We start from the raw sequence: 288,358 nt of genomic DNA on the forward strand, positions 1-288,358 counted from the left end.
ACACATTATACATACACACAGACACCACCTCTTTCCTCTCACCTGCCCGCCGCCCGCGCTTCCTCGCTCTGACACAGCAGCCGCGCCCTCCTCTCTGTGTCAGTCAGAGACAGGAAGCGCGGGCGGCGGGCAGGAAGCTGGACGCAGTGGACGGATCCTTGCAGCTCCGCTCCTGCTATTCCCTCTTGCAGGCAGCGGAGCTGCTTGGATCGCTCCCTGGCCGCCGCTAAGAACTGCTGCCCGCCGCCCCAGCCCCCGCTACGCCACTGACCGCCACTGGCTCCCCTTGTGTCCGCGGACCGGCAAGGGCACTGCAGCGGCCCGGTGCTGGGCCGCGGACCGGCGGTTGGGGACTCCTGCTCTACAGGATAGCTGCCAGATCATGGCTCCATCACAAGGGACACAGAGTTGACATTCTACAGGCTGAAAGAATACAGACCTGCTCCATTTACCATCAGTAAACCATGGATACGTTTGGGTTAGTCAGGATTTGGACTCACCGGTCACCTGAGCCCCATGCATACATTTGGAAAAGCCAGGAATGGGACTCACCTGTCACCTGGCTCCATGGAGATGTTTTGAGAAGCCGGGATGTGACTCTCCGGTCACCTGGCCTTGTACCTCAATAAAGTCATCTTCCTAAGCTTGTCATTACCTCCTCTCTCTGTGTGCGTGCCACAGGTGAGGTAGTGGGAACTGGAAAGCTCTGAAGTCACAGCTGCTCTTATCCCGGTGAGTCAGTGGAATGGTGAGACTCTGTAATGTGCACCATTGGGTATTTTGCTGGCACTGTTCAATGTATTATTTGCCTGTTTTGTGGTTCAATAAAGTATTGCCCACAGTAAATGGAGAACGGGCATTCGGTGGGATGTGCCCTGGTCCATGTGGTTTCAGCTAGTGGATGAGAGTACCCACTGACCTCCCCGTCTTCACAGTATTTGGGATCGATTTTTTACACGCTAGTGTGAGTGTACGCTAATGCACAATTCCACTTACTTTAGAGGTAGAAATGAGTTCCCTTATCTCTTCGTTCCTGTGCGGCTCCACAAGTCGGACCAATGATATGTCCACCCCTGCTTGTATATTAGGGGTTGCCCAAAGTTGGGATAGTAGGTGATATATTAATGTTTGCTGGGAAGTCTCACTGGCAGAGGTTGGATCATTGTTCATGGGACCAGAGTACAATGTGGGGTACGGGGTGTGTAAGGACTTGTGTTCTATGGAGAATGCACAGATGTGTCTTTCCTCTTGGCTCTAGGGGTCCCAAAATGACACAATAGCACTAGCTTTAAAAAGAGAAAACTTTTTTGTGACTTTTATGCACCTTTTTTTTTTTAAGCTGGCCATCTTAGGATGCCTAGGGTCAAGAGGGAAGATGCAGTAAGTAAGGACACATTTGTATGTAGCATTGCCTTCCAGTCGATATGCAGATGTGTCCACCCTTATCTTTCCACATATTTTGCTAATGATTCCAATTTCTCCCAATACATATTTGATACATTCTCACATTGACTTGTAAAATGTAAATGTCTCCCGACAGAGTAGCAAAAATTACATTTTTAAAGCTTGGAATCTCGACATATTTAGAGTTAAGAAGAAAGGTAAGAAAGGATTTGCATGAACATAGCATGCTCCTCCAGCTTACACAGATAAATGTGTGCAACCTTATCTGTCCGTGTATTTTCATCAGGTTTCCAATTTCTCCCAATACATTGACACAGAAAGTGTAAACATCGCCCGACAGAGTAGCACAAAACTTTTTTTTTTTTTAAAGCTAGTCATCTCGGGATATCTAGAGACAAGAGGAAAAGTAAGAAAGAAATTATTGATGATACATATTGGATACATTGTCACGCTGAAGTGGAAACACCACACGACAGAGTGACCAAAAAATAGTACATGATATGTCAAGAAAATGTCGGGATATGTCAAGGAAAAGATGTGCAGGCGACGGACACCCGGGATGGGCAGTATGGAGGCACCTGTTTATGGACCCATGACGAGTAACGCCTTCTGCGGCATCACTTCTCATGTCGTGTGCCTCCTCTGATGCCCGCTCCGCGCCTTCTTATCCCCATTTCTAATCACAGTTGTAAGAATGACAAGAGCCCTCGTCTTCTGCCATCAGGAAGCTTCTCTCCGCTCTGTCCTTTCGCTGCTTCTCCCTATCAGATCTATTTGTGCTTTGTGCCAGTATAAAACAGGTCACTGGACACAGTTTTGCTCTAATTCTCTCAATCTGCCGGATACGAGGCGGTGGGAGATTGCGGTGCAGTCTGCACCGCTACTAAAGGGGGTCAAGACCAGACTTTAAAATATATATATGGTAATGATGGCTAAGGACGCGACGCTCAGGGACGATCGCCAGCGTCCCGATGACTAATGGTGGCCATTGTCTCAGGCAGTTGGTACACAATGTTTTAATGCCATGGATGACAAACAAAAAAGCAAATGCGACACATTGACAGATACATTTTTTTCTTGTTTCTATAATTGCTCTCATGAGGAAGAAGGAGGGGAGACGTCGCCTGGAATATCTCATTGGTCTCCAGCAGAAACCTCACCTCCAAGCTGGCGAGGTGGTGGGGGAGTCGCACAATGATTAGCCCTGCCTTTCCCCTATGAGATAGTGAGGCAGAGGGTGCCTTTAGGGATTTACCGAGGTGGCTGACTAAGTAACACAAAGCCCAGGCGGCCGAGTGCAGATGTTCAGAGTTATCAGTCCAGCCTGGATTATTTTTTTTATTTTTTTATTTTTTGTTATTTTTTTTTTCTTCTATCCTCGCGCACACACACAGTCCATCTTTATGCAGTTTGTGCAGGAATGTAATGTTCTCAGCAGCTCGACATGCAGATCCAATCCTATAGCCAGATCTGCTGAAATATGTAGCCACAAAGGAATCAGGTTTCAGGAGTTTAGGAACTGGGCAGTTCACTGAGTCAGAATCAAAGTATTTTTTCTGTTTTTTTCTTTTTTTTTTGTAAAAGAGAAGTCAGTTAAGTAGATTTTAGGGAAAAAAAAAACCCAGCACTAGCGGGTGCAGGGATAGCGGCTGCACCCAAGATCTGGGGCACGAGGGCCCCAAATGTTTCCCTGCTATAGGAGAAGGCGCAATGGCACCTGGTAGGTGCAGGCAGTGTCGGACTGGGGTGCCAAGGGCCCACCAGTAACATTGACTTTGGGGGCCCACTTTTCGCTTGTATACAAATATTCCACGGCCCTGGTTAACAAATTGACCTATATCTCTATATGATAATAAACTGGGTAGTTTGGTTAATGAATGATGAGATGCTGCTTTTTTTCTGAACTGAGTGAATAAAGTGAATTATGACAAGTACTGCCCATACAGAAAGGTTTGGGGCCCTGATTTGCACAGGGGCCCACCGGATGATTCCCCTGTTCCCCTATGGACCAGTGCGAGCCTTGGTGCGAGGGAGGGAGCGTTACAGATTATGTATTGGGGCCCCAGAGCTTTGAGTTATTCCTCTGCTCATACACTCGAGACTTCAGAAGGCCATTGCAGTCATTGGCGACAGATGTGTAACCTGATAGAGCACAGATCGGAAAAAAGGAGGAGGCATTAACATGGTAACCCCAAAAAGTGATAAGTTGGATATCAGAGAAATGGAACCCTGCCCTGTATATGAATTAGGGATATCTATAGACATCCAATAGCGCTTGACCCAATGACTATTCACCCCACATCTCTCTGGTTTGAGAGCCAAGCATTGCTTTTTTAGCGGTGAGGGCCCTTTGACACTTTCGTTGGTCGCGTCGGAGCTTACGTCCGGGCCCTCTGCAAAACGGGATTTGGACATATGCTCCACCAAGGCCATAGACTATAATGATGCAGACAAAGTCTTTGTGTGCTGTCGTGCCTCATTTTCGGGGATATACGTACGCGGACACCCAGAAGTAGTAGACTGCATACGCCTGAATCCCATTTTGAGGGGGGTTCGGACGCAAGCCCCGACGGAACCAGCAAATGTGGGCAAAAACTCTGCTCGAAAAGGCCCTGTGGGGCGCCACTTATCTCCAGAACGGTCCTATCTGTCAGGCTTCCGTAGACCTTATTCACATTAGACTAACATCAGCCGAAATCTGCGGGATCAGGTTATTGTTAAATATGTATGGGGGCAGGTCACTCCCCAGACAGATGATGTTGGGAAAAAGAAAAATCTGACTTCTGATGGCTGATCCTTTTGTTCTCGGGGAGACAAGCTTTATTTGGAGGAGTCTAGCAGTGGATCTCATGAAGAACACAGGAGCGCTTGACCCATCCTGTGTATGGAAGATTTAATAATTATCAGCCAAACGATCTTCCAGATGATTGCTTGGCTAACAGCTCTTTTCTGTGTATTGGGGTGGGGGGTTAGATATTTATCAGATCCCATCTACACCTTGAAGCCAGCCATACACATTAGAAGACTGTCGGATGAACAATGCGGCCATCTCCGCTGTCTCCCATTCACAGGTGCATTCCTTTGGCCAAGTACTCTTGCGCTCTCTAGAAAAATTCACTGGCTGACACAACGGCCAAGAATCTTATCTCCGGGAGGAGATTACCTACATTGTCCAGTTTTCATGATGATCAGATTGAAACAATTCTAAAATTATTTTATGATTTTTCCCTAAAAAATGTTAAAAATCAAAAAATAAAAACTACAGAGCGTGATTGTTTCACCTCTGAACATAGTTACACTTTCAGGGTTTTTTTGCCCATTTTGGGCAGTAGGACTACTATCACAGTTTGTTGAGACTCAAAATGACATTTATGAACAAGCATAGGTTTGCTGAGTGATCAAAACATTAGAGCGATTGGTAGATAATATCCCAGAAGGTTACATGGCTGGGGTATGCGGATCCATCTCATTTGGCCGGAATCCAGTCGTCTACTTGTCTTTGTGATGCTCTTCTTTTGGCAACTGATGTCATAAACAAAGCTGATCAAGAAATGTATTCACCAGTTATAGGGAAGAAGAAACAAGGGAATTTAATTGAAACATCGATTTGTGTAACAGGTCTGTCAGCAGGCACCTCTGTCCCAGTACAACAAAGAATCGGACAAGTTAAGCTGCCAATACACATTCGAAGTGTGCCGATACCGACAGGTTTGGCCAACGGTCTAATGTGTATGGGGGTACCGGCCTACTGATGCTTGGGAGAGAGGTCGATCAGGCACGACCATTTGCAGACGCATTGTTTTTTCGGAGACAAAATGCCGGCTAATACGTTAGTTGGCCGCTTTCTCATAGAGGACACAGGAGAGCTTGGCCGAATGAGTGCCGCTACGTTCATAGGACTTGGCTAAAATGACTGTCGGACAAATGATCCTTCTAATGGTCATCTAATGTGTATGGCCAGCTTTAAGCTTCAGTCCTTCTTTATCTTTGGTTCAAGAAATGAGGTGACAGCCCTCATACACTCAGGACTGTGGATCAATGGATTCTGTTGAAATTATCAAGATTTGTCAGATTGTTGGTGGATCACATCAGAAGCAACTATACCTGCAAACAAATGTCTGTATGGTCAAAGGTTGACTAAAACTGGAATGTCAGTAGAACCAGGTGACCATCTAATATGTTTAGGGGTGTCCTGAGTCTCTTTTTAATGGCAGAGGTCTGGGGAAAGAAAGACTGGGATATTGAATTCATGCCCAATCATTTTGCGATTTGGTGACTACACGTAAATATCATGGATGTACCCATTAGATGGCCGGTCTGTGTCTGCCTTGAAGACTTGAGCTTGTTTTGCTACAAGTTAGTACCTGGTTTGTTAAGTGGGTAAAGTTTGCTAAACTTGCCAATTTCAGAGGGATCAGCTGACAATCAGATATGTATGGCAGACAGACTAATAATCTTTATTTTTATAATAATCTTTATTTTTATATAGCGCTAACATATTCCGCAGCGCTTTACAGTTTGCACACACATTTTCATCACTGTCCCCGATGGGGCTCACAATCTAAATTCCCTATCAGTATGTCTTTGAAGTGTGGGAGGAAACCGGAGTGCCCGGAGGAAACCCACGCAAACACGGGGAGAACATACAAACTCCTTGCAGATGTTGTCCTTGGTGGGATTCAAACCCAGGACCCCAGCTAACCACTGAGCCACCGTGCTGCCCCAACTTAACTCTTAACTAATTAACAAATCGGTCAGTGCCAAATTTTCGATTTTGTAGGAAAGAAGAATCAAGGATTCCAAACCAAACACTTGAGATAGGAGTTGGCGAAACCCACTAACTTCTGCAGGATCAGTCAATAAACATGAACATTTCAAAGAAACATGAACGCGTGGCCAAGTGCATATGTTATATTGGAGTTATCAAAGTGGCCTTTGGGCGAACGACTAATGGACAACTTAGAAGTGCCACTGGGGAAAGTCGACACCATTCCTAACTAAAGATCATGACCTAGACTCATTAAATCTGAAGATATTTACCGATTATTCTCCCTTGTCTCATTCAATGTCTTCTTCATCTGCCTTCACCTACGCTGAGTGATATCATAAATTGCCTTTTCGAGAATCCTAAAATTGCTATCTCACGCTGTCGGCAGGTGAGATATCCATCTTTCACTCCAAGTGACTTTGCAGCAGGTCACCGGACAGCCTTTCCAACTGTACTAAATAATTCTGGTCACCCCCGTCCCCCCGATGACGACATTACAAGACGTCAATCATCCATCTCACAACGATGAGTTGACGTCGACCCTCCCTAAAATGTTCTTTCGGTGGACTTTTTGTTTTTGGCCTATGGCACCTTGGGCCCTCTTTGGCCCGCCAAGGGCCGCTTATAATCTTTTAATGTGCGCGGCGTACATTAGTGATGGGCAATGCCACTAAGTCTACATGGCATCAGAGCTTCTTGGATGTCGCCCAAACTCTGCATTAATTTTCTTGTCTTGTTACAAAAACAGATATCTCCATCGAGCGTGGATCCTTTTTCCTATCGGTCTGGCGTATTGCTCTTTTTTCTTTGTAGCGCTGCCTCTCCTTTTGCTTTTTTTTTTTTTTCTCGTCTTTTCTGTTGCTTGTCTGTGTCTGTCAGCCTACGTTAGAGCCCAGTATGGAAGTGAGGAAAACGCTCTGTGATGCAGCATGCCTCGTCTCGGCGGCGTAGGACACCTACAACCGCTTCTCCCCGTCTGTCTGTCGTCCTCTCCGATCAAACATGTCTTACTTATCAAGGGTGCAATCAGCTTGTCGTTGCAGACCCCCGAGCCCCTATATTACCATATATGTATATCTCTCTCTATATATGTACAGTATGTGGGTGTGCGTCACATGCTTGTTATTCATTGCACCCATTCTGGCTTCTTCTCTCTCTTGCACTCTCTCTCTCTGGCTTCTCTCTCCCTCTCTCTTTCACTCAGGTCACTTTGACAAGCTCTCTCTCCTCCCACTAGCATTGCAATTAGCATATTAATAAACCACAGTACTGCCAGCAGAGAGAGAGAGAGAGGGAAAGGGAGAGGGAGAGGGAGACACACACAAGCACACATAGAGAGACAGAATAAAATTCCTCCTGCCTGCTTCCTCTGAGGCCCAATTTCTGCCTTTTAGGGGGGCTTGTTTTGTTCTTTTGAGATCTCACAAGGGCATTTTATGCCAGGAGCCTTAGCTGAGGGCAACCAGTACCTGCTCGTCTCCACACCAGGCATGTGAAGATGTCAGTGGGTTGCGCATGTCCTGGTAAGTGCCCCTCTTTTCTTTTTTTTTTTTTACCTTCTCATGTCTTATTTTTTTTATTTTTGGGCTAATTAACTTTGCAATCAATTAAATCAAGATGTGTCGGCTTCGCTGCAGGAGCCGGGGCCTTTGTATTTTCTTGCCATGGAGTCCATTGAATTTGCAAAAGTACCTGCTTGTTTTTTTTTTTTTAACCTGCCTTGGGGGGGGGGGGGGGGTAACAGAAAAAAAAGAAAAATTCCCAGAGTTCCCAAATGTCAGCCAATCAGAAGTGTCTCTGGACTTTTGACCTTAGGTCGTGGGGTCATTGCAATAGGCTCATTTCTGACTAATGCTAATTGAATGACGTTAACAGATATTGTCATAGGGATGATTATGGTCTCCGTTGATGAGTGCGGCTTGTTTTTGACTTTCTGGGCACTTACCCTTAAAATCCATTATCCACCCCCCCACCTTCCCCCTTCCTTTCCTCACCTCCCTAAAATCCTGTGCCTCCCCAGGGGTTACTAAAGGTTATTGCCAGTCAGTGAAAGACCCATTTTGGACCTAGTTTGAATGACATGATTGTGCTTTTCCTTTTTCTGCTATTCTAAGTTAACTCCTACAATGCTGGAGAGGCACGACACCTCTGAGTCCCGGAGTTGCCTGTTGATCACCTTTTGCGCCGAAACCCTAAAAGGGGTGATCCTATAGGTATTATTTCTAAGGCCGCTGTTATTTCAGAAGGATTGTAGAGCTTCACTTTAAGGCGATGTAGCTTTGCTGCCTGGATCTGTAAAAAAGCAGTGGAGTTACTGCAGACTGGTGCACATTTTGTGTAGACATGTTTCTTGCCGTGTTTAGCAAAGACGCCTTTGCGGAGTAGTGTGTGCACTGCGCTCATATCTGCAGGGACTCATTAGCAATGTCTTAAGGAAAGGCAAGAAAACATTAGCGGGTCATTTTAATGCTGTAGCTGCTGAATGGGGGTTTAAATAGGGAACTCTTGCCTTTCACAATACAATCCCCTGCTCCCTTAAGACTTAACTCTATAGCAACAACGTTACTCTGTGTTTGTTTTGGAGATCAGATGGATACATTGTATCACCATTTATAGGGTGGTGCAGAAAGTATCATCGCAAGAAGCATTAAAAAAAAAAAAAAAGATTGATACTGTTTAGGTAAACAAAATGTAACTTCCTGGCCATGGATTCTTTTTGGTGGATCTGACCCCTGTTTCTTTAGATGAGAGTGAAGCAACCTGTGACTGATGTTGTGGTCTCTACATGATGATACCACAATCGGCTGGGGAAGACTTTGCACAATGTTCTGTCGAGTGAAATAGATCTGGGGCAGGAACCTTCATGGTTGTGTCTGGCTCAATCATATCAGTAGATTTCCCACAGTTCTAGGTTGATATTTTGGTCTGTAGTGTCGAAGGTCAATTTTTGGATCCGTGCAACTTACTTAGTTCGTATTGTTTCGGTGGAAACTGGTGCAAAATGGCTTACGAGTATCCGGAGCGCATTTAATAGAATATTATTGTGGATAAGAAATATTTTGTGCGACAATCATATGCTGAAAGGGTGTCACCGGGCATATGATAAGAATAAGCTATCCTCAGGACAGATCAATACCAAATCGATGGGGGTCCAATACCTGAAACCTCCCCCCCCCCACCACCGATAAGCTGTTGTTAGATCCGGCGGTGGCACAGAGGCCAGCAGCCGATCAGTTTTGTCCCGGGTTTCGGACCCCCGCCAATATGTAATTGAAGACTTATCCTAAAGATAGGACATCAATATCTTTAATGTCTTGAGAACCCCTCTAATGATGGCCCCAGCAATGAGCTCACATAGGCAACAACAGAAAATAGAAAAAGTTGCCCGTTATGCAGTTTGGGATTTGACAACCGAAGCTTAAATTATAACATAGGAACCGTCACCACATCCCCATTTCAGAAAATTGATAATAAATTACTTCTTTGCTCCGTTGCCAATCATTCGCAACCTCAATAGTGTTTTTTTTGTTTTTTACATTCCACTATTATTTGATTCAATTACTGGAGGGCCATAAATTTTAAAAGGCTTGTCTAGTATTTTTAATTATTACACTAGAGGTCTCTCATTTATTAGCCAAAGCAGAAAGCTGCTATAAGGAGCGTCTCTTGCTCTAAAGGTCCCAACATGTCAATGGATTTCGATAAAAATTGTGTAATACCTGATTTCTCCTGTAGGGGCGCTGCAGGGAAGTAGAACACCTGCTAATTGGCTGAAACCTCACATCTGATGGCTAGATGGAAAACCTGTCACCACGGAGAAAGTTATATTAGGGATAGCACTGCGAGTAACTTTTTAATATCGTACTTTATCAGATTCCCTCTTTTTGTAGGGGCTAACTTTTCAAGCCTTAGGCTGCTTTCACACATCCGGCTTTTTGAATCCGTCACGATGCGGCGAAAAGTGTGAAAACCGGATCCGGAATTGGATCCGGTTTTGGCACATAGAATTTAATGATTGCCGCATCGTGCCGGATGGACATGCGGCGCCTCCGTTTTAAGCTGGAAGCGTAAAATCTGCGCCGTCCGGCGTCAGCAAAAAACGTTGCCTGCAACTTTTTTTGCAGCGCCGGAACGGCTTTTTCAACAGCGCATGCGCGGACACTGTGAGGTTTAACCCACAAGTGCCCGGCGAGCGCGCGTGTATCTCTTCCCCCCCCCCCCCCGCATACCGCTGCCTCTCTCGTCCCCGATGCGGCTCCTTTAAATGCTTTCAAACCGGATCAGGCGCCACATCTGCATCCGGTGTCACCGCTTCAGGCCTGATCCGGCGGTACGGCTTTTCGCCGCACGCCGCCGCCGCACCCCTGACACCGGATGTGTGAAAGCAGCCTAAAGAGGATGTTCGCGCAGAGATTTTTTTTTAAAGCAGATCCATTCCAAAAAAACACTTCAAATGCTCTTTAAAGCTAGGTTCCCACATGGAGTATTTGGTGCAATTTTGACGCTACATATTTTCTCTACCCCCCCCCCCCCAAAAAAAAAAAAAGTCTGTTCCAGCAAAGTGGACAATTTTCCTTAAGGGCCTGTGCACACATTGCAGGCTTGTCGCGTTTTTGTCAACAAATCTGAAGGGTTTCCTGACGCCAATAAAGTGAGAGTCCTGAAGTCTCGCGCACACGTTGCCTTTTCAGACCTGAAGTTTTGGTGCAGATTTGCAGTCAATTCTTGCAATATTTTTTTGCTGCAGATTTCATCCAGACTAACGAATGGGGAAAAATCTGCACCAAAAATGTGTGGGAAAAAAATGTAGCAAAAATGCACCTATTTTACACTGTGATTTTCCTTTCAAGGGATGCAGAAAGTTTTGCAACAAATGCTTAATGTGTGCACATACCCTAAATCTCACGCCCACTGTGCTTTATTTATTTATTTTTTTTTATGCAGCAAAAAATGACCTACGGTGCGTCTTTTAAATCAATTTCTTTTGCGGTAAATATGGGTTTTCTTTGTGGATTTTCCCCATAGACTTGAATAAAATTTTGAAGGTATAAAAAAAGCACTTTTTTAAGTAAAAAAAAAAAAGCATTCATTTATCAGTAAAGTTTTACCAAAGTTTAAGAACAGGAAGTTTGCAAAACAAAGCAGTTTTTATTTAAAACATGACCGATCAGCAAAAGAAAAACCGCAGCTGAAAGAAAAAAATGTGGTAAAAAACGCAATAAAAAAAAAAAAAAACAATTAACGCAATTTAGCTAATTGGTGCAAAAATGTTGCAGAAAATCTGCTACATCAAAAAAAAAGTATCAAATACCCCATAGTGGGAACTTCACCTTGCGTGGATTTCGGAGCAGATCTGGTACAAAATCCTGGTCAAAAACATTCTGTGTGAACATGGCCGTAGAGACACGCAGGCAGATCGTTCTCTTTATCTTTATATCTGAACTTAAAAAAGTGCTTGGTGTTAACAGTCATTCTTGGAAAAATGGTAACTACAGTATTACTGATCCCAGCACAGGTTATCATCGCCCCAAACTTTTTAAGGGGTTGCCCAATTTTTACAATCCCTTTTTTGTATAATAGAAGAGCAGATCACAAAGTGCTAGGATTCGCAGTGATCGGCTGTGATCTATGGAAAAACATGGCAAAAAAAAAAAAAAAATCAGTTTTCAAGCAGTGCCTCCACTGGTGAAATGGTGGTAGTACACAATTTCTATTTTTTTTATTTATATATTTATTTATTTTTTTTTAAAGGGGAGGCCCCAATGTTATGTATAGATGTTGCGGACCATCGTGGCTTTTTTTTTTTTTTTTCTTGCTTTGTTTCAGATAGAATAGTCAATGAATTGGTAGAAATGGTAGTAACACTCAGGATGCGGCAGATTACATTGTGTTGTTTTTAATGAGAAACTAGAAAACATTCATTATTCTGTGTGAACTTCACACCCAAAATGTCGTCTGCCACCTCCGGCTGAGATTGTGTGTGTAACCGCTTATCTAAAATAGGATGGAGACAAAATAAATTGCTTTTTTTCCACCATTTACTGACAACAGCGAATATACTGAAGGCCAAAGAAAATGGCTCTGTGTGTTAAATGGGTGGTCTCCTGATTACAGCCCCTTTACATATGCCTTAGTGAAGCATATGGATATCATGGAGGAGGATGACCCACTCAGGACATCCTCTGTAAGCAAAGGGGGAGCCATTAATAGCTAAGTGCTCTTGCTTTGGTGGACCCAACTTGTCCAGTTATTACTTGGCCACCATGTAATACCATACTTGTCCTGTAGTGGCCGCTGCAGTGAAACTGTACCGCCTCCTCCTTGATCTGATCGATTGGGTTTCTCAATCTGGATCTGCTGATCATTTCCAAAAAGATGTGTCACTATGAGATGCCTCTTATATTATTATTTGTGTGGGGATAGGGCCATGATTCTGCAAATTAGTCTAAAAATGTGGGGATTGATTGATTGACATAATACACTGTTATTGGTGCAAACACTGGCGGACACAGACAGAAGAGGGCCCAGAGCAAGAACGATATAAGGGCCCCAATAGCTCATAATAAGGCACAACTCAACCTGTTTTAGATATGGAAATGGGCCCCCTTACCACTCGGGCCCCTGGGGGCTGCACCAATGATGTGTCTGGGGGCCAATATGTGATCAGTCAGTCCTGTAGGAAGGATGATTGGATCTGCTCTGCCCTATGTCATGTATCTAGTTACTGCCCGTTCACATGGAGCAGACGGAGGTGAATTTCTGCAGCCGTGATGCGGTCCGGGAACAGAAATATTCATAGATTACATTAATATGCTGAAAAAATACGAAATAACAAATCCACCCATAAAGTCCTGATCCCTTATAGATTCTCCCTGCAGAGCGGAAACGTTCTTATAGGAACATAAGCCCATTGGGTTCCGGATGATTCCATTGCTAGAATCTCTGGCGCCATTTCTCTGATACAAAGTTCCAAACCACCTGCTGCCCACGTGACCAGTATTGTGGCGCAGTTCCCTGCACCTTGGGTGGTCGCTGTATATGGAGTGAGCCCCGCAGGTGGGCCCAAATGGAAGCACCCGTGTTCCCATTCACTGACAGCCGGCAGAGGTGGCGGCAATGAGAAGAAACGGAAGAGCAAAGTAGTCAATGAAGTTCTACAGATATATTCTAGAGTTTATAAGACTAAACGATGCGGTCACCGTATCCAGACTCCACAGCAATGTCTGCATACAGCATCAGAACCAGAGAGCGATCATTCCTATCTACACACACAAATAATGGGGGAAGTCCTGCAAGGATCTATCTGTCTATCTATCTATCTATTGTCTATCTATTAGACAAAAAGAATACAGCAGCACATGTGCATGAATCTAGGCCATGTGAAAACACAGAAAGACATTAAAACCATTCCATTTAGATAATAATCCTCAAAAATATATTTTTCAAATTTTTTTTTTAAACCTACAGTAAGATGAAAATGAAGGTTCTTAGTGCACAAATTGGCCAATTCGTGTAAGCCCATCAACCACGGCAAGGTGACATGGCCTAGATTCATGTAGATGCGCTGCTGTATTCTATTTGTCTATGTTGTGCAGTTTTTGCAGCTTGTTCACACTAGGAGGTGCTGGTCATTTTTTTTTGTCTATCTATCTATCTATCTATTATCTATCTATCTATTATCTATCTATGTGTCTATCTATCATCTATATATCTATCTGTCTATCTATTATCGATCTATTATCTTTCCATCATGTATCTACAGTATCTATCTATCTATCTATCTATCTATCTATCTATCTATATCTCCACATCATGCAGTGTAATTCTGGATAATGTGGCTTTGTTAATGACCCCACTTTGCTGGCAGCCATCTATACGTTGCTCTCTGTGGAAGGCGACGTCCGCCCCTCTATACAGACGCCTGCTGTATAAAGCTCTCCTCTCTTTGCTTTACCTGCAGTTCTGGCGGAAGCTTTTACAGATTCTATTTTGAATTCTCTTTCCATTGTCGTCTTCAGGGCCGAGCTGCTGTAACCGGACTAAAATACTGTCTGTATCACAGAGCCGGCGTCCAGGAAAGTGAGAATTGTGGAATTGTCAGCGGTTCCTAGAAACGTTGCCTTCTTGTTATTTACTATATAATCCCATCCATATCACAAACCCCGGGCATATGTTATATCGCTCCGATAAATAAAGTCTTTACATAATCCAGATGCCATGTTGAATGACTGTGATGATAATTGTATTACCCAAGATCAGTGCATGGACACAATGAGATGGTTAAAAAATGCATCACCATCACAGCAGTTTTACCATTTCTATACCGCGCATCATACATTCCCTGCTTCCCTTCACAAAGCCATAGAGGTAAAGAATTATATTCTAGCTCCCGGCAGCCACCACTAGGGGGAGCTGACTGCATTAATATTTATCAATACACGTAATAATACATTTGTCTGCAGTGAGCTCCCTCTAGTGGTGGCTGCTGGCAGAAAGAATTTTATAAACTCAATGCTGGACTTATTTAGAGAATTTGGAGCTCGTATAATGGGATAACAATCCCTATAGAGAAAGATAATATTATCAGCGATTTATGATTTACAGTGAAAAAAAAGTTGCCAGCATAGTCCAAAAAAATCAAAGGACCTTTGTCCCTTTTTTAAGCATAAAGAGGGGAGTACAACGCCTTTAATGATAAAATGATGTTGATAGTTGGATGTATGGTAAGATTTACAATACAGTGAGCTTTCATTTTATGAGATGAGAAAACCCCTTTAAATCACCAAAGCCTGTTTTGCTTTAAGAGATATCGGTGAAAGGAACATCAGTAGTGTGTCTCCTTCATTATCTGGATCGGTGGGGGTCCCAGAGGTCAGACCCCCACCAATTATTAAATGATGGCATATACTAGTATATCCTTATGAGATGGAAAAACATTTTTTTTAAAGTAGTTGAACAGAATGAGAAGCGATGGCGGCTTCATTTCGGGTAATTCATTCATTTTTATTTCATAAATCAAAAGTACACATGAAGATAAGCAACTCTGTAATGTATCTTATCAGAGAACGTTGCTTGTTTCTCCTCCTGGATGGATAATTCACTCTTAAATCATGGGTAAAATCAGTATAATCTGTATTCAGTGAAGACAGATTTTCCCTTTCTGAGATAGGAGATGACAGTTGGTGCTTATAAAGTTCTATGCAGGGAAGAGCAAGAGGCAGACACTGACTAAGTTCTCCTGATATGATATCTCATTTTATTTATTTTACTCACTTATATAGCGCTATTAATTGCACCGTGCTTTACAGACGTCCCCATCACTGTCTCCATTGGGGCTCACAATCTAAATTCCCTATCGGTATGTTTTTGGAGAGAACATAGGGAGAACATAGAAACTCCCTGCAGATTTTGTCCTTGATGGGATTTCAACCCGGTGCTTCAAAGGAAAAAATATTAACCACTGAGCCACCGTGTTGCCCAGTTACAGTTCTCCATAGAACTTTATGAGCACCAACTGTCATAAACTAATCTCAATAATGGGGAGCTCTAAGCAGTCAACTCCAATACGAGAAAGGCTTCATTTCTAGTTTCTCCTATGAAGTGGGAGGGGGGGGGGACGCGAAGGAGAAAAAATAACCGCTGGCAATTTAGCAACGAAAATCTTTTTTTGGTTGTTGTTGTGTGTGGAAGACAAAACAAGCTGATCCAGTAGAAATTCCGCGAAAATCGTGCACTAATCAATCCCACAGGGATCCGGCATTGAAAGAGCCTCACGTCATAGGCATCTCCTCGCATATTGTTCCAAATCAGATTTTGTCTGTGAGCTGCGGCCCATCTCTGATGTCTGAAACAGAAACGGTTTGACTCTCAGGACGGTCGTCACAAAAAAAAAAAAAAAAAGTAAAAAAAATTAAAAAAAAAACAGAAGCCTTTTTTTTTTCCTTTTAATTATTCATCTGGAAGGCGACCAGGGCATTAGACTACATCTGGTATCAGGCATCTTGGATTGGTCTGGCCCACAGAGAATAGTGTGATCATTCCAGGCCAGCAGTCTTAAGAGCGGGGCAGTCCTTGGAAGTCGTGTTTTTTTTTTTTTTGGTTTTTTTTTTAGCATCAGACATCTGCACGCTGTCGCGAAGTTAACGCTTTGTGATCGTAGCAAAGGACGTAAGGTTAATAGTAAAATTTTTGCTGCTGCAATAATTAGGAATCAACTGACAGAAGTCTACGGAAAGTTATGGGGTAAATCCCACTCCCCCAGAAAATTGGGAGATGTATAGGAAGGAACTGATCAAGAGTTTTGCACATTTCTTTGGCATCAAAAAGTCACAAATGTTGTTTTGGTGCATAGATTTATCACAGTTTGCAACTTTACGCCGCACTTTCAACTTTTAAAAAGTGAATGTATAAGTGTGCGTAGTTTATAGATGAAGGCATAAGTGGGGCTTTAGCACCGAAATGAGCCGTTTCCACTGGGTGCACGTTTGTGCTGTCATTTTCGATGGTGTCAGCACTGAACAGTTACCCACAATCACGGCTTTTTGGTAAGAGATCAGATTAGATATTCGGAGCAGTCCAATCACTTCCTAACTTCCGGTATTTTCAGTGTGCGGAGTAAGAAAAGGGAAGCTCAGATCCCAGTGGCTATATACTATAGATATATATATTATATATCCCGCTCCTGGGCAAATGGTGTGTGAGAAGGAAAACCAGACTTTCCGCCAGATTCAGTGCCCACAAGTCTATAGGAGGATTACTACCAAGGAAATGATTTAAAGGGCAACTCCATTTACATATAAAAAAAAAAAAAAAGTCCTATTTCTTCAGGTCCACAGGTTGAGTCACATCAGGTCCACAGGTTGAGTCACATCAGGTCCACAGGTTGAGTCACTTCAGGTCCACAGGTTGAGTCACTTCAGGTCCACAGGTTGAGTCACTTCAGGTCCACAGGTTGAGTCACATCAGGTCCACAGGTTGAGTCACTTCAGGTCCACAGGTTGAGTCACTTCAGGTCCACAGGTTGAGTCACTTCAGGTCCACAGGTTGAGTCACTTCAGGTCCACAGGTTGAGTCACTTCAGGTCCACAGGTTGAGTCACTTCAGGTCCACAGGTTGAGTCACTTCAGGTCCACAGGTTGAGTCACTTCAGGTCCACAGGTTGAGTCACTTCAGGTCCACAGGTTGAGTCACATCAGGTCCACAGGTTGAGTTAATACACCAGATACATCTCCCTCCAACATCATCGGTTGAAGGCGAGTCTGGAGGCACAATTCGCATATAATGGACCAGCAGACAAAATTATATAATGTGTACTGAGGCCTTATCTGTTCATTATGAACTAGTCACTGGGTGTCCATCAATTTCACTATAAGAGAGGGACCTAATTGCCACAAGAAAACCGATAAATGTCTCATAAGTGGACGTACACCAACTCTCACCATCTTGAGTGTCCTCGAGTCCATAGGAGACATCCTGTGACTCCCTGAGCTGGACTTCCCAACGAGTCTACCGGACTAGAAAACCCAGACACAGAGACCCTCAAAATACTTCCGCCTAACCAAGGGGGCTCAATAAAGACCATGTATATTCATTTTGTGCCACATTATTTTGTTCCACCTGATTCTTGGAAGGTGGTGGTTTTGCAATGACCCACCTGTTGTGGCGACTCTTTAGTTTGCTGGGGAAAAAAAAGTATGCAAATTAATTCTTCAAAAGGAAGAAAACTGTCTTTCAAGTGCCTCCTATTTGTCAATGTTTGACCTTTTTAAGAAGCTTCAAAACGTGACATGGGCTATAAGCCAAATTAGAGACCATCATTTCTATGCGGCGCCGGTTTGGCGATCTTGCTCTTCGCCGATCCAGAGTAGCATGCTGGTTGAGTGCATGACGTGAGGACGTGTTGCGTGGGCTCGTTCTTAAATTTTATACTCCTTGTGAAGATCCAGCTAATGGGGAGTGTTCGCCTAAAGGGGGCACTAGAGCGACAGTTTTCTTCTTTGCAGAGGGGAGTTATCTTTCAGACCACCAGATCGGCATAATATATGGAGCTCATTGATGGTTGATTGGTGGATCCAGGGTAACGCCCCTGAGGAGTAACTTCTATAACGTTTCACTACTTACCCAGGAGATGATGTAAGTGAAGTTGAGCTGTAATTCCGATATCTTCATATTTTTCCCCTTTAAGTATTTTCATCTTTTCGTCTTGACAGTATAACATTGTTCCAAGTGACCGGCAGAGGAGCCCTGGCTGATCACCCATGTAAATAAATACGCAGTGTGGTAGCGTTGTTATGCTTTATAGCCATGTAAGACATGCCACCGGATCTCATGTATCTGAGGTCTGATGTACCACCTGTCATCTCTATACGAGTGAAGGGGATTATCAAATTCTGCAAGCTATGCCAGCTCCTTTCCTTTCCCGATCTTACTGAAATACTGCCAACAAGTATTGGATCTAATGAAGTATGAAAGCTCGCATTGGTCCAGGCAGACGGGTAGATGATATCCTCCTGTCAATATACGGTACTTGTCCTATCTACTATTTTTTTTTTCTTGGTTAGGACTTTGGTTGCTGGGACCATACAATGAATTTGACTACATGTCATTGCCATAAGAATGAATATAGTTGCACTTATTGACGGCAGCTTGAGTTAATGCAGTTGCTTTTTGAAAGATTACTTAAAGGGGTTGTCTGAAGTTCCTTTCTTCAAGAGCCAGGGGCCCCCTCCCATCCTGGTATATATGCGTCCCTCATTCCAACCCCAACCTGGTATATATGCCCCTCATCATGGCCACATCCTGTTATATATATATACAGTATGTCCCCTATACTGGTATATATGTCCCTTACACTGGGCACCATCCTGGTATATATATATATCCCTCATCCTGGTATGTACCTTCTTCTTCCTGGCCCCATCCTGGTATATATGTCCCTTACACTGTCCACCATCCTGGTATATATATATATATATCCCTCATCCTGGTATGTACCTTCTTCTTCCTGGCCCCATCCTGGTATATATGTCCCTTATGCTGGTATATATGCTCCCTTTCCTGGCATATATGTCCCCCATTCTGCCGCTGTTCTTTAATGCATAGAAAAAAAAGAAACAATTGTACTCACCTTCCATCAACTCCCCCGCCACGACATTAAACCCATAGGAGCGCATGATGTCACTGCCATGCGCCCCCAGTTACATGCACCCCGACGTCAGCTGCTGGCCTCTGATTGGCCGGCAGCGTATAGCAGTGAATGGACCCAACTAGTCTCTGAGCTGCAGTACACTTCAGCTGAATGCGCATCAAAGGACGTACATCCAGTTGAAGTTTGTGCGGGCGTCAGCAGGCCCATCTCCCCAATGATCTGATCGTGTCCTCTGCAACCAGGGTTGTTATACCCCTGTCAGAAACACACTATTCCAGGGCTGGACTGACCATCTGGCAATTCTGGCAAATGCCAGAAGGGCCTTTGTGGTCGTGGGCTGCCTTGTCTGCTACGTTGTTAACAGAATCGGTGTTCTCAAGACACCCCTACTGTCGAGAGTTGTGACGGAGCACAAAGTCGCTGACTCCATGACTTACCCCAGCAGGCCACGGGTATCATTAGACATATTGGTATTGTAGTGAATCTTGCGTTCCTCCATCCAGGGTAATATTAGTAATACATCCCCATCTGGTGCTTGGGGACAGTGACAGTGACAGCATACCTCTGCCGTATCAGAGAACCCCAGGAACCGAGGCTGGCCGCCTCACAGTGATACCTGAAAGCTGTATGGCATACAACTTGCATGGGCAACCAGTCACCACTAAGGCGGCTATGACCTGGGCCCTAGAGACTTAAAAATCCCTCTGTTCTTGAAAATGGAGAGGATTTTTTTTTTAATTGAAGTAAATTGCAAAGATGTTCGTTATTACAAGCGCTTTGCAATTTTGTCAGTTATTCCTAAGAGGAGACGACCCCTTTAAATGGGTTTTCTAGAACTTTAATGCTGATTTGGAATTTGTCATCAATTTCAGGTCAATAAGGGTCTGAATTTCGTCTTCCAAATCCCCCCCCCCCCCGACCAATCAGTTGATTGAAGGTGCAGTGGAATTGGTACAGCTCCACACATTGAGTAGTGGCCGTGACAGGTACTGCAGCTCACTCCGATTCAATTGAGAAGCGCCTACTTCAATCAGATATTAGTGACGCACCCTAAAGATAGGTAAGATCGGTCGCTAGCGTTAAAGTCTAAGAAAAACCCTATAATGTGTTCACCTGGAATGGGAGGAAGGATGCCTGTTAGACCAGACTACACATAGGGTTTGTTTGTTGCCTGACTTCGTGGAGCCGTGTAAGTCTGCATATACTGTAAGCGGTGTACAGTAAAAGGTTTTGTATCAAGATTTACTGCTTTCTTTTTATTAGATAAAATTAAAATATGATTTTAGCTTATTTTATATCTTTCTACTCGGTCAATAAAGAAATGAGTTATTACTTATTCATTAAATCCCCCTGTGGTGTAACGCCGCTGATCTGGGGGTCCCTGCTCCCGGACGTGATGAAGTCCTATTGTCAGTCACCTGACCACTCCAGTCAATCACTAGCCTTGGCGGTCACATTGGAAACATGCATGTGACCCCTGAGGTCAGTGATTGGATGCAGCGGTCATATGACTGTCAGATAAGAAGTCATCATCACTTCCTGTACTGATGGGGAACACCTTATAACTTACTTTTTGTTTTTCAGCAATTTAGGTTCTTACACTTCTAAACTACTTTGTGAGTGGGTGAAAACAGGGGTCAGTGACTCCCAGTGGAATAGATTGGCATTCGCACCATTGGCCGCTGCTCCATTCAATCAAATGACGTGATCTTGTGATTGGTGGGGACCCCCAACGATCAGCGAAGTATCCTGTTCATAGGTGATCCGTTTTAATTGCGGGACAACTCCTTTAATTGGGCATAAACTGCACCACGCCCATGGACAGATGCAGGGCTGTTTCCCTTTATCCTAATCCACAAAGCTTACAATCTAATTACACCGCAGGTGACTACAGGCCTCCTCGTAGGCTAGGCAGACCGGCTGATCTACATACAGAATCCATTCCCGCACAAGCAATTACTGGTTTGTTGCTGTCAATTAAATGGGAAGATAAAATTTACCTTGTCAAGGTCAAAGCAAAAAGCCATTAAATCAAGCTCCAGCCCAGCAGAAGGCAGGATCGCCCTCATAATGGGGCATAATTCCTCTATGGTACTTAGGTTTTCTCAATGGACGCCTGATTTAACCCTTTGCTTGTGTTAAAATGCCCAGAATCGCGGTGGCGTCTTTTTTTTTTTTTTGTCCTAGTGTAGTTGGTTATGGAGTGTGCTGAAGTCTAGCAGGAAATATCATATTCGGTATCAGATGACATTATCGGATGTGTCATTCTGTAGGAAACACTGTGAGACGCCGAGCAATAAGCAGAAAGATTTAACATGATCCAAGAAGAGATTGGGAGATGCTGATTTGGAGTTGACCTCATCGGAGCTGAACATACTGGACACAGTCACTAGCAGAGTCATCGCTGTGGATGCTTAAAGGGTTTATCCAGGCTTTGGGCTCAAGTCTGCAGTCAATCTACGTTTCTGCGCACTTGTGTATCCTCGCAGCGCGTATCGTGCATGCTGTCAGGATTCTGCAGTGCCTCAAGCGGCAGGGCGCGTGCCCCCAAGTATCCAATTTGTAATCATGCGGTCACGTGCTGACTAGACTCGAGTGGCCTTGCTCAATGCAAGTGAATTGAGTGAAGCAGGACTCGTCTAGAAGGAATGTGGCCGTAAGTATTTAAATTGCATACTTGAGATCACATGACTGCCCGCACTGTGCGCGCTGTGAGCATTCATAAGTCTGCAGTCACGTAGAATGACTGCAGATTGGAGCCCCAAGCCTAGACAGCCTCTATAAGCATTAATAAACAGTTCTTGCTAATATGTTCAGTTATTTCAGCGGATTTGTTGCTCTAATTTTCATTTCTCTCTGAGCTCGTGGGTAGAGACTGGCTGCTATGATGTCTCCTATACACACATACATGAGGGATTCCTGCTCCCCTCTTTCTGTACTACATGCACAGAGAACATAATACATCAGTGCCGAGGAGAATTGGGCACATTTATTAGAGTGGAATTGAATTATACTCAAAACATTACAAAGATTTCTATCCTCCAGAATGCAGATTTTTTTTTTTTTTTGTAAATTCCTCAGCGTAAATGCAGAAAGGTGAGACATAAATTGCTGAGCCATTTTCCAGCCACCGCTATGTGAAACCGTGGGCCTCTTCGCGATAGGATGAAGCTTTCTAAGATCTGCACCTTAACCTTATGATGTGGTCTCTAGGCTGTGATTTCCAACCTTGACCGAGCCCAGGACCTCACTACGCATGACCCGGCGTAGTCATTGCTGGATGTCCCGACCTAGCTTGAAGTTGCCCAGGGTCTTCCTATAGACCCCAGAGCATAATAATTAACTGTTATGCTCACCTGGTGAGGTGGATTCATGAAGCTTCAGGTCCGGGTGGGCACACAGGCATCAGGCATTGGTGCAGCAGGCAGGAAAGCATGTGGGAAGTGAGGACTAGGCTTATTAAAGACCACAGGAGGAAAGATGCACACAGGACACAGCTAGTCTGGAGCAGCGCTCAGATATAGGCAAAGGGACTACAGATGTATAGCACAGCTAGGTGAAAAGTGTGAAAAGTCCAATATAGTCTGTGAGCTAATGTAGCTGGAGGATAATCCAGGAGATAGCACTTAACAGGTGACCACCAAGGCCGAAATTGTGTTGCAACTCAGTGGTCCTGTAGGGTGAGAGCACAGAATGCTCAAAGGATGAAGCACACTACATACAGGACTAAGAGTCTTAGTTCCAATACACTGGTGTGTGTGTCTTAGAGAACCTTAAGAGGCCTAGGCAGATGACATCACAGAACCACACCAGGCAAACGGCAAATCCCAATGTGGAGCACAACAGAGGGCAGCAGCCCCAGAGGAAGGAGCCGGAGCCCAGGATACCCAGGACAGATGCATTACAGGGATAGTCAAGCCTTGGAATAAAAATTCGCTGTAAATGTAATTTCCCAGTAAAATCCGATGGATTTGGAAAATTTTAATCTCATTAGATCAGTTTATTTCTAGTACTGAGCATTGAAGCTGTGAATCCAGCTCTTGGGTGCTGAAAAAGCACTTACTAGAAATCAGCATCATGGCCGGTGTGTGTCTGTGCCTTTCTCCTTCTCACATAGCTAAGCCCCTCCTCATAAACTTGAATACGCTACAATCTGATCTCTCAGTGAGCCGACAGTCCCTCTTGTTTTTGAATTATGAGTTTAGAAGGCAGGGGAGTAGTGGGAGAAGGAAAAGGAAGCATAAATGGAGAAGGAAGCATATTTTTCGTATAAAATATATTTGTCACTATTCCTCCTATCAATGAGTCTGGACGCAGTGAATGACAGTTCTGCCGTCCAATCTAGGACAGGGTCGTACTGATATGTCAGCTTGGTGATTGACAGCTCAGCCGTAAAATCGGATGCTGAGACGTCACTGTCTTGAGTGACAGTTTAGTTGTCCAATCAGGACCAGGGTGTGTCGGGGCTTCATCCATGTGTCACCTGTTCACAGTAATTATTTGGCTATGTAGATTGCTGCCAATTGTAGCTTTGCTCGAGAGGTGTGTGTTTCCCTGAGCTCCTAGTCTTGTATTCTGATCTTTGCTGCTCCGCCTTAGATTTGCCTTGACCATCCGTTTGCCTAGCCCTTTTATTGTGATCTGCTGCCTTCTTGGAATTCTGACCTCAGACTGTTTCCTGACTACACCTTTGTCTCACCCCTCTCACTATGATGTACCCTCCTGGCTTTTGACCTTGGCGCGCTCGATTACCAGCCACGATATTATTGTAATATTCACTTGTATAATTGATTCATGGTAAAGACTGTTGAAACGAACAGTAATCATTTAGTAGGGTTGTTTTTTTGTGATGGCCTCATCTGAACATGAAGCGTGATCCAGAGACAAAACTGGGGTCCCAGTGGTGTCTTCCTATGTATCAGAAGGGTCTTTGGGTTTAACAAAGAAATAGGATCTAGAGGCTGCTGCTACCATTGTGCTCTACAAAGCAAAGTCCCTGGTTTGCTCTTTGTTTTTCCAATAAATTTTAATAAAATTTATAATAACCGGGAAAGGGAAATAATGCATTGCCATGCAATCAATCCATAAAATACATAGAACAGATAGATATTTGTCAGATCAAAAACATAGTCAAAATATTTTACACAAATATAAACTAGAAATAAAAAAACAATGCCCTTATGGAAATAGTTCTATCCAACGGTTCCATTTACAAGCAAATTTGTTAAAGCAGTTATATGAAATAGCAATTTTATTTTCATAAGATTTATGTAAAGAAGTTTTATTAATTAAATCTTGTAATGAGGGAATATTAGGGGACTTCCAAAAAAAAAAGCAATATTATTTTTGGTAGCTAAAAAAAAGTGAAGAATAAGTTGTCTTAAGGATGGATTGAACTGATCAATGCCCATAGAGAGTAAGGCCAACTGAGGGGTTAAAATAAAATCATGAATATTTAAAATTGGACCAACCATGGACTCAACCTCTATCCATAATGGTCTAATCTTTGGACACGGCCAGTATATGTGAAATAGAGAACCAATCTGTCCACATTCTCTCCAACAATTTGGGGAGTTGATCTTGGCTAATCTCGAGGGAGTATAGTACCATCATGATAATAGTTTATAAAATGACTCTTGGAGAGTCATTGAAATAGTGGAAGAGTACGTTGTTATAATCGCCCGTTCCCAATCGTCTATCTGTACTGAAAGGTGGAGGTCCTCTTCCCATTTAATCATGTAAGGTGATTTACAAAAGGTTTGATCCAAGTTACCTGGTTTGCTCTTTGTGTCCTGTTTTTCTTTTTTTTTTTCCATTTTTGCCATAACTCTGAATCGAGTGGTTATGAACATTTCGAAGACGAATTACCAAGTAAAAAAAGCTCAACTCATATAAAACTTTTGAAAAATATTGGCCTGAATTTATTTACTGCCGCTATTTATGAGCGCGAGTGCTCGCTACCTGAGTTTGCTGAGGGTGCTCGGGTACGCAACGAGTATCGTGGGTGCTCGAGTAAAATGTTCGCGCCCTGCGGCCACATGTTTCGCGGCTGTTAAACAGCTACATTGTGGCTGAACATGTGGCCGCTGGGACACGAACATCTCATTCAAGGACCCGAGATACTCAGTGCATACCCGAGCACCCGAGACAAACTCGAGTAACGACGAGCAGTTGTGCTCATCACTAATGGCTTTATTATTTTGTCATTAGACAATCCTGTTATTGGGGTATTGCGGTGGCTTTATTTGTGTACTGTATGGTGGTATTAATTATGAATTTTACGCTTTATAGCTCTTGTTGTGATTCTGCATACACTAGCTGCATTTAATAATAATAATAGTAATGGTCTAGCTGGACGACTATAAGTCTTAGCATTGTGCAAGTATGGAGCGGTGCTCATCCTAAACTTCCAAAAAGTTGTGTCAGACTGCACTCATTCACCGCCCGGTCGACCGCTATACCTCACGATTTACTCCGTAACCAAGTTCTTCAGCTTCCATGGAGGAAAAAGGGGAAGGCCACTGGCGGACACTTCTGGCAGGGTCTTATCTCCCTTGGAAATAAAGGATCAAGCTTGTTGAGATTCTTAATTTCCAAATATCTACTGTCGAAGAAGAGGCTGGAAAGTCTGGTCTACGGAACATTAGAAGGGCGTCTGATCCCGACGAATTCGGAAGTTTTGTCTTATTTTTTACTATTCAATATGGCCACCTATAACAAGATCTTCGGCTAAAAAGGATTGAATGACATTTGATACATTTTTTCTTTTGTCCTTGTTGATGACTGCCTTGTTCCATTTTTTCTTTTGTCCTTGTTGATGACTGGCTTGTTCCATTTCTTTCTTTTGTTCTTGCCGATGACTGGCTTGTTACAATGTATTTATGTCCATGCAGTCGACTATGACTTACTGGATAAATCTATGAGCCATGAAGTAACAGATCTTACTTTGCTCATTAGCTATAGGACGTGAGCATCTAGGTTGTTCCCCTGGGCTGTTTAGTATGGATCCATGGTGATGATGTGATGTTATGTATCATATTGACAGCAGTAAACAGACAAAATCTAATATGCTAAAAAATGAAAAAATCAACGTGGAATATATTTACCATCCACGCAAACATTAAATGCGAAGAATTTAGGAATGATCCCAAACTAATTGGTTGTACAATAATTGAGGAGGTTTTAAAATCATGTTCTCAATAAGTGACTGACGCACAAATAATAACGTGATTTCATAACCGGTGATAATATTTCTCTATGGGGATGGAAAATGACAGGAGTTCTAGCCAAGACTAAAATATAGGTAGAGTAAAAGAAGTAAGTGCCTCTGTGGTGTGGCGGTATTTTTTTGGGGCGCTGTATGGTGCTATTTGAGCTCTCTGTATTATTCTTATATACTGAAATATATAGATTGGCTATTTGGGCACTGTATGGTGCCATCTTTGGCACTGTGTGGTCGTATTATTTGGGCACTGTATGGTGGCATCTTTGGCACTGTGTGGTCGTATTATTTGGGCACTGTATGGTGCCATCTTTGGCACTGTGTGGTCGTATTATTTGGGCACTGTATGGTGCCATCTTTGGCACTGTGTGGTCGTATTATTTGGGCACTGTATGGTGCCATCTTTGGCACTGTGTGGTCGTATTATTTGGGCACTGTATGGTGCCATCTTTGGCACTGTGTGGTCGTATTACTTGGGCACTGTATGGTGCCATCTTTGGCACTGTGTGGTCGTATTATTTGGGCACTGTATGGTGCCATCTTTGGCACTGTGTGGTCGTATTATTTGGGCACTGTATGGTGCCATCTTTGGCACTGTGTGGTCGTATTATTTGGGCACTGTATGGTGCCATCTTTGGCACTGTGTGGTCGTATTATTTGGGCACTGTATGGTGCCATCTTTGGCACTGTGTGGTCGTATTACTTGGGCACTGTATGGTGGCATCTTTGGCACTGTGTGGTCGTATTATTTGGGCACTGTATGGTGCCATCTTTGGCACTGTGTGGTCGTATTATTTGGGCACTGTATGGTGGCATCTTTGGCACTGTGTGGTCGTATTATTTGGGCACTGTCTGTTACTATTATTCAGGTTTGTTTATTTGAGCTGTGTATGGTGATTTTATTTTTCATTGTTTGGCATTATTTGCCCATTGTATGGAGCTTTTTGGATAATTTAATGCATGTGATTTTCAGTCACGGGATGCTGGTATTATAGTGCACTGTATGTCAACATTTCGGCATAATATATTTTTGTTATTTTGACACTATGGTGGAAATGGTAGTATTATTTGTCATGCCAGCGCCCGCTGACATGCCGGCGCCCGCTGCCGCAGCCTCCGCTGCGGCCGCTCCCGGGCCTTCCTCACTGCCCCCACCGGCGCCAGCTGTCATGCCGGCGTCCGCTGCCACCGCTCCTGGGCCCTCCTCACTGCCTCCCGCTCACCGCTCCACGCGCCGCACTACTTCCCAGGGGGATCCAGCGTGGTGTCTCCTTTACCTCCTCCTTCCGACCTGCTCTAGCCCCGTGCATGCGTCTTAGGTCGCGGGCGCACGCTCCTTCCCCTATTAACCCTCTCTGCACCTTCCCAGAGGCGTTAGCACTCCAATCAGGTGCCAGCACAGGGTATATCAGGCGGCTCCTCCATAATGGAGGTACCTGATTACCATGTGCATATTGTACGCTAATTTTGGCCCGTCCTGGCTACCTGCTCCTTGTGGATTACCTGTCCCTACCTGTCCCGTCCGGTCTATCTGCCCTGTCCTGATCTCTCTGTCCCATCCTGTTTCCTGAGCCTTTGCCTCCGCCCGGGTCATCCCTCTTGGTGGCCCCGTCTCCCAAGCCCCTGCCGGGTTCAGTCAAAGCATATCTTGAGCCGCCCCTCTTGGTGCCAGCTGTCACGGTACTTGACTCCCTTGGGTCTGCCCCTAACGATCCCTGTATGGTCTGCTCGCTCGTGTGAGCTTCAGTGCCGCGACCCAGAGGGTCCACTCTTGTAGCACGTCATTCCCTAGACGTCACATTATTTAAGGAATGTAAACTGTTATTTGGGTACTGTATTGTGGTACTATTGTATGGTGGCATTATTTAGACACTCGTTTCATTTGGGCACATATGGTATAGACAAATAGACAATGCATGGTGTTACTTTGAACATTCTATTGTGATATTGTTTAAGGACTGTATATTGGTATTATTTGGGCCATGTATGGTACTATAATTTGGGCACATATGGTTCTGTTATGTAGATGAGGCATGGTGGTACTTTTATTTGGACAATGTATGATGATATTATTATTTGAACGTTGTATGGTAGTATGATTTATATACTTTTTAGTAGTATAATATATACACTTTGAATAGTATTATTTAGGCACTTTGTAGTAGTAATATTTCCACACTGTACAGCGGTATTATTTAGACACTTTATAGTAGTATTTTTTATGCACTGTGCAGCTATATTAGTTAGGATCATTGCAATAGTATTATTTACACAATTTATAGTGTTATTATTTGAACACTACAAACACTGTACAGTGGTGTTTTTAGATAGTGGTATTATTTAGATGTTTTATAGCGGTATTATTTATGCACTGTGCAGTGGTATTATTTAGACATTGCTTAGTTGTATTTAGGAACTGTGCAATTATTTACCGTATTTATAGAATTTCTAGGAATATTATTTGAATACTGTATAGTGGTATTTTTAGCCACTGTATGTTGGTATTATTAGGACACTTTTAGTAGTGTAATTTATGCTATTTGTAGTAGTATTATTTAGATGCTTTATAGTAATATTGTTTATGCAGTATGTAGTAGTATTATTTAGACGCTGTGTAATTATTTAGACAATTTATAGTATTACTAGCTGAAGAGCCCGGCGCTGCCCGGGCATAGTAACTAACTGTGGTTAGTTGTAGCAAATTATAATTATCCTCCATCCCATAGTCCCGTGCCCATATACCCATCATACATATCCTCCATCCCATAGTCCCGTGCCCATATACCCATCATACATATCCTCCATCCCATAGTCCCATGCCCATATACCCATCATACATATCCTCCATCCCATAGTCCCGTGCCCATATATCCATCATACATCCTCCATCCCATAGTCCCGTGCCTATATACCCATCACACATCCTCCATCCCATAGTCCCGTACCCATCACACATCCTCCATCCCATAGTCCTGTGCCCATATACCCATCATACATATCCTCCATCCCATAGTCCCATGCCCATACACCCATCACACATCCTCCATCCTATAGTTCAGTGCCCATATACCCATCACACATCCTCCATCCCATAGTCCCATGCCCATATACTCATCATACATATCCTCCATCCCATAGTCCCGTGCCCATATACCCATCATACATATTCACCATCCCATAGTCCCATGCCCATATACCCATCACATATCCTCCATCCCATAGTCCCATGCCCATATACCCATCATACATCCTCCATCCCATAGTCCCATGCCCATATACCCATCACACATCCTCCATCCCATAGTCCCATGCCCATATACCCATCATACATATCCTCCATCCCATAGTCCCATGCCCATATACCCATCATACATCCTCCATCCCATAGTCCCATGCCCATATACCCATCACACATCCTCCATCCCATAGTCCCATGCCCATATACCCATCATACATATCCGCCATCCCATAGTCCCGTGCCCATATACCCGTCATACATATCCTCCATCCCATAGTCCAGTGCCGATATACTCATCACACATCCTCCATCCCATAGTCAACCATTATGACATCTTAATGAGCGGCGGCGGGGCTTGGAGACCTATGATGACATCAGCGTCGCCATGGCAACCGTTGTGACATTATAATGAGGGGCGGGGCTTGACGCGCACACACTTTTTCCCCATTATGTAGATAGGGGCAAAATTGTTTGGTGAATTGGAACGCGCGGGGTTGAAATTTCGCCTCACAACATAGCTTAGGACACTCTCGGGGTCCAGACGTGTGACTGTGCCAAATTTTGTGGCTGTAGCTGCGACGGTGCGGATGCCAATCCCGGACATACACACATACATACATACACACATACATACACACACACACACACACACACACATACATACATACACACTTTGAGCTTTATATATTAGATTATTTGAACACTGTATAGTGGTATTATTTAGACATTTTATAGTAGTATTATTTATGCACTGTGTAATGGTTTTATGTAGGCATTGTTTAGTTATATTATTTAGGAACTGTGTATTTATTTAGACAGTTTATAGCAATATTATTTGAACATTGTATAGCGGTATTAGGCACTGTATGGTGGTATTATGTATAGTGGGAATATGTAGACACTGAATAGTAGTATTACTTGGGCATGTATGGTGGCATTATTTGGACAGTGTATGATGCTTTTATTTCTACACTTTACCATTTATGAGTTCTTGCAAGACAATTGTTGCGATTCTACTGCTGTTTGTAATCCTTTAATACTATATATTCGAGCTGTATAATTTTCATTTCGTCCTGTTGTTACCCAGGCCATAACAGCAATAAGGATTTATAGGTTATTTGGTGCCTATATTCTACTGTCGATTTACAGTTCTACAGGGATATTACCTGCATGTAGCAATATTGAGTTGAGGAATTGCTAGCTAAGCAGTTGTATCAATATATCCATTAAAGTGACTCCAAATCTGAGCTGCACGCGGTGAAGCGGAGGTGACGGCGAATGTTTCTTCATCTTACCTTTTCCCAGAAGCTTTATTTATCTGGAAGGTTCGGACGACATATTTGTCTGGGGACAGCACTATGAAAATATCCCACCTGTGTTTAGACAGACTATAAATAGGCTCTAAACTACTTCTACTAAAGGGCAGCGCTGGGGCTATGAGAAGTTCAAACCTGGCTCATAACCGCATCATTTCCACAGCAACAGAGTTGTGAGGTCACAAGCAGAAAATCATTAAATCATGGTGGAGGACGAACGGGAAGCCGCAGTGATACAGATGTAACAACATGCTGTAAGGGAAATAATCCCCGCCGATCAGTATAGAGCCGTATCTAATGACTGCACCGCTACATACACGCTAAGATGTCACCCTGATCCACGGAGGGGGGCGCTATTTTTTTTTTTTTTTTTAAACATTCATCTAAAAAAAAAGAGGCCACATAGGCGTAAAAATATCATTTCCAGAATGGTTGGAAACGGTATCAAGGAGAGTGAACTTCGCCAGATTGTCATGGTGTTTAGGCAGTGCATGGCGGTATTATTAGGGCACTGCATGATATTATTTAGGCATTGTATAGTTTGGTTATTTGGGCACTACATGGTGGCATTATTTGAGCACCGTATGGTAGTATTATTTGGGCAATGTATGGTGTTATCTTGTAGGTATTGCATAAGGGGAATTGTTTGTACTTTGTATGCCATTATTCAGACGGTATCTGGTGTTATTATGGTACTATTTTGTAGACAATGAATGGCGGTGTTAATTTGGACACTGTGTATAATGTTATTTGGGCATTGTATAGTGTTGTTATTGAGAACTCTATGGTTATAATATTTGGGAAAGGCATAGTGTTATAATTTGGGCAGTGTATGGTGGCATTATTCAGACAGTATGTGGTGGTATTGTTTTGGGCACCATGTTACTATTTTGTAGACAATGTATGGTGGTATTAATTTGGACACTATTGTGTATGGTATTACAGTGGGGGAAATAAGTATTTGATCCCTTGCTGATTTTGTAAGTTTGCCCACTGACAAAGACATGAATGGTCTATAATTTTAAGGGTAGGTTAATTTTAACATTGAGAGATAGAATATCAAAAAGAAAATCCAGAAAATCACATTGTATAACTTATAGAAATTTATTTGCATTTTGCAGTGAGAAATAAGTAATTGATCCCTCTGGCAAGCAAGACTTAATACTTGGTGGCAAAACCCTTGTTGGCAAGCACAGCAGTCAGATTTTTTTGTAGTTGATGACGAGCTTTGTGCACATGTCAGGAGGAATTTTGGTCCACTCCTATTTGCAGATCATCTCTAAATCATAAAGATTTTGAGGCTGTCGCTTGGCAGCTCAGAGCTTCAACTCCCTCCATAAGTTTTCTATGGGATTAAGGTCTGGAAACTGGCTAGGCCACTCCATGACCTTATTGTGCTTCTTTCTGAGCCACTCCTTTGTTGCCTTGGCTGTATGTTTTGGGTCATTGTCTTGCTGGAAGACCCAGCCACAACCCATTTTTAATGTCCTGGTGGAGGGAAGGTGGTTGTCGCTCAGTATTTTATGGTACATGGCTCCATCCATTCTCCCATTGATGCAGTGAAGTAGTCCTGTGCCTTTAGCACATAAACACCCCCAAAACATAGTTTCCACCTCCATGCTTGACAGTGGGGATGGTGTTCTTTGGGTCATAGGCAGCATTTCCCTTCCTCCAAACAAGGCAAGTTGAGATAATGCCAAAGAGCTCAATTTTTGTTTCATCTGACCACAGCACCTTCTCCCAATCACTCACAGAATCATCCAGGTGTTCATTGGCAAACTTCAGACAGGCCTGCACATGTGCCTTCTTGGGCAGGGGGGACCTTGCGGGCACTGCAGTATTGTAAACCTTTACAGCGTAATGTGTTGCAATGGTTTTCTTGGTGACTGTGGTCCCAGCTGCCTTGAGATCATGAACAAGTTCCCCCCGTGTAGTTTTAGGCTGATCTCTCACCTTCCTCATGATCAAGGATACCCCACGAGGTGAGATTTTGCATGGTGTCCCAGATCGTTGTTGATTGACAGTCATTTTGTATTTCTTCCATTTTCTTACCACGGTATTGCACCAACAGTTGTCTCCTCATCCAGTATCTTACTTATGGTTTTGTAGCCCATGCTAGCTTTGTGCAGGTCTACGATCTTGTCCCTGACATCCTTATAAAGCTCTTTGGTCTTGCCCATGTTTAGAGTCTGACTCATTAATTGCTTCTGTTGACTGGAGTTTTTTTTTATAAAGATGACTATGTAAGACAGCTGTCTTTAATGCAGGTAACAAGTAGATTAGGAGCATGTAACTGATCTGTAGGAGCCAGAACTCTTAGGCTGTGTGCCCACGTTGCGTTTTTTTATGCGTTTCCACCGTGTTTTTGCCGCAGCGGAAACGCTAAAAAACGCTAATAAAACGCAATATACACTGCGTGCAGAATTATTGGGCAAGTTGTATTTGAGAGGATTCTTTTTATTATTCAACAACAACTATGTTCTCAATCAACCCAAAAGACTCATAAATATCAAAGCTTAATATTTTTGGAAGTTGGAGTGGTTTTTTTTTTTAGATTTGGCTATCTTAGGAGGATGTCTGTTTTTTTAGGTAACTATTACAGTGCAGCATTATTAGGCAACGTAATAAAAACCAAATATATACCCATCTCACTTGTTTATTTTCACCAGGTAAACTAATAGAGCAACACAAAATGTAGAAATCAACATTTCTGACATTCAAAAACAAAACAAAAAAAATCAGTGACCAATATAGCCGCCTTTCTTTACGATGACACTCACCTTCCTTCCATCCATGGATTCTGTCAGTTGCTTGATCTGTTTACGATCAACATTGCGTGCCGCAGCCACCCCAGCCTCCCAGACACTGTTCGGAGAGGTGTACTGTTTTCACTCCCTGTAGATCTCACATTTTATGAGGGACCACAGGTTCTCTATGGGGTTCAGATCAGGTGAACAAGGGGGCCATGTCATTATTTTTTCTTCTTTTAGACCTTTACTGGCCAGCCACGCTGTGGAGTATTTGGATGCATGTGATGAGCATTGTCCTGCATGAAAATCATGTTTTTCTTGAACGATACCGACTTCTTCCTGTACCACTGCTTGAAGAAGGTGTCTTGCAGAAACTGGCAGTAGGTCTGGGAGTTGAGCTTCACTCCATACTCAACCCGAAAAGGTCCCACAAGTTCATCTTTGATGATACCAGCCCATACCAGTACCCCACCTCCACCTTGCTGGTGTCTGAGTCGGAGTGGAGCTCTCTGGCCTTTACTGATGCAGCCTCGGGCCCATCCATCTGGCCCATCAAGAGTCGCTCTCATTTCATCAGTCCATAAAACCTTAGAAAAATCAGTCTTAAGATATTTCTTGGCCCAGTCTTGACGTTTTATCTTATGTTTCTTGTTTAAAGGTGGTCGTTTTTCAGCCTTCCTTACCTTGGCCATGTCCCTGAGTATGGCACACCTTGTGTTTTTTGATACTCCAGTAATGTTGCAACTCTGAAATATGGCAAAACTGGTGGCAAATGGCATCTTGGCAGCTTCACGCTTGATTTTCCTCAATTCATGGGCAGTTATTTTGCGCCTTTTTTTATCAAGACGCTTCTTGCGATCCTGTTGGATATTTGCCATGAAACGCTTGATTGTTCAGTGATCACGCTTCAAAAGATTGGCAAGTTCAAGACTGCTGCATCCCTCTGCAAGACATCTCAAATCTTTCTTCTGACCCATTTTGCCAACGGAAAGGAAGTTGTCTAATAATTAAGCACACCTTATATAGGGTGTTGATGTCATTAGACCACACCCCTCCTCATTAAAGAGATGCAAATCACCTGATTTACATAATTGGCAGTTGGCTTGGAGTAGAACAACATGTATAAAAACGATGATGTGATCAAAATACTCATTTGCCTAATAATTCTGCACACAGTGTATAGACATGTGCATGGAGACTGAACAGCACCGCACTTGCACACGGTTCCTATGTTTCCATATTACAGAGCTACAGGTACTTTGTGTGCTGCCACATGGTGTTACCCTGCTATAAAACCATGGTTGTAGGGAAATATAACACTATAATTCGACATTATTTTTTTTCTCATAGATATCCATGACCAAAATGGTCTTTTATCTCCGTATGAACTTGATTCTGTAATATGTCTGTTTGCAACAATCCAAAGAACAGAGAGACTATTTGAGAATATTTCCAATTATAAATCTAAATAATGGAAGAAATATAATTTGGAGTTGGACCATCTATCCTTGATATTTAATGGATAGTCATATATGATATTGGTGTTTTCTTATGGATAAACTTTGAGACCCCACCAGGGCACCACTGACTCCCTGGTAGCTACCCCCCAAGTTAGCAGATGTTATCACTGAAATTGCAGATGTTCACAGTTCTTATAAAAATCCTCGAGTAAAGACGTAATTAGGAGTCCACACATTTAAAGGAAAGAGCTTATTTTCACATAAAACGGAGACTTTTCACTTTTGGACATTGGAGATATCACAACTTAATCCACCAAGATAAGTGGTATCGGGAGGAGTGTGGCAGCCACTCTATCTCTATGAGAATTTATATGGACATTTGGCCGGGTTTTTGAGCCAGTGGTCATATAATGAGCATGTTCAGGTTTGTTCTCAAAGATTTTGTGACGTGGCCACAACATTTCTCCTAGAGGAGGATATGATGCCTCATCTGGGGCCATCAGAGGCCCAAAAAATATAATTTCCCTTTGTATTCTGCGTTCCATAGACCCCCTCTCCTTCATATGAGGTCAGACCCAACAGAGGTCTCTCCATTTTCCTCCCTATGCATATCGGGACACGCCGGAGCGTCTGTTTCCTCTCTTTTTACCCTGGCGCCTTATTGAGAGATTATTTTAGAGCCCCTAGCTCCTCAATAATTGGGTCCCTTATCCTTACAGAGGACTTGGTCCCTGATTGAAGAGCCCTGTTCCCTACAGAGAGTCTTTGGTCCAGGAACATTTTACTCCCTCGCTTGCAGATCCCTCATATTTATATACCCTTTGTCCATTGTTTGTACACCACCCATTTCCACTGGATAGGCTGAAAAGCCTAGAAAAAAAATGTCCATACTGGCGCCTAAAAAACAAAAGGGAATGTGCTCACTGAGGTCAAAGCTTTTACACCAAAATTCTGTTGTAAAAAGCTTTGAAAAGTCGAAAAATTTTGATTTAAAAAAAAGTCAACTTTTAGCGTTTGCCACATGGCAAACGAAACTTGTAAAATTTATGACAAGCGGTGTTCGCTACTCCTCAAAACTTAATCCAGAAAGGACTGGATTTGTGGCGAGGTGCACACAGAGGCACAAGCCCTCTTAATGAACCTGGAACCCTGCGCTCCATCCTGTCCCCTCATCAAGACCATCATGAAGATCATTGGTCATGATGAATCGAGGCCTGAGTCTTTTTGCTGAGTTTTTGAAGCGAAAACGGGAAAGTCTAAGTTTTTGAGGAGTTTTGACTTTTTGGAGAGTTTCCATACAGTTTCTGCTCTTAAACAATCCTAAAAGAACTTAGTGTGAAAAACTCATATTGTGTACACTTTGATAGAGGGAGGGTGGGGAGGGTGCATCTGAAGAGTTGGTGGGGATGGTGCATTCAAAGGGTTGGTTAGGAGGGCACATTCAATGGTTGGTGTGGAGGGTGCATTCAAAGGTTTGCTCTGGAATCTAGGCATTTCTAGTTATGACCCTGCTTACAGGTGCATAATACGTATGTGCATCTGACCTGAGGATAAACCTTAGATAAAAATTGCACAACCCGACGATCGGCTGACAAATTAATGTATATGGAACCGTATGTACTTTCTCCATGCCAAAACAGATAGGGATAAAGATTGAACATGCATGTTGGATTTTTTTCTTAAGCTAAGGCTTATTCCCCTCTCCGCCAATGGTATTTATAATAATCGTCATCTTTTGTGGTAGAGGACCCTTTGGGTCTTCTCAAGCCGCAAAGCTAGGTGCAATGCCTACCGCAATTCCCCCTATAGATCATCCCTTGGTATACCCTGCTTCACTTTCCCATAAACCACCCTCCAAAAAAGAAACATTACCAAAAATTCATGATTCAGTATACCGCATTTGTCTGCCTTGCGTCAATCCAAGCCACCAACCCTTCCTCAGATTGAAAGTGCTAGATCTCCACCAGGACTTATAGATCTGACATAACCACTTGCACTCCTCTCTCTGTTGCTACTAAGCTATTAAAGAGAGTTGTCCCCTAAACAAATCATATATTATCTATCCACAGGGGACATGATGCCTTGGGGTGTGGCTTCTGAGATCCCCACCGATCACGAGAACATGGGTCCCAAATTCCCCTATGTGAATGTAGCGTTAGTGAGCATGTGCGACCACTGCCCCATTCACTGTCTATAGGAGTGGTGGTCACACTCTCTACCATTCACATAGGCAACTTTTGAACCCCCATTCTCAGCAGTAGAGCCCCCAGAGATCATGCATTTATCATGTATCCTTGCTTATTGGACAAGCCCTTCATGTTGCATCTCTTGGTAGCTATTTTTCAGGTTCCGGGATTTATTTCTGTTTTCTGACAGTACTAAACCTTCTGTACCGCATTGATTCCCACCTGAAAAAAAAAAAATTCCCAAACAACATCAATCAGTAATTAGCTGTAATTTGTCGAGTGCGAGTGTCTAATTGGTTGCTATGGTTTAACGCTAAACTAGAAGCTAAATGCAATGTCTGAGTGTAGGGATAGTGAGGGAGTAAATGGGAGACAAAGAAACAATTATAACAAGCCTCGCAGTATAAACCTTTTATTCACCCGCCATTGTTTCTAAGCATCGCCTTAACTGCAACATCTAAGAAGTTCTCAATTATTAGAATAGATTATGTTTCTTTATTCTATGCACAATTTGGCATTAAAGGGACTCATGAAGATTTTACCAAGAATTAACTAACATAAAGATGCAGAACTCCAAATGTCCTGCATAGACATTGAGCTGGAGAGATGACTTAGTTTCTTTAAAACTGATCGTGGTGGTCCGACTCTCGGTGAGTACCGTCAATCAACTGATTGAGGAGGCTTTCTGCATAGTGTCCCTTTTACCACCATGCCATCCACATGACATGCTTACTTTCCATGAAATGCGATGGCGCAGGATGTCCTATTTTTGGTGGATTTCATATCTCCATCTCAGGAGGGACCAATCTGTGGGGCTTCCACTATTCCAGAGATTGAAGGGTCTGCGGGCTGCATCACCATGACATTTTTTATTTTGCTCATTTTTTTTCTGCACAGCTGTATTCTCGGCCACCCTGCTGCATCATTACACCAGAGAACTACCATACCACTAATATAGCAATATGCATGGGGATATCTTCAATCTGCTACGGTGTATTGTGGGGCTTACTAATGCGACAGCATTTGAAAAATGAACTTTAAAGATTTAATCCAGAAAAATAAGGGAAAACTTGCTGATCCATGGGGGTCCGATCGCTGGGACCTCCTGTGATCCCGAGAACAGGAGCCCCCACTATATTCAGGATGAGATTGTAGGGCCCCATTCTCAAGATCGTGGGTATTAGGTGGTACCAGCAGTCGGACCTTCAGCAATCAGAAAGTTATCCCAAATCCTGCCATGGGGGATAACGTCACTTTTTGGCAATAACCTTTTAATCTTGCAGGACTAGTCCAACGAGGTGTCTTCCCCCAGACTATTCCTGCCTCAGTTCTTCTAATCGTACTTCCCTGGGTGCGATTAACTGCCTGCATAATGGTCCTACAAAGACGATGAGTGTACGCTTAGGAGAACCAAGGCAGGACTAGTCCATGAGAAGAGTCTCGCTGGACTAGTCCTGCCTCATTAGCATATGCGATTCTGCATGACTAAAGTTAATTTTCTAACATTGCATTCCTAATTATTCCGCATGAAATATCTTATCAGATTCTTGAAATCCCAGTACAGGTTGCTTTTCACTAAATGGGGGCTGGTTGCAGATCCCTGAAAATTTGAGTTGCTGTGCAAGAAAACAAAAGCTTAAAAGTGACTCTGCAATGCTGCCTCCTGGTTCTCAGGATCGGTGGGCATCCCTCAGGATGGACCCCCAGCAGTCATTAAATGAGGGTGTATCCCAACGACAAGCCATCACTTACCAAGATGGGAATAACCAATGGAAGGAGACCCTCATCTTTCACCTTTAAACAGCTGACACGTCATTAGCAGATATCATCGGTGGTCTTTGTCCCGTGACCCCTGCCGAATGCTAAAATGAAGAGTTAATGACACTTTTTTTTAGCCAGTCTTTGAAATGCTTTGTTCATTCAGTCCCATTGAACAAAATAGAGAATTTCATCACTAGAGTCCAAAACGTAGACTCTCGAAACCATGTCCCCTCCATTTTCGTGACCGGTGGGGATTCCACCGATTCCACATTTACGACGTCTTTGAACGTGATATGGAAATTTGCACTCTCTCTGTAATACTAATGTACGGTGCCTGTGTCAGTCATTACTGTCATACTAGTATTGTGTTCATTCATCCTAAGGGATTGTATTAAGCCACTTATTTGCATTAGTGATCAATTTTTAGATCCGTGGGTAACATTTTTTTTTTTTTTTAGAATTAGTCCATCGCGTTGTCGAATTACCGGCTATCGGTCATCACCTCTATGACTACAATCTATGGGGCCGCCCTAGAATAATACGTAATCCGCCAGGTCCTACAAGAAAAATGGATATATGTGTTCAATGGTCATCCCACCTCTCCGCCTATACTGTCGGAATCAGTGGGCGTCCCCCCAGGATGGACCCCCAGCCATAATTAAGTGATCGCTTCTCTAGATATCTGGAAATCCAGCCTGTATCAACGCTAATTAAAAACTCCTAAGCTCAGATCGTTAAGAGGAGAATCGGCTCCACCGCTACCGCCTTCCCGAAAACTAAAATAAGGGATGCATTTGGGAACTCGGACTTAACTCTTTGACGTCCATAAGGTGCTATCCCTAAAAAAAAAACCCCATCCCTTTCGCTCGTCCCTGTTCTTTTTTATTTTTAAATTTGCAGCAAGATATAAAAACGACTGTCGAGCGCAACAAAGAAACCGGCGCGGACGCTCCAACCATCTCGCTTTATTTTTCTCCTTGCGCTTTAAATTTTTGGCCTGGCTCAGGAGAAAAGTCATGTGACTTTCTGCTTGAGGAAGCAGAGCTCTGGCAGCTTCCAGAGGGAGAAAGAAGTGGGAGGAAGGTGGGGGAAGGGGCAGCTTAAGCTTAATGGGGAGCAGAGCAATGCAAAAAGGAACAAAGCAAGGAAAGAAAAAAAAAAAAGGAAAAAGGAAAGAAAAGCCCTGTTGTGTTACAGATAGGGATGCTGAATCATAGCATCGCTGCACAGAACCTTGTAGGGAACGTGCCTCGAGTCAGGGGGTCAAGAACAGAAGCTAATACTCTTTTCCCCATCGCTTTGTATTGGGGTCAGCAGTATTGCAAAATTAAAGGCGTCGAGGGTCCAAGCGAGGGCAAGATCTGCTCATGTACAGGACGGCTGGGGAATAGCGGCGGCTTGTTGTGTTTTTTTTTTTTGTTTTTTTTGTAAAAGCAAATTATTTTTCCAGTAAACCAGCAAATCCGGGGGTCTAATAATTGTATTTCTGTGCAGTGCAACTGTTCGAAAGCTCACAGTTGATGGGGCACTTATGATATCATATGGGGCCCTATGCACCATTCCAAGATAAGTCTTTGACCTTCTATCAACGAGGCAGCTGCCATGGGAAAAAAGAGGGGCCCCATTGGTCATCAGTAATTCCTGGTTGCGTACTTGAATGGGGCTGGATTGCTATGAAGTGCAGTACCGGATGCAGCCACAACTGCATGTATGGCGCTGTGCCGGAAGAGCTACCACCCCCCCTCCTTTGACTCCCAAAACACCAAAGATCAACTATTTATGGCCTGTATAGGGATTGAGAATCCACATCAAAGTCCTGGAAAAATCTTTGAGGAATGCTCTGCCTTTCCACTAGCATTAAAATGTCAGCAAATAAGGAGAATAGAGGGGGCAAACAACGTAGCGTTCTTTATGCTATGTTTAGGGTGCAAAGTGGGAACCCAGAGTGGACCTCTCTATACTATCAATGCCCCTGGATGCTGCATTCATAACATGGCCCAATGGAATAATAATAATCTCTTTATATAGCGCCAACATATTCCACAGCGCTTTACAGTTTGCACACATTATCATCGCTGTCCCTGATGGGGCTCACAATCTACATTCCCTATCAGTCTGTCTTTGGAATGTGGGAGGAAACCGGAGAACCCGAAGGAAACCCACGCAAACACGGGGAGAACATGCAAACTCCTTGCAGATGTTGTCCTTGGTGGGATTTGAATCCAGGCCTCCAGCGCTGCAAGGCTGCAGTGCTAACCACTGAGCCACCGTGCCGCCCATGGAACATCCTTTAACAATAAGACATTTTGGCACCAGTCCTTCCAAGAGGACTACAAAAATCTTCTGGTGCACTGGGAAAAATGGTGACAGCCCCCTGGTTTTGGTGCAGCATAAGTTGCAAATTGTAATGCTGGAAAAAGACATGCCCACATGCTGGGATATCCGGATGTCCAAACGTTCTAGTGCAGAAGATTTAATCAGCCCCTCGGGCCCGCAGGCGCCGAAGAGAGCACACCTGTGGCACCGAAATGCGTTAGTGTAGGCATCACATAGGGTATAGGGTACAGCACAAATCCACAGGGTGACATTATTCAAATGGACATATTAAGTGTCCAGAAGGAGAAGTTTGAGGGCCTAGTGAACTTTTGGGGTGTTGGTGATGATTAGGAAGGTTGGCTTTGTGCATTCTGTGCTTCTGCACGGCGCATGCCTCTATTATATTTCTTGTGAATAACAATAATTAGCACACTGCTGTACTAAAAATACTCTGTGCTGCTGTAGGGCACTGCACTTTCTAAACTCTAATGCTCACTCAATAATTTATCATTTGTCTGTATTCTTCCCGTCTCACGTGGTGGCATGAATCTATGGTTAATCGATTGTTTTTGCAGAAGTTGCCGACTATCTCTTGATCCTCATGGGAGGGGAGCTGTTAATGAGGAGGCGTGATTGCACTCACAAAAGAGTGCCCCATTCTTTCTCCGTTCATCGATCCCAAAGCATGTAAGTGAGGAGCAGTGGAGATGTAGAAGACGATATTACGAGCATCTTATCCTGTGTTTTCCTATGTACATACTTACCAGCATAACCAAAATATGTCCATTCAATCCAGAAAAAAACATATATACAACAGAAACGCCCTCCTAATGCAAATTACTACAAACTCCACCCCTGAGGAGCAGAATGGGGATACATCAGAAAGTTGAGCTCTGAAACCATTGCAGGTTTAAAAAAGAATACAATCCCTTTACTTGCATTGCTTCTCTATTTTTTGGCTGAGATCAGGGGTATCTGTTCTCACTAGAAATAAGAAAAGGAGATTTTGGTAATAAATGATAACATTATAGACAGAAAGATGTAGATGATGGGTATTTGCAGATTTGCCCACTGGATACTTGTAGGTGACCTGAGACATGAGGTTGCGTAGTTTGGAAACCTGAAGCGTAGCAGCTCCTACTAGGAATGGTGGACCTGTCCCAGGCTGGACTCTGTGCATCAGAAGGTCTAAGTCAGACGTCAGTGATTTTCCTTGTACATGAAACGGACAGATTTTCATTAATGTTTTGGAGAAGATATTCATCAGTGCTTGATCGGTGTGTCAATTTTCCCATCAGTGTTTCATCATTGATTATACCGTACGCCAAAAAAAGTGCAAATTGCAAAGGACAAGTGATTTTCACCCATAGACTTGTGTGAATGAGTTTGATACTTGACTCAGATGAAAAATGAACATTTCTCCATGATTTTTTTGGAGACTCACGTTCTGTAAAAAAAAACCACGAACATGTGAACAGCTCCAGAGATTATAATGGTTACGTGTTCGATCCGTGAAAATCATAGATAGGGCACCTACATGATTAAAGGACGTCTGAATGAGGCCTAAAAGAAGCTATAATGGGGCATCGGGGATGAAACTTTTATATGGCCACTGATCTGTTTGATTAGTGTACTCAGGTATCAGGCGCCACATGTGGATTGGTAAGCAGAGCGATGCCTCTGTCCTTCTCGATCTATGGTCATCGCTTCCTTCACATCCCACGCACTAATCTTGTACAGCTATCCTCCCGCAGGTCAGAGTAAATTCAATTTCTCTGCTGCACAATCTGCCCAGCTCCCTCCCTGAAGCGCCTGTCGCACAGAGTTATGTATGGCCAAGCCTGAGCCGAGGATGGAGCACCAGGGACATGCAGCATAGCCTGGACCATGAGCAGAGATGACCTTTCATTAACTCATTGTTTACAGACATCCATATTGGCTGATGACGGCCATTTTAGTCATCTGTACCAATGGCGTTCTACCAAGTTGTTGCGCCAAGAAACTTGCCGTTTCTTAGTTATACCTGTTGACATCCATAGCGATTATTACCTGCTTTAAATAGGGAAAAGCTCTTTAACTCTCAGAACAAGATGGCCCCACAAGGGTCAGGGATTGAAGAGGAAAATCGGGGCTTCCACTGGGGTCGGCATCACAGTGTTCACCAGGACCTGAAGAATGTGACGAACCTGATTGCCATACATTCCGCCTATAGACCTTTTGAAGGGACTTCCCATCAAGGCAATGTGCTAAGAAATGTAGGCACTAGTGATGAGCGGAACGTCCTCGGATAACGTGTTATCACACTCGGGTGTTATCCGAGTATCTCGGGTGTGCTCCCGTGGCTGCATGTTTCGTGGCTGTTAGGCAGCTGCAATGCAACACATGCGGGGATTGTATCCGTGTTTGGCACAGGGCTAGGTCTAGCAATTGCCATATTTTCTGGTCACCTGGTCATTCGGCCTCCAGCGATGTTGTGCCATGGTGACACATGATTGCTGCACCATTGACATGCAATAAACAATATCCAGCAGGGGCAAGGGAACCGTTGCAACAGGGAATTACCGTAGTTTGGTAAATACGGCAGTGGGTTTCTTTTAGTTGCCAGTTTTCTGCAGGGAAATCCTCAATAAAATCGCTGTGGTTTCATGCAGATTTTTCCTGACACTTTCTGCACTATTACATCGAAAATCGTCTGCAGTAAATATATTATGTGTGGGCATACCCTATCGGAAAGGGGGGTGGGACACTATGCCAAATACCCTTTGGTGGCTTGAGGGCAAGCAAGCTCCCCAGCGATACACTGACAGATCCCAGCTCTTAAAAACAGCTTGAATTTATTTACAGTTCTTCCAATGTGGAGGTAATTGATTTAGAACATTACAGAACTTGAAAAAGGAACAATATAGACATCTAAAACCTTTTCCTCTGCCCAACAGTTACATTGGTGCGTCCTATGCTTGTGCCGCCGCCAGTGTTGTAGCCTTTGCATCAGTCTCATTGAAACCCTTTTTGCTCACAGACGATATGTTCAGTGGTCACCATCACGGTAGGGCTAAATCAGTGGTTCCCAAACTTCAGTTCTCGCGGACCCCAACAGGTCATGTTTTCAGGATTTCCAAAGTGTTACACATGTGAGAGAATTCCTGATGCCTTGATGATACTTCCATCACCTGTGAAATACTAAGGAAATCCTGAAAACATGACCTGTTGGGGTCTGCGAGGACTGGAGTTTGGGAACCACTGGACTAGATGATGCAGTTTGCCGCATACGGATGGAAATCTACCCAATGCAATCGCCATTTCCTGCATAATTTTATGCCTTAGTGTACCCTTACCCTCTGTTACATACGCTTTCAACACCTCTGATCTTCCATGACAGCTCTGAGAGGTTCAAACCCACTTCATTGAGTCTAAGGGCTGCCCTATCACGGTTATTCTCTGCTGTCAAGACTGTGGCCTGATTTCAATGGCTTCTCCCTTGAGCGACTGGCTATTTGCCGGCCAGATAGATGACCAAATCGCTTCTCAGGACTCTCGTCAGGTGGCAGCGTCAGGTGTCTATGGCCATCAGACAGAAGCACAATGAACTGCCTCTTGTTGCTAGTGTGGGAAGAAGGGCCCCCGCCGAGTGTCCGGGCCGGAACCAAGGGGACCGTCACCTAGGTTCCGGTGGAAACTGTTCCCGGGGGACAGAGTTCAGGGACGGACCGTTGAGATGGACAGATGGGCTGGGGGAGGAGCCAGTATAAAAGGGGCGGGGAACGCTAGTCACGGTGAGTCAGCAGACCGGGACAGAAGCAGCTGGAGACCGTGGGAGCGACTGAGAGCTAAAGCGACTTACCAGAGCCAGGAGAGACGTTCACCTAGGAGATCAGAGGGACGGCGCCCAGACGACCGTCCGAGAGCCGCTGCCCCGCTTCAACCCTCGTCCATTGCCGCCTCACCCAGCCCGCGGCTGCGGCCTGCCCGCAGTCGCTCGCGCTCCAGCCCACGGTTGCGGCCTGTCTCCCGCCACCTGCAGCCGCACTGCTCTCACCCGTGGCCGCGGCAAGTCGAGTGCCGTTGGCGGCCACCACTGTCCCGCTCCGGTCCGCGGCAAGGGCTGGGCCATTGCTCGCCGTGGACTCCCCATCGCAGCTGTTAGCTGCACAGGTGGCCTGCCAATCGCCACCCCGCATTGCTGCCGCTTGCCCCAGTCCGGGGGCTGCGGCCCATCCGTCCAAGGACTCCTCCGGGGTCTGTGGTGCCCCGGTATCACCGGAGCGTCGGAGCGCTCGAAGACTACGTCAACTCTTCAGCAGGCAGCTGGGCCCAGCGGCTGCTACGCCGAAGAACCACCGTCCAGAACGCCGAGGGACGTCAAGACGGCTAAGTTGATTATATAGTTAAGGACCCGTAGTCGGCCATACCGCGGCCCTATAGTGACCGGCTTTCGCCGGACGTAGTCGTGTTCTACTCTGTTCGTGTTTGCTTGTATTGAGCCACTGCGAGGGCAACTCTTGTTACCCCTTTGGTTGGTCAGGCTACAACTGAGGACAGTTACCTCTAGGCCTATAAACGTTATTACTAAAAGCACTACACTGTCTCGCGCCTCGTCACTGAGTCCTGCGTACCTGCTAGTACCACATTTGGCGTAGTCGGCAGGATGCAGTCTCCGAGCGCAGACGGCGGTGCGCCCCACCAAAGTGGGGCTGCGGGTGCTGCCGATAATGGGGGCCCCCGCTCCAGCATCTCTCTGGGGGCTATGCTAAGTAACTTGCCCTGGTTTTCTGGCTCCAATACACTGCTGTGGAGCTGGACAGAGCGCATGCGGGGCCTCTTCCGCATGCATCTGATGACCCCCGATTTAGAGGCTGAGGTGGCCCTCATGGCGCTAGATGGGGAAGCTCGGAAGTCAGTGATATTGAGACCCCCGGGACACTGCACCACCTTTGCCAGGGTCTTGCAGATTCTGGATCCAACAAACGTGGAATAGTTGAGGACCCAGTTGTTCAGTCGGATGCAGGGGGAGGGAGAGACCATCACCCAGTATATGAACGCTCCTCCAGGAGCTATACACAGCCATAGAGCGGAAGGACGGAGTAGGGGTAGGGCCCATCGACATTACCCTGTGTGACCTGTTAGTGACTGGACTCCGGAACCCGTTAATCAAGCAAGCATTGCGGGAGCAGATCCGAGTGAACCCACGCATAGCTTTCTCTGAGGTGGGGATTCAGGCCCGGGTACGAGAGCAGGAGCAGGGGATGACGGTTCCCGTGGGGAAGGCCCGGAACATGGAGGCTTCCATAAACGTTGTCGGAGAGCCTCAGTGGATTGAGGAAGTGAGACAAGAGCTGAAGAGTATCTGGGGCGAGCTGGCCAAAGTGAAGAAGAGAACGGAGCCCGCGCCCGGCCGGTTTGGATACAATCCCGGGCCCTGGGGGCCTCACAATTCCCGGGGTGGCCGGGCCTCACCGCCCCGGTGTTATGAGTGTGGAGAACTGGGCCACTTCGCACGAGAGTGTCCACGGCGTGGAAGATACCCACCCCGGCGGACATTAAACTAGAGGGCTCCGGGCATGGGGGACGCCGCTCGGAGCCGGAAGCTACAACAATGGGTGGTGGAAGTCCCAAAGATCTGGTCGCTAAGTGCCCAAAAGTGTGGGCCGAAGTCGAGGGTCTTGCTGTACGGTGCCTAGTGGATACGGGGTCGCAAGTAACAACCATGCCTGTAACTTACTTCCGGCAGCATTTCCCGGAAGCGGCAAGGCCCCAGTGGGGGCCCATGATACGACTAGTAGCTGCGAATCAACTGCCGGTACCTGTCGCTGGAGTGGTGTGGCTCCAGATGACGCTGTGTGGTAAATCCCTCGGCCACCGGGGAGTGGTCCTAACCCAAGGAGAAACTAACAACCATCATCCAGTTATCTTGGGCTTGAACATACTACGGGAGTTCGGCAATCTACTCCTCAATGATCCCACGCAGGAGACCCTGAGCCAGTGGGGTTCTCGCATGGCCCAAGGTCTTCCAGCGGTTGGTGTGGGAGGCGCAAGTGCTCCGGGGTGCCAGGAGGGTGAGGCGCTGGGCAAAGTCATCACGCCGGCGGCTCCCCTGCTCGTGCTTCCTCCAGGGCAGACGGTGGTGGCCCTGCCGATCCGTGCCCCGATGCCACTGGAGGGCGTGGAGGTGCAGGTGGAACCATGCTACTCGGAGCACCTGCACCCTGGCATACTGGTAGCCCGCTCCCTGGCCACGGTGTAGGAAGGGACCGTCCTGGTGCATTGTGTCAACCTGGAAGACCAAGATATCGCCTTGAAGCCCTGGGCCGAAAAGGCCAAACTAGTAAGGCCTTTGGAGGAGATGCTGCCGACCCCGCGGTCCGGTTGAAGGTGCAGCCTGAAGATCCTTGGGTAGTAACGGTACGAACCCTACAGACTGCCGTATCCTCGACCCAGGAGAAAGGTCGAGCCATCCTGGAGAGAATGCGGGCCGAACTTTCCGGCCTAGCGCCAGCCCAACTCCTCCAGGTAGAGACACTTCTCGGACAATATTACAGTGTCTTCGACAGTCATGAGGATGACTTTGGATGTACCACGGCCATCACGCATGGGATCCCCACGGCAGGAGCGGCCCCCATCTGGGAGCGATATCGGCAAATACCACCGCAGCTATACCAGGAAGAGAAAACCCTATTAGCTCAAATGCTTTGGAAAGGGGTCATACGAGAAAGCCAGAGCCCCTGGGCGGCCCCCATTGTCCTGGGTCGCAAAAAAGATGGCACTCTGCGTTTTTGTGTGGATTACCGAAAGTTGAACGCCTGCACCATCAAGGACTCGTATCCACTGCCCCGCATAGAAGAGTCTCTGTCCGCCTTGGGGAACGCAGTGTAATTCTCGACTCTAGACCTGGCCAGTGGGTACTGGCAGGTGCCGATGTTGGGGGAAGACAGAGCCAAGATGGCATTTATCCTTCCCATGGGACTGTTCGAGTTTAATCGGATGCCGTTTGGGCTTGCCAACGCCCAAAGAACCTTCCAGTGGTTGATGGAGCGGTGTGTGGGAGACCTCAACTTTGAAGCCACGTTGATATACCTGGACGATATCATCATCTATTCCGCCACATTCGAGGACCACCTGCAGCGGTTGGAGCAGGTGCTCGGCCGGCTGCAGAAGTACAGGTTGAAGGTAAAGCCCCAGAAATGCTACCTGTTCCGCACCCAGATCGAATATCTGGGGCATACCGTCTCGGCGGAGGATGTCAGACCATCCCTGGAAAATGTTGCTGCCATCCAGGGGTGGCCTACCCCCGAGACGGTGAAAGACGTGCGGGCCTTCCTGGGGTTGGCCGGCTACTACCGTCGGTTCGTGAAGAATTTTGCACGCCGAGCCCGAGCCCTGCAGGACCTGCTGAAGAGGACTCCAGCCGGGGCGAATGGACGGAAGGTCCCATGGCAGCAACCGCAAGAGGATTCGTTTCAAGATCTCAAAGCTGCACTCTCGGAAGTCCCGGTATTGGCATATGCTAATTTCTCGCAACCGTTCATCCTGCATACTGACGGGAGCCTCCAGGGACTAGGAGCTGTGTTGTCACAGGTGCAGGACGGCTGAGAGAAAGTGATCGCCTATGGTAGCCGGTCGCTGCATGACTCCGAACGCAACCCGGACAATTACAGCTCCTTTAAGCTCGAGCTCCTCGCGGTAGTGTGGGCAATGACGGAGCGGTTCGCAGAGTACCTGGCGGGCTCCGAGGTGGTGGTGCGGACTGACAACAACCCACTAATGTAGCCCATTTGGAGAATGCCAAACTGGGGGCCCTGGAGCAGCGGTGGGTGGCTCGGATGGCCAAGTTCAACTACAAGATAATCTACAGGAGAGACGTTCACCTAGGACATCAGAGGAACAGCACCCAGACGACCGTCCGAGAGCCGCTGCCCCGCTTCAACTCGTGGCCGTTGCCGCCTCACTCCAGCCCGCGGCTGCGGCCTACCCGCGGTCGCTCGCGGCCATTGCCGCCTCGCTCCAGCCCGCGGCTGCAGCCTGTCTCCCGCCACCCACAGCTGCCGTGCTCTCACCCGTGGCCGTGACAAGTCCAGTGCTGTCGGCGGCCACCACTGTCCCGCTACGGTCCGCGGCAAGGGCTGGGCCGTTGCTCGCCGCGGATTCCCCATCGCAGCTGTTAGCTGCACAGGTGGCCTGCCAATTGCCACTCCGCATCGCTGCCGCTTGCCCCAGTGGTGCCCCGGTGTCACTGGAGCGTCGGAACGCTCGAAGACTATGTCAACTCTTCAGCAGCTGGGCCCAGCGACTGCTACGCCGAAGAACCACCATCCAGAACGCCGAGGGACGTCAGGACGGCTAAGTTGATTATATAGTTAAGGACCCGTAGTCGGCCATACCGCGGCCCTATAGTGACCGGCTTTCGACGAACGTAGTCGTGTTCTACTCTGTTTGTGTTTGCTTGTATTGAGCCCCTGTGAGGGCAACTCTTGTTTGGTTGGTCAGGCTACAACTGAGGACAGTTACCTCTAGGCCTATAAACGTTATTACTAAAAGCACTAAACCGTCTCGCGCCTCGTCACTGCGTCCTGCGTACCTGCTAGTACCACACTGCAATGAACTGCCTATTTAAAAACTTGATTTTTTTCAAATGAAACTCCTCCTGTTTTGTGAAGTTTTTGAAGGCGTTTATCTTGCCCTGAAGCAGTCTTGGAAGAGTTTTTTTTTTCTGAAGTGTTCATTGGAGCCTTTTGATTGGAAAGTGTCTAGTTTCCTTCTGCATCCTCTTCAAATAGGTGACATTCATTTAATTTCTTTCACCAGGCATTTTTCAAGATCTCTTAAGGAAAAAAAAATCTCCTTATTTGAACTGTACGTGTATTTCCCATAGAAATTGAAAGAGTTTCCAGTTTTGAAGGAAAAATATTCAGGATTGAGAGTCCTCAGTAATCCTGAATATTTTTCTATCTACTGGCTAACACGGTACAAAGATATACATCTTTCCTGTATCAGTTTTGAAGGAGGATTTTGGCAAGGATCTGATGTAAAAAAAACAATGTGAACATGCCTCTTGGGCATGGTCACACTGCGTCTTTTTCAGGTAGTCAAAGCAGAAGATCTCTCAGGAGATGTTCCCTATCTCTGGAGGATTGTAAATCTGAAGCATCTTTTCTTAGTGTTGTTTTGTGAAGTTTTTGGTCTGTTTTTCCAGTGATTTGGGGACTTTTTTAATGGCATTTTCCAGGCAGTGGAAGGAGAAATGGAGCGCCCGCTAGGGCAGTGGGGAATACTCGGTACCAGGCCAGTTCTTAAAGGGGATGTGTCACAGCGGCAGTGACCCGGTCCATGGCCCTGGGCGTCCAAATAAAAGGGATATTTACAGGGAAATAGAGCTTGTAATTAAGTGTTCGTGACGCCACCTGTGGTTTCTGGTCAGAGGTGACCAGCGCTGCAGAGCAGATCCTCTGGCTGGTGATGATGCAGCAGAGTTTGTACAGCTCTCCACAGGCAGAACTTAGTCCCAGGGCAGATGTAATATATTGAAGATGGTAATGATGTAGTATTTGGCAAAGGATGTAGTAGTGCCTAGTGGGTGTTGTAGAAAGAATTCAGAGGACACAGCTGGGTGCAGTTTCTAATGCTTTACTCAAAGTTCTTGTGTACACGGATACCCGCTTGGTACTGTGTCCTCCAGGTGAGGGGTGCAGCAAACTCCCAGGTAGATCAGGATACACCTTCTCAGGACTCCCTTCAGTATATGCCTCTCCTGGCCATCTCACTGTGCTGGTTTATCTCCTCTTCCTGCCCAACACCTCACAGTTAGTGTCCCAAGCCAGCAGCCGTGGACCTTGTCGGGTGACATCCTCTCTGCGTCCCCTTGCTCCTATATGGCTGCCTTTTCGGCAAAGATAACTGTGGCTGTGGCTGCAATACCTAAAAGTCCACGAGCCACCGGCTTGCTAGTTGAGTCTGATGATTTCTACGCTAGGGGGCCGGTACCATACTGTGACCTGATCCCTCCACCCAATCTTAGTCGGCGTGGAACTAGCCCTACGGGCAGTATGGTCGCTACGCCATGCCTCTAGGACCCTTTCTGTGCTCCCGGGATCTTCTTTCTCCCACTTGACTTCTCTAACTTTCATGTCAGCACTCAGTCCTCTCGGCTCCTTCCTCCAGCTCTCCCTTCTGCTGACTGACTCTTTTCTCTCCTTGTGCAGCTCCTCCTGACAGGGAGCTTCTTCACCACATGTCTCTCCACTTTCACTTTCTCCTAATGTCTGACTTACTCTTTCTGCACTGTTCTTTCCCTGCTCTCTAAGCTCCTCCCCTTTTCCTACCATCTCCACCCACCTCCCAACACCCTTTACTACCCAAACAGGGATGAGATCATCCTCCCGTAGGGTACATCCAGGGTGCCCTGCTGCTATAGTGTGTGTTGGGTGCAGGTGTTAGAGTCCTGGATGGTGCTCCCTCCTTACCTGAGAGTGGGGTACCACACCTCTGGGTGAGGTGCAGTACCTCTGTGGTGACTGAACCCTCAGGGGTGCTACAGAAGCATCTGGCCTTTTTTAAAGCTAAAGCACAGACAAAATGATAAGAAAGATGCTCTCCATCTTTTCAGCCATTGCTTTGTAATGGGTTAAATACTTTAAAGCATCTTCAGAGCGGAAAACGCCTGAAAAATCATCCTGTCACTTCCTTTAAAAGCTTGGCATCTTTGGAAACCTAAAGTCATTAAAAGACGCTCATAGCCTGCAAATTGCCTCTTCGCTCGTAGCCTGAACATACCAACAACGAGCCGTTTTTACATAGAATTACTGTACATAGAATTGCTTATGATTGCGCTTTCAACTGTTTTTTTTTATAGGTTTTTCAAGCAAAATCCGCCTGAAAAAGTTATTGTATCCACATATACATTCACTTTCTGGGTATGGGCACATTCTCCGGGCGGCTTCTGCACGGAAGCCGTCTGCTCTCTTCAGGTACGGACTGGGGCTGAAATTCAGTCCTGGCGTTTGAAATCACACAGGCCCATGTTGTCCCCGTCCCAATGAACCTGATGGGATATATTACTAATATTAACCTGGATGGAGGAAAGCAAGATTTTCTACAAGACCTATGTTTCTAATGATACCTGCTGAGGTAAGTGAAGGAGTCAGCTACTTTGTGCTCCGTCACAACTCTTAACAGTATGGGTGTCTTGAGAACACCGATTCTGTTAAAGGGAATCTGTCACCTATTTTTTCGACTATCAGCTGCCGGCACCACCATCAGGGGCTTATCAACAGCATTCTGTAATGCTGTAGATAAGCCCCCCGATGTAACCTGAAAGAGAAGAAAAATTAGCTATATTATACTCACCCAGGGGCGGTCCGGGTCCGGTTTTGGTCCGATCAGTGTCGCGGTCCGGTGCCTCTCATCTTCTAATGATGACGGCCTCTTCTTTGCTTCCCGTTTCCGTTCTGGCGCAGGCGCACTGCTCTGCCCTGTTGAGGGCAGAGCAGAGTACTGCAGTGCGCAGGCACTGGGAAAGGTCAGAGAGGTCTGGCGCCTGCGCACTGCAGGACTCTGCTTTGCCCTCAACAGGGCAGAGAAGTGCACCTGCGCCTGCGCCGCAATGGGAATCAAAGAAGAGGGCGTCATCGTGAGAAGATGGGAGGCGCCGGACCGGACCGCAACACCCATCGGACCAAGACCGGACCCGGACCGCCCCTGGGTGAGTATAATATAACTCGTTTTTCTTCTCTTTCGGGTTACATCGGGGGCTTATCTACAGTAGTATAATGACAAAAAAAAAAATTTTTGTGCAATGGAGGAACTTTTATGGGTTATTTAAGAATAAGTATTGCTTTTTTTTGTTTTTTAAAAAAAGTTCCCCCTTTCATTCAAATGAAATAAGGCAAAAATGGTATTTTTCCGCCAAAAAAGGACATGCAATTTTGCATTATTATCTTTTATGTTGACAATAGGAGGGCAGATTCCTTGTCCAGATAGACCTGTTTGCTTTTACACTGTTGCTGGAATTTCTAGAAGACATTTTCTGAATGCACTTCTTGATCGTAAAACTTGAAGCTTTGTACTGAAAATGAAAAGATAATACTAAGTTCCAAAATATTTTAAAATATTCCAGAATGTTCTAGATGTGAATAAAATACCACTTTTTGTTACAACTTAGAAAGATATTTTCTTTAAAGATTAAAATTAAAAGACGAAAAATCTTTTGAAAAAGAGGGGGAACTTTTTTGAATATTTTACATTTGAATGCAATTGTTCCTCCAATGTAAGGGGTTTCATTTTCGTTTTGCAAAATTTTTAAAATTGTCATCACCCTAATCTACAGCATTACAGAATGCTGTAGATAAGCCCCTGATGGCGGTGCCGGCAGCTGATAGTCAAAAAAATAGGTGACAGATTCCCTTTAACAAGTTAGCAGCCAAGGCAGCCCATGACCAGACAGGCATTTGACAGAATTGCCAGTCCGGCCCTGGCTTTCTTAATACAACATCTGGTAAAAGAGCCACCAGTGTTGAAAACGATGGCAAAACCACCGTTGGATGTGCTTCAGGAAAAAGCCATGAGTTTGTGAGCGAAAACTCTAATGATTGTAAAAAAAACCCTAGCAAAAATAAAAAGGCTATAATCTCAAGAAACTAAAGCTCCAAAAACTAATCGAAAAACTGTGCACATAGCCAATAAAGACTTGCATTGGAGGAGTTTTACAAGAGTTTTTGATTCTGTTTTTGAGGATTATTATTTAGATGTGGATCATGTGGAGTGAGGGTTAGATTTGAGGTTGAGGCCCACCATGGGGCCTGTTTGTACTGGGGCCCCATCACTCGGGCGGGAGAGTATGAAGATGCTCATGTTTTATGTTCCAATAGTGCCGAACATCTGCGCTCCATCTGAGCTACAAAGGCTTGTTTACTGCCGCATCTATCAGGAACACCCTGGCTGGCCCTTGTCACATCTTCCAGGGCTGAGACATTCCATTCACCTGAAAGCATATGTGTAACATGAGTGTTTCAACACGCTGCTAAGCAGGAAGCGCGAGCAGAAAAAACATGCAAGTCACTTCATGTGAGAGCGAAATACAGCCGTCACAGGGCCCTCATTCATTCTGAACGACTAGTAAACAACAGTCCCACACCGCTGGGTTCACAGACACTAGGCCCCATTTTATCAAAAGTAAAATTTTCTTTGTTACCCATAGCAACCAATCAGAGCTCAACTTTCATTTTTTAAACTGCTCTGGTAAAATGAGAGCTGCGCTGTGATTGGTTGCTATGGGTAACAAGTCAGCTTTTAAATGCCTCAGTGTTTTTAACAAGGTTTTTAGGTAAAACAACCCCCCCCCCCCACACTGTGGACAAATGTTAGTCTACATCACATTATTGAAAAGTCTACATACACAGAAGCAGATTTGTAAAAGCAACCAATCGCAGCGTCGTTTTCATTTTTCCAAAGTAGTTTGAGAAATGAAAGCTGAGCTCTGATTGGGTGCTATTAGACAACAATGACCAGTCTTTTGATAAATGAAGCCCAATGCATTTTCATTTTTTGGTGTTATTATTCCCACAGGAAACCAAACAGCAGAAAAGTAAAAATGCGTAGTATAACATGTATAAAAATAAGCTTTATTAAAAACACTTAACAATCATGTTTTAGTTTTAAAAGTCATCCACTTAAAAAAACAACAATTTCAAATTTTTTTATTTTTTTTTTGCATCACTGTGTTGCCAGAATCATAGCTTTTTTTTTTTTTTTCTTTTTTTGTTTAAAGCACTTTTTTGGGGAGGTGATAGGAAAAAAAAGCAACTATTTCACAATTTTTTTTCTGAAGGCTGACACAACAATAACAACACTGTGTAATTTATGTTTTTCTACTTCGGGGTTTGTTTTTGCAAAAAAAATTGATATTCTGAGAGAAGAAACGTTTTAAATTTTTCTCCTTTGTGAAATGGGAAAAGCTGTATCATTTTTCATTGGTTTGGGGCAAATGTTTTTGGATCCCTTTTTTTTGTTTTTTTTGAGAGGCAGAGTGAACAACAAACAGTAATTATTATTTTTTTCCCCCAGCATTTAATTAGCATTATCATTTTATAATTTGGGTTATTTCAGTTGTTTACCAGTTATGTGCATATTATTATTATTATTATTATTATTATTGTTATTATTCTTATTATTATTATTGTTATAATTATTATTATTATTGTTATAATTATTATTGTTATTATTATTATTATTATTGTTAGAATTATTGTTATAATTATTATTATTATTATTGTTTTGTTTTTATTGTTATTATTATTAATAATAATAATAACAATAAAAAATGTAAAGTGCTGCGGAATGTGTGTTGGCACTATATAAATAAAATTATTATTAACAATAATAATATTGATAATAATAATATTTTATCATTACTCACATAATGAAGGAATTGGAATAGGAAAATTTTTTTTTCACCTTTTACCTTTTTTTTACATTTTGGAGTCTTAGTAGCAGACAGAACAACGCCTCGTGTATTGCGTCGTATGATGTGCAAGTCACTGTAGGGCCTCATTCAGACATCAGTGTTTTGCAGGTACACAGAGAAAGGGTCAGTGTGTCATCAGTGTTTTTCACGTATGGATAAATAAATGACAAAGCTTCTCCTATCTTGTGCAGTGTTAGGGTGTGTGCGCACGTTGGGGATTCTGCTGCGGTGTACAGTACCATTAAAGTCTATGAGAAATGAAAACCGCAGTGCACGTGCTGCGGATTTTTCCGCGTGGATTTTCTGCGGATTTAAATCCGCAGCATGTCAATTCTTTGTGCGGATCCGCAGCGTTTTAACACCTGCTCCATTATAGGAATCTGCAGGTGTCAAAACACCGGGGAAATCAGCGCAAAATCTGCAGAAAATCCGCAGGTAAGACGCAGGTCATATTACCTGTGGATTTAGCTAAATCCGTGCGTAAAAATCCGCAACGTGTGCACATACCCTTAAATATATGCAAGAAGATGGGCGGCACACAGATGCCATCCTTTGGCTGCACGTTTTTTCATGGACCCATAGACTTGCATTGGTACATGTCATCCATGTTGCCAGTACTTGCAGTAGCATGGACACACAGTCCGTGAAAAAGCACGGACATGTGAACAGCCATATAGACGATAATGGGTACTTGTTGTATCCGTAGAACACACAGAACACATACATGCCGCACCGTCTTCTGAATGAGGCCTTTGACTGACGAGCACTTTGCTGTTTCTGATGTGGAGACAGGCTCCTGCCTCTAACCTCTGAGGGTATGTGCACACAGAGTTTTTTAGTGGTGCGGATTTTGGAGTAAAATCCGCAGATAAATTCGCAGGACAAAAGTCCTGCGGTTTCACACCTCATAATGGATAAGGTGTGAAACCGCAGCGGTTCTACTCAAAAGAATTGACATGCTGCGGATTGTAAACCGCAGAAAAATCCGCACCATGTGCACAGCGTTTTTCAGTTTACCATTGAAAACAATGGTACTGTACAATGCACCTAAATCTGCTGCGGACCCGCAGGGCAAAGACCGCTGCGGATCCGCAGTAGAATCCGCGCCGTGTGCACATACCCTTAGTTGCTGCAGTTACTATTGACTGTGCCATGTAAGGGCAGTTTCACACGTCCAGATAATTCCGGTACCGGAAAAATCGGTACCGGAGCTATCCGTGTCCGGGTGCATACGTAGGCCATCCGTGTGCTATCCGTATGTCCATGTGTACCGTCCATGTGCTGTCCGTATGCTGTCCGTGTTTTTGAAAAATTATTTTCAATGTTAACCCTTTGACTTTTAAAAACGCACACGGACAGAACACAGACAGCATCCATGTGCGGTACGTGTTTACACGGACCCATTGACTTCTATGGGTCCGTGTGATCCGTGCTGTTGCACAAAAACGGACATGTCAGCGTGTTTTGCACACAGACACACGGTCCGTGAAAACACGCTGACATCTGCATAGACCCATTCATTCGAATGTGTCTATATGTGTCAGTATCTCCGGTAGGTGAGAAAACTGTCACTACACGTACCGGAGACACTGCCGTTTGAAACTGCCCTAAGGCGGTTTAATGGCCAGGATTGGAGTCACCTCTGATCCTGGCCATTACAGCAGATGCATTCCTGAGGAAGAAGTTATGTGAACTTCGAAACGTGTTGAGAGAATAGTGAATAAAATATCATCTTTATATCCATATTTTTGGATTGTGATTTCTACAGCAGCGTGGTAACATCCAGGTCTCCTTCTATCTGCTATTGTGAATTGGTCAAATGGTTTGACCTGTGTATCTGCTGCAGCTGTCCACTCTGAGTCCTACGTGCTTTTACATTTTGGAAAACTAGGTGAGTGCAAACTAACAAATCCTTTGGAACGGTCATCGGATCAGACCCTATTTTGCGCTTTTCTCTCCTAGAGTGTTTCTGTGTTTCCAGTTTCAAAGGTGGACATTCGCTTGAAAGGGTCCACAGAAACAATGATTTTCTTTTTCTCAACAGTTATCTACATCCTCCTTAGTAAATCTGTAAAACATTTTTTTCTTCTGGTGCCAAAACCCGAAACCTTAACAATTGTTAAAACAGTCCTAAGGCACCGAGATGAGGTTAGTGTTGTTTTTTTTTTGGGTTCCACGATCAATAATAAAATATTTAGTCCTGAAAAGTCCTTGGAAGGAGCACGTCAGGCATGGCGAATGCTACCATACAGCTGCTTTATATTCTGCATCTTTAATTGTCCTTCAGTAAATCCTGCTCATCCAGAGCGGCATATATGGGCAAATAATCAATGATTTACAGGGAACAGCCGAATAATCAGACGCTGAATTATTTAGAGGACCCAGGAATTATCCAGATTAACTGCGTCTCCTGCTGCCTGCAGATACAGCCAAAGGCTTGGGCCTACTTTGCAAAAATATGGAATCTGCAAGTACAGGAGAAAGAGCCTAAAGAGTTTTTAGTTATGTTCACACTAAGTTATGGTTTGTTTTTTTCAGGAGTTTTTTTTGGGCAGAAACTCTTTGTAAAACAACTAATGGGTAAAAAAAAAAAAAAAAAAGGAATATCAACTTTTTTCAAGTGGATTCCGAAGGAAAAGTCTCCAAAGTTGGCACTTTCCAATGAAAATGTTGCAAAAACAAACTTTAAGAAAAAAAAAAAACAGTTTAAAACAAATTCTGAAAATTGTTCAGGAATTCTTCAAAAACCGCAGCAAAGAAAAGTTTTCTATGGCTGCATGCACTTGGAGTCTTTTTGGAGCAGAAATTGATCGGAAACTGAGAGGAAACTTTCCAAATCCTCCTAAAAAAATTGGAGTTTCGGCTCAATATTTTCTGCTTTAAAACGTCATTAAAAAAAACCCTCTTAGGCTATGTGCACACAACGTTTTTTTCAGTTGGATTCCACCCAGTATCTGCTTGAAAAAAACAAGAAAAGGCGCAACATAAAATGAACATACTGCACAACAATGTCAAAACGACATGTCATGTATAGAGAAAGAAAAGCTGATGGTGGAGACACCGCAAGAACGACGGCAAAACCACTGGTGAAGCCGCTTCAGGAAAGTGACACAAGCCAGTGCTTTTCTGAAGCTGCTTCGCCTTGGATTACTAGGCGGCTGTGCCGACGTCTAAAGGGAGCCGTATGCATATAGCCTAAGGGTGTGTTCACACTGAGTGTATTTGCTTATTCTTTGGAGCTGAAACTGATCAAAAATTCCAACATTTTTTTAAGTTTAGAGTTTTTCGAGAAGATTTTGCACACATAACCCAACTCTCTCCGATCAATACATCTGTTTTTTGAACTTTTTGGAGAGTTTTTTAAACCCAGCGTGAGCACACCCTCAGGCCTCACAAGCTTTTAGGCAATTATCAAAACGTTGCAAGTGACCTATGTATGACGGAATCAGAACATAGCTATAGCGGGTGCAGAGGTATTAGTTTCACCCTTGGAATGTGTGTCTGAGGCCGGTTTCACATTTGCGCTTTATAGCGCAGCGACGGCCTGCATGTTGCATTTCGGCATGCACGGCGCACCTTCAAAAGTGCGCAGCGCACGGCAAAATCCTGCTAGCGCACGGCCAGCGCACGATCTGCGCACCCTATGCTAAAGATAGGGTGCGCAGATCGCAAGCGTCCATGTGCGCTAGTAGGCGGCGATGACCGGATGGGGCGGGCAGGGAGCTGGCAGGGGGCAGGGCTTAGCGGCGGCCGTGCACAGGCCGTCGCTGCGCTATAAAGCGCAAATGTGAAACCGGCCTTAGGCCAGAGTCAGACTTGCGAAAAAACTTGCAAGTCTCGCATCTTAATACCCGGCACTACTGCTGGCACTCGGGACCGGAGTGCGCAGCTGCATGTATTTCTATGCAGCTGGACGCTCCGGTCCCGAGTGCCGGGTATTAAGATGAGAGACTTGTGCGAGTTTCTCGCAAGTCTAACTCCGGCCTTACACTATAGAAGGCAGAGGGATTATAAAATGGCAAAGAAAGCTAAAAATTAAGAAAAAAAAAATCAGTTTGTTGTTTTTTAGGTGTTAAGGTTTGTGAGCTTTCTATGTCTAATTTTGTAGGTTGCGTCAGACACCACTGGCTGAGTGGCCTCTCGGAGGAATTTTCGCTCAGTGATGATCGCAGGTAGTAAATAAGGGCCGCAGGTGTACGACATATAAACACCGGAGACTGTGAGATAATCAGGTGGTCGTTGTGTATAATCGGCGAGAAAATAGCAGCCTAGACCTCCAGGTTATAATTTTCTACCTGCTCTGATCACTCCAATCATAGAAGTAAGAAAAATGAAATTCTAGAGATTTACTTTCTTAAAACATCCATCAGTGATAAATCATATTTTTTTTTACCATAGAAAATCAGTTTGTCTTACGTTGTACTAATTTTCCTCTGATTGTTCAATTGCCCCACAGCACCTCCACAGGGGAAATAAGGTACTGCACATCTCATCTCATATAAACCAATGGGCTGTCACTGTAATCTACGGGCATCTTGGGTCCTCCAAAGAAATAAAAATGCTCATTGTAGTCAATGTTTATCCTATCTCATACACATGTATGGTTCTTTTGAGGGGGCAATATATTCTCCCTTAGGCTATGTGCACACATAGTTTTAGGTGCTGCGGATTTGTCCCCCCCCCGGATTTAGGAAAATCCGCAGGTCAAAATACCTGTGGTTTACCTGTGGATTAGGGTATGTGCACACTTTGCGGTTTCTGCTGCGTTTCCGCAGCGTTTTTGGCTCTGCAGAAACGCTGCAGATTCTGCTGCGTTGTACAGTACCTTTATTTCCTATGGAAATAAAAAAGAGCTGTGCACATGCTGTGTTTTTTTTCCGCGCGGTTTTGCTGCGGTTTTCAAAACGCAGCATGTCAATTGTTTGGTGCAGAAACGCTGCAGTTTTACACCTCATCCATTATGAGGTGAAAACCGCAGAAAAAAACGCAGATAAACCGCAGATAAACCGCAGAAAAACCGCAGCACTTTGTCCTGCGGATTTCCTGCGGTTTTCTCTACAAAATCCGCAGAGACAAAAAACTATGTGTGCACATACCCTTAGGCTGCGGTTTTGCCCTGCGGTTTCACTCCTCACAATGGTGAAGGTGTGAAACCGCAGTGGAATCCGCACAATGAATTGACATGCTGCGGATTGTAATGGGATCCCTTACATATAATGGTTTGCATTTATTAAAGCAGTTTTCAACAGATTTTGGTGTAAACTGAGCCGCTATAAAGTTTCGAACGGCACAAAAAAAGTTGAAAAAAGTCACAAACTGTATAAACAAATTGTAAAAAGTCATAAAACAAAAACTGTTCACTTTCTCCACCCAAATTGGGTTGAGTTTGGCCCTCAAAATTTTTTTTTATTGTAGACTGATTTGTTAAGCTTAAATCCAGAAAATAGTGCAAAATTTGGCGCAAATCTGTTCATTACAAGTGTAAAGGCGCTACATTTTATTATAAGGTACGTGCCTATTAATAAATTTAATATACAATTTACTATGTTATTTTAGGTTGACCTATGAAATGCCAATCTTAATAAATCTGCCCCCCTAAGTTCTTAGCATTTATTAGTTGCAGTGGTTTTTCTTTACTTTGTAACATTTACAACATGCATTTTTTTTTTTTACAGAGAAGCCAAAGGGAAAAATGCCATGAAAAACACGACAGCCTAAAAGACTTTGTACGTAGTGCGTTTTATAATTCACTGGAGACTTAGCAATTACATCTGTTGTAGTAATTTTGGCCACAAAAACACAACAAAATTTTTTTTTTAAAAATGTGTTTTTTAGCAAAATACTATGGGTGAAACAAACCTATAACAACTTTATAACAAAAAAACGTATTAAAGGACTATTAGTTGAGAGTCCTAAATTGTGGATCTTTATAAGTACACAATTCCAAAATGCAAATCTAGTTCTGTAAAACTTTATGTAGTTAATGACACCTAATAAAGACTCATTTACTCAGTAACTGCACTTCCCAGGGCCCTTACTGTCTTTGACCAATTAACACGATCTACTTGATTTTTCAGTTTTGAACGAGAATTAAAAAGAATGTCTAAGGCTAGTTTCACACTAGCGTATTTTACATGCAGCTCATGGCGCCTCTAAACCCCGCCCAGTCTGGTCATCTCCTCCTACTATCGCACACAGCCGCATGCGATCTGCGCACCCTATCTTTAGCATAGGGTGCGCAGACCGTGCACTGGCCCTGCGCTAGTAGGATGTTTGTGTGCGCTGTGCACTTCTGAAGGTGCGCTGAGCGCGCCAAAATGCAACATGCTGCGTTCAGCGCACACCGGCGCACCTTCAAAAGTGCGCAGTGCATGCACAAATCCTACTAGCGCACGGCCAGTGCATGGTCTGCGCACCCTATGCTAAAGATGGGGTGCGCAGATCGCATGCGGCTGTGTGCGATAGTAGGAGGAGATGACCAGACGGGGCGGGGTTTAGAGGCGCCATGAGCTGCATGTAAAATACGCTAGTGTGAAACTAGCCTTAACGCATGATAGAACTCTTACGGTATATCCTTCATTATACAAGTTTTCACCATCTGCAGGCTCTATTTCTAATTTTCAGTTGTCTCTGAGCTAGTGGGTGGAGACTGACTGTTATGAAGTCTCCTATACACAGCACACGCAGACATGAGGGATTCCTGTTCTTCTATCTCTATGTAGCATACAGTGGGGCAAAAAAGTATTTAGTCAGTCAGCAATAGTGCAAGTTCCACCACTTAAAAAGATGAGAGGCGTCTGTAATTTACATCATAGGTAGACCTCAACTATGGGAGACAAACTGAGAAAAAAAAATCCAGAAAATCACATTGTCTGTTTTTTTTTTCATTTTATTTGCATATTATGGTGGAAAATAAGTATTTGGTCAGAAACAAGCAATCAAGATTTCTGGCTCTCACAGACCTGTAACTTCTTCTTTAAGAGTCTCCTCTTTCCTCCACTCATTACCTGTAGTAATGGCACCTGTTTAAACTTGTTATCAGTATAAAAAGACACCTGTGCACACCCTCAAACAGTCTGACTCCAAACTCCACTATGGTGAAGACCAAAGAGCTGTCAAAGGACACCAGAAACAAAATTGTAGCCCTGCACCAGGCTGGGAAGACTAAATCTGCAATAGCCAACCAGCTTGGAGTGAAGAAATCAACTGTGGGAGCAATAATTAGAAAATGGAAGACATACAAGACCACTGATAATCTCCCTCGATCTGGTGCTCCACGCAAAATCCCACCCCGTGGAGTCAGAATGATCACAAGAACGGTGAGCAAAAATCCCAGAACCACGCGGGGGGACCTAGTGAATGAACTGCAGAGAGCTGGGACCAATGTAACAAGGCCTACCATAAGTAACACACTACGCCACCATGGACTCAGATCCTGCAGTGCCAGACGTGTCCCACTGCTTAAGCCTGTACATGTCCGGGCCCGTCTGAAGTTTGCTAGAGAGCATTTGGATGATCCAGAGGAGTTTTGGGAGAATGTCCTATGGTCTGATGAAACCAAACTGGAACTGTTTGGTAGAAACACAACTTGTCATGTTTGGAGGAAAAAGAATACTGAGTTGCATCCATCAAACACCATACCTACTGTAAAGCATGGTGGTGGAAACATCATGCTTTGGGGCTGTTTCTCTGCAAAGGGGCCAGGACGACTGATCCGGGTACATGAAAGAATGAATTGGGCCTTGTATCGTGAGATTTTAAGTGCAAACCTCCTTCCATCAGCAAGGGCATTGAAGATGAAACGTGGCTGGGTCTTTCAACATGACAATGATCCAAAGCACACTGCCAGGGCAACGAAGGAGTGGCTTCGTAAGAAGCATTTCAAGGTCCTGGAGTGGCCTAGCCAGTCTCCAGATCTCAACCCTATAGAAAACCTTTGGAGGGAGTTGAAAGTCCGTGTTGCCAAGCGAAAAGCCAAAAACATCACTGCTCTAGAGGAGATCTGCATGGAGGAATGGGCCAACATACCAACAACAGTGTGTGGCAACCTTGTGAAGACTTACAGAAAACGTTTGACCTCTGTCATTGCCAACAAAGGATATATCACAAAGTATTGAGATGAAATTTTGTTTCTGACCAAATACTTATTTTCCACCATAATATGCAAATAAAATGAAAAAAAAACAGACAATGTGATTTTCTGGATTTTTTTTTCTCAGTTTGTCTCCCATAGTTGAGGTCTACCTATGATGTAAATTACAGACGCCTCTCATCTTTTTAAGTGGTGGAACTTGCACTATTGCTGACTGACTAAATACTTTTTTGCCCCACTGTATGTTCAGAAGTAGCAGCAGCAGCTTAGAGGACATTATACTGTCATGGGGGTGCCGCAACAGAGTGGTGCTAGTGGTGCGTCTGGTTACACGTGCATTATTATTATTATTTATTATTATAGCGCCATTTATTCCATGGCGCTTTACTTGTAAAAATGCATATACATAATAAAAAACAAGTACAATAATCTTAAGCAATGAAAGTCACGACGGGTACAGGAGGAGAGAGGACCCTGCCCGCAAGGGCTCACAATCTACAAGGGATGGGTGAGGATACAGTAGGTGAGGGCAGAGCTGGTCGTGCAGCGTTTTGGTGGATCAGTGGTCACTGCAGGTTGTAGGCTTGTCAGAAGAGGTAGGTCTTCAGGTTCCTTTTGATGGTTCCTATGGTAGGCGAGAGTCTGAGTTGTTGGGGTAGAGAGTTCCAAAGTATGGGGGATGCAAGGGAGAAAGGTTGTATGCAACTGTCGGAAGAGTGGAGTAGAGAAGGAGATTGTCATGATCTCAGTGTGGGTTTGACTCGCACATGTGGGGTTAATGTCTGGAACCAGTGCTGATGACTGGCATTTCTGGGGTTAAAGGTTGTGATCCCGGTGCAGGCTTACCTGCACACCTGGGGCTTTTGATTGTGGCCTCTCCCTGGTTCTGGGAAAGCTTCTTATAGCCTCAAGATGCTCCCATCCCCGTGAGTTATACTTTCGCCCTTGGCTTTGTGTGGTGACCCCTGAGTGTGTTTGTGCTGTGTTCTGGTTTATCTGATACTCTGTGTACGACTCGGCCTGTTCTCTGGATTCTGCTTGTTGGATTCTGCTTTGTACCTTCTATGTCTGCTTGGCTTTGACCACTGCCTGTCCCCGACTATCCGTTCTGTCTCATCCCTGGTACTTTATTGTTATCTCTGTGTATGACCCGGTTTGTCTGACTTTGAGTATTCCTGTATAGTATTTTGCCTATCTCTGACAGCAGGACACTAAGCCCCGCCCCCTTGCGGTCACATGACCGTAGGTCCTTCACTGCTCACTGACTTTAGCTTCTCCAGGTCCTGTTTGCTTGAACTATCTGGCCGTGTCTGACCCCGAGCCCCTCTGCAGTGTGGGTGAGTCCTTGCTCCGCGGTGACTGCACGCCAGCGCTGACAGGACCGTGACAGAGATCTTGCTGTTTAGATCTACTACCTATTAGCAATTCAGGTTTTCTTTGCTCTGTTCTTGCAAGGGTTAAACAGTCTTGTTTGTTTCCTGGGGCTCTCCATCCTGAGTTGTCTCGGCTGTTCTGAGTTAATCTCTTCCCTCTGGTTTAAATACTGTCCTCTAAGCTTTAGTTGTTGCCATTGATAGCTTTCAACTCCCTGGTTTGGAGCAGGAGGAGTGAACTGAGAATGGAGCAGGCGTTTGGAGTTGTTTCAGGAGATATCTACACATTGGTTTGTGTGTCTCCCAGTCTCTATTTGTTTTGCCTCATCCTCTCCTTCCCTATATCCCACTCGATTCAGAGTGTTTTTATATGATTGTGGTTTTCTTTTATCCGTATACATTTCCTCTCTGTGTCTTTATGTTAGAGCAAGACTAGCGGTCCTGTTATCCTACTCAGTATTTAGGGTGATACCTAGGGTAACATAGGGATAGGAACATGATCGCCGCATGGGGAGAAAGAACCCGTCTAGGAACACTAGGGAGCTCAAGGTGGTGCAGGGCAAAGATCAGGGGAGTCTGTTGTATCTGTCCTTCCCCTTCTGTCTCACCATGCAGCATTTTGCTTCAGGTAGAAGCGTGACATATACAGCAAGTACTGAGCAGTTTGGCTGTGAACCCAGTACTGGTTGGAGATAAACACTTACTAGAAAGCAGCAGCACCTTTCCCTTTCTCACATATTTATTCTCCTCTGCATAAACATCAATAGTTAGCTGTAATCTGATCTCTCAGTCTGCTGGCAGTCCTTTTTTGTTTTGTCGTTTTGACAAAGATGGATTTGTAGCAGGTTTTCAGAGTGAATGATGAGTTCAGGAGATTCGAGGGGGGAGGGGGAGACATGGATCATAAGTGGAGAAAGAAACATATTCCTCTGAAAAGATATGTTACAAAATGTCTTTTCTTCACTTGTACTATTGATTTGATGCAAAGTTTCTTGAAAAAATTGAAGGGACCATTTAATGCCCAGGAAATAAAAAGTGTATTGTGTAATTAGAAGGCATTTTAACTTGCACAATACACCACCATGTCATGCCTGATACAACTGTGCACCAAAGAGGCACAGAAATCACATGTGACAAGGTTCCTAAGTGTGCAGACCAAAACGTTATAATGTAATAGATCATCTAATTAATATTGGAGTGCAGCGTTCTCCTTTACGTAGGTGCATTAGATTGGGATCGCACTCTATCGCCCACAAGTACAAAGCAGAACGCCGTTAACCCTGGGAAGGATGTAGGCAACCAACGCTGAACATATAATTTCTTCATCTTCCCTTTGCAACTCCGAGATAAAACAAATAATAACGCGGCCTCATGGCAGGAGCGGAGACATTCCCAGTGGTGAGGCTTGTTCCACCTGTCTCTGGCGTTCTTCACTTGTCCTGTCATTATCAGCGTGTCGCCAGGTGATCTTGACCTTGAAAAAAAAAAAAGGAAATGATATCTTCAAAGAAAACGTGCCCCTGGCTTCTTAGCTCTCAAGCTGGGAGCCATGTTTCTGTATCCTGCGGGGCGAGCCTCATAGGAATATCAGTGGAGACATTAGGGGTATGGAGAGACTTCAGTACATGTAAGATCTCATTATTCCATCACACACCTACGCCTTGAGGTTCTGCTAAAGTAGGAACCTGGTTGAAGAACAAAACCCCATTATTATAGCTGGTTCAGATCACAGGCAGGAATAAACCGTAATCGGGAGGAAATCTCCAGGTCGGTCAATCAACATTGCCGAGGACTGAAAATTGAGCCGATCCCTTTAATTGAGTCCTATATAAAGAGAAAAGACAAAGATATGTGTTGGATGAGTTTTTGTAGCTCTGTGTCTCTTTATTCTTTTCCAGGACTGCCTTAGGGGTCCTCGACTTGCAATTGCTCAGGGTAACTCATCTGATCCTTCTAAAGTGGGGCAGCCGAGCCTGAAAACCACAAGTCTCAGCAGTTTCGTGTACATGTTGTACCAATTAGATTGTGCATGGCCACTAATGTTCTTATTTGAGCACGGTATGGTGGTATATACCTTGTATATCTTTGTTATTTAGGCACTGTATAAATACATTGTTTTTTTATGCTTATGGTGGTTGCCTTGTATGGTATTGTTATGAATTGATATTTAGTGATATTTGGATGCTAGGACGAGGGGTAAAATGTAGGCTGACTCGTGATATGCCTCTTATGATAAAGGATCATACAGACGGTCCAAGTGCGATCTGACAAAACATTGGCTCGCCCTCGGACCAATGTTCTATGGGGACAATTTTTTCCCCGTACCAAGCATGCCCAAGTTGGATCTCATTATCAGATCACACTGTGCAAGTCAATGTGTCTCTGTAAAACATCGGACAGTATTCTGATGGCGTGGGACTGACAGAATGGAGAAGATGGATAATTTTTTTTAGTAGTTTAGGGTTCTCAGTCGCTTGATAGAAGCATCCCACAGACTAATTCACAGACACACCCCCTAGATTAATTCACAGACACACACCCTAGACTCATTGACAAGTAGACACACACCCTAGACTTGCTGACAAGTAGACAAACCCTCTAGACTCATTCACAAGTACACACACCCCGACTCATTCACAAGTAGACTCCCCCAGACTCATTCACAAGTAGACACACCCCCAGACTCATTGACAAGTACACACACACCCTAGATTAATTCACAAGTAGACACACCCCCTAGATTAATTCACAAGTACACACCCCCTAGATTAATTCACAAGTACACACCCCCTAGACTCATTCACAAGTAGACACACCCCCTAGACTCATTCACAAGTAGACACACCCCCTAGACTAATTCACAAGTAGACACACCCCCTAGATTAATTCACAAGTAGACACCCCAGACTCATTCACAAGTAGACACACCCTCTAGACTCATTGACAAGTAGACACACTCCCTAGATTAATTCACAAGTAGACACCTCCCCCAAAGTCATTCACAAGTAGACACACCCCCTAGCCTCATTCACAAGTAGACAGACCCCCTAGCCTCATTCACAAGTAGACACACCCCCTAGATTAATTCACAAGTAGACACACACCCCTAGACTTATTCACAAGTAGACACCCCCAGAGTCATTCACAAGTAGACACACCCCCTAGACTCATTCACAAGTAGACACACACCCTAGACTAATTCAAAAGTAGACATACCCCCTAGATTAATTCACAAGTAGACACCCCCAGACTCATTCACAAGTACACACCCTCTAGACTCATTGACAAGTAGACACACTCCCTAGATTAATTCACAAGTAGACACCTCCCCCAAAGTCATTCACAAGTAGACACACCCCCTAGACTCATTCACAAGTAGACAGACCCCCTAGACTCATTCACAAGTAGACAGACCCCCTAGATTAATTCACAAGTAGACACACACCCCTAGACTTATTCACAAGTAGACACCCCCCAGAGTCATTCACAAGTAGACACACCCCCTAGACTCATTCACAAGTAGACACACCCCCTAGACTCATTCACAAGTAGACACACCCACTAGATTCAATGACAAGTAGACACACCCCCTAGATTAATTCACAAGTAGACACACCCCATAGACTCATTCACAAGTAGGCACACCCCATAGACTCATTCACAAGTAGACACACCCTCTAGACTCATTCATAGATTGACATACTGCTAAGATTCTTTCACCGATAGAATGTTCTATTTATAAATCAGAGTAATTTTGAAGGAGTCTTATAGCATGTCACGCACACAGGTGGCGCACATGGTTCATGGACCCACTGTTCCTTGGGGCCAGGGTTGCCTAAGATAGGGGATAGCTAAACGGCTACCTTGTGTTCACTGGCGCTCCAGATGATGGAGGCAGGCTTGAGCCGCAGGTAGCCGCCAGGTAAAACTCCTAGGCAGTCTCCGATACTGTGGCTGCTGACCCCAGTGGTCAGCATCGCCGACACAGACTGAACTCGGACTCCCTTCAGAGACTACTCCTTGGGCAGAACGGACACTGACAGAGTCCTGGGATAGGTACATGTTCAGACACTAAGGTATCGGAAACTGTTCTGGTACCGTTGATGCAGTTTCGGAGATCAGGACTGGCTGCACATGGACCAGCAGAGCAGGATCAGGCCCGGCCACACAAGGACCAGGGGTTCGGGTTCATGCATTGGCCACACATGAACCAGGGGAGCAGATTCAGGCTCTGGCCACACTAGGACCGGGAAGTTCAGGTTCAGGCACTGGCCACATAAGGTCCAGGGGATGATGTTCAGGCACTGGCCACACATGGACCAGGGGTTCAGGTTCAGGCACTGCCACATACAAACCAGGGGAGCAGGTTCAGGCCCTGCCAAACACGGACCAGGGGTTCAGATTCAGTACATGGTCACACAAGGACCATGGGACCGTACCTCTCTAAATCACTAATGAATACATGTGACTTAAGTACTTCACTGCTGGGGAGAGTGCCTTTTATACTACATGCCTCCCAGCTATTAGCTGGGGGCATTTTACCATGTGTGCATGCTGCCTCTTTAAGAGCAGGGGAGCGCGTGCGCGTACTAGGTGCCACAGGGAAGAGCGACCCATGTAGACACAGGAAGCAGGGACCACGCCACGCAGCCAGAGCGGTGAGTAAGTCAAGGTCGGAAGGGGAAGCATGCAGGGGCACTGCCATTAGCGTTACATGCTGGTGTGGCTCTCTTTGGATGAGTCAGGTGTGTGTCTATCTTGGAATGAGTCCTAAGGGTGTGTCTATCTTGGATGTGTCCTAGGAGTGTGTCTATCTTTGGATGAGTCCTAGGGGTGTGTCTATCATGGAATGAGTCCTAGGGGTGTGTCTATCTTGGAATGAGTCCTAGGGGTGTGTCTATCTTTGGATGAGTCATAGTGGTGTGTCTTTCTTGGCATGAGTCTTAGGGATGTGTCTATTTTTGGATGAGTCCTAGGGGTGTGTCTATCAGTGAATGAGAACACACACCAACCGTTCTTGTGTTCACCCCACTGAGCAAAAGTTTTAGCTGATTAAATTCCAACCACCCACTTCTCTTGTCCTCTGGCATAGCCTTCAATTGCGTGTAGATCTCAGCACTCCAAGTCTTTAGTGCACTGGTAGGGTCCTACCCCATATATTAGATATGAAGAACTAGAGACTTGCTTTAATTGAGGTGAAATTTATTAGCAATCCAATATATAATGTTTCAGTCAGTAACTTAGACCTTCAGATACAAGGTCTGCATATAGGAAGCTCTACTGGTAATGTCCTTCACCACTGCAGTCACGCCACCTTACTACAAGCGCTTCTTTATCATACACATCTCACCTTTATACAGCCCTGGCATAACCCGTCAGGGGACAGTGGGGACGCCCACATATACAGCGGCATGTAAAAGTTTGGGCACCCCTGGTCAAAACTACTGTTATTGTAAAGAGTTAAGCAAATTAAAAATATATTTTTATATATTTAAAAAATTACAAAATGCAAAATGAGCCTATGTAAATGGAGCGCCCAGCCAGGGGCTATCGGGGTACTCGGCACCGGGCGCGTTTCATCTCAATGGGAGTTGTCACGGGAGCTGTGACCCAGTCCGTGGCCCTGGCGCTCCATGGCAAATGGGAGGTGAAAGAACAATGAAATAGAATTGATGAATAGTTCGTGACGCCACCTGTGGTGTTCGGCAAGTGAGATGTTAGGCCGACGCTGCATGCAGATCCTCTGGGGCTGATGGTGTGTTGCAGCAAAGATGGTGAAGCTCCCCACAGGTGGAGCTGTAGCCCCAGGGCAGTGTAGATGTAGCGGGAGAGGAGAGGCGTAGGCGGTGTAGGAGCTGGTACCCAGATGTAGCGGTGCTGGGTGCGCTGGCGCAAGAATGAATGGAGGACACCAAGGCTTTTAGTTCCAAAGCTTTACTCACAGTCTGTAGTACACACAGATGTTCCCAAGAACTCTACTTGTACGGAAGACAGCTGTAGCCTGCTTCGGGGACTCCTTACTCCTGAGTCCCGGCTCACTATCAATGGTGCTGTTGTGCCCCCAAGTCTTAGATGGGAGTAGTGCATTTACAGCCCACTACTCCACCGGTGACTGCTGTAGAACCATTAGTGTCCATACAACCTCGGGGACCAGGCCCCGTCCTTGCGCTTAGAACTCCTAGGCAGGGTTCTTCCTCTAACCCACGTCCTCTGTTCCCTTTTACTCCTATGTTCCGTACTAGTCTTTCCTTCTTATGGAAGATCAGGTTTCTGTTCAATGTCTTTCTCCTTCTTTCCTTCCCATGCCAGCAGACCCAGGTCACTGAGGTCTGCTGCAGCACCTCCTTCCTCCATCCCTCTCTCAGGGATCTTCTTTCCTCACTCCTCTCTGAGTGACTTCCTCTGACTGACTGACCTCTAATCCTAAACCTTCCCACTCTTTTATGTATTATAAACTCCACCCGCCTCCCAGCACGTTTCATGTTCCAAGCAGGGAGCCACCAAAGGTGTTCTGCTACACTCCAAGCAGGGAGCCGCAATGTGGCTTTGCTGAACTACCGTGTTGTGTGGGATGCAAGTGTTGAAGCGTGGTCAGGAGCCCCCAACTCACCTGGACGGTGGGGCACCACACCTCAGGAGGAGGTGCAGTACCTCTGTGGCAACTGAACCCTCAGTGGCGCCACATAAAAGTTTGTGCACCCTGCATGGTTAGTACCTAGTAGCGCCCCCTTTGTAAGTATCACAGCTTGTAGACATTTTTGTAGCCAGACAAGAGTCTTTCAATTCTTGTTAGAGGGATTTTCATCCATTCTTCCTTGGATAATTCTCCCAGTTCTGTGAGATTCCTGGGTCGTCTTCCATCCTCTGCTATTTTGAGGTCTAGTCACATATTTTCAATGATGTTCAGATCAGGGGACTGTAAGGGCCATTGTAAACCTTCAGTTTGGGCCTTTTAAGGTTATCTTGTCATGATCCAGTGTTGGATCTGGCGGTATTAAAAGCACAAAGTGAACTTTTTTTACTTTGGTTAAGTTCAAAGGTGTTTTGACTGTCCCCGGTGGTGGTTAGTGGTATTGCACCTTAGGTTAGGTTGCACTTAATTATGGTTCAGGTGTCACACTCTATAAATGGGTCTCAGGGTGTTCACTCACTGCTGGTGATATTTCTTGCTCAGTTGTTGGAGAGCCTGGTGGAAGGATGGAGCTGGATTGGAGTCCTGCGCAGTCAGCCAGAGAGAACGAGTGCCAGCTAATGGTGTCTGCAGGAAGGACTGGCATGGCCTGGTGGAGTCGCAGTTTATGGTGTCGGCAGGAAGTGCGGGCATGGCTTAGAGGAGTGGCGACTAGGAAGAGAGTTGCACTCAGCATGCTCGACTTGGTTGCTGAGAACTGGACTCGAGCATGCTTGGATTCTTGGCAGAGGCTGGACTCATCTTGGGACTCTGTGTACTGGACTGCTGCAAGTGGTGATGGACTCTGCTCCCAGGCTGCACGATGGTGATGGATCCAGTTATGGTGATGGATCAGGGTGGAGGAGAAGATGTACACAGGTGGTGGCCTCTGTTGCTAGGAGCATATGCAACAGAGCAAAGCTAAGTGGTGTTTCCCCTGTATTGTCTCTTTCCTCATGTGTGTTGTTAGTGCAGTGGTGGGATTAGTCTCCGCACCGACCCATTCCCTAGTGAGGGTTTAGGGTCAGGGCGAGCAAGGGGTTAAGGTTCGCGTGCGGCGGCAGGTGCGGAGCCTGTATAGGGAATGTTAGGAGTGCAGGGACACTGGCTCAGGGGAGCTTAGGAGGTCTCCATGTCCCCATTCCCTATCGCAGGGCCCACCATTGTTAAAGTTTCCCAGGTTCCCCCCTTATAATTTAATTGCGCCTTACTGGAGGCGGTGTTTCCAGAAATATATTTATAACGTGTAATACCTAAATTCGCCAGGTGGAGGCGGCGTATCCACCTGCACGTTTTATTATTTAAATTCGCCCCACTGGAGGCGGTGTATCCAGGGTCACGTGTGTTATGGGTTCGCCTTGCGGCATCATCTGCGACCTGACACATGTGATCATGACATATCTATTGTGGATTTTGACGTGTGTTTAGGAACATTACTCATTGGTAGAAGCCATCCTTTTTTCACCTTCAGCTATTTTATAGCTGGTGTTATGTTTAGATCAAGAATTTGTTGAAATTTCACTGAATCCATTCTTCCCTCTACCGCTGAAATGTTCCCATTGCCATTAGTTACAGCACAACCCCTAAGCATGATAGATCCACCTCCATGCTTAATGGTTGGCGAAATGTTCTTTTCCTGAAATTCTGTGCCCTTTTTTATCCATACCTTTGATCATTGTGGCTAAAGAGTTCTATTTTAACCTCATCGGTCCACAGGACATGTTTCCAAAATGCATCAGGCTTGTTTTAGATATTCTTTTACATACTTCTGACGCTGAATTTTATGGTGAGGAGGCAGGAGAGGTTTTCTTCTGATGACTCTTCGATTAAAGCCATATTTGTGCATGTGTCTCTGAACAGTAGAACAATATACCACAACTCCAGAGTCTGCTAATTCTTTCGGAAAGTTTTTTGCAATCAAGCGGGGATCTGATTTGCCTCTTTAGCAATCCTACAAGGAGCTCTCACTGAAATTTTGCTTGGTCTTCCAGACCTTCTCTTGACCTCAACTGTTCCTGTTAACTGCGATTTCTTAATTACATTTCAAACTGAGGAAAGGGCAACTTGAAAACGCTTTGCTATCTTCTTATAGCCTTCTCCTACTTTGTGGGCCTCCACTATTTTCAGAGTGCTAGGCAGCTGCTTAGAAGAATCCATAACTACTATGTTTTGGCACAAGGTTAGAGGAGGCTGGGTTTTTGTAACTGGGAAATTTGCATCACCTGGTCTTTCCTAACGATGATAGCAAACAAGATATAACCCTATCAGGCTAATTAAGGTCTGAAACCTTGGTCAAAGTTACCGGAGCTCACAAATCTCCAAGGGTGCCCAAACCTTTGCATCTGCCCATTTTCTGTTTTGTAAACTTTAAAAGTAGAAAGGAAATGTGTAATCTATTACTTTTGGCGTTTTAGAGATCTTTTCATCTTCAAGTTGCTTAACTTTTCGCAACAACAGTAACTTTGACCAGGGGTGCACAATCTTTTACATGCCACTGTACATTATATTCCCCAAAAATTGGCAGCTTCCACTGAATATCTAATGTGAATGGGGGTCTTAAGACTCATTCACATATTGACATACCCATAGACTCATTCATAGATCAATACACCCTTACAATAGTTGTCCACCTTTGGAGATAATTTATTTGTCCTTAAATGCGTATATTTGGGGCTTGCAATTGAGTTTTATTGAAATTTTACACCGTTTGTCTTCTATAGTTTCGGTATTGTAGTGTCTATTGTTAGCTGCAAAATGAGTTAACCGAGAATCCGTCAGTGAGTTCATTCAAAAAAGAATGACGGGAGCTTTTATCTGTCCTTTTCTGGCATCAAAGTTGAATGTGCAGCGAAATTAAGAGCCTGTAAAAGCCAAACGGTGAAATTTTTTTAGTGGAGCCAAACAGCAAAAATGATTTAGATGGGTGCGGGAATCAGAAGGCTTAATACTCAATAGAAAATACAATGAAGGAGCTTACACCCGCGCCTAAGTAGTAGATGAGACTCTACAGATTGCAGAATCTTAGCTGGGTTTTTCGTCACCTGGGGCAAACCTCCAGTTACCCGTGATAACTTTCAGGCCCATTTCTGAAATTTATCTTCCTAAATGTCCCTATGAATGGGACTATTTATTGGGAGGTAGATCACCTTAGTAGGACCTCTAGTAGATGGCTCAATGTAATCCGGTAATTTTTAGGATTTCTCATTTTGAGATTATTTCACCTCTTCTCTTTTTTTGTGCAAACAAATAATATTCCCAATAACGGTTTGACTGCCACGAAGGGAAGATAAGAAGTGTGCGACCGTAACAAGTTGCCAAATTACCCCATTATGCAATGAATATTACCGAATGCAACAATCACCAGATGGAATTTCCCAATTTAAAGTGTTTCTACCAGCATTAGACGGCGCGCCGTACGGCCATTGTACTAACGCTAATAAGACTTTAATCTACAAAATAATTAACTGCAATTGTGGCTGATAATGATAGAAATATATAAAGTATTTTTAGCTTTGCGGTAAATAAAAAGAATATCATAATTACTAAGTTTTTCTAATCCTATAATAATAATCATTGAAAAATACACAAAAAGAAGAGAGGTCTAGAAAATGGGGCAACATGCAAAACACTCCTCCCTCGCCATTTTTAGGGTATGTTGTTGTGCAAAGACGCTTTAGGAAATGCCGGCGGTCTTTTCTATTGAAGTGGCTTCACTTGAGACTTTTCCGTCGCGTTTCGCGGCCGGCGACTTTGCTCTGCATTTTATACCACAGTAGTGAGTGTCTTCCTAGTGGAAGTCACCCGTGTTACTTCTTTTGCTGATTTCACAGTTTCCGAACTCTAAAGAGGTTCTAAAAAAATTACAAAATGTTTTGACATTGTTGTGCGCTACGCTTGTTTCTTTTCGCGGTTTGCTGAACTTTTTAAGGAGGATTCTAGGATTCTTTTCATGCACATACCCTTAAATTTTAGGTCCCTGGTGGTCCCAGGGGACTGTTGTAATTAATTTTACATGCCCTGGTGATCTAGGGGAGAAAGTGGTGAATGATAAATACAGGTTGTTGCTAGAAATGGTGAAGAGCTAAAATACAAAGGGGCCTGGGCAAATGCCGGTAAGTGACACCCCCCAATATCAGCCCTTCATCCATGAATTGTGCTCAGGATGTTTAGGGATCAAATTAAAGTTGAAAAAGTAGATTAAACAAGCCATCAGGCGACACATGAAATGACACAGTGTTAGCACGCATTCACCGCTGGCTCAAGTCACCTTACGGTTCCAGAATAAATGCATTATCTGGTGTAAGCGTTCCAAGGAGCCAGCCTCAGCACCAGATGCTTCCCGGCTCTCAGACACGCTGGCTCCAGACTCATGTTACTACAGAGAGAGTGTGTGAGTGTGGATTCCTGTTCTTCATACTCGACAGTCATCATCTGTAAGTTATGTTACGGCAGGTTGGTCGAGGGGAAGCTTTCCCGCTCATGTTCTCCTATCTGGCCATTAAGGCGTTCTTCATGATCCTTGGAAACACCTGAAAAGCTCTTCCCGACCTAGTGGTTTGTGTCAGTAAAGCAGTCCGAAAATGTAGTTGTACATGAAAAACAGACCCATTTCCTGTGGTTGGAGTAATGGATAAAGACGTAGTTTACCATAGCAGGAGATGCTGGAAGTGGTTTCCACCAGTGGTTATATAAAGTTGTGCCGGTAGAACCTTCTGTAACACCAATCGTTCCGTATTTCAGACATGAATTACAATTTTCTATTTCGGTTTTAGCACCGTCTGGGGATTAGTTTCATAAACCCGACCCTTCATACGGGGGAAAAAGTTGCTCAAAGTTACTTCTGGTGACATTGCAGACCACAACCTTTTGCTCACTATTATTTTTATTTTAATCACTTAGATTAGAGATTAGAAAAAACTTTTTGACAGTGAGGATGATCAGTGAGTGGAACAGACTGTCACGAGAGGTGGTGAGTTCTCCTTCAATGAAAGTCTTCTTACAGAGGCTGGACAGACATCCGTTTGAGGTTTAGTGACTCCTGCGTTGGACCAGATGACCCCGGAGGTCCCTTCCAACTCTACCATTCTATGATATAGGACCATCTATCACGCAAAGCATTACTGATATTATCATCATTGTCCCCATTGGGGCTCACAATCTAAATTTCCTATTAGTATATCTTGTGTGGGAGGAAACCGGGGAACCTGGAAGAAACCCCCGCAAACACGGGGAGAACATACAAACTCCTTGCGGATTTCTTCCATAAATGCTACATGAACTCGGCACTCGTGGTTCAGTGAATGTTGCATAGATTTGCTGAAAGACCTCTATGTACAAAAAAAATTTTGGACCCACATATGTACATCCATATCCCACATATGTACATCCATAACCAAGCACCAGATGCTAATATTTGGATCAGGTAGTGATACAGATAAGCAAAATGATTAGCTGGACCCTAATCCAGAGGCACTGGAGATGCTGCAGGTAGTAGAAAGTTTGCACGGTTCTAGTCCAGTGGCGATGGATTACTGACGTGGCCACTGGATCAGAGTTCTGCCAATCTATGTGCTCAACCCAGTGCATAGGCTGTTGGGGCTGTTCTTGTGAATTGTTTGTGTACCAGTTCCTATTGTTCTGAAAATTAATATATCCAAGAAGATGGAACCGCACTTCACTGGACATGATGTAACTGGATGGTCGTCTACCATCATATCCAGAAGACCAAGTACAATGCACCACGCGCTTCTCTTTATCCAACAACTGATAGTCTGAAGTTGAAAGATTTATGAAATTCATAGACAAGTCATTGGATTTTTAAAATGCTTTATAAATGGCTTCTATGAGGCTCCTTAGAGTTAGTTGACATATTTAGTCATTTTGAGGGTTGATGTCCACTTACTCCTCTTCAAAATAAAGTATAGCACTCCTGTCTCAGATGTGAATGGTGCCTTGTGAACGGGTCAAGAAATGCCCGCGCCTCCTTCTGCATTTTGACATATGGCTGTAGTATATCCTGGGTGAAGCCTTGCCTCCATGCTTTTCTGGTGGTATGATGATGCTATTACCGGTGCTCTTGGGTCAGTCTAAATTTAACGCATTACATCTTATATATGAATTACTCAGCATGCAGACTCTTACTGACGCGTCCATAATTGCAGACATATTTTATACCCTGACAGTCACTGGGCTTGTATAGATGTCTTAACGTTGGGTACAAAATGCTGTCAGAAACTGAAAATGATCAGTGATGGTTCTGTAAGACATTAGGTATAATTCATAGTCTGCTGTAATGTAACGCCGAGCCGTTATCGGCAATACCGAACATATGTCTGACTATAAAATATCACTAATAATTTATTGATCACTTAGTGGACACTGATAATTATTTGTAGCCAGAGGAAAGGCTGATACCAGCAGTAGGCCAACCTGGGCCAATGCCAGAGCCTACTGGGCTAGGAAGCCCCTTGGGAAAGAATGCTCCAAACGTGTGAACCTAAGAGTTCTGTAGGTAGGGGGCCCATGTGTGCACAAGGGCCTGCCTAGACCTCAAGCCCTAAGAGAGCACGACACACTTACAGTATTCTGGCATTCAGACAATATAGAGAAGCATTTGGCATCCATGGTGCACCTTCTTGTTAGTGGACCCTGCGACTTCATTACGCTCACATGATGTGCGCCGAAGAGGTGGCGGGGATGCTGGTTTGGGTCATTAATGTTGGCATTAAAAATGATGATTCTCGGCAGCACATCACACAGTGTAAAAGGGAGATGTGCTGCTGATAACGATGATATTCCATGCACAAAGCAAACGCTAAAGGGTACCCGTCACTGGATTCATGCTGCTCAGAGCCAAGGACAATAGGTAGAGTCGAGACTAATCCGGCGCCGTGCCTGGCCACCACTCCCACTGCTCTAGGTGATTGACAGGTACTTTCCATGTGTGTACTTAGAGACCTGTCAGTCGCTTCTATCGGTGCTGGGAAAAGCCAGCGCAGAACTAGTCTCGTCTATGGCTGAATCTTCAAACTATGTCTTCTCTGAGTGTTTCAGAGAAATATATACCTGGCTGTAATTGTGCTGCCGGGCTCTGATGGATGCTGCTCGAGGTTTGGGCAGCATGAATCAGGGGACAGGTTCCCTTTTAATAATCGTTCTGTGCACATAGAATTGCGGTCGCTTGTTTATATCTGATCAGCGGGTGTTTTTACGGCCGCGGTTGACAGGTGTAAATGCACCTTAAGCTGCGGGTTTAGCGCTGCTCCGTCAGGAGGCATCACTTTACAGCGCAGACACAATTACAGGTTAGTTTCTGCACGGAGGCCTGAGGATCCTGGCAATGTTATGACTTTACCTAATGGGATAACTGTGCCTCTCACAAGACGTGTAAAGTTACTCCATCTAAAACGTGAGAGGGGGAAACACCTTCTAAACTTCTCCAGCTGAAGTGCTATCACCTCCAGTGTAAGGATCTCAGGGAACACTGCTTTTAGGCTGGGGCTACATGGCGAGATTTCGCTAGCAGTATATAAAGCTACTCCACCTTATAAGAAATCTAAATCTGCTGGATTTATTGTGACTTGTTTGCAGCAACTTGCTTATTGCATGGGCAAAGTGCAATCTTATATTGCAACTAGAGACGATCAAAAAGATTTGCAGGACCCTGGTAGAGCCGCCATGTCGTTAGCCGTGACCGCCGACCAGAACCGTGGGAACCACCTCCTACCTGATGGCAGCCACAGCATCTGTTCTGATTAGTAGGCCCTGCACGGCGGCATTGTTGCGTCAGGCTGCATGCATAACTTGGCACCGGTCCTATTAATCATGAGACACGCCGTGGATGCCGGCAGGTAGGAGGAGTCTCGAAAGGCTCTGGTTACAACTAGAGTTGAGCAAAAAGATTTGCACCACCATGTTCCGGCGCCCACGGACTACCAAAGTCGCCGAATAGCACCAGCCTTATCATGATCCAGCAAAGAGGCAAAAATACATGATAGCCTATGTATGCAGTAGCCACACCAAGTGTACCGGAACAAATGTAAACCAAAGAGCGTAAATTAACAACCGCAGCCTGTAAGTGACCACTGTGACCGATTCTCGGTGACTAGTCGCGTCTCGTTGGTCCTTAGTATAACGTTGTAAAAATCTTGTTTCTATCCTGATTTTTCTAGCTGTTCCATCCAGATTGGTATTGAGGATACTGTGAAATGTAAGAAAAGAGGAGCAACAGAGAAAGAGAAGAGGGCAGGGGTCAAGCATTTCTTCTGAAGTTTGTGTGACTTTGCGACTTAATGACTTAATGTTAGATCCATATTTGCTAAAAATGGCAAAAGAGAAAATAGGTCGGAAACTTAAACAAGGGTTCTGCCGTTACTCCTATCGTTGACTTCTCTCGTATTCTACATTTAGCTTTTGCTTTGACGGGAGAAGAAAACCTCCTGAAATACAAACTTTTTATTAATAATCAGAAGTGAAATGTCACATAATAGATTACTGCAGACTTACTTAAATCTCCCCCCTTCTGTGACGGCACCTTACCATTACCGTCCCTCAGGGATTTTCATGGAGCTGCACACCAGATGCCTCTTCTTCGTAGATGAACACTCGTGTAATCTGCAGTGAAGACTATGAAGACTATGTATAGCCGACTTCTAGTAAAATACTTGACTTACTGATCTGATTTTTTCCTGGGCAGATTAGTGCTCTGCCCGGACATTATATAGCTAAAGTGCTGGGAATCTATGCTGTACAGAGCTGCAAGCAGTCCCCTATTCTAGGAACAGTCCCGGGGTTCGTCTATGAATTTCACTTCTAGCTCACCTGACTTTGTGGGTCAAAGAGTAACTACAGTTTGGTGCACATCAATATCCAGGACACTTTACTAGTACAGTATGAGTGGATGGAAGCCCTAAGAACTGTCTCTTACCTGAGGACATCCACGACTAATCAAAAGAGGTGCCACAAATACCATCAGGTAAGAGACTGTTCTCAGGAGATTCCTGTCCAGAAGCCACAGATTCCTGGAAATCGATTTGTACAAACTCTAAAAGTAACTTTAAAAAATGTTTTGACATTTTGTAGTCACTCTTAAGTAGATTTGGTAAATGCCCCCCACTGCTTATCTATAGACCTTCTGTTGCGCCCCATACACGACTTGGCTCCATCTTGAGGATCAGCTGAGAGCTTCTGCCGCTTCCTATGAGCGAACAGAATTACTGCTGCAAAAGTTCTGCTGCTACAAGTTACTGTTGTGCTATTCATGGCTTATTTCAATCTAAGTGACGGCCGGCGCGGTCCTCAATAAAATGGCACCCTACTTGGACTGGCATCGTTATTGCATTATTGGGCCTGGGATTGTAGCAAAGTCAACAAGCAATGGATGCAATGCACAATCACATCCCAGGGAGGGCCAGGGTCCATGAAAGTATAGTCGTTTAGTGGCTATTTTGAGCCACCCATGTGCTGCACGATTCCATCAAAGTGGCCTCCTGTGTGACACCTAGGTGGGGAGGTTGTGGCATATTATTTTTATTATTATTTTACAGTCTTCAGCTAGCTCTCAAACCATCGTGAGTTGATGGATGAACGATCTGTAGGAATATCGATCTTGTGCAAGCCTAAAGAGGTCCACTAGGGTCTTCTCCACCGATATCTCCATTATACCATCGGGTTGCTGGTTTAACGCTTCACTCTTCTTCTATTCTTCCACCCATGATGTCCTTCTACAGTCATTGCTCTCTTCACATGCTGTGTCCACAGTAGACAAGTCCTAGCTCGGTGATACTTGCTTCCAGTGACATGTCTGGCTTGATTTATTCCAAAATTGGTTTGTTCTTCTTGCCGTCCATGGTGATGATAACATCCTTCTCCAGCATCGCTGCTGGATGGATCATCAACAGTCTTAAATACGCAGCTGATACAACATTGATGGCAACAAGCATTGATGGAATGAAGGACTTATTATGGAGCATCAAGATGGGACTGCTACTCAACACAAAGAAGACAAAGATATTGACTAGAATCATAGAATCGTAGAGTTGGAAGGGACCTCCTGGGTCATCTGGTCCAACCCCCTGCTCAAAGCAGGATTCGCTAAATCATCCCAGACAGATGTCTGTCCAGCCTCTGTTTGAGGACTTCCATTGAAGGTGAACTCACCACTTCTCGTGGCAGCCTGTTCCACTCATTGATCACTCTAACTGTCAAAAAGTTTTTTCTAATATCTAATCTGTGTCTCCTCCCGTTCAGTTTCATCCCATTGCTTCTAGTCTTTCCTTGTGCAAATAAGAATAAAGATGATCCTTCTACAATGTGACAGCCCTTGAGATATTTGCAGACAGCTATTAAGTCTCCTCTCAGTCTTCTCTTTTGCAAACTAAACATTCCCAAATCCTGCAACCTTTCCTCATAAGACAGGGTTTGCAGACCGGTCACCATTCTGGTCGCTCTTTTCTTAACTTGCTCCAGATTGTTGATGTCTTTTTTAAAATGTGGCTCCCAAAACTGGACGCAGTATTCCAGATGAGGTCTGACCAAAGAGGAGTAGAGGGCAATAATGACTTCACGTGATCTAGACTGTATGCTTCTGTTAATACATCCTAGAATTGCATTTGCCTTTTTTGCTGCTGCATCACACTGTTGACTCATATTCAGTCTGTGATCTATTTGTATACCCAAGTCTTTTTAACATGTGCTGTTGCTTAGCCCTATTCCTCCCATTCTGTATATGCTTTTTTCATTTTTATTGCCCAGATGTAGTACTTTGCATTTTTCTCTGTTAAAAACCATTCTGTTAGTTGCTGCCCACTGCTCCAGTTTATTTATATATTTTTGAATCCTCTCTCTCTTCTCTAGTATTAGCTATCCCTCCTAGCTTTGTGTCATCAGCAAAGTTAATCAGTTTACTCTCATTTCCTTCATCTAAATCATTGATAAAGATGTTGAACAATACAGGGCCCAGGACAGAGCCCTGTGGTACCCCACTGGAGACATTCTTCCTACTGGATGTGCAGCCATTTACGACCACTCTTTGGGTCCGATCACTAAGCCAGTTATGAATCCACCTAACAGTTGCCTTGTCCATTCCATACCTAGTCATTTTTTCAATAAGGATTGTGTGAGATACTTTGTCAAATGCTTTGCTGAAGTCAAGATATACTATATCTACAGCATTTCCCTGATCCACCCAATCAGTGATTCCGTCATAGAAGGAAATTAAGTTAGTCTGACATGACTTATTAGTTACAAACCCATGCTGACTCTGTTTAATCACTTCATTCTTTTCCAGGTACTGACATACATGTTGTTTAATAATTTGTTCAAAGATCTTTCCTGGTATAGAAGTCAGACTCACCAGCCTATAGTTGCCTGGGTCCACCTTCTTCCCCTTTTTGAAGATAGGAACAACACTTGCTCTTCTCCAGTCTTCTGGGACTTCTCCTGTTCTCCAAGAATTTTCAAACATTATGGAGAGGGGTTCAAAAATTTCTTCTGGTATCTCCTTCAGTACTCTGGGGTGTAATTCATCTGGACCTGGAGACTTGAATTCCTTTAGGCTAGCTAAGTGTTTCCTCACTATCTTTCTGTTTATAGATATCCTTGATTCTTCTATTCCCTTAATAGGACAGTGAAGACCAGTTGATGTTACATTTCCTTTCTGAGAGAAAACAGATGCAAAATACTGCCAGGTAAGACGGGGATACATCTGAGATGGACGGCGACGAACTGGAAGTTGTAAAGGACTTCATACTACTTGGATCGACGATCACTGAAGATCAAGTGATGACACCGTGAGTCAATAGGAGGAAAAGCAATGGAGTTACTGGACAAGGTCTTCACATCGAGGAACATTTCACTGGCGATGAAGACACGGCTCAGACATGGTCTGGTCTTTTCTGTAGTAACATAGGTCAGGCTATCTTGTGTTCGCTCTTATCACTCTGGTGTAACCTGACCTACTGCAAAGTTGTGATTCCAAAAAACTTTGTAAATCTGCTGAACTGCAATGTCAGTGGCTTAGTTCTTCTTCCCTCTTAAAGGTGACCTCCTAAGATTTGTGTACAGAAATGGAAACCATGTTGGTGCTATAGATCCACACGGGAGCGGACACAGACAGAAGAGGGGGTCAATACATGGGCCCTTTGCGATAAAAAAAAATCATCATAATGAACAATGGCACCAGCTCTGGAGGTAGAAGTGGCCCCCTTTACCTCTTGGACCCTTTTGCCGCTGCCCAAGTTGCACCAATAATATGTCCGACCCTGCATTTACATTCTCATTTGCACTTTCTACAGTATGTCATATGCACCCATAGGATCCTTGACGGATTCTAAAAGAGTGGAATGTTTTTTGGCTCTGTCAGGTATAACAAAGAGGACTACGCCGTTCCATATAGAAGCCCGGTACATAAGTTTTGGTGATGGATTCCTATAAAGTGCCATCCATGAGATATACATATATATAGTAAGTGATCCGACGGAAAGGCGGTAATCCTAAATACTGGTAATACGGCAGCTGAGCCCGCGCTGTGGCGCCTCCGTCATGTCTCTGTACAGATCGCTCCACTTTCTTGTCGACGGCTATGTTTAGTATGCACGCGGCATATCAGGATGTGAATGAATTCCTTGGAACAGTCTGTCTCCATGGGCACAGTCTGCACAGCTGTAGCATATGGGATATGCGCGGTTTTGTGTACATGTGTTTGCCGAATTCCCCGGCTGCCCGTGACGCGCGCTGCAGAGTTTCTCGCCGCTCACATGTATCTCGCATGTGACACCACGAACGACTGAGTTAAGAATTAACTCGTGCCCCATTTTCTTTTTGACCAAATACAAAGAGGGCGAGAGAAGGGGCTGCGGGCGTCTCTCTCTCTCTCCCCGTTCTGCAGACACAGGCAGGAGGAGAATCAATGGCTGCTGACGCTGTTTATCACAGACAGATGTTTTGCAGCGATTATGCTACAGCTTTGATTATAAGGAGGGAGAGAAGAGGATGTAGAAATCCATGGAAGAAATGAAGAGCGCAAGTGGAGGAGGAGGAGGAGGAGGGCTATTCAAGGGTCTGCATGACTTTTATAGAAAACAGCGCCACCATTGTTCATGGGTTACATCTGGAACTGCAGCATAAATGTGAATAGAGCTGAGCTGCAATACCAGACCCGGACTGCAGCCAATGGTGGCGCTGTTTCTGGAGGAAGTCGGCCATATTTAAAAAAAAAAAAAAAAAAGATTTATATCTATATGGCTATGTGTCAGTCTTTACTGCAATGCATAATCCAAAGAATTAAAAGGGTTGCTTGACTTTTTAGACATTTTTTTTTACTTAAAGGCATGTATTTGGGGTTAATAAATAATTTTGGAATCATTTGGCTGCTGTGGTCTGTAGTGCTAAAGGAGATATAAAGACGTACAAATTAGAAGGAGCTCACTGATTGATTATCAGTTGACTCCTTTCAAAGTCAAACAAAGAGGCTATAGAAGGCAAAAAATTATTTTGGCCCCCGATTACACGCATTTAAATGGGTGCATGACCCCTTTAATTATTTTTTTAAGGTTTCTTACAATGGTGGAGTAATGTAGGTATAGAATTGTGGAAAGACTGGTAAAATAATAATTCAATTGGAATGAACTTATTATTCTTAGTTCGACACAAATAGCGCCACTCTTTTCTCTGGCAGTGTCTGGAATTGTAGCTCAGCCCCAATAAAGTGCATTAAGCTGCAATACCAGATACATCCTATACACAAGAGGGGAGCTGTTTTGGAGGTTAACCCCTTTTACCTCTTCCTTCATGGATCTAAGTCTGGATTATATAATTCTGGCCTGAATGATTTTGGAGTTCCTCTTTAAATCCTAAAAGGAAACCTGCATTTAGTAAGCAGGTGCGTCAGAATATTATTCCCTTGCATGAAGCCAGGGGCTGTTTCAAGAGTCCTGCGGTTGGAAAGATAAATATACTTTGGATGTTTCCACCTTTTCTATATTAGGAGGAAAGTAATTGCCCCTCCCGGCCAAGATCTAGTTGCATAAGAGGTTATTTTTGGCCCTTTGCAAGTTAAACCCCCTCAAAACATCTCATTCCTATGAGAAAATCCTGACTTTTTTTGGGGTGGGGGAGAGGAGGATCTACAAAATATTTGCACTGGAGGCAAATAACTGCACTTTTTTTGAACAGTAGCAGACTTTTATTTTTAATAAAGGCACATGTAATCTCATCCAATCAAATAGATCTCGAGTGAAATGATGAAATTCTTGCTTCCTGCAGCCACCACTAGGGGGAGCTCACTGCATACTGTGATTATTGCATTCAACAGTGTGCCGAAAGCTCCTAAGCTCCCCCTAGTGGTGACGGCAGGCAGCAATAATTGTATCATTCATTCTATTTTTTTTTTTGCAGGGAATGTGTTGCTCTGCTAGAAAGTTATGCTTAGGAATAAATCGGCACAGAATTTCAAGACAGCTTGGGGGCTAGGGTTCAATTTATTGCAAGCACTAAAGGTATAACTAGAACATTCTGGACTTAAGTCCAAAATTTGTACTTGCTATGTGCCACTATGTGTCCCCTTTTTTGTGGCAGAGGGTTCATGGGCTCCTGGATGCACCAGCTATGACCATGCCAGTGGAAAGCTTTGCATTTAGAATACAGCCCATGCCAGACCGGATTTTTCTGTGAGATGAGACATTTTTGAGACAATAACATTTTGAAGGTGAATTTCGTTCCCCCAACTCAAGGTTTCTGCATTTCCCAGTAGTTGGGGGGCTCCTGTATCTGAGGAGAGGAGGCCGCTCATTACCTGGGATAATGAAACCGTGCGCTCCATACCTGGGGATCTGCAGCAGAGCCGCTCTGACGCTCCCTCGGCCCTTCACCTTGATACAAGTATCCAAGCAACTGCCTGAAATAGGGAATTGGTTGTAGGCAGCATCCAGGCACAAGGTGCTATCTGTGCCTCACTATAGTCCTAGTGCCACCGCCTGCATCTTGTAGAGAGGCGTAACTAGAGTACAATGGGCTCTTGTGCAAGATCTGGATCGGGGCCCCCCATCCTGATATATATCCCCCATCCTGGTATATATCCCCCATCCTGGTATATATCCAACATCCTGGTATATATATAACCCATCCTCGTATATATTCCCCACCCTGGTATATATATCTCCCATCCTGGTATATATGTCCGTTATCATGGAATATATGTTCCCCATCCTGGTATATATATCCCCCATCCTGGTATATATATCCCCCATCCTGGTATATATCCCCCATCCTGCTATATATATCCCCCATCCTGGTATATATATCCCCCATCCTGGTATATATGTCACCATCCTGGTATATATGTCTCCCATCCTGGTATATATCCCCCATCCTGCTATATATATCCCCCATCCTGGTATATATATCCCCCATCCTGGTATATATGTCACCATCCTGGTATATATGTCTCCCATCCTGGTATATATCCCCCATCCTGGTATATATGTCCCCATCCTGGTATATATGTCCCCCATCCTGCTATATATATCCCCCATCCTGGTATATATATCCCCCATTCTGGTTTATATGTCTCCCATCCTGGTATATATATCCCCCATCCTGGTATATATCCCCCAACCTGGTATATATGTCCCCATCCTGGTATATATGTCTCCCATCCTGGTATATATATCCCCCATCCTGGTATATATCCCCCATCCTGGTATATATGTCCCCATCCTGGTGTATATGTCCCCATCCTGGTATATATATCCCCCATCCTGGTTTATATGTCTCCCATCCTGGTATATATATCCCCCATCCTGGTATATATGTCCCCCATCCTGGTATATATGTCCCCCATCCTGGTATATATATCCCCCAACCTGGTATATATATCCCCCATCCTGGTATATATATCCCCCATCCTGGTATATATATCCCCCATTCTGGTATATATGTCCCCATCCTGGTATATATATCCCCCATCCTGGTATATATGTCCCCCATCCTAGGATATATGTCCCCCATCCTGGGATATATGTCCCCCATCCTGGTATGTTTATCCCCCGTCCTGGTATATATGTCCCCCATCCTGGTATATATATCCCCCATCCTGGTATATATGTCCCCATCCTGGTATATATATATCCCCCATCCTGGTATATATGTCCCCCATCCTGGTATATATGTCCCACATCCTGGTATATATATCCCCCATCCTGGTATATATATCCCCCATACTGGTATATATATCCCCCATCCTGGTATATATCCCCCATCCTGGTATATATGTCTCCCATCCTGGTATATATGTCTCCCATCCTGGTATATATATCCCCCATCCTGGTATATATCCCCCATCCTGGTATATATGTCCCCATCCTGGTATATATGTCCCCCATCCTGGTATATATATCCCCCATCCTGGTATATATATCCCCCATCCTGGTATCTATGTCCCCCATCCTGGTATATATGTTCCCATTCCTGGCCCCATCCTGATATACATATCCATAATCCTGTGGCCCCATCCTGGTAAATATATCACCATATTGGTATATATGTTGCCCATCCAGGGCCAATCCTGGCATAAATACAGTATTTCCTATCCTGGTATATGTACCTTATCCTGGTATATATCCCCCATCCTGGTATATATATCCCCCATCCTGGTATATATGTCCCCCATCCTGGTATATATGTCCCCCATCCTGGTATATATATACCCCAACCTGGTATATATATACCCCATCCTGGTATATATATCCCCCATCCTGGTATATATGTCCCCATCCTGGTATATATGTCCCCCATCCTGGTATATATGTCCCCCATCCTGGGATATATGTCCCCCATCCTGGTATGTTTATCCCCCATCCTGGTATATGTCCCCCATCTTGGTATATATGTCCCCCATCCTGGTATATATATCCCCCATCCTGGTATATATGTCCCCCATCGTGGTATATATGTCCCCCATCCTGGTATGTTTATCCCCCATCCTGGTATATGTCCCCCATCTTGGTATATATATCCCCCATCCTGGTATATATATCCCCCATCCTGGTATATATGTCCCCCATCTTGGTATATATGTCCCCCATCCTGGTATATATATCCCACATCCTGGTATATATGTCCCCATCCTGGTATATATATCCCCCATCCTGGTATATTTGTCCCCATCCTGGTATATATATATCCCACATCCTGGTATATATGTCCCCCATCCTGGTATATATATCCCCCATCCTGGTATATATGTCCCCATCCTGGTATATATATATCCCACATCCTGGTATATATGTCCCCCATCCTGGTATATATATCCCACATCCTGGTATATATGTCCCCATCCTGGTATATATATATCCCACATCCTGGTATATATGTCCCCCTTCCTGGTATATATATCCCCCATCCTGGTATATATGTCCCCATCCTGGTATATATATCCCCCATCCTGGTATATATGTCCCCATCCTGGTATATATATATCCCACATCCTGGTATATATGTCCCACATCCTGGTATATATATCCCACATCCTGGTATATATGTCCCCCATCCTGGTATATATGTCCCCATCCTGGTATATATATCCCACATCCTGGTATATATGTCCCCATCCTGGTATATATATCCCCCATCCTGGTATATATGTCCCCCATCCTGGTATATATGTCCCCCATCCTGGTATATATGTCCCCATCCTGGTATATATATCCCCCATCCTGGTATATATGTCCCCATCCTGGTATATATGTCCCCATCCTGGTATATATATCCCCCATCCTGGTATATATGTTCCCCCTCCTGGTATATATGTTCCCCCTCCTGGTATATATGTTCCCCATCCTGGTATATATATCCCCCATCCTGGTATATATGTCCCCCTTCCTGGTATATATGTCCCCCATCCTGGTATATATGTCCCCCATCCTGGTATATATGTCCCACATCCTGGTATATATGTCCCACATCCTGGTATATATGTCCCACATCCTGGTATATATGTCTCCCTTCCTGGTATATATGTTCCCCCTCCTGGTATATATGTTCCCCCTCCTGGTATATGTTCCCCCTCCTGGTATATGTATCCCCCATCCTGGTATATATATCCCCCATCCTGGTATATATATCCCCCATCCTGGTATATATGTCCCCATCCTGGTATATATATCCCACATCCTGGTATATATGTCCCCATCCTGGTATATATATCCCCCATCCTGGTATATATGTCCCCCATCCTGGTATATATGTCCCCCATCCTGGTATATATGTCCCCCATCCTGGTATATATGTCCCCCATCCTGGTATATATGTCCCCATCCTGGTATATATATCCCCCATCCTGGTATATATATCCCCCATCCTGGTATATATGTTCCCCCTCCTGGTATATATGTTCCCCCTCCTGGTATATATGTTCCCCATCCTGGTATATATATCCCCCATCCTGGTATATATGTCCCCCTTCCTGGTATATATGTCCCCCATCCTGGTATATATGTCCCCCATCCTGGTATATATGTCCCACATCCTGGTATATATGTCCCACATCCTGGTATATATGTCTCCCTTCCTGGTATATATGTTCCCCCTCCTGGTATATGTATCCCCCATCCTGGTATATATATCCCCCATCCTGGTATATATATCCCCCATCCTGGTATATGTCCCCCTTTCTTCCGCTGTTCTTTAATGCATAGAAAAAAACCCATGCTACTCATCTTCCCTCAGCGTTCTCTTCTAAAGCCGGCATTTATTCACTGCCATGCGCCCCCAGTCACGTGCACGCTAACGTCAGCTGCTGGCCTCTGATTGGCCGGCCCATCACCCGCATGCACCCGTCACGGCCACGACCTCTGAGACCGCGGTCGTTACGCCTCTAGCATTCTGCTGTAGTCCAACAAGACGGGCATGATTATCTGAATTTCCTTGCACAAAGCTTATACTAAAGAGTTCAGAATTTTTCTACTGTATTATGAAAATCATCTTCCCAACATTTTAAAATCAAGATCTCTCCTTGCTGTCAGCGAATAGAAACATTCACATTCATATTCAGAGGCGGAAAAACGGCTCATATAGCCGAGCCCCGCTCTCATATAGCCGAGTCCCCCGCTCTCATAGCCAAGTCCCCCGCTCTCATAGCACCGAGCCCCGCTCTCATATAGCCGAGTCTCCCGCTCTCATAGCCGAGTCCCCCGCTCTCATAGCCGAGCCCCGCTCTCATAGCGCCGAGCCCCACTCTCATATAGCCGAGCCCCTCGCTCTCATAGCCGAACCCCCCCGCTCTCATAGCCGAGCCCCGCTCTCATAGCCGAGCCCCGCTCTCATATAGCTGAGCCCCGCTCTCATAGCCAAGCCCCGCTTTCTTATAGCCGAGCCCTGCTCTCATATAGCTGAGCCCCACTCTCATAGCCGAGCCCCGCTTTCATATAGCCGAGCACCGCTCTCATATAGCCGTGCCCCGCTCTCATAGCCGAACCCCGCTCTCATACAGCTGAGCCTCGCTCTCATAGCCGGGCCCCCCCCGCTCTCATAGCCGAGCCCCGCTCTCATATAGCCAAGCCACGCCTCATAGCCTAGCCCTGGTCTCATATAGCCGAGCCCCGCTCTCATAGCCGGGCCCCGCTCTCATATAGCTGAGCCCTGCTCTCATATAGCCGAGCCCCGCTCTCATATAGCCGAGCCTCGCTCTCATAGTCGAGCCCCACGCTCTCATAACCGAGCCCCGCTCTCATATAGTTGAGCCCTGCTCTCATATAGCCGAGCCTCGCTCTCATAACCGAGCCCCCTGCACTCATAGCCGAGCCCCCCGCTCTCATATAGCTGAGCCTCGCTCTCATAGCCGAGCCCCGCTCTCATATAGCTGAGCCTTGCTCTCATATAGCTGAGCCTCGCTCTCATAGCCGAGCCCCCCGCTCTCATAGCCGAGCCCCGCTCTCATATAACTGAGCCCCGCTCTCATAGCCGAGCCCCCCGCTCTCATAGCCGAGCCCCGCCTCATAGACCAACCCCCGCTATCATATATCCGAGCTCCGCTATCATATATCCGAGCTCCGCTCTCATATATCCGAGCCTCGCTCTCATATAGCCGAGCCCCGCTCTCATATAGCCGGGCCCCGCTCTCATATAGCCGGGCCCCGCTCTCATATAGCTGAGCCCCGCTCTCATAGCCAAGCCGAGCTCTCGCGCTTGTTCATTTTTTTCCTGACTGAATTGGAAAACTTGCGTTTTAGTAAATCTGTAGTGCATCACTTCTTTCAGGGTTTTTGCAGTATTTTTTCACCCATAGAAAGCAATTAGAGGGTTTTTGCTACCCCATCTGAGAGCAGCATAATGTATGGGCAGAGACAATGACTCCAGCGATGTGTCACTTACTGGGCTGCTTAGTGTACTTTTTTATCAAATCACTTGTTATATCAACAGGAGATTGTCAATAGAGGACTAGTAAATCTGCTGCCAGGTAGTCTTACCCACCCTGCATCAATGATTGACAGCTTTCTGCCTATGCACAGTGTACAAAGAAAGCTGCCAATCAGAGGTGTGGTTATACAGGGCTCAGCATTGAGAAAACGGCTAATCTGCAGCAGAGGTTAAAAAAAAAAGTTTTGAATCGAAACTGCAGCAAAGCAAGTGATACATCGCTGGAATCAGGGTCTCTGCCCCTACATTATGCTGCAAAAACCTAACTTTAAAATTGAACTGTGATATCTCACATTGAAGATTGTTTGCTTTATGTATCTGGCACTGATCATTTGTTGTCTCCTTTCACAGCCGAAGCTACAGTCACAACCATGTAGCATATGTTGAGGCCACAGTGTTTTTTGTTTTTTTTTCTGTCGCTTTTTAAGGAAAATCGTAGCAAGATGCTGCAATTTTACTGGGCTAGTGGCAAAAAAATAAACTCGCCGAGTGAATGCAACCTCACCCTCCGTGAGATTGTGTTCTTTATTGGGGCAGATTTCTTATGGTTCTTGTATATTCTTCCTATGATCAGCGGCGCTTAGGTGACCTGCAAGATGCTCGTCTCTCCTTAGGGATATTGTCTCTTTTTTTGGCGTATTTCATGATTAACACAATTCTGCATTCATCAGGACATAATGAAGCAACAATGAAGGGTGTATTTATATTTATCTTTTTTATTACACCATTTTTCACAATTGATGCAGAACTGCTGCAGGAAAAGCTTGATATCAAGGGCTTTGCTGCCCTCTAGTGGTGGATTTTTATTACTGTGCGTTACAAACTTTTTCTGTTCTATATGAGGAGCAATAACTTTACATTTATTGCATGATACTTTGGCCCATCATGAGCTGTGGATGGACACACACACACATTCTAGGATGCACTTATCTTCTATGTCTGGCAAATCTATAGCAGCAGTGGCTTTATTTCTCGTGGGGTGGGAAACATTTTCCTAGGAGCGGATTTAGTTGGATGAAGTTTATAATTTAAATTATATTTTTCATAATAGAAAAAAAATTCTCTATGCACTGACCTACGTGCTGAGTTTATATTGGACTTGTACAGCTAATATGAGCAAGCAAAAAAGTAGTGTAAAGTATGGAGGACAGAAAAAGAAACACGTTTTGTGTTTCAGTTCTGTTTCAAAGAGCATATGCTTAGGGCTGCAGACAATGGAAGATGGAAACTCAATTGACCAGAAAAAGGTTTTTTTTACTATATTGTTGGAAGTTTCTGTTTTTCTTTGTGGAGGTGCATCTAGTACGAAATTAAAACAATAATCCCTGTGGGAAAAAAAAATATGTGAATCAACATTTGTCCAGTTAGTAGAAAAGTGTCTCTCTAATGCCCTTTTGTAGGTAATTATGCTGTAAATCAACGTTCGACCTTTTACACCCTTACCCCATGACCAGGGGCATCAACCCAACATTGAGAACTGATCAGGAGGGATATGTCGTCTGGCAAAGGTATTGAACAGACTGTGGTGATTAGAGAGATGTACTTTTAAAGCTTACTTACAAATGTGAAGGCTAGGTATTAATCGGATCGTCTGGGGTAGTATATTCCAGAAAACTGGTGCAGCACAAGAGAAGTCTTGGAGATAAAGGTGGGAAGTTTGGAGGATGGTAGTCTTAGATCAGTTTCAGAACAGAGGGCATGGGTAGGTTGATAGTCGGAAATGAGGGAGGAGATATAGGGCAGTGCAGAACTGTAGATAGGATGGGTAGGGTAGTAGGCAGAGATGAGGGAGGAGATATAGGGTGGTGCAGAACTGTAGAGAGGATGGCTAGGGTAGTAGGCAGAGATGAGGGAGGAGATGTAGGGCAGTGCCGAACTGTGGAGAGGACGGGTAGGGTAGTAGGCAGAGATGAGGGAGGAGAAATGGGGCAGTGCAGAACTGTGGAGAGGACAGGTAGGGTAGTAGGCAGAGATGAGGGAGGAGATATAGGGCGGTGCAGAACTGTAGAGAGGATGGGTAGGGTAGTAGGCAGAGATGAGGGAAGAGATATAGGGTGGTGCAGAACTGTGGAGAGGACGGGTAGAGTAGTAGGCAGAGATGAGGGAGGAGATATAGGGCAGTGCAGAACTGTGGAGAGGACGGGTAGAGTAGTAGGCAGAGATGAGGGAGGAGATATAGGGCAGTGCAGAACTGTGGAGAGGACAGGTATGGTAGTAGGCAGAGATGAGGGAGGAGATATAGGGCAGTGCAGAACTGTGGAGAGGATGGGTAGGGTAGTAGGCAGAGATGAGGGAGGAGATGTACGGAAGTGCAGAACTGTGGAGAGGATGGGTAGGGTAGTAGGTAGAGATGAGGGAGGAGATATAGGGCAGTGCAGAACTGTGGAGAGGACAGGTAGGGTAGTAGGCAGAGATGAGGGAGGAGATATAGGGCAGTGCAGAACTGTAGAGAGGATAGGTAGGGTAGTAGGCAGAGATGAGGGAGGAGATATAGGGCGGTGCAGAACTGTGGAGAGGACGGGTAGAGTAGTAGGCAGAGATGAGGGAGGAGATATAGGGCAGTGCAGAACTGTGGAGAGGACGGGTATGGTAGTAGGCAGAGATGAGGGAGGAGATATAGGGCAGTGCAGAACTGTGGAGAGGACGGGTAGGGTAGTAGGCAGAGATGAGGGAGGAGATGTAGGGCAGTGCAGAACTGTGGAGAGGATGGGTAGGGTAGTAGGCAGAGATGAGGGAGGAGATATAGGGCAGTGCAGAACTGTGGAGAGGACAGGTAGGGTAGTAGGCAGAGATGAGGGAGGAGATATAGGGCAGTGCAGAACTGTAGAGAGGATGGGTAGGGTAGTAGGCAGAGATGAGGGAGGAGATATAGGGCAGTGCAGAACTGTGGAGAGGACAGGTAGGGTAGTAGGCAGAGATGAGGGAGGAGATATAGGGCAGTGCAGCACTGTGGAGAGGACGGGTAGGGTAGTAGGCAGAGATGAGGGAGGAGATATAGGGCAGTGCAGAACTGTGGAGAGGACGGGTAGGGTAGTAGGCAGAGATGAGGGAGGAGATATAGGGCAGTGCAGAACTGTGGAGAGGATGGGTAGGGTAGTAGGCAGAGATGAGGGAGGAGATATAGGGCAGTGCAGAACTGTGGAGAGGACGGGTAGGGTAGTAGGCAGAGATGAGGGAGGAGAAATGGGGCAGTGCAGAACTGTGGAGAGGACAGGTAGGGTAGTAGGCAGAGATGAGGGAGGAGATATAGGGCGGTGCAGAACTGTAGAGAGGATGGGTAGGGTAGTAGGCAGAGATGAGGGAAGAGATATAGGGTGGTGCAGAACTGTGGAGAGGACGGGTAGAGTAGTAGGCAGAGATGAGGGAGGAGATATAGGGCAGTGCAGAACTGTGGAGAGGACGGGTAGAGTGGTAGGCAGAGATGAGGGAGGAGATATAGGGCAGTGCAGAACTGTGGAGAGGACAGGTATGGTAGTAGGCAGAGATGAGGGAGGAGATATAGGGCAGTGCAGAACTGTGGAGAGGACGGGTAGGGTAGTAGGCAGAGATGAGGGAGGAGATGTAGGGAAGTGCAGAACTGTGGAGAGGATGGGTAGGGTAGTAGGCAGAGATGAGGGAGGAGATATAGGGCAGTGCAGAACTGTGGAGAGGACAGGTAGGGTAGTAGGCAGAGATGAGGGAGGAGATATAGGGCAGTGCAGAACTGTAGAGAGGATAGGTAGGGTAGTAGGCAGAGATGAGGGAGGAGATATAGGGCGGTGCAGAACTGTAGAGAGGATGGGTAGGGTAGTAGGCAGAGATGAGGGAAGAGATATAGGGTGGTGCAGAACTGTGGAGAGGACGGGTAGAGTGGTAGGCAGAGATGAGGGAGGAGATATAGGGCAGTGCAGAACTGTGGAGAGGACAGGTATGGTAGTAGGCAGAGATGAGGGAGGAGATATAGGGCAGTGCAGAACTGTGGAGAGGACGGGTAGGGTAGTAGGCAGAGATGAGGGAGGAGATGTAGGGAAGTGCAGAACTGTGGAGAGGATGGGTAGGGTAGTAGGCAGAGATGAGGGAGGAGATATAGGGCAGTGCAGAACTGTGGAGAGGACAGGTAGGGTAGTAGGCAGAGATGAGGGAGGAGATATAGGGCAGTGCAGAACTGTAGAGAGGATAGGTAGGGTAGTAGGCAGAGATGAGGGAGGAGATATAGGGCGGTGCAGAACTGTGGAGAGGACGGGTAGAGTAGTAGGCAGAGATGAGGGAGGAGATATAGGGCAGTGCAGAACTGTGGAGAGGACGGGTATGGTAGTAGGCAGAGATGAGGGAGGAGATATAGGGCAGTGCAGAACTGTGGAGAGGACGGGTAGGGTAGTAGGCAGAGATGAGGGAGGAGATATAGGGCAGTGCAGAACTGTGGAGAGGACAGGTAGGGTAGTAGGCAGAGATGAGGGAGGAGATATAGGGCAGTGCAGAACTGTAGAGAGGATGGGTAGGGTAGTAGGCAGAGATGAGGGAGGAGATATAGGGCAGTGCAGAACTGTGGAGAGGACAGGTAGGGTAGTAGGCAGAGATGAGGGAGGAGATATAGGGCAGTGCAGCACTGTGGAGAGGACGGGTAGGGTAGTAGGCAGAGATGAGGGAGGAGATATAGGGCAGTGCAGAACTGTGGAGAGGACGGGTAGGGTAGTAGGCAGAGATGAGGGAGGAGATATAGGGCAGTGCAGAACTGTGGAGAGGACGGGTAGGGTAGTAGGCAGAGATGAGGGAGGAGATATAGGGCAGTGCAGAACTGTGGAGAGGACAGGTAGGGTAGTAGGCAGAGATGAGGGAGGAGATATAGGGCAGTGCAGAACTGTAGAGAGGATGGGTAGGGTAGTAGGCAGAGATGAGGGAGGAGATATAGGGCAGTGCAGAACTGTGGAGAGGATGGGTAGGGTAGTAGGCAGAGATGAGGGAGGAGATATAGGGCAGTGCAGAACTGTAGAGAGGATAGGTAGGGTAGTAGGCAGAGATGAGGGAGGAGATATAGGGCGGTGCAGAACTGTGGAGAGGACGGGTAGAGTAGTAGGCAGAGATGAGGGAGGAGATATAGGGCAGTGCAGAACTGTGGAGAGGACGGGTATGGTAGTAGGCAGAGATGAGGGAGGAGATATAGGGCAGTGCAGAACTGTGGAGAGGACGGGTAGGGTAGTAGGCAGAGATGAGGGAGGAGATGTAGGGCAGTGCAGAACTGTGGAGAGGATGGGTAGGGTAGTAGGCAGAGATGAGGGAGGAGATATAGGGCAGTGCAGAACTGTGGAGAGGACAGGTAGGGTAGTAGGCAGAGATGAGGGAGGAGATATAGGGCAGTGCAGAACTGTAGAGAGGATGGATAGGGTAGTAGGCAGAGATGAGGGAGGAGATATAGGGCAGTGCAGAACTGTAGAGAGGATGGGTAGGGTAGTAGGCAGAGATGAGGGAGGAGATATAGGGCAGTGCAGAACTGTAGAGAGGATAGGTAGGGTATTAGGCAGAGATGAGGGAGGAGATATAGGGCAGTGCACTGAACAGAAGTACGTATGACCCTAAAACTGTTACATTCAGGACAGATTAGAGAAAAGAGAGTTTAGTAAGAGGGAGACCGATCCTAGAGAGGGGCAGTAGTCCAGATGAGAATGAATGCGAGCGACCAATTTCATGACCAGTAGTAATCATTGTCAGCAGTTTGGCAGCAGTCACATCATGACACTCCTTTGCATTTATTTTCTTAAAGGGGATGTCCAGTTTATGAAATTATATCCTATTAGGGAATTCTGAGGGGGTGCTTTATTTAGGATTGTAATCTTTTGAGGAGAGCGGTTACAAAGAGCGTCTCTCACTATGGGGGAATCATTCTCTCCTGCATCACACAGGAAGCCCATTGATGATAATGAGCACTGTGTAATGCTTCATTTCTCCTGTGGTGGCGCAGGAGGGGAGCCGAACATTTCCAATTTCAGCTGATCACTGGAAGCCAACAGAGGCGTAAATTTGTGATCTTTTTAATTGTCAGTGGATCTTTTTTAAATACTGGGATTGCTTTAAGCCCATCAAAGTGACAGCAATAGGGTACCTACAATAGTGTCCTTCAACCTTACTTGGTAGAAGCCATGTAAAGGCATCCATCCCTTCATACAGGCTGCTGTACATGTAGGGACAGACTAGCTCTCATGATAACCCGGGCAGGGTTTTTAGAAAGTGCCCCAATCCCCTGACCTCCGGTTACAGTGGGCAACTGTAACAACCGGAATCATGATTTCTTAATGTGTGATGGGTAGAACTATTTTTAGTGTAAGGAGTTAATAACTTTGGCAGAAGTTTAGTTGTTTTAGAATGAGGTTTGTAGCTTGAGCTGAAGTTCATAGTCAGGCAGCCAAGGACAGGCTGACCATGTCTCCTTACCCAGTGGTTAGAGTGGACTCCTGCTGTGTATTTCAGGGGTAACAGTCATGGTGCCCTTATCTTATATTCGTGGTGAAAATTGGCCAAGGTGATAGTTATAAGTTTTGTTAATTTTGGAAAAAGGTTATGTCTCCTTGGTATTGAAAACCGCAAACAGGTAACGCAGGGACTGGAAACTGCAGGCAGTCGGGAGATGTCCTGGAGTCTGTGGACAAGAACTGTGCACAGACAAACTAAAAGTCTACTAGAAAGTCCGTAATACCAAGACACAAGTGTTTGTCTTGGGAGGCCTTAGCCTATGTTCTCATGTTGCGTTTTTGCTGCTTTTTTTCCGCAGGCAAAACCTGTTCTCTTATTGATTAACTAAGCTGCTTACAAAAAACAGTTTTTGCTGCATTTTTATTGCTGTGTTTTTGTTGTCTCTTGTGCTTGTTGATAAAGTTTAGTGGCCCCCAAAAAAGCATGATTTTACTTCCTTAGGGGTTTGCGTTTTTGCGCTTACCCTTTGTTTCCTATGGGTGAAAAAAAACACCTAAAATACGCTGAAAAAAAACATCGAAAGAAGTGACACGTTGCAGTTTGCAAAAACGCAGCAATTTTCCAAATCCGTCAGGAAAACAAAACCAACGTGTGAGCTTAAGATTTCTGAAATCTCATAGACTTTGCCGGTACTGAAAAACGCAACTTAAAATTCGCATTAAAAAAATGCAGCCAAAAAATGTTGCAAAAATGCAACGTGTGAACATAGCCTTCTATGGGTCTAGGAAGCTTTGCAAGTAGTCCGACGTAGAGCATAAGAAAGGGAGTGGACCGGGGTATAGGGAGCAGAGCACAGTCCCGGTGTGTATCAGAGACTGATTCTGCTGTATGTGTCTATGTTATGCCTTTAGTTCCCGGCCCCCTTAGTGTCACTGATCCAAGCTTGTGATCGACCATACTGACTAACATGTGGATTGGGGACAAACCACTGAGATCACCCCAACAATGCCCACTTTTGGGCAAATCTTTGGAACCCTAAAGCTGTTCCTGTAAGAACTATTATTATTACTATTAGATGCCATCTTACTTTCATGTTCCCCTCACTTTCCCTTTAATGGCATTTTTTTATTATGCACCTTTCAGAACCGTTTAAGGAAACCAATTTCAGATCTGATTTTATACCGCTATTTGCTCTTTACCGTATTTCCGATATCGGTGTGTATTCATCTCATAATGCAGCGCATGGCTGGAAGCAGATCCATTGCAAAAACTCCTCAATCTGCACTAAACAGCCATGAAATGTCAGTGTGTAATGTAATAAAAAGCTGCGCTGCGTAACCGTGAGATGACAGCTGAGACGATGCGGGCCCTGCCTGCACTCGTTAGGAATCCTGCGTTATAATGTTCCTTATTACACCGTGTACTATTACCATTATCATCTTCCTGTCAATCTGCAATATACGCGCAAATGAGGTGTAAATCATCGCCGTGTTGTTTCTGACGTACGTTACGATCTGTAATTGCATGTTACCAAACACAAGACAGACTGCGGGAAAGAAGATACAATAAACTAATGCGATAATATGAGTCTAATATCGAAGTAATACTGATCTAGATACAATAGTCATGTCATGATAATATAGGTATAACATGCAAGTGACAATATTTACCATATAAATATAAGTTTTCCCCATTTTATTACCTTACACCTACAAAGTTAAAAGTATTTTGTTAGGATTTTATGTGATACCAATACAAAGTAGAAAGTATTTGTTAAGTGTAAAGGAAATGATGCAGGGTTTTCTACTTATTTTAGAAATCTGAAAAGTGTGTTGTGCATTTGTATTCAACTCCACTGTAGTCTGATAACCCTAAATAAAATTCCTGAGTGACCGATTGCCTCCAGAAGTCACATAATTAGTACATAGAGTCCACCTCTTTGTAATTCGTTATCAGTATAACTACTGCTGTTCTGTGAAGGCCTCAGAGGTTCGTTTGAGAACATTTGGGATCAAATAGCATGATGAAAACCAAGGAACACACCAGACAGGTGAGGGATAAAGTTGTGGAGAAGAGTATCATAGAATCATAGAATCATAGAATCGTAGCGTTGGAAGGGACCTCCTGGGCCATCTGGTCCAACCCCCTGCTCAAAGCAGGATTCGCTAAATCATCCCAGTTAGATGTCTGTCCAGCCTCTGTTTGAAGACTTCCATGGAAGGAGAACTCACCACTTCTCGTGGCAGCCTGTTCCACTCATTGATCACTCTAACTGTCAAAAAGTTTTTTCTAATATCTAATCTGTGTCTCCTCAGGGAAAGCAGGGTTAGGTTATTAAAATAATACCCAAGCTTTGCACATCTCACCGAGCACTTATTCAATTTATCATCCAAAAATGGAAGGAGTATGACACAACTGCAAACCTACCGAGACATGGCCGTCCACCTAAACTAACATCCCAAGTAAGGAGCGCACTAATCAGGGGAGCAGCCAAGAGGCCCATGGTCACTTTGGAGGATCTGCAGAGATCCACAGCTCAGGTGGGTGAATCTGTCCACAAGAAGAAAGCTATTTTTTTAAAAATGAAGCCCCAAGAAGTCTCATTTGCAGTTTGCAAAAATTCATCCAGATGACACAGCGAGCATGTGGAGAAAGTGCTCTGGTCAGATGAGACCAAAGTAGAACTTTTTTTTGGGCTAAATGCAAAACACTATGTGTGGCGGAAAACTTAACACTTCACATCACCATGAAAACACTATCCCCACTGTCACACATGTTGCTGACAGCATCATGCTGTGGGGAGGCTTTTCTTCAGCAGAGGCAGGGAAGCTGATCACAGTTGGTGGAAAGATGATTGGACCTAACTACAGAGCAATCCTGGAGGATAACCTGTTAGAGGCTGCAAAAGACTTGAGATTGGGGCATAGGTTCACCTTCCAGCAGGACAAGGACCCTAAACATCCTGCCAGGACTACAATGGATGGTTTAGATCAAAGCATATTCATGTGTGAACGGCCCAGTCACAGTCCAGACAATAAATCCCATTGAGAATCTGTGACAAGACTTGAAAATTACTGATCACAGACATCTCCATCCAATCTCACTGGGCGAGAGTAAGTGTGCAAAAATGTCACCTCTAGATGTGCAAAGCTGGGAGAGACAGACCCCAAAAGACTGTATGGGGAAGGTGACTTGACGGACAGACTTGACTGGAAGTAGGAGGGGACGGTTTGTGCACTATAGACGGAGATTGGCAATGACAGAAGGGTAACAGCTGGGAAAGATAGAAAAGGGAGTGCAGTACCTAGAATTGACCACAAGATGGCAGGGGGGAGTGTAGTTCAGGACTTGACATCAGCTTAGGGCTTAAGAAACCGCTTAGTCATGGGGGGTGGGGAGATAGGAACCCAGGAGGGAAATTCCCAAGGAAGGGGTAAATAGGACAGGACAGGGTTCCAGGCAAGGCTAGTCCCGGGAGGAGCTCAGGTGGAAGAGACTCAGTACAGAAGACTGACGACGGTGGAGAGCTCGACCAGGGGACTGACAGGAAGAGACAATCAGGGGGGTGGCCCTGACACAACGGACCGCAGGACAGACGAGGCCCCGGGGGTACCGATTGGACGACGACTTCGGGCAGGTGAAGCGCTGGCGGTAGATAGGTCTAGGACAGCCCCAGCGAAAGATCCACGAGGAACGTCACTACGACTGAAGGAGAGGTGAAGGTACCCGGGCCTGGAAACGGAGAGCTGTAAAGGTACTGCGGTGTATGGCTACGGTCGTCAGGAGGACGGCCAATAAACTCGGACCTGTTGCAACCAAAATCTGCCTCCGTCTCGTCTCTGTGTCGTCTGGTCGCGGTAAGCAGTGGACCACCCCCCAATCCTGGCCCTTACCACAACTGCAGCAGTGATTGTTTCGAAAGTGGTTCTACAAAGCATTGACTCAGGTGGGGCTGAATACAAATGTAAGTCAACAATTTTCAGATTTATATTTTTAAAATAATTAGAAAACAAGGTGAGCTAATAAAGATTATCAATAGTTTAAACATGGAATATTCCTGGGTGACTAGACAACCGCCCCCACAACATTTATCATTAGCTACTTTTCAGAAACAAAATGTCAAAAGAAGCCCTCATTATGTGCCCAGATGTGCCTGATCCTATAGAGAGGGACCCTGCAAAGATTTTCTTTTCACCCAGTAAAAATGGGCAGAGAACCAAGCTGGGATGGGCTTCCTCACTCCAAGGCCCCATGGACGAACAGACCTCAAATCCTCTGTCATGCTCATGGATGCGATCCCTTGAGCTTGTGTTCTGTGGTCGGCTTCTCTTTCTGCTTGCATCTCAGTGTTTGGGTGCTGCTTTCTGGCTGCAGTCTGCTTAGCTTAACAAATGTGTTTCTGCGCCTATCAACTTTTGGGTGCAGCTTTATAGCCTGTCCTACTTCGGTCATTTCCTGCTAGTGAAAGATTCATTTGGATGTTCTGGCTTTTTATTGATGTTTGGAGCCAGTCTGAGATCCCAGCTAAGGGTTTTCGCTTTGCTGTTTCTTTGCTATGCTTTGCTCCTATCTTCTGTTTATCATGAGGAAGAAGGCAATATCTTTAACAGTACTTGCTTTAGGGTGCTTTCACATTGCATTCTGTGTCCCCGTCGGGGCATATGTATAAAATTCTCCCCCATGCACCGAAGGGGCCATAGACTGTAGTCATGATCGCAAAGTGAACGTGCACGCTGCCATGCATAATTTTGAAAAGTGTACACCTATAGGAGTAGACTGTGTTCATTCCCAAAAAAGTGCATGGCAGAGCTCACATTCACTCTGCTGTAACCATTACAGTCTATGGCCCCATCAGTGCATGCGTCCGGACCCCATTTTGCGGGGGATTTTGAGCGTATGCCCCATTGGGGACACAAAATGCAACCCTTATTCTCTGTTTGGTATTTCAATATTTACTTTACTCACCTTTGGGATCTTTCCTTTGTTCAGCACACTTCTCTTCTTGATGGTAATTCACACTCTGCTCTGCTCTCCAGTTCTTTAGGAGGAACGTGAAGCAACTAGTCAGCCTTTTAGGCAGTTTTGACCAAAGTTGCCATTTCCAAGTCTGTGGTTAGGTTTATCACTGCACTCGCAGGCTTCACTAGGGACTGCGGAGTCAGGATATCTAGTCTGTACAGGAACCGACGGGGTCAGTTGCAGTTTTTTGTGTAAAACCTATTAATCGCTAGAGAGTTGTTAGGCAGGCATAACCATTCTAGGAGCTGTTAGGAGCATTGAAGGTAAGCCATCGTCAAGTGGGGGCACAATTACATTTTCTTAGGGTGCCAACCACCGCGATCAGGTAGGGACAGACCAGGGTCAGAGTAGGGATTTAAATACCAGTCTGAACAGGGATCTGTCATATTCAGGTATTTGTCCCCCTGGTTTGTATGCTACCCATGTGCATGTTCTTGAAATGCAGTCCTAATATCGTCCTGTCCTAGGTGCTAAAATCCAGTGCTATGATTACTGCCTATTTTATTTTATTTTTCTGCCCCTCTTTTTCATGTAAACCTCCAGCTGGGGGTCTTCTATATTGCACAAAAAATGTGTGATTGCAATTTTATTGGCGGAGGAGCACAGACATCGCTCTGTTAGGACATTGAATAAAAACCCTCGGTATTTGGCATTTTCCAGCCCGATTTCCTTTGGTCCAAGTTTTCCTGCATCTCATAAATGGGTTGCTGGCTTTGCAGGTTTTCTGTGGAGCACATGTGAGCCGTTCATTGTAAGGGAAAATAATAATATTTTATTGTATTTGATCCAGTATAAAGAATAATCAGTGGGAAGCGCTGCAATCACGTAGGAGTCATACGGATAGTTCTCCGAGGGCGCTGAATAGTTTTTCTTTAAAGTGAAATTATACGCCATTGGAATCATTTAGCTTTAATTAATTAACGACCTTCAAACAATCAGTTGTCTTTCCAGCCTCCATTTGTTCTGTTGAATTGAACAGACGTGCCCCAATTATACCATACTCCACAAGTAATTTAATCACATAACAGAAAAAGGATCTATTAATGAAGGGTCCTTGTGTGTTTCACTTCAGTGTAATTAAACACCTTTTAATCACGGCTAACACTGGCCACACAGGTCGGCATGTTATTGTGTATTACAATCTGATTTGTAGAGCTTCCAATTGCACAGACCTAATTGCATTGGCGTGACCCTGTACCACTTCAGAACATCACCAATCCAATCACCATCTCTTTCTTCCTATAAACCAAGTACTAATTCTTTCTATGGACAGTTTAACATTTTATCCACTCATCATAAGCTCTATAGAAAGTTGAGTAACTTAGTACATACATTACATTACTGATCCTGAGTTACATCCTGTTTTATACTCCAGAGCTGCACTCACTATTCTGCTGGTGCAGTCACTGTGTACATACATTACATTACTCATCCTGAGTTACATCCTGTATTATACCCCAGAGCTGCACTCACTATTCTGCTGGTGCAGTCTCTGTGTACATACATTACATTACTGATCCTGAGTTACATCCTGTATTATACCCCAGAGCTGCACTCACTATTCTGCTGGAGGAGTCACTGTGTACATACATTACATTACTCATCCTGAGTTACATCCTGTATTATACTCCAGAGCTGCTCTCACTATTCTGCTGGTGCAGTCTCTGTGTACATACATTACATTACTGATCCTGAGTTACATCCTGTATTATACCCCAGAGCTGCACTCACTATTCTGCTGGAGGAGTCACTGTGTACATACATTACATTACTGATCCTAAGTTACGTCCTGTATTATACTCCAGAGCTGCACTCACTATTCTGCTGGTGCAGTCACTGTGTACATACATTACATTACTGATCCTAAGTTACGTCCTGTATTATACTCCAGAGCTGCACTCACTATTCTGCTGGTGCAGTCACTGTGTACATACATTACATTACTGATACTAAGTTACGTCCTGTATTATACTCCAGAGCTGCACTCACTATTCTGCTGGTGGAGTCACTGTGTACATACACTACATTACTGATCCTGAGTTACATCCTGTATTATACCCCAGAGCTGCACTCACTATTCTGCTGGTGCAGTCACTGTGTACATACATTACATTACTGATCATGTACAGATCCTGAGTTACATCCTGTATTATACCCCAGAGCTGCACTCACTATTCTGCTGGTGCAGTCACTGTGTACATACATTGCATTACTGATCCTGTACTGATCCTGAGTTACATCCTGTATTATACCCCAGAGCTGCACTCACTATTCTGCTGGTGCAGTCACTGTGTACATACATTACATTACTGATCCTGAGTTACATCCTGTATTATACCCCAGAGCTGCACTCACTATTCTGCTGGTGCAGTCAATGTGTACATACATTACATTACTGATCCTGAGTTACATTCTGTATTATACTCCAGAGCTGCACTCACTATTCTGCTGGTTCAGTCACTGTATATGTACATTATATTACTTATTCAACGCTGCTACTTCTGATGGTTATTTCTCCTACTCCGGCACTGATTAAAAGCACTTCACCTTCATATTACATAGTGCAGGTTTCTGCTAGCAGTGCAGGGCTTAATCTGTTCAGTTGAAAGCTCCTGGAAGCTTTCCTGCTTTGAAGGCTTCAGCTGTTCAGTGTTGGCCACTCCCCTCTGCTATATATACTCAAGCAGGCATTGTCAGTGATAGTTCCATACTACCTGATTGGAGCTGAAGGTGTTGGTTGTTAGGAGGCATTTGGAGTGTTCTAAAGACTGTTTCTTGTCAATTTGTCTGTGTGTATATCCTCATCCTCTCCTATTTAGTTTTACCTCCCTTTACTTGCCATATGTTCCATTCTGTTGTTTGTGAGTTCATATTTGTATGAGTGGTATTCTCGTTTATCCCTGTACGTCTTCCCCTGTTAGTCTGGGTGGGGGAGGGGACAGATAATTGTTGATTTTGGACCTTAGTAAGGCACTTGGCCCCGACATCTTCACCATCAGAAGTAATCTGGGGAGGAGGGATAGCTATGGCATCCCTAAATTTAGGGATAGGAAAGCTGCCCCTATCCCCGGGACCTCTGGCAACTGTGCCGTGACATTGATACTGGCCCAAACCATTTTTTTTTGATCCGTCATGGATCCAGTGACTGATATGTCAGGGTAGCTGCAGCAACTCAGCCTGGAGGTGGAAAACTTACGCAATGTAGTTTTGTAGCACCCAACTTTAGTCTGGTGTAGGGACCGTGACTGCCAGGCAACCCCTAGTGGAGTCCAAGTTGGCTTAGACTGACAGGTTCTCTGGGGGGGTGAGACAAGTTTGTTGTTTTCAATGAGGACTGTAAGCTTTAATTTACAGTGGGTACGGAAAGTATTCTGACCCTTTTAAATTTTTCACTCTTTGTTTCATTGCAGCCATTTGGTAAATTCAAAAAAGTTCATTTTTTCCTCATTAATATACACTCTGCACCCCATCTTGACTGGAAAAAAAACAGAAATGTAGAAATTTTTGCAAATTTATTAAAAAAGAAAAACTGAAATATCACATGGTCATAAGTATTCAGCCCCTTTGCTCAGTAGTGAGTAGAAGCACCTTTTGAGCTAGTACAGCCATGAGTCTTCTTGGGAATGATGCAGCAAGTTTTTCACACCTGGATTTGGGGATCCTCTGCCATTCTTCTTTGCAGATCCTCTCCAGGTCGATCAGGTTGGACGGTGAACGTTGGTGGAAAGCCATTTTCAGGTCTATCCAGAGATGGTAAATTGGGTTTAGGTCAGGGCTCTGGCTGGGCCAGTCAAGAATGGTCACAGAGTTGTTCTGAAGCCACTCCTTTGTTATTTTAGTTGTGTGCTTAGGATCATTGTCATATTGGAAGGTGAACCTTTGGCCAAGTCTGAGATCCAGAGCACTCTGGAAGAGGTTTTCATCCAGGATATCACTGTACTTGGTCGCATTCATGTTTCCTTGAATTGCAACCAGTCTTCCTGTCCCTGCAGCTGAAAAACACCCCCATAGCATGATGCTGACACCACCATGTTTCACTGTTGGGATTGTATTGGGCAGGTGATGAGCAGTGCCTGGTTTTCTCCACAAACACTGCTTAGAATTATCATCAAAAAGTACTATCTTCGTCTCATCAGACCAGAGAACCTTATTTCTCATAGTCTGTGATTCCTTCATGAGTTTTTTAGGGAACACTATGCATGCTGTCATATGTCTGGCACTGAGGATAGGCTTCCGTCAGACCACTCTGCCATAAAGGCCTGACTGACTGGTGGAGGGCTGCAGTGATAGTTGACTTTGTGGAACTTTCTCCCATCTCCCTCCTGCATCTGTGGAGCTCAGCCACAGTGATCTTGGGGTTCTTCTTTACCTCTCTCACCAAGGCTCTTCTCCCACGAATGGTCAGTTTGGCTGGACGACCAGGTCTAGGAAGATTTCTGCTGGTCCCAAACTTCTTCCATTTAAGGATTATGGAGGCCACTGTGCTCTTAGGAACCTTGAGTACTGCAGATTTTCTTTTGTACCCTTGGCCATATCTCTGACTTGCCATAATTCTGTCTCTGAGCTCCTTGGCCAGTTCCTTTGGCCTCATGATTCTCATTTGGTCTGACATGCACTGCGAGCTGTGAAGTCTTATATAGACAGGTGTGTGCTTTTACAAATCAAGTCCTATCAGTTTAACCCCTTGCCAACCTTCACCGTACTAGTACTGTTCTGCAGTAACTGCATTTCTGCTCACAGCAGTACTAGTACAGCCTCACGCTGTGCGCCGACACCGAGCTGACACCCTGCAGCAATGCTCACAAATGGTGCTAGCACTGATCGTGGGGATTTAACTCCTCTGATGCCGCTGTCAGTATTGACAGCGGCATAGAGAAGCATCGCGCAGTGAAGGGGCTCCCTGCGCGCTCTCACCGGAACAACGCAATGCGATTGCATTGTTCCGGTGGTCTCCATGGAGACCCCTGCTCCAAGATGGCCTCTGGGTCCTTCAGTGAGGTGGCTTGCGAGCACCTGCTGAGAGCAGGCACCTGCAAGCCTTCACTGCCTGTCAGATTGCTGATCTGACACTGTGCTGTGCAAAGTGTCAGATCAGCGATCCGACTTTATATAGTAATGTTCCATAATGGGACATTGTAATAAAGTAAAAAAAAAAATTATAATGTGTAAAAATATTTTTAACCCCTTAACCCCCAAGGGTGGTTTGCACGTTCATGACCGGGCCAATTTTTACAATTTTGACCTCTGTCCCTTTATGAGGTAATAACTCTGAAACGCTTCCATGGATCCTGGTGATTCTGACACTGTTTTCTCGTAACATATTGTACTTCATGTTAGTGGTAAAATTTAATTGATATAACTTACGTTTATTTGTGAAAAAAGCGGAAATTTGGCGAGAATTTTTGAAATTGCGCAATTTTCCAACTTTGAATTTTTATGCCCTTAAATCACAGAGATACGGCACACAAAAAACTTAATACGTAACATTTCCCACATGTTTACCTTACATCAGCACAATTTTGGAACCAAATTTTTTTTTTGTTAGGAAGTTATAAGGGTTAAAAGTTGACCAGCGATTTCTCATTTTTCCAACACCATTTTATTTTTATAGACCACATCACATTTGAAGCTACTTTGAGGGGTAAAATATGATTGAAAATACCCAAAAGTGACACCATTCTAAAAACTGCACCCCTTAAGGTGCTCAAAACCACATTCAAGAAGTTTATTAACCCTTTAGGTGCGTCACAGGAATTTTTTGAATATTTTAAAAAAATGAACATTTAACTTTTTTTCACAAAAAAAATACTTCAGGTTCAATTTTTTTTATTTTACCAAGAGTAACAGGAGAAATTGGACTGCAAAAGTTATTGTGCAGTTTGTCCTGAGTACGCTGATACCTGATATGTGGGGGGGAACCACTGTTTCGGCGCATGGCAGACCTCAGTAGGGAAGGAGCGCCGTTTGACTTTTTCAATGCAAAATTGGCTGGAATTCAGATCGTACGCCATGTCACATTTGGAGAGCCCCTGATGTACCTAAACAGTGGAAACCCCCCACAAGTCACCCCATTTTGGAAACTAGACCCCCCAAGGAACTTATCTAGATATGTGGTGAGAACTTTGAACCCCCAAGGGCTTCACAGAAGTTTATAACGTACAGCCGTACAATTAAAAAATCTTATTTTTTCCACAAAAATGATCTTTTCACCCTCAATTCTTATTTTTCCAAGGGTAACAGGAACCTAAAAGTTATTGTGCAATTTGCCCTGAGTACGCTGATACCCCACATGTGGGGGTAAACCACTATTTGGGCGCATGGCAGAGCTCGGAATGGAAGCAGCGCCATTTGACGTTTTTGGCTGGAATTGAAATCGGACACCATGTCGCATTTGGAAAGCCCCTGATGTACCAAAACAGTGAAACCCCCCCACAAATGACACCATTTTGGAAACTAGACCCCCCAAGGAACTTATCTAGATGTGTGGTGAGCACTTTGAACCCCCAAGGGCTTCACAGAAGTTTATAACGCCCGGGCGTGAAAATAAAAAAATCGTATTTTTTCCACAAACATGATCTTTTAGTCCCCATTTTTTTTATTTTCCCAAGGGTAACAGGAGAAATTGGACCACAAAAGTTGTTGTCCAATTTGTCCTGAGTACGCTGATACCCCATATGTGGGAGAAAACTACTGTATGGGCACACGTCGGGGCTCGGAAGGGAAGTAGTGACGTTTTGGAATGCAGACTTTGATGGAATGGTCTGCGGGTGTTATGTCGCGTTTGGAGAGCCCCTGATGTACCTAAACTATTGAAAGTCGCCACAAATGACCGCATTTTGGAAACTAGACCCCCCAAGGAACTTATCTAGATGTATGGTGAGCACTTTGATCCCCCAAGTGCTTCACAGAAGTTTACAACGCCTGGGCGTAAAAATAAAAAAATCATTTTTTTCCACAAAAATTATATTTTTGCCCCCAATTTTTTATTTTCCTAAGGGTAACAGGAGAAATTGGACCCCAAAAGTTGTTTTGCAATTTGTCCTGAGTGCGCATGGCAGAGCTTGGAAGGGATGGAGCTCCATTTGACTTTTTCAACGCAGAATTGGCTGGAATTGAGATCAGATGCCATGTTGCATTTGGAGAGCACCTAATGTGCCCAAACAGTGGAAACCCCCCAATTCTAACTCCAACCCTAATGCCAACACACCCCTAACCCTAATCTCAGCCCTAACCCTAGCCCTAACCCTAATGGGAAAATGGAAATAAATACATTTTCTTTTAATTTTATTATTTTTCTCCTAACTAAGGGGGTGATAACGGGGGGTTTGATTTACTATTTATGGCGGTTTTTATGTTTGGCGGCTGTCGCACGCTAAGACGCTTTTTATTGTAAAAATAGTTTTTGCATCACCACATATTGAGAGCTATAATTTTTCCGTATTTTGACCCACCGAGTCATGTGAGGTCTTATTTTTTGCGGGACGAGTTGACGTTTTCATTAGTATCATTTTCGGGCAGTGACATCTTTTGATTGCTTTTTATTCCGATTTTTGGGACACAGAATGAACAAAAACCAGCGTTTCATGAATTATTTTGGGGGGTGCGTTTACACCGTTCCGCCTGCGGTAAAATTGATAAGGCGGTTTTATTCTTCGGGTCAGTACGGTTACAGCGATACCTCATTTAGGTCATTTTTTAATGTTTTGGCGCTTTTATGCAATGAAACCAATTTTATATAAAAAATAATTTTTTTTGCATCGCTTTATTCTGCGACCTATAACTTTTTAATTTTTTCGCTGATGATGCTGTGTGGTGGCTCGCTTTTTGCGGGACAAGATGATGTTTTCAGCGGTACCATGGATATTTATATGCGTCTTTTTGATCGCACGTTATTTCACTTTTTGTTCGGCAGTATGATAATGAATCATTATTTTTTGCTTCGTTTTTTATTTTTATTTTTTAAGGGGTTCGCTAAAGGGGTTAACTAATGGGACAATTTTATAGGGCGGGTCGTTACGGACGCGGCGATACCAAATATGTGTACTTTTATTGTTTTTTTGGTTTTTTTTATTTCCAAAAAATAAATTTATTAGGGAATATTTGTTTGGGTTTTTTTTAATTTATTTAGCGATTTTTTAAAAATTATTTTTAAACTTTTCTTTTCTTTTAACTTTATTACATTGTCCAAGGTGGGACATCACTGTCATGTGACAGATCGCTGATCCGTCACATCACAGATCACTGTGACAGATCACCAATCTGTCACAGGCACTGCTCAAGGCTTCCTCGTGCCTGCACTTTGCAGGCACTGAGGAAGCCAGCTCCCTGCAGGCCCCCGAAGGTCCCATCTTGGATTCAGGGACCTGCAGGGATGGAGCCCCCCCCGCAGCAGCGCTGCACATTGCGCTGCTGTGGGGGGCTCAGGGAAGCATGGAGGGCGCCCCCTTCCTGACGATGCTTCCCTTTAACCCCCGATACACCGTGATCGTGTTTGATTGCGGTGTGCAAGGGGTTAACGTGTCGGGGGCGGCCCGTGACCGCCCCTGACACATTATCACAGCTGACACCCGGCACAATCAGCTGACACCCGGCTGCGATCAGCGGCGCTCACCACGTGGGTGCCGCTGATCACTGTGACGTACTATCCCGTCCCTGGGAATTAAGCCCCAGGGCACATGGACTGGATAGTACGTCACATGGCAGAAAGGGGTTAAAAAATCCCCACATAAAGAAAAAAAAAATAAAATAAATATTTTACCAATAAATAAATTTTTTTATGTAAATTAAAAAAAAAACAATAAAAGGACACATTTGGTGTAGCCGCGTCAGTAAAGGCCCGACCTATAAAACTGTCTCACTAGTTAACCCCTTTAGTGAACACTATTAAAAAAAAGGCAAAAAACAATGCTTTATCATCATACCGCTGAACAAAAAGTGGAATAACAGCGATCAAAAAGACGGATATAAATAAACGTTGTACCACTGAAAACGTCATCTTGTCTCGCAAAAAACAAAAAAAATAAAGTTATAGCTCGCAGAATAAAACGATGCAAAAATAATTATTTTTTCTATAAAATAGTTTTTATTGTAAAAAAGCGCCAAAACATAAATAAATTATATAAATGAGGTATCGCTGTAATCGTACTGACCCAAAGAATAAAACCGTTTTTACTGCTGTCATAAAGTATAGTATGTGACGAGAAAACATTCTCAGAATCAGGGGGATCTGCTGAAGCGTTCCAGAGCTATTACCTCATAAAGAGACAGTGGTCAGAATTGTAAAAATTGGCCAGGTCAGAAAGGTGAAAATAGGCTGAGTTGCGAAGGGGTTAATTAAACACAGCTGAACTCCAATGAAGGAGTAGAACCATCTCAAGGAGGATCACAAGGAAATGGACAGCATGTGACTTAAATATGAGTTTCTGAGCAAAGGGTCTGAATACTTATGACCATGTGATTTTTCAGTTTTTCTTTTTTAATAAATTTGCAAAAATTTCTACATTTCTGCTTTCTTTCAGTCATGATGGGGTGCAGAGTGTACATTAATGATAAAAAAATGAACTTTTTTGAATTTACCAAATGGCTGCAATGAAACAAAGAGTGAAACATTTATAGGGGTCTGAATACTTTCCATTCCCACTGTACGTCCTTGTGCCTCATGAACCGAGTAGCAAATGTTGGGGATTGTAATATCTCTCCTTCAGGGTAATTCCCAAACCTGGGAATTTTCTCTCCTGGCCGACTCTCGGTCTCTTCGGACAGTTGAGGAATTTTTTTTCAGGCACTGGGTCATCTATAAACCTGACTGCTTCTCCCTGGCCAAGCCTACGCTACGTCAGCTTCAGCAGGGAGGAGTATTGCTCTGAGCTTCGGAGGCAGTCCACAGATGCCAAGTGGAATGACCATAAGCCCTGTAGCCTGTTCTGTCAAGGGCTTTCTGTAAGGTAAAGGATGCATTTGTTCTTTACTCCGGTTTCCCTGATGCTGCCATGGCTCTGGCTATCCGTGTCGACCGCCGTCTTCACCAGAGACAAAAAGAGGTACCCCAATTTGCGTAGGGCCCAAGGTCAAAGGAACCTTGGTCTGAGTCTACTGAGGAACTCATGCAGTTGGGTGGGGCGACTCGTTCTATTAGTCCAACTGTAGTTCTGCATAAAGGAGGAGTGTGTTATTTCGTGGTGTAAAGGGTCATTTTGTGGATGCTTTTCCTTCTCCACCACACCGTAAACAGCCTCCAGAAAGCTAAGGAGCCCGAGTTGCAGGGAGGTTGGCAACCCGGGTGTACATATTTACTCTGTGGGTAGGTCACAATTCTTTTTACAAGCTGAGAACCATCTTGGCAAAAATAATGTGGTTATTTCAGCCTTACTGGACAGTGGGGTGGGGTTTAATTTAATCAACACTAGGTTCGTTCAGGTCCAGGGCCTCAAGCCACATACACTGTCTAGACCAATATCCATAATCTGCACCCTTGAGCCAGGGGTATTTTATTCAGGTCCTCCAAGGGATATATCTACAGGTAGGGGCCATGCACTCAGAGTTTATTGATTTTTATTTGCTAGAGGGCTTGTCCTCTCCTGTGGCTCTTGGACTACCTTGGCTTACGCTGCGCAACCTTGTAGCAGATTGGCTGAGTCGGGAGGTGGTAAAGTGGAGTAAGTTTTATCAAGGACACTACCCTGCTGGCCAGGGTGGTTACCCAATCTTTGCCTGACTTTTGGGATGTGTTTTCAGAACAGGGTTGCAAAGTACTACTTCCCCATCGTCCTTATGATTGTGAGGTTTACCTTATTCCTGGGGATAAGCTGACAAAAAGCTATATAATATCTCTGGTCAAGAGAGGCAGGCCATGAAGAACTATATTTTTGAAAGTCTGGCAAAGTGTCATATGAGACCATCCTCATCTTGCGTTGCTGCAGATTTTTTATTTAAGAAAAATGATGGGGGATTACGCCCTTGCCTAGATTTCCGCAAACTTAATTGGATCATGATCCGAATCCCTATCCTCTCCCTCTCATCACAGACCTCTTTAACCAGATAGTAGGAGCAAAATTGTTTTCTAAACTGGATCTCGGGGGGGCAGATAATCTCATTAATATTAAGGAGGGGGATGAGTGGAAGACAAAGCAGGAAGACAGCCTTCAATACACCTGAGGGACACTATGAAAACCTTGTGATGCCATTTGGATTAATGCTTCCGCCATCTTTCAGCACTTTGTAAATTGCATTTTTACTCACCTGCCAGGTAGATATTTTTTAATCTATCTTGATGACATATTTATTTATTCGCATGACCTCGAGTCACATCAGGTACATGTCAGGCAGGTCTTATTTGTCAAACCAGAGAAACGTATATTTTCAGTTCTAGGTTATTTCTTATCGTCCAGCGGTTTTCACATGAATCCGGCAAGGTCCAGACAGTACTGGATTGGAATCATCCTGAGGACTTAAACTCATTCCAAAGGTTTTTGAGTTTTGCCAACTACAACCGTAAGTTCATCAAAAACTTTTTGGCAATGGTCAAACCTATGACGGATATGACAAGGAAAAGAACAAACTTTTCCAAATGGTCCAGTACTGCCAAGGAGGCATTTAATACTTTGAAAAACTGTTTTGAATCTGCATCTATTCTTATATAGCCTGACGTCACTCAGCCTTTTATTGTAAAAATTGACGCGTCTGAAGTTGGGGCTGAATTGTCGTAGGGTGCATCTCCTGGTAAATGGCAAACAAGTGCATATTTTTTTATAAGAAACTGTTGTCCGCTGAGAAAAAATATGACATTGGTAACAGGGTACTCTTGGCAATTATGTGGGCTTTGAAGAGTGGCATCATTTTCTGGAGGGGCAGTTCATCTGGTCATGGTAATTATTGATGCTAAAAATCTTTTAAAGTTAGAATTTGTGAAGTGTATGATGCCTAGAAAGGTAAGATGGTCACTGTTCACCATATTAAACTTTTTTTTTTACATATAGGCCAAGGAATAAGACTAAGTACACACTTGCATTTGGCTGCGTACTTCCTCCCTTAACCCCCGCCTACTTCCGCACATCTTCCCTTAAGATCCACCTAGTTCCGCATGTGTCCTGCTTACCTATCTTTAACATTGGGTACGTGTTGCATTCCCATGCGGTCGGCGGGCACATCAAAACGACGCAGGCGGACGCAACCGCATACAACGCATGTCACTGCGTACCCAATGTTAAAGATAGGTATGCAGGACGCAAGTGGAACTAGTCGGATCTTAAGGGAAGATGTGCGGAAGTAAGTGGGGCTTAAGGGAGGAAGTACGCAGCCCTCCGCACTCTTGCCCAACGCAAGTGTGTACCCGGCCTAAGCACATTAATGCGGCTGCCTTATCCCGTTGTTTTCATTGTGGGGTGGAAATAATTGCAAACGAGTTCCTACCCTACAAAAGGGCTGGTTATTGCATCTATATGCTCTGATCTTGAGAACGAGGTTATAGAGGTTCAGTTGGACGCCCCTGCTGCCTGTCCATTAGGTAAACTGTTCATACCTGTGAATCTCTGTCTTAAAGTTTTAAGTGAACATCATGATTTGGTCTTGGCCCGATATTGTGATAGAAAACCCACCACAGATTTCCTTACTCAGCGTTTTTGGTGGTTTGGGGTACACCAGGATGTCCAGTAGTATGTATCTGCGTGCAGTGATTGTGAGCACTACAGTCATGGCCAAAAGTTTTGAGAATGACACAAATATTATATTTTCACATGATCTGCTGGCCTCTGGTTTTTATGTGTGTTTGTCAGATGTTTTTATCACATACAGAAATATAATTGCAATCATATTATGAGTAACAAAAGGTTATATTGACAGTTAGAATGAGTTAATGCAGCAAGTCAATATTTGCAGTGTTGACCCTTCTTCTTCAGGACCTCAGCAATTCTCCCTGGCATGCTCTCAATCAACTTCTGGATCAAATCCTGACTGATAGCAGTCCATTCTTGCAAAATCAATGCTTTTATTTTGTCTGAATTTGAAGGTTTTTGTTTGTCCACCCGTCTCTTGATGATTGACCACAAGTTCTCAATGGGATTAAGATCTGGGGAGTTTCCAGGCCATGGTCCCAAAATCTCTGTTTTGTTCCCTGAGCCATTTAGTTATCACCTTTGCTTTATGGCAAGGTGCTCCATCATGTTGAAAAAGGCATTGTTGATTGCCAAACTGCTCTTGGATGGTTGGGAGAAGTTGCTCTTGGAGGACATTCTGGTACCATTCTTTATTCATGGCTGTGTTTTTAGGCAAGACTGAGAGAGAGCCCATTCCCTTGGCTGAGAAGCAACCCCACACATGAATGGTTTCAGGATGCTTGACAGTTGGCATGAGACAAGACTGGTGGTAGCGCTCACCTGGTCTTCGAATAAGCCGTTTTCCAGATGTCCCAAACAATCGAAAAGGGGATTCATCAGAGAAAATGACTTTACCCCAGTCCTCAGCAGTCCACTCCCTGTACCTCTTGCAGAATATCAGTCTGTCCATGATGTTTTTTCTGGAGAGAAGTGGCTTCTTTGCTGCCCTCCTTGAGACCAGGCCTTGCTCCAAAGTCTCCGCCTCACAGTGCGTGCAGATGCACTCACACCTGCCTGCTGCCATTCCTGAGCAAGCTCTGCACTGCTGGTAGCCCGATCCCGCAGCTGAAACACTTTTAAGAGACGGTCCTGGTGCTTGCTGGTCTTTCTTGGGCGCCCTGGAGCCTTTTTGGCAACAAAGGAACCTCTCCCCTTGAAGTTCTTGATGATGCGATAGATTGTTGACTGAGGTGCAATCTTTCTAGCTGCGATACTCTTCCCTGTTAGGCCATTTTTGTGCAGTGCAATGATGACTGCACGTGTTTCTTTAGATATAACCATGGTTAACAGAAGAGAAACAATGATGCCAAGCACCAGCCTCCTTTTAAAGTGTCCAGTGGTGTCATTCTTACTTAATCATGACAGATTGATCTCCAGCCCTGTCCTCATCAACACCCACACCTGTGTTAATGGAGCAATCACTGAAACGATGTTAGCTGGTCCTTTTAAGGCACGGCTGCAATGATGTTGAAATGTGTTTTGGGGGATAAAGTTCATTTTCTAGGCAAATATTGACTTTGCAAGTAATTGCTGTTAAGCTGATCACTCTTTATAACATTCTGGAGTATATGCAAATTGCCATTAGAAAAAATGAAGCAGTAGACTTTGTAAAAATTAACATTTGTGTCATTCTCAAAACTTTTGGCCATGACTGTAGTAGACTCCTCATACCTGTCTGGGTCTCTCCAACAATTGGTGATTCCCAGTAGACCTCAGACTCATTCATTGGTAGATTTCATCACTGATCTACCCATGTCTGCAGGTAATACAGTAATTTTGGTGGTGGTGGACAGATTCAGCAAGATGTCTCATTTCATTGCACTACATTCTTTACCCAACACCAAGTCGCAAATTTTCATCATTCCTACCGATATTGTTTTTGATAGGTGGTGCAATTTATTTTCAAATTTTGGAAAGCGTTTTTCACTCATTTGGGGATCCATATGTCGTTTTCTTCAGCTTTAGATCCATAGTCTAATGGGCAAACTGAATGTGTTAACCAGAATCTTGTGTCTTATCCTAGGTGTTTTGTGTCTGAGAATCAGGAGACTTGGGACACTTGCTTATCTCTAGCTCATTTCGCGGTGAATAATTGTTGTCATGAGTCTGCTGCTAAGTCCCCGTTCTTCGGGGCCTGCGAGTTTCAGCCTCAGATAAATAGAGACCATATAGGACACCATAAGTAGAGAAGTGCCAAAGTGACTAATAGCCACGTGGTTACGTCTCAGGCAGATACATACAGAGGACACTCCTGAGTACAACCACTAAACCAGAAAAAATAGGAGTACCAAGTCCAAAAAAATAAGAGTATAGATTTATTGAACATTAAATTGTTAAAAAAAACACCATATGATGGATCAACGAGATAATTAAAGGAAACATCAGAGATCAATCTAAGAGATAGATGTCAAAAAGCAGGATCAGGTACATGATGGCTACCAATGTCATATAAAGTAAAGTTCTTAGTGCTAGTAGACACATGGGAAACGGTATGGCAAACATAAATATATTCCACAGTGCATCAAGTGCCCACATCTATCACTGGGACGTATCTCTGTCCAAACCTACAAGTGCTTACCCATGTTGTGTTATGTCAGGACACGTGCCACACTGTCGCCGCGCATTTCGCTTCACTTTTTCAAGGTGCGGTGATGTAATGTGTGTTGTGCCGAGATATAAATAGCCATTCCCACAGGTGTCCGTAGTTTCGGCGCATGTATCCAGAGGTACGTGCCGGATCTTGCATCACTTCCGGCAAGGTAAAACGATGCTGCGTGTCAAAGCGACCGTCGCAGTGACGTCACTTGCTTTGCCACCTACCTTTAGGATTCATAATGTCTTTCACTCAAAAAATATGTTGCGTCCTCTATACCATCACCTCCATCTCCATTCTCTGTCATTGTCAATGGGAATTTGGAGTTTCGTATAGCTAGGATCGTTGATTGTCACTTGGTTCGTCAGTCGCTCCAGTATTTGGTACAGTAGAAGGGTTACGGTCCTGAAGAGAGAATGTGGGTACCAGAATCTGACGTCCATGCAGTCAGGTTGATCTGGTCTTTTCATGTGACACACTCTGATAGACCCGGCCCTGAGGTTCCAGAGGTCTCTCGTAGAAGGTTGAAGTACTGTCACGGGTCTACTGCAACAGAGAGGAGCCAGAGGACCGCGGTATCTTGTTTCTCCTACTCCTGCACTGACTAGAAGCACTTCACTTTCATATTAAACAGTGCAGGTTTCTGGTATCTGTGCAGGAGTAAATCTGTTCAATTGACAGGTCCTGGAAGCTTTCCTGCTTTGATGCTCTCAGTTGTTCAGTATTGGCCACTCCCTTCTGCTATATATAGTCGCCTCTGGCATGCAGTCCTTGCCAGTGTTAGTTTCATACTGCCTGGTTCTGAAGTTGGATGTGTTGGTTGTTAGAAAGCATTTGGAGTGTTGTTCTGAAGACTGCTGCTTGGAGATTTGTCTGTGTGTAGATCCTCATCCCCTTGCACTAATCCGTACCTCCCACTCCCGACTCCAAGACTTCTCCCGTGCTGCTCCTATCCTCTGGAATGCTCTACCCCAAGAAATTAGGACTAACCACAATTTGCATAGTTTTAGACGCTCCCTCAAAACACATTTGTTCAGAGCGGCCTATCACGTTCACTAATCAAATTCATTCTATGTGTAAGTGTGCGTGTGTAGCCCATTCACTATCTCCATCCATCCTTCACTCCCTCAAGATGGCTGGACCTTCATTGTAAATACACAAAATACACACCTGTACTCTGTATCTCCCCCACCTCATTGCAGATTGTAAGCACTCACGAGCAGGGTCGTCTTATTTTGCTTTAATTATTGTATTGTGAACGTTGTTACTTATGACTTGTGTTTTGAAACTGTTAAACTGTAAAGCGCTGCGGAATATGTTGGCGCTATATAAATAAAGATTATTATTATTATTATTATTCTATTTAGTTTTTACTCTCTTTTCTTGCCGGCATTCCACTCTGTTATTTGTGAGTGCATATTTGTATGAGTGGTGTCCTCATTTATCCCTGTATGTCTTCCTCTGTTAGTCCGGTTTGTCTATTTGTATACTCTGCTACTCCCCTCTTCCCTGGGTGGGAGAGGAGACAGATAAGGGCTGATTTAGGAGCTCAGTAAGGCATGTGGCCCTGTTGTTTTCACCATCGTAATTAATCCTTGGAGCAGGGATAGTTATAGCGCCCCTAGCTTCAGGATTAGGGAAGCGAAGCCTTGGGATCTCTGGCAACTGTGCCGTGACAATGATATTATGGTAACTCAATGTATACCTGTATGCAGTGTTCTAATTAGCTCCCCCTAGTGGTGGCAGCAGGTATCGTATATTGAACATATATGCAGAAAAATGAAAAAATCTGAACCGAATTGTGAAACTATTAAGACTAAAGAAAACAAAACGGAAGTTAATTTTATAGAGGTTATACATTATTATCAAATTGATTACGGTACTTATTCTTAGGTCATCCGACACCTGGCACCCGTATTGTTAGCTTAGAGGGAAACCCCTTTATGCTAAGGCTCACACAATACTTTTTTATGCTACTATTACTTAATTTTCACCCAAAAAAAATTATGGTAGAAATGTCACTAGTGATATTTTTCTAGAAGGCAGCTATAGAAATTGCTCGTCGTTTCCATTTAGGTTTATATGAAATTTCTATTTCCTGTGAAGAAATTTATGTGAAATTTAGAAAAAAAAAAACTAAATTGCATGCGAATTGCTTGCAGAGTCACACAATTTTCATTTGTTTATACAGAGTCCTACCATGAGATGACAGGTTTGGTAGTTGAAAAACAATTGCTCTCAGTGGAAAAAAAAAACAAAACAACAATCTTGTTACAAATCAAGTGAGGCTTTGTTATGCCATGCCTGATGACGAGACCTAAGAAGTCCCGAAAGCTTGCTTTGTAACATTTATTTTACTTTTGTTATCCATTAAAAAGGTGTCATAACTACAAGATTATTATATTGTTTTTTTCCCACTGAGAACAAATATAAAATCTCATCAGTTTTCTAAATGTATTATTTGCATTTTGTCAACAGGTGGCGCCATTCTTCTTGCAGAGATCAGGGCTTGTTTAGTATCACTGCATGCAGATGAGCAGATCCCAACAAATACATCATCAATTATCATAGCCTTAGGTTTCATCGCATATGATATTATTAATTTTATATTAATTTTTTTTTTTTTAGTTAGCATTTTTTGTACTGTGCTTCTAAATTTACGGAGAAAGGCTGGACAATGACTATGCAAAACAAAGAAAAACTTCACAAAGTATAGGATAATAATAATAATAATCTTTATTAATATAGCGCCAACAAATTCTGCAGCGCTTTACAGTTTAACAATTTCAAAACACAAGTCATAAGTAACAACTTTAACAATACAACAATTAAAGCAAAATAAGGCGACCCTGCTCATGAGAGCTTACAATCTACAATGAGGTGGGGGAGATACAGAGTACAAATGTGTATTTACAATGATGTATTTACAATGATGGTCCCGCCATCTTGAGGGAGTGGGGGATGGATGGAGATAGTGAATGGGCTACTCACGCACACTTACACATAGAATGACTTTGATTAGTAAACGTGATAGGCCGCTCTGAATAAATGTGTTTTGAGGGCACACCTAAAACTATGCAAATTGTGGATAGTCTTAATTTTTTGGGGTAGAGCATTCCAGAGGATTGGCGCAGCACGGGAGAAGTCTTGGAGTCGGGAGGTACGGATTAGTGCAGAGGTTAGTCGAAAGTCGTTTGCAGAGCGCAACGGTCGGTTAGGCCGATAGACAGAAATAAAGGGGAGGAGATGCAGGGGGGTGCTGCACAGTGGAGAGCTTTGTGGGTGAGAACAAGTACTTTGAATTGGATCCTATAATGAATGGGCAGCCTGTGTAAGGACTGGTGAAGAGCGGACGCGTCCGAGTACCGATTAGCCAGATAGATGACCCTGGCTGCTGCATTAAGTATGGACTGGAGAGGGGATAGTCGAGTAACGGGGAGGCCAATTAATAGAGCGTTGCAGTAATCCAGGTGGGAGTGGATCAATGCTACAGTGAGGGTTTTTGTTGTTTCCATGGTGAGAAAAGGGCGGATTCTAGAGATGTTCTTTAGGTGTAAGCGACAAGAGCGGGCAAGAGATTGTATATGGGATGTGAAGGAGAGATTGGTGTCAAATATAACACCCAGAGAGTGCGCCTGCTGCCGGAGTGTTATTATAGTGCCAACCACGGAGAGGGAAATGTCAGATTTAGGGAGGATAGTAGACGGCGGGAGCAGAAGAAGTTCAGTTTTGGAGAGGTTGAGTTTCAGATAGAGAGCGGACATGATGTTGGAGACTGCGGACAGACAGTCACTGGCGTTCTGTAGTACAGCGGGGGTAAGGTCGGGGGAAAACGTATATAGTTGTGTGTCATCGGCATAAAGATGGTACTGAAAGGCAAATCTGCTGATGGTCTGTCCAATTGGGGCCGTGTAGAGAGAGAAGAGAAGGGGACCAAGGACTGAGCTTTGAGGTACCCCGAGAGCGAGAGGAAGAGGAGATGACATGGAGCCAGAGAAGAAAACACTGAAGGAGCGGTCAGAAAGATAGGAAGAGAACCAGGAGAGAGCAGTGTCCTTAATGCCTTGTGACTGGAGCCTAGAGAGTAGGTAGTGGTCAACAGTGTCGAAAGCTGCAGATAGGTCGAGAAGAATGAGCAGAGAGTGGTCACCGTTACGTTTTGCTGTCAGAAGGTCATTGGTCACTTTGAGTGCAGTTTCAGTCGAATGTAGGGGGCGGAAGCTGGACTGTGAAGGGTCTAGAAGAGAGTGAGTGGAGAGGTAGCGGGTAAGGCGGGAGTAAACTAGGCGCTCCAAAAGTTTAGAGATGAAGGGGAGATTGGAGACTGGTCTGTAGTTGATTGTGCAGGATGGGTCGAGAGTGGGTTTCTTTAGTAATGGAGTAACGATGACGTGTTTGAAGGAGTATGGGAAAATGCCCGAGGAGAGGGAGAGATTAAAGATTGCAGTTAGGTGAGTTGTGACGACTGGAGAGACAGACTGGAGGAGATGTGAGGGAATGGGATCGGTAGTGCACGTGGTCGGACGAGAAGAAGAGAGGAGTCTGGAGACTTCTTCTGTGATGATATCAAATGTGGAAAGTGAGCCAGGGGAGATGCAGGAATGGATGGGAGTCACAGCACTTGGTGGTTGGGAGCAGATTTCCTGACAGATATTATCTATTTTTTTCTGTGAAGTGGGAGGCCAGGTCATCAGCACAAATGTCTGTGATAGGGGCTTGTGCTTTGAGCCTGAGGAGGGAGTGAAAAGTGTTGAAAAGTTTCTTGGGGTTGTTGGCTAGTGAGGAGATCAGGGTGATGAAGTAGGTCTATTTGGCGAGGTGAAGGGCAGCGTTACAGGTTCTTAACATGAATTTGAAGTGGATGAAGTCTTCTGGTGTGTGGGTTTTTCGCCATAGGCATTCAGCACTCCTAGAGCATCGCTGGAGAAGTTGAGTTTGCGGTGTGAGCCAGGGCTGTTTTAGTCTGTGCTTGGAGGTTCTGAGGGTGATCCGAGCTACTAGGTCAAGGCTGCTTCTAAGAGTGTCGTTGTAGTGATGAACAGCCAGATCAGGACAGGAAAAAGAGGAGATTGGGGACAGTGATGAGTGTAGGGAGTCTGAAAGTGTCTGAGGGTTAATGGCTTGTAGATTTCTGATTGTGTGGTAGGTAGGAGTGAGCTGGGGTGGGCGAGGATTTGTGAGCGCGAAGGAGACTATGTTGTGGTCAGAGAGTGGAAGCGGTGAGTTATTAAGGTGGGAGATTGAACAGAGCCGGACAAAGACGAGATCAAGGGTGTTACCGTCCTTGTGTGTCTCAGAGGTTGAAAGCTGTGAGAGGCCTAGAGAGGTGCTTAGTGATAGAAGCTGGGATGCAGATGTGGAAGTGGGGCTGTTAATAGGGATGTTGAAGTCTCCCAGGATAAGGGTTGGTAGTTCTGAGGACATGAAGTGCGGCAGCCAGGCTGAAAAGTGGTCAAGGAAGTGGGTGGGTGAACCTGGGGGCCGGTATATGACCGCTACTCTGAGGGAGAGGGGATGAAAGAGCCTGATGGTGTGGACCTCTAAAGAAGGGAATGCGAGTGATGGAACTGGGGGGATGACCTGGAAAGTGCATTGTGGGGACAGGAGTAGGATAAAGCAAACTGATCTGTAGGCCCTCATACACATAAGATAACAGTTGGCCGAATTGGGTGATTTCAACGTCGTCGATTGTTGGTCAGACATCAGTCAAAAAGAACAAACAGTTGATAACATTCAAAACACTGATTGGAAACATTAGATTTTTGGGGATTACCGACGAATGACCGCCCACCTTTGTCTTTTTTACAGTATATGTGGATCCTTATGTCATATCCCCAGATCGGACTGGTGGGGGGGGGTAACTTTTTTTTTCTAAACCCAGTGCTCTTGTTCAAGTTATCTGTTATGTAGATCCATGTGTAATTAAAGGGATCGTCCAGGACCTTGATACTTATGGATTTATCCTTAGGATAGGTTATCGTAATCAGCTTTTTTGGGGCGGGGGATCTGACACCCAGCACCCATATTGATCAATGGTTACCAATCCCACATAGGTAAAAACAGGAACACTACAAATCTGCACGCCACATAGTGGCCATTCTCAGCTACTGCAGCTCAGATCACATTCACTTCAGTAGGAGTTGTGGTGTTCTTGCTCTGTAATAATAATAATAATTTTATTTCTATAGCGATGACATATTCCGCAGCACTTTACATTTCAGAGGGGACTTGTACAGACAATAGACATTACAGCATAACAATAATCACATAGATCATCACAGATACCAAGAGGAATGAGGGCCCTGCTCGCAAGCTTACAGTCTATGAGGAAAAAGGGGAGACATGAAAGGTGGGTGGTAACAATTGCCTTCATTGTTCGGACCAGCCATCAATGTAATAAATCGGGTGTTCATTTAATGCTGCATGTGTAGGATAGGCGAGGGGAGGTGCTGATCCAACAGGAATGGGGGGTGACCCACTTCTTGCCGCTGACAGACACGAGACAGACAGGAGTTATATTAAACAGGTCCGTTTTTATTGGCCGCCTCTCTGACGACCACAGCACTTCATCACAGGAATTTCACTGTTCTCTTGCTCACAGACCCGGGTACCTTCACTTCTTAGTTTCACTGTCGTGGCGTCCTTTGTGGCTCTTCCCACAGTGGCTGCCTTAGGCACTTCCACCACAGCGTTTCACCCTTCAAAGTACACCGTCCACTTGGTACCCCCGGACCGTCTCCGTCTGCGGCTACTGTCCTTTTGGGTCACCCCCCCGACCACTGTCAGTTACTCTCTGAAGGCTTTTACCGTCTTTCTCCCTACGGCAGATCCTCCTCTCTAGTGAGCTCCCATGGCTGACTGGACCTTCCAGAACCTTCCCTCAGCCTTTATACTCCCAGTCCTGGTAGCTCTGCCCACTATCACCTGACCGTTACCTTGACCAATGGCAGTTACTTTGACCCATGGCAGTTACACAGTCACTCTCTCCTACACTTCCCACTGCCCTCTAATGGTTAAACTGCCACATGACACCCCTTTCTCTGTATCTCAGCCTACACTGCGCTATCCCTCTGCCTCTCTCTACAGGCAGACCTGTCCGTTAGTTCAACCTCCCCACACATGAACCGGTTATCAGCCAGAATATGTAACAGTACACAGACAGAGGGCTATGCATAAAGCATGTGAGAACATGATACGAGGAACCTGGTTATAGTAAGAAATATTGAATGGGCCACACAGGGACGGTTAGATTAATGTGTTGAGGCGGTAGGCCAGTCTGAGGAAATGTGTTTTTAGGGCACGCTTAAAACTGTGAAGATTGGAGATTAATCAAATTATCCTGGGTAGTGCATTCCAAAAAGTAGGTGCAGCATGTGAGAAGTCTTGGAGACAGAAGTGGGAGGTTCTGATTACTGAGGATGTTAACCTCAGGTCATTAGCAGAACAGAGGGCAAGGGTAGGGTGGTAGACTGACGCGGGAGGAGATGTAGGGTGGTGCTAAGCCATGGAGGGCTTTGTGGGTGAGGGTAATAAGTTTATACTGAATTCTGGAGTGGATGGGTAGCCAGTGTAATGACTGGCACAAGGTAGAGGCATTTGTATAACGATTGGTGAGGAATAAGATCCTGGCTGCAGCATTGAAGACAGATTGGAGGGGGGAGAGTTTGGTAAGAGGGAGACCGATTAGTAGAGAGTTACAATAGTTCAGACGAGAATGAATAAGAGAAACAGTAAGAGTTTTTGCAGAGTCGAAAGTAAGAAAAGGTCGAATTCTAGAAATGTTTTTGAGGTGCAGATAACAAGAGCGAGCCAGTGATCAGATGAGGGGGTGTTAGGCGTCGGGTTCCTGCCACTGCACAGCAGGAATCCAGAGCCTTGCACCCAGCGGTCTCCCATTCTTCTTTGGCTGCAGTGGAGCCTGCTCAGCAGATTCGTCGGTCCCGGCGCTCTGCCCAGGCCAACTCCGTGGGTTTGCTTGTTGCTGCCACCTCTGGCACAGCTATGACAATGCATGCTGCTCAGCAGCGAGATTCTCCAGGGACTAAGTCCTCATGTCGGGCCACTGAGCATGCCCGTGGAGTGATCTCCCATTGGAGATAGAGGGTCACGTGCTCAGGTCCTGCTCGTGTCCGGATTGGCCCATCTGAGAAGCCAGGAAGGTCCCGGACGCCCGTGGCTATAAAAGGTTCACATGGCCGCTCGCCCATGCGCTAGGATCAGACTATATTTACAGACTATAAGGTGTGAGAGATGTATGCACGTATGAATGTATCTGGTGACTGACTCATGAAACCCCTACCCTTGGTACGCATGTGTTGTGCAGCCTAGCCTGCTAGCGCCCAGGCTTAGGTGTAGGTAGGTCAGGGTTTGAGTCAGACATCGGTCCTCACCAGTGATCCAGCACGCCTCAGTGCACGTGCTCCACACTCCACTGCCAGAGTCTTTAGCAGCGCTCGTGGCAGCAAAGCCGGGCGCTCAGTGTGCCTAGAGGGACTCTAACCCCGTGTCCTTGGGGTAGCGTTCTGTGGCCGTACACTGTGCGCTCTTTTAGCCGAGCTCTGTGAGCACAAACAGGCTCCAGCGTTTATGTTCAGCGGTAGTGCGGCTCTGTGAAGCAACAGAATCCGTCCCCATACACACCGGGTGACGATAACCCGCATGTTTTTATAGTATACCGCCATATAGCATCCTCCATTACTGAGCAGCAGGTTACCACCCCTGCACGGTGGACCCCGGGCTGCGAACGCACCTTATTACCATCTTTATTATTTGGTGCGTTCCGCCAGCCCTAACAGGGGGGCAAAGGAAAGCTAGGAGTCAAGTATGACCCCAAGACAGCGGGCATGTTGCTGGGGAGTAATGGTAGTACCACACACGGAAATGGCAATGTCAGACATAGGTAGGTTAGTAGAGGGAGAAAACACAAGGAGTTCAGCTTTTGACAGGTTCAGTTTCAGATAGAGGGAGGACATGATGTTAGAGACAGCAGTAAGACAATCACTGGTATTCTGTAATAATGCAGGCGTGATATCAGGAGAAGTGTATAATTGGGTGTCATCAGCATAGAGATGGTACTGGAACCCAAATCTACTGATTGCTTGACCAATAGGGGCAGTGTACAAAGAGAAGAGTAGAGGGCCTAGGACTGATCCTTGAGGAACCCCAACAGGAAGAGGTGAGGAGGAGGAGACAGCAAAAGATACAGAAGGAGCGGTCAGAGAGATAGGAGGAGAACCAGGAGAGAATGGTGTCCTTGATGCCGATGGAGCGGAGCATAGTGAGGAGGAGCTGATGATCCACAGTGTCGAATGCTGCAGAGAGATCCAGGAGAATTAACATGGTGTAGTGACCATTAGATTTAGCTGTTAGAAGTTCGTTATAGACTTTAGTGAGGGCAGTTTCAGTAGAATGTAAAGAGTGGAAACCGCATTGGAGAGGGTCGAGAAGAGAGTTATCTGAGAGATAGAGGATAAGACGGGAGTGGACCAGGCGTTCCAGGAGTTTAGAGATGAAGGGAAGATTAGAGACAGGTCTATAGTTAGCAGCACAGTTTTGGTCGAGGGATGGTTTTTTAAGTAATGGCTGTATGATGGCATGCTTAAATGAGGAGGGAAAGATACCGGAGGAGAGAGAGGTTGAATATTTTTGTTAGGGGAGTGGGGACAGCAGGGGAAAGGGATTGGAGGAGATGTGATGGAATAGGGTCACTGGTGCTAGTAGTAGGGCAAGAAGATGCAAGGAGCCTGATTACTTCTTCTGTGACTGGTTCAAAGTCAGAGAGTGAGCTAGATACAGTGGGGGAGGGAGGACAGTTCATGGTATGAGGTGATTGGGACAAGATTTTATGTCTGATATGGTCAATTTTTTCTTTGAAATAATTGGCCAGATCATCAGCACAGAGATCTGTGGTTGGGGCCTGCACTTTTGGGTTGAGAAGGGAATGAAAAGTGTCAAATAGACGTTTGGGGTTATTGAATAGTGAGGTGATGAGAGTTTGTTTGGCGAGGTGAAGGGCAGTGTTGTATGTTTTAAGCATAAACTTATAATGGATGAAATCTTAGGGCAGATTGGATTTTCTCCACAGAAGTTCTTCGCACCTGGGGCACTGCTGTAGGAAATGTGTTTACAGCGTGTGCCACGGTTGTCGCTATCTGTGCCTAGTTGTTCTGTGTATAGGAAGTGCAGCTTCATCTAGGGAACTTTGCAGTTTTTTGTTATAATGCTTCAGTGCAGAATCAGGACATGAGAGGGATGAGATTGGGGCCAATGAAGACTGCAAATTCTTCATAAGTCTCTGGGTGTTAATGGCCTGTATATTTTTATAAGTGTGGAATGTGGAGGTGTCCTGGGTGGGATGGCAGTTCTTGACAGAGAATGAAAGAAGGTTGTGGTCAGAAGGCGGGAGAGGGGAGTTGGTAAAATCTTCACTGAGCAAAGCCAGGAGAAGACCAAGTCGAGGCAGTTTCCGTCTTCATGCATAGGAGAGTTAGTAAGCTGCGAAAGGCCGAAGGAGGAGGTTAGAGATAAAAGGTGAGTAGCAGATGGGTGGAGGTGAAAAGCAATGGGAATGTTAAAGTCTCCCATGAGGGTGAGGATGTCACAGGAGAGAAAACGTGGGAGCCAGGTGGCAAAGTGATCCAGGAACTGATGGGAGGGGCGCGGAGGATGATACACAACCGCCACTCACATGGAGAAGGGGATGTAGAGTCTGACAGCATGGACCTTAAAATAAGGGAAGACAAGTGAGGGTACTTGAGGGATAGCCTGAAAGGTACATTTTGGTGATAGGAGCAGACCAACGCCTCCAACTGCTCTGTTGTCCAATCTTGGGGTATGAGAGAAATGTAGTCCACCATGTGAAAGAGCAGCAGCGGTGGTGTCTGATTGCTGAATCCAGGTTTCAGTAAGAGCCAGAAGGTTAAGAGAATCAGAATGGAAGAATTCATGGGTGAAGGAGAGTTTATTACACACTGAGCAAGAATTCCAGTGAGCACAGTTAAAAGAGACAGAAGGCATACAGGAAATATAAATGAGATTTGAGGGGTTTATGAGTGCAGTAGTTGAGGGGTTTGACTTACTATAACATGAGAGGCTGGGGTTGGGAGAGATATCTCCTGCGACTAAGAGAAGAAGGATAGAAAGACTGAGCAAATGGTAAAGGGATTTGTGAGAGTGTCTCTTGTGCTGGATGGTGGGACTAAATGGATATGTGCAGTTTAGCAATGTGAAAAGAGCATGAGTGCTGTGCATAGGAGAGGAAAGGACCGAGGGGTTGATAAAGATGGAGTATGAAGAGTTAGTGCAAGGACGGTGGATGTGAGTGAATGCAGCAACCAGGATATAAATCATATAAATGCATATGGTGAATATTTGTTGCAATCCAAATGTAGTGGGATTAGGTTTCTGTAAAAGTCTAACCTGTCTCCTGCCCTCTCTAACTGCCATGATTAACTGCAAGGTACTTTGAAAAAATGCACTTAGAATAAAATGTACATAAATGCCCCCCTTACATAAATGTGCATGCTCTGTACATTTTGTACATCCACATGCCTGCTATTAGCTAATCAATAGGCAAGCCAGGTGTTGAGCAAACACTAATCTGATATTGATGACCTATCCTGAGTCTTAAAGTTCTGTTCTGGACAACCCCTAAGCTTAGTTTTCCTGTTTAAAAATGTACATCAGCGTATTAAAGTATAACCCAAAAACGATCATACCATGTGCTGCCAGTTACAATCAGATCATATGCACCCTGCAAGTACTACCTAGAGACCTGGCATGTACAGAATGGGAGCTTAGGCATGTAGAGTCCCTTAAGTTTTCCTCTATATTGTAAAGTAATTTATTTTTTAAAAATAATAGTAATTACACATACTTTTTTTAGATCTTTAATGGATTTCTTATATTTGGGTAAAACCAAAGGCTGCAATGTCGTTGGTGGGGAGAAAAAATAACCCTAAAGTTTTACAAAAAAAGGTGCCACTAAGAACCCACCAAGTTCAGTGGGACCACCTAACAGTTATAGAGTCCTTTGGTTTTTCTTTGGTTAGTCATGTACCTAGGCTCGTTAAAGGGTCAACATTGACTTTTAGGATTGCTACCTCCAATAGGTGGCACTAGAGTTCTAGTCCTCTTCCTCTCTGAAGAGACAATTTGCATAATTAGCATATTTCCCAGAGGAACATTGCGGCTTTAAGTCTCCTCACCTCGACATGCTTAGCATGTCATTCTCCGCAAGGAGAAATGATACTTCTTGGATATCGGTCAGACGCCTCTCTCACAGCTGTAGGGAAGGTGACCGGACGGACGGACTAGTCAGAGTGAAGAAAGATAGGTTTGCACAGTGTAGGTAGGAGACAGTGATTACAGTGGGGAAACAACTAGAAAAGTGTAGTGGACGTGCAGTACCTTGGAATGACCATTAGATGGCAGGGTGGAGTGTGAGTAAAGGACTTTACAGCAGCTTAGGGCTTTAGAAACCGTTGGTCATGGGGGGCGTGGTGACAGTTAGTGACAGTTTCAAGGAACCGGAAAGTTATAAATTCTGAGGGAGGGTTCCAGAAGGTTCCAGTCCCCAGGGGGAGCCCAGGTGACAGGAGGACTTCGCCAGTCTGTGTGCCCTGAGGAGAATCCGACCAGGGGGACTGAGGAGAAGAAACGTCAGGGGGGTGGTCCTGACAGGGAAGGACCGCAGCAGAGACAAGGCTCTGGGTGGAAGACACCGTATGTGTAACGACGAAACTGATTAGTAAAGTGCTGTTGGTGTACGGGCCTAAGGCGGCCACAGTAACCGAGCTGTCAGGATTGTCACAGTGTGAGACGGGACGTGACGTGTAAGTACGTCCCTTGTGTAACATACGGTGTTGAAGCGGCCCTGAACACGGAGGGCAGAGAGAGATATCGCGGTGTACCGCGAGGACCGTCAGTCGGACGGTGAGCAATAAACTTGGACCTGTTGCACCCAGAATCTGCCTCATCGTGTCTCTGTTATCATCTCTGCGCGGTAAGAAGTGGGACCACCCCCTATCACCCCCCCAGCTCGGCCCACACCTCTACATTTGGCGTAGTCGGCAGGATCGCCGCCGCTAATACGCTATCTTCTGCGGCAGGCCTGCAACTGAAGGACTGAGGAAAACTTGGACTGCTCTATTTCGGATTATAAACACCTGTGGACTGAAAATTACTGACCTGTGGATTACAAATTGGGACGCTGTGTCGGATCTGTGTTGCTTGCAGAGGATCCAAGGCAGTAGCTGATTCTGCCCAAGATGGCGGTATTACTTCAGCGCAGAGGAGAGGTCCGGGTGTTTGCAGTTGTTCAGAATGGACTGGGACCCCCTCCAACGTACCCCAAAAGGAAGCAATATATGCCCGGAGATCGACGTTTCCATATATTGGACCCTGGCAGATGGATGGAAAGGTCTGCCAACGCCCCACCCAGCAGGAGGAGTGGCACAGAAGAAAAACTTGGCTGCGGCTGTCTGACGCCATTCGAGTGCTGCCCAACGGACGGTATGAGATGCTGCGGGTGTCGGGGCATCGGCCGCCTAGAGTGGCAATGGCGGCGAGAGATGGAGCTGCACCAGAAGTCATCTTCAGATTTACGGGCAGGCAGCGGGATGCTGAGCCGGGGAGCGGAGCCTGAGGGGAGTCAGCGAGAACGGCTGCCACCAATACCAGCAGAGGACTTCTCAGCGGAGCCCCCGAGTCCGGAGGGAAGGCCCGCAGGACAGTGGAGCAAGGAACGGAGGCTGCGGGGGAAACCGCGTGATGATGGAACGGAGGCCGCAGCGCCAGGGAAGGTGAGAGTACCCCCGGCCCTACCAGTGCCTCCGCAAGCGGCCCCCACCATTCTGCTGCAGCACGCGGCCCCCTGCGCACCGGAAGGCCTAGTTACCACGGGCCCCGTGGTGTATGCAGAGCTGAGCGAGGTCCCCGCTCATGTCCCCGAACTACCCCGCCCGGAGTCACCAGTGCAGAGCTCACCCAAAGAAGATGCTGCTGTGCTTTCCCTGCTAATAGCAGCTGCATTGTTGAAATCGGCCGTTACTCCGACTCCGTTGGAAGTAGTGGATGCGGCCTGTCCTGAGGCCGCGGTTATGCCGCTGCTGGAGTCGGCTGCGACCGATTTAGCGGGCCCTGTGATTCCAGCCCCCGAGGACCCGGTTCTCCCCATTTGCCACCTGACCCCAGCGGCTGCTGGGCCGCAGAAATCTTCGGCCGTTTCTGTCTTGCGGTCTTTTTCAGCGGAGTCCCGCCCACCGGACTCCAGGGCCCGTGCTGTTCCCTCCGTGTGGGAAGCGGAGGTGATCAGGAAGAAAAAGGCCCGGGAGCAGGAAGTGTGGAACCTGCTCCACACTCAAGGAGAGGCCGTCATGGAAAAGAAGAGGACTTGAATGGACACCCTCAGTATCCCCGTGGAGCCCTCACCTCTGTACATTGAGAGTGGTATAGACTGTCAGGAGTTCGATGCACCGTTGTGCAGATTATAAGGACAGTTGCATTTAGAAAAAAGTTTTGTTGTTGTTTAACTGATGCAACTATTTTCTCTCTCTCTTTCTTTCTTCTTTCTATGTTCTTTATATACGAAAATATGTTTACCTGACAGAACGGGGATACGGAAAAGTGGAGGAGTGTCCAGGTCCAAGGAAGGGGGGGACGAATAAAGAGGAAATGCAATGTTATGTTATATTTTGGTTTTAAAAGCAAGAGAAAATGAAAAAAAAAAAATTATAAAAAAAAAATGGGGTACTTGTGCTATTATAAAGTTGTATGATGTATAATATGCAAAGTAAAATGCAACAGGTCCGGGTAAGGGAAGGTCTGCGGGACCAAAGGAAAGTGTGAGATCCGGTAGGGATCTAAGAGTTGAGGTCTGGGAGACCGGGACGCCGACCATGACATGTAATTGAAAGAAGGAAAATGAATGGGAAGATGTGAGAAAGACAGCCGTCCTAGGTCAGGTCCCCGACACCACGGACACCCCTGAAGAAGGAAAGGCGGGCGCCGGCAATGATCTGGTAGGTGAGTGGCCTCGATCATGGCGTACCGGATAGTGAAAGGTAACAGTAGGGGAGAGTAGGGGAAAGATACACGCCGTAGAGAGAATACGGGTGTACCTTGCCCAATTTGAAAGACGTTGTCATGTGGCGTGCGCGCTGGTGAGTAGCAGTAGGCTGCTCAGAGCATAGTGCTCCCAGTGTGGTTCGGCCCCCGCAGATAGTGGGTTTGGCTCAACTTCTGGTCCGACAACAGAATGTAGGTGTAGATTCAGAACGACGAAGGCAGGGATGACGATTGTCGAGGACGACAATGGACAAAGGAAGGGGGAGTGTAGGGAAGGTGACCGGACGGACGGACTAGTCAGAGTGAAGAAAGATAGGTTTGCACAGTGTAGGTAGGAGACAGTGATTACAGTGGGGAAACAACTAGAAAAGTGTAGTGGACGTGCAGTACCTTGGGATGACCATTAGATGGCAGGGTGGAGTGTGAGTAAAGGACTTTACAGCAGCTTAGGGCTTTAGAAACCGTTGGTCATGGGGGGCGTGGTGACAGTTAGTGACAGTTTCAAGGAACCGGGGAAGTTATAAATTCTGAGGGAGGGTTCCAGAAGGTTCCAGTCCCCAGGGGGAGCCCAGGTGACAGGAGGACTTCGCCAGTCTGTGTGCCCTGAGGAGAATCTGACCAGGGGGACTGAGGAGAAGAAACGTCAGGGGGGTGGTCCTGACAGGGAAGGACCGCAGCAGAGACAAGGCTCTGGGTGGAAGACACCGTATGTGTTACGACGAAACTGATTAGTAAAGTGCTGTTGGTGTACGGGCCTAAGGCGGCCACAGTAACCGAGCTGTCAGGATTGTCACAGTGTGAGACGGGACGTGACGTGTAAGTACGTCCCTTGTGTAACATACGGTGTTGAAGCGGCCCTGAACACGGAGGGCAGAGAGAGATATCGCGGTGTACCGCGAGGACCGTCAGTCGGACGGTGAGCAATAAACTTGGACCTGTTGCACCCAGAATCTGCCTCATCGTGTCTCTGTATCATCTCTGCGCGGTAAGAAGTTGGACCACCCCCTATTACCCCCCCAGCTTGGCACCCCACTACCGACCCTACACAGCCAAACCAGATCTCCCACTTTGCACTGATGAGAGGCAGTACCCCGAAACACAGTGTCTGCAAATGGAGATTCTGGCTTGGCTTTTATCCTAAGTCATGTACCTAGGCTCGTTAAAGGGTCAACATTGACTTTTAGGATTGCTACCTCCAATAGGTGGCACTAGAGTTCTAGTCCTCTTCCTCTCTGAAGAGACAATTTGCATAATTGGTTTTTCTTCTGACAGCAGATTCTGGGGGAAAGGAGATCGGGCATGTTGAACTTCAACATGCCCAATCCTTTTTTCTAACAAACGCTGCCAGACAGATACCTTTCTGTACAGGCTTGGTTTAGTGTATGTGGGGTTTAGTGTAATAGTTGTCAGCAGAAAGAACAATTTTTTTTAGTTTTGCTGGGAGCTGTATTAATTTAAAGGGACCTTGAGTGCCGTAACTGAAAGCAAATGCAAAATCTCCAACAGCGCCCCCCAATTATCATGAGTCTCTAATAGCACTGATCTTCTTATAAGGGACCTTTTGGGACCCTCATATGCTCCAGGGTCTGAGGACCACAGCGTGCATCCCTTGTAGTTACACCGCTGCCAACGTCTGAAGTATCAATCACAACACAGGCCTCCTTGATCCATCAGGTGCAGGCAATGCTCCCTGGGAAAATAAATATGCAAATTAGCTCTCCTTCCGAAATGTCTGTAAGGTCCTGTAGGTGGCACTAGAGACAAGATTTTCTTCTTTCTAGAGCAGAGGCTCTTCGCACACTTTTTGGTGAGATAGTGGCTCTTTAAATTATTTGCTTTTTTGCCATGCATCATTGGAGCCATAGGCTAAAATTTACTTAGATTTATTTTCCCTGTTTATTTGCTGGGCTTTTGCACTGCTGTGTTAGATTAATCAGTTTTCCATTAAATCAGCCATTATATTGTGAGCAGGAATCTAATATACATTCTCCATGTTATACTGTTGGAAGTCTCTACTGGAACTAGCCTTCCTACACGTCGGTGTCTTGTCAATCTTGTTTTAAGATATTTGCAAACAACTGCTTCAGGCTTCTTGCTCCTCATCAGTGCAAAGTTAGGCATTGGATGGCTGGATGAGAGGCCTTTTCCGGAGGGCACCATGTTGACATAGGGACTCCTGGACATATGGAGGCCAGGCAGTGTTCCCTGGGAAAACAAATATGCAAATAGCCTCCTCCAAGAGGAAGGTTAAATGGATCTCTGGTGCCTCCTATTGGAGAGAGCAATAAATGTTGACCTCCTCCAGCTGGTGAAATTAGAAACCTTTCTTTTATATATGCATGCATATAATGCTGTGAAATATGTTGGTATTGGCAAAGGCCAATGGGTAATGGTTCTCACTGAGGAGGTGGCACATGGAGACTTTATTATATGCAATGCTTCATGGGAAAAGCATGCAATTAGCTCTCTTCCAAATGGAGGAAAACTATTCCATATTAACTGATTATGTACAAAAGAGAAAAAAAGTGATGGCACTCACCGTTCTGTCGTGAAAATTCTTTATTGATTAAAAGGCATTGGCATGGGTGGAACGTACAGAGAGTGGACGACGGCCGTTTCACGCACTTGCGCTTCAACGGGTCCTGAGCAAAGGACCCGTTGAAGCGCAAGTATGTGAAACGGCCGTCGTCCACTCTCTGTACGTTCCTCCCATGCCAATGCCTTTTAATCAATAAAGAATTTTCACGACAGAACGGTGAGTGCCATCACTTTTTTCCTCTTTTGTACATAATCAGATTACATGTTTGCTTTTCTGGATCGAGCACCCGTTCGGACGGTAGTTTGGCGGTCGGTCCAGGTGTGTGATTTTGGACTTGAATAGCAGTCATGGAACTGCTTAGGGGTTAAGGAGCAGTGCCGAATCTTCTGTCTCTTCTATTTATTTTGTATCGGATCCATATTAACCAAACTGGTCACCTATCTGGCTAACTGATATTCCGCTCTGCACTGATGAGGGGCAAAAACCCTGAAACAGCTGTCTACTGATCGATGTCTTGGCTTGGCGAATGTTAGTTTCTTTCGTTCTGGAAAATAACTAATTAAGGTATTGGGCTTAAACCCAAATCATGTGCTGCTGATTGGTGCCTGGCATGACGGAAACATACAAGGCTTGCTTACAAAGCTCCGCTGACTTGCTTTAGGCCTAAGGATCTATGCACAGCGCCTTGCACAATAGACTTGGCCTTGTTCTAGCATTGAAGGCTTTGTCTTTGGCGAATGACCCCCATGATCTGCGAACACATTTAGGCTTTGTACCAAGGATGGAAAGAAGGTGGGGGGGGTTTCAGTAGCTCTTATCAATGTTGCTAATGCAGATTGCTGACTTAGTCCCTGGGGAGCCATTTCCCTCCCCCACCTCCTCGTTCTGCTGGCTGTGGTGAGTAAAGGCTGGGCTGCTATCAGCTCTCCCTCAGGTTGAAGAGATGGTTTCCTGTGGTAGAGGGCGGGGTGTTCATACAACCCTCAGTATACAGACTCAACACGAGCTGTCACAGCCTGTCCCCATCCTGCGCTCTGTGCAATGATGGCCACTTGTGTACGACAAGGGTGAGCGCAGAGGAAATACGGGTTGTCCGGAAAATAATAATCCCTACTTCCTATTTTTTTTTTTTCATTGATGAAAAGCATCGTGCAGGACCCTTTAACAAATGGCTGAAGACTTTGACATAGCAGGTAAGAAAGGTGGCATTTGGCGGTTTTAAGGATTCCCCGAACCACTAGACAAAAATTTGGAGACTTCCGTGGTCACGGAAATGGTCAACGGCTTTGTAAGACGTCACCAAATAATGGCTTCATTATAAAGCGTTGCATGGCACTTCTCGTTGTCCGGTCTGGACAATGCAATAAACCTTACGAAAGAAGTCATCATCCCTTGAAAGAAGGGGAGTGACCTATACTTGCATGGTCCTAAGAAGAAAGGGTTAATATTAAGGAGGGTTATATGGCCGGGATGGTATCCACTAATAATTCTTCCATTCTTACTGTAATACACATGCCGGGGGTTGGTTTACATCGTCTTCATAGTCATAGTCATCCATAGTAACTGGATGTTGATCTTATTTAATGTCTCTGTCGTATATTTGTGTCTGTAGCAATTATATTGTTCCCACTTTATTATATTCCAGTGAGAGGATGATTTCTAAATTCACCCCTCCAAAACAATATGGGAAATCGCCATTGGGTAAATAAATAGGGAGTGACGACAGTCAGAGGAGATGATCAAAGCAATGCTATCACCTGCTACCGCTTCCCACTTTAGCCAAACTTCACAGTTGCCACTGGACCAACAAGTCCATTTGACTGTCCCTTTGGTACAACCCAACCAGTGCTAGTTGTCCAGGAGCTCCGTAAAGTTTTGGAACCCTTAGTATTCCTGGACCCATAGATCAACTCTTGCTACTTTCCGCAAACTCTTCTAAATTGCAATCCTATTTTTAGGGCTTGAAGGAAAGAGGTTTTTTTTCTCAAGGAGGTTTTTCCCCCACTATTCATTCATGCACCTCACCTACCATGCCTCATTTCTTGCCCTCATTTTTTGGACAGCAGGGCTGTGTCTACTGATGGCACATTCTGATGTCTCATACAAGAAATCTTCTCGAATCTCTTGGTCCTGGACTGGAGTTCCCAGGAGATTTGCCAACTCTTCCCATTGTCCTTGAAGGAGAAAATCCTAGTGAGACTCACAAATGTTCAGACAGCATTGGGAAGCATGGGCTAGTAGTAAGAGCGTCATTGTCACTACACCTAATAAATGAAATGCAGATTGGCCACACACGTCTAACAGTTGGAGGCAGTGGCTTTTTACACGAGCCCTTTTTGGAAGTTTTCTTGAAAGTTTGAAGGAACTTGAATATTTGTAACATTTGGCCACTGAGGAGATAAACGTTAATGTCCAGAATCGATGACCATGGACAGGACCATAACTGGTGAAGACGGGTCTGGGGATAAGCAATAGTCATTGATGCAAGAGGGGATACCAATGAAGTTATTTATTGAAGGTCTTCTCTATCTCCATCACTTATAACCTGTTTTTTTATACTAATCAGGCTGTTTTTAATGAAAATGAATACTAGAAAGTGATGAAATGCTAAAAAAAAAAAAAAGAAAGCTATCATGTCAAACATAATGACATCGACATCCCATCGAATGTGTCTTTATCTACCCTTAGCCAACAACTATCAGGCATAATTCCTCCATTACAAGTTCCAACTCCAAACTTTGAGAGTAAGCATGGTAGATATTTTATTGGACCATGAATGACCATGTTCTGCTATCAGTTTTCTCCAGGGGCTCAATGCAATTGGCCAATCTGGAAGCCTCAGTTTGTAGAGTGGATGCTTCTGGTCCAATTCCATGCTTCGTAGATCGACTTTATTTGTTGAAAATCAGTAGAATTTGCCATAAAAATTTGATTCCAATTGTGCTAATTTTTAAAGGGAGCATGTCACCCGATTCATACTGTCCCCAAAAAAACAGGCTGTAATCATGCATCCAGGTATATTTTTCTCTGAAACGCTCATAAAACTATGGATAGAAGATTCAACCAGGGACCATACCCAAAGATGAGATCACGCCGGCGCCGGAACTGGTGGGCTTTTTCCAGTGCCGCTCCAAGTGATTGACAGTTCACTGCCATAACGAGAGAGCTGTCAATCACATGTAGCAGCGCTGGGAAGTTCTAGAGTGTTTCAGTGGAAAATAGACATGTAATCGTGCTGCCAGGCTCTGATTTGTGCTGCCCGCGGTTTGGGCAGCATGAATCAAGTGACGGGTTCCTTTAAAGTAGGTCCTTAAGGACTGGGCCATCGGAAGTAACCAGAGCGTGGAGCACATAAATCTTCACAGCCCTGAATTACTCAGAAGTCTAATGCTATAATTTCATCCAGAAAAAACCCTGTGGCCCCGTGGCATGTGGAGAGGTACAGTATATCTATGTTAGAAGCATGGCATCCTAACACGTGCTCCAGGAAGATAAGCATTATCACGTTTTCACCAGCTGGTGATCTCCTCATTACCTTCCAAACCCAGGCACAGTCTGCTTTAGACTAGGAGTGATAGTGTTTTCTTTACGGTCTCTCTTTTTTTTGTTTTGTTTTGTGGCAAGCCTATGTTTCATCATCAATACGTTAGAAGTCGAATGTTAGATTGGTAGACCCTCCCGACATGGTCACAGGAGTAGAGTAGAACATCATAGAATGTCCTTTTCAGAAACAGCGTCACATCTGTCCATGGTCTGTAACTGGTTCTGCATCACACAACCTGTCGATTCAGGGCCAGCTCCAGGTTTATGTTAGCCCTTAGGTGCGGCAGATTCGCTTTGCCTTCGATTTTTTTTTTTTTTCAAAGTTATATGAGGTCTTGTTTTTTGCACTACGAGACGTAGTTTTTATCGTTCTGATATTGAAATCTATTCGACTTTATCTTATTTTGCTTCATTTTTCGGAAGGCGAAGTTACCAAAAAAACTATTCTGCCATTTAGATTTTTTTTTTACCATTTGTTATATGGGATAAATATTGTCGTAAGACTAGGCCTGTCCGTGACAAATATCATAAACTATTATTAGTTCAGAGAGTTGCACATTTGGAGATACCATATATATGTACATTTTTTGTAATTGTTAAATTTTAATAACGATCTAGGAATAAGGGGATGATATGATCTTTTATGATTTTTAAATAAAATATTTTTCATTGTTTTTATTTATTATTATTTATTGGCATTTTTATTAGTCCCTCTAGGGGACATGAACCTGCCTCGCTAGTACAATACTGTGATTTTGTAGTGCATTATAAAATACATTTGTTCTCCTATAAATCCTGGCCACAGGCTTAAAGGGGATCTGTCACCCCATTTTAGCCCTATCAGCTGCCGGCACCGCCATCAGGGGCTTATCTACAGCATTCTGTAATGCTGTAGATAAGCCCCTGATGTAACCTGAAAGATAAGAAAAACACGTTAGATTATACTCACCCCGGCGTCTGGTCCGGTTCGATGGGTGTGACTGTCCGATCCGGCGCCTCCCATCTTCATACGATGCCGTCCTCTTCTTTCCTTCCTGTCGTGGCTCCGGCGCAGGCGCACTGCTCTGCCCTGTTGAGGGCAGAGCAGGGTCCTGCAGTGCGCAGGCGCCGGGAGAGGTCCGGCGCCTGTGCACTGCAGTATCAACAACGACAGGAAGGAAAGAAGAGGACTGCATTGTATGAAGATGAGAGGCGCCACACCGCAACACCCATCGGACCAAGACCGGAACAGAATGCTGTAGATAAGCCCCTGATGTCGGTGCCGGCAGTTTATATTCGAAAAAAAGGGTGACAGATTCCCTTTAACATGAGCTTTTACATACAGCAATTCTCTTTGTCACTTACACATCGTTTTCAAAGATAATATTTGTCAAACCACGCATATACTGTATATACTGCGTACAGTAAAATCACAGCATGAAATCAGAGTTGGAATAGAATAGATATATACACATACAATAAATATAGATGTCAGTGACACACACATATATATATATATATATTACATTACATAGATAGATAGAAGAAAAGCCGGCAATTCATCTGCCGTGCACTGTAAAATCACTGTAGGAGCCGACAGGATAGAAGAGATGGGTTTCATACAGTAAATCCATATAGAACAGATAGATATAGATGTCAGTGACAAATACAATTAGTACAGTATGTGTGCAAATTACTGTACATGTACAGTGTGTCCGTAAAGTCATGGTGCACTTTTGACCAGTCACAGGAAAGTATACAGTATGCAATAACAAAGTCCATAAAAGTCAGGGAGGGCAGGCAGGAGCTTAAAGAATTCTTCAATGTCTACATTGAACGTATCAACGACATTAATCACTTAAAACAGAGAATCACGGACATTATTCACTCTGTTACACCAGACATCCTTACTCGTGTGTGGCAAGAACTTCACTATCATTTGGATGTGTGTAGGGCGACACATGGAGCCCATGTGGAACTGCATTGAATAGGTATGAAACTGGGAGAGTTTTTCTTTTATTTGGAGTAGATTTCACATTTGTATCGTCTTTCGTTGATTTCCAATGTCTGGTCAAAAGTGCACCATGACTTTACGGACACATTGTATTTAATTAATAAACGATTATTTTTCTGAAAAAAAGGCGTGGGCTCTTGCTCAATTTTCATAACCAGCAGAGGGAAAGCCGATGGCTGGGGGATGATATTTATAGCCTGGGAAGGGGGTAATACCCATGGAGCTTCCCAGGCTATTAATATCAGCTCACAACTGTATACTTAGATTTTACTGGCTATTAAAATGTGTGACCCTAAAAGAAAATGATGTAGGGTCCCACTATAATTAATAACCAGCAAAGGCTATGCAGAGAGCTGCAGGCTGATATTAATAGCCTAGGAAGGGGCCATGGATACTGGAATCATCCCCAGGCTAAAAATATCTGGTCTCAGCCGGCCCAGAAAAGGCGCATCTCAAAGATGCGCCAATTCTGGCACTTTGCCTCATTCTTCCACTTGCCCTGTAGCAGTGGCAAGTGGGGTAATAGTTGGCGGGGTTGATGTCACCTTTATATTGTCAGGTGACATCAAGCCCCAAGGTTAGTAATGGAGAGGCGTCTTGAAAGAATGATACACACTCCTTTATTAATCTTAATTAAACCATAGTTACGACCTCGCCCATTCCCCGATGCCCTCATCATCTGCAAAAGAGTTTAAAAAAACAAACAATAATATTCCTCACCGTTCCTCAGAGATGCTGCTAATTCACTTGTCCCACGACGGGTCCAGCTCTGCTACATCTAGATGGCAGGCTGCATGGCTGCATGATACGACCATACAGCCTGTCCGTGCTCTGTGTGCTCAGTGTCTCCCTGTGAAATCCTATTACCTATCTGACAACACCGGCAATATCAGGCAATATTGTTGGGAAGATAAATGACATGCGGGTCCTTTTTTTCACATTTTTGGATTATTTTTTTTTGATGACCACAAAGGACCACTGATATACATTATACATTTTAAAATTTGTTCCACTTTCAGTAACAAATGTTTTTATATACCAAACATGTTTTTTCATGAAGCAAGGCTAGTATTAGTGGCTTGGATTTGATAGAAACTTTTTATTTATTTTCTAACTAGATGGAGGCCCGATGCTATCACATCGGGAGGGCGGTAATGTCACGATGGGGGCAGGCTTTGCAGCATTGAGAATCTCCCCCCCATGTGCTCACCCACCTTTCCACTCTCTCTTTCCCCATGTGCTGACTTCTCCCATCTGTGCTCTCTTCTTTGACCTGTCTACCCCATGTGCTATCCCCCTTGTCTGCTGTCTCTCTCCTTCCTGTGCTGTGTTCTCTCCTCATGTGCTGTCCTGTTTGAGCTGTCTCTCCCCGAGCTCTGTCTCTCTCACCCCTGTGCGCTTTCTCTCCCCCATCTGCTGTCTTCTCCTCTCATGTTATCTCTTCTTTGACCTGTATACCCCATGTGCTATCCCCCTTGTCTGCTGTCTCTCTCCTTCCTGTGCTGTGTTCTCTCCTCATGTGCTGTCCTGTTTGAGCTGTCTCTCCCCGAGCTCTGTCTCTCTCACCCCTGTGCGCTTTCTCTCCCCCATCTGCTGTCTTCTCCTCTCATGTTATCTCTTCTTTGACCTGTATACCCCATGTGCTCTCCCCCTTGTCTGATTTCTCTACCCACCACTGTGCTGTCTTCTTCCCTCATGTGTTCTCTCGTTTGAGCTGTCTCCCCCCGTGTGTCCTCTTTCCTATGTGCACTCACCCCTCACCATGTGTTAAAATGAAAGCAAAGTAGGTAAAGGTAACATTTTATTAACATGGAAAATTTAGACACAGACAATTTTTAAAATGAACTTTCGTTCGTGTGAAAACCCCTTTAATGTGACCGGCTTCCTCTGCCTGTAGACACGTCGCGCATCTGCCGCCGGGATCAGCCAAATGATTCACTGCGCCTGTGCGGAATTCGCGCAGGCGCAGTAAATCAGACCGCTGTCATCTTTGTGCAGACAGATAGCGGCGGTCACATTAAAACTGCGCATGCACTCCTCCTGTACAAAGATGGCGGCGGTCAGTGAATCATTCGGTTGATCCCGGCGGTGGCGTGTTCGCGACAGTGTTCCGCTGCTGGTACCGCGCAAGAGGCTGCGTACGGCGTATACAGTGTGTGTGTGTGTGTGGTGCGTACGGCACATACAGAGTGTGTGTGTGTGTGGTGCATACCGCACATACAGAGTGTGTGTGTGTGTGTGTGGTGCGTACGGCATACACAGTGTGTGTGGTGCATACGGCATATACAGAGTGTGTGTGTGTGGTGCGTACAGCGTATACTGTGTGTGTTGCTTATGGCATATACAGTGTGTGTGTGTGTGTGGTGCATACGGCATATCCAGTGTGTGTGTGGGTGGTGCAATGGTGTTCCACTGGTGGTACCGCACAAGACGCTGGTATCACCAGCAGTTTCTGTATTGAGACACCTATCACTTGGGTGTCCCAATATGGCGGTCGGTGAACTTCCGCTGCTTGGAATTCTGGGATCCGGACACATCTAGATTGAAAAGGATGTGAAAACATTACAAGATTAGTATATATTAGATTTATTTCACATATGGTGGCCCCATAAAGTCATAAAAGACTTACTGGGGTCATTTCAACATTTACCGTAAATACTTTTTAAATCTCTGATTTACCCTGTAGCTGGGGCTGTTATATTAGCCCCTGTTACAGTGGAAATTCAGCTGAGAGGGCCTTCTAGGAACAAAGCAACTCCTGCTCTCTCCTTATACATAGAGATCATTTAATTGCTGGGTCCGGAGGAGGAAGCGCCGTTAGCGTTTCCTATTACTGCATACTCAGCGCTTGTCCAGCACTGTACATACAACAATTAGGAAGGCAGAGAAGGTAATAAACCGTCTCTGCCTTCTCTTTAAGGAGTCCAGCTCTGTCTGATAGCTGTGTCTTAATCTATCCTCAACCAGCCAGATTAGACAAGTACCGTATATAGTTACCGTCTATTACTGCCACCAAGTCCCCTCTGAAATGCCCCAATCCTATCATGTTTTGAGCACGATCACCCACTTTTGTGAGAGGTTGATGTAAATTCTGTCCTTTTTTAGGACACTGACATGTCTGAATTTGCTGGGTTTGTGTTAGAAAATTTGGATAATTTCCAGAAAATTTGGGTCTGTCGGCAACTATGGGTATTTGGCAGTGGTGCAATAGGGCATTGTTATTTGATGTAAAAGATTTTGGGGTTGGATTTAAGCTTTCAATAGTTATTGTGCATTATTTAGTTACTTTATGTGACTGTTATGTGTTCTTAGCATGGACCATCGATGGTCAAGCAGTCAACTTATATCACCAGAAGAAGCTCTGGGCAGCTAAACATTTCTCCTGCAGTGGCCACTTCAGGAAGAATGTGGTATTAAATGGACCCATTCAAAAAATAATTAGAAGACCGGCTGGCTGAGACAGAATGACAGGAGCTCTTAATAGGTCTTAAAAGGAATGTGATTATATATATATATATATATATTGTGGCAGGGCTAAGGGTCGTGTAATCGATGGGCGATATGTGCCTCATAAATGGCTTGTCTCTATAATGTAAAGCCTACCAGATATTATTATCGTTGTTTGAAGGACCTGTGGTGAGGTCACAGTCAGCTGCTGGGTTCATGGTTGTGGCTACAGCCTTATAATGTGGCCTGCTCCTGAACCAGGGAGCTGTATGTGGGGAGGACTACACCTCCCAGCATGTGCTGAGACTCACGGTCTGAGTCTGCAACCACGAACGTTTATGTTTTGTTTGCCTAAGCTAGAGGCTATTTTTGGTGACACGCTGTTTTATGGTTTATGACAGAAATAAATCTCATGAACTTTGGAAGAACCTGTCTCCTGACTGTCTCCCGCTGCACCTGAGTGAGTCACATCCCTACAATATATATACACACACTGCTCAAAAAATAAAGGGAACACTTAAACAAAAGAATATAACTCCAAGTAAATCAAACTTCTTGGAAATCAAACTGTCCACTTAGGAAGCAACACTGATTGACAATCAATTTCACATGCTGTTGTGCAAATGGAATAGACAACGGATGGAAATTATTGGCAATTATCAAGACACCCTCAATAAAGGAGTGGTTCTGCAGGTGGGGACCACAGACCACATCTCAGTACCAGTGCTTTCTGGCTGATGATTTGGTCACTTTTGAATGTTGGTTGTGCTTTCACACTTGTGGTAGCATGAGACGGACTCTACAACCCACACAAGTGGCTCAGGTAGTGCAGCTCATCCAGGATGGCACATCAATGCGAGCTGTGGCAAGAAAGTTTGCTGTGTCTGTCAGCGTAGTTAGAGTTTAGAGAGAGCAGCTGCTCTCATTTGCCTAGAAAAGTAATAATAATGCTAACTGGCATTACAATTGCTGCAAAGATTGCGCCAACTGGCGTAATGTCACTCTTCCCCTCCCCTTTTGTGTTTTTGTAGAAAGGAGGGAGGCCGATAACTATTGTAATCACGGTGCAGCATAATTTGGTTGGCAACTTTTTATGATTCACACATGTGGACCGAATTGTCGCTGCATAGTGGAGCTAATGTGCAGGAGAAGGGCCGCGACAATGTATTGGTATTGCGCTGCTCTGCTGGAGCTAGTCAGCCCCTTATCCTTCTCGCTGCTTACAAGCTCCAGGTGAACAGCTCCAATATCTACACCACCGCAACCCGTCAATTCTCCTGGGCCTTTCTGCTCTCAAGCCCCAGTTGAGCAGCGCAGAGCAGATATACACCACCGTTGCCTTCAACTACAAAGAGGTGTGCGCCGACCAAGTACATCCTAGAAAATTGAGAGAATATATCGTGGCACAGCTGTGAATGGCGCTCAAGTAGGATCCCAACCCGTAAATAATATAAAGAAAACTTGGCACTCAACTTAGTACAATGCAGGAAAATTTTTAATGCAGTCCAAAATTACAACGTTTCGGTCCCAGGATGGACCTTCATCAACGTACCGACTGCTCGGTATTTGTGTTAATCAATGTAGTGGATGATGGAGAGTCGTTAGATCAGTTGATATTCCTTAGGGAGTTCACTAGTGGTCAGTCTGTGTGCTGATCCAGTTGGTTATGGTATTCCTCTCGTGCAATGTCGGACAATTTGTTTAGTTCAAAATACCAGAGTGGATCCTGGTGTGACAGCGTGTGGGCTGACCAGTGGTGGATATGGCCGGCTCCCAACGCGGTATCCACCGCTTGTTGGAGACATCCTAGAAAATTGGTTTGATTATGCAAATTGGTCTGATTATGCTAATCACACTCTGATCAGAGTGGGATCCGATTTTCTCAGAGGTGGAGAGAGGAAAAAAAAGTTTCTCCACCTTCTCCATTATGTCAGGCTGTGACAATCAGACCACTCCCAGATGTCATCCAAGTACGGTCCGATTCATGATTCATAGACGTGAATGGGCGAGTGCCATCCGATTCACGGAGACAAAAGGTGCCCACTGCGATATTTTTCTTCGGACCACTTGTATACATTTGTGAATGAGGGTAATATAATATTTGCATGCAGATGCATAGTAGCCCGCAGAATCAATATAACTGGTGGTCCCTTGGCACCCCAATCCGACACAGTAAACGGCTACTGCATGTGATATAGGGTGGGTGTCCGTCCCTTCTCTTTTATGCCCTTTGTGTGATATAGTTGCTATGTTTAAGTGTCGTAGATCGGCGCATTATACAGAAGCTAATACATAGGCGCAATTCAGTGCATACAGTGGCAAAAAAAAAATAAAAATAATAATAATAAAAAAAATATATAAAACACTACAATTATTAAAAGACTGTAAATCTTAAATACATTTCATAAATAAAAATAAATATATTTGGGACACATTCCCCTTTAAGCAGGAGTTTATTTGGGGGTCCATTTACCGTAACGGACAGTGGTTGTCCCCTTTAAATCTGTGACCGGCGTATAAATAACTGAATAGTTTATCCGGCTCAATCTATTTCTAATATTGATTAGTATTGATTTTCATTAAACCACCTGGCTTTACCCGGAACATAGCCCTATATGCCGGCTTAAAATGATTGACAGCTGAAGGCAGAAATATTTAAAGGGATGACCTTCTCCCAGGAAGAAAGAAGTGCATTCTGGGTATACTTTGGAGAATGCGCATGCGCGCTCACTACTGAAATATTATCTGCTAGGATTACCCCAACCTTTTATAATTTGATATATTTACAGAATATCAAAATCCCTTTAATGTAGATATTGCATCCAAAATAGAAGCAACATTGGGTAAATATTTTTTTTTACTGCATACAGTGCTACCGTTTTGTGTATGCAGCTCCAATGCAGACAGCACAAATATGGGAATGAGCCAAAGATCGGATTGGATACTAACAAATCCCAATGGTTCTTATTGGCTTATGATCGGGTCGGGCAGCTTGGTCTGGGTTTCCGTATTTTTGCAGACATGTTTGGAGCTGCAGATTACATAATTTTTGCCATAAAAAAAAATAGTGAATCTCTCAATCTAAAGTAAAAAAAAAAAATAATAAAATGCCAATGTGACCCGAGCTTTGCTCTCCTATTTCCTCTCTTCATAAAATATCCAAAAAAAAGAAGGCAGTAACACGTACCTGCAGGATCAGACCACACAATGTGTGTTTGTAGTTCATTACCTTAGAATCACACACAGCGGTGCAAGCTTTTCTTATATTGGATTTTTTTTGCATTTTTGCTTCATTTTTTTCATTCACCCCCCAAAAAAATGGTTGCTGCTATGTACATATACTATATAACATCAATTATTCACGGTTGTCAAGATCTCTGCCTGCTGTCATTGCATGGAACCTTCATATTCTATCATATATGGAAAAATTGTATTTGGTCATTTAAATGTTTCTTTAATAGCCAAACAATATGGCCGTCAAATTCATTTCACCCAGGGGTTGCTAGATTCCTGAACGGCAAATTTGCCTCTTTATCAGCAACAAACATTTGAGTGGTTTCCAAGCACACTGATGCCCACAGTGGATATAAGGACTGTTCAGTAATGTAAAGATAATTAGCAAATCCTTTTAATTTTTATTTCATATATCAATATTGCACATGAAAATAAGAAACTTTATATTATATCTTATCAGAGAAATCTGATTCTTTCTTCCTCTGGACTGATCATTCATCCCCAATTCACAGGTAAAATCTGTATTCACATTACAGAGTTCGGAGATGACACTTGGTGCTCTTAATGTTCTATGGAGAGGGGAGGGAGAATATAAGAAGCAGCTAAAGGCAGGCACAGACATTCTGGTGAGGAGCTAGAGGATCACACAGACATTCTGGTGAGGAGCTAGAGGATCACACAGACATTCTGGTGAGGAGCTAGGGGATCACACAGACATTCTGGTGAGGAGCTAGAGGATCACACAGACATTCTAGGGAGGAGCTAGAGGATCACACATACATTCTGGGGAGGAGCCAGAGGATCACAGACATTCTAGGGAGGAGCTAGAGGATCACACAGACATTCTGGTGAGGAGCTAGAGGATCACACAGACATTCTGGTGAGGAGCTAGAGGATCACACAGACATTCTAGGGAGGAGCTAGAGGATCACACATACATTCTGGGGAGGAGCCAGATGATCACAGACATTCTAGGGAGGAGCTAGAGGATCACACGGACATTCTAGGGAGGAGCTAGAGGATCACAGACATTCTGGGGAGGAGTTAGAGAATCACACAGACATTCTGAGGAGGAGCTAGAGGATCACACAGACATTCTGGGGAGGAGCTAGAGGATCACAGACATTCTGGGGAGGAGTTAGAGGATAACACAGACATTCTGAGGAGGAGCTAGAGAATCACACAGACATTCTGGTGAGGAGCTAGAGGATAATAATAATAATAAATTTTATTTTTATAGCGCCGACATATTCCGCAGCACTTTACATTTCAGAGGGGATTTCTACAGACAATAGACATTACAGCATAACAATAATCACATACAGCAGATTATAACAAATACCAAGAGGAAAGAGGGCCCTGCTCGCAAGCTTACAGTCTATAAGGAAAGAGGTAGACACGAAAGGTGGGTGGTAACAGTTGCGCTGATTGTATGGACCAGCCATAATGTTAAGTGTGTAACAGTACAGACACAGAGGGCTAATAGATGCATAAAGCATGTGGGAACATGATGCGGGAAACCTGGTTATGTTAAAACTTTTGGCTGTGCCACACAGGGATAGATTAGGTTAATGTGTTGAGGCGATATGCCAGTCTGAATAAATGTGTTTTCAGGGCACGCTTAAAATTGTGGGGATTGGGGACTAATCGTATTGACCTGGGAAGTGCATTCCAAAGAGTTGGCGCGGCACGTGTAAAGTCTTGGAGACGGGAGTGGGAGGTTCTGACTATTGAGGATACTAACCTCAGGTCATCAGCAGAACGGAGGGCGCGGGTGGGGTGGTATACTAAACAAGGGAGGAGATGTAGGGTGGTGCTGAGCCATGGAGGGCTTTGTGGGTGAGGGTAATAAGTTTATACTGAATTCTGGAGTGGATGGGTAGCCAGTGTAATGACTGGCACAAGGTAGAGGCATCGGTGTAACGTTTGGTGAGGAATATGATCCTGGCTGCAGCATTCAAGACAGATTGGAGAGGGGAGAGTTTGGTAAGAGGGAGACCGATTAGAAGAGAGTTACAATAGTCCAGACGAGAATGAATAAGAGAAACAGTAAGAGTTTTTGCAGAGTCAAAAGTAAGAAAAGGTCGAATTCTAGAAATGTTTTTGAGGTGCAGATAACAAGAGCGAGCCAGTGATCGAATGTGGGGGGCAAAGGAAAGCTCGCAATCAAGTATGACCCCAAGACAGCGGGCCTGTTGCTGGGGAGTAATAGTGGAGCCACACACAGAAATAGCAATGTCGGGTATAGGTACTTTAGTAGAGGGAGGAAACACCAGGAGTTCAGTCTTTGACAGGTTCAGTTTCAGATATAGTGAGGACATGATATTAGACACAGCGTTTAGACAATCGCCGGTGTTTTCTAGAAAGGCTGGCGTGATGTCAGGAGAAGAAGCATATAATTGGGTGTCATCAGCATAGAGATGGTACTGGAAACCAAATCTACTGATTGTTTGACCAATAGGGGCAGTGTACAAGGAGAAGAGGAGGGGGCCTAGAACCGATCCTTGGGGGACCCCAACAGTAAGGGGAAGGTGAGAGGAGGAGGAACCGGCAAAAGATACAGTAAAGGAGCGGTCGAAGAGATAGGAGGAGAACCAGGAGAGAACGGTGTCCTTGAGGCCAATGGAACGGAGCATAGTGAGGAGGAGCTGATGATCCACAGTGTCGAATGCTGCAGAGAGATCCAAGAGAATTAGCATGGAGTAATGACCATTTGATTTAGCTGTTAGCAGATCATTAGAGACTTTAGTGAGGGCAGTTTCAGTGGAGTGTAAAGAGCGGAAACCGGATTGGAGAGGGTCGAGAACAGAGTTTTCTGAGAGATAGCGGATAAGACGGGAGTGGACCAGGCGTTCCAGGGGTTTAGAGATGAAGGGAAGATTAGAGACAGGTCTATAGTTAGCGGCACAGTTTTGGTCGAGGGATGGTTTTTTAACTAGTGGATGTATGATGGCATGCTTAAATGAGGAAGGAAAAATACCAGAAGAGAGAGAGAGGTTAAATATTTTAGTTATTTGAGGGGTGACAGCAGGGGAAAGGGACTGGAGGAGATGTGACGGAAATGGGTCACTGGTGCAAGTAGTTGGGCGAGAAGATGCAAGGAGCCTGCTTACTTCTTCTTCTGTGACTGGTTCAAAATCAGAGAGTGAGCTAGATGCAGTGGGGGAGGGAGGACAGTGCATGGTATGAGGTGATTGGGAGATAATTTCCTGTCGAATCTGGTCAATTTTTTCTTTGAAGTAATTGGCCAGATCGTCAGCTCGGAGCTCCGTGGTTGGGGCCTGTACTCTTGGATTGAGTAGAGAATGAAAAGTATCAAAGAGACGTTTCGGGTTATTGGACAGTGAGGTGATGAGGGTGTTGAAATAGGTTTGTTTGGAGAGGTGAAGGGCAGTGTTGTATGTTCTAAGCATAAACTTAAAATGGATGAAATCTTCGTGTAGATTGGATTTTCTCCACAGACGTTCAGCGCACCTGGAGCACCGCTGCAGGAAACGTGTTTGCACCGTGTGCCAGGGTTGTCGCCGTCTGCGTTGTGGTGTTCTATTTATAGGGCCTGCAAATTCATCCAGGGCACTTTGAAGTGTTTCATTGTAATGCTTCAATGCAGAATCAGGACATGAGAGGGAGGAGATAGGGGCCAATGAAGACTGCAAGTTCTTCATAAGTTTCTGGGTGTTAATGGCCTGTATGTTTCTATAAGTCTGGACAGTGGGGGTGACCTGAGCAGCCTGGCAGTTCTTTATAGAGAATGAAAGAAGATTGTGGTCAGAGAGCGGGAGAGGGGAGTTTGCAAAATCATCCACTGCACAAAGCCGAGAGAAGACCAAGTCGAGGGAGTTTCCGTCTTCATGCGTTGGAGAATTAGTAAGCTGCGAAAGGCCAAATGAGGAGGTTAGAGATAAAAGGTGAGTAGCAGATAGTGAGAGGGGAAGAGCAATAGGGATGTTGAAATCTCCCATGATGAGGGTAGGGGTGTCACAGGAGAGAAAATGTGGAAGCCAAGTGGCAAAATGATCCAGGAACTGATGGCAGGGGCCGGGAGGACGATACACCACCGCCACTCGCATGGAGAAGGGGGTGTAGAGTCTGACGGCATGGACCTCAAAAGAAGGGAAGACAAGTGAGGGTACTTGAGGGATAACCTGAAAGGTACATTTTGGTGATAGGAGCAGACCAACGCCTCCACCAGCTCTACTGTCTGATCTTGGGGTATGAGAGAAGTGTAGCCCCCCGTATGAAAGAGCAGCAGCAGCGGTAATGTCTGACTGCTGGATCCAGGTTTCAGTAAGAGCCAGGAGGTTAAGAGAATTAGAAAGGAGGAAGTCATGGATGAAGGAGAGTTTGTTACACACTGAGCGAGAATTCCAAAGTGCACAATTAAGAGAGACAGATGGCAGGCAGGGAATATTAATCAGATTAGAGGGGTTTCTAAGTGTAGCAGTCGGGGGGTTTGACTTTCTATATCATGGGGGACCAGGGTTGGGAGCAATGTCTCCTGCGACTAGGAGAAGGAGGATAGAGTGAGCAGATGGTTAAGTGATTTGTGAGAGCGTCTCTGATGTTGAATGGTGGGACTGACTGGATCTGTGCAATTTAACAACGTGAAAAGAGTGTGAGTGCTATACATAGGAGAGGAAAGAAGCGAGGGGCCAATATGGATGGAGTGTAGAGAGTTAATGCCAGGGCGGTGGATGTGTGTAAATGCAGCGGCCAGGATTAAAATTACACAAATGCATATGGTATATATTTGTTGTACTCCTAATGTACAGGGAGTAGATGTATATAAATGTCTTACCTGTCTCCTGCCCTGTCTAACTGCCATGTTATAACTGCCAGTAGTACTTTGATACATGTACTTCAATTACATGTGCATAAATGCCACCCCTGCATAAATGCTCCCCCTAGCTAGGTCTGAATATATAGGAGGTTAAGGCTATGTTTTTTTGGGGGGTTTTTTTGTTGGCTCTCTCTCTTCTCGTTAATCAATCACACTAAATTGAGACACCAGGACCCAATAAAATGTTGTGGTCAAATAAACACATGTCCAGCACTACATGGATCATAAAGCACTTTGAAAAGTTTCTTGACCTTACAACATAAGGGGACAAGCAGAGTAAGTTGAAAAAAACTATATACCAGATATAAGCTTGCAGAGTTGAAAACACAGAGATAGCATTCAGGATTAACTGCTTGCTGACATTGAATGGAGACACAGGAGTGGATTCAGAGCAGAGATTGGAAAAGCTGGTTACCAGATATAAGCTTGCAGAGTTGAAAACACAGAGCTAGCATTCAGGATTAACTGCTTGCTGACATTGAATGGAGACACAGGAGTGGATTCAGAGCAGAGATTGGAAAAGCTGGTTACCTGTATGAAAAGAATAGAGATGCGTGTCACATTCATCCATGTTATAACTGCCAGTAGTACTTTGATACATGTACTTCGATGTGCATAAATGCCACACAGACATTCTGGTGAGGAGCTAGAGGATCACACAGACATTCTAGGGAGGAGCTAGAGGATCACACATACATTCTGGGGAGGAGCCAGAGGATCACAGACATTCTAGGGAGGAGCTAGAGGATCACACAGGATCACACAGACATTCTAGGGAGGAGCTAGAGGATCACACATACAATCTGGGGAGGAGCCAGAGGATCACAGACATTCTAGGGAGGAGCTAGAGGATCACACAGACATTCTAGGGAGGAGCTGGAGGATCATACAGACATTCTGGGGAGGAGTTAGAGGATCACACAGACATTCTGGGGAGGAGCTAGAGGATCACACATACATTCTGAGGAGGAGCTAGAGGATCACACAGACATTCTAGGGAGGAGCTAGAGGATCACACAGACATTTTAAGGAGGAGTTAGAGGATCACACAGACATTTTAAGGAGGAGTTAGAGGATCACACAGACATTCTGGGGAAGAGCTAGAATATCACACAGACATTCTGGGGAGGAGCTAGAGGATCACACAGACATTCTGGTGAGGAGTTAAGGAATCACAGACATTCTAGGGAGAAGTTAGAGGATCACACAGAGATTCTGGGGAGGAGTTAGAGGATCTCACAGACATTCTATTACTATTCATTTATGAAAAAAAATTCATTTATGAAAAAAATAAAATAAATTACAGTTATGCTTTGAGGCCCCATTCAGACATCCGTGAGTCACGTACATGATTTTCACACATGGCACATGTACACATTATAGACTATGCTGCAGGTCACATGTCTGTGTTTATTTGTGAACTTTGTGTTCACAAAAAAAAAATAAAATCATGGAAATGTCTGGGTTTTTTTAGGGATCAAAATTACCCAGGTAAGTGTATGGGTTTGTGAAAATCTGGTAGGGCGCACGGTTGGCATCAGCGTGCTGTGTAACATTACAATGGATGGGAGAAGCCTGAGTCAGGGTTCAGATGGCCATACTAAATGAATATTATAGCTTAACAACGACATGAATGGCGCACCTGGTGGTCTCCCGGGTACTAGAATGCCACTTTGTCAAATTTGCTATTTAGAATATTAAGGTAACTTAAAGCACCACTCCAGCATTTTTCAGAGCTGGAGTGGAGCTTGAAATGTAAGCCATCGGTCATATAAGAGGCCGAACGATGCTCTCAGAGACTTGTATTGAAAAGTGGTCTCCGCGCCACTCCACGAAACACTGGAGCGCACCGGCAGGTCACTTTTTGCCAGAGACAGACTGGACTGATGGTGGAAAACAATGAAGGCTACGGCAGGTGAGTAAGAGACATGGGGCAGGGGAATTACATTTAAAGCACCACGCCAGTGGTACAATAAAAAAAAAAGCTGGAGTGTGATCGATGGGAACCAAAGAGTTGGGAGTCCCTTGTGTCCTCTGTGAATGGAGCGGTAGTGCACATGCATGAGCATGTGTAGGTGAGAAGTGTCACACATGCGCACTACCACTCTCATAGAAGTGAATAGAATGGTGGTCGTGCATATACAGGACCCCCCAACACATCATACCTTTACCATGTGGATATGTGATAAAAGCTGTGTGATAAGCCATTAAAAAATGGACATATTGTATACCGGCTTGCAGTGCCCGAGTATTCCGAGACCATAAGGTGGGCATCTTAGACCCGCCCACATGTCCACCAATAATAAGATGAGCCGCATAGGCTTCCCCTGGCGGGTGCCCATATCCCCAGAGTGGCACAAATATAAGGAATCCTAGTTCTTTTGGAATATGGATAATTCCACCTGCCTCTGGATTTTTTTACACCTTTATGACCATTAAGATCGCACTCATCCAGGGGACGAGGAGCGCACAGAGTTTTGCTATTTATGTATTTGGGACGCGGCCATCTGTCCCTTTTTTTTGTCACCAGAACGGTTTCGCTCCGCGGCCTGTGAACACGGATTACTGATGACCTAAAGGCAAATCTGTCGCTGGGTTGGGATAAGATGGGCTGAATAACAAAAGATAAAAGTGTGTCACATCCTTCTCCAGGGCCAGGCTCTGACTACGGAGCCCTCTCTGAGATATTAGGGAGTGTGAATGTATCGGATCATCCAGGGCACAACATTTTTGTGGGTGTAGAAAAAAAGGCAAATACTAAATAAAACATTTACAAATCCCAACAATCGGGAGTAAGACACGTGACATGTTCAGGATGGCAGCGGCGACACGCACGTGTCCCATACCATAGAGGGAACATATCTAATAAGTGTCAGAGACACAACAATGTAACAAGATCAGATATGAGAGCAGAGACAGAGACTCAAGCACTTGCCTGCCAGCCACATAGATTACTGTATCATCAGGAAATCATGTAAATGTACGTTTTAATTGTACCGTATATATTACGGGTTTTTTTAATAATTCTTTATATATATTAAGTTTATTATTTGACATCACCTATTGTGAATGGTGGATCATGTGTTATCTACTGAATATAGAGGTGTTATCAGTCATTGTACAGGAGGAGGAGGAGGTGAGCTGTGACATCACCTATTGTGAATGGTGGATCCTGTGTTATCTACTGTATATAGAGGTGTTATCAGTCATTGTACAGGAGAGTAGGTGAGCTGTGACATCACCTATTGTGAATGGTGGTTCCTATGTTATCTACTGTATATAGAGGTGTTATCAGTCATTGTACAGGAGGAGGAGGTGAGCTGTGACATCACCTATTGTGAATGGTGGATCATGTGTTATCTACTGTATATAGAGGTGTTAAGAGTCATTATACAGGAGGAGGTGAGTTGTGACTTCACCTATCGTGAATGGTGGACTCTATTATCTACTGTATATAGGGGTGTCATCTGTCATTGTACAGGAGGAGGAGGTGAGCTGTGACATCACCTTCTGTCAATCATGGATCCTGTACTATCTACTGTATATAGAGGTGTTATCAGTCATATTATACAGGCTTGCTCTTGCACTACAACTCCTATAATTGCATTTACCCTCTTTGCACTTTAATATGGTAACATACTCTGCTCCTATTATTTAGTTTATACTTATGTGTTGTCTGTAGGAGCAATATTCATCCTCAGTATTGGTGCCTTCTCCTACACATATTATACTGTCCTTTCTAGATATATTTATAGAGATGATTAATCCATTCACACTGCTGTGTTCGGCATCCAGTCCCGGTCATCTTTGTCTTCATTCAGCCCAGGATTCTCGGCACCTTGATGTCATGAGATCGTGGGATCCTGCGGTTTTGGCATGCTACATCTGTCTCTTGCGCATGCTGGTAAAATTTATTGTAAAAAAATATATATATAAATCTCATTCTATTTAATCAGGTTTTGGCACAAAAAACACTGCCAAACCTGATACCTGCGTTTTTTGGAGCTGATTTTCAGCGTTTTTTCACCACCCATTACTTTCAATGGGTGAGAAACGCTGCAAGAAAACACTGAAAGGAGTGACCTGCTCCACTGTGCAAAAAAAAAAAAAAAAAAAAAAATCATGCAAAGCACAAAACACTAATGACAAAATCAAGCTGTGTGCATGAGATTTCTGAAATCTCATAGACTTTGCTGGAATGGTAAAACTCAGCTGAAAAGTTGCATAAAAAATACATTAAAAAAACGCTAAAAAAAGCGCCCAGTGTGAACTTAGCCTAAGGCTTTAAATTATTTGTAAAGGTCTACAAGTTTTCACATCTCTCCATCTTCCCATTTATATGTTGCTTCTATATTGTTCTTGTATTTAAATCCACAACATGTCAATTATTTTTTGTGCAGTTTTTTTTTTTTTTAGTGTGGATTTCACACGTTGCAAAGCAAAGTACAGGGTAAAATTCACAGCAGATCACCAACAGAGTTTGTGTGAACATCCTGGAGAAACTCTTCTCTGTAGAGGTGATTTTTTTTTTTTTCTGGTTGTGAGAAGACTTTATGGACCTCATGTACTTTGGACTATTGACAAAACTATAAGTCATGTTGGAAAATATTGGACATTCCATAGAAAAAAAGATCTTGGGTTGCCTTCCTTGGTTTTAGCAAGCTTCTATGATATTTGGTCTATTCTCCACTATCAGTAACGGGGATCTGCATTTTTTCGAATTTTGGCCATATAAATACATCATCGCACCAATTCACACCATTCTAAATTGACAGAAGTCCCAGCGTGTTGCTATGGCAACTACAGCGATTTGCATCAACTAAGGAACTGGCAGAAAACTCGGCGGAGAGGGAAATCAGCAAGCGGTGCACGCTGTAGAGAGTGCGGGGGGCTACTTCTGCATGTTATTACCCCCGTTTATGGATTATCGCTTTATGTGATTTTTTTTGAAGGGCACCTAGTATAATATGAGAAGGTGACCTACATGGGCGCTGCTTGTTCTTCACACATTGCTCACTTTGGACTCCTCATGCGACCATTTGCAGGATGTCACCAGTGGTATCTAAAACTTGTGGCTCGTTCTTCTTTTAATGCATTCCAGTAGGGGCCCGCCGTGGGACACTTAGGCCGGGATCACACGTGCGAGAAACTCGGACTAGTCTCGCATCTTAACACCCGGCACTCGGATCGGAGCGTGCAGCCGCACAGAAATACATAGAGCCGCACACTCCGCTCCTGAGTGTCGGGTATTGACGTGCGAGACTGACCCCGGCCGTAGGCTATGTGCACACGCTGCGGATCTGCAGCAGCTCTGCAGACATGGTACAGTACCATGTTACCCTATGGGCTTTAAAAACCGCTGAGGTTTTTTCCGCGCGATTTTGCTGCGGTTTACAAACCGCCGCATGTCAATTGTTTCTGCGGATTCCGCAGCGGTTTGGCACCTATTCCATTGTCCAGGTGCCAAACCGCAGGAAAACCGCAGGTCACTTTACCTGCGGATCCGCGCGGAAAAACCCGCAGGTGAATCCGCAGCGTGTGCACATAGCCTTAGTCTCCTAGAATTAATTACTGATCATAAAGCATCAGTGTGACTGCTACTTGTCACCGGCATTACAATGGAAGGTGACCCGCGCACAATCCGTTGGCACTGCACCCCTACGATCGATGTGCAAACAATCCCCATCATTCAACATGGGGCCATATACGTTAGCCAAAGAAGTATATTGTGCAAGTAATATACCGTGCAGTGCCATCCTAAGACCATACAGTGCTCAAATAACGCAGCCAAAAAATAAAAAAAAATCATCCAATTTTCATCCTGAAAACAATGACTATTTTCCATCTGTAATCTCATCCGTACAGCAATCATATTTACGGTATTGACTCCTGCCAGGTATGACGGGGACTTACTTGAGATGGACTGGAAGTTGTAAAGGACTTCAATCTACTCCGATCAATGATCGCTGAAGATGGAGCGACTGCATCGGAAGCCAATAGGAGAAAAGCGATGGGAAAATCAGCAATGGAGTCACTGGACAAGGAATATTTCAGTGGCGAGGACATAGTCTGGTCAATTCTGAAGGAACTGACTGACAGCCGGCTCTGTACTGATGCACTGCTGAGCCAGCTGTTAGTCAGTGCTGGGGCACAGATATAGCCGCCGCTTACTGTATAGTGAGCAGTGACTGAAGCCGTGCCAGCCGCGCCTCAATGTCTGAATGTTGGAGGATGCTGGGAAGAATAAAGTTTCTTTCTTCCCAGTTACAGGACTTTCAGTTAGATGGCTGCCCGGCTTTGGAACGCTGTGAACCTGCAGATTGACCCACAGATTTGACGAGTTCCCTTTAAAGCTAACGTCTTTAACCAGTTTGTTACATTGGCCGTACTATTCCGTCCATGTGCCCTGGGAGTTAATTCCCATGGACGGAATAGTACGTCATACGTGATCAGCTGCGTTCACGGGTGGAGTGCAGCTGATCGCGGCCGGGTGTCAGCTGATTATCACAGCTGACACCCGGCACTATGTGCCAGAGGCGGTCACAAACTGCTCCTGGCACATTAACCGCCAGCAAACTGCGATTAAACATGATCGCAGTGTACCGGGGGATTAGGGAAGAATCACGCAGGGAGGGGGCTCCCTGCGTGCTTTCCTGAGCTCCTCGGAACAGCGCGATGTGCTCGCATTGTTCCGAGGGCCTCCTTCCTGCAGGCCCCCAGATCCAATATGGCCACGGGGTCCTGCAGGGAGGCGGCTTTCTCAGTGCCAGCTGAGAGCAGGCGGCTTTCTCAGTGCCTGCTGAGAGCAGGCGGCTTTCTCAGTGCCTGCTGAGAGCAGGCGGCTTTCTCAGTGCCTGCTGAGAGCAGGCGCTGAGAGAGCCTCCTGCAGTGCCTGTTGTGAATTCATTTTCCCCTTCATTACTGAGGCCCGAGGAACTCCCTCTTCTGGTAAAGAAAGGTAGTGAGCCTGATTGTCAAACACCTGAGGCTGATGATTGTGACTGGCTGAGTGGAGTTACGGATTGGATATAATGCTGCCGACGCCCTTCTGCCCTGCGGGTGACTTCTCTGTGGGATCCTTGGAGACCAGTCTGAATTCCTGCTCCTCCAAAGCTAAGTTTGCTGCTCGGCCTTTTGCTTTTGTGCTTTGACTTTGTTTTTGCTTTGTTTTTCTGGATTTCTTCCATTCCCTGCTGGGGTGTGCTGAATTCATTTAGCTCTGTCTTCTGAAAATACCTGAGTGCTGATTCAGTTTTTGAAGCCTAGCTGCTTCAGGGCCTTTTTCATATCAGCTGGTTGGCTTATGTCTTTGATAGGGTTTTGGCAGATTGCAGACAGCAGCCTTCCTGTCCTTTCCTATCTAGGTAGTTTTGGGGCCCCGTCTTTGCTCAGTCTATCTTTCTGTCTGTGTTAGTATTTTCATCTTGCTTCACCGTCATTATATGTTGGGGGCTGCCTATTGCTTTGGGGTCTGCTCTGGGGCAGTTTAGATTTCCCCTTTTCTTTCTTTAGGCCTATGTATTTCTCCGGCTGTGATCAAGGGGTCTAGGGCATCGTAGGAACCCCCCACGGCTACTGCTAGTTGTGTTGATAGGTTCAGGGGTCTGCAATCTGATAGTTGCCAACTTCTCTGGTTTTCTGGACTTAGCTTGTATTTCTGCTTTTGCCTCCTACGGTGACTCATTCATAACAGTGCCTGTCAGATCGCAAAGTGTCAGATCAGCGATGACACTATATAGTCATGTCTCACACTGGGACAATATAATTAAGTAAAAAAAAAAAATGTGTTAGGGAATTTTATTTATTTAAAGTAATTTTTAAAAAATTCCTAATAAATATACACTCACTGGCCACTTTATTAGGTACACCATGCTAGTAAGGGGTTTGACCCCCTTTTGCCTTCAGAACTGCCTCAATTCTTCGTGGCAGAGATTCAACAAGGTGCTGGAAGCATTCCTCAGAGATTTTGGACCATATTGACATGATGGCATCACACAGTTGGCGCAGATTTGTCGGCTGCACATCCCTGATGCGAATCTCCCGTTCCACCACATCCCAAAGATGCTCTATTGGATTGAGATCTGGTGACTGAGGAGGCCATTTGAGTACAGTAAACTCATTGTCATGTTCAAGAAACCAATCTGAGATGATTCGAGCTTTATGACATGGCGCATTATCCTGCTGAAAGTAGCCATCAGATGTTGGGTACATTGTGGTCATAAAGGGATGGACATGGTCAGCAACAATACTCAGGTAGGCTGTGGCGTTGCAACGATGCTCAATTGGTACCAAGGGGCCCAAAGAGTGCCCAGAAAAAATTCCCCACACCATGACACCACCACCACCAGCCTGAACCGTTAATACAAGGCAGGATGGATCCATGCTTTCATGTTGTTTACGCCAAATTCTGACCCTACCATCCGAATGTCGCAGCAGAAATCGAGACTCATCAGACCAGGCAACGTTTTTCCAATCTTCTACTGTCCAATTTCGATGAGCTTGTGCAAATTGTAGCCTCAGTTTCCTGTTCTTAGCTGAGTGGAGTGGTACCCAGTGTGGTCTTCTGCTGCTGTAGCCCATCTGCCTCAAAGTTCGACGCACTGTGCGTTCAGAGATGCTCTTCTGCCTACCTTGGTTGTAACGGGTGGCAATTTGAGTCACTGTTGCCTTTCTATCAGCTCGAACCAGTCTGCCCATTCTCCTCTGACCTCTGGCATCAACATGGCATTTCCGGCCACAGAACTGCCGCTCACTGGATTTTTTTTCTTTTTCGGACCATTCTCTGTAAACCCTAGAGATGGTTGTGCGTGAAAATCCCAGTAGATCAGCAGTTTCTGAAATTCTCAGACCAGCCCTTCTGGCACCAACAATCATGCCACGTTCAAAGGCACTCAAATCACCTTTCTTCCCCATACTGATGCTCGGTTTGAACTGCAGGAGATTGTCTTGACCATGTCTACATGCCTAAATGCACTGAGTTGCCGCCATGTGATTGGCTGATTAGAAATTAAGTCTTAACACACAGTTGGACAGGTGTACCTAATAAAGTGGCCAGTGAGTGTATATTTTTTGTAAATAAATAAAAGTACACATTTAGTATCGCCGTGTCCGTAACGACCCCCCCTATAAAATTGTCCCACTAGTTAACCCCTTTAGTAAACCCTTAAAAAAAGGCAAAAAACAAACAATGCTTTATCATCATACCACTGAACAAAAAGTACAATAACGCGCGATCAAAAAGACGGATATAAATAAACATGGTACCACTGAAAACGTCATCTTGTCCCACAAAAAAGAAGTTGCCATACAGCAGCAGCAGCGAAAAATTTAAAAAGTTATATCTCGCAGAATAAAGCGATGCAAAAATAATTTTTTATATAAAATTGTTTTTACTGTATAAAAGTGCCAAAACATAAAAAAAAATATAAATGAGGTATCGCTGTAATCGTACTGACCCGAAGAAGAAAATTGCTTTATCAATTTTACAGCACGCGGAACGGTGTAAACGCCCCCCCCAAAAGAAATTCATGTAATGCTGGTTTTTGTTCATTTTGCCTGACAAAAATCGGAATAAAAAGAGATGAAAAAATGTCACGTGCCCGAAAATGATACCAATAAAAACGTCAACTCGTCCCACAATAAATAAGACCTCACATGACTCTCTGGGCCAAAATATGGAAAAATTATAGCTCTCAAAATGTGGTGATGCAAAAACTATTTTTACAATAAAAAGCGTCTTTTAGCGTGTGACAGCTGCCAAAAATAAAAACCGCCATAAATAGTAAATCAAACCCCCCCGTTATCACCCGCTTAGTTATGGAAAAATAATAAAATTTTAAAAAATGTATTTCCATTTTCCTATTAGGGTTAGGGCTGAGATTAGGGTTAGGGCTAGGGTTAGGGTTAGGGGTGTGTTGGGGTTAGGGTTGGCGTTATAATTGGGGGTTTCCACTGTTTAGTCACATCAGGGGCTCTCCAAATGCAACATGGCGTCTGATCTCAATTCCAGCCAATTCTGCGTTGAAAAAGTCAAACGGTGCTCACTCCTTTCCAAGCTCTGCCATGCGCCCAAACAGTGTTTTACCCCCACATATGGGATATCAGCGTACTCAGGACAAATTGCACAAAAACTTTTGGGGTCCAATTTCTCCTGTTACCCTTGGGAAAATAAAAAAATTGGGGACTAAAAGATCATGTTTGTGGAAAAAATATGACTTTTTAATTGCATGGCTGTACGTTATAAACTTCTGTGAAGCCCTTGGGGGTTCAAAGTTCTCACCACACATCTAGATAAGTTACTTGGTGGTCTAGTTTCCAAAATGGGGTCACTTGTGGGGGGTTTCCACTGTTTAGGCACATCAGAGGCTCTGCAAACGCGACATGTCGTCTTATCTCAATTCCAACCAAGTCAAACGGCGCTCCTTCCCTTCTGCGTTCTGCCATGCGCCCAAACAGTGGTTCCCCCCACATATCAGGTATCAGCGTACTCAGGACAAATTGCACAATTTCTTTTGCAGTCCAATTTCTCCTGTTACCCTTGATAAAATAAAAAAAATTAGACCTGAAGTAATTATTTTGTGAAAAAAAAAGTTAATTGTTCATTTTTTATCTTTTAAACATTCAAAAAATTCCTGTGAAGCACCTGAAGGGTTAATAAATTTCTTGAATGTTGTTTTGAGCACCTGAGGGGTGCAGTTTTTAGAATGGTGTCACTTTTGGGTATTTTCTGTCATATAGACCCCTCAAAGTGACTTCAAATGTGATGTGGTCCCTAAAAAAAAATGGTGTTGTAAAAATGAGAAATCGCTGGTCAACTTTTAACCCTTATAACTTCCTAACAAAAAAAAAATTGGGTTCCAAAATTGTGCTGATGTAAAGTAAACATTTGTGAAATGTTACTTATTAAGTATTTTGTTTGCCATATCTCTGTGATTTGAGGGCATAAAAATTCAAAGTTGGAAAATTGCTAAATTTTCGCCCAATTTCCATTTTTTTCACAAATAAATGCAAGTTATATGAATGAAATTTTACCACTCACATGAAGTACAATATGTCACGAGAAAATAATGTCAGAATCACCAGGATCCATGGAAGCGTTCCAGAGTTATTACCTCATAAAGGGACAGTGGTCAGAATTGGCCCGGTCATTAACATGCAAACCACCCTTGGGAGTAAAGGGGTTAAATAGCTTAGTAATATTGCAGTTATCTTCTAGGGGGTGTAAACCTTAATCAATTGACAGGTGTCCTTCAACGCTTACATGTAGAATTTTACTGTCTCATATAGTGAAGGTATAAAACTGAATAGTAGATAAGGATGAGGGGGAGGAGGGGGATGCGGCAGCAGCAGCTTCTCTGTTCAGTCTCTCAGTTGTATATTGTGAAAGGGGAGAGAAGTAGAAGTGAAAAGACAAAAGGACATATGGGCAGCAGGAAATCATAGCAAAGTAGGAAAAAAAATGTGGCCAGCAAGAGGCTGCTCACCAGGAATATGGCTTTCATCAGATATCATCCGAGTGTAGCGCGATTACCGACAATGGAGGAGATGGAGAAATTACTTTCTCCGTCTCCTCCGCACCTGTGCTGAGATTCTATCATGTGAGAAGATAGAAGCACTGACACTTGGATCACGATCGAAGCACAGTGTGGGCCAAGTGTCATTAATATATTGAATCCAATGCGATACGCTAATGTGACCGCGGCCATAGCTGGAGGTCCAACTCTGTGGCGGAAGCAGGAAAAATGCAGCATTATATGGCATGGCCAAGTCCTCAAGAAAGGGAGCTGCTCAGTGGCGTTACTCACAGACAGAAGCGATAAGTGGGGGACCCCCTTTACATTGTCTACAGGTTCGAGTAAGATTAATTGAAAGCAGCTGTCCAGATGGGCCAACTCTGTGGGGCAGTAAGTCACCATAGAACTTCCGTCTTAGGGCTGTTTCACACATCCTGAAAAACCAATACCGGAGATGTCTGTGTGTTTCAAACGTGTGGCAACTATGTGCCGCATCAGTATCGCACGTAACGGCGCCTGAGAAAAGCCAGCACAGTTCGCGCTGTTCCCCGGTGGCGGGTGCTGAAGACAGCTCACGTCACTTTCCCCTGCCTCTGCTTGCGATCAGCAAGAGCAGGGGATAATGTTGAGAATTGTATTTAAATGTAAAATTAAGAATAAAATTTAAAAAAAATCACATTATACTCACTTTAACACTTAATCCAATGAAGCCATTGTCCCCTGTAACCAAACAAAAATTAAAAACGACAATATCCCTCACCTATCCAAAATAGAAAGAATCCATAGTAGCTCACACTGTAATCCTTCTGTACAACATTTGCTCATTAGTATGAGCTGTGGCCGGAGGCGACCGCTCATGCTAAAGAGCTGGTTAGCATGACTCGATGCACCAAGACCGGGCCTCACGGTGAACCGCAGTGACCTCAGTGAGATCACTGCTAGAACTGTGAGACAAAGTCTCATAGTGCAGCGCTGAGCTCAGTGAGTTCACCCCAGGTCACCATGAGAATTTATTGGAAACGCAGATGTGTGAAGGAAGCCTTATACCATGCCTGATGAAGAGGCCTACGTAGTTTTGAGATTTTGCTTTGTAACATCACTCATTTTAATTCTTCTTATCACAACTACAAGATTTGTGAAAATAAACCAAAAGAGAGGGCGCTCCATGTGGAGAATGTCACAACACATATGCTGTGGGGGAAGAAGTGTTCAACTTACCTCTGGTAGTTGTGCATGTGGGTCGCCCTCCCAGGGCTGTGGGGTACTCGGTACCGGGCCGGTAACTCAGGGGGAAAGATGTCACAGCAGCGGTGACCCGGTCCGTGGCGCTGGGCGCCCAAATAAGAAAAGGGAACTTGAATTATGGAATAAAGTTGAATGGTTCGTGACGCCACCTGTGGTGTTCGGCAAGGGAGGTGTTAAGCCGACGCTGCATGCAGATCCCCTGGGACTAATGGTGTAGTGCAGCAATGATGTTATAGCTCCCCACAGGTGAAGCTGTAGTCCCAGGGAAGTGTAGATAAGCGTTGCCGGAATGGTGCAGTGTAGGCACAGGGATGTAGCGGTGCCAGGTGTGTGGCGCAGGTATGAGTGGAAGACACCAGGGCATGTAGTTCCAAAGCTTTACTCAGTCTGTTGTGCAAACAGGTGCCTGCCTCCGTGACGTGTCCTCCGGGTCAAGGACTCAGTCAACCTCCAGGCCAGATGGAATACTCCTTTCCAACACTCCGCCAACATGTGCCTTTCTGAACGTCTCCTCTTATAGCGCCTTTAAATGAAGTACTCCTAGTACTGAGTTACACTGGAGTTCCTCCTGTCCGATGTTCTTATGAACTCTACTTGTACGGCAGGCAGCTGTAGCCTGCATCGGGGACTCCTTGCTACTAAGTACCGGCTCACTATCCAGTTGCTGTTGTGCCCTCAAGTCTTGTGTGGGAATAAAGCGGTCACTACTCCTATTCCTCCGGTGTCTGCTGCAGGACCATCAGTATCCATACAACCTCGGGGACCGGGCCCCGGCCTTGCGCTTAGAACTTCTAGGAAGGGTTCTCTTCCAACCCATGTCCTCTGTTCTCTTTTACTCCTCATGTTCCGTACTAATCTTTCTTTCTATGGAAAATCAGGCTTTCAGTCTATGTCGCTCTCTCTCTCTTCCTTTTCTGTGCCAGCTGACCCAGGTCACTGGGATCTGCTGCAGCACCTCCATCCATCTATCCCTCTCTCTGGGGATCTTCTTCTCTCTCTCCTTCTGAACAACTGACCAAATGACTACCCACCTAAACTCTTCCTGCTCTCTTTAATATAAACTAAGCTCCACCCACCACCCAGCACGTTTCGTGTTCCAAGCAGGGAGCCACCAATGGGTGCTTGCTACACTCCAAGCAGAGAGCCACCGAAGGTGCTTTGCTACACTACTTTGTGGTATGGGGTGCACGTGTTGGAGTGTGGTCAGGAGTCTCCACCTTACCTGGCCTCAGGGTCGCCACACATGCCAGGCACAACGCTGAAGCGGTGAAAGACGACAGTCCTGGAGAGCTGTGGTACCTTCTGCCGCTCCTAGGGTCCTGTTCAGCAGCTGTGAAAGGCAGTAAAAAACCACAGGGCACCACATTCTGAGTAAGGAACAACCCAGGTCAAATAAGAAAATTTGATTTATTCAACAAACAATGCACTTCAGGAACGATCCCTCCCCACAGGGCGCCACACTCTGAGTCAGGAACCTCCCAGGCCAGGTAAGAAAAGTCGATTTATTCAACACACAACACGTTACAAGGAATTAAAAAAATTGAGGACGTAACAAAATATCTCGCGAAACGCGCGTTGGGGAACGCAGTCCCAGCACAAGAAATCACAATGGGTAATTAACCTTTTATTTGTTATATATGTAGTGGTTTTTGCATATGTGCTTTTATATTTGTTACCTTTGCCGCGGTAGGGACCATCAATTGAGGATACCTATTACAGCTTGTAGTTGCTTGGTCAGCTAGTGCAGCCACCTTATATTGATTATATTAACGCTTATCAACCACCGCTGGCTTAATGAAAATGGGAAATGCTAGTGCTCTATACTGTTACTATGCTTGTAGCATGTGACTTGTAGTCTTGTGGATCATGTGTATCCATACATATCAAATTGATTCATAAAATATTTTATTGTAAATTTTACTATTCATGTAATTGAAGGATTGAGTCATGATAAATATTTTCATGGTATATGGTTAACTCTCTTGTTCTCCCTAATTTTTTGAATTGCAATTCTGAGTTTGTATACGTGAAATTTGGTTACTTTTGTGCTGGTACTTTTTTATTCTATACGTTACAAGGAATATCGTCCCTGATGAAGGGGGACAAATCCTCCCTGAAACGCGTTGTGTGATTTTTTTTTTTACCATACACATCGCCACCTTTGTCCCATAGCCAGTGTCTGGTATTGCAACTGGGTCCCTTTCAAGTGACATCTACTTTCTTTTCTGCCATCCGGACGCTTTTAAAATTCTGAAGCGGAAGGAAAAATAAAAAAGGAACACTCAATAGACTAAATATATGACCGGAGACTTTTTTTTACTAGATAGATCTATAGGTCTGCGTTCCCACGATGAGCTTCTGATGCTGAAGATTTTCGGAACCATTTCAGCACCTACTTTAAAAAAAAAAAAAAATCTCACCAAAAGAATTTTAAGCTGGTTTTTTTTCTTGAAAGTATCTTTTGTAAAGCCCTTTACTTTGTGTGTACATACCTATGGTGCTGTACTATTGCCCTACTACACTGCTGGGGCACAAGACTTTTGCTGCACATTACCCTGGCATTTAGATTCTGCCATAAAGTGGGGTTCTCTCTCTGATTAGGGAGATTGCACTTGGTTGGAATATTATATTTCCTTGCAAATCAGATTATGGTGACCAACCAGGGATCCCTACAGAAATAGGATTGTGCAGACACTGTCAGTGACAGTAAAGTCCCATTTCCTCTGCACTACTCCCCCCATCCTCTCCTCTGTATACACAATGAGGAAGCAGAGGAATAACCTCTCTCTCTCTTGTCTTTTGTTGTCCTCCCAGCCTATGACTGCTCCAGCTCCCTCCCAGCCTCTTCCTCCTCCCCCCCCCCTCTCTCTCCTGTATTCATGAGAGTCAGAGAGAGAGAGGAGTAGCCCTAGAGAGCAAGTAGGAGGAGGGGGGAAGGGTGCAGGACAGGCCACCTCCTGGGCCTCTTTGTGGGAGACATAGGAGTAGGGGGGGATGTTAATGTGGGAGTGAGTGAGAGCAAGCACCCTGCAAGCTCCTGCACTGAAGACTTCTGCAACAACCCATCAGAGGGCCCACAAGCCAGGAGCAGCCATTGTTGCATTGCAAACAAAGAGGGGGGGGAAAGAAGAAAAAAAAAAAAAAAGAAGCCAGGCCACCTTCCTCCTCCACCTTTCAGCCTTCCTGTTCCCCTCTGGCTGCCATTATCACCAGCTCCAGCTTAGGCCTCCAGCTCCGGCCTGCAGCTTTTACATGACATTTCCCTTTGGCCTGGACTCTCATACAGTCATGTTTTAGCTCTTCTGGATTTACGTTTTTTTTTTTTTTTTTAATTTTATCCTTCAGTTTCATTTCTTCAGGTAAGAATCCCTTGTATGTTTTGTTTCTGGAAGGTGGGGGGTTAAAACTTGGCTGTTTTTTCTATATAATATATCTGTGTTTTTATGTGTACTGTTTGCATGGGTGACACATTGCTTGGTAAGGGGGAATGCCTTCCAGGCCTCTCTTACAATGAAGGAGGTGTTAGCATTTTATTTAAAGTTGCAGTAATTCAGAAAAAAAAGTGGTATTGAAAGTCAATTTGACCCCCAAAATGTCCAATCTCCCCCCATATTATTGCTGTTCCAGTCCATGTTGCTGTTACTTCTGTGTTTACAAATATTACACATTATGTTTATGTACGAGATACATTGTTGCAATCCTTTCATTGATGTGATGCTGTTGCATATGGTTGGCATTGGCCTGCTTTTTTTTAGCAATAGATTGTGCATTTCCAGAGTTATCTCCTTTTTTAGATTGGCAATGAATCCATGTAATTATTACTTGGTCATTTTCATTAACCGCTTCTGAGAAAATGTGAGTCAATATAAATGTAAACTTTCTTCCCAATTTATAAAGTTGCGCCCCCCCCCTCCCCCCTTACCCTACACCTTTCCCTTTCCTAATCCATATGTGTTGATTTGTATTTTGTGTACCCATTCATTGTGAAGTGGCACAGACACTTCCATGTGTATTGTAACTCATGCATATTGTCTCCCAGGCATGGAGGGGGTTAATGGGAAAGCTGGAGGAAGCTGATGATAGTAGTAAGCCCCCCTTCTTTTTTTTTTTTTTTTCCAATCCCATCCCCCCCCCTTTTTTACTGTTGCTTTACAGCTTTGATAATCTCTGCCTGCAAACAAATGATTGCTTCAAAGAAAAATAAACAGTAGCTTCCTGCGTGAAAAATATGGATAAAATATAAAGAAAATGGCTATATATCATATTTAAAAAAAAAAAAAGAAAAAGGCATGTTTTTGGCTGGAGCTACATATGTATTTTTGTGTTTTTATAGTCTATTCCCTTTAAAATATTCTAAACCAGATAGCAGAAATTACTTTATTTTGTGATAGTTCCATAATAAACATGTTTATTTTGTGTTTTGCAAAATTTTGCTACTGTAATTGTTTTGTAGTTTTTGTTGCATTTAATGTGTAAATTTTTAATTTTATTTTTGCTTTGCTTTTTGTTAAAAGTTGATAAGGAGACCTACTATAGCAAACCTAATGCCAAGGTGATCACATCATCATAAGGCAGGGGTGGAGAACCTCAGGCCCCAGGGCCATTTACGGCCCTCGATGACCTTTTATCAGGCCCCCCGAGCAGATTCTCAGGGACTGCATTCTTGGGCAGGGAGCTGTATTTTGATTGCCACAAGCTCATTAATTTCTTCTTGCTCTGCACGCAGTGTTCACGACTGAATATTGAAGGGCATGCAATGAAAGATTAAGTCATGAAACCATTGCCAGAGTCAGGATGTACTTTGTGGGCGGAGTTTGTATGGCCCCCAAGGATGGTATAAATATCCAAATGGCCCTTGGCAGAAAAAAGAGTGACCGTAGCCTAACCCTGATACTAAACTGAGCAGTCCGACTCCTAAAATTCTCTTTAATATAAAGGTGTAAACTTTGAAAAGTGTTTTACAACCATTTTGTCATTTTATTTTCAAAGTAAGTACACCGGCCTTGCAAGGTTAATATCTATCTTTACAGGGAATTTCACCCCCTTGGATGTAAATGACCCATTAATATGGGTATACATGTGATAGAAATGACAAACTAGTCCTACCTGTATGCCATATCTGCGGTCTTGTTGAGAAATTTTATTTCTGTATGCTAACGATATTTTTCAGGCTTCGGGGCGTGCAGTGCCTCCTGAATCCATTGTCATACCCCTCATCAGCGTCACCGTGCCCTGTGACTTGGAATGGTGGCCCCCGGAGTCCCTTACCTGTGCCCTGCAATAGTGCAATTTTATACCTTCATACTTTTTCCGCCCTTCTAAGGGCATTGGATTCAGGTCATGTGCACACGATGCAGATACCCAGCGGATCCGCAGCGGATTTTACCGCGCAGAAACGTTGCATATCCGCATTGTGATGTACAGTAGCATGTCAGTCAATTGGAAAAAAAAAACGCTGTGCAGACGCTGCAGATTTTTCCGCGCGGTTTTCTTGTGGTTCAAAATATGCAGCATGTCACTTCTTTTGTGCGGTTTTCCACCTGCTCCATTCTCCAAATCTGCGGGGGAAAACCGCAAGAAAAAAGGAAGAAATCCGCAGGAAAAATACAGGTAATTTGACCTGCGGATTTCTTCAATTCTTCAGTTCTGCGCCCGGCGTGAGTGTCGATAAGGTGCTCTCCCCACTTCCTTCCTCCTTGCATAGTTAGGAACTATACAGTTTCTGATTCCCTTGTCGCCATGTATGCATGGTGGGGAGAGCACTTTATCGCCATGCACATTGGAGGTCACTGCAACGGAATTAGCAGCGACTCGCCGGCACCTGCGCAGAGGAACGCAGAAGCCAATGCCCAGAATAGAGCAGAATAGGTAAGTATAATTGCGTTATTGCAGGCGTGGGATTCCTGGGCCACCATTACACTTCACAGGACAACGTGACGCTTATGGGAAGGGGGTGGTGGTATGATAATGAAGACAGAAGGCAGAGATTTCTTCCAGGCAACGCACGCCCTGGAGCCTGGAAGAAATCTTTAGCATACAGAAATAAAGGACGCGTTCTCAACAACAAGACCATAAATATGAGGCATACAGGTAGGACTAGTGTAACATTTCTATTACCTGTATGCCCATATTAATAGGTTATAAACGTCCCAGGGGGGGACAGATTTACTTTAAAGGGGTTGTCCGGCATTAGGTTAATAGAGGTCTGCAGTCACTATGGCTTCTCCGGTGCTGGGAGCGTGACCGCAAGTATGTGAATTGCATACGTGCTGGGAGAGTGACCGCAAGTATGTGATTTGCATACGTGCGGTCACATGCCGACTAGCATGATCAGACACTTTTAGTCAGAATGTGACTGGAAGTGTGCAAATCCCATACTTGCTGTCACGTGACTGCCTGACGCCGGCACCGGGGAATCCTCACAGCGAGCAGCACATATTGACAACATACTTGTACCCCCAAGGTGGAACATCAACTTTTAAACAGTTTGTGAAGTTACAGATCTGATTTAACACATCCAACAGTAACACAAACCATGACATGGGGCATATTACGTGACTTGTTTTGTTCAAGATTATTGTAATTGTTTTTTATTATGTATACCCCTTTTCTTATGTAAAGTTCCATGGAATGAATGGCGCTATAATAAATGATATTGCGTCCGTCAGATTAAGGTCTTAGGCTAAAGTTCCGCTCTATTAGTTTTCCACATAAACTTTTCAGACACAAATATAGCATAATGCTGTCTATAGGGTGAAAGTTGATGCGCGATCCTTTTAATTCTTACATTTGGATGAAAATGTTCTGTGGATGACGTCGCAAAGTTGCTGGTGCATATTGCAAATGTCAGCATAGGCCTCTATTGACCTGAAGGAGAGCAAAGGAGAGGATATTTGGTGTCACTGGAAAACCTAAACTTAGGTCTTGATTCACCAATGCTTTTACTTCAGAATTTTTGGTGTAAAAAGCTTCGAAAAGTTGCAAAATTTTGGCTGTTGCTAAAATGTCACGATTTCAGGCGTTCTCACACAATTTTCACTCGGATCCGACAAAGTGGGTAAAGTTGGGGCGAGACGGAGGCGTGGCAAATTCTTCAAATTTGTCAAATTGTTTACATCACAAATCTTACTGCAGTCTCTCAACTTGGAGTAAGATTTTTGGCAAGGCGCATGCCACTCTTCAGACGCGCCGGATTACTTAAGAAGCCTTTTAATAAATTGGGAGCATCTAAGTCCAGCATGCTTCCTCATCAAGATGGAATGGGTGCCTTCATCTTTGCCTTGTGGTTTTTGGCAGGGCTGTGGAGTCGGTAAGCCAAACCTCCGACTCCTCAATTTCCACCAAAATGGGTTCCAACTCCACAGCCCTGGTTTTTGGCTAACGTATGCCATATTACGGTTATGTATTTCTAGTTTATAGACCAAGCATGATATAATCTGTGACCGAGCGTTTGGAAGGTGATTGAATTTTTAGGCATGCGCAAAAATCATTGTCGACAGCACATCACCCGATGTGATCTGAGGATGTGCTGCCGATATAGGGGGCAGAATTATTATTATTATTTTATTTATATAGCGCCATTAATTCCATGGTGCTGTACATGAGAAGGGGGGTTACATACAAAGTTATAAATATCGTTAACCGTAAACAAGTTTCCACAACAAATTTACAATGACAGACTGGTACAGAGGGGAGGGGACCCTGTCCTTGCGGACTTACATTCTACGGGATAGCGGGGAAAAGACAGAAGGTCGGGGGTGCAGCGGCTGTGGTGGTGATGAGGCGGCAGCTCAGGCGGTGGTGAGGCGGCAGAATGGTTATTGCAGGCTGTAAGCTTTCCTGAAAAGATGGGTTTTCAGGTTCCGTTTGAAGGATCCGAGGGTGGTGGATAATCGGGCGTGTTGAGGCATGGCATTCCAGAGGATAGGGGATATTCGGGAGAAATCTTGGAGGCGGTTGTGTGAGGAACAAATAAGTGTGGAGGAGAGTAGGAGCTCTTGGGAGGATCAAAGAGTACGTGAGGGAAGATATTGGGAGAGTAGTTCAGAGATATAGGGAGGGGAAAGGTTGTGGATGGCTTTGTAGGTCAGGGTTAGTAGTTCGAACTGGATTCGTTGGGGAATTGGGAGCCAATGGACGGATTTGCAGGGGAGTAGCGAGTAGAGAGGTGGATTAGTCGGGCAGCAGAATTGAGGACAGACTGGAGTGGTGCAAGAGAGTTAGCAGGGAGGCCACAGAGGAGTGTTGCAGTAGTCAAGGCGGGAGATGATGAGGGCATGTACAAGAGTTTTAGTAGATTGAGGACTGAGGAAGGGATGGATTCTGGAAATATTTTTGAATTGGAGGCGACAGGAGGTGGCAAGAGATTGGACATGCGGTTTGAAGGACAGGGCAGAGTCGAGAGTTACTCCAAGGCAGCGGATTTCAGGTGCGGGAGAGAGCATGATGCAATTTACCATAATTAATAGATCAGGTAGGGAAGATACGTGAGATGGAGGAAAGATACTGAGTTCAGTTTTGTCTACGTTGAGTTTTAGGAAGCGAGAGGTGAAAAAGGAGGATATGGCTGACAGACACTCCGGGATTCTGGACAGCAGAGAGGTGACATCTGGGCCAGAGAGGAAGATCTGAGTGTCATCTGCATACAGGTGGTACTGGAAGCCATGGGACTTTGAGATAGATGTAAAAAAGTAGGGGCCCCAGGACAGAGCCTTGGGGGACTCCAACAGAGAGGGGGCGGGATGAGGAGGTAGTGTGGGAGTGGGAAACGCTGAATGTGCTGTCAGAAAGGTATGAGGAAATCCAGGACAGGGAGAGGTCTTTGATGCCAAGGGAAGAAAGAATCTGTAGCAGTAGGCAGTGGTCAACTGTGTCAAAGGCAGGTCAAGAAGGAGGAGGATTGAGAACTCTCTGTTTGCATTGGCTGTGAGTAAGTCATTAGTAATTTTGGTCAGGGCAGTTTCAGTGGCGTGGTGGGGGCGGAAGCCAGATTGCAGGATGTCAAGGAGGGAGTTAGATGAGAGGTGGGAGGAAAGTTGAGCATGGACATGCTGTTCAAGGAGTTTGGAAGCAAATGGGAGCAGTGATATGGGGCGATAGCTGGGCAGAGCAGTTGGGTCAAGGTTTGATTTTTTTGAGGATGGTTGTTATGGTGGCATGTTTGAAGGCAGAGGGGAAGGTACCAGAAGACAGGGATAGGTTGAAGAGATGGGTTAGGGCTGGAATGATCATGTTAGTGAGGTTGGGGAGCAGGTGTGAAGGGATGGGTTCAAGTGCACAGGTGGTGAGGCGTGACTTGGAAAGGAGATGAGTAAGCTCTCCTTCAGTGATGTTGGAGAGGGAGGTTATTAGGGAAGGGCAGAGGTCTGGTATGTGGAGTGGTTGGGGTGGTGGAGCTGTAAAAGTTTGCCTTGTTTGGTCAATCTTGTTTTTTGTAGGTGGCAAAGTCCTCAGCAGAGATGAGGGGAGTTGGAGGTGGCAGTGGTGGGCGGAGGAGAGAGTTGAATGTGCTGAACAGTTGTTTTGGGTTGTGGGATAATGAAGAGACAAGGTTTGTGAAATAGGTCTGTTTAGCAGAGGTGAGGGCTGATTTAAAGGCAAGTGTAGCTTGTTTGAAAGCAGTGAAGTCGTCTGGCAGGCGTGTTTTTTTCCAACGCCGCTCCGTGACCCTGGATGCTTGTCGAAGTTTTTTGGTGAGGTTGTTGTGCCAGGGATGCCTATTGGATTGTCGCACTTTGCCATGCATGAGAGGAGTGACTGAGTCTATGGCTGATGTGAGGGTGGCATTGTAGAAAGTGGTGGCACTGTCCGTGTTGTGGAGTGAAGATATGGAGGACAGAGGTAGAAGAGTCTGAGAGAATGATGATATTAGCAACCATTGTATCCCCCATCACTGCTCATGGGTCTGTGTAAAGAGGTTGGTAATCGATGTGCATACCGGACATAAACTGCGTGCTGTGCTACAATACCGGCAGTGAGGTTGAGATATTAAAACTGCATGTGTTATAAGGAGCAGGGTTTTTTTATCAATTGCCATCTATAATGATACATGGCCAGAAACCACATAGGAAATCTCCGCTGCTCCAACACATCGTTGTGAAAATGGTGCAGTGAAGTCGTAAGTTTGACCCCTTTTTCTTGTGACACGTGTGGACCTTCCCCCAGTGCTGCGCCGGCCAATGTACGCTGTAGATATTCCTTTACAGGAGATTCTTTAAAATATCATAAACATCGTTGGCATTGCAAAATGTGGTGTCTTTTTTTTTTCTATATGGTTTGTTCATGCTTAGAAGCTGCAAATGTTTCTGTAGGATTTGTTGCAGTTCTGACCCCCTTGCAATGAATTCCACACAAAAAAATCGACATACTGCGTATTTTCTGTGCAGAAATGTTGCTGACATTTGTTGAAATAATTACATAGGTGATACTTTTTTTTGCTTTGGATTTTCCAGGCGTGTGTTAATAATAATCTTTATTTTTATATAATGCTAACATATTCCGCAGCACTTTACAGTTTGCACACATTATTATCACTGTCCCTGATGGGGCTCACAATCTAAATTCCCTATCAGGATGACTTTGGAGTGTGGGAGGAAACCCACGCAAACACAGGGAGAACATACAAACTCCTTGCAGATGTTGTCCTTGGTGGGATTCAAACCCGGGACTCCAGCGCTGCAATGCTGCAGTGCTAACCACTGAGCCACCGTGCTGCCCATTGTTCACACGTGGCATTTTTACTCTGTCCACTTTTCTCCCCTTAAAAACACATTTACAATATTTAGTGCCATCATATTATATTGCACTGAAAAAATATTGACAGCGAAGCCCTGTACAAGTTTATGGCTTTTTTTAATCACTTTTCTGTACAAAACAAAGTTGTAATACAGCAATGGGCGTGGAGCGGTAAGGCCAGGGTCTCGCACAAATGCTATGACTGTGGCCTGAGCACAGGTAACACCACCAATACTGAGAGTGAAGGGGCCTGCAGTGCTTGGGCAAAAACTTTGCTGTGTTCAAGTGTATGGGGCTGGCTCTGGCCCTTGCATGGCCGGGGGCACCATGCCATAGTTAAAATTTGTGAATATCTACAGGATTTTATGGGTCCTAAAAACTCAGACCCTTACCAGTGTTAAGGTTATGGCAGATTCTAGTGATAGAATTTCCCATCTTGCAAACAGATATACTTGTTTCTTGTTGGGTTTGACCATTTAAAAAAAAATATTCTGGAAGCAAAATGTGATTGATTGTAGTTAAATCACCTAAATGAGGCATATGTGGCCAAACTTAAGAGTACGTGATCAACGTGGCACAACATTTTTAATCATGCTTTGAAATCATTTTAGCAAATATATATATATATATATATATTTGTCATGGCGCTCAAAAAGGTTGAGAGCAGTGAGGGAGTCTGAGCAACACATGAGTCACTGACCATGGGGGTTGCGGAGGAATCTCGCCATGTATGGCTGGTCATAATGTACCTTTTCAAAGGATTCTCTGGGATTTAGAAATGGCTCTGAAGCAAATAGAAGCAGTGCGCATTTTACAAGTGTTTGAAGACTTTATTTCCATAATGAACAGCGAAGACTTAAAAAGAGCAATGTGTATAAAGCCTGAAACGGAGACCCTAAAACTAGTTGACAATCTCTCCAACTTTCCCCACACACCTGAATGATCAGCTCAGTTGAATGTTCATGTTTCCAATGAGAAAAGGAGCGTAAACCACTGCCAGTCTTACTATCTGATCCTGCCTGATGACGGGAGAATCAGGAGGTCCCCAATGAGGGTCGGCTTCCTGAAATCAGTGATTTTTGGCCAATTTTCATTTAAGGCATCATTTCTATTGAGTTGTTCAGCCTGTAAATTGACTGCGATTTCCAGATCGGTCACTGGTCTCGAGGTGGGTGCAAACGATCAGTAAATGCTGCTGATGAGACGCTGCGTACTTGTGCAGCATCCAACCCGCAGGGTCCAGATGTTACAGCATAGTGGATGGGATTTCTAGAAATCCCCATGCCCACTATGCGTCCACCGACACCCGTGGATACGAACATGCGGCGCGTCTTTCAAGACTACAGCGTCTCTGCAAGATAAGGTCCATCTGTACAATTTATTGGACTTGGTGAGTCCTCATGGTTCAGTGAACACATACGGATTCACCTGCGTTCAGTACACGGCAGCAAGCATGTGTTGCGTCCAAAGCGCGGCCGCCACTTCCGGATCGTCTGCATATCAGACCTTGTTCAGGCTTTTTTTTTTTTTTTTCTTTTTTATCCATCCATGCTTCAGTCTATAGGGCTATTCACTTGTCCGTCTTCTGTTTTGTTTTTTTTTTGTTTGTTTTTTTTTTGCCTACTGTCTGAAAAAAAATTAAAACTTAATTAAAAATTAAAAAACAATTATGAACACGTCAATTTTTTAATTCAATCACCGATGCCAATCATGGAAAGCACACAGATTTGTTAGAAGGATGTTTGCAAAATTGTTTATTTTTTTTTGTAATTTTTTTTTTTTTTTTTTTTGGGGGGGTGGAGTGGGAAGCATACGAGAAGGCTGTAGATGTTAAAAAAAAAAAAAAAAATAAATAAAAAAAATGGACTAATGGAAATCAGATCCTGCGGGCTGGAAATCTATCTGGTTTTTGTTTTGCATACCAGAAAAATAATGGATATTGGAATGAGGCCTATCCGTACGGTTGCCTGTAGGCTCGTTATCCTTTGGGTATGGCAATTCACAAAGTTATAGCTTCCTTCATTAGTTAGACAATTTTACATTTTTTTTTTTTTTTTTTTTTTAAATTTCAGCTGCGTTTTGGATTTAAAAAAACAGAAACAAACCTCCATATGCCCCCAGATTAAATGGGTGTCATTCCTAGGGACATATACCAGAACTTTTTTCAGTAAAGATTTGGAAATGTTGTTCTCATTGGTTGTAGAGAAAAATATGGCTACAGGGGTAGCAAGAAGCCAAAGCTTGTGTATGATGCTGAAAGCTGACCCTATGCATATAATGGACGTCGTCTGAAGGCTCCTGTGGTTGACCTCTGTTTCACTTAGCCGACCCATCTGGCAGCTGCATGTCTCCTCCCGGGATCAGACATGTTCCCATCCAACATGTCTGATCACACTTTTTCCTGACAACTGCTGTCCGGGGAAAGACCGGAGGCCCACTGGAATTGACAAGTTTAGTCTACTCTTATGTCCAGGACTTATTATTTTGTCTAGTCTCTGAGAAAGAGAATTAGCCAAGCTGTGGTTGGAACATCTATCATTCTACGTTTTTGATCCTTGAGATGTTGGTGGCCAGGAGAGTATTTAGTGCATGCTTTTATATCACTTGAATTGTTTTTTAACCTAATATCTAAACACTTGTCCATAGTTTGGAGCTAATGTTCTATTGAGAGTGAATGGTGGTCATTGTACTGTAGACTCACGGAGCCAGGTACACAGCTAAAACAAGTGTTTGATGTCTGGCTAGACTGAAGACTGCCCGAATGGTTAACAATGTATGATGTCTAGGTGCATTGGGTCTCTGGTACCAGGGTAGTTTTTTATTTTATTTTTTTTTTTTTTGTTTTTAATTTTGTGCCGAAAGTCATTTTTTATAGTGGTGTCCCCACGATAAGGCAAGTGAAGAATGCTGACCATCGCCAGGCAGACCCGATGGTTTGTTCTTTAGGCTGATGATATGGTATGTGGAGAGAGAATGTTTTGGGTTGTTAGCAATTACCACAAAGTTCCCATCCTTGATCACCTGGGTGTAGACAACACTGCAAGCTGGTCATACAGAATAAAACCTGGCTGATGTGACCTGCCCTGAGAACAGACGCCTAATAATTGGTGCAGCCGGAAAGGTTACTCACACTTGGGACTGTGCCGTCAGAAAATCATCTAAATCGGGTTTTTGTGCTGGATGTATTTTTACAAATGTTCTGCTTTTTCATATCCTGACCTGTGCTAAAAATACAGATATGATATATTTCACACTGGTCACTGAAGCTCTTTTTTTTTTTTTTTTTTTATTTTAGACTCTTCCTGTTTTTTTAAGGAAGAGTTTTCAGCAGACTCCTTATCAGAGGCAGAATAAAAATCACAGGTAACGCCTCTATATACAGTAGATAACACAGGATACACCATTCACAATAGGCGATATCACAGCTCACCTCCTCCTCCTGTACAATGACTGATAACATCTCTATACACAGTAGATAACACAGGATCCATCATTCACAATAGGTGATATCACAGCTCACCTCCTCCTCCTGTACAATGACTGATAACACCTCTATACACAGTAGATAACACATGATCCGTCATTCACAATAGGTGATATCACTGCTCACCTCCTCCTCCCCCTCCTTTAAAATGTCTGATAAACTTTCTACATACAGTAGCTATGGATAACACAAGATCCACCATTCACAATAATGTCACAGCTCACCTCCTCTCCACCTGTACAATGACTGATCATACCTGTCACAGTTGACACAGCCCTCCCCTTCACATATCTAATGAGCATGTGCAAAGGTCATTGTTAAGGGGGGGGGAGGCGAGCTGTGACGGCATCTTATGTAAATGATGGACCCCTTTATCAGCTGTGCATATGTGTTATCTGTCACTGTATAGAAGGAGGAGGAGGTGAACTGTGGCATAACCTATTGTGGTTCCTATGATATCAGCTGTGAGTAGAAGTGACCTGTCATTATAATCTGACCTCTGCTGGTAAGGAGCCTGCTGAAAATTCATCTTGAAAGTGCAGGAGTTAGGAGTCTAATAAAAATTCAGAGACCAGTATGAAAATGTATTTAAAGGGATTTTCCACTACTAGGACAACCCTTCTTGAACTAAATATTTGCCGTAATAAAATAAAAAACCTATACTCTCCTCCCGTGCTGGCGCCGTTCAACTGTCCCCGCCTTTGTACGGATTGAATCTGAAGAAGTCGGGGATCAGCTGCAGCCCGACCTCCTCTTCTCTGTCAATCCGTACGAAGACGGAGACAATGACTTCAGCGCTGATTGGGCGCTGGGCATCACGTGTCACAACACCACATGAGAGCTCCGGTACCACCAGTGTGGACACCACCGGAAGGCGCCAGCACTGCAGGTGAGTATAGTTTTTTTTTTTTTTTATTATTTTATTGGTACCAATCGTTTAGTTCAAGAAAGGATTGTCCTAGTAGTGGACAACCTCTTTAACACAACTCATGATTTTTGAAAAGAATTGCCATCTTTTTTTTTTTTTTAATATCCCGGTAAATATATGTAACACACAAAGCTGATGTTAAACTAAGTCCGTTTCTGATGATTTAAACCATGTTCCATGTCCAAGAACCCCTGACATTGCGGTGCATTGTTGTTGGGTTTTAGCAATTTTGATCGTGTGTGTTCACTAACGGTGACCTGTAAGACCACAGTCCGACGTGGCGGCATTTGTTGCAGAAGTTGCAGTGATGTTCCGATCCTGCGGGTGTGGGGGATGTATCAACATTTTGTGGATTTACAGTCGAATCTGGGAAAATCTCCTCTACGTCTAAATGTTTAAGTGGACAAATCTGCAGCAAAGTTTCCGTACGTTACAGGCAGATTTTTCAGCGGAATTAACTCTACTAAGATTCCGTAAGAGAGCTTGTAAAGTCCTCCACCTTCTCTGATCTCTGTGCGATTCTCCCAGGCGCTGGAGATGCCCAGATTTCCTATTCCCCGTGTCGTGTTTACTGGCGTCTTCCTGAAGAGCTGAGTTTTTATAGCTGGGAAGTTATGATGCCAGGAATAGATCTGCTAATCGTACGAGACCGTCCCCCACACTGTCATATGGACAAAGGAAAATCGCATTTCTGCAACCTGTAACCAACCTCCAAAGTGTGGAACTGCAAGTCTCAGCATTCCTTTCATGCCAGTTCTGCATTTGCAAATTCTGCTTGGAGGAGGAATGGAGGCTGTTACAGGTTCATGACCCATAGGAAAAGGGGGGATGGGTGACTTGAGCTGACCCCTTCCTTAATGGACCTTATGACAAATGCTTTGTACGTGGTTGACCATAGATAAAAGATGGCTGCTGGATGAACGACCATTTGACCAACGCTTATCTTTCCTCCTTTTCCTTCGTCCAATGAGCATAGCATGTCTTTGGGGAGATAAGCAGCTGATAAAATTCTATGGTTCTACTGGTAGTGGGGGAACCTGTCCAATAACCAAAGTTGGAAGTCAATGGAAAAGTCTAGTTGCCCCCATACACTTGGGGTAATGCACATGGCCATACCACACGGCCAACCTCGGAGTTGTGCAGAGTAGTAATATGGGACCCTTTGGGTCATCTGTGTCCCTCTGACATGGCGCATCCTATCATACACCAGATGATGAACCAGCCGTATGTGATGCTTTACGGATGCTCCCTGCATCGGCATACGGACTCCTACTCCAGCGTCTTGCACCGTGGACCTGAATCCAGAAACTGCCCTTGGACCTCTGTGAATTTGAAGGGTCAGAATGAAAAATAATGTAGGATCTCGGCTAATGAACGAAAAAACAGAAACGCGCCCACTTTGCATTTCATCAGAATCCCTTCCTCGTACATTCTAATTACTTTCTTCTTATTACTTTAATTTGCTACTCGGCAAACAGAACCAGGATCTAATTAAAAAGAAAGTTAATATAGTTATGGTGTCTTCCCCACCCCCAGAGGATCTAATATCTGTGATTAGAGGGACCCTTTCACCTTTGGGCAGATAGTATTTTGTTTTGTCATCCAATAGAATTTTGCCATATTTGTTGGTAGATGAAATTCATAAGATCTGTTCTCCTTCACGTTTTTCTAGGGGAGCCCAAGTACAAAACTGCTGGAAACTCCACCATCGCCTAATCTTACCCTGACTCTTATAAAGACCCCCATACACATTGGATAAGTCTGCCAAACCCACCAGTTTTGGTGGGGTCAGTCCTCAGTCTAATATGTAAGGAGGCCTTCATACTCCTTCCTTGGCAGATGATGTTAGGGGACAGAAGAGTCCGTCTGTCTGAATTTAAGCTGCTGATCCTTTATCCTCTCCAGGAGTTGAGCCAATGCCCAAGGAGCAGTGGGGATAGGTACAGAAGCCGTCCCCTGTTTAAGAACAAAAAATGGGCTCTGTGCCTCCCAATAGCTCATCATAATGCAAAATTCCACCTCCTTTTGGAGTTTTCAGTAGGCCCCCTTACCTCTTGGCGACCAGGATTGTGGACGGATAGTTCGCGCTGACACTGATGCACCCTGAGCCTGCAGGACCACTTGAATTTCTTTGGAACTTGATTGGGGCTGCTTATCCACTATCCTGCGTTGCAACCTTTCATCAATTTTTCACTGCCATCCACGTCTAGGGAGATTATAGTTCCATGGGTTGTAAACTTCTTGATTATGTTGTGCACCGTGGACAAAGGAACATAAAGATATCTGGAGGTGGACCTGTAACCTTGAGTTTTGGTTCTCAAGTCCTCAGACAGTTCCCTTCTTCATGATTAGTGTTGTACACACAATGGAAAGATTGAGTCAACTTCTCCCCTTTTTATCTGGTTTCAGGTGTGATTTTCATATTGCTCACACCTGTTACTTGCCACAGGTGAGTTTGAACGATTATCACATGGTCAAAAAAAAGTTTACCCACAATTTTCAAAAGGTGCCAACAATTTTTTGTCCAACCCATTTTTGGTGTTGTGTGTGAGATTATGTCCAATTCTCTTTTTTTTTTTTTTTTTTTTTTTTTTTGTTTCGATACACAAAAAGGAAATAAACGTGTAAAAAAAAAAAAAAAACCATGTAATTTTCTGGAACAATTTCAAGGGTGCCAACGCTTTCTGCCATTACTTCAAGATGGGTCTCCCGACCTATTATTGCACTGTGGTTGGAGTTTGGTAATTACTTAACTGTGTAATTGGACATTTAAATTTCTGGCAAAGTCTAATTATATGTTTGATATAAGGAGATTGTTGCAGAGGTAATGGCCGCTGATTATTATAATGTGGGGAACTGTTCTTCGCCACTGATCAGAGACATAGGATAACGACTAGTTGTCGGATGCATGACCAGAGTTGCCGACTTTTGACTTTTTATTTTTTCTGGGCAGGTTTTAAAAAAAAAAAAAAAAAAAAAAAATCAGACAGGGCACATTGTAAAACCATAATAAATAAAGCAATAAATCTAGCAACTAGTGATGAGCATACGGACTCGGATAAGATGTCTGCAGCGTGCTCAAAATATGTATGTCCGAGTCCCCGCTTCTGCATGTCTCTCTGCTGTGCAACAGCCGCAACATATGCAGGGATTGCCTAACAAACAGGTGGGGCAGCACGGTGGCTCAGTGGTTAGCACTGCAGCCTTTCAGCGCTGGGGTCCTGGGTTAAAATCCTACCAGGGAAAACATCTGCAAGGAGTTTGTATGTTCTCCCCGAGTTTGCGTGGGTTTCCTTCAGGTTGTCCGGTTTACTCCCACACTACAGAGGCATGCTAATGGGGAATCTAGATTGTGAACCCCAATGGTGTCAGTGCCGATAGTGTCTGTAAAGTGCTGTGGAATTAATGGTGCCATATCAAGGAGCAATAGAAGTAAATAACTCTATATATACGTTTGGATAATACCGGACCCCCCATTCACAATAGGTGATGTCACAGCTCACCTCCTCCTCCTCCTGTACAATAAACTTGATTTAAATGGCTTGGCAAGAAACACATACAAACACTGCCAAGATGTCTGACCTGACGTTCTTAAAATTCATGATATCTAACAACTATATTCTGCTTTACGAGGTGATTGTGTATAGGACAATACTGAGTATATGCCCAGAGCCAAAGTCTGGACTTGTAAACTATGTTGTGTGTCTGACAGGTGCTCTTTCCGCTCCCGATGATGCCATATGGAGTGTCGGACGAATGATAGAAATCCAATAGTGACCAATTCTTTTGTACTCCAGTAGCAGCGAATATACTCTAATCCATAATATTTCAACCTATTTTGCAGATTCTGTAATTGTTTTCACCCCCCTTATGTAGAAAGATAAAATTTGCAGAAAATTTCAGATTTTTTTTCCCTATGGGCTTGCAGCAAACGCGTGTGCCTCCACCATTAGATCTCAATCACACATGACTGTACTTTCAGTCTGACTGCCGTTTTTGACAGCGACGAATGGCACTCGGACCAATGTTATTCAATTAGGTAGTGCAGATACACTTTTAGGGTACGTGCACACGTTGCGGATTTGGCCCTGCGGATCCGCTGCAGTTTTCCATGCGGTGTAAAGAATAATAATAATCTTTATTTATATAGCGCCAACATATTCCGCAGCGCTTTACAGTTTAACAGTTCCAAGCATAAGTCATAGTTCACAATACAATAATTAAATCAAAATAAGACGGCCCTGCCCGTGAGAGCTTACAATCTACAATGAGGTGGGGGAGATGCAGAGTACAGGTGTGTATTTACAATGATGGTCCAGCCATCTTGACGGGGTAGGGGATAGATAGAGATAGTTAATGGGCTACACACGCACACTTACACATAGAATGACTTTGATTAGTGAACGTGATAGGCCGCTCTGAACAAATGTGTTTTGAGGGAGCGCCTGAAACTATCCACGAGAGGTGGTGAGTTCTCCTTCAATAGAAGTCTTCAAACAGAGGCTGGACAGACATCTGTCTGGGATGATTTAGCGAATCCTGCTTTGAGCAGGGGGTTGGATCAGATGGCTCAGGAGGTCCCTTCCAACTCTACGATTCTATGCAAATTGTGGATAGTCCTAATTTCTTGGGGTAGAGCATTCCAGAGGATTGGCGCAGCGTGGGAGAAGTCTTGGAGTCGGGAGTGGGAGGTACGGATTAGTGCAGAGGTTAGTTGAAAGTCGTTTGCAGAGCGCAGCGGTCGGTTAGGCCGATAGACAGAAATGAGGGAGGAGATGTAGGAGGGTGCCGCACCGTGGAGAGCTTTGTGGGTGAGAACTAGTACTTTGAATTGGATCCTATAATGAATGGGCAGCCAGTGTAACGATTGGAGAAGAGCGGACGTGTCCGAGTACCGATTAGCCAGATGGACGATCCTGGCCACTGCATTAAGTATGGACTGGAGAGGGGATAGTCGAGTAACAGGGAGGCCAATTAATAGAGCGTTGCAGTAGTCCAGGCGGGAGTGGATCAATGCTACAGTGAGGGTTTTTGTTTCCATGGTGAGAAAAGGGCGGATATTAGAGATGTTCTTTAGGTGTAAGCGGCAAGAGTGGGCAAGAGATTGTTTATGGGATGTGAAGGAGAGATTGGTGTCAATCATAACACCCAGACAGCGCGCCTGCTGCCGGGGTGTTATTGTGGTGCCACCCACAGAGAAGGAAATGTCAGATTTAGGGAGGTTAGTAGACGGCGGGAGCAGAAGAAGTTCAGTTTTGGAGAGGTTGAGTACCATGTAAACCTATGGAAAACCAAATCCACTGTGCACATGCTGCTGAAAATTCCGTGCAGATTTGCTGCGGTTTATTTTCCGTAGCAAGTCAATTCTTTGTGCGGAATCCGCAGCGTTTTTACACTTCTTCTATTAAAGGAATCTGCAGGTGTAAAAACTCAGGTGAAATCCGCACAAAATCTGCAGAAAATCCGCAGGAAATCTGTACTAAATCCGCAGGTAAAACGCAGGTCATTTTACCTGCGGATTCAGCAAAATCTGCGCGGAAAAATCCGCAACGTGTGCTGTGCACATCCCCTTAGGTGTGTTTGTTTTTTCCACTGACCGTATCTGCATGTTAAAAAATAATAAATTAAAAAGCAGCATGCATTTGTTTCCCCCATAAATCTGATAAGACTTTCCCATTTAAGTCAATGGGTGCACAAAAAAAGTTAGTTGCTATTCGGGGCCACAGTGCAGCATTCTTTATTACAGATATATTGCAGTTGTGTAACATAGGAAATTGTAAATTATCTGCTGCTGTAAGGGTGTGTGTATTTGGCCCTGCGCATCCGCAGTAGTTTCTGCTGTGTTGTACAGTATCTTTATATTCAATGGCAAATGAAAATTGCAGTGCCCACGGTGCGGAATTTTCCGCGCGTATTTGCTGTGGTTTTAAATCCGCAGCATGTCACTTCCTTGCGGTTTGACTCCTGCTCCAGCATTTTGAAGTGGTGCTCTAGGGGTAGGGGATGTACCCCTGCCCTCATACTCTCCAGCATCTTCCCGTCCGGCTGCTCTAGTGTTTGGGGATAGTGAAGGCCCGGTAGTGTATTCACCCAATAATGTATTTATTTTAGCCGAACACTTTGCTTTTTCTGTTAAATTGCAGGGACGCAAACAAACCTGCGACTGACTCCTTGTGCATCACCTTTTGTGAGCCGGCTGCTTCCCTTCCAGGACGCTCGCTACGTTGCTCATATTTATTTTCAGACTTCCCATCCTTCCATTAATGACAGCTGCGCTCGCTGGTTTCTGGCAGCAACAATCCCCCATCTGGTCAGAACTCGACTGTGAATGGACTCCGACTAGAAGAGCTGTACAGTAATCATTCCCAAAATCACTCTCAGATTATCTTGCTGCCTCTCTGAAAAAATAGAAAAGAAAAATTCCTATCTTAAGAAATTTTCATTGGAACAGTCTTTCGACCTTTTGGGTCAGATCGGTCACCCTACAAAAGCACAGGAGAAAAACAAAACAAAAAAAAAACCTGACTTGGCATCTTTGAAAGCATGAACATAGGAAAAATGAGGGCTTTTTCATAAAAATAATTCATTCAGTTGTGCATTTTTAGCAATTTTTTTTCCCCTGCAAAAATAGAAAAAGGAAGTGTGAACATGCCCTAAGAACAAAAAAAAAGTTATTTTGCCAAGAAAGTTGCTTGACCCAATGTTTTCTGGGATTTGTTAAGCTTTATTGCCAATGCGACAAGGTGAAAAATAAACTTTATTTCTCATGTGAAAATTTTTGCAAATTGAGTTTTTTTTTTTTTCCTTCCTGGATTAATCTATATTGAAGATTAAAAAAAAAAAAGACAATTGTTCGAACAAACGGAGTCCACGAATTATGGCAACTGTATTACACGTGTGTGAGGCTTTAATCCTGCATTTCAGCCATTCTTTATCTTTTTTACCCCTTCCAGGAGGGTTCCATCTATTATATAATTACTCTGTGAGGTTTTGTAAATTAGTCGGGCGTAGTTCCCGCACCGTACATCACACCAGCTTTCCTGTTTTCCCATGGAGTGTTTGCTTTATATTTGCAGAAAACCACATAGAGTTAAGGTTTTTAAAAGGTTTCCGGCAGTAATAGGGAAATGGCCAACCAGCTAATGAGATGCAGCTCCCCGCGGACTGTAGGGGGATGCGCGAGCGCTGATGGATGTGTCGTACTACGGTAATATGGAGCATACTGTAAGATTGAGGGGGGGGGTGTATATTTTGTGTAATTTTTATAGAATGTTTATTTTAACTTACGGTAGTTTAATGTCCTCCAGATCCGAATATAATAATGTGGAGCCATATGTAATAATTCTCAGGACTTCATACAAGGGAAGAGTCTTCAATTTTTAGAATCTTTTTATATTGGGACGGATGTCCTTTTTATGGGAAAGTCATCATTTATGGTCCCCCAATCAGTGTTTGTTCAGGCTTTCACGCAGCTGGGGGGGGGGGGGGGGGAGTTGATATGTTATACGGCTAATATCCTGGTATGCAGGGCCCCCTGCGTCCCCATCCCCGGTGCGCAGGGCCCCCCGCGTCCCCTGGCTTCCATCACGCTGCATACATTAACCATTCCACTTGCCTTCCCTCAGCTTTCTCGCAGCGTCCTGATGCCAGCATCTGATTTCCGCTTGTAAGCAGTGCATTGCAGTGACGTCATGCGTTGCTTACAAGCCGAGGTCCGCTACAGGAATACTCACTGCTCCCCACTTCTGAGACTATAGTTGTGTGGAACAGTGAATATTCATCATCTTTAATAGCAGGCACACTGTTAGCTGCAGCCGCAGGCTTCCTGCAGCAACTGGGCTATCACGTGTGCCTGCTATTAAAGAAGATGAATATTCACTTCTCTACACTCCCAAAGTCCCTCTCAGCCATGGCTTCAGTGCAAAGAGGTGGGTGGGACTATGGGCGTGGGGAGCAATGAATATTCATTTTCTTTAACAGTGGGCACAGTGTTACCCGCAGCTGCCAGCTTCTGCCTCCTGTGACCCGCTGGTCTGTCACTCCTACACCCCACCTCCACCTAACCACAGCACCCTTCATTTTTCTCCAAAATTTTAGAGGGAAAAAAGTGCATCTCATAGTCTGAAAAACACGGTAATTAGTGCCTTGCGTGTACTGTACTTGTTAATTAAAAAAAAAAATAATGTGGGTTCCCTCTAAATTTGATATTGAGCCAAGGTAAAGCAGACAGCTAGGGTCTAATATTATCCGGTTGGAAAGGTCACATGGCTATTGGGCCCTTCCCATCCTGCAGCTGCCCTCGAAGAGGTGCATCACATTAAATATGCCAATTTTGGAGCTTTGCCCAGCTCTTCCCGATTGTCCTGGTGCTGTGGCAATCTGAGTAATGGTAGTTTGGGTTGATTACAGCTGTGATTTGTCAAAACTTTACAGCTGGCTTTAAGCCCTGGGGTTAGTGAAAAAAGTTTGTATTTTTTTCGGCGTGTTTATTTGAATAAAGACCTCTCTCCTTTCCACACAATATCCCTCATTCACAAATTTATTCAAAGAAAAAAAAACACTCGTGCAAATCCGCCGTAATCCACCGAATCCGATATAGTCCAGAAAAGGATACCTGAAAAACATGACAGTCCTTACTTCACCAATTTGTAATCTTGTTCCCGCAAAGCTCTGATGTAGTCCCATGTTCCTCGAATCTGGTGCCTGTGAATAGCGGTAACTTTACCCCTATTCACAGGTGCCTAAGCCGGATTTGAGGAACATAGACTACATCTGATCTTTGCGGGAACAATATTACAAATTGGTGAACGAGGGAGGGTCTCTTGTGTTTATTTCCGTCTCATGTTTTTCAGGTATCCTTTTCAAGACTATATCGAATTTGGTGGATTACAGCGGACCTGTTTTTTTTTTTTTTTTTTTTTATTATACCATAATTGGAGAATTAGGGATAGTGTGGGGGAGTCTTTATTCAAATGGGGTGTGTGTGATTTTTATTTTTTATTATCATATTAGAAATAAGGGTGACAGACAGCTTTCCATTTCTAACCCCAGGGCTTGATGTCAGCTGTGATTTTTGACAATTCAGAGCTGCCATCAACCCCAACTACCATTACCCCGATTTGTCACTGCACCAGGGCAATTGGGAAGATCCGGGCAAAGCTCCAGAATTGGCATGTCTAATGTGATGAGTCATTTCTGGGGCGGCTGTGTGCTGATTTTTTTAGGCTGGGAAGGGTCCAATAACAATGGACCTTCCCAGCCTGATCATGTAAGCCTGCAGCGGCCTACTTTACCTTTGCTGGATAGCAAAAATAGATGATTTTTTAATTTATTTATTTATTTTTTAAGTTTACAAGGCTAAACACTTTTTAGTTCCACATGAAAGACACTAAAGGGTGCAAGTGTACATGTGGGGGGGCAGACATTACTTTAATGAACTCTTTGCTTTGGATAATTTCTTCTTGTTTGTTCTGCTACCTGTTTGAGGTTTTGTAAGTGCATTTATGCACAAAAAAAAACACGTGCTGCTTTTTTTCCAACTTTGGATTTTCAGCATTTAATGTAAGCCTATGGTGAAATGCCACACAGACGTTGCGTTTTCGCGAGAGAAATTGACATTCTGCGTCTTGGGAAAACGCACCGTAGGTGAGTTTACGTAGCATCAAAAAGAATCAGTGGGCATGACATTTCTATTAATCCCATCCACTGTTCTTGTACTGCACAGCGCAGTGGTTTGAATGCAGTGAAAATATGCTTAATCCAGAACCCTGCGAATACTGATCGTGGGAACTCGCCCTAAGGGCTCACTCACACGTCAGTTTCTGATGTACAGGTGCTATCATTGTGTTTTACTTGATGGCACTCATACCTGTCATAGTCCGTGGGACTGTTTACATGTCTGACTTTTTGCAGAACAAGTGGTCTATGCTAAATCGCAGAGACTAAACAGATATTGTTTTGAGTGTTGGATCAAACTCTCCATGAAAGTCTGTGAGCCCGCGGGAAAAAAAAAAAAATCAAACCGCGCTTGGATGCCCGTCCATGTGCTGTCCGATTTTCAGGCGCGGATATTCTTTTATCACTTTTTCAATCATGATAAAAAAAAAAAACTCTGACCGATGTTCTCGCATGAGAAAATCATATGTTCATTGCAACCCAATATCTAATGCATCATTTCTTTGGCCATATCAAGTACAGTGAAATGTTGGTTACAAACATCATTCACTCAATGAGTATAAAAAAAATCTGCAGCCTATTCTAGATGAGCTGTGGATTTTCAGATTCATACATGTTATGGAATTCTGTGTATTTTTGTGAAACTTGTGGCCAAATTTATGCCAAAATCTTCTGATTCAACAGTATGCTTGTATACGTGTGTGTGTGGGACACGCCTAACATGAATAGTGGGTAAAATAAGTATTTGATGCAAAATCGGCAGTGTAAGTTTTCCAACCTACAGGTGGAGAGGTCTAATTTTTATCGTAGGTACACTTCACTTGTGAGAGACAGAATCTAAAAAGAAAAGAAAACAGAGAATCACATTGTATGATTTTTTTTTTTTTTTTTTTTTTTTATTATCACCTCCCAACCAGCAAGAATTCTGGCTCTGACAGACCTGTTAGTTTTTCTGTAAGAAGCCTCCTACTCTGCACTCATTACCTGTATTAATTGCACCTGTTTGAACTCGTTAGCTGTACAAAAAACACCTGTCCACATAGTCAATCACAGTCCAACCTCTTCACCTTGGCCATTACCAAAGAGCTGTCTAAGGACACCAGGGACAAAACTGTAGACCTGCACAGGGCCGGGATGGGCTACAGGACAATAGGCAAGTAGCTTGGTGAGAAGGTAACAAATGTTGGCACAATCATAAGAAATGGAAGAAACACAAGATGACTGTCAATCTTCCTCATTCTGGGGCTCCAAGCAGGATCTGTCTTCGTGGGGTAAGAATGATTCTGAGAAAGGTCAGGAACTACACGGGAGGTCCTGGTCAATGACCTGAAGAGAGCTGGGACCACAGTCTCAAACATTGCCATTAAGTAATAATAATAATCTTTATTTTTATATAGCGCTAACATATTCCACAGCGCTTTACAGTTTGCACATATTTTCATCGCTGTCCCCGATGGGGCTCACAATCTAAATTCCCTATCAGTATGTCTTTGCGTGGGTTTCCTCCCACACTTCAAACACGGGGAGAACATACAAACTCCTTGCAGATGTTGTCCTTGGTGGGATTCGAACCCAGGACCCCAGCTAACCACTGAGCCACCGTGCTGCCCGGTAACCCACTACGCCATCATGGACTAACCCCTTTGATACGAAGCCTGTTTTCACGTTCCTGACCAGGCCAATTTCTACATTTCTGACCACTGTCATTTTATGAGGTCATAACTGGAACGCTGCAACGGATCCTGGTGATTCTGAGATTGTTTTGTGACATATTGAACTTTATGATAGCGGTAAAATTTCTTCGATATGACTTGAGTTTATTTGTGAAAAAAATGAACATTTGGCGACGATTTTGAAAATGTTTGGGCACACAGCAGGGCTCGGAAGGGAAGGAGCGCCATTTCACTTTTTGAATGTAATATATGCTGGAATAATTAGCGGTTGCCATGTCGCGTTTGGAGAGCCCCTGATGTGCCTAAACAGTGGAAACCACCAACAAGTGACACTGTATTGGAAACTAGAACCCTTAGGGAACTTACTTAGATGTGTATTGAGCACCTTCAACCCCCAGGTGCTTCACAGAAGTTTATAACGTAGAGCCGGGAAAATAAAAAAAAAATCACATTTTTCCCACAAAAATCTTTTTTAGCTCCAAATTTTGAATTTTCACAAGGGCAAAAGGAGAAAATGGACCCCAACGTGTTTGTTGTGCAATATCTCCTGAGTTCACCAATACTCCATATGTGGTTGAAAGCTACAGTACTTTTGATGCCCAGTGCAAAGCTCAGAAGGAAGTAGCGCCATATTACAGTGCAGATTTTGCTGCTCTTGTTTGAGGGTGCCATGTGTTGTGAACTCTCTGGATCTGACTTCTGAATCGGGGCTCCCTCTGGTGGTTACTGCGGGTAGTGGAGCTGGCCGGGTTGACAGTAGTCTGCCACCTGAGTGACCTGACGATGATGATTGGAAGTCAGGGGTTACTGACGGGGAGTATTTAAGTGAGCAGGCTTCCCTCAGTTGCTTCTGGTGACTTGTTTCTTCCTGTGCATTTTGAGGTCTGCTGTCTCCTGCCTGATCCTACATTTTTCAGTTAAGTTGTTCATTTGCTAATCCTTTGCATCTGATCTGGTTTTGCCTTTTTCTGCTTTGCTGTAAGGGTTCAGGGTGCTCCCTGCTGGGGTAGTGCTGGACCCCGCTCCATATGTTACAGCTTGTGTCAGCCAAGCGCTTGAATCCTAGACCAAGCCAAGCGCTTGATTCTGTTATGAATAGGTCACCGAGTAGGATGGCAGAAATAGGCTAGGCCACCAGGAAACCAGAAAGGTTGGTAACTTAGCGGATGGCAGACCCGTAATCCTAACAACACAACTAGCAGTAGGCGTGGGGCGTACCTACGATGCCCTAGACGCCTCCGCACAGCCGGAGAGCTAACTAAGCCTAAAGCAAGAAAGGTGAAATCTAAACTGCCCCGGAGTAGAACCCCAAAGGAATTGATAGCCCCCAACATATCTTGACTCACCGACTCACTTCGGATCAGTACGATTACAGTGATACCTCATTTATGTTTTTTATGTTTTGGAGCTTTTACACTAACAACTATTTTATATAAAAATAATTTTTAGTCTGAGTTGTGAATTTTTTTATTCTGCTGATGGAGCTGTATGGTGGCTTGTTTTTTTCGGGGACAAGATGATTTCAGCGGTACCATTTTTATTTACATCTGTCTTTTTTATTGCGTTTTATTGCACCGTTTTTTCGGCGTATTTTGCTAAATGCATTGTTTTTTGCCTCGTTTTTTTATTTTTTTACGGTGTTCCTGAAGGGGTTAACTAGTGGGACAGTTTTATAGAAGGGGTCGTTACGGACGCAGCGATACCAAATGTGTACTTTTATTTTTTATTTACATAAGTAAATTTATTGGAAAAATATTGATTTTTTTTTTTTCTTTTATTTAGGGAATTTAAAAAATTATATTTTTACACTTTATAATATTTTTTTAAAGCGTTTTTTTTACATTGTCCTAGTATGGGACATTACTATATAACATCAGATTGCTGATCTGATGTTCTGCACTGCAGAATATCAGATCAGTATCTGACAGGCAGGGAATGAGGCCTGCCGGCTCCTGCTCTCAGCAGGCACTCACAATCCACTTTACCTGCAGGACCATGCTGCCATCTTGGTGCCGGGGGTCTCCATGGAGACAATCAGGACATTGCGATGCGCTAATGGAAGCGCGCAGGGAGCCCCCTTGCTGCGCAATACTTCTCTATGCCACTGTCACTACTGGCAGCGGCATCAGAGGGGTTAAATGCCCACGATCAGTGCTAGCACCAATCGTGGGCGTTGCTGTGGGGTGCCAGCTATCACATCCTGCATGGCACATAAGTTTCCCCTGCTCACATGTTCTGGTCTGTTCGAAGTTTGCCAATGACCATCTTGATGACCTAGAGGAGGCCGGGGAGAAGGTCATGTGGGCAGATGAGATGAAAATAGAACTTTTTGGTATCAACTCCTCTCGCTGTGTTTGAAGGAAGAAGGATGAGTACAACCCCAAGAACACCAACCCAACCGTGAAGCATAGTAGGGGAAACATTTTGGGGGTGCTTTTCTGCATGCAGGACAGGACTACTGCACTGCACTGTACTGACAGGATGGATGTGGTCGTGTATCCTGAGATTTTGGCCAACTACCTCCTTCCCTCAGTAAAAGCATTTCAGATGGGACATGACTGGGTCTTCCATCATGACAATGACCCGAAACACACAGCCAGGTCAACTAAGGAATGGGTCCATAAGAAGCATTTCAAGGTCCTGAAGTGGCCTAGCCGGTCTCCAGACCTGAACCCAATAGAAAATCTTTGGAGGGAGCTGAAACTCAATGTTGGCTAGCGACAGCCCCGAAACCTGAAAGGTCTGGAGAAGATCTGTATGGGGGAGTGGGCCATAGTGTCTCTTCTTTGAAGCTGATTCTGATAAAAAAAAAAAAAACTTTAGAAACTAAACAAGGTCACATTTAAAAAGGCTGCAACAAACAATTCTGGTGAAGAAAAAAAAAAAACTTCCAGAAAAGAGTAACTTCCTAAAAAAAAAAAAAGTGTTGCTGCAAAAGAATTTTTTGCTTTATTTTCTCCTTGTGGTATTGGTAAATGTTTATTGTCCAGCTTTTACATTTACCATACTTATACATATTCCATTTGATCAAACTTCTGTTGAAAATGTGCACTTTAAAGAAGTGAAGCCCATGTATATGGTCTGGAAAGCCATTTAAGGGTAAGTTCACACAGGACTTTTTCGCTGCGTTTTTTTTTCATGGTTTTCTATTGCTAATTTTCAGCTGCTTTTTCCATTACCAGCAAAGCCTATGAGGTTTCAGAAATCTCATGCACACACATTGTTTGTTTGATCAGTATTTTGTGCTTTGCTGCTATTTTTGGACATAAAGCATGTCACTTCTTTCAGCGTTTTTGCAGCGTTTTTCACCCATTGACTTTAATGGGTGTTGACACCTGCGTTTTTGCAGCGTTTATTCATTATTTGCAGCGTTTTTGCTGCAGAAAAGTCATGGACATTAGCATGGACAAAGACAAAAAAAAAAAAAAAAACGCACAAAAAAAACCCGCATAAAAAAACGCACCTAATCCTGCGTTTTTGCCGCAGCTTCTTTCCTGCCAAGAAGATCCAGTTTTGCTGCAGAAAATAAAAAGCAGCAAGAAAAGTCCTGTGTGAACTTACCCTTAGGCCGTTGGGTGTTTTTTCATCGTATTTTTGGCAGTTTTTCTTGTTCTAGTTGTAATAAGTACTTTTAATGTGGTGGCTTTTACATTTCTAAAGTGAAAAAAAAATTGCCATAGCGTGAAGACAGAGGATGCAAAAAATCGCCGCCAAAATGACACTATACGAAAATGCAATTTTATTGGCCTACATATTACAATGCAAGATAAAAAATGCTGGGACTGGAGGACAAAATCTGGTGCTGGGACTGGAGCACAGGGGCTGGAAGTTGGGCTATATTTGATAAGTAGCCGCTCATGCCTCTTAATGAATTTGGTACATCTTACTCCAGCGCATCTTGGAACAAAACTGGTGTACAAAACAATACCCCTGTTCTTGTCATCTGCACCTCAAAAACATTTCTAGAATTCGACCTTTTTTCTTACTTTTGACTCTGTAAAAACTCTTACTGTTTCTCTTATTCATTCTCGTCTGGACTATTGTAACTCTCTTCTAATCAGTCTCCCTCTTACCAAACTCTCCCCTCTCCAATCTGTCTTGAATGCTGCAGCCAGGATCATATTCCTCACCAATCGTTACACCGATGACTCTACCATGTGCCAGTCATTACACTGGCTACCCATCCACTCCAGAATTCAGTATAAACTTATTACCCTCACCCACAAAGCCCTCCATGGCTCAGCACCACCCTACATCTCCTCCCTTGTGTCAGTATACCACCCTACCCGTGCCCTCCGTTCTGCTGGTGACCTGAGGTTAGCATCCTCAATAATCAGAACCTCCCACTCCCGTCTCCAAGACTATACACGTGCTGCGCCAATTCTTTGGAATGCACTTCCCAGGTCAATACGAGTAGTCCCCAATCCCCACAATTTTAAGCATGCCCTGAAAACTCATTTATTCAGACTGGCCTATCGCCTCAACACATTAACCTAATCTATCCCTGTGTGGCACAGCCAAAAGTTTTACCATAACCAGGTTCCCCGCACCATGTTCCCACATGTTTTATGCATCTATCAGCCCTCTGTGTCTGTACTGTTACACACTTAACATTATGGCTGGTCCATACAATCAGGGCAACTGTTACCACCCACCTTTCATGTCTCCTCTTTCCTCATAGATTGTAAGCTTGCGAGCAGGGCCCTCTTTCCTCTTGGTATTTGCTATAATCTACTGTATGTGATTATTGTTATGCTGTAATGTCTATTGTCTGTACAAATCCCCTCTGAAATGTAAAGTGCTGCGGAATATGTCGGCGCTATAGAAATAAAATGTATTATTATTATTATTACTACCCCTGTATAGAAAAAAAAATGCAGCATGCACCATTTGGCTCACATTACACACGCTATGGTTTAAATTGTGCTAAATTGCACACATTTAACTGCTCACCGAGTGCAAACACATCCACGTGGTGTGAATGTGACATCACCTAGTGTATTGTTGGTTATTTTTGCAATTTTCCTTCTTTACTCTTTATTTTTGCTTTTTGTGAAGTTTTTGTAATTGTAGCTGTGTGTTGTTACATGACTGGATGTGCAGTACCCGGGACGATTGGTCAGACTATTCTCAATAATGGCTTGTCTCTATGTGCGGAGCTAGTGGCCGGATGATGGCTGCTTTTTTTTACTATTGAAATTCAGCTGTAAGAAGCACAAAAGTCTGTGAGGTGTCCCTACGAGCCGCCCTGCCAGGGAACAAAGGATGTGGGTCACCCTGCTGGGGGAGGGGGAACCTCAGCCTGTCACATGCCATGAAGATGTGCAGTGGGCTAGTGATTTCATTTCTTTTCAGGGGAGTCTTCTACCAGGACAGAATTGTTTAAAACTGTCTTAAATTTTAGACGGCATAAAGCGAAACCAGGCAGAGATGGCGCCATCTTTTTACACCAAAACACTGATGCATACTACACTACTAAAGCTTAATATGCATTGCTCATTGCGCTAGGCCTCGTTTCCCATGGCGACCAATCAGAGCTCTGCTTTCACTTCCCAACCAACTCTGGGCTCCCTATCAACCAATTACAGTACGGCTTTCATAGTCAAATAGCAATTCAAGGAATAAAAGCTGAGTACTGATTGGCCTTGTAGTTGGCCATAGCAACCAGCTAAAATAATGCAGCGGCTTAACCGGCAGTCCTATGTAAACCAATGATGGTGCTCTAAAGTTCTAAAATGCAAGATATTTGTCCTTATTTTGTAATGGAAATGCATCATTCTGGGGGGATCCCATAACGGTCTCCCCTTTTAATCGCTCTTCTATGACAAAAAAAAAAGCATGGTAGTTTATGCCGATTATCTAAAGCAACATTGTGGGTGTGGATTGAAGCTGTTGTGATGACGCATAAAATTATGCCGTTATAATTTATTACTTTAACCACTGAGGTGAAAATTGATTTAAAAGAAAAAAAAAATTGAGTTTAATAAAATGTATGTTTTTTTACACTTCTGTACACAACAGCTGTTCCTACCACCTTCCCCTTTGAATGGAGAGGGGTATATGTCACTGATGGACTCCTGGTGGCACCAGGGCCGGCCCGAACGTATAGGCGAACTAGGCGGCCGCCTAGGGCGCCGACCCAAAGGGGGCGCTAGAGAAAAAATAGAAAAAATTATAAAAAATCTTTTCAAAAGGCAAAAAGTTTAAGGGATGGAAAGAAAAGTGTACATATTTAAGGGCAAATATGACGCAAGAGAGGTTGGTTGGGTTGGCAACAATTTCGATAGAATCTGAAGTTGCTAAACAAATTAATCTCGGTGACTTAGTGTCATCCTTTTAAAAAAAAAAAAAGGCAAGGAAACAAAAATTTGAATTACCTATCGTCGTTTTTGTTTTGTGTTATTGATTACTTTGTATATATTTGTCTTATACAACTTCTCAGAAGATTAAAGAGTTAGGAGAGAGTTAATTAATCATTGTTGTTGTGGTTTATTTTGCTCCTAAATTTATATCCCAAGTTTTCATCTACTGCCAAGAATAGTAGGGGCGCAACAAAATAGTTTCGCCTAGGGCGCCTTAATCTCTCGGGCCGGCCCTGGTGGCATCTTATCTCCATAGTACCCATTGCAGATACACTTTAGTCCTCCTTGATGCATCCATGTTTCCAGTACGTGTTGTATCCGTTTTTTGTTTTTTTTTATCATAGATACCAAACTTGCCCATTATAATCTATGGGGCTGTGCAGATTTCCGTGTTTTCCGGGTGTCCATGCAAAACACGGAGACGTCCGTGTTTTTTGTTTTTTTTATACGACGGCACGGATGACCAGGGCTAATACAAGTCTATGGGTCCGTGAAAAATACGTACCGCACACGGTTGGCGTCCGTGTACAGTCCGCGTGGTGTGTCTTTTAACATTATATTGGAGAAAGCTTTGTAATGTAATTCTTTAACAATACCGGTAAAAGATTTATGGTTAAAAAAAAACAAAAAAAAAACTCACGAATGTGTGGCGGGCTTTATCGGACGCCTGTCCCGTACACCCGGCTGAGCTCTCCAGTGTTCTAGAAGGGAGCCGTCGCCAGACATTTCTTATCTCGGGAGAAAATACAGTTTGCAGTAGCAGAAATTGGGCATGCCAGATTTTTTATTTCAAATATGGATTGTAGCAATATGGTGTGGTTTTTTGGTTTGTTTTTACTGAAAAAACACTATATCCAAATAAGTGCACATTTACAGCAATTTACATGTGGAAAACGCACAAGAATTGACAAACTGCTTTTGCTTTTTTTTTTTCTTCACAGATTCCGCACCTAAAATAAAAACGGCTTCAAATTTGCCTGCAATACGCTTCCCATTTGAATGAGAAAACGCACCTCTAGTACATGTTGCCGTTTTTACTTGTGTAAAGAAAAGAAAAAAAAAAAAGAATGCAAATTCTTTGGCACATTTTCCCCTCAATTTTTAACTTGGTTTTTGCAGTAGAAACACTCCAAAAACCACGCCGTGTTATGACGGCACCGTAAAAAAATTAAAAACACATAAAAAAGTGTCTTCACCAACTCGCACCAAAACAAATACTGTTTTTATGGCTGAAAAAGCCACGTAAAAAAAAAAGAAAAGCTGTGAACATAGCCTTACACACGTTTAAAAAAAAAAACAAAAAAAACCCACAGGAACAAAAATGTGCCCTCTTGATTAATTTTCTCATGCAAATGAATGAGAAGCTGGTTACAAGCAGATTTAAAGCATTTGGACATGGACTTGGTCAAAAACCTTGTAGCAAAAACTCCTTGTGAAAATACCCAACAAATCCCCTCAAAAGTAAACCATAGTCTGTTGTAAACTTTGTATTTTCTTTTTAATTTTTTTTTTCATTTGACAATTAGCTTTTCTTCTTTTTTTTGTGCAGGCTGTTCCTCCAAGTCATTCAAACTGTACTCGCCAAAGGAGCCCCCCAACGGCAACGCCTTTCCCCCCTTCCACCCAGGCACAATGCTGGATCGAGATGTGGGGTAAGTTAAATTATAATAAGTTACAAGTTATAATAAGCCATAAGTGTGTGGTCAATATCCATTCCCTTCATTGTTTACACCGGCACTTTTAGACTGCCTGGTGCTGCCGTTCTGTCCTATTTAGTAGAAAGCTATGCAGCTGCACTACCAGCACTATCTGTACCGTGATGTACAGTGGGTTCATTTTTTTTCTCATTAATGTACAATCTGCACCCCATCTCGACTGAAAAAAACAAAACAGAAATGTAGAAATTTTTGCAAATTTATTAAAATAGAAACTGAAATATCTCATGGTCATAAGTATTCAGACCCTTTGCTCGGACACTCATGTTTAAGTCACATGCTGTCCATTTCCTTGTGATCCTCCTTGAGATGGTGCTACTCCTTCATTGGAGTCCAGCTGCGGGTAATTAAACTGGTAGGACTTGATTTGTAAAGGCGCACTCCTGTCTATATAAGACCTCACAGCTCACAGTGCATGTCAGACCAAATGAGAATCATGAGGTCAAAGGAACTGGCCAAGGAGCTCAGAGACAGAATTGTGGCAAGGCACTCAATGTTCCTAAGAGCACAGTGGCCTCCATAATCCTTAAATGGAAGAAGTTTGGAACCACCAGAAGTCTTCCTAGACCGGACTGTCCAGCCAAACTGAGCAATCGTGGGAGATTGGTGAGAGAGGTAAAGAAAAGCCACAATATCACTGTGGCTGAGCTCCAGAGATGCAGTAGGGAGATGGGAGAAAGTTCCACAAAGTCAGCTATCACTGCAGCCCTCCACCAGTCGGGTCTTTATGGCAGAGTCACCCACAGAAGCCTCTCCACCAACTTTCACTATCCAACCTGACGGAACTGGAGAGGATCTGCAAGGAAGAATGGCAGAGGATCCCCAAATCCAGATGTGAAAAACTTGTTACATCATTCCCAAGAAGACTCATGGCTGTACTAGCTCAAAAGGTGCTTCTACTCATCACTGAGCAAAGGGTCTGAATACTTATGACCATGTGATATTTCAGTTTTTCTTTTTTTTCTACATTACTGTTTTTTCTCAGTCAAGATGGGGTGCAGAGTGTACATTAATGAGGAAAAAATGAACTTTTTTGAATTTACCAAATGACTGCAATGAAACAGAGTGAAAAATTTAAAGGGGTCTGAATACTTTCTGTACCCACTGTACCTGTTTAAACTAAAGTCAACTGGCAAATATCGGATTTGCTGTGGATATTACTTTCAGGTTTGCGCTGTTGATATTCACAGTGGATACAATGGCTGATGTTTACAGCTATCATGCACATGCGAACATTATCCCATGCAGAAGAGCAAGAGTATTGTGGACTTTGGTTGTGGATATTGTTACTTTTAATGTAGCTGGAGTGAAACACGGATTTGTGGCAAGATCAGGGGCTGTACATTAAGGCTGATGGTTACACGGCGACCTGTGTTATATAACATTGAGATCGGGGTGTTACATTGTGACATTGAATCATTTCTTTACTGCAACCATAATAACTGACAGTCTCAAATATTGCCAAATATGTTGGCTTATGTCCCAAATTGCACCTGACTCACCATAGACTTCAACGCAATTTGAATGTGACTGCGTATTGTCTCATATTTTGGTTACTTAACAGCAGATTTGTGGCTCTAGTAGAGGCACTACAGGAAGTTGTGCAGAATTTTTTTTTTTTTTTTTTCTTCAGTGAAATTGTAAGGAAGGGACAGGACTGTAGTCGTGACCTGAATAACTGCTATTTCCATGTCCAGTCATTCCCCTACAGAAAAATGTACTCTTCTCTTCTGCATACCTGCATCTCCAGAATCTGCTTCCTCTGGGCACTTCCCAGGTGATAGCTGTCCTTCTTCCAGGCGACCCCCAGTAATGGAGACACAGTCCAAGTCAACCTTAACACTTTCTTTACTGAGTAGTTCACACGTTATATCCACATCTGGTACATCAAGACATATACTTGTTTCCTCATCTTTCCCTTTCTGGCTGTCCTAGACTGTTCCCCAGTTCCTTCCTGGCCTGACCTCGCCATGATGACACCTCCTTCTGCCTGTTTCGCCCCAGACTCGAAATCATCAGTCACCAGGTTTGGTTGCCGCTGGTAAAGCATCCGGACCATCTGTACCGATCTCGCTGAAGCTCCAACTTCCTTCATCTCAGCTGTCCAACCGATTCCTGCCCTAATGGTACTGTCACACTTAGCGATGTACCAGCGATCCCGACCAGCGATATGACGCGGTCAGGATCGCTGGTACATCGCTAAGTGGTCGCTAGTGAGCTGCCACACAGGCAGATCTCACCAGCGACATCGCTGGGGACGGGGGTCGTTACTTACCTGTCAGACCAGGCGATCCTGCGTCCTCCCGCCCGGCTCCACACGTCACTCGTCGTCACAACAGGAAGCGCCGCAGGAAGCTGACGACGAGAAACAGTCCAGCCTGTTCTCGCGCGATCAGTGATAACCAGCGGGGGGAGCGGGTTGTAGGTAAGTATCACACACAGCGATATCGCTAGCAATATTACTATAACATCACAAGTTATAGCGATATTGCTAGCGATATCGCTTAGTGTGACATGCCCTTGAAAGCATCAGCCCAGGCGACAAGTCGCCACATTCTTCTTTTGCTGCACTGGCCCACTGCTATGAGGCACAGTGGCCATGGGTAACGTGGGTTACAACACTTAAATGTTACGGGTCTGCCAAGCTGTCTGGGCCTATAGCCCATGTGGACGCTACGGCACCCTGGCCCCGTCTCGCCTAACTTTCTAACCAACCTTCCTCTTACTACCTGGCAGCCCCTCCTACAATTAACCTTCTATAGCTAAACCTATCAGGCCCACTAGTATGCCCCATCTAGTGGCCCTCAACAGAACTACATTTACCCGAGTCTATGGGAACTATATACTAAAAAGTGCCCTCCTCTAATGTCCCCAAAAAATGATGCATTGACTTACCCTAACTGCAAATGCACAACAGACACATAATATTATCCAATAATATGATACAAGAGCACAAGGCAGTATATTTCAGCTTTCTACAAAATGGTAACACATACATGTGTCAATACCATTACAGATGAGCAATAATACATAATTGATATGTAGCAGTACCACAGGCATTGATCATAGACACATTTGTAAACCTTAACAACCGAAAGACAATCAGAGGGAAGGGAAGCAAGAAAGACAGCCAATCTCCCCCCTTACAAAATTACTTAGTTACGTGACACATTGCCACAGAACAAAGGGTCACTATACTTACTCCTTCATTCTGCTAATTATGAACCCCACAGATATTCATATTTCACTGGTATTATGGATCCCCCAAGGTAGAACTGACAGTGCTCATGATGGTTGCAAAAAGTAGAGCAAAAAAAAACAAAACACTTTTATTCATGTACACAAGTGATGTGCCTTTATCTGCCTTTGACGAGGACCGTAAATGCTGAAATGTTGCTTGTTTACGTGGATGGAGAAATTAGTTTTGTTTGTTTGTTTTTCTCTACTGTTGCTACCCGGTGAGCATTGGCACTTCATATTTTACCATCTCTGTTGCCAGATTTTTTACTTTCATCCAGAATACCAAATCCATTAGAATCTGGCACAAGAGTCCTCCTTATGAGATGAGATGCATATGGTGGTAGATTGAAGGCCTCCGAGTCCTACACCTTAGATATCGTAGGATCGTCCGACAATCTGATGTTGTGAGGGGGCCTCACAGGAGAGGTCTTCGGGGAGATGACGATCGGGCAGTTTGATTTTTAACGTCTGACTCTTTAGTTGACGTAGCCGACAGCTGTCTGCTACAGTTCTTGTATGGCCAGCTTTCAGGCCTTGTGTACTGACCATCTCCTGCTTTTGTTCATGTAGCTTTTTTTTATCTGATGGTAGAATGAGACTTGGTTCACATCTTTATTTGATGATGGACAACATTGGTGGTAGACAGAATTAAACACATTCCATATTTTTATTTATTTTTTTATTTTTTAATCTGTTTTTTTGTGCAATGTTGTACCAAAAAAAATCTCTCAGAGTGGTTCATTTCTGATCACCAAGTCTGCTTCCCAGAGCTAGAAAGTTTGTGAAGGCCATCCTCTTCTTCTTGCACTCTGCATTGTAGCAGCGGTGGATGTTCTGTTCTGCGGTTTTATTCCCAGTCTGAGCCATAGTCTTTGGGGCCGGCTGATTGTCTCCTCCTCATTGCAGTAAACATGGACTTTAACCGTGATGATTTTGTATTACTAGGAGAAGGTTGGGCAAGATGGCTGTTGGCAGAGTCAGCGTTTGGCAGATAACCCTCTTGTGTGTGTGATCGATGTTAGTTGTATTTGGGGTCCTGGCACAGGAGGAATTTTTAACGCGAGTTTAGATAAAGCAATCCTTTTTAAGGGATAGCAAGTCTCCACACCCCTTTTTTAAAGGACAAATTACTTTAGTTTTTACACATTTTTGTGAAACAGATGTCCAGAGTCCATTACCTATTGTTTAAATCCGGTTTTTATGCTACATGTATTTTTACATTTTTTTTTTTTTTTCTTTGGCATTTTTTTTCTATATATGTCTGTATTTGAAAACATAATTATAAAATATAGAAATCTTGCAAATCTTACACTGGCCACTGGAGCTTTTTTTTTAGACTATCTTCCTGCTTCAGGAAATGCACATGTATATTAGGCACTATGGTCAGACGCCAACCCTATCTTTTGTAGTGAAACATCTAATGTGCGTGTGCAAATGTTGTTGTGAAGGAAGGGGGGCAACAGAGTCAACTGTGAAATCTGATTGGTCCTCATGAATACACATTAGACTAATATAAGCTGAACCAGCCGATTATTGGTTCGGCCTACAGTTTAATATGTATGGGGACACTGATTGTCAGGGAGAGGAGGGCAGTGTTAAGAATTTGGTTTGTCTAATTTCACACTGACAATCTTTTTGTTCTCCTGGAGATTCGCTTCTTCCTGCCAGAAATGCCCAGCGGCGGCTCTCCTAGAAAACACAGAAGCGTTTGACCAAGTGAGCTCTCCTGTCTATGGGAGAGCAGGCCTAGGTGCTTGCTGGCTGAATCATTGAACTATTGGCTAACAGCCATCTAATATGTATGGAGGGCTAAATCCTGCCTCTGATGATAAGGAGCCTGCTGAAAACGCTTCCTGAAAGGACAGAAATCATAAAGTCCTAATTGCCTCTGTGAAAATTGAAAGCTGGTTGATTATTATTATTATTGTTGTTGTAATTAGTAGTAGTGTTTTATTTTTAGTATTGTATTTTATTTTTATTTATTTTTTAAGATTGTAATATGAAAAAACCCTGCTAAAAATGTTTTAAAAAATACATATAACACAAACTGATTTAGACAAGTTATTTTCTAAAGATAGCCTTCCTTTAAAATGGTAAGAAGAGGGGATTTTACTTTATACAGTAATTCACTTTTTATGATATTGTTACCTATAATAAATAAGCTCTTTTTGTGTCTTTAGACCGACTCCGATGTATCCGCCCACATATCTGGAGCCTGGGATAGGGTATGTACATTAAGATTTTTTTTTTTTTATTTTGTGCTTCTGTCATGTATACATACTGTATTAACATTTAGCTACATTTTTTACATTTTGTCTTTAAAAAAAAAAAATAAAACAAAATAACCTGATTAATACAGATAGAGATGTGCGGAGTAACTGATGAGTGCCTGATAAATCTTCTCCTGTGCTACAGATGTGCAATGATAGATTTGAGGATTGCGGCAGTCTCCATTTTTCTAAACCCTGTGTAACACATTTTCCTTTATGTGGTAAATCAAAATGCCATTTTTTTAAAAAGTATATCTGTGCTGTTATAGGCCTTAAAGGGAACCTGTCACCCCCCCAGGGCGTTTTTCAGTTAAAGAGCCACCTTCATCAGCACTGAGGCTGCACTCTGTGAAGGTGGCTCTTCTTTTTCTGACCCCCAGTAATGCCAAAATATTGACTTTTAGAATTAGCTCCTCATACCTGTAATGTGTCTCACAGGTATGATGTGTCCCCCTTTAGCAGCCGCCTACCATCTGTCCATCATACCTGTCCGGTGCCTCGGCGACGCCCACCATCTGTCCCATCGTCGTGCCCCGTGCGTCGCTGCCTCCTCTTGATTTGAATCCCGGCGCCTGCGCTGTAACAGGTGTTCTCGGGCATGCGCAGTGCGCGCTGCCTGAGAACCGACATCAGGCTATTGCGCCTGCGTGTTGCGGAGGCCCCAGCCCCGCAGTGTGAATACATCATAACACACTGCAGTGCGGGATCTGGGGCCTCCACAATGCACAGGCGCTATAGCCTGATGTTGGTTCTCGGGCAGTGCGCACTGCGCATGCCCGAGAACACCTGTTACAGCGCAGGCGCCGGGATTCAAATCAAGAGGAGGCAGCGACGCACGGGGCATCATGATGGACAGATCGTGGGCGGCGCCGAGGCCTCGGACAGGCATGATTGACGGATGGTAGGTGGCTGATACAGGGGGACACACCATACCTGTGGGACACATTACAGGTATGAGGAGCTAATTATAAAAGTCAATATTTTGGCATTACTGGGGGTCAGAAAAAGAAGAGCAACCATCACAGAATGCAGCCTTAGTGCTGCTGAAGGTGGCTCTTTAACTGAAAAACGCCCTGGGGGGGGTGACAGGTTCCCTTTAAGATCTGTGTTATACCTAGTGCAAGGTTATAAGGGCATCTGTCAGCAGGTTTTTGCTATGTAATCTGAGAGCAGCATGATGTAGGGGCTGAGATCCTGATTCCAGTGATGTCACTTACTAGGTTGTATGTTCCCATTTCAATAAGATTCGTGGTTTATCAGCAGGAGGTGATCGCTGGAGGACTAGTTTTCCTGTGCCTCCTGGTCCAACTCCGCCCACACAACTGATTGGCTGTCTTCTGTGTACATTGTCATTGGGATTAAACATGGCTCAGTATTCTGAGCTTTGCTAGATCTACAGCATAGAAAGCAGTGATTGTATCACAACTCCTGCACCCAGTAGACTTAGTGATACGTTGCTGGAATCGGGATCTCTGTCCCTACATCACACTGCACTTGGATTACATGGCAAAAACTTGCTGACTGATTCCTTTTAAAGGGTTATTCCATAACTCAATCCAGCCAGTGACTTGGGGTTTCTCTTTTTTTTGTGGTTGCCTGTAATTGCTTTTGTCATGTTCCACCATGTAGAATGGTTGGAAAGCTTGTTGTAAGTTTTTTTCTGTTCTTCTACCAGGAGACATACGCCGTATGGGAACCAGACAGACTACAGAATATTCGAACTGAACAAACGTCTGCAAAATTGGACGGAGGTAGGGCGCCCCATCACAGAAAGTTTTCCTTTGCCATGAGAAGTTTTGCATGTTTTTACGCTTTTCGCCAGGTTTTATGACCACTAATAATTCTATAGATTCTCATCCGTCAGGAATTGTACCTAACCCGAGCTTCTGTTCACAGGAATGTGACAATCTCTGGTGGGACGCCTTCACCACAGAGTTCTTCGAAGATGACGCCATGTTGACCATCACTTTTTGTTTGGAGGACGGACCAAAGAGATATAGTGAGTCTTGTAAAGTACCGTAGTTGTTTGGGGTGGAGGGTGCGTTGTCACCATCTAAAATAGTTTCTTTTCATGGTGCGTTTCTTGCACTAATGGAGTCGCTCATGTCTGTGGGATGTGCTTGAGAGTTCAGCACGACGGCGCACTTGTGAGTAGAGGAGCATGGCAATACCATGGCCCATTGGAAAGCGGTCCCTGCAGGAAAGCCGCCAAGCTTGATAGTTGTCTTGGACTATATGATTGGAGGGCCCCCGTCCTTGGCTCTTTAATAATTTTCCCCATCGTGGCCCCATCTTGTAATAATGGTGCGCTCCTCAAACACACAAAAATAAATTGAACATCTTACCTGTCCTCAGGTAATGAATACATCAAACTTAGTCCACACAATAAACCAACTGGCACTTCATAGCATGAATCAACAAAACAAATTTGGACATATCATTCTTTTAGCCGAAGAAGAGACCCAGAAAAGATTAAAGCAATATTTTTATTAATATATACCGTAATTAAAAAACAACAAAATGCCCCGTAGGAGGATATTTAAATGTCATCCCAATAATCATGATGAAATTATATTGATGCCCCTAAGGCAAATCCAGTGCCAAATAGCAAATAATAAATAGGCTTATCCCATAAAAGATCAAAAATACTGGCACAAAAAACCAATCACCCAATATAAATATTCAGTATAAATAGTATAAAAATACATCACAATAAATAGGGTTTAATTGTATTATGCCTAAAGCCTCATATATCACCATATAACATATGCCCACATTAACATAGAAAATAATCTTGGAGAGACTACAAAATTAACAGGATAGCCAAAAGAGTAGAAGAAGCTATTGCGAAACGCGCGTTGGGGTGGAGGAGGTCACACCATCCAGCATTTCTGATGCCCCAATTATAGGTAACATCTCATCTACAATAATGGGGTCTTATGTGACCCTGGTGACCTTACCCTCATGACTTGTTGCCTCCTCATTGTATATGGAGACTTGACGACTCTTGTAAGAACTGCAATAAACACGTTCTCGGTTTCTGTCTCTTCAGCGATTGGACGGACGCTTATTCCCCGGTATTTCCGTAGTATATTTGAAGGTGGCGCCACAGAGCTATATTACGTACTGAAACACCCCAAGGAGTCATTCCACAATAACTTTGTCTCTCTGGACTGCGATCAGTGCACGATGGTCACACAGCATGGAAAACCCATGTTCACACAGGTAGGACGGCCGGGTCAGCCGTGTAGATAAAATGAAGCCACTTTTTAAAAATATCCTTTGTTGTTCCAATTCTCCCTATTTCAAAACCTCTCCTTGCTGTTAGTGAATAGAGACATTTTGTTTCCATGAGGAGCCATTAAAAAAAAAAAAAAATAGTTTTTGGGCCCATAGTAAAAAAACAAAAAACAAAAAGAGGCAGGTAGATTCTAACAGCTATCTATTCTACACGGCGCCGATGGCCACTCCTGCCTGTGATCAAGCTGCAGGAGTTGATGTTGGCCGTTACGCCTCATCCACAGAGCAACGTGTAGGAGAAGATGCTGCTCTGCCGATGTGACGTCAGTAGAAGCCGCAGGACCGTTGGTGTGAGCGGCCTGTGTTCACTGTGCCAGCAGAGAACGGCGCTGGGCGCAACTACCTGCCTGTAAGTCCTTATTCCAGTAGTAAAAAAAACAAATAAAAGGTCCTGGATAAATCCTTTAGGCTGGGTTCACACGTTCAGGTTTTTTCACGGCGATTTTTACCGCGTGAATTTGCCGCAAAAAAAACAGCATCCCATGCATTCCTATGGGATTTCGCAATGCTGTGCTAATGCTGCATATTTTCTCGCGGCAGAATCGCATCGCGGAAAAATCCGCAGCATGCTCGTTAATTTGCGGAATCGCGGCAATTCCGCCCACATAGGAATGCATTGTTCTGCTTACTTTCCGCATGTGGCTGTGCCCACCATGCGAAAAGTAAGCAGAACATTTGCGGATGGTACCCACGGTCCAGAGGAGAGGAGACTGTCCTCCGGGCTGTGGGTACCATACCCCTGTAAAAAATAGAATTAAAATAAAAAAATCGTGTTATATTCACCTTCCGGCGTCCCGCGCAGCGTCCCCAGGCTTCAGCGATGCTCCGGCAGGTCCCGTTCCCAGTGATGCATTGCGATGACCTTTGCTGACATCGCGTTTCGCGAGACAGCGACGTCATCAAAGGTTATTGCCGCAATTCATCACTGGGAACGGGACCTGCCGGAGCATCGCAGAGGCCTGGGGACGCTGCGCCGGACATCGGAAGGTGAATATAACACTATTTTTAATTTTTTTAAATTATTTTTAAAATTATATCTTTTTACTACTGTTGCTGCATAGGCGGCCTCAATAGTAAAAAGTTATTCACGCTAGTCAAACACTATGACAGGTTGGTTACACTCGTCAAACAATCAGTTCTCCAAGCGATGCTACAGGTCGCTTAGAAAACGCTAGCATTCTGCAAGCTAATTACACTTGCAAAACGCTAGTTTTTCCATGGGAATTTAAAATGCGATTTTCCCGCGGAATGGAATTCCGGAATTCTCACGGTAACTTCCGCGGGAATTCCGCTACGTGTGAACCCATGACACATGGTTACAATCTATAAGGGCAGAAGAATAATTTGGGCAGTTGTGTATAACGAAACACACTACAAACAATTACTAGTCACGGACATCAAACAGGTCATAAGAATCTGATGGACGCAAAAATTTCTACCACACATTTCTAGTAGCAAAAATTTGAGTCTGACTCTAGGTTTTCTGACGGAGACTTGCTGGAAGAAATGCCACGGGTCCACTTGCCCCATTAGAGGTCCCTACTATCAGGACCTACACCTACTAGACATTTAGGGCATCATGTGAATGTGCCATCTAAGGTGGGAGTAGCCCTTTAAAATAAGGCATGTCTGCTCTCTGGACTTGTCTATTTTTATGATCATGTTCCCCATAATATAACAATTCTGGGGCCTCTTTTCCCTGATCTTTGCTTTGTGGTGTTCCTCCGTTGTTCCTCCTAGCAATATGTAAATTGCCGACTCTGTTGCCGGTTGGGGACAAGTCCCTCTACCCCTTAAGCCCCCGTCACACTAAGCGACTCACCAGCGATCCCGACAACGATATGACCTGCTCAGGATCGCTGGTGTGTCGCTACATGATCGCTGGTGAGCTGCCAGATGGGCAGATCTCACCAGCGATCAGGACAAGCGACGACGCAGTAACAAGCGCGCGCGCCGCTTAGTTATTCGCTGTGTACCCTGGATACCAGCTCCCCAGTGTCTGCTTACAGCGTTGGGAGCTCGGTGATCGATGGTCTCCCGCTGCCACATGCAGCGATGCGTGCTGGTCAGCGGGAGACCAACGATCAAAAAATGGCCCAGGACATTAGAGCAGCGATACCCGGTGGGGAGGGGGCGGTCGCTGGTCAGTGTCACACAAAGTGAGATCGCTGTTACGTCACAAAACTTGTGAGTCAGCAGCGATCTCGCTTAGTGTGACGGGGCTTTACATTGACCAATCCAGGCTTCCTATGTTTGGACTTAGACCTTTGAGAATGAGGATTGTAACACCCATGTGTCCTTTTATACATTTCCAGGGAGAATAACAGAGGGACGGACACAATGCAAAGTCCTAAGAAAAGATTCTCCAGAATTTCATTTTTCACACGTATTGAAATAAACTTGTCCGATTGCTACACACCTCTTATCTATGGGTTATCTAATTTTTGTATTTATTTTTTAATTTTTTTTTTTTATCCCTATAGAATTATCTGGGGCTCGTCTTTACCACCACATACAACCCCTTTTAGTATTGCTATCCAATGAGGGAGGAAAGAGCAGGGAGCGCTTGTAAACTGGGTGACCAGGTCGCCATAAACTCTGGAAATATCTATCACAACTGTAAATACAAGTTGGAAAAATAAGTGCACTGGTAAAACCAGAGTCTGTTGGCGAATATTCACACGGTGCTGTTTGTTGCTGCCGTTTTGCGCCAATTGACCTCTAGTTGTCTGCACCCTTTAACTGTAAAGCACATGATGCCATCTAGTGGCCATCAGTGATTATAGCAGACTTGTAATTTGTGTCTTCCTGTATTACCGTGTATAACCTGATCTGTTCACATTAGGTTTGTGTAGAGGGGAGGTTATACCTGGAGTTCATGTTTGATGACATGATGAGGATAAAAACGTGGCATTTCAGCATCCGGCAGCATCGAGAGCTCATTCCCCGCAGTATCTTGGCCATGCATGTAAGTCAAAGCACAGTATTCGTGGGTACTAAGGCGAATGATGTCATGAAAGCTCCTCGTACGTCAGTGATGTCATATCCTCTTACTAAATGCACATTCTGCTGCAAAACTGATGGGTTCTGCTACCATTCTGTTTGCTTTTAGGCCCAGGACCCCCAAATGTTGGACCAGTTGTCAAAGAACATCACAAGATGTGGTCTATCGAACTCTACGCTCAACTACCTCCGGGTGAGTAAAGCATGGCGATTAGGTCCCGGATCACACAGCGCATAAGTGCCCAGCAGTAATCTGACTCTGCACGTACTGTTTATACGTTGGATCATAGCAGGGGAGGACACCCGCAGCTGAGGGGCCCGTCTTTGGGACCCTTACCTCAGCTCATGGTGCTGTGTACCATGCCTCATTGCTGTGCCAGTCCACCAGTAATTTGGAGCCATGAAAACCATCAGTGCAGTTCCTTGCGTGCAGTCCAATAGTCAATAACTGCAGGTGCAAGATGTACGGCAAAGCCAGCACCCGCTGTGTATGACTCCGTTACATGGCTGCAGGATGGGCTCTGTTTCTTCCTAGCCCCCTACGCTGCCGTACAGGTTGCACGTATGGTGTGCCCAGCCATTTATCCTAATTTTTATGCCCTTTTTTTCGTTACAGCTGTGTGTAATTCTGGAGCCCATGCAGGAGCTCATGTCCCGGCACAAGACGTACAGTTTAAGCCCCAGAGACTGCTTAAAGACATGTCTATTTCAGAAGTGGCAGAGGATGGTAGCGCCACCCGGTGAGAAATGATGGCAACCGCACTTCACGTCTGTCGCGTGCGTAATACCCGTCTCGTTCTGACCCGTGTTGTGTAATTCCTGCAGCTGAACCGGCTCGACAGGCTCCTAATAAGAGGAGGAAAAGGAAGATGTCTGGGGGGAGCACAATGAGCTCTGGAGGGGGCAACACAAACAACAGTAACAGTAAGAAGAAAAGTCCGGCCAGTACCTTCGGCCTCTCCAGCCAGGTACCTGTAAGCATCACCTTTTAATTTTTTCTTTACACCCCAAGTGCTTGACATTTTTTTTTATCTGCCCCGTTTATGCACTATTAACTGTTGATGATGGTGAGCGTGGTCTGGCGGTTTTAAGAAACCGTGCAATAATATCGGCAAACCGGCAACCAGGTCTCCGTTTTAATTTTCCAGCCTGTGTTAAATGTGAGCTCTGTAAATTAACTGGTGGCTTCGGGCGATTCCATCATTTGTTTTGCACTAGATTTTATGACATTTTTAGTGAGGGAATTATATTCCGTCTGTGCACTTGGCGAGGGATCGTCCTGCTATGTCCCCGTATCCAGAAGAACTGCTGTGTAGTGTATTATCGCATTACACTGTACAGCTCCTGAGCTGGATCCTAGGGGACGTCGCAGGGTCTTCTGTCTCCTAGTGTACATCTATGAATATTCCTCAGTATGTACCATGGCCCCCGGTCCGTTTCATGATCACGAATTCAGATTCACAAGACTTTTGAGGTAAACCCAGAAGTTACAAGTCTTCTGACCTGTGTGTTATAGCTGATGCTGGCTCTTAAGATTTGGATTGACCCTTTAGAAGCAGCTGTGCCCTCTTTAGAAAGAGAGATAGTATGAACTCCTCCTGCAGATTAACCCTTTACAAGCAGCTATGTCCTCTTTAGAAAGAGAGATAGTATGGACTCCTCCTGCACATTAACACTTTACAAGCAGCTGTGCCCTCTTTAGAAAGAGAGATAGTATGGACTCCTCCTGCACATTAACACCTTACAAGCAGCTATGTCCCCTTTAGAAAGAGAGATAGTATGGACTCCTCCTGCAGATTAACCCTTTACAAGCAGCTATGTCCTCTTAGAGATACAGTATGTTCTTCTCTTGAAGGTTAAGCATTTACAAGCCACTATGTAATCTTCAGCCGGTCTCTAGAATATACAGGACATGTTATTACATGTCCTGGTTGATGGGGAGGAATATTTTTGGTCTGATCTTTACATTTCACTGATTCAAACAATTCATCAACATCTGAAGGATTTGCATGAACACACATGGAGTTACACACATCGATTTTAATACTTGGGCATCTGTAATATTGTAGAGAAGTGTGATTTTACATCAGGGCTGTGTAACCCTTTATTATTAATAATAGGTTTTCATTTTGGTGTGAGCCCCTGCCTGACAATGTGTAATGCTCTCCGGAGCCAGTACTAGGACCAGAGTCACATCGCCATAGGAAGCTGGATCACAATTCCTGGAAATTGACAAACTGTTTTGTTTTCAGCTGGGAGCGTTTTATTTTTTATGGAATGTATGCATATATATGTACTTGCTTAGGTTAACCTTTGGACTCCATTTACAGTTTATCGCTTTATATGGCCAATCCTATACTGATCCTGCATTACAGACTATGCAATGGTTCATTCACAGCTGCTTTAACTTTCTGCAAGATTCTGTGTGCAAGTTCCACAGCATTCCCTGCTCCCTTTGTGATTTTCTTTTTTTTTATAGAACTTAGTGATTTATGTCCAGCAGAATAGTGAGTGCAGCTCTGGAGTATAATACAGGATGTAACTTGGGATCAGTAATGTAATATATGTACACAGTGACTGCACCAGCAGAATAGTGAGTGCAGCTCTGGGGTATAATACAGGATGTAACTCAGGATCAGTAATGTAATGTATGTACACAGTGACTGCACCAGGAGAATAGTGAGTGCAGCTCTGGGGTATAATACAGGATGTAACTCAGGATCAGTAATGTAATATATGTACACAGTGACTGCACCAGCAGAATAGTGAGTGCAGCTCTGGAGTATAATACAGGATGTAACTTAGGATCAGCACAGGATCAGTAATGTAATATATGTACACAGTGACTGCACCAGAAGAATAGTGAGTGCAGCTCTGGAGTATAATACCGGATGTAACTCAGGATCAGTACAGGATCAGTAATGTAATGTATGTACACAGTGACTGCACCAGCAGAATAGTGAGTGCAGCTCTGGGGTATAATACAGGATGTAACTCAGGATCAGTAATGTAATGTATGTACACAGTGACTGCACCAGCAGAATAGTGAGTGCAGCTCTGGAGTATAATACAGGATGTAACTCAGGATCAGTAATTAAAGATATTACCTAATGCACACACCTTAATGTAAATATTTATAAGATGATAGAGGTGACTGGTGTAGTTGCAGATGCTTGGTTTAGAAAAATCTGTTAGGTTACTGTAGAGTAGAATATACAAGGGATCCGCACGACCTAAATAATTGAGGCAGCCCATAAGAGACAGATTTATACATCACCAACATTTCGGCCTTTATGAAGGCTATCTGTACAAAATATAGAAAAATATATCCTAATAGAAATCCATATACCAGATGTAAATTTGATATGCAGTTATATAACATTTAACAAAAAGTCACACGGTTTCCTGTCCATAGATAATTCAGGTCATTTTTTAACAAAATAGCGGTTTCATTTCAAGAGAATATTTCCTGTAACATAAGAGCGAGAACCCGGAATATTCTACTCAAAATAGTCAGGTCGACCACAGGTAAAGGAGCATATGTCTCAGTATTAAGGTGAATCACGAAGGTGAAAAAGATCCTTGAGTAAAGAAGACTGCAAGACCAATAAGTCAGAACAAGGTCTAAGCATGATTACGTGTCCAGGTGCTCATCAGTAGGGAAAGGGAGATCTGTGAGACGTATTTATAGATTAAGGAAAACCACCGGGGTAAATGTAATGGTGGAAGTATAAAACCGCTTAACCCGCCACAATACGTGTAGCAGCCACAGTTACCTGTCCGGTTGTGCGTCTGAGTGTAGAGGTGACGAGCGTGTCGGGGTACGCCAGCGTGTGTCTCGGGAGGCAGAGAATGAGGAATAAATAGGAGGAAGAGGCCGGTCATCAGTACGTCAACCATTGACGTCAGCTACCATTTCGGGCTTCTCTCCCTTTCAATTTAAGGACCCTGTTGTCGCCTGGCCAAGGGTTTTGATTCCAACACCTGGAATCGAAGTTGTGTCACATTGCGGCCAGCGGAAATAAAATATGACGGAATAGGTAACATGGCCGTCTTACATCGAATAGATTTGTTTTGGGAAATGCGGGTCCAGATATTTTGGGTGTTTTTTCCAACACATCTGAGACCGCATGGGCACTTTATCAAGTGAATTTGGTAATTCTCATTTGAGGAGTCCCAAGTGAAATAACTTTCATTTCACCCATCCCTGCTCTGGTAAGAAGTTCCCCATCAAAGTTTATCTTGCGTTGAGTTGCCAGGAATGCTTGTGTACCCACAGTGGTCCGTGACCCATTATCTACCCTAACAAGCGCATTTCTGAGGTTGTTTTTTCTTATTTTATGACCAACCATATGTAGATTTGAAAACTCCACTATATTCAGATAGGATTTGCCTACTATCGTACCGATCCTGACTTGCATCCTGTATTATACCTCAGAGCTGCACTCACAATTCTGCCGGTTGCTATTGGTTACAGTCAACAAATGTAGTCAGACATGCCCCCAACAGAGTAGTTGGGAAGATGATATTCCCAGTATGCCCATTACATTAGGTAAACTGGATTTGAAGCAACTGTAAATGAGTTTTAAGGTAACGGTGTAAATTTTTTTTTTTTTAGAAAATTGCATTTTCCTTTTTCCATATGGTATCAATGTCCATTTTTACTTTGTGATTTAACTCCATGTTCCTAATCATAACAAGGCAGCCCGAAATTCTAAGGTCTTCATTCTTTATAGTCTTGGTCTCCTGTTTGCTGAACTCTTCTGTATGTTCCTAAAAGATTTGTAGGACCGTGGTCAAACCACCCACCAGATTTATAGTCTATGGCCACCCGACAAGAGTCCAGCAAACCACCACCCACCTGCCACCAATCTAAAGGGGCGCTGTGGAAGCTGGCATGCAGGAGGAGGTCCGCAGGGCTCTGGTTTGGCAATGTGGCCGATAGACCCAGGGTCTTGCAAATCTTTTTGATGAGCGGTAAAGTTTAGAGTATGATGTGGGGTGGGGATAATAACTTGCATCCTTGAGATGGGTCCCGTACCGGGAGCAGACATAGGTAATGCATGACACGTGCTTCTTTGTAATGACTGTAGGGCGTTAATCCTACATCCCTTACGTTACATGCATTTTTGCAGGCCTCCGCTTTCCCCTGACCTTCAAGAAGCCGCTTCTGACCACGCGTAGTAGTGGAAGGAAGGGACACGCCTCTGCCTTGATTATGTTTCTGGAACTCTTCCCTTTCAGGATGTAATGGTGGTGGGCGAACCAACCCTTATGGGAGGAGAATTCGGGGATGAAGATGAGCGACTGATAACCCGCCTGGAGAACACTCAGTTTGATGCTGCCAATGGAATTGACGACGAGGATAGCTTCAATAATTCTCCCGCGCTAGGCGCCAACAGCCCCTGGAACAGCAAACCACCTTCAAGCCAAGAAAGCAAATCGGAGAACCCAACCTCACAGGCTTCACAGTGAAAAAAACAAAATAGAATAAAATATATATATGTGTATAACAGGCCGATGTTGAGGAACAAAATGTTTTTGTTTTAAAATAAAAGTCAAGAAAAAGTTATAAAAAAAAAAAAAAGGAAAAAAAAAAGTTGAAACTTATCTACCTGTAAATTGAAATGAAATAAAAAATGACATTTTAAGAATTGATCCCTTTGCTATAGGCATAAGGGGTGACTGCGAGAGGAACTGAGGTACTGTGGACCGGTAACTGCATATGAACAAAGGGCGGAGGGGGGTTTGCACATTTTAAGCAAGTGGGCACTAAGATGCCAGCGGGGCGTCCTGTTGCTGCCCAAATCACTGGGCTTATGGGCATGTAAACTAGCAGCCACAAATCATCTGTATATTAAAAAATACAAGTTTTAAGCGTAATTATGGGGGGAACAAAAGCAAAAAAAACCCCAAACAATCCAGAACTAATAAACACACCAATAAATGATTAATGGGTATAAACTTTAATATATGCGAGATAAAGAAAGCCTTTACCTGACTTCTATGGTGACATCCAATCTTAGATTAATTAAATGTATACTGAGATGCTATAGATGGCGCTGTGGTTCCTGAAAAGGGGAGAGGTGGCGAGGGGGGTATCTAGTGTTTCTGGGTATGACCAGTAGGGGTGCTGTCACTAATCATTTCTATATGTAGTCTCGTCTCCTAGTGGTCACTAACATATAAGGTTCATTTTCCACCACAGCATCCACTTGTCATTGAAGGTATTGCCCTCCTTGAAGACCTTTCTTAATATATATTTACAGTGGTCGGCCTTCTTTTTTTTTTTTTTTTTTTGGACATGGTGGTAAAAAATTAAATTCTGTCTGCCTTCAACTACCAGCAGAGGGCGCTCATTGCATACACATTTATAATGGAGTTCGATGAATAAACAGTATGCATTTGGCTCCCCCTAGTGGTGGCTGCAAGTTTCCGGTATTATCAATGAATTGCATCTATGCAGAGGATTTGGACCACGGGATCATAAAAATATATCCAGAACTTATGGTAATTTTTGTTTTTTAAAGTAAAAGGAGTACTCTTCTATTGTTTTTCTTGATGTGCAGTCAAAGTAGACTTTTGAGCATATGCTCAAAAAATCCTACCTACGCAGGGAACAATGGGAATGCCATCCATTTCTTATATACCCGTATTTTGCAGACCATAAGACGCACCTCAAATTTTGGGGTGGAAAATTGCAGAAAAAAGATATTTATAAGATGGGGGTCCGTCTTAGTGTCTGAATTTAAGGTATCTTACCTGATGGCTGGCGGTGGTAGGGCGGGGTCACAGGAGGCATGGTTCCTTCCTCAGGAAGCCAGCGGTGGCCGAAGTGGGGCAGTGCTGCAGTCCCGGGGTGCGATGCTGCGGGTCCGGTGTCGGCAGTGAGGCAGAGCATGGAGCAGGGTCCCTTCCTCAGGATGCTGGCGGCAGAAATGTGGCAATGCCGCGGCCCGGTGTCCATAGCAAGCAGAGCAGAGTGCATCACCGGCTTCTCGGCAGCCATTTTCCTGAAGCCGAGAGCCGCCGAGATCTCAAGCTGCGCACGCGCTGCCTCCGGCGGTCCACGGCTTCAGGAAGATGGCCGCACGGAAACGAACGATACGCTCTGCACCGCTGACACCGAGCCTCACCAGCACCACACCGCCGCCGCCGCCGAGTCGGCTGCTTACACCACTGCCGCAACTCCCTGGTAAGCCTGCGTTTGGACTATAAGACGCACCCCCCCCCCCCCCCCCCCATTTTTCTCCCAAATTTTTTGGGGAAAAAGTGTGTCTTATAGTCTGAAAAATATGTTAAGTATATAGGTATATTCAATGGCGGTCTAGTTAGACTTCACACCCAGAGCGAAATAACAACACACCCCTGTAAAATGCATTGACTGAACAAAAACATGGCCATGCCAGAAATGTACCCTGCTCTGTCCGGTCGCTTGGCATGACGTGGGCATTAATTATTGTATTGTGTAGTGCATTTGTCCATTATTTTTTGTTTTTGTTTTTTTTTTTCAGCTCATTGTACATATTCATCCTATTTCTTTCACCTATCTATGGATATGTAGCAGTTGCGACCTCCACAGTGCCTCGTTCTTTTTCTCGCTTTTCTAAAACAAATTTTTTTTTTTTGTTTTTTTTATTTTTAAATAATATTATTAAAAAAAAAAACTAAGTTAAAAAAATGCTGTCCTGATTTTGTACTGGCTTATTCTATATCTCTGGGGCATCTTGTTTTATACTGTTCCAAAAGCTTCAAACCAAGGAAAGACTTTGCCGAATTCCTTTGTAATCCTTCCGAGTGGAAGAAAAGAGGCCGATAAGCCTCCCGCTCTTCCCTTCTATGTAAAGTTGTGTGATAAGGCCTCCCGCTCCTTTACCAACCTGTTCTCTCGCTTGGGTTTCTGTATCTTGTGCCTGTACATTTCCGCTCAGTAGAAGCCGTGTGTAATTCTAGTCTTAATGTATTATCATTTTAGAAAAGATGATTCATTTTATTTTTATTTTTTTTATAATCTGTATAGGTATTATGATATTTGGGGTGGGCGAAGGGGTATTTTTCTTGTGTCCCCATAATGAGGACTGTAATAAATGGAGGGTCAATTTTCAGTCACCAGTTCTCTGTAACCATGTAATGTTGAATGGTCACGTTTGCTTTCATGTGTGTGTGTAAATGGGCAGAAGCTCCCTTTATCAAGAGGGGCAACAAGTCCAATCTAGTTTTTGTTAAAAGCAAAAGAATGAAAAGGGTAGCTTTAATTATAAAGGAATGGTCTCCTAATTGCTGCTTTTATGTGAACTGCTACTTGAAAAAAAAAATGTATTTATGGTATGGTGTAAATGCCGCTCTTCTCCCGAATCCGGCGCTGTTTTTCTTTTGTTCCTACGCCGCTCCGTTCCTGAGATACGGCCCCTTTTTTCCTTGTCTATAAATCTAGTCTTGTTAGCCAAGTAGGTGTGGTCCTTAGCGTTTTTGTGGGCGTCGTCTTGAACACCACACCCACATGGCGAGAAAGAATAGTTTTCTGTGCAAGGAAGAAGGGGCCTTATCTCCGGAATGGAGAGGCGTAGGAACAAAAGAGAAACTACGCCGGATTCAGGAGAACAGCGGCATTTACACCAGGTTAAGAAAAAAAATGCCTATTTATGACATTATTATTTCCTTAAAGGATGTGATTGTTTGCAATTGTGATCAATTCCTTTAAATTTAGGAACATAATTTTTTTTTTTTTTTTTTTTTTTGCCCTTGAGTAATATTGAGAATTACTACATACATACATACATACATACATACATACACTTGAATTTTTCATATCCCAATAACTTTGTGTTCCTTTTATCAAATAAGATATTGGGGTCACCTCTAGATAATTTAGAAATAGCTGTGTAGACTTTATTTTAACATTTTTCGGGGAAATTTTTTTTTTTTTTTTGCAAAATCGGCTGAAATATGTATCGACTATGGTGTTTATTTCTATTTTTTGATACAAATACTATTGTTGTCACTAAAAGTAAATTGTGATATTTTTTTTTTTTTTAATTTTTTTGTATTTTTTTTGTAATTTTTTTTTAATTCTCCACTTTTCAATAGTTTCTTATGCCTTGCTCTGTACTAAGGGGATTTAACCACCGAAACCGCTTTAGTCTGGTTGAAATCTCAATGGATTGTGCATGGATTAACTGCCAGTAGGTGGCAGTGGAGAGACAGACTTCTCCCTTCTGGAAGGGAGCCAAGTTTAGACTTTTATTTCCTTCTAAAGCAAAGGGATGGAAATCCTAGAGTGTTCTGCGTTATGAGGAACAGATAATGTTAGTCCGGCACCCTAAAAGTAATGTTGAATCAAGGCATGTGCGCACGTTGCGTTTTTTGTCGCTTTTTTTTTCTATGCAGATTTGTTGCAGAATCTTGAAGGGTTTCCTAGTATCGGCAAAGTGAATGAGATTCCTGAAGTCTCGTGCCCACGTTGCTTTTTTTTTTTTTTTCCTTGAAGATTTAAATCCGCGGCGTGACCATTCTTTTCTGTAGGTTTCATCCATAATGAGTGGGGGGAAAAAACATCTGCAACAAAAAACACATGTAAAAAAAAAAAGTGTGTATTTTATGTGGCAAATCTTGAACATGTGCATATCCCCCTAAAGTAAATTTCTGTAAAATGTATTGTCCTGTACACTTTTTACTATATCGGATGCATTTGAGTCTTTGTAAAACTCTTTGGCCGCTTGTCACAAATGTCCAAAAATGTTCTCTTAAAGGGAAGTGGTCAACCTCCTACTTCTGAATAGAGCGCTTTTTTTTTGTCTCTCTTTATGCTTTTCGTCAGTTTCCAAGGAAGTGACCGAGACCATTCTCTGAGCATAATGATGCTATATGACTAGAAGTTTAGATGACCTGCCACTTAACAGAAATATGTATTTTTTTTCGCCTTGTGTTCTCCTGAATCCGGCGTAGTTTTTCTCTTCTTCCTGCGCCTCTCCGTTCCTGAGATACAGCCATTTCCTGTATATAAATCTCTAGTCTACTTTGCCAAGTGGGCGTGATCATCATGAAGACGCCCACTGAAAGTTGACCACTTCCAGTTGGCTAGCAGCATATTTTATACAGGGAAGAAGAGGTGATATCGCAGAAACAAAAGAAAAACGGGAGGAAAGCGGCATTTACATTAGGTGACAATTACGGTACATATTTTTGGGAATAAATGGATAATTAAGGATCTCGGTGATGACGGCTTTGTCCTGGCAGAGCAGACTGGCAAAATTAGGACTGTGGCCACGCAACTTTTTATGCAAAGGGAGCGGACTTCTGGCATCGCCCCACTAAGTGCGCGTCGTGTGGGAACATAGAATTAATGAGACTCGTCCGGGTTTAGAAAAACATGGCAGCTGCTCCTTGTGTCTCCACTGGCTGTATCCTCGGCCGGAGTTCTTTCTACATGACCCATCTCCGCAGTTCTCTAGATACTGTATTGAATAGACTTCTTTTTTGGCTCCTACCTGCATCATTCTTTTGCTTCTAACGCGTTCTCTCTTTTTGGTTCTGTCTTCCCTCTTTGTAATCTACAGCAATACATTCATTGTAAGCCCATCTGACTCTGTATAGCTCACCTGGGGGTGGTCATGGAGGAGACCTGTAGAATATATATATGTATATATAAATTTGTGTGTGCGTGCTACATTATATTTTTTTGGTTCTTACGATGTACAATGAGGTCAGAAAATGCCATGAACCCTTTATTTTTTTCCTCCCCCCCCTTGTCTTAGGATTTTTATGTTGTGAAATGGTGACATTTTTTACCCTTGCCCCTCTCCACTACCCATCGCCCTGTAGACTTTTGCCAACGATCAGCGCACTCACATGACAATGCGTATTTTGTGCCATTGAGTCCTGTATGGTACCGATAAAAAAATCCAGTTTCATAATGTACATTTGAGTCATTGTTCCCGCACCCCGTCCTCATTATTTGGGCCTCTGACTCGGAGGTTGTTCTTTATAAATATATTGTATAATAAACTCTACCTGGGTTTCTATGTGTGAACGTTTCTGCTCTGGTTTTCTTTTATAACTGGATGCATGTGTTTTTGCTATTGTCTGATGCCATTTGGATCATTGCTGATATATATCTACAGCACTACAACCCCCAACATGACAGATCACTGGCCCCGAGTATCATACAGCTCTATTATATGCTATACATATAACCACCCTATACATAGACTACTACAACCCCCAACATGACCAATCACTGGCCCCGAGTATCATACAGCTCTATTATATGCTATACATATAACCACCCTATACATGGACTACTACAACCCCCAACATGACCAATCACTGGCCCCGAGTATCATACAGCTCTGTTATATGCTATACATATAACCACCCTATACATGGACTACTACAATCCCCAACATGGCCGATCACTGGCCCCGAGTATCATACAGCTCTATTATATGCTATACATATAACCACCCTATACATGGACTACTACAACCCCCAACATGACCGATCACTGGCCCAGAGCATCATACAGCTCTATTATATGCTATACATATAACCTCCCTATACATGGACTACTACAACCCCCAACATGACCGATCACTGGCCCTGAGTATCATACAGCTCTATTATATGCTATACATATAACCTCCCTATACATGGACTACTACAACCCCCAACATGACCGATCACTGGCCCCGAGCATCATACAGCTCTATTATATGCTATACATATAACCACCCCATACATGGACTACTACAATCCCCAACATGACCGATCACTGGCCCTGAGTATCATACAGCTCTATTATATGCTATACATATAACCACCCTATACATGGACTACTACAATCCCCAACATGGCCGATCACTGGCCCCGAGCATCATACAGCTCTGTTATATGCTATACATATAACCACCCTATACATGGACTACTACAATCCCCAACATGGCCGATCACTGGCCCCGAGCATCATACAGCTCTATTATATGCTATACATATAACCACCCTATACATGGACTACTACAACCCCCAACATGACCGATCACTGGCCCCGAGCATCATACAGCTCTATTATATGCTATACATATAACCTCCCTATACATGGACTACTACAACCCCCAACATGACCGATCACTGGCCCCGAGTATCATACAGCTCTATTATATGCTATACATATAACCACCCTATACATGGACTACTACAACCCCCAACATGACCGATCACTGGCCCTGAGTATCATACAGCTCTATTATATGCTATACATATAACCACCCTATACATGGACTACTACAACCCCCAACATGACCAATCACTGGCCCCGAGTATCATACAGCTCTATTATATGCTATACATATAACCACCCTATACATGGACTACTACAACCCCCAACATGACCAATCACTGGCCCCGAGTATCATACAGCTCTATTATATGCTATACATATAACCACCCTATACATGGACTACTACAACCCCCAACATGACCAATCACTGGCCCCGAGTATCATACAGCTCTGTTATATGCTATACATATAACCACCCTATACATGGACTACTACAATCCCCAACATGGCCGATCACTGGCCCCGAGTATCATACAGCTCTATTATATGCTATACATATAACCACCCTATACATGGACTACTACAACCCCCAACATGACCGATCACTGGCCCCGAGTATCATACAGCTCTATTATATGCTATACATATAACCACCCTATACATGGACTACTACAACCCTCAACATGACCGATCACTGGCCCTGAGTATCATACAGCTCTATTATATGCTATACATATAACCACCCTATACATGGACTACTACAACCCCCAACATGGCCGATCACTGGCCCTGAGTATCATACAGCTCTATTATATGCTATACATATAACCACCCTATACATGGACTACTACAACCCTCAACATGACCGATCACTGGCCCTGAGTATCATACAGCTCTATTATATGCTATACATATAACCACCCTATACATGGACTACTACAACCCCCAACCTGACCGATCACTGGCCCTGAGTATCATACAGCTCTATTATATGCTATACATATAACCTCCCTATACATGGACTACTACAACCCCCAACATGACCGATCACTGGCCCTGAGTATCATACAGCTCTATTATATGCTATACACATAACCACCCTATACATGGACTACTACAACCCCCAACATGACCGATCACTGGCCCCGAGTATCATACAGCTCTATTATATGCTATACATATAACCACCCTATACATGGACTACTACAACCCTCAACATGACCGATCACTGGCCCTGAGTATCATACAGCTCTATTATATGCTATACATATAACCACCCTATACATGGACTACTACAACCCCCAACATGGCCGATCACTGGCCCTGAGTATCATACAGCTCTATTATATGCTATACATATAACCACCCTATACATGGACTACTACAACCCTCAACATGACCGATCACTTGCCCTGAGTATCATACAGCTCTATTATATGCTATACATATAACCACCCTATACATGGACTACTACAACCCCCAACCTGACCGATCACTGGCCCTGAGTATCATACAGCTCTATTATATGCTATACATATAACCTCCCTATACATGGACTACTACAACCCCCAACATGACCGATCACTGGCCCTGAGTATCATACAGCTCTATTATATGCTATACATATAACCACCCTATACATGGACTACTACAACCCTCAACATGACCGATCACTGGCCCTGAGTATCATACAGCTCTATTATATGCTATACACATAACCACCCTATACATGGACTACTACAACCCCCAACATGGCCGATCACTGGCCCCGAGTATCATACAGTTCTATTATATGCTATACATATAACCACCCTATACATGGACTACTACAACCCCCAACATGACCGATCACTGGCCCCTAGTATCATACAGCTCTATTATATGCTATACATATAACCTCCCTATACATGGACTACTACAACCCCCAACATGACCGATCACTGGCCCCTAGTATCATACAGTTCTATTATATGCTATACATATAACCTCCCTATACATGGACTACTACAACCCCCAACATGAACGATCACTGGCCCTGAGTATCATACAGCTCTATTATATGCTATACATATAACCACCCTATACATGGACTACTACAAGCCTCAACATGGCCGATCACTGGCCCTGAGTATCATACAGCTCTATTATATGCTGTACATATAACCACCCTATACATGGACTACTACAACCCTCAACATGACCGATCACTGGCCCTGAGTATCATACAGCTCTATTATATGCTATACATATAACCACCCTATACATGGACTACTACAACCCCCAACATGACCGATCACTGGCCCCTAGTATCATACAGCTCTATTATATGCTATACATATAACCTCCCTATACATGGACTACTACAACCCCCAACCTGACCGACCACTGGCCCCTAGTATCATACAGCTCTATTATATGCTATACATATAACCACCCTATACATGGACTACTACAAGCCTCAACATGGCCGATCTCTGGCCCCGAGTATCATACAGCTCTATTATATGCTATACATATAACCACCCAATACATGGACTACTACAACCCCCAACATGACCGATCACTGGCCCCTAGTATCATACAGCTCTATTATATGCTATACATATAACCTCCCTATACATGGACTACTACAACCCCCAACCTGACCGACCACTGGCCCCTAGTATCATACAGCTCTATTATATGCTATACATATAACCACCCTATACATGGACTACTACAACCCCCAACATGACCGATCACTGGCCCCTAGTATCATACAGCTCTATTATATGCTATACGTATAACCTCCCTATACATGGACTACTACAACCCCCAACATGACCGATCACTGGCCCCTAGTATCATACAGCTCTATTATATGCTATACATATAACCACCCAATACATGGACTACTACAACCCCCAACATGACCGATCACTGGCCCCTAGTATCATACAGCTCTATTATATGCTATACATATAACCTCCCTATACATGGACTACTACAACCCCCAACCTGACCGACCACTGGCCCCTAGTATCATACAGCTCTATTATATGCTATACATATAACCTCCCTATACATGGACTACTACAACCCCCAACCTGACCGACCACTGGCCCCTAGTATCATACAGCTCTATTATATGCTATACATATAACCTCCCTATACATGGACTACTACAACCCCCAACCTGACCGACCACTGGCCCCTAGTATCATACAGCTCTATTATATGCTATACATATAACCACCCTATACATGGACTACTACAAGCCTCAACATGGCCGATCTCTGGCCCCGAGTATCATACAGCTCTATTATATGCTATACATATAACCACCCAATACATGGACTACTACAACCCCCAACATGACCAATCACTGGCCCCGAGTATCATACAGCTCTATTATATGCTATACATATAACCACCCTATACATGGACTACTACAACCCCCAACATGGCCGATCACTGGCCCCGAATATCATACAGCTCTATTATATGCTATACATATAACCACCCCATACATGGACTACTACAACCCCCAACATGACCGATCACTGGCCCTGAGTATCATACAGCTCTATTATATGCTATACATATAACCTCCCTATACATGGACTACTACAACCCCCAACCTGACCGACCACTGGCCCCTAGTATCATACAGCTCTATTATATGCTATACATATAACCACCCTATACATGGACTACTACAACCCCCAACATGACCGATCACTGGCCCCTAGTATCATACAGCTCTATTATATGCTATACATATAACCTCCCTATACATGGACTACTACAACCCCCAACCTGACCGACCACTGGCCCCTAGTATCATACAGCTCTATTATATGCTATACATATAACCACCCTATACATGGACTACTACAAGCCTCAACATGGCCGATCTCTGGCCCCGAGTATCATACAGCTCTATTATATGCTATACATATAACCACCCAATACATGGACTACTACAACCCCCAACATGACCAATCACTGGCCCCGAGTATCATACAGCTCTATTATATGCTATACATATAACCACCCTATACATGGACTACTACAACCCCCAACATGGCCGATCACTGGCCCCGAATATCATACAGCTCTATTATATGCTATACATATAACCACCCCATACATGGACTACTACAACCCCCAACATGACCGATCACTGGCCCCGAATATCATACAGCTCTATTATATGCTATACGTATAACCACCCTATACATGGACTACTACAACCCCCAACATGGCCGATCACTGGCCCCGAGTATCATACAGCTCTATTATATGCTATACATATAACCTCCCTATACATGGACTACTACAACCCCCAACATGACCGATCACTGGCCCCGAGTATCATACAGCTCTATTATATGCTATACATATAACCACCCTATACATGGACTACTACAACCCCCAACATGACCGATCACTGGCCCCGAGTATCATACAGCTCTATTATATGCTATACATATAACCACCCTATACATGGACTACTACAACCCACAACATGGCCGATCACTGGCCCCGAGTATCATACAGCTCTATTATATGCTATACATATAACCTCCCTATACATGGACTACTACAACCCCCAACATGACCGATCACTGGCCCCGAGTATCATACAGCTCTATTATATGCTATACATATAACCACCCTATACATGGACTACTACAACCTCCAACATGACCGATCACTGGCCCCGAGTATCATACAGCTCTATTATATGCTATACATATAACCACCCTATACATGGACTACTACAACCCCCAACATGACCGATCACTGGCCCCGAGTATCATACAGCTCTATTATATGCTATACATATAACCACCCTATACATGGACTACTACAACCCCCAACATGACCGATCACTGGCCCCGAGTATCATACAGCTTTATTATATGCTATACATATAACCTCCCTATACATGGACTACTACAACCCCCAACATGGCCGATCACTGGCCCCGAGTATCATACAGCTTTATTATATGCTATACATATAACCACCCTATACATGGACTACTACAACCCCCAACCTGACCGATCACTGGCCCCGAGTATCATACAGCTTTATTATATGCTATACATATAACCACCCTATACATGGACTACTACAACCCCCAACCTGACCGATCACTGGCCCCGAGTATCATACAGCTCTATTATATGCTGTACATATAACCACCCTATACATGGACTACTACAACCCCCAACCTGACCGATCACTGGCCCTGAGTATCATACAGCTCTATTATATGCTATACATATAACCTCCCTATACATGGACTACTACAACCCCCAACATGACCAATCACTGGCCCCGAGTATCATACAGCTCTATTATATGCTATACATATAACCACCCTATACATGGACTACTACAACCCCCAACCTGACCGATCACTGGCCCCGAGTATCATACAGCTTTATTATATGCTATACATATAACCACCCTATACATGGACTACTACAACCCCCAACCTGACCGATCACTGGCCCCGAGTATCATACAGCTTTATTATATGCTATACATATAACCACCCTATACATGGACTACTACAACCCCCAACCTGACCGATCACTGGCCCCGAGTATCATACAGCTCTATTATATGCTGTACATATAACCACCCTATACATGGACTACTACAACCCCCAACCTGACCGATCACTGGCCCCGAGTATCATACAGCTCTATTATATGCTATACATATAACCACCCTATACATGGACTACTACAACCCCCAACATGGCCGATCACTGGCCCAGAGTATCATACAGCTCTATTATATGCTATACATATAACCACCCTATACATGGACTACTACAACCCCCAACATGACTGATCACTGGCCCCGAGTACCATACAGCTCTAATATATGCTATACATATAACCACCCTATACATGGACTACTACAACCCCCAACCTGACCGATCACTGGCCCCGAGTATCATACAGCTCTAATATATGCTATACATATAACCACCCTATACATGGACTACTACAACCCCCAACCTGACCGATCACTGGCCCCGAGTATCATACAGCTCTATTATATGCTATACATATAACCTCCCTATACATGGACTACTACAACCCCCAACCTGACCGATCACTGGCCCCGAGTATCATACAGCTCTATTATATGCTATACATATAACCATCCTATACATGGACTACTACAACCCCCAACATGGCCGATCACTGGCCCCGAGTATCATACAGCTCTATTATATGCTATACATATAACCACCCTATACATGGACTACTACAACCCCCAACATGACCAATCACTGGCCCCGAGTATCGTACAGCTCTAATATATGCTATACATATAACCACCCTATACATGGACTACTACAACCCCCAACCTGACCGATCACTGGCCCCGAGTATCATACAGCTCTATTATATGCTATACATATAACCTCCCTATACATGGACTACTACAACCCCCAACAAGACCGATCACTGGCCCCGAGTATCATACAGCTCTATTATATGCTATACATATAACCACCCTATACATGGACTACTACAACCCCCAACATGGCCGATCACTGGCCCCGAGTATCATACAGCTCTATTATATGCTATACATATAACCACCCTATACATGGACTACTACAACCCCCAACATGACCAATCACTGGCCCCGAGTATCGTACAGCTCTAATATATGCTATACATATAACCACCCTATACATGGACTACTACAACCCCCAACCTGACCGATCACTGGCCCCGAGTATCATACAGCTCTATTATATGCTATACATATAACCTCCCTATACATGGACTACTACAACCCCCAACCTGACCGATCACTGGCCCCGAGTATCATACAGCTCTATTATATGCTATACATATAACCATCCTATACATGGACTACTACAACCCCCAACATGACCGATCACTGGCCCTGAGTATCATACAGCTCTATTATATGCTATACATATAACCACCCTATACATGGACTACTACAACCCTCAACATGACCGATCACTGGCCCTGAGTATCATACAGCTCTATTATATGCTATACACATAACCTCCCTATACATGGACTACTACAACCCCCAACATGACCGATCACTGGCCCTGAGTATCATACAGCTCTATTATATGCTATACATATAACCACCCTATACATGGACTACTACAAGCCTCAACATGGCCGATCACTGGCCCTGAGTATCATACAGCTCTATTATATGCTGTACATATAACCACCCTATACATGGACTACTACAACCCTCAACATGACCGATCACTGGCCCCGAGTAACATACAGCTCTATTATATGCTATACATATTACCACCCAATACATGGACTACTACAACCCCCAACATGGCCGATCACTGGCCGCGAGTATCATACAGCTCTATTATATGCTATACATATAACCACCCTATACATGGACTACTACAAGCCTCAACATGGCCGATCACTGGCCCTGAGTATCATACAGCTCTATTATATGCTATACATATAACCACCCTATACATGGACTACTACAACCTCCAACATGACCGATCACTGGCCCCGAGTATCATACAGCTCTATTATATGCTATACATATAACCACCCTATACATGGACTACTACAACCCCCAACCTGACCAATCACTGGCCCCGAGTATCATACAGCTCTATTATATGCTATACATATAACCACCCTATACATGGACTACTACAACCCCCAACATGACCGATCACTGGCCCCGAGTATCATACAGCTCTATTATATGCTATACATATAACCACCCTATACATGGACTACTACAACCCCCAACATGACCGATCACTGGCCCCGAGTATCATACAGCTCTATTATATGCTATACATATAACCTCCCTATACATGGACTACTACAACCCCCAACATGACCGATCACTGGCCTCGAGTATCATACAGCTCTATTATATGCTATACATATAACCACCCTATACATGGACTACTACAACCCCCAACATGACCGATCACTGGCCCCGAGTATCATACAGCTCTATTATATGCTATACATATAACCACCCTATACATGGACTACTACAACCCCCAACATGACCGATCACTGGCCTCGAGTATCATACAGCTCTATTATATGCTAAACATATAACCACCCTATACATGGACTACTACAACCCCCAACATGACCGATCACTGGCCCCGAGTATCATACAGCTCTATTATATGCTATACATATAACCACCCTATACATTTACTACTACAACCCCCAACATGACCGATCACTGGCCCCGAGTATCATACAGCTCTATTATATGCTATACATATAACCACCCTATACATTTACTACTACAACCCCCAACATGACCGATCACTGGCCCCGAGTATCATACAGCTCTATTATATGCTATACATATAACCACCCTATACATGGACTACTACAACCCCCAACCTGACCAATCACTGGCCCCGAGTATCATACAGCTCTATTATATGCTATACATATAACCACCCTATACATGGACTACTACAACCCCCAACATGACCGATCACTGGCCCCGAGTATCATACAGCTCTATTATATGCTATACATATAACCACCCTATACATGGACTACTACAACCCCCAACATGACCGATCACTGGCCTCGAGTATCATACAGCTCTATTATATGCTATACATATAACCACCCTATACATTTACTACTACAACCCCCAACATGACCGATCACTGGCCCCGAGTATCATACAGCTCTATTATATGCTATACATATAACCTCCCTATACATGGACTACTACAACCCCCAACATGACCGATCACTGGCCTCGAGTATCATACAGCTCTATTATATGCTATACATATAACCACCCTATACATTTACTACTACAACCCCCAACATGACCGATCACTGGCCCCGAGTATCATACAGCTCTATTATATGCTATACATATAACCACCCTATACATTTACTACTACAACCCCCAACATGGCCGATCACTGGCCCCGAGTATCATACAGCTCTATTATATGCTATACATATAACCACCATATACATGGACTACTACAACCCCCAACCTGACCAATCACTGGCCCCGAGTATCATACAGCTCTATTATATGCTATACATATAACCACCCTATACATTTACTACTACAACCCCCAACATGACCGATCACTGGCCCCGAGTATCATACAGCTCTATTATATGCTATACATATAACCACCCTATACATGGACTACTACAACCCCCAACATGACCGATCACTGGCCCCGAGTATCATACAGCTCTATTATATGCTATACATATAACCACCCTATACATTTACTACTACAACCCCCAACATGACCGATCACTGGCCTCGAGTATCATACAGCTCTATTATATGCTATACATATAACCACCCTATACATGGACTACTACAACCCCCAACCTGACCAATCACTGGCCCCGAGTATCATACAGCTCTATTATATGCTATACATATAACCACCCTATACATGGACTACTACAACCCCCAACATGACCGATCACTGGCCCCGAGTATCATACAGCTCTATTATATGCTATACATATAACCACCCTATACATGGACTACTACAACCCCCAACATGACCGATCACTGGCCCCGAGTATCATACAGCTCTATTATATGCTATACATATAACCACCCTATACATTTACTACTACAACCCCCAACATGGCCGATCACTGGCCCCGAGTATCATACAGCTCTATTATATGCTATACATATAACCACCATATACATGGACTACTACAACCCCCAACATGACCGATCACTGGCCCCGAGTATCATACAGCTCTATTACATGCTATACATATAACCACCCTATACATGGACTACTACAACCCCCAACATGACCGATCACTGGCCCCGAGTATCATACAGCTCTGTTATATGCTATACATATAACCACCCTATACATGGACTACTACAACCCCCAACATGACCGATCACTGGCCCCGAGTATCATACAGCTCTATTATATGCTATACATATAACCACCCTATACATGGACTACTACAACCCCCAACATGACCGATCACTGGCCCCGAGTATCATACAGCTCTATTATATGCTATACATATAACCACCCTATACATGGACTACTACAACCCCCAATATGGCCGATCACTGGCCCCGAGTATCATACAGCTCTATTATATGCTATACATATAACCACCCTATACATGGACTACTACAACCCCCAACATGACCGATCACTGGCCCCGAGTATCATACAGCTCTATTATATGCTATACATATAACCTCCCTATACATGGACTACTACAACCCCCAACATGACCGATCACTGGCCCCGAGTATCATACAGCTCTATTATATGCTATACATATAACCACCCTATACATGGACTACTACAACCTCCAACATGACCGATCACTGGCCCCTAGTATCATACAGCTCTATTATATGCTATACATATAACCTCCCTATACATGGACTACTACAACCCCCAACATGACCGATCACTGGCCCCGAGTATCATACAGCTCTATTATATGCTGTACATATAACCTCCCTATACATAGACTACTACAACCTCCAACATGGCCGATCACTGGCCCCGAGTATCATACAGCTCTATTATATGCTATACATATAACCACCCTATACATGGACTACTACAACCCCCAACATGGCCGATCACTGGCCCCGAGTATCATACAGCTCTATTATATGCTATACATATAACCACCCTATACATGGACTACTACAACCCCCAACATGACCGATCACTGGCCCCTAGTATCATACAGCTCTATTATATGCTATACATATAACCTCCCTATACATGGACTACTACAACCCCCAACATGGCCGATCACTGGCCCCGAGTATCATACAGCTCTATTATATGCTATACATATAACCTCCCTATACATGGACTACTACAACCCCCAACATGACCGATCACTGGCCCCTAGTATCATACAGCTCTATTATATGCTATACATATAACCACCCTATACATGGACTACTACAACCCCCAACATGGCCGATCACTGGCCCCGAGTATCATACAGCTCTATTATATGCTATACATATAACCACCCTATACATGGACTACTACAACCTCCAACATGACCGATCACTGGCCCCTAGGATCATACAGCTCTATTATATGCTATACATATAACCTCCCTATACATGGACTACTACAACCCCCAACATGACCGATCACTGGCCCCGAGTATCATACAGCTCTATTATATGCTGTACATATAACCTCCCTATACATAGACTACTACAACCCCCAACATGACCGATCACTGGCCCCGAGTATCATACAGCTCTATTATATGCTGTACATATAACCTCCCTATACATGGACTACTACAACCCCCAACATGACCGATCACTGGCCCCGAGTATCATACAGCTCTATTATATGCTATACATATAACCACCCTATACATGGACTACTACAACCCCCAACATGACCGATCACTGGCCCCGAGTATCATACAGCTCTATTATATGCTATACATATAACCTCCCTATACATGGACTACTACAACCCCCAACATGGCCGATCACTGGCCCCGAGTATCATACAGCTCTATTATATGCTATACATATAACCACCCTATATATGGACTACTACAACCCCCAACATGACCGATCACTGGCCCCGAGTATCATACAGCTCTATTATATGCTATACATACACTCACTGGCCACTTTATTAGGTACACCATGCTAGTAAGGGGTTGGACCCCCTTTTGCCTTCAGAACTGCCTCAATTCTTCGTGGCAGAGATTCAACAAGGTGCTGGAAGCATTCCTCAGAGATTTTGGACCATATTGACATGATGGCATCACACAGTTGGCGCAGATTTGTCGGCTGCACATCCCTGATGCGAATCTCCCGTTCCACCACATCCCAAAGATGCTCTATTGGATTGAGATCTGGTGACTGAGGAGGCCATTTGAGTACAGTAAACTCATTGTCATGTTCAAGAAACCAATCTGAGATGATTCGAGCTTTATGACATGGCGCATTATCCTGCTGAAAGTAGCCATCAGATGTTGGGTACATTGTGGTCATAAAGGGATGGACATGGTCAGCAACAATACTCAGGTAGGCTGTGGCGTTGCAACGATGCTCAATTGGTACCAAGGGGCCCAAAGAGTGCCCAGAAAAAATTCCCCACACCATGACACCACCACCACCAGCCTGAACCGTTGATACAAGGCAGGATGGATCCATGCTTTCATGTTGTTTACGCCAAATTCTGACCCTACCATCCGAATGTCGCAGCAGAAATCGAGACTCATCAGACCAGGCAACGTTTTTCCAATCTTCTACTGTCCAATTTCGATGAGCTTGTGCAAATTGTAGCCTCAGTTTCCTGTTCTTAGCTGAGAGGAGTGGTACCCAGTGTGGTCTTCTGCTGCTGTAGCCCATCTGCCTCAAAGTTCGACGCACTGTGCGTTCAGAGATGCTCTTCTGCCTACCTTGGTTGTAACGGGTGGCAATTTGAGTCACTGTTGCCTTTCTATCAGCTCGAACCAGTCTGCCCATTCTCCTCTGACCTCTGGCATCAACATGGCATTTCCGGCCACAGAACTGCCGCTCACTGGATTTTTTTTTCTTTTTCGGACCATTCTCTGTAAACCCTAGAGATGGTTGTGCGTGAAAATCCCAGTAGATCAGCAGTTTCTGAAATTCTCAGACCAGCCCTTCTGGCACCAACAATCATGCCACGTTCAAAGGCACTCAAATCACCTTTCTTCCCCATACTGATGCTCGGTTTGAACTGCAGGAGATTGTCTTGACCATGTCTACATGCCTAAATGCACTGAGTTGCCGCCATGTGATTGGCTGATTAGAAATTAAGTCTTAACACACAGTTGGACAGGTGTACCTAATAAAGTGGCCAGTGAGTGTATAACCTCCCTATACATGGACTACTACAACCCCCAACATGGCCGATCACTGGCCCCGAGTATCATACAGCTCTATTATATGAAGAAAAAAGAGGGGGAGAAGCCAGCGCTGCTTGTGGTCAGAACGTAATACAAGAAGTGTGAAAACACACATAGGTTTCAATCTGTATTCAAAAATGAGACATTTAGCAAAAAATTGATCAATTGTTTGAGCTACCCCGCCACGTCAAGGCAGTCTCGTATGGGGAGTCCTACTCTACGTTTTTTATATTCGCTGTGCCATTACGGCCTCCTAAATGTATAAAAGCAAGACCTCATTACATGCACACTGTACCTCAAGCATTTCAGAATCGCTCCTATGGCACCAGAGAGGACAAGCGCAGATAAAGATTAGCCAGGTCCATGCAGACATTTCAGGTCCAACCTCCACACTGCCTGTCCAGCACCACATGATAAAGGACGATCCAGGCCCAGATACAGGTGCGTAATCAAATAAAGCCTAGGGCAGGGCAGGGCTGCCGTTTAATGTGAACAGCAGCCTAGATCAATCACTGAGAAAACAGAAAGAATGGCGTACATGACCCAGCGCGCACGGCTACAGTGGTGGTCAGCCACAAAACCAATATCAAGAAAAAAGAGGGGGAGAAGCCAGCGCTGCTTGTGGTCAGAACGTAATACAAGAAGTGTGAAAACACACATAGGTTTCAATCTGTATTCAAAAATGAGACATTTAGCAAAAAATTGATCAATTGTTTGAGCTACCCCGCCACGTCAAGGCAGTCTCGTATGGGGAGTCCTACTCTACGTTTTTTATATTCGCTGTGCCATTACGGCCTCCTAAATGTATAAAAGCAAGACCTCATTACATGCACACTGTACCTCAAGCATTTCAGAATCGCTCCTATGGCACCAGAGAGGACAAGCGCAGATAAAGATTAGCCAGGTCCATGCAGACATTTCAGGTCCAACCTCCACACTGCCTGTCCAGCACCACATGATAAAGGACGATCCAGGCCCAGATACAGGTGCGTAATCAAATAAAGCCTAGGGCAGGGCAGGGCTGCCGTTTAATGTGAACAGCAGCCTAGATCAATCACTGAGAAAACAGAAAGAATGGCGTACATGACCCAGCGCGCACGGCTACAGTGGTGGTCAGCCACAAAACCAATATCAAGAAAAAAGAGGGGGAGAAGCCAGCGCTGCTTGTGGTCAGAACGTAATACAAGAAGTGTGAAAACACACATAGGTTTCAATCTGTATTCAAAAATGAGACATTTAGCAAAAAATTGATCAATTGTTTGAGCTACCCCGCCACGTCAAGGCAGTCTCGTATGGGGAGTCCTACTCTACGTTTTTTATATTCGCTGTGCCATTACGGCCTCCTAAATGTATAAAAGCAAGACCTCATTACATGCACACTGTACCTCAAGCATTTCAGAATCGCTCCTATGGCACCAGAGAGGACAAGCGCAGATAAAGATTAGCCAGGTCCATGCAGACATTTCAGGTCCAACCTCCACACTGCCTGTCCAGCACCACATGATAAAGGACGATCCAGGCCCAGATACAGGTGCGTAATCAAATAAAGCCTAGGGCAGGGCAGGGCTGCCGTTTAATGTGAACAGCAGCCTAGATCAATCACTGAGAAAACAGAAAGAATGGCGTACATGACCCAGCGCGCACGGCTACAGTGGTGGTCAGCCACAAAACCAATATCAAGAAAAAAGAGGGGGAGAAGCCAGCGCTGCTTGTGGTCAGAACGTAATACAAGAAGTGTGAAAACACACATAGGTTTCAATCTGTATTCAAAAATGAGACATTTAGCAAAAAATTGATCAATTGTTTGAGCTACCCCGCCACGTCAAGGCAGTCTCGTATGGGGAGTCCTACTCTACGTTTTTTATATTCGCTGTGCCATTACGGCCTCCTAAATGTATAAAAGCAAGACCTCATTACATGCACACTGTACCTCAAGCATTTCAGAATCGCTCCTATGGCACCAGAGAGGACAAGCGCAGATAAAGATTAGCCAGGTCCATGCAGACATTTCAGGTCCAACCTCCACACTGCCTGTCCAGCACCACATGATAAAGGACGATCCAGGCCCAGATACAGGTGCGTAATCAAATAAAGCCTAGGGCAGGGCAGGGCTGCCGTTTAATGTGAACAGCAGCCTAGATCAATCACTGAGAAAACAGAAAGAATGGCGTACATGACCCAGCGCGCACGGCTACAGTGGTGGTCAGCCACAAAACCAATATCAAGAAAAAAGAGGGGGAGAAGCCAGCGCTGCTTGTGGTCAGAACGTAATACAAGAAGTGTGAAAACACACATAGGTTTCAATCTGTATTCAAAAATGAGACATTTAGCAAAAAATTGATCAATTGTTTGAGCTACCCCGCCACGTCAAGGCAGTCTCGTATGGGGAGTCCTACTCTACGTTTTTTATATTCGCTGTGCCATTACGGCCTCCTAAATGTATAAAAGCAAGACCTCATTACATGCACACTGTACCTCAAGCATTTCAGAATCGCTCCTATGGCACCAGAGAGGACAAGCGCAGATAAAGATTAGCCAGGTCCATGCAGACATTTCAGGTCCAACCTCCACACTGCCTGTCCAGCACCACATGATAAAGGACGATCCAGGCCCAGATACAGGTGCGTAATCAAATAAAGCCTAGGGCAGGGCAGGGCTGCCGTTTAATGTGAACAGCAGCCTAGATCAATCACTGAGAAAACAGAAAGAATGGCGTACATGACCCAGCGCGCACGGCTACAGTGGTGGTCAGCCACAAAACCAATATCAAGAAAAAAGAGGGGGAGAAGCCAGCGCTGCTTGTGGTCAGAACGTAATACAAGAAGTGTGAAAACACACATAGGTTTCAATCTGTATTCAAAAATGAGACATTTAGCAAAAAATTGATCAATTGTTTGAGCTACCCCGCCACGTCAAGGCAGTCTCGTATGGGGAGTCCTACTCTACGTTTTTTATATTCGCTGTGCCATTACGGCCTCCTAAATGTATAAAAGCAAGACCTCATTACATGCACACTGTACCTCAAGCATTTCAGAATCGCTCCTATGGCACCAGAGAGGACAAGCGCAGATAAAGATTAGCCAGGTCCATGCAGACATTTCAGGTCCAACCTCCACACTGCCTGTCCAGCACCACATGATAAAGGACGATCCAGGCCCAGATACAGGTGCGTAATCAAATAAAGCCTAGGGCAGGGCAGGGCTGCCGTTTAATGTGAACAGCAGCCTAGATCAATCACTGAGAAAACAGAAAGAATGGCGTACATGACCCAGCGCGCACGGCTACAGTGGTGGTCAGCCACAAAACCAATATCAAGAAAAAAGAGGGGGAGAAGCCAGCGCTGCTTGTGGTCAGAACGTAATACAAGAAGTGTGAAAACACACATAGGTTTCAATCTGTATTCAAAAATGAGACATTTAGCAAAAAATTGATCAATTGTTTGAGCTACCCCGCCACGTCAAGGCAGTCTCGTATGGGGAGTCCTACTCTACGTTTTTTATATTCGCTGTGCCATTACGGCCTCCTAAATGTATAAAAGCAAGACCTCATTACATGCACACTGTACCTCAAGCATTTCAGAATCGCTCCTATGGCACCAGAGAGGACAAGCGCAGATAAAGATTAGCCAGGTCCATGCAGACATTTCAGGTCCAACCTCCACACTGCCTGTCCAGCACCACATGATAAAGGACGATCCAGGCCCAGATACAGGTGCGTAATCAAATAAAGCCTAGGGCAGGGCAGGGCTGCCGTTTAATGTGAACAGCAGCCTAGATCAATCACTGAGAAAACAGAAAGAATGGCGTACATGACCCAGCGCGCACGGCTACAGTGGTGGTCAGCCACAAAACCAATATCAAGAAAAAAGAGGGGGAGAAGCCAGCGCTGCTTGTGGTCAGAACGTAATACAAGAAGTGTGAAAACACACATAGGTTTCAATCTGTATTCAAAAATGAGACATTTAGCAAAAAATTGATCAATTGTTTGAGCTACCCCGCCACGTCAAGGCAGTCTCGTATGGGGAGTCCTACTCTACGTTTTTTATATTCGCTGTGCCATTACGGCCTCCTAAATGTATAAAAGCAAGACCTCATTACATGCACACTGTACCTCAAGCATTTCAGAATCGCTCCTATGGCACCAGAGAGGACAAGCGCAGATAAAGATTAGCCAGGTCCATGCAGACATTTCAGGTCCAACCTCCACACTGCCTGTCCAGCACCACATGATAAAGGACGATCCAGGCCCAGATACAGGTGCGTAATCAAATAAAAATGTCTGCATGGACCTGGCTAACCTTTATCTGCGCTTGTCCTCTGGTGCCATAGGAACGATTTTGAAATGCTTGAGGTACAATGTGCATGTAATGAGGTCTTGCTTTTATACATTTAGGAGGCCGCAATGGCACAGCGAACATAAAAAACGTAGAGTAGGACTCCCCATACGAGACTGCCTTGACGTGGCGGGGTAGCTCAAACAATTGATCAATTTTTTGTTAAATGTCTCATTTTTGAATACAGATAGAAACCAATGTGTGTTTTCACACTTTATGTATTACGTTCTGACCACAAGCAGCGCTGGCTTCTCCCCCTCTTTTTTCTTGATATTGGTTTTGTGGCTGACCACCACTGTAGCCGTGCGCGCTGGGTCATGTACGCTATTCTTTCTGTTTTCTTAGTGATTGATCTAGGCTGCTGTTCACATTAACAGCGGCCCTGCCCTGCCCTAGGCTTTATTTGATTACGCACCTGTATCTGGGCCTGGATCGTCCTTTATCTGTGGTGCTGGTCAGGCAGTGTGGAGGTTGGACCTGAAATGTCTGCATGGACCTGGCTAACCTTTATCTGCGCTTGTCCTCTGGTGCCATAGGAACGATTTTGAAATGCTTGAGGTACAGTGTGCATGTAATGAGGTCTTGCTTTTATACATTTAGGAGGCCGCAATGGCACAGCGAACATAAAAAACGTAGAGTAGGACTCCCCATACGAGACTGCCTTGACGTGGCGGGGTAGCTCAAACAATTGATCAATTTTTTGTTAAATGTCTCATTTTTGAATACAGATAGAAACCAATGTGTGTTTTCACACTTTATGTATTACGTTCTGACCACAAGCAGCGCTGGCTTCTCCCCCTCTTTTTTCTTGATATTGGTTTTGTGGCTGACCACCACTGTAGCCGTGCGCGCTGGGTCATGTACGCTATTCTTTCTGTTTTCTTAGTGATTGATCTAGGCTGCTGTTCACATTAACAGCGGCCCTGCCCTGCCCTAGGCTTTATTTGATTACGCACCTGTATCTGGGCCTGGATCGTCCTTTATCTGTGGTGCTGGTCAGGCAGTGTGGAGGTTGGACCTGAAATGTCTGCATGGACCTGGCTAACCTTTATCTGCGCTTGTCCTCTGGTGCCATAGGAACGATTTTGAAATGCTTGAGGTACAGTGTGCATGTAATGAGGTCTTGCTTTTATACATTTAGGAGGCCGCAATGGCACAGCGAACATAAAAAACGTAGAGTAGGACTCCCCATACGAGACTGCCTTGACGTGGCGGGGTAGCTCAAACAATTGATCAATTTTTTGTTAAATGTCTCATTTTTGAATACAGATAGAAACCAATGTGTGTTTTCACACTTTATGTATTACGTTCTGACCACAAGCAGCGCTGGCTTCTCCCCCTCTTTTTTCTTGATATTGGTTTTGTGGCTGACCACCACTGTAGCCGTGCGCGCTGGGTCATGTACGCTATTCTTTCTGTTTTCTTAGTGATTGATCTAGGCTGCTGTTCACATTAACAGCGGCCCTGCCCTGCCCTAGGCTTTATTTGATTACGCACCTGTATCTGGGCCTGGATCGTCCTTTATCTGTGGTGCTGGTCAGGCAGTGTGGAGGTTGGACCTGAAATGTCTGCATGGACCTGGCTAACCTTTATCTGCGCTTGTCCTCTGGTGCCATAGGAACGATTTTGAAATGCTTGAGGTACAGTGTGCATGTAATGAGGTCTTGCTTTTATACATTTAGGAGGCCGCAATGGCACAGCGAACATAAAAAACGTAGAGTAGGACTCCCCATACGAGACTGCCTTGACGTGGCGGGGTAGCTCAAACAATTGATCAATTTTTTGTTAAATGTCTCATTTTTGAATACAGATAGAAACCAATGTGTGTTTTCACACTTTATGTATTACGTTCTGACCACAAGCAGCGCTGGCTTCTCCCCCTCTTTTTTCTTGATATTGGTTTTGTGGCTGACCACCACTGTAGCCGTGCGCGCTGGGTCATGTACGCTATTCTTTCTGTTTTCTTAGTGATTGATCTAGGCTGCTGTTCACATTAACAGCGGCCCTGCCCTGCCCTAGGCTTTATTTGATTACGCACCTGTATCTGGGCCTGGATCGTCCTTTATCTGTGGTGCTGGTCAGGCAGTGTGGAGGTTGGACCTGAAATGTCTGCATGGACCTGGCTAACCTTTATCTGCGCTTGTCCTCTGGTGCCATAGGAACGATTTTGAAATGCTTGAGGTACAGTGTGCATGTAATGAGGTCTTGCTTTTATACATTTAGGAGGCCGCAATGGCACAGCGAACATAAAAAACGTAGAGTAGGACTCCCCATACGAGACTGCCTTGACGTGGCGGGGTAGCTCAAACAATTGATCAATTTTTTGTTAAATGTCTCATTTTTGAATACAGATAGAAACCAATGTGTGTTTTCACACTTTATGTATTACGTTCTGACCACAAGCAGCGCTGGCTTCTCCCCCTCTTTTTTCTTGATATTGGTTTTGTGGCTGACCACCACTGTAGCCGTGCGCGCTGGGTCATGTACGCTATTCTTTCTGTTTTCTTAGTGATTGATCTAGGCTGCTGTTCACATTAACAGCGGCCCTGCCCTGCCCTAGGCTTTATTTGATTACGCACCTGTATCTGGGCCTGGATCGTCCTTTATCTGTGGTGCTGGTCAGGCAGTGTGGAGGTTGGACCTGAAATGTCTGCATGGACCTGGCTAACCTTTATCTGCGCTTGTCCTCTGGTGCCATAGGAACGATTTTGAAATGCTTGAGGTACAGTGTGCATGTAATGAGGTCTTGCTTTTATACATTTAGGAGGCCGCAATGGCACAGCGAACATAAAAAACGTAGAGTAGGACTCCCCATACGAGACTGCCTTGACGTGGCGGGGTAGCTCAAACAATTGATCAATTTTTTGTTAAATGTCTCATTTTTGAATACAGATAGAAACCAATGTGTGTTTTCACACTTTATGTATTACGTTCTGACCACAAGCAGCGCTGGCTTCTCCCCCTCTTTTTTCTTGATATTGGTTTTGTGGCTGACCACCACTGTAGCCGTGCGCGCTGGGTCATGTACGCTATTCTTTCTGTTTTCTTAGTGATTGATCTAGGCTGCTGTTCACATTAACAGCGGCCCTGCCCTGCCCTAGGCTTTATTTGATTACGCACCTGTATCTGGGCCTGGATCGTCCTTTATCTGTGGTGCTGGTCAGGCAGTGTGGAGGTTGGACCTGAAATGTCTGCATGGACCTGGCTAACCTTTATCTGCGCTTGTCCTCTGGTGCCATAGGAACGATTTTGAAATGCTTGAGGTACAGTGTGCATGTAATGAGGTCTTGCTTTTATACATTTAGGAGGCCGCAATGGCACAGCGAACATAAAAAACGTAGAGTAGGACTCCCCATACGAGACTGCCTTGACGTGGCGGGGTAGCTCAAACAATTGATCAATTTTTTGTTAAATGTCTCATTTTTGAATACAGATAGAAACCAATGTGTGTTTTCACACTTTATGTATTACGTTCTGACCACAAGCAGCGCTGGCTTCTCCCCCTCTTTTTTCAGCTCTATTATATGCTATACATATAACCACCCTATACATGGACTACTACAACCCCCAACATGACCGATCACTGGCCCCGAGTATCATACAGCTCTATTATATGCTATACATATAACCACCCTATACATGGACTACTACAACCCCCAACATGACCGATCACTGGCCCCGAGTATCATACAGCTCTATTATATGCTATACATATAACCACCCTATACATGGACTACTACAACCCCCAACATGACCGATCACTGGCCCCGAGTATCATACAGCTCTGTTATATGCTATACATATAACCACCCTATACATGGACTACTACAACCCCCAACATGACCGATCACTGGCCCCGAGTATCATACAGCTCTATTATATGCTATACATATAACCACCCTATACATGGACTACTACAACCCCCAACATGACCGATCACTGGCCCCGAGTATCATACAGCTCTGTTATATGCTATACATATAACCACCCTATACATGGACTACTACAACACCCAACATGACCGATCACTGGCCCCGAGTATCATACAGCTCTATTATATGCTATACATATAACCACCCTATACATGGACTACTACAACCCCCAACCTGACCGATCACTGGCCCCGAGTATCATACAGTTCTATTATATGCTATACATATAACCACCCTATACATGGACTACTACAACCCCCAACCTGACCGATCACTGGCCCCGAGTATCATACAGTTCTATTATATGCTATACATATAACCACCCTATACATGGACTACTACAACCCCCAACATGACCGATCACTGGCCCCGAGTATCATACAGCTCTATTATATGCTATACATATAACCACCCTATACATGGACTACTACAACCCCCAACATGACCGATCACTGGCCCCGAGTATCATACAGCTCTATTATATGCTATACATATAACCACCCTATACATGGACTACTACAACCTCCAACATGACCGATCACTGGCCCCGAGTATCATACAGCTCTATTATATGCTACACATATAACCTCCCTATACATGGACTACTACAACCTCCAACATGACCGATCACTGGCCCCGAGTATCATACAGCTCTATTATATGCTAAACATATAACCTCCCTATACATGGACTATTACAACCCCCAACCTGACCGATCACTGGCCCCGAGTATCATGCAGCTCTATTATATGCTATACATATAACCACCCTATACATGGACTACTACAACCTCCAACATGAACGATCACTGGTCCCGAGTATCATACAGCTCTATTATATGCTATACATATAACCACACTATACATGGACTACTACAACCTCCAACATGACCAATCACTGGCCCCGAGTATCATACAGCTCTATTATATCCTATACATATAACCACCCTATACATGGACTACTACAACCTCCAACATGACCAATCACTGGCCCCGAGTATCATACAGCTCTATTATATGCTATACATATAACCACCCTATACATGGACTACTACAACCCCCAACCTGACCGATCACTGGCCCCGAGTATCATACAGCTCTATTATATCCTATACATATAACCACCCTATACATGGACTACTACAACCCCCAACATGACCGATCACTGGCCCCGAGTATCATACAGCTCTATTATATGCTATACATATAACCACCCTATACATGGACTACTTCAACCTCCAACATGACCAATCACTGGCCCCGAGTATCATACAGCTCTATTATATGCTATACATATAACCACCCTATACATGGACTACTACAACCTCCAACATGACCAATCACTGGCCCCGAGTATCATACAGCTCTATTATATCCTATACATATAACCACCCTATACATGGACTACTACAACCCCCAACATGACCGATCACTGGCCCCGAGTATCATACAGCTCTATTATATGCTATAAATATAACCACCCTATACATGGACTACTACAACCCCCAACATGACCGATCACTGGCCCCGAGTATCATACAGCTCTATTATATGCTATACATATAACCACCCTATACATGGACTACTACAACCTCCAACATGACCAATCACTGTCCCCGAGTATCATACAGCTCTATTATATGCTATACATATAACCACCCTATACATGGACTACTACAACCCCCAACATGGCCGATCACTGGCCCCGAGTATCATACAGCTCTATTATATGCTATACATATAACCACCCTATACATGGACTACTACAACCCCCAACATGACTGATCACTGTCCCCGAGTATCATACAGCTCTATTATATGCTATACATATAACCACCCTATACATGGACTACTACAACCCCCAACATGGCCGATCACTGGCCCCGAGTATCATACAGCTCTATTATATGCTATACATATAACCACCCTATACATGGACTACTACAACCCCCAACCTGACCGATCACTGGCCCCGAGTATCATACAGCTCTATTATATCCTATACATATAACCACCCTATACATGGACTACTACAACCTCCAACATGACCAATCACTGGCCCCGAGTATCATACAGCTCTATTATATGCTATACATATAACCACCCTATACATGGACTACTACAACCCCCAACCTGACCGATCACTGGCCCCGAGTATCATACAGCTCTATTATATAGTATACATATAACCACCCTATACATGGACTACTACAACCCCCAACATGACCGATCACTGGCCCCGAGTATCATACAGCTCTATTATATGCTATACATATAACCACCCTATACATGGACTACTACAACCTCCAACATGACCAATCACTGGCCCCGAGTATCATACAGCTCTATTATATCCTATACATATAACCACCCTATACATGGACTACTACAACCCCCAACATGACCGATCACTGGCCCCGAGTATCATACAGCTCTATTATATGCTATACATATAACCACCCTATACATGGACTACTACAACCTCCAACATGACCAATCACTGGCCCCGAGTATCATACAGCTCTATTATATGCTATACATATAACCACCCTATACATGGACTACTACAACCCCCAACATGACTGATCACTGTCCCCGAGTATCATACAGCTCTATTATATGCTATACATATAACCACCCTATACATGGACTACTACAACCCCCAACATGGCCGATCACTGGCCCCGAGTATCATACAGCTCTATTATATGCTATACATATAACCTCCCTATACATGGACTACTACAACCCCCAACCTGACCGATCACTGGCCCTGAGTATCATACAGCTCTATTATATGCTGTACATATAACCACCCTATACATGGACTACTACAACCCCCAACATGGCCGATCACTGGCCCCGAGTATCATACAGCTCTATTATATGCTATACATATAACCTCCCTATACATGGACTACTACAACCCCCAACATGACCGATCACTGGCCCTGAGTATCATACAGCTCTATTATATGCTATACATATAACCACCCTATACATGGACTACTACAACCCTCAACATGACCAATCACTGGCCCCGAGTATAATACAGCTCTATTATATGCTATACATATAACCACCCTATACATGGACTACTACAACCCCCAACATGACCGATCACTGGGCCCGAGTATCATACAGCTCTATTATATGCTATACATATAACCTCCCTATACATGGACTACTACAACCCCCAACCTGACCGCTCACTGGCCCCGAGTATCATACAGCTCTATTATATGCTATACATATAACCTCCCTATACATGGACTACTACAACCCCCAACATGACCGATCACTGGCCCCGAGTATCATACAGCTCTATTATATGCTATACATATAACCACCCTATACATGGACTACTACAACCCTCAACATGACCAATCACTGGCCCCGAGTATCATACAGCTCTATTATATGCTATACATATAACCACCCTATACATGGACTACTACAACCTCCAACATGACCGATCACTGGCCCTGAGTATCATACAGCTCTATTATATGCTATACACATAACCACCCTATACATGGACTACTACAACCCCCAACATGACCGATCACTGGCCCCGAGTATCATACAGCTCTATTATATGCTATACATATAACCACCCTATACATGGACTACTACAACCCCCAACATGGCCGATCACTGGCCCCGAGTATCATACAGCTCTATTATATGCTATACATATAACCACCCTATACATGGACTACTACAACCCCGAACATGACCGATCACTGGCCCCGAGTATCATACAGCTCTATTATATGCTATACATATAACCACCCTATACATGGACTACTACAACCCCCAACATGACCGATCACTGGCCCCGAGTATCATACAGCTCTATTATATGCTATACATATAACCACCCTATACATGGACTACTACAACCCCCAACATGACCGATCACTGGCCCCGAGTATAATACAGCTCTATTATATGCTATACATATAACCTCCCTATACATGGACTACTACAACCCCCAACATGACCGATCACTGGCCCTGAGTATCATACAGCTCTATTATATGCTGTACATATAACCACCCTATACATGGACTACTACAACCCCCAACATGACCGATCACTGGCCCCGAGTATAATACAGCTCTATTATATGCTATACATATAACCACCCTATACATGGACTACTACAACCCCCAACATGACCGATCACTGGCCCCGAGTATCATACAGCTCTATTATATGAAATACATATAACCACCCTATACATGGACTACTACAACCCCCAACATGACCGATCACTGGCCCCTAGTATCATACAGCTCTATTATATGCTGTACATATAACCACCCTATACATGGACTACTACAACCCCCAACATGACCGATCACTGGCCCCGAGTATCATACAGCTCTATTATATGCTATACATATAACCACCCTATACATGGACTACTACAACCTCCAACATGACCGATCACTGGCCCCGAGTGTCATACAGCTCTATTATATGCTATACATATAACCACCCTATACATGGACTACTACAACCCCCAACATGACCGATCACTGGCCCCGAGTATCATACAGCTCTATTATATGCTATACATATAACCACCCTATACATGGACTACTACAACCCCCAACATGACCGATCACTGGCCCCGAGTATCATACAGCTCTATTATATGCTATACATATAACCACAATATACATGGACTACTACAACCCCCAACATGGCCGATCACTGGCCCCGAGTATCATACAGCTCTATTATATGCTATACATATAACCACCCTATACATGGACTACTACAACCTCCAACATGACCGATCACTGGCCCCGAGTATCATACAGCTCTATTATATGCCATACATATAACCACCCTATACATGGACTACTACAACCCCCAACATGGCCGATCACTGGCCCCGAGTATCATACAGCTCTATTATATGCTATACATATAACCACCCTATACATGGACTACTACAACCTCCAACATGACCGATCACTGGCCCCGAGTATCATACAGCTCTATTATATGCCATACATATAACCACCCTATACATGGACTACTACAACCCCCAACATGGCCGATCACTGGCCCCGAGTATCATACAGCTCTATTATATGCTATACATATAACCACCCTATACATGGACTACTACAACCTCCAACATGACCGATCACTGGCCCCTAGTTTCATACAGCTCTATTATATGCTATACATATAACCACCCTATACATGGACTACTACAACCCCAAACATGGCCGATCACTGGCCCCTAGTTTCATACAGCTCTATTATATGCTAAACATATAACCACCCTATACATGGACTACTACAACCCCAAACATGACCGATCACTGGCCCCGAGTATCATACAGCTCTATTATATGCTATACATATAACCACCCTATACATAGACTACTACAACCCCCAACATGACCGATCACTGGCCCCGAGTATCATACAGCTCTATTATATGCTATACATATAACCACCCTATACATGGACTACTACAACCCCCAACATGGCCGATCACTGGCCCCTAGTATCATACAGCTCTATTATATGCTATACATATAACCTCCCTATACATGGACTACTACAACCTCCAACATGGCCGATCACTGGCCCCGAGTATCATACAGCTCTGTTATATGCTATACATATAACCACCCTATACATGGACTACTACAACCCCCAACATGGCCGATCACTGGCCCCTAGTATCATACAGCTCTATTATATGCTATACATATAACCTCCCTATACATGGACTACTACAACCCCCAACATGGCCGATCACTGGCCCCTAGTATCATACAGCTCTATTATATGCTATACATATAACCTCCCTATACATGGACTACTACAACCCCCACCATGACCGATCACTGGCCCCGAGTATCATACAGCTCTGTTATATGCTATACATATAACCACCCTATACATGGACTACTACAACCCCCAACATGACCGATCACTGGCCCCGGGTATCATACAGCTCTATTATATGCTGTACATATAACCTCCCTATACATAGACTACTACAACCCCCAACATGACCGATCACTGGCCCCGGGTATCATACAGCTCTATTATATACTGTACATATAACCTCCCTATACATAGACTACTACAACCTCCAACATGGCCGATCACTGGCCCCGAGTATCATACAGCTCTATTATATGCTATACATATAACCTCCCTATACATAGACTACTACAACCCCCAACATGACCGATCACTGGCCCCAGGTATCATACAGCTCTATTATATGCTATACATATAACCACCCTATACATGGACTACTACAACCCCCAACCTGACCGATCACTGGCCCCGAGTATCATACAGCTCTATTATATGCTATACATATAACCACCCTATACATGGACTACTACAACCCCCAACATGACCGATCACTGGCCCCGAGTATCATACAGCTCTATTATATGCTATACATATAACCTCCCTATACATGGACTACTACAACCCCCAACATGACCGATCACTGGCCCCGGGTATCATACAGCTCTATTATATACTGTACATATAACCTCCCTATACATAGACTACTACAACCCCCAACATGACCGATCACTGGCCCCGGGTATCATACAGCTCTATTATATACTGTACATATAACCTCCCTATACATAGACTACTACAACCCCCAACATGACCGATCACTGGCCCCGGGTATCATACAGCTCTATTATATGCTGTACATATAACCTCCCTATACATAGACTACTACAACCCCCAACATGACCGATCACTGGCCCCGGGTATCATACAGCTCTATTATATACTGTACATATAACCTCCCTATACATAGACTACTACAACCCCCAACATGACCGATCAATGGCCCCGGGTATCATACAGCTCTATTATATGCTGTACATATAACCACCCTATACATGGACTACTACAACCCCCAACATGACCGATCACTGGCCCCGGGTATCATACAGCTCTATTATATGCTATACATATAACCACCCTATACATGGACTACTACAACCCCCAACATGACCGATCACTGGCCCCGAGTATCATACAGCTCTATTATATGCTATACATATAACCACCCTATACATGGACTACTACAACCCCCAACATGACCGATCACTGGCCCCGAGTATCATACAGCTCTATTATATGCTATACATATAACCACCCTATACATGGACTACTACAACCCCCAACATGACCGATCACTGGCCCCGGGTATCATACAGCTCTATTATATGCTGTACATATAACCTCCCTATACATAGACTACTACAACCCCCAACATGACCGATCACTGGCCCCGGGTATCATACAGCTCTATTATATACTGTACATATAACCTCCCTATACATAGACTACTACAACCTCCAACATGGCCGATCACTGGCCCCGAGTATCATACAGCTCTATTATATGCTATACATATAACCTCCCTATACATAGACTACTACAACCCCCAACATGACCGATCACTGGCCCCAGGTATCATACAGCTCTATTATATGCTATACATATAACCATCCTATACATGGACTACTACAACCCCCAACCTGACCGATCACTGGCCCCGAGTATCATACAGCTCTATTATATGCTATACATATAACCACCCTATACATGGACTACTACAACCCCCAACATGACCGATCACTGGCCCCGAGTATCATACAGCTCTATTATATGCTGTACATATAACCTCCCTATACATAGACTACTACAACCCCCAACATGACCGATCACTGGCCCCGAGTATCATACAGCTCTATTATATGCTATACATATAACCACCCTATACAAGGACTACTACAACCCCCAACCTGACCGATCACTGGCCCCGAGTATCATACAGCTCTATTATATGCTATACATATAACCACCCTATACATGGACTACTACAACCCCCAACATGACCGATCACTGGCCCCGAGTATCATACAGCTCTATTATATGCTATACATATAACCACCCTATACATGGACTACTACAACCCCCAACATGACCGATCACTGGCCCCGAGTATCATACAGCTCTATTATATGCTATACATATAACCACCCTATACATGGACTACTACAACCCCCAACATGACCAATCACTGGCCCCGAGTTTATTAAAGTTCTATTATATGCTAAACATATAACCACCCTATACATGGACTACTACAACCCCCAACCTGACCGACCACTGGCCCCGAGTATCATACAGCTCTATTATATGCTATACATATAACCACCCTATACATGGACTACTACAACCCCCAACATGACCGATCACTGGCCCCGAGTATCATACAGCTCTATTATATGCTATACATATAACCACCCTATACATGGACTACTACAACCCCCAACATGACCAATCACTGGCCCCGAGTTTATTAAAGTTCTATTATATGCTAAACATATAACCACCCTATACATGGACTACTACAACCCCCAACATGACCGACCACTGGCCCCGAGTATCATACAGCTCTATTATATGCTATACATATAACCACCCTATACATGGACTACTACAACCCCCAACATGACCGATCACTGGCCCCGAGTATCATACAGCTCTATTATATGCTATACATATAACCACCCTATACATGGACTACTACAACCCCCAACATGACCGATCACTGGCCCCGAGTATCATACAGCTCTATTATATGCTATACATATAACCACCCTATACATGGACTACTACAACCCCCAACATGACCGATCACTGGCCCCGAGTATCATACAGCTCTATTATATGCTATACATATAACCACCCTATACATGGACTACTACAACCCCCAACATGACCGATCACTGGCCCCGAGTATCATACAGCTCTATTATATGCTATACATATAACCACCCTATACATGGACTACTACAACCCCCAACATGACCGATCACTGGCCCCGAGTTTATTAAAGTTCTATTATATGCTAAACATATAACCACCCTATACATGGACTACTACAACCCCCAACATGACCGATCACTGGCCCCGAGTATCATACAGCTCTATTATATGCTATACATATAACCACCCTATACATGGACTACTACAACCCCCAACATGACCGATCACTGGCCCCGAGTATCATACAGCTCTATTATATGCTATACATATAACCACCCTATACATGGACTACTAGAACCCCCAACATGACCAATCACTGGCCCCGAGTTTATTAAAGTTCTATTATATGCTAAACATATAACCACCCTATACATGGACTACTACAACCCCCAACATGACCGATCACTGGCCCCGAGTATCATACAGCTCTATTATATGCTATACATATAACCACCCTATACATGGACTACTACAACCCCCAACATGACCGATCACTGGCCCCGAGTATCATACAGCTCTATTATATGCTATACATATAACCTCACTATACATAGACTACTACAACACCCAACATGACCGATCACTGGCTCTGAGTATCATACAGCTCTATTATATGCTATACATATAACCTCCCTATACATGGACTACTACAATACCCAACATGACCGATCACTGGCCCCGAGTATCATACAGCTCTATTATATGCTATACATATAACCTCACTATACATAGACTACTACAACACCCAACATGACCGATCACTGGCTCTGAGTATCATACAGCTCTATTATATGCTATACATATAACCACCCTATACATAGACTACTACAACACCCAACATGACCGATCACTGGCCCCGAGTATCATACAGCTCTATTATATGCTATACATATAACCTCACTATACATAGACTACTACAACACCCAACATGACCGATCACTGGCTCTGAGTATCATACAGCTCTATTATATGCTGTACATATAACCTCCCTATACATAGACTACTACAACACCCAACATGACCGATCACTGGCCCCGAGTATCATACAGCTCTATTATATGCTATACATATAACCACCCTATACATGGACTACTACAACCCCCAACATGGCCGATCACTGGCCCCGAGTATCATACAGCTCTATTATATGCTATACATATAACCTCCCTATACATGGACTACTACACCCCCCAACATGACCGATCACTGTCCCCGAGTATCATACAGCTCTATTATATGCTATACATATAACCACCCTATACATGGACTACTACAACCCCCAACATGGCCGATCACTGGCCCCGAGTATCATACAGCTCTATTATATGCTATACATATAACCACCCTATACATGGACTACTACAACCCCCAACATGACCGATCACTGGCCCCGAGTATCATACAGCTCTATTATATGCTATACATATAACCTCCCTATACATGGACTACTACAACCCCCAACATGGCCGATCACTGGCCCCGAGTATCATACAGCTCTATTATATGCTATACATATAACCACCCTATATATGGACTACTACAACCCCCAACATGACCGATCACTGGCCCCGAGTATCATACAGCTCTATTATATGCTATATATGTAACCACCCTATACATGGACTACTACAACCCCCAACATGACCGATCACTGGCCCCGAGTATCATACAGCTCTATTATATGCTATATATGTAACCACCCTATACATGGACTACTACAACCCCCAACATGACCGATCACTGGCCCCGAGTATCATACAGCTCTATTATATGCTATATATGTAACCACCCTATACATGGACTACTACAACCCCCAACATGACCGATCACTGGCCCCGAGTATCATACAGCTCTATTATATGCTATACATATAACCTCCCTATACATGGACTACTACAACCCCCAACCTGACCGCTCACTGGCCCTGAGTATCATACAGCTCTATTATATGCTATACATATAACCACCCTATACATGGACTACTACAACCCTCAACATGACCAATCACTGGCCCCGAGTATCATACAGCTCTATTATATGCTATACATATAACCACCCTATACATGGACTACTACAACCCTCAACATGACCGATCACTGGCCCTGAGTATCATACAGCTCTATTATATGCTATACACATAACCACCCTATACATGGACTACTACAACCCCCAACATGACCGATCACTGGCCCCGAGTATCATACAGCTCTATTATATGCTATACATGTAACCACCCTATACATGGACTACTACAACCCCCATCATGGCCGATCACTGGCCCCGAGTATCATACAGCTCTATTATATGCTATACATATAACCACCCTATACATGGACTACTACAACCCCGAACATGACCGATCACTGGCCCCGAGTATCATACAGCTCTATTATATGCTATACATATAACCACCCTATACATGGACTACTACAACCCCCAACATGACCGATCACTGGCCTCGAGTATCATACAGCTCTATTATATGCTATACATATAACCTCCCTATACATGGACTACTACAATCCCCAACATGACCGATCACTGGCCCCGAGTATCATACAGCTCTATTATATGCCATACATATAACCACCCTATACATGGACTACTACAACCCCCAACATGACCGATCACTGGCCTCGAGTATCATACAGCTCTATTATATGCTATACATATAACCTCCCTATACATGGACTACTACAACCCCCAACATGACCGATCACTGGCCTCGAGTATCATACAGCTCTATTATATGCTATACATATAACCTCCCTATACATGGACTACTACAATCCCCAACATGACCGATCACTGGCCTCGAGTATCATACAGCTCTATTATATGCTATACATATAACCACCCTATACATGGACTACTACAACCCCCAACATGACCGATCACTGGCCCTGAGTATCATACAGCTCTATTATATGCTGTACATATAACCACCCTATACATGGACTACTACAACCCCCAACATGGCCGATCACTGGCCCCGAGTATAATACAGCTCTATTATATGCTATACATATAACCTCCCTATACATGGACTACTACAACCCCCAACATGACCGATCACTGGCCCTGAGTATCATACAGCTCTATTATATGCTATACATATAACCACCCTATACATGGACTACTACAACCTCCAACATGGCCGATCACTGGCCCCGAGTATCATACAGCTCTATTATATGCTATACATATAACCACCCTATACATGGACTACTACAACCCCCAACATGACCGATCACTGGCCCCGAGTATCATACAGCTCTATTATATGCTATACATATAACCACCCTATACATGGACTACTACAACCCCCAACATGACCGATCACTGGCCCCGAGTATCATACAGCTCTATTATATGCTATACATATAACCACCCTATACATGGACTACTACAACCCCCAACATGGCCGATCACTGGCCCCGAGTATCATACAGCTCTATTATATGCTATACATATAACCACCCTATACATGGACTACTACAACCTCCAACATGACCGATCACTGGCCCCGAGTATCATACAGCTCTATTATATGCTATACATATAACCTCCCTATACATGGACTACTACAACCTCCAACATGACCGATCACTGGCCCCGAGTATCATACAGCTCTATTATATGCTATACATATAACCACCCTATACATGGACTACTACAACCTCCAACATGACCGATCACTGGCCCCGAGTATCATACAGCTCTATTATATGCTATACATATAACCACCCTATACATGGACTACTACAACCCCCAACATGGCCGATCACTGGCCCCGAGTATCATACAGCTCTATTATATGCTATACATATAACCACCCTATATATGGACTACTACAACCCCCAACATGACCGATCACTGGCCCCGAGTATCATACAGCTCTATTATATGCTATACATATAACCACCCTATACATAGACTACTACAACCCCAAACATGACCGATCACTGGCCCCGAGTATCATACAGCTCTATTATATGCTATACATATAACCACCCTATACATGGACTTCTACAACCTCCAACATGACCGATCACTGGCCCCTAGTTTCATACAGCTCTATTATATGCTATACATATAACCACCCTATACATGGACTACTACAACCCCCAACATGACCGATCACTGGCCCCGAGTATCATACAGCTCTATTATATGCTATACATATAACCACCCTATACATGGACTACTACAACCCCCAACATGGCCGATCACTGGCCCCGAGTATCATACAGCTCTATTATATGCTATACATATAACCACCCTATACATGGACTACTACAACCCCCAACATGACCGATCACTGGCCCCGAGTATCATACAGCTCTATTATGTGCTATACATATAACCACCCTATACATGGACTACTACAACCCCCAACATGACCGATCACTGGCCCCGAGTATCATACAGCTCTATTATGTGCTATACATATAACCACCCTATACATGGACTACTACAACCCCCAACATGGCCGATCACTGGCCCCTAGTTTCATACAGCTCTATTATATGCTATACATATAACCACCCTATACATGGACTACTACAACCCCAAACATGACCGATCACTGGCCCCGAGTATCATACAGCTCTATTATATGCTATACATATAACCACCCTATACATGGACTACTACAACCCCCAACATGACCGATCACTGGCCCCGAGTATCATACAGCTCTATTATGTGCTATACATATAACCACCCTATACATGGACTACTACAACCCCCAACATGACCGATCACTGGCCCCTAGTTTCATACAGCTCTATTATATGCTATACATATAACCACCCTATACATGGACTACTACAACCCCAAACATGACCGATCACTGGCCCCGAGTATCATACAGCTCTATTATGTGCTATACATATAACCACCCTATACATGGACTACTACAACCCCCAACATGACCGATCACTGGCCCCGAGTATCATACAGCTCTATTATGTGCTATACATATAACCACCCTATACATGGACTACTACAACCCCAAACATGACCGATCACTGGCCCCGAGTATCATACAGCTCTATTATATGCTATACATATAACCACCCTATACATGGACTACTACAACCCCCAACATGACCGATCACTGGCCCCGAGTATCATACAGCTCTATTATGTGCTATACATATAACCACCCTATACATGGACTACTACAACCCCAAACATGGCCGATCACTGGCCCCTAGTTTCATACAGCTCTATTATATGCTATACATATAACCACCCTATACATGGACTACTACAACCCCAAACATGACCGATCACTGGCCCCGAGTATCATACAGCTCTATTATATGCTATACATATAACCACCCTATACATGGACTACTACAACCCCCAACATGACCGATCACTGGCCCCGAGTATCATACAGCTCTATTATGTGCTATACATATAACCACCCTATACATAGACTACTACAACCCCCAACATGACCGATCACTGGCCCCGAGTATCATACAGCTCTATTATATGCTATACATATAACCACCCTATACATGGACTACTACAACCCCCAACATGGCCGATCACTGGCCCCGAGTATAATACAGCTCTATTATATGCTATACAAATAACCTCCCTATACATGGACTACTACAACCCCCACCATGACCGATCACTGGCCCCGAGTATCATACAGCTCTATTATATGCTGTACATATAACCTCCCTATACATAGACTACTACAACCCCCAACATGACCGATCACTGGCCCCGGGTATCATACAGCTCTATTATATGCTGTACATATAACCTCCCTATACATAGACTACTACAACCTTCAACATGGCCGATCACTGGCCCCGAGTATCATACAGCTCTATTATATGCTATACATATAACCTCCCTATACATAGACTACTACAACCCCCAACATGACCGATCACTGGCCCCAGGTATCATACAGCTCTATTATATGCTGTACATATAACCACCCTATACATAGACTACTACAACCCCCAACATGACCGATCACTGGCCCCGGGTATCATACAGCTCTATTATATGCTATACATATAACCACCCTATACATGGACTACTACAACCCCCAACATGACCGATCACTGGCCCCGAGTATCATACAGCTCTATTATATGCTATACATATAACCACCCTATACATGGACTACTACAACCCCAAACATGGCCGATCACTGGCCCCTAGTTTCATACAGCTCTATTATATGCTATACATATAACCACCCTATACATGGACTACTACAACCCCAAACATGACCGATCACTGGCCCCGAGTATCATACAGCTCTATTATATGCTATACATATAACCACCCTATACATGGACTACTACAACCCCCAACATGACCGATCACTGGCCCCGAGTATCATACAGCTCTATTATATGCTATACATATAACCACCCTATACATGGACTACTACAACCCCCAACATGACCGATCACTGGCCCCGAGTATCATACAGCTCTATTATATGCTATACATATAACCACCCTATACATGGACTACTACAACCCCAAACATGGCCGATCACTGGCCCCTAGTTTCATACAGCTCTATTATATGCTATACATATAACCACCCTATACATGGACTACTACAACCCCAAACATGACCGATCACTGGCCCCGAGTATCATACAGCTCTATTATATGCTATACATATAACCACCCTATACATGGACTACTACAACCCCCAACATGACCGATCACTGGCCCCGAGTATCATACAGCTCTATTATGTGCTATACATATAACCACCCTATACATGGACTACTACAACCCCCAACATGACCGATCACTGGCCCCGAGTATCATACAGCTCTATTATGTGCTATACATATAACCACCCTATACATGGACTACTACAACCCCAAACATGACCGATCACTGGCCCCGAGTATCATACAGCTCTATTATATGCTATACATATAACCACCCTATACATGGACTACTACAACCCCCAACATGACCGATCACTGGCCCCGAGTATCATACAGCTCTATTATGTGCTATACATATAACCACCCTATACATGGACTACTACAACCCCCAACATGACCGATCACTGGCCCCGAGTATCATACAGTTCTATTATATGCTATACATATAACCACCCTATACATGGACTACTACAATCCCCAACATGACCGATCACTGGCCCCGAGTATCATACAGCTCTATTATATGCTATACATATAACCACCCTATACATGGACTACTACAACCCCCAACATGGCCGATCACTGGCCCCGAGTATAATACAGCTCTATTATATGCTATACAAATAACCTCCCTATACATGGACTACTACAACCCCCACCATGACCGATCACTGGCCCCGAGTATCATACAGCTCTATTATATGCTATACATATAACCTCCCTATACATAGACTACTACAACCCCCAACATGACCGATCACTGGCCCCAGGTATCATACAGCTCTATTATATGCTGTACATATAACCTCCCTATACATAGACTACTACAACCTCCAACATGGCCGATCACTGGCCCCGAGTATCATACAGCTCTATTATATGCTATACATATAACCTCCCTATACATAGACTACTACAACCCCCAACATGACCGATCACTGGCCCCAGGTATCATACAGCTCTATTATATGCTATACATATAACCACCCTATACATGGACTACTACAACCCCCAACATGACCAATCACTGGCCCCGAGTTTATTAAAGTTCTATTATATGCTAAACATATAACCACCCTATACATGGACTACTACAACCCCCAACCTGACCGACCACTGGCCCCGAGTATCATACAGCTCTATTATATGCTGTACATATAACCACCCTATACATGGACTACTACACCCCCCAACATGACCGATCACTGGCCCCGAGTATCATACAGCTCTATTATATGCTATACATATAACCACCCTATACATGGACTACTACAACCCCCAACATGACCGATCACTGGCCCCGAGTATCATACAGCTCTATTATATGCTGTACATATAACCACCCTATACATGGACTACTACACCCCCCAACATGACCGATCACTGGCCCCGAGTATCATACAGCTCTATTATATGCTATACATATAACCACCCTATACATGGACTACTACAACCCCCAACATGACCGATCACTGGCCCCGAGTATCATACAGCTCTATTATATGCTATACATATAACCACCCTATACATGGACTACTACAACCCCCAACATGACCAATCACTGGCCCCGAGTTTATTAAAGTTCTATTATATGCTAAACATATAACCACCCTATACATGGACTACTACAACCCCCAACATGACCGATCACTGGCCCCGAGTATCATACAGCTCTATTATATGCTATACATATAACCACCCTATACATGGACTACTACAACCCCCAACATGACCGATCACTGGCCCCGAGTATCATACAGCTCTATTATATGCTGTACATATAACCACCCTATACATGGACTACTACACCCCCTAACATGACCGATCACTGGCCCCGAGTATCATACAGCTCTATTATATGCTATACATATAACCACCCTATACATGGACTACTACAACCCCCAACATGACCGATCACTGGCCCCGAGTATCATACAGCTCTATTATATGCTATACATATAACCACCCTATACATGGACTACTACAACCCCCAACATGACCGATCACTGGCCCCGAGTATCATACAGCTCTATTATATGCTATACATATAACCACCCTATACATGGACTACTACAACCCCCAACATGACCAATCACTGGCCCCGAGTTTATTAAAGTTCTATTATATGCTAAACATATAACCACCCTATACATGGACTACTACAACCCCCAACATGACCGATCACTGGCCCCGAGTATCATACAGCTCTATTATATGCTATACATATAACCACCCTATACATGGACTACTACAACCCCCAAAATGACCGATCACTGGCCCCGAGTATCATACAGCTCTATTATATGCTATACATATAACCACCATATACATGGACTACTACAACACCCAACATGACCGATCACTGGCTCTGAGTATCATACAGCTCTATTATATGCTATACATATAACCTCCCTATACATAGACTACTACAACACCCAACATGACCGATCACTGGCCCCGAGTATCATACAGCTCTATTATATGCTATACATATAACCACCCTATACATGGACTACTATAACCCCCAACATGACCGATCACTGGCCCCGAGTATCATACAGCTCTATTATATGCTATACATATAACCACCATATACATGGACTACTACAACCCCCAACCTGACCGATCACTGGCTCTGAGTATCATACAGCTCTATTATATGCTATACATATAACCTCCCTATACATGGACTACTACAACCCCCAACATGGCCGATCACTGGCCCCGAGTATCATACAGCTCTATTATATGCTAAACATATAACCTCCCTATACATGGACTACTACAACCCCCAACATGGCCGATCACTGGCCCCGAGTATCATACAGCTCTGTTATATGCTATACATATAACCACCCTATACATGGACTACTACAACCCTCAACATGGCCGATCACTGGCCCCGAGTATCATACAGCTCTATTATATGCGATACATATAACCTCCCTATACATGGACTACTACAACCCCCAACATGGCCGATCACTGGCCCCGAGTATCATACAGCTCTATTATATGCTAAACATATAACCTCCCTATACATGGACTACTACAACCCCCAACATGGCCGATCACTGGCCCCGAGTATCATACAGCTCTATTATATGCGATACATATAACCTCCCTATACATGGACTACTACAACCCCCAACATGGCCGATCACTGGCCCCGAGTATCATACAGCTCTGTTATATGCTATACATATAACCACCCTATACATGGACTACTACAACCCTCAACATGGCCGATCACTGGCCCCGAGTATCATACAGCTCTATTATATGCGATACATATAACCTCCCTATACATGGACTACTACAACCCCCAACATGGCCGATCACTGGCCCCGAGTATCATACAGCTCTATTATATGCTATACATATAACCACCCTATACATGGACTACTACAACCCTCAACATGGCCGATCACTGGCCCCGAGTATCATACAGCTCTATTATATGCGATACATATAACCTCCCTATACATGGACTACTACAACCCTCAACATGGCCGATCACTGGCCCCGAGTATCATACAGCTCTATTATATGCGATACATATAACCACCATATACATGGACTACTACAACCCCCAACATGGCCAATCACTGGCCCCAAGTATCATACAGCTCTATTATATGCTATACATATAACCTCCCTATACATGGACTACTACAACCCTCAACATGGCCGATCACTGGCCCCGAGTATCATACAGCTCTTTTATATGCGATACATATAACCACCCTATACATGGACTACTACAATCCCCAACATGACCGATCACTGGCCCCGAGTATCATACAGCTCTATTATATGCTATATATGTAACCACCCTATACATGGACTACTACAACCCCCAACATGACCGATCACTGGCCCCGAGTATCATACAGCTCTATTATATGCTGTACATATAACCACCCTATACATAGACTACTACAACCTCCAACATGACCGATCACTGGCCCTGAGTATCATACAGCTCTATTATATGCTATACATATAACCACCCTATACATGGACTACTACAACCCCCAACATGACCGATCACTGGCCCAGAGTATCATACAGCTCTATTATATGCTATATATATAACCACCCTATACATGGACTACTACAACCCCCAACATGACCGATCACTGGCCCCGAGTATCATACAGCTCTATTATATGCCGTACATATAACCACCCTATACATAGACTACTACAACCTCCAACATGACCGATCACTGGCCCTGAGTATCATACAGCTCTATTATATGCTATACATATAACCACCCTATACATGGACTACTACAACCCCCAACATGACCGATCACTGGCCCAGAGTATCATACAGCTCTATTATATGCTATACATATAACCACCCTATACATGGACTACTACAACCTCCAACATGACCGATCACTGGCCCCGGGCATCATACAGCTCTATTATATGCTATACATATAACCACCCTATACATGGACTACTACAACCCCCAACATGGCCGATCACTGGCCTCGAGTATCATACAGCTCTATTATATGCTATACATATAACCACCCTATACATGGACTACTACAACCCCCAACATGACCGATCACTGGCCCCTAGTATCATACAGCTCTATTATATGCTATACATATAACCACCCTATACATGGACTACTACAACCCCCAACATGACCGATCACTGGCCCCTAGTATCATACAGCTCTATTATATGCTATACATATAACCTCCCTATACATGGACTACTACAACCTCCAACATGACCGATCACTGGCCTCGAGTATCATACAGCTCTATTATATGCTAAACATATAACCACCCTATACATGGACTACTACACCCCCCAACATGGCCGATCACTGGCCCCGAGTATAATACAGCTCTATTATATGCTATACATATAACCTCCCTATACATGGACTACTACAACCCCCAACATGACCAATCACTGGCCCTGAGCATCATACAGCTCTATTATATGCTAAACATATAACCACCCTATACATGGACTACTACAACCCCCAACATGACCGATCACTGGCCCCGAGTACCATACAGCTCTATTATATGCTATACATATAACCACCCTATACATGGACTACTACAACCCCCAACATGACCGATCACTGGCCCTGAGTATCATACAGCTCTATTATATGCTATACATATAACCACCCTATACATGGACTACTACAACCCCCAACATGACCGATCACTGGCCCCGAGTATCATACAGCTCTATTATATGCTAAACATATAACCACCCTATACATGGACTACTACAACCCCCAACATGACCGATCACTGGCCCTGAGTATCATACAGCTCTATTATATGCTATACATATAACCACCCTATACATGGACTACTACAACCCCCAACATGACCGATCACTGGCCCCGAGTATCATACAGCTCTATTATATGCTATACATATAACCACCCTATACATGGACTACTACAACCCCCAACATGGCCGATCACTGTCCCCGAGTATCATACAGCTCTGTTATATGCTATACATATAACCACCCTATACATGGACTACTACAACCCCCAACATGACTGATCACTGGCCCCGAGTATCATACAGCTCTATTATATGCTATACATATAACCACCCTATACATGGACTACTACAACCCCCAACATGACCGATCACTGTCCCCGAGTATCATACAGCTCTGTTATATGCTAAACATATAACCACCCTATACATGGACTACTACAACCCCCAACATGACCGATCACTGGCCCCGAGTATCATACAGCTCTATTATATGCTATACATATAACCACCCTATACATGGACTACTACAACCCCCAACATGACTGATCACTGTCCCCGAGTATCATACAGCTCTATTATATGCTATACATATAACCTCCCTATACATGGACTACTACAACCCCCAACATGACCGATCACTGGCCTCGAGTATCATACAGCTCTATTATATGCTATACATATAACCTCCCTATACATGGACTACTACAACCTCCAACATGGCCGATCACTGGCCCCGAGTATAATACAGCTCTATTATATGCTATACATATAACCTCCCTATACATGGACTACTACAACCCCCAACATGACCAATCACTGGCCCTGAGCATCATACAGCTCTATTATATGCTAAACATATAACCACCCTATACATGGACTACTACAACCCCCAACATGACCGATCACTGGCCCCGAGTACCATACAGCTCTATTATATGCTATACATATAACCACCCTATACATGGACTACTACAACCCCCAACATGACCGATCACTGGCCCTGAGTATCATACAGCTCTATTATATGCTATACATATAACCACCCTATACATGGACTACTACAACCCCCAACATGACCGATCACTGTCCCCGAGTATCATACAGCTCTATTATATGCTAAACATATAACCACCCTATACATGGACTACTACAACCCCCAACATGACTGATCACTGTCCCCGAGTATCATACAGCTCTATTATATGCTATACATATAACCACCCTATACATGGACTACTACAACCCCCAACATGACCGATCACTGGCCCTGAGTACCATACAGCTCTATTATATGCTATACATATAACCACCCTATACATGGACTACTACAACCCCCAACATGACCGATCACTGGCCCCGAGTACCATACAGCTCTATTATATGCTATACATATAACCACCCTATACATGGACTACTACAACCCCCAACATGACCAATCACTGTCCCCGAGTATCATACAGCTCTGTTATATGCTATACATATAACCACCCTATACATGGACTACTACAACCCCCAACATGACCGATCACTGGCCCCGAGTACCATACAGCTCTATTATATGCTATACATATAACCACCCTATACATGGACTACTACAACCCCCAACATGACCGATCACTGGCCCCGAGTATCATACAGCTCTATTATATGCTATACATATAACCACCCTATACATGGACTACTACAACCCCCAACATGGCCGATCACTGTCCCCGAGTATCATACAGCTCTATTATATGCTATACATATAACCACCCCATTCATGGACTACTACAACCCCCAACATGACCAATCACTGTCCCCGAGTATCATACAGCTCTGTTATATGCTATACATATAACCACCCTATACATGGACTACTACAACCCCCAACATGACTGATCACTGGCCCCGAGTATCATACAGCTCTATTATATGCTATACATATAACCACCCTATACATGGACTACTACAACCCCCAACATGACCGATCACTGGCCCCGAGTACCATACAGCTCTATTATATGCTATACATATAACCACCCTATACATGGACTACTACAACCTCCAACATGACCGATCACTGGCCCCGAGTACCATACAGCTCTATTATATGCTATACATATAACCACCCTATACATGGACTACTACAACCCCCAACATGGCCGATCACTGTCCCCGAGTATCATACAGCTCTGTTATATGCTATACATATAACCACCCTATACATGGACTACTACAACCCCCAACATGACCGATCACTGTCCCCGAGTATCATACAGCTCTGTTATATGCTAAACATATAACCACCCTATACATGGACTACTACAACCCCCAACATGACCGATCACTGGCCCCGAGTATCATACAGCTCTATTATATGCTATACATATAACCACCCTATACATGGACTACTACATCCCCCAACCTGACCGATCACTGGCCCCGAGTACCATACAGCTCTATTATATGCTATACATATAACCACCCTATACATGGACTACTACAACCCCCAACATGACCGATCACTGTCCCCGAGTATCATACAGCTCTGTTATATGCTAAACATATAACCACCCTATACATGGACTACTACAACCCCCAACATGACCGATCACTGGCCCCGAGTATCATACATCTCTATTATATGCTATACATATAACCTCCCTATACATGGACTACTACAACCCCCAACATGACCGATCACTGTCCCCGAGTATCATACAGCTCTGTTATATGCTAAACATATAACCACCCTATACATGGACTACTACAAACCCCAACATGACTGATCACTGTCCCCGAGTATCATACAGCTCTATTATATGCTATACATATAACCACCCTATACATGGACTACTACAACCCCCAACATGACCGATCACTGGCCCCGAGTACCATACAGCTCTATTATATGCTATACATATAACCACCCTATACATGGACTACTACAACCCCCAACATGACCGATCACTGGCCCCGAGTATCATACAGCTCTATTATATGCTATACATATAACCACCCTATACATGGACTACTACAACCCCCAACATGGCCGATCACTGGCCCCGAGTATCATACAGCTCTATTATATGCTATACATATAACCACCATATACATGGACTACTACAACACCCAACATGACCGATCACTGGCTCTGAGTATCATACAGCTCTATTATATGCTATACATATAACCTCCCTATACATAGACTACTACAACACCCAACATGACCGATCACTGGCCCCGAGTATCATACAGCTCTATTATATGCTATACATATAACCACCCTATACATGGACTACTATAACCCCCAACATGACCGATCACTGGCTCCGAGTATCATACAGCTCTATTATATGCTATACATATAACCACCATATACATGGACTACTACAACCCCCAACCTGACCGATCACTGGCTCTGAGTATCATACAGCTCTATTATATGCTATACATATAACCTCCCTATACATGGACTACTACAACCCCCAACATGGCCGATCACTGGCCCCGAGTATCATACAGCTCTATTATATGCTAAACATATAACCTCCCTATACATGGACTACTACAACCCCCAACATGGCCGATCACTGGCCCCGAGTATCATACAGCTCTGTTATATGCTATACATATAACCACCCTATACATGGACTACTACAACCCTCAACATGGCCGATCACTGGCCCCGAGTATCATACAGCTCTATTATATGCGATACATATAACCTCCCTATACATGGACTACTACAACCCCCAACATGGCCGATCACTGGCCCCGAGTATCATACAGCTCTATTATATGCTAAACATATAACCTCCCTATACATGGACTACTACAACCCCCAACATGGCCGATCACTGGCCCCGAGTATCATACAGCTCTATTATATGCGATACATATAACCTCCCTATACATGGACTACTACAACCCCCAACATGGCCGATCACTGGCCCCGAGTATCATACAGCTCTGTTATATGCTATACATATAACCACCCTATACATGGACTACTACAACCCTCAACATGGCCGATCACTGGCCCCGAGTATCATACAGCTCTATTATATGCGATACATATAACCTCCCTATACATGGACTACTACAACCCCCAACATGGCCGATCACTGGCCCCGAGTATCATACAGCTCTATTATATGCTATACATATAACCACCCTATACATGGACTACTACAACCCTCAACATGGCCGATCACTGGCCCCGAGTATCATACAGCTCTATTATATGCGATACATATAACCTCCCTATACATGGACTACTACAACCCTCAACATGGCCGATCACTGGCCCCGAGTATCATACAGCTCTATTATATGCGATACATATAACCACCATATACATGGACTACTACAACCCCCAACATGGCCAATCACTGGCCCCAAGTATCATACAGCTCTATTATATGCTATACATATAACCTCCCTATACATGGACTACTACAACCCTCAACATGGCCGATCACTGGCCCCGAGTATCATACAGCTCTATTATATGCGATACATATAACCACCCTATACATGGACTACTACAATCCCCAACATGACCGATCACTGGCCCCGAGTATCATACAGCTCTATTATATGCTATATATGTAACCACCCTATACATGGACTACTACAACCCCCAACATGACCGATCACTGGCCCCGAGTATCATACAGCTCTATTATATGCTGTACATATAACCACCCTATACATAGACTACTACAACCTCCAACATGACCGATCACTGGCCCTGAGTATCATACAGCTCTATTATATGCTATACATATAACCACCCTATACATGGACTACTACAACCCCCAACATGACCGATCACTGGCCCAGAGTATCATACAGCTCTATTATATGCTATATATATAACCACCCTATACATGGACTACTACAACCCCCAACATGACCGATCACTGGCCCCGAGTATCATACAGCTCTATTATATGCTGTACATATAACCACCCTATACATAGACTACTACAACCTCCAACATGACCGATCACTGGCCCTGAGTATCATACAGCTCTATTATATGCTATACATATAACCACCCTATACATGGACTACTACAACCCCCAACATGACCGATCACTGGCCCAGAGTATCATACAGCTCTATTATATGCTATACATATAACCACCCTATACATGGACTACTACAACCTCCAACATGACCGATCACTGGCCCCGGGCATCATACAGCTCTATTATATGCTATACATATAACCACCCTATACATGGACTACTACAACCCCCAACATGGCCGATCACTGGCCTCGAGTATCATACAGCTCTATTATATGCTATACATATAACCACCCTATACATGGACTACTACAACCCCCAACATGACCGATCACTGGCCCCTAGTATCATACAGCTCTATTATATGCTATACATATAACCACCCTATACATGGACTACTACAACCCCCAACATGACCGATCACTGGCCCCTAGTATCATACAGCTCTATTATATGCTATACATATAACCTCCCTATACATGGACTACTACAACCTCCAACATGACCGATCACTGGCCTCGAGTATCATACAGCTCTATTATATGCTAAACATATAACCACCCTATACATGGACTACTACAACCTCCAACATGGCCGATCACTGGCCCCGAGTATAATACAGCTCTATTATATGCTATACATATAACCTCCCTATACATGGACTACTACAACCCCCAACATGACCAATCACTGGCCCTGAGCATCATACAGCTCTATTATATGCTAAACATATAACCACCCTATACATGGACTACTACAACCCCCAACATGACCGATCACTGGCCCCGAGTACCATACAGCTCTATTATATGCTATACATATAACCACCCTATACATGGACTACTACAACCCCCAACATGACCGATCACTGGCCCTGAGTATCATACAGCTCTATTATATGCTATACATATAACCACCCTATACATGGACTACTACAACCCCCAACATGACCGATCACTGGCCCCGAGTATCATACAGCTCTATTATATGCTAAACATATAACCACCCTATACATGGACTACTACAACCTCCAACATGGCCGATCACTGGCCCTGAGTATCATACAGCTCTATTATATGCTATACATATAACCACCCTATACATGGACTACTACAACCCCCAACATGACCGATCACTGGCCCCGAGTATCATACAGCTCTATTATATGCTATACATATAACCTCCCTATACATGGACTACTACACCCCCCAACATGGCCGATCACTGGCCCTGAGTATCATACAGCTCTATTATATGCTAAACATATAACCACCCTATACATGGACTACTACAACCCCCAACATGACCGATCACTGGCCCTGAGTATCATACAGCTCTATTATATGCTATACATATAACCACCCTATACATGGACTACTACAACCCCCAACATGACCGATCACTGGCCCCGAGTATCATACAGCTCTATTATATGCTATACATATAACCTCCCTATACATGGACTACTACACCCCCCAACATGGCCGATCACTGGCCCTGAGTATCATACAGCTCTATTATATGCTATACATATAACCACCCTATACATGGACTACTACAACCCCCAACATGACCGATCACTGGCCCTGAGTATCATACAGCTCTATTATATGCTATACATATAACCACCCTATACATGGACTACTACAACCCCCAACATGACCGATCACTGGCCCCGAGTACCATACAGCTCTATTATATGCTATACATATAACCACCCTATACATGGACTACTACAACCCCCAACATGACCGATCACTGGCCCCGAGTATCATACAGCTCTATTATATGCTATACATATAACCACCCTATACATGGACTACTACAACCCCCAACATGGCCGATCACTGTCCCCGAGTATCATACAGCTCTGTTATATGCTATACATATAACCACCCTATACATGGACTACTACAACCCCCAACATGACTGATCACTGGCCCCGAGTATCATACAGCTCTATTATATGCTATACATATAACCACCCTATACATGGACTACTACAACCCCCAACATGACCGATCACTGTCCCCGAGTATCATACAGCTCTGTTATATGCTAAACATATAACCACCCTATACATGGACTACTACAACCCCCAACATGACCGATCACTGGCCCCGAGTATCATACAGCTCTATTATATGCTATACATATAACCACCCTATACATGGACTACTACAACCCCCAACATGACTGATCACTGTCCCCGAGTATCATACAGCTCTATTATATGCTATACATATAACCTCCCTATACATGGACTACTACAACCCCCAACATGACCGATCACTGGCCTCGAGTATCATACAGCTCTATTATATGCTATACATATAACCTCCCTATACATGGACTACTACAACCTCCAACATGGCCGATCACTGGCCCCGAGTATAATACAGCTCTATTATATGCTATACATATAACCTCCCTATACATGGACTACTACAACCCCCAACATGACCAATCACTGGCCCTGAGCATCATACAGCTCTATTATATGCTAAACATATAACCACCCTATACATGGACTACTACAACCCCCAACATGACCGATCACTGGCCCCGAGTACCATACAGCTCTATTATATGCTATACATATAACCACCCTATACATGGACTACTACAACCCCCAACATGACCGATCACTGGCCCTGAGTATCATACAGCTCTATTATATGCTATACATATAACCACCCTATACATGGACTACTACAACCCCCAACATGACCGATCACTGTCCCCGAGTATCATACAGCTCTATTATATGCTAAACATATAACCACCCTATACATGGACTACTACAACCCCCAACATGACTGATCACTGTCCCCGAGTATCATACAGCTCTATTATATGCTATACATATAACCACCCTATACATGGACTACTACAACCCCCAACATGACCGATCACTGGCCCTGAGTACCATACAGCTCTATTATATGCTATACATATAACCACCCTATACATGGACTACTACAACCCCCAACATGACCGATCACTGGCCCCGAGTACCATACAGCTCTATTATATGCTATACATATAACCACCCTATACATGGACTACTACAACCCCCAACATGACCAATCACTGTCCCCGAGTATCATACAGCTCTGTTATATGCTATACATATAACCACCCTATACATGGACTACTACAACCCCCAACATGACCGATCACTGGCCCCGAGTACCATACAGCTCTATTATATGCTATACATATAACCACCCTATACATGGACTACTACAACCCCCAACATGACCGATCACTGGCCCCGAGTATCATACAGCTCTATTATATGCTATACATATAACCACCCTATACATGGACTACTACAACCCCCAACATGGCCGATCACTGTCCCCGAGTATCATACAGCTCTATTATATGCTATACATATAACCACCCCATTCATGGACTACTACAACCCCCAACATGACCAATCACTGTCCCCGAGTATCATACAGCTCTGTTATATGCTATACATATAACCACCCTATACATGGACTACTACAACCCCCAACATGACTGATCACTGGCCCCGAGTATCATACAGCTCTATTATATGCTATACATATAACCACCCTATACATGGACTACTACAACCCCCAACATGACCGATCACTGGCCCCGAGTACCATACAGCTCTATTATATGCTATACATATAACCACCCTATACATGGACTACTACAACCTCCAACATGACCGATCACTGGCCCCGAGTACCATACAGCTCTATTATATGCTATACATATAACCACCCTATACATGGACTACTACAACCCCCAACATGGCCGATCACTGTCCCCGAGTATCATACAGCTCTGTTATATGCTATACATATAACCACCCTATACATGGACTACTACAACCCCCAACATGACCGATCACTGTCCCCGAGTATCATACAGCTCTGTTATATGCTAAACATATAACCACCCTATACATGGACTACTACAACCCCCAACATGACCGATCACTGGCCCCGAGTATCATACAGCTCTATTATATGCTATACATATAACCACCCTATACATGGACTACTACATCCCCCAACCTGACCGATCACTGGCCCCGAGTACCATACAGCTCTATTATATGCTATACATATAACCACCCTATACATGGACTACTACAACCCCCAACATGACCGATCACTGTCCCCGAGTATCATACAGCTCTGTTATATGCTAAACATATAACCACCCTATACATGGACTACTACAACCCCCAACATGACCGATCACTGGCCCCGAGTATCATACATCTCTATTATATGCTATACATATAACCTCCCTATACATGGACTACTACAACCCCCAACATGACCGATCACTGTCCCCGAGTATCATACAGCTCTGTTATATGCTAAACATATAACCACCCTATACATGGACTACTACAAACCCCAACATGACTGATCACTGTCCCCGAGTATCATACAGCTCTATTATATGCTATACATATAACCACCCTATACATGGACTACTACAACCCCCAACATGACCGATCACTGGCCCCGAGTACCATACAGCTCTATTATATGCTATACATATAACCACCCTATACATGGACTACTACAACCCCCAACATGACCGATCACTGGCCCTGAGTATCATACAGCTCTATTATATGCTATACATATAACCACCCTATACATGGACTACTACAACCCCCAACATGACCGATCACTGGCCCCGAGTATCATACAGCTCTATTATATGCTATACATATAACCACCCTATACATGGACTACTACAACCCCCAACATGACCGATCACTGGCCCCGAGTATCATACAGCTCTGTTATATGCTATACATATAACCACCCTATACATGGACTACTACAACCCCCAACATGACCGATCACTGGCCCTGAGTATCATACAGCTCTATTATATGCTATACATATAACCACCCTATACATGGACTACTACAAACCCCAACATGACTGATCACTGTCCCCGAGTATCATACAGCTCTATTATATGCTATACATATAACCACCCTATACATGGACTACTACAACCCCAACATGACCGATCACTGGCCCCTAGTATCATACAGCTCTATTATATGCTGTACATATAACCACCCTATACATGGACTACTACAACCCCAACATGACCGATCACTGGCCCCGAGTATCATACAGCTCTATTATATGCTATACATATAACCACCCTATACATGGACTACTACAACCCCAACATGACCGATCACTGGCCCCTAGTATCATACAGCTCTATTATATGCTGTACATATAACCACCCTATACATAGACTACTACAACCCCAACATGACCGATCACTGGCCCCTAGTATCATACAGCTCTATTATATGCTGTACATATAACCACCCTATACATAGACTACTACAACCCCAACATGACCGATCACTGGCCCCGAGTATCATACAGCTCTATTATATGCTGTACATATAACCACCCTATACATAGACTACTACAACCCCAACATGACCGATCACTGGCCCCGAGTATCATACAGCTCTATTATATGCTGTACATATAACCACCCTATACATAGACTACTACAACCCCCAACATGACCGATCACTGGCCCCGAGTATCATACAGCTCTATTATATGCTATACATATAACCTCCCTATACATGGACTACTACAACCCCCAACATGACCGATCACTGGCCCCGAGTATCATACAGCTCTATTATATGCTATACATATAACCACCCTATACAAGGACTACTACAACCCCAACATGACCGATCACTGGCCCCTAGTATCATACAGCTCTATTATATGCTGTACATATAACCACCCTATACATAGACTACTACAACCCCAACATGACCGATCACTGGCCCCGAGTATCATACAGCTCTATTATATGCTGTACATATAACCACCCTATACATAGACTACTACAACCACCAACATGACCGATCACTGGCCCCGAGTATCATACAGCTCTATTATATTCTATACATATAACCTCCCTATACATGGACTACTACAACCCCAACATGACCGATCACTGGCCCCTAGTATCATACAGCTCTATTATATGCTGTACATATAACCACCCTATAGATAGACTACTACAACCCCCAACATGACCGATCACTGGCCCCGAGTATCATACAGCTCTATTATATGCTGTACATATAACCACCCTATACATAGACTACTACAACCCCCAACATGACCGATCACTGGCCCCTAGTATCATACAGCTCTATTATATGATTTACATATAACCACCCTATACATGGACTACTACACCCCCCTACATGACCGATCACTGGCCCCTAGTATCATACAGCTCTATTATATGCTGTACATATAACCACCCTATACATAGACTACTACACCCCCCAACATGACCGATCACTGGCCCTGACTATCATACAGCTCTATTATATCCTATACATATAACCACCCTATACATAGACTACTACAACCCCCAACCTGACCGATCACTGGCCCCGAGTATCATACAGCTCTATTATATGCTATACATATAACCACCCTATACATAGACTACTACAACCCCCAACCTGACCGATCACTGGCCCCGAGTATCATACAGCTCTATTATATGCTATACATATAACCACCCTATACATAGACTACTACAACCCCCAACCTGACCGATCACTGGCCCCGAGTATCATACAGCTCTATTATATGCTATACATATAACCACCCTATACATGGACTACTACACCCCCCAACATGACCGATCACTGGCCCCGAGTATCATACAGCTCTATTATATGCTATACATATAACCACCCTATACATGGACTACTACATCCCCCAACATGACCGATCACTGGCCCTGACTATCATACAGCTCTATTATATGCTGTACATATAACCACCCTATACATGGACTACTACAACCCCCAACCTGACCGATCACTGGCCCCGAGTATCATACAGCTCTATTATATGCTATACATATAACCACCCTATACATGGACTACTACAACCCCCAACCTGACCGATCACTGGCCCCGAGTATCATACAGCTCTATTATATGTTATACATATAACCACCCTATACATGGACTACTACAACCCCCAACCTGACCGATCACTGGCCCCAAGTATCATACAGCTCTATTATATGCTATACATATAACCACCCTATACATGGACTACTACAACCCCCAACATGACCGATCACTGGCCCCGAGTATCATACAGCTCTATTATATGCTATACATATAACCACCCTATACATGGACTACTACAACCCCCCAACATGACCGATCACTGGCCCCGAGTATCATACAGCTCTATTATATGCTATACATATAACCACCCTATACATGGACTACTACATCCCCCAACATGACCGATCACTGGCCCTGACTATCATACAGCTCTATTATATGTTATACATATAACCACCCTATACATGGACTACTACAACCCCCAACCTGACCGATCACTGGCCCCGAGTATCATACAGCTCTATTATATGTTATACATATAACCACCCTATACATGGACTACTACAACCCCCAACCTGACCGATCACTGGCCCCAAGTATCATACAGCTCTATTATATGCTATACATATAACCACCCTATACATGGACTACTACAACCCCCAACATGACCGATCACTGGCCCCAAGTATCATACAGCTCTATTATATGCTATACATATAACCACCCTATACATGGACTACTACAACCCCCCAACATGACCGATCACTGGCCCCGAGTATCATACAGCTCTATTATATGCTATACATATAACCACCCTATACATGGACTACTACATCCCCCAACATGACCGATCACTGGCCCCAAGTATCATACAGCTCTATTATATGCTGTACATATAACCACCCTATACATAGACTACTACAACCCCCAACATGACCGATCACTGGCCCCGAGTATCATACAGCTCTATTATATGCTATACATATAACCATCCTATACATGGACTACTACAACCCCCAACATGGCCGATCACTGGCCCCGAGTATCATACAGCTCTATTATATGCTATACATATAACCATCCTATACATGGACTACTACAACCCCCAACATGACCGATCACTGGCCCCGAGTATCATACAGCTCTATTATATGCTATACATATAACCACCCTATACATGGACTACTACAACCCCCAACATGACCGATCACTGGCCCCGAGTATCATACAGCTCTATTATATGCTATACATATAACCATCCTATACATGGACTACTACAACCCCCAACCTGACCGATCACTGGCCCCGAGTCTCATACAGCTCTATTATATGCTATACATATAACCTCCCTATACATGGACTACTACAACCCCCAACATGACCGATCACTGGCCCCGAGTATCATACAGCTCTATTATATGCTATACATATAACCATCCTATACATGGACTACTACAACCCCCAACATGACCGATCACTGGCCCCGAGTATCATACAGCTCTATTATATGCTGTACATATAACCACCCTATACATAGACTACTAAATCCCCCAACATGACCGATCACTGGCCCTGACTATCATACAGCTCTATTATATGCTGTACATATAACCACCCTATACATAGACTACTACATCCCCCAACATGACCGATCACTGGCCCTGACTATCATACAGCTCTATTATATGCTGTACATATAACCACCCTATACATGGACTACTACAACCCCCAACATGGCCGATCACTGGCCCTGAGTATCATACAGCTCTATTATATGCGATACATATAACCTCCCTATACATGGACTACTACAACCTCCAACATGGCCGATCACTGGCCCCGAGTATCATACAGCTCTGTTATATGCTATACATATAACCACCCTATACATGGACTACTACAACCCCTAACATGACCGATCACTGGCCCCGAGTATCATACAGCTCTATTATATGCTGTACATATAACCACCCTATACATAGACTACTACATCCCCCAACATGACCGATCACTGGCCCTGACTATCATACAGCTCCATTATGTGCTGTACATATAACCACCCTATACATAGACTACTACATCCCCCAACATGACCGATCACTGGCCCTGACTATCATACAGCTCTATTATATGCTGTACATATAACCTCCCTATACATAGACTACTACAACCCCCAACCTGACCGATCACTGGCCCTGACTATCACACAGCTCTATTATATGCTGTACATATAACCACCCTATACATAGACTACTACAACCCCCAACCTGACCGATCACTGGCCCTGACTATCATACAGCTCTATTATATGCTGTACATATAACCACCCTATACATAGACTACTACAACCCCCAACCTGACCGATCACTGGCCCTGACTATCATACAGCTCTATTATATGCTGTACATATAACCTCCCTATACATGGACTACTACAACCCCCAACATGGCCGATCACTGGCCCCGAGTATCATACAGCTCTATTATATGCTGTACATATAACCACCCTATACATAGACTACTACATCCCCCAACATGACCGATCACTGGCCCTGACTATCATACAGCTCTATTATATGCTGTACATATAACCACCCTATACATAGACTACTACAACCCCCAACATGGCCGATCACTGGCCCCGAGTATCATACAGCTCTATTATATGCTGTACATATAACCACCCTATACATAGACTACTACAACCCCCAACATGGCCGATCACTGGCCCCGAGTATCATACAGCTCTATTATATGCTGTACATATAACCACCCTATACATAGACTACTACATCCCCCAACATGACCGACCACTGGCCCTGACTATCATACAGCTCTATTATATGCTATACATATAACCACCCTATACATGGACTACTACAACCCCCAACATGGCCGATCACTGGCCCCGAGTATCATACAGCTCTATTATATGCTGTACATATAACCACCCTATACATGGACTACTACAACCCCCAACCTGACCGATCACTGGCCCCGAGTATCATATAGCTCTATTATATGCTATACATATAACCTCCCTATACATGGACTACTACACCCCCCAACATGGCCGATCACTGGCCCCGAGTATCATACAGCTCTATTATATGCTGTACATATAACCACCCTATACATAGACTACTACAACCCCCAACCTGACCGATCACTGGCCCCAAGTATCATACAGCTCTATTATATGCTATACATATAACCACCCTATACATGGACTACGACATCCCCCAACATGACCGATCACTGGCCCTGACTATCATACAGCTCTATTATATGCTATACATATAACCTCCCTATACATGGACTACTACAACCTCCAACATGACCAATCACTGGACCCGAGTATCATACAGCTCTATTATATGCTGTACATATAACCTCCCTATACATGGACTACTACAACCTCCAACATGACCAATCACTGGACCCGAGTATCATACAGCTCTATTATATGCTATACATATAACCTCCCTATACATGGACTACTACAACCCCAACATGACCAATCACTGGCCCCAAGTATCATACAGCTCTATTATATGCTATACATATAACCACCCTATACATGGACTACTACAACCTCCAACATGACCAATCACTGGCCCCAAGTATCATACAGCTCTATTATATGCTATACATATAACCACCCTATACATGGACTACTACATCCCCCAACATGACCAATCACTGGCCCTGACTATCATACAGCTCTATTATATGCTATACATATAACCACCCTATACATGGACTACTACATCCCCCAACATGACCAATCACTGGCCCTGACTATCATACAGCTCTATTATATGCTATACATATAACCACCCTATACATGGACTACTACAACCTCCAACATGACCAATCACTGGCCCCAAGTATCATACAGCTCTATTATATGCTATACATATAACCACCCTATACATGGACTACTACATCCCCCAACATGACCGATCACTGGCCCTGACTATCATACAGCTCTATTATATGCTATACATATAACCTCCCTATACATGGACTACTACAACCTCCAACATGACCAATCACTGGCCCCGAGTATCATACAGCTCTATTATATGCTATACATATAACCACCCTATACACAGACTACTACAACCCCAACATGACCGATCACTGGCCCCGATTATCATACAGCTCTATCATATGCTATACATATAACCACCCTATACATAGACTACTACACCCCCCAACATGACCGATCCCTGGCCCCGAGTATCATACAGCTCTATTATATGCTATACATATAACCACCCTATACATGGACTACTACAACCCCCAACATGACCGATCCCTGGCCCCGAGTATCATACAGCTCTATTATATGCTATACTTATAACCACCCTATACATGGACTACTACAACCCCCAACATGGCCGATCACTGGCCCCGAGTATCATACAGCTCTATTATATGCTATACATATAACCACCCTATACATGGACTACTACAACCTCCAACATGACCAATCACTGGCCCCAAGTATCATACAGCTCTATTATATGCTATACATATAACCACCCTATACATGGACTACTACATCCCCCAACATGACCGATCACTGGCCCTGACTATCATACAGCTCTATTATATGCTATACAAATAACCTCCCTATACATGGACTACTACAACCTCCAACATGACCAATCACTGGCCCCGAGTATCATACAGCTCTATTATATGCTATACATATAACCACCCTATACATGGACTACTACAACCCCCAACATGACCGATCCCTGGCCCCGAGTATCATACAGCTCTATTATATGCTATACATATAACCACCCTATACACAGACTACTACAACCCCAACATGACCGATCACTGGCCCCGATTATCATACAGCTCTATTATATGCTATACATATAACCACCCTATACATGGACTACTACACCCCCCAACATGACCGATCCCTGGCCCCGAGTATCATACAGCTCTATTATATGCTATACATATAACCACCCTTTACATGGACTACTACAACACCCAACATGGCCGATCACTGGCCCCGAGTATCATACAGCTCTATTATATGCTATACATATAACCACCCTATACACAGACTACTACAACCCCAACATGACCGATCACTGGCCCCGATTATCATACAGCTCTATTATATGCTATACATATAACCACCCTATACATGGACTACTACAACACCCAACATGGCCGATCACTGGCCCCGAGTATCATACAGCTCTATTATATGCTATACATATAACCTCCCTATACATGGACTACTACAACCCCCAACATGGCCGATCACTGGCCCCGAGTATCATACAGCTCTATTATATGCTATACATATAACCACCCTATACACAGACTACTACAACCCCAACATGACCGATCACTGGCCCCGATTATCATACAGCTCTATTATATGCTATACATATAACCACCCTATACATGGACTACTACACCCCCCAACATGACCGATCCCTGGCCCCGAGTATCATACAGCTCTATTATATGCTATACATATAACCACCCTATACATGGACTACTACAACACCCAACATGGCCGATCACTGGCCCCGAGTATCATACAGCTCTATTATATGCTATACATATAACCACCCTATACATAGACTACTACATCCCCCAACATGACCGATCACTGGCCCCGAGTATCATACAGCTCTATTATATGCTGTACATATAACCACCCTATACATAGACTACTACATCCCCCAACATGACCGATCACTGGCCCTGACTATCATACAGCTCTATTATATGCTATACATATAACCACCCTATACATGGACTACTACAACCCCCAACATGACCGATCACTGGCCCCGAGTATCATACAGCTCTATTATATGCTATACATATAACCTCCCTATACATGGACTACTACAACCCCCAACATGACCGATCACTGGCCCCGAGTATCATACAGCTCTATTATATGCTATACATATAACCTCCCTATACATAGACTACTACATCCCCCAACATGACCGATCACTGGCCCCGAGTATCATACAGCTCTATTATATGCTGTACATATAACCACCCTATACATAGACTACTACATCCCCCAACATGACCGATCACTGGCCCTGACTATCATACAGCTCTATTATATGCTATACATATAACCACCCTATACACAGACTACTACAACCCCAACATGACTGATCACTGGCCCCGAGTATCATACAGCTCTATTATATGCTATACATATAACCTCCCTATACATAGACTACTACAACCCCCAACATGACCGATCACTGGCCCCGAGTATCATACAGCTCTATTATATGCTGTACATATAACCACCCTATACATAGACTACTACAACCCCCAACATGACCGATCACTGGCCCCTAGTATCATACAGCTCTATTATATGCTATACATATAACCACCCTATACATGGACTACGACAACCCCCAACCTGACCGACCACTGGCCCCGAGTATCATACAGCTCTATTATATGCTGTACATATAACCACCCTATACATGGACTACTACAACCCCCAACCTGACCGATCACTGGCCCCGAGTATCATACAGCTCTATTATATGCTGTACATATAACCACCCTATACATGGACTACTACAACCCCCAACATGACTGATCACTGGCCCCGAGTATCATACAGCTCTATTATATGCTATACATATAACCACCCTATACATGGACTACTACAACCCCCAACATTACCGATCACTGGCCCCGAGTATCATACAGCTCTGTTATATGCTATACATATAACCTCCCTATACATGGACTATTACAACCCCCAACATGGCCGATCACTGTCCCCGAGTATCATACAGCTCTATTATATGCTGTACATATAACCACCCTATACATGGACTACTACAACCCCCAACATGACCGATCACTGGCCCCGAGTATCATACAGCTCTATTATATGCTATACATATAACCACCCTATACATGGACTACTACAACCCCCAACATGACCGATCACTGGCCCCGAGTATCATACAGCTCTGTTATATGCTATACATATAACCTCCCTATACATGGACTATTACAACCCCCAACATGGCCGATCACTGTCCCCGAGTATCATACAGCTCTATTATATGCTATACATATAATCACCCTATACATGGACTACTACAACCCCCAACATGGCCGATCACTGGCCCCGAGTATCATACAGCTCTATTATATGCTATACATATAACCACCCTATACATGGACTACTAGACCCCCAACATGGCCGATCACTGGCCCCGAGTATCATACAGCTCTATTATATGCTATACATATAACCACCATATACATGGACTACTACACCCCCCAACCTGACCGATCACTGGCCCCGAGTATCATACAGCTCTATTATATGCTATACATATAACCACCCTATACATGGACTAATACAACCCCCAACATGACCGATCACTGGCCCTGAGTATCATACAGCTCTATTATATGCTATACATATAACCTCCCTATACATGGACTACTACAACCTCCAACATGACCGATCACTGGCCCCGAGTATCATACAGCTCTATTATATGCTATACATATAACCACCCTATACATGGACTACTACAACCCCCAACATGGCCGATCACTGGCCCCGAGTATCATACAGCTCTATTATATGCTATACATATAACCACCCTATACATAGACTACTACAACCCCCAACCTGACCGATCACTGGCCCCGAGTATCATACAGCTCTATTATATGCTATACATATAACCTCCCTATACATGGACTACTACACCCCCCAACCTGACCGATCACTGGCCCCGAGTATCATACAGCTCTATTATATGCTATACATATAACCTCCCTATACATGGACTACTACAACCTCCAACATGACCGATCACTGGCCCCGAGTATCATACAGCTCTATTATATGCTATACATATAACCACCCTATACATAGACTACTACAACCCCCAACCTGACCGATCACTGGCCCCGAGTATCATACAGCTCTATTATATGCTATACATATAACCTCCCTATACATGGACTACTACAACCTCCAACATGACCGATCACTGGCCCCGAGTATCATACAGCTCTATTATATGCTATATATATAACCACCCTATACATGGACTACTACAACCCCCAACATGGCCGATCACTGGCCCCGAGTATCATACAGCTCTATTATATGCTATACATATAACCACCCTATACATGGACTACTACAACCCCCAACCTGACCGATCACTGGCCCCGAGTATCATACAGCTCTATTTTATGCTATACATATAACCACCCTATACATGGACTGCTACAACCCCCAACCTGACCGATCACTGGCCCTGAGTATCATACAGCTCTATTATATGCTATACATATAACCTCCCTATACATGGACTACTACAACCCCCAACCTGACCGATCACTGGCCCCGAGTATCATACAGCTCTATTATATGCTATACATATAACCACCATATACATGGACTACTACACCCCCCAACCTGACCGATCACTGGCCCCGAGTATCATACAGCTCTATTATATGCTATACATATAACCACCATATACATGGACTACTACACCCCCCAACCTGACCGATCACTGGCCCCGAGTATCATACAGCTCTATTATATGCTATACATATAACCACCATATACATGGACTACTACACCCCCCAACCTGACCGATCACTGGCCCCGAGAATCATACAGCTCTATTATATGCTATACATATAACCACCATATACATGGACTACTACACCCCCCAACCTGACCGATCACTGGCCCCGAGTATCATACAGCTCTATTATATGCTATACATATAACCACCCTATACATGGACTACTACACCCCCCAACCTGACCGATCACTGGCCCCGAGTATCATACAGCTCTGTTATATGCTATACATATAACCACCCTATACATGGACTACTACAACCCCCAACATGACCGATCACTGGCCCCGAGTATCATACAGCTTTATTATATGCTGTACATATAACCACCCTATACATAGACTACTACAACCCCCAACCTGACCGATCACTGGCCCCGAGTATCATACAGCTCTATTATATGCTATACATATAACCACCCTATACATAGACTACTACAACCCCCAACCTGACCGATCACTGGCCCCGAGTATCATACAGCTCTATTATATGCTATACATATAACCACCCTATACATGGACTACTACAACCCCCAACCTGACCGATCACTGGCCCTGAGTATCATACAGCTCTATTATATGCTATACATATAACCACCCTATACATGGACTACTACAACCCCCAACCTGACCGATCACTGGCCCCGAGTATCATACAGCTCTATTATATGCTATACATATAACC

General features: G+C 44.2%; 1 protein-coding gene across 5 annotated transcripts; it reads left to right on the forward strand.

Moving 5' to 3' along the window:
- The first annotated feature begins 7,444 nt into the window (after positions 1-7,444).
- Positions 7,445-223,982, forward strand: LDB1 (LIM domain binding 1). Of its 5 annotated transcripts, none has more exons than XM_073552881.1 (11): positions 7,445-7,695; positions 200,979-201,081; positions 206,565-206,609; positions 208,330-208,405; positions 208,551-208,653; positions 209,707-209,879; positions 212,800-212,922; positions 213,067-213,150; positions 213,574-213,697; positions 213,783-213,931; positions 218,202-223,982. In XM_073552881.1, the coding sequence occupies exons 1-11, from the start codon at positions 7,671-7,673 to the stop codon at positions 218,430-218,432; spliced, it is 1,236 nt and encodes a 411-aa protein (XP_073408982.1). In that variant the 5' UTR covers positions 7,445-7,670; the 3' UTR covers positions 218,433-223,982. The 5 variants fall into 5 exon arrangements, with proteins under 5 accessions (XP_073408982.1, XP_073408983.1, XP_073408984.1 ...); XM_073552882.1 differs by lacking the exon at positions 7,445-7,695 and adding an exon at positions 137,928-137,951; XM_073552883.1 differs by lacking the exon at positions 7,445-7,695 and adding an exon at positions 169,433-169,932.
- The last annotated feature ends 64,376 nt before the right edge of the window (positions 223,983-288,358 follow it).

This window comes from Dendrobates tinctorius, unplaced genomic scaffold (assembly GCF_039654945.1).
Source record: "Dendrobates tinctorius isolate UK_male_01 unplaced genomic scaffold, ASM3965494v1 ptg000196l, whole genome shotgun sequence".
In the NCBI taxonomy this organism is placed as follows: domain Eukaryota; kingdom Metazoa; phylum Chordata; class Amphibia; order Anura; family Dendrobatidae; genus Dendrobates; species Dendrobates tinctorius.

Coding starts and splice junctions, on each gene's coding strand:
- LDB1 (XM_073552881.1), top strand. CDS start 7,671: ATGTCAGTGGGTTGCGCATGTCCTG. Junction 212,923..213,066: donor GCAGTATCTTGGCCATGCAT/GTAAGTCAAAGC, acceptor GTTTGCTTTTAG/GCCCAGGACCCCCAAATGTT. Junction 213,151..213,573: donor CTACGCTCAACTACCTCCGG/GTGAGTAAAGCA, acceptor TTTTCGTTACAG/CTGTGTGTAATTCTGGAGCC.